Below are 223569 nucleotides of genomic sequence, written 5' to 3'. Positions count from 1 at the left end.
CCTTTGCTTCTCTAGGAAATGCCTGTAAACACCTGCCCTCTTACCGTTCTTGACCACCTCTGTAGACCATGCACCGGGAAGACACTTCACTGAACAGACAGAATGGGTACTGCTGCCCCAAAGACCCTGCAGTGAGTGCCACACAGACATACCCCTAACACCTATGTATTGGAGTGAATGGGATTTTGCCTGGGTGCACAAGTCCTACCTGTGCAAGCCCATTGGGTTTGTGTTGACAGATGCTTCAACAGGACTCTGCATAGGTTCAGAGCTCTACTTGTGGGGCTCTGGTTGCAGGGCCGACGTTACATCAGGAACAACAGAATGAGATGACAACAGTAGGAGGGTTGGAAGAAGTGGCTGGAAAAGGGAGAGTGCAGAATAATTATGAAGATCATTGGGAGCATTCACTTTGATGGTTGCAATTTATTCTTTCCCTTATTTATTGACTAATTATTATTTATTATTTGTACTGCAGCAGCACCTAGGAACCCAGATCTTGGAGCAGGAAGGACTGCATTGTACTTGGCACTGGGCAAACAGGGAACAAAAGGACAGGGCTTGCTCCAAAGAGCTAAAGTCCCGATCCCTAAATCAAGTCAATACAGGATCTGTATTGCCAGCCCCAGAGTTCAAAAACCATGAATTGGTCTCAAAAATTATGAGATTAGTTTACAATATTTTTTTTTAAGTTTTGGATTCATTTTATTTGTTTTCTTGTTTCTGAGCCCTTAGGGTGCACTGGGGTCATATTCATTAAACTTATTTTTTGTTTTTTTTATAAAAGCTGAGATTCTCACATATTCACATGAATCCAGGAACTAGAGCTTTAAGAAAAACACCAAATATTGCGAGACTCATTGCAGTCTGTACAGGTTCTTATATTACCCACCTCACGGTAGTATCTGAGCTCCTTCCATTATGTGACACGACTAAGAGCTCTCAGTTTGTTCTGTATTTCAGCAGTAACCATGCACAGGATCCTGCCTTGTGACACAAAGCTGTGCTTTTAGTGGGGTGCATGATTTTGCAGCATGAACAACACATTGTGGGCTTCTGTATTTCAGGAACTAACTAGGTCCCTATATTTAACATGCACTTGTCCTTTGTTTCACTGACACACAGGTGATCATCCCAGAGATATGACAGAGGTTCTGTCTTTTCCCCTGAGGCTTGGAGAATCCCAACATTTTTAGATTCCAAACAACCATGCTAATTTTCAAAGTGCTGCCCATTGATGAGGGGTTAGAGAATATAATAAATATTGGTAATATCATATAATAAAAGTATTGTCCAGTTCTAGCTGAATGGTAGCCGTGGGGCAAAACTGCCAACCCCAGTCTCAGCAGCAAGGCCAAGAACAGAATGGGCTACGGAGGCCCAATTTGCCATTCAGAGCTAGAGAGGATCCCCAGGTTTGGGGATCCAAAAAGCACGACAGAGAAGTGTGGAGGATAGCTGCCTGTGCTGGACATGCTGTGGGTATTACTAAGATATGGGCCTTACTCCAGGGCTGTCAATCTGGGACCTTTCACCAGAAATTAATTTTAAAAATATATATTTCAAACCTCAGGAATTAAACTCATCCTATGAGCTCATAACAAATTGCACATTTATTCCACTGAGCTCACCACCAGGCCAGCTGAGGTTACTGTCACAAGCCCCTTTGATTTATGGTCTGGTTGGGGTCAGCACATCACCATCTGGTTATTTCAAATGCCTTGCTCCTCTTCCTCCAATCTCCCAAGACACCTTCCCCCACTCAGCTCATCATCTGTGATGCCTCTGTACCTCCTTGTGTTTGATTTCTCTTCCTCCCCACTTGCAATGGCCTGATTTTCAAAGGCACCGGCAGCTCCCATTGACTGCAATGGACTTTGTGGTGGCTCAGTACTTTTAAAACTCGGATCACTTTCCTAGTTAAGCTATAAAATTGTTGGAATCTGGGCTCAGATTTTCAAAAATGCTCAGCACCCAAAAGTGGGGCCAGATTCTCCAAAGACTACAGCTCCCAGCTGGGCATCTAAATAGGAAGATTCTGAAAAGGGCACAGTACCCTAAGCTGTTGTTCTCAGTGAGAGCTTCTGAGCTCTTTAAGAAATCTGTCCCCTTGTCTTTTTAAGCACTTGGTCAAACACCATGTTAAACCTACAGCACTCTGGGGATTAACAATAATTACGGATTCTTAACATAACAAAGAATCTTTCATGAACTAACAAGCCATGCAGCAGAGTTTTTCCTCACAAAGGCAATTTACAGACAGTTCTAAAAGGTGTGGGAGAAAACCAAATCATAGAAGCCCACAGTGAATGTCATAATTTTACACCCAGGACCTTGCACCCAACATTCAGGTTTGCACATCAAGTCTTTGCCTTAGTGACTTTTTAAATAAAAGGTGTTTACTTCCATTGCAGCTAATAATCCAAAAAATGTGCTGGTAAAATCTGCCCCCCAATGGAGAAAGATAACCATTGCACTGGAGGAAAGAAATGCAAAAGTTGGAAGAGTAGCACTTACTCTGTGGCTTAGGCCATGTCTACATCTAAAATTTTGCAGCGCTGGTTGTTACAGCTGTATTAGTACAGCTGTATAGGGCCAGCGCTGCAGAGTGGCCACACTTACAGCAACCAGCGCTGCAAGTGGTGTTAGATGTGGCCACACTGCAGCGCTGTTGGGCGGCTTCAAGGGGTTTTGGGGAAGGCGAGAGCAAACCGGGGAAGGAGACCAGCTTCGCCGCGGTTTGCTCTCGCGTTCCGCGAACCACCCTGCAAACCGCAGGGAAGGAGACCTGCTTGCTCGGGGGTTCGGCGAACGCGAGAGCAAACCGGGGAAGGAGACCAGCTTCGCCGCGGTTTGCTCTCGCGTTCCGCGAACCACCCTGCAAACCGCAGGGAAGGAGACCTGCTTGTTCGGGGAACGCGAGAGCAAACCGCGGCGAAGCTGGTCTCCTTCCCCGGTTTGCTCTCGCGTTCGCCGAACCCCCGAGCAAGCAGGTCTCCTTCCCCGCGGTTTGCAGGGTGGTTCGCGGAACGCGAGAGCAAACCGCGGCGAAGCTGGTCTCCTTCCCCGGTTTGCTCTCGCGTTCCCCGAACCCCCGAGCAAGCAGGTCTCCTTCCCTGCGGTTTGCAGGGTGGTTCGGGGAACGCGAGAGCAAACCGCGGCGAAGCTGGTCTCCTTCTCCGGTTTGCTCTCGCGTTCCCCGAACCCCCGAGCAAGCAGGTCTCCTTCCCTGCGGTTTGCAGGGTGGTTCGCGGAACGCGAGAGCAAACCGCGGCGAAGCTGGTCTCCTTCCCCGGTTTGCTCTCGCCTTCCCGGAACCACCCAGCAAACCTCAGGGAAGGAGACCTGCTTGCTCGGGGTTCGGGGAACGCGAGAGCAAGCCGGGGAAGGAGACCAGCTTGATTACCAGAGGCTTCCTCAGGTATGCTGGGATACCTGCTTATTCCACGGAGGTCAAGAAAAGCGCTGGTAAGTGACTATACTTGATTACCAGCGCTGGATCACCAGCGCTGGATCCTCTACACCCGAGACAAAACGGGAGTACGGCCAGCGCTGCAAACAGGGAGTTGCAGCGCTGGTGGTGCCCTGCAGATGTGTACACCTCCTAAGTTGCAGCGCTGTAACTCCCTCACCAGCGCTGCAACTTTCTGATGTAGACAAGCCCTCAGTCTACACTATGCGTTTAAACCGATTTTAGTAGCGTTAAACCGATTTAACCCTGCACCCGTCCACACAACGAGGCCCTTTATATCGATATAAAGGGCTCTTAAAACCAGTTTCTGTACTCCTCCCCAACGAGAGGAGTAGAGCTGAAATCGGTATTGCCATGTCGGATTAGGGTTAGTGTGGCCGCAAATCGACAGTATTGTCCTCCGGGCGGTATCCCACAGTGCACCACTGTGACCGCTCTGGAAAGCAATCTGAACTCGGATGCACTGGCCAGGTAGACAGGAAAAGCCCCGCGAACTTTTGAATTGTATTTCCTGTTTGCCCAGCGTGGAGCTCTGATCAGCACAGGTGGCCATGCAGTCCCAAATCCAAAAAGAGCTCCAGCATGGACCGTACGGGAGATACTGGATCTGATCGCTGTATGGGGAGACAAATCTGTTCTATCACAGCTCCGTTACAGAAGACGAAATGCCAAAGCATTTGAAAAAAATCTCCAGGCTATGATACAGAGTCTGCAGCACAATGCTGTGTGACAAGCGTAACGGAAAGCCAAAGAATCAAATGGACGCTCATGGAGGAAGGGAGCGGGGACTGAGGACTCCAGCTATCTCACAGTCCTTGCAGTCTCCGAAAAGTATTTGCATTCTTGGCTGAGCTCCCAATGCCTGTAGGGTCAAACACGTTGTCTGGGGTGGTTCAGGGTATATCTCGTCAATTTACCCCCCACCCCCCCCCGGTGAAAGAAAAGGGAAAAAAAATCATTTGTTGACTTTTTTCAACGTCACCCTATATCTACTGCATGCTGCTGGTAGACGGGGTGCTGTGGCACTGAACAGCAGCATCCTCTCCCCTCCCCTCCCCTTCCTAGTGGTAGACGGTACAGTACAAAATGACTGATAGCCGTCCTCCCGGTTATTCCCCGCAGATAGTACAGAATGGCTGCTAACCATCCTCATCATAGCAACTGGGGGCTGAGCTCCATCAGCCCCCCCCCCCCCTTCTTCATGTCTAAAGAAAAGATTCTGTACTGCCTGGACTATCATAGCAGCAGGATGCTGGGCTCCTCCCCCGCCTCACCGTTTAATGTCCTGCCTGGAGTATCATAGCAGCTGGAGGCTGCCTCCCCCTCATTTTATCTCACTAAAAAGTCAGTGTTTCTTATTCCTGCACTCTTTATTACTTCATCACACAAATGGGGAGACCCTGCAACTGTAGCCAAAAAGGGTTTGGGGAAGAGGGAAGCAACGGGTGGGGTTGTTGCAGGGGCACCCCCTAGAATGGCATGCAGCTCATCATTTCTGTGGGATCTGACACGGAGCGGCTGTGCTCTCTGGTACACTGGTTCTCTAGTACACTTGCCCCATATTCTAGGCAGGACTGACTCTATTTTTATATACAACATAAAGGAGGGAATGACCCGGGGGTTCATTCCCATTTTTGTCTTTGCACCCCCGGCCGACCTCAGTGAAGGCCAGCCAGGAGCACCCATGACAGCAGCAGATGGTGCAGAATGACTGATAACCGTCATCTCATCGCCAATTTGCAATGGCACAGCAGACGGTACAGAACGACTGGTAACCGTCTCTGCTACCTTGCAAAGGCAAATGAAGGCTGCTGTGTAGCACTGCAGTACCACCTCTGTCAGCGGCATCCAGTACACATACGGTGACAGTGACAAAAGGCAAAACGGGCTCCATGGTGGCCATGCTATGGCGTCTGCCAGGGCAATCCAGGGAAAAAGGGCGAGAAATGATAGTCTGCTGTTGCTTTCACGGAGGAAGGAATGAGTAACGACATTTACCCAGAATCACCCGTGACACTGTTTTTGCACCATCATGCATTGGGATCTCAACCCAGAATTCCAATGGGCGGGGGAGACTGCGGAAACTATGAGATAGCTACAGGATAGCTACCCACAGTGCAACGCTCCAGAAATAGACGCTAGCCTAGGTATATGGACACACACTGCTGAATTAATATGCTTAGTGTGGCTGCATGCACTCGACTTTATACAATCTGTTTTACAAAACCAGTTTATGTAAAATCAGAATAATCCTGTAGTGTAGACGTACCCTGTGCCTCACTTTAGCCCTCCCACTACACTGCACTGAAGCTGATTAATTATAGCATGGTACAGTTAAGCTCACTAGGTCAATATTGTCACTGCTGAGGCCAGAGATGCTGGAGACACCAGAACCATTAGAAATGGTCTAGTTACCCATCCCTTCCCCAGGGTCAGATGGTTTCCTGCAGCTTATTTCCTAGCATTCATCCAGAATATTTTGAAATATGCCAAATGATGTGGCTTCTACCCCTACCCTTGGGGAAATGATGCCTCTGGGTAATAGATCTCCCCTTTCACATAGTCAGTCTAATTTTTCCTTTGCTTGATTCCATTCCTTCTGCCAGGCTTCTTGTGATAGCCCTATTTGGCCTGGAGGAGGCCAGCCCAAAACAAGGGTAATTATTCTAGCTAATATTCCTGTCATCAACATACCATGTCCCCTTTTGTTAATTTCCTGACGCACAGCTCACCTCCCACCCCAGTCCTGGATTCCTGACCTGATCTCAGGAGCTTTGGAGAGGAAAGGTGTTATATAAATATAAAGCATCAGTGTAACCCCAATGATACTAAATGTCCATGACTCACTTGATTGGATTCCAGGCAAAGGCACCTGTCAAAGTTAGATTCAGGACTCACAGTTTGTCAGACCACTCTGTTTTATTAGCAAAGCACTCTGCTAATACATCCAGGGTATGTCTACATCTACAATTTTGCAGCGCTGGTTGTTACAGCTGTATTAGTACAGCTGTATAGGGCCAGCGCTGCAGAGTGGCCACACTTACAGCAACCAGCGCTGCAAGTGGTGTTAGATGTGGCCACACTGCAGCGCTGTTGGGTGGCTTCAAGGGGGGTTCGGGGAACGCGAGAGCAAACCGGGGAAGGAGACCAGCTTCCCCGCGGTTTGCTCTCGCGTTCCCCGAACCCCCCTGCAAACCGTAGGGAAGGAGACCTGCTTGCACGGGGGTTCGGGGAATGCGAGAGCAAACCGGGGAAGGAGACCAGCTTCCCCGCGGTTTGCTCTCGCGTTCCCTGAACTCCCCTGCAAACCGCAGGGAAGGAGACCTGCTTGCTCGGGGGTTCGGGGAACGCGAGAGCAAACCGGGGAAGGAGACCTGCTTGATTACCAGAGAGGCTTCCTCAGGTATGCTGGGATACCTGCTTATTCCACGAAGGTCAAGAAAAGCGCTGGTAAGTGTCTACACTTGATTACCAGCGCTGGATCACCAGCGCTGGATCCTCTACACCCGAGACAAAATGGGAGTACAGCCAGCGCTGCAAACAGGGAGTTGCAGCGCTGGTGATGCCCTGCAGATGTGTACACCTCCTAAGTTGCAGCGCTGTAACCCTCTCACCAGCGCTGCAACTTTGTGATGTAGACAAGCCCGCAGATAATGTGTGAGTGCCACACAAGACACAAACTACCTTATTTATACAGATAAAAGGGTGCAAACCTAACAACATAACATAACAAGCAGAATCTGATAAGTTTACCTGGGCTAGACATGCATATCTTATTTCCTTACCGATCTTCTGTTAATGTCCCACCATTAGCGTAAGTGAACCCATTGTTTCATACCTTAATGTTTCTCTTCCTGACAACTATATTTCAATATTCCTTATTTCTGCTTAAAGGGACATACAACATTTCTTTAATCCATTCTGATTTTTATAATATAATTCATTCTACTTTCACACACCTCACTGTGTTCCCTTGCACCTCATAATAGTCTTGTCTCCTAATCTGAGACACTCCAAATCCAATGGCATTCAAACTGGCCAGCTCCCCCTGCATTTACTGATGCTTCATGATTTAATCGCATGAAAAATTAACTCCCCTTGCTTAGCTGCCAGGCCCCATCCTTTCTCCTTAAATAGAAAGTATTGCTGGATTAGGAGGCAGATCTCCCATTTCATCCCAGGGAACCTCTCCCAGTCTGGGGTAAAGCTAGAGGAAACTTGGCTTGCCTCTGCCCATGTTATGCTTGTTCTGTGCCTAGTTTAAAAATGTTATTCCACATTGTTCAATATTGATTTATTCGTGTGTAAAGATGTGACTTAAATGTTGTGAGTCAAAGGATTCATCAGCATCTGTTCAACGCACTGAAGATGGAAATCCCTATATGTTATATTTCCATTGTTTTAAACATGGGAAGATTTTAGAGGGCCAGGGGCTATAAGAGCAATTTTCAAGGCTTTGTTACGAAGATATGTATCATCATCAGCTGTATATTGATGCCTTACAATTATACAGCACTTGTCATCCCCAAGGCTCCCAGGGTCAGGCACCAAAGACTGGGGTAGGTGGGGAGCTATGCATCAAGAAATTAACAAAAGGGGACAGGTTATACAGATGACAAGAATGGCCAGCTATAAAAGTTAAAGCAGACAAAGACGTCTGATAGAGATTAAAAACCTCACGTTTCAGGGTTTAAACCAATCTTCATAAAGGATTAGAGAGATCTTTTCCTGGGATTATCCTTCATCTGCCACTGCAGGGTTTCTTACACCTTCTTCTAGGGGAGCTGGTGCTGGCTACTGTTGAAGACAGAAAACTGAGCTAGACAACCCCTGAACTGAGATGGTAATTCCTATGTGCCTAGTCCCACTTATTTACAATGCAGGGCCGCCCAGAGGATTCATGGGGCCTGGGGCAAAACAATTTTGGGGGCCCCTTCCATAAAAAAAAGTTGTAATACTATAGAATAATCTATTCTCATGGGGAATCCTGTGGGGCTGGGGCCTAGGGCAAATTGCTCCACTTGCCCCCTCCCCCATCCCCAGCAGCCCTTTTTCAATGTGCATGAAAATGCAGACGAGGCTAGAATTGCCATAATAATATTAATTAATAGTAAGCATCAATTTTCATAGTCCTAGCACTGTGCAAATTTAGATCCCCATTATGCCATCAGTTCCAGACAGAGCAGAATTCCTGGAAGGGCTAGTGCAAATAAGAAGTAGAAAGCCACAGCAGTGTTTGCAAAGTACCATGTATAGGGCAGTTAAAGCCTTTTACTAAGAGCGCCCGGATAGCTCAGTCGGTAGAGCATCAGACTTTTAATCTGAGGGTCCAGGGTTCAAGTCCCTGTTCGGGCGCACAACTTTTGTATTACTGGGGCGTTGAATACAGTGGAAGCAGCATTACAAACCAGAAACCCAACGTTTTTAAAAGCCCGAGATCTTTTTAAAGAGCGCGCACCTATGTCAAAACCTGGCACGAGCCCGGCGTTCCCCTTGCAGAGAAGCGTTGGCCAAAGTGGGAATCTAACAGGGTCGGGGGCTTTGCAGCGGCTGCTGCAGGAGAAATAAAATAGGCGAAGGCGGAGAGGAAAAAAGAGACTGAAAAATAAACAAAAGCAGGTTTCGCCCGAACAGGGACTTGAACCCTGGACCCTCAGATTAAAAGTCTGATGCTCTGCCGACTGAGCTATCCGGGCTCGCTATTAGAATTTGCCACTGGGTGAGATAAAAGAGATAAAAAGGATGTGGGGCTGAGAAGCAAAGCAGCCATTCTTTTAATTATGCACAGCCACTGATAATGAGTGGTCATGTATTATGCAAAACGAGGGAAAGCTGCACTACGAGACAGGCTTGAGTTTGAACATCAACTGGGCAGAGGATGAGGGGCAGAACTCCCCCTAGCAAAGCCTGTGTGGGGAGGCGAGATCAGTTCCAGGAGGGTCTTCGCTGCATCCAAGAAAATGCCTTTGCAAGGCTGTGCTGTATGTTGACTGTTAGCATCTAGTGATCTCTGTATGTCAAGTGCATGGTAAGGAAAGATTTGTCATATTCGTAACAGATTTTAAGGTGGGGGTTTTGTGCAGAGAGAACAAGCTTGGTGTCCACAGACAGTGTGGTGGCACATTTTGGGGCATTACTTTGCACGGTGATTGTAGGGGGCAAAGATCTCTGTATATACCGGGAGTGCATTGCATTGCAGTGACTGTGGGGTCATGTCTCTGCACACACTGCGGGTGCATTGCTTTGCACAGTGGCTGGGGGGGGTGGACACAGATCCCTGCACACACTGATGGTGCATTGCATTGCACAGTGTCTGTGGTGAGCACTGCTCTCTGCACACACTGATGGTGCATTGCTTTGCACGGTGGCTGTGGTGAGCACTGCTCTCTGCACACACTGATGGTGCATTGCTTTGCACGGTGGCTGTGGTGAGCACTGCTCTCTGCGCACACTGATGGTGCATTGCTGTGCACGGTGGCTGTGGTGAGCACTGCTCTCTGCGCACACTGATGGTGCATTGCTTTGCATGGTGGCTGTGGTGAGCACTGCTCTCTGCGCACACTGATGGTGCATTGCTTTGCACAGTGGCTGTGAGGACACAGCTCACTGCACATACTGCAGGGCGGGGTGACTGCTTAAGTTGGGCCCAGTTTTGGTTGTTGCTTTCCTTCCTCCAGCTCGGTCTCTGCCCCAGTGCCCTTGCCCCCTCACGGTCCGCCAACAGCGAGGCGGCGCTGGGACACTCCCTCTCTCCCCCTGGCATCTCTATGGTAGGCGCCTAGCTGGCCAAGCTTCCCCGACGCCTCCTTTCTAGGCCTGGCCTCGGGTGTTCTCTATGGTCGCAGTCCATCCCGCAGGAGTCTCCCCACGCAGTCCCTGCGGAAGTGGCCGCGCCGCCATGTTGGCTGGGAGGGGAAGTGGAGGCCTGGCCCCCCACTAAGATGGAGGAGAGGAGCCAACTGGGGGCCTAGGGCCCCCTGAGGCCGAAGGGCGAGCTGGGGCCCATGGAGCAGCGCTAGGTGAGCCCGGGGACCTGCCTGGAGGGGCGGGGAGGCCCTGAGGCCTGGGTCCTGCTCCCAGCCTGCTGGCTTGGGGGTCAGAGGGCACAGCCTGGGGCGGTGGGGGATGTGGAGGCAGCAGGGCAGTGGGGAGGAGGGAGAGGAGAGATCTGCCTGGGGGACAGGCCCTGCTCGGGGGATAGGGGCATGCAGGGGATGCAGGTTGGGCCAAGGCTGTGGGAGTGGGAGGCGGTGTAGGGGCTGGATTACCTGTCTGGCTGTCGAGACGCCTTGCAGAGGGCACTGGCGGGACCAGAGCCTCGCACAGCTTCTGTTGCTATTAAATTGTAGGCTTTTGCTTTGCTATGTTTCTGCTCAACATTGTGTGTGTCTGCGCCCATTAATGTGAACTGTCTGTGTTTGTGTGTTGGGGTGTCTGTCTGCGCCCATTAATATAAAAGAAAATCTCCCTTCTGGCAGGAATCATCCTTGTTCTGATAGTGAGCACATTCACATTTGGGCTGCCGTGGTCTTGCGTTAGACAGCTGTGGATGGCACAGGGCTGCTGTTTGACGTTTGTTTTGCAGTGATGATAAACTCAGTGCGACTTTGTAAAAATAGAGCCCTAGCAAGGACAGCTGCAGTTGTGCCATTCAGAAATTAATGTGTGTTTCTGAACACTTTAATATTTATATGGTTAGTTTCGTTTTCCAGTGATTGGTTTTAGGGAGCTCTGACAGTTATCTGACGTTGTATGGTTTGCTGTTAGATGATGTTTGATATACCTGGTCCATCAATAAAAGGAGCACTTGGCAAGTGTTTCTGTGATTACTATTTTCTGTTTTTTTTCCTCTTTTTCCCCCTAAACTGTCACATGTCTAACAGCTACCTAGAGCATGACTTGGTACCTTTGACAGCCTTTGGAGGAACTGCTGATAGGAGCATGTTACTGCCTGATTAGGAGGGAAAATTAAGGCGGGGGCGCGCGCAGATCTGTACGTCATTGGATGCGCCGTAATTTTGACGTTGGATGCTGGCACGCCTGCCCAGAAATGAATGCTGGCAAAAGCCCATCTGTAGTTTAGGAACTAGCCATTCTGCTAAGTGCAACTTAAAAACAAGGAAGCATTTTAGGAAAGGATTAGTAAGGATTTAAAAAAAAAAAAAAAAAAGGGGACTGAAAAGCATGCAGTTTCGTAACTATCTTGTTGTAAAGCGTGAGAGTCCGTTTTTAGTGTGCTTTTTTGCTTCCTGGAGTTTTGTCTATATCTTCCAAAATGATCAACAGAAAGAGTTACTGCCAACCTGGTGCCGAGTTTTTGAAAAGGTGTTATGTTCAGCCAGCTTATTTAAAAGCTACATTGAAATGAGCTGTATTGCAAATGTCTGGTTAATTGTGACTTGAGTTGATGAAGCAGCTTCTAAATACATCTGCTTGAGTTTAACGGAAGAAGAATGTGAAGTCTAGATCTTTTTTTGGAAAGGGGGTGGGGCAGATTGGTGAGGGAAGTAGGGAGTGTGCTGTTAAATGAGGATGAGATCTAGACAGATTGAGTTCCTTTTTGTATCTCTGAGGGTGAAGTGTTGTTACTATATTGTGTAGATTTTAGGCTAATTTTGTTTGTGCTAGCATTCATTAGTGTTCCACTGTTGTATTACTGGCTGTACAGCCCTAAGGTCACTGGGTGGCAGGTCAGGACTACTTATCTCTTGAGAACCCTGTGGATTAGGGTTTAGTCCCTGATACCCACCTTGTGTCTCTAATATGCTACCTATAGTGAGTCAAGTTCACTTGCTTATAAATAAGCATTTAAACTGCCCCCTGGGGGTAGCAGTTGTAGAAATGCTAATACAGAGATGGTTCAGCTGGCATTTTAGCCTCTGTAGTCTAGACCTGGTTGGAGCAGGGTTAGACAGTGGCTGTCTTGCAGTAGAGCTGCCACCGCTGAAGCTGCATGGTTGGAAGTTGAATTGGGGGAATTCTTAGCAAAAAATGTTGGTCTAGACAGCATGAGTGAGCATGTTTTGGAAGTGTGTGTGTCTGGATTTAGACTGGCAGACGGATATACAGCAGAGCCTGGTCATACTGAAAGCTGATATTAAAACACTGTTCTAGAAGTGGAACAAAGGTACCGGTTTGCTTCAGTGTATTGTAGTATGTAAGCTTCTGTTCCAATACGCCTGTACCTGTTTACAGTCAAGTTCTCCTGTGGAAGACATGACTTCAGTATAAGAGGATTCCCTTTACTATGTCACTGCTGCTGGGACATATGTGGTTCTCAGCCTCAGTTCCTTTTTCAGTGTCTATTAAATGACTAGTAGAATGCATCTGGCACAGCACTGGTTACATCACTTACAAAGCTATAACTGATAAGGTATGTGACACACATGTGATCACTTTAATATGCACACCTGATAAAGGAAGGACCTATTTTTAAAATCTGGATTTTCTACTCCTTATTTTCACTTTCTGTTCGGAAATCTCAGTGACGATTGAAACATTTTGTATAAGAGATACTATGCAAATCTGATCTCCAAATGCTTTAGAGTTATACCATTATGGACACAATTTCTCTCCTTTTGTTATTAAGAGCCATAGGGCAAGGAAGAAGTGATTTTGGGGACATGTTCCTTTGAGCATCTTTTGAAAGATACTAGAAAAATAATCCCAGAGCAAATAGAAATATTAATGCCAGCCGTAAAAAAACAACTACTATTTTATAGTTGCAAAAACCCTCAGCTAAAACATGACTTGTAAAAGTGAAAGAAATGAGGATAATCTTAGCATGTCTTGTTTTCCATCCCCAAAAATAGAGGCTGCATGATGTAGTGTTTAAAGCACAGGATTGTAAGTCAGAGAGACCACTAGTCTGTTCCTCCTTGCTCTGCCACTAACTATGTGACCTCTGTCAAGTCAAGTCAAGTCACTGGGTCAACATCAATTTCAAAAATCACTCTTCACTTGGATGAGAGTGTGGAGGGAAACTATCTACTGTTGTTGTAAGTATGGCAGTTGTGTGGTCTAGTGCAGTGTTTCTCAACTTTTTGATACCAGGGACTGGCTTGCTGCCTTCCTGAACTGTGTCCGGGAGATCTCAAGAGCTGGCGCTAGTCCATGGACCAGTTGTTGAGAAATTCTGTTTAGTGTGAAGGGCTCTGAATAGAGAGTCAGGACACCTGGGTTCTACTCCCAGCTTGGCCACTTACCTGCCATGTGCTGACAGTGGGCAAGTCACTTCCCCTCTATGTCTCTTTCCTCCCAGCCTTGTCTCTTTGTCTATTTAGACTGAAAATAATTCAGAGCAGGGACTATCTCTGTTTTTTTGTCTGTACACCTGGCACAATGGGGTTCTGATCTCAGTTGGGGCTTTTAGAAGCTACTATAAATAGGAATAATAACTTTAAAACCATGATCTTGCAACTGCTTCCTGCGAGTGAACCTCTTGCCTATGCAAAAGTTCCACTGATTTCCTATATATGTACTTTATATATATATGAAGTTGGGTGTCAAAGGTTATTTTACAGACTGTATGTTAATCAGGGTGTTCTAGGGACGATAGGGACAAGCAAAAATAAAATCTAGATGAGAAACTCATCACCAATTCATATTAAGCTATAGTAATAAATGTGATCAATTTCTTCAGCCTTTGGTTTAGGACAGAGAAAAAAGCAGCTCTTTGCAGATACTGCTTTCATAAATTAAGTTACTACAGGTCCCTGCTTGTCTTGTAGAAGGAGGTTTTACCGGAATAAAGTGGTGGCTGCGTTATACAATCAAAGATTACGGTACCATGTTGTTTTTTTTTGGTTTTTGGTCTCTTTCACTGTCTGAATCCAAATCAGTTTACTAGGATTTCTGTTGTTCACCTAGTAGTGTAGAGATTCAAAGGACTTATAGAATAAAGTAATTACTCACAGCCTTGCCCTTTCAAAGGGGAAAAAAAGCCCATTAGGATAAGATTACTACAACCATGTTTGTCTACAGTAGGTTTCTAGATGTATCACCGATGACAAATACTGTGTCATTGGTTGTTGATTTAGGAAATTTTACAGAGCCATTTACCAGTGCTTAGGGGTTTTTTTTTAAAAAATAACTTGAAAATAAATTTAGATTTCCCTCTCCCTCCCCCTCAAAAAATGGTTTTGCAATAAAAGAACATTGCATCTTTTTTTGCAAATCTTTATTATTAATTATCAGAGGCGTAGCCGTGTTAGTCTGTATCCACAGAAACGACGAGGAGTCCGGTGACACCGTAAAGATTAACAGATTTATTTATGCCCAAATAAATCTGTTAGTCTTTAAAGTGCCACCAGACTCCTAATTGTTTTAATTATTAATTGTTGTCTATCAAATATTATCTTTTTGGTTCTTTATTGGCAGTTCTTCACATGTCTTGATAAACTCAAAATTCCAACCGTGTGGCAGATATATCATGACTTAAAAAAGACTTCTTCAAATAAAGCCCTGACCCCTTAAAGTAGATTTTTTTTTTAATGGCAGATCTGAATTTACCTTACAGTACTTCAAAAAAAAAAGTAAATAATTTTTAAATGCAGCGTCACTGCCTGTGTTACAGTAGGTCATATATTACAAAAAACTCTTGTGCAATAAAATCTGTCTCTTCATGGTTCCTGAAGGAATGTCAAAGCAAAGAATGAAAAGCATGCAACTCTGAATGAGAGTAGAACAGCAAAGATTAACTAATCTAAAGGCACATAGGTTATACAGAATGAAAGCTCACTTTATATTGTTGTATAACTTTATGTCAGTGCTGTATCACTTGAAGCCCTTGAGGCTACATTGGGGCAGAGTAGAGTAGAAAAGTGTACCCTCTCCCCTACAAATGCCTTAACCTGGTACCATTTTCTGCAGTCATCTCGTGAAGATGTGTGTACCAGAGCAGCTAAAGCAGGGTTTTTAGTGTGCAGCAAGAGTTCCATCTGCACTGCTAAAATCTATTAGAGCCCTGCTTTGCATCTGCATCTGATCCTCAATTTGCAAAAATGATCCCCTGATATTCGCACAGTTGCAGGGCTTTAGATATAAAATTTGAATCCGCATCCATCTGTGATCCGCAAAAATGGTCTGCGGATATTCGCATCCATGGATTTGCAGGACACTATCTATAATGTTGATAGGATGGAATGACAACTGTTAGGTTTTGTGGTCTGCACAGGTTTTAAATGGTGTTCCTGAGTCGTGTTCATCAAAATATTATGAGGTGGCAAGACATTACATTTTGAGAGTTTAGTCACCTTTGGACTTGCAGATAGATGCCTTTCAGCTATGGTACTCAGAAGCTGGATATAAACATTTAAGCACTGCAACCCTCCTTTCAGTGACCTCAAATTGTCTACATCAGGGTTTAGGTCAGCTTAACTAAACTACACTTGCTCAGGGTTGTGGATTTTTCACACCACTGAGCTGGGTCAAGTTAACTTTTTAGCGTAGACCAGGCCTAAGGTTATGAGTCTCCACTGCAGAGTTAGGCCGTGTCTGTACGTGCGGTCATGAGAAGATGCTCTATGCCCGTTGATGTAAAAAAAACACCTCTGCAAGCAGCATAAGCTGTGTCAGTGGGAGAAGCATTGAGTATGGACTGAGACTCAGGAGACCAGCTTTGTCAGTGACCTTGGACGATTGCTCCTTGCTTGTGTCTCCTTGTGTAAAGGATGATAATCCTAACTATGACTAAACAGATGGGCTGTCAGAGTCTAAATTCATAGCTCTATACATGTCTGAAGGCACCAAAAAGGGAACTGTTGCTTTGGTCAAAGTCTTCCCATCCCAGGTTGCTTTAGCATCTGCGTATAGAACTTGTTTAGAACTTGGGTGTCGTTTGGTGTGAGGGGGGTGGGGGCTCCAATGCTATTTGAGGCTCTTTGTTAAGTTGATCCCATCAATTTGAAGGGTGGGAGTTTAATCACTAGCATTTAGTTCTTCCACCCACTGTGTACCTTCCTTTGCTGACTCACGAAGCTGCAATTGTCTGTAAGGCTTTCCAGTGGAGTAAAACTTGACTTAGCTGTTACTGTCCACTGAGTCATTAAGAACTTGCCTCAACATGTCACAGAAGACTTTGTGTCTTTGAACAGGCAGGTCACAACAGAAAGAAGAACTGTCTGGGATTTGCAGATGAGCGTGGGAATTCTTTATTCTAACATTCGTTTCCCAGTGAGCAAGATTTTTCTAGAGCATAGTAAAGGTGGGTGGAGGGGGGTGGGTGGGAGTGTCACCAGTGCAAATCAGCCTGAGATGGTTAGTGAACAAAAATTGTAAATTTCATAAAAGCAAATTGAAGACATGATTCTTGGGTGCTGAAGGATTTCTGCCCCAGCTTCTCTTACAAGGCTACCTGTCCAGGTAACTGAGCAGCTAGGTTTAATTTGCCGAGGAGAGAAGTGATTTTGGATTGCTCAGGTTATTGGCAAACTATAAAACAATTGCATGGGCTGATACAGTGATGTTAGATTTTAGGATGTACGTGCAGGGAAGATTGATTTCTTAAAGCTTCTAAGAACAGAAGTGGTTAACTCAGGACCTGCTGGTTCTGACTTGCTACTAAACAAAACTTTGTTGTTGTTTCAGTTTATACTTCACTGCCAAAATGACATCTTCGACCTCTGAACAGCATCCAGCATCTGAGAATGCCTGCAGAATCGCACTTGGACAAGCTAACCAGGTAACCTCCCCTTCCCACTCTACCCCCCAGGTACACACCCTTTTGGCTTTCCTCTCTCCTTATTAAAAAATAAGGCCAATGAAGCCCTATTAGGTTTGACTTCATGGCGTGTGGCCTTTCGTACAGGGTGGAATGAAGAGTCTTCCATCAAGTGAGTGGTTTGTGAACATTAACTAGCAGTGCCACTGGTATGGACGATAGATGGGTAATATTGGACTGGCATTTAAAGTAATGGAGAAAAAAGTGAGGTGGCTTAAACTGGCTGCACAGGAAAGTACATAATGTGTGTATTTCCAGCTTCATACCTCTTTTAGGCTATGTACATTAGCAAGCTTACAGCGGCACAACTGTACCGATGTAGCTACACTGCTGTAAGATCTCGTGTGTTAGTCGCTCAATGTCCATGGGAGAGAGCTCTCCCATCAACACAATTAATCCACCCTCAATGAGTGGCAGTAGCTCTCCTGACAACATAGCACTGTGTGCACTAGCGTTTATGCCAGCATAATGTCCCTAGCCTCTGTTTGCCACAAGCTGGGAATGAGCGAGAGGGAATGGATCACTTGATGGTTACCTGTTCTGTTCGTTCCCTCTGGGACACCGGGCACTGGCCACTGTCGGAAGACAGGATACTAGGCTAGATGGAGCTTTGGTCTGACCCAGTGCGGCCGTTCTTATGTTCTTATAATTTATGTTGCTCAGGGGAGTGGGCTATTTGTACCCCTGAGCGACATAAGTTTTGCTGACATAAGTGGTAGTATAGACATAGCCTTACATAGGACCACACAGAGTTCCTTTTTAAAAACTCTGGACTACATGGAACTGTTAAATTATGCAGTTCCTCAGAATATGAAAAGACACTCATCTGTGTGACCTAGTTTATACAGCCAATAACATCTCTCTCTCGGAGCTACCTTGAACACTGAACACATGCTGTTTCCCATACCAATCTATTCCCAGGGCATTGGTGGAATGAGTGCCAATATGTCATAGCCTGACTGCTTTAGGAAACCTATCCAAAGCCAGAGTGGCAATTCTTTAGCATAGAGTGTGGGAATCTGGAAAACTGGCACTGCGTCAACATGTTGGCTGCCAGTCAAAGAGAAAAATCTGCAGTGTGAGCTATGGCTAGAAAAATGCAGTCTACAAACTCTAAAGAGTGAGTTCTCCAAGACAAGAATGGGACTGTATCTTTGTGAAGACTGTTTCATTGGTAAGAGCATGTGTCTGTCGGGGGGCAGGGAGTGTAAATTAGCCTCTGAAGGGACTCAAACTCCCCTATATACTTAATTTATAAAATCCCTCTGAGTCCCATGCAGAATTGATTAACATGCTTCTTTATTCAGCTCTTTCTACTGAAAAAATTATAAATAAATAAGCAGACTTTGATGATAGTACAGAAATATTGGCTGCCTACACCCATTATCTTGGGAAATATGGAATGAACTAACATTCTCGTCTCCAGTTTGGCTTCATTGTGGTAGCTAAGGTGTTATTTTAAATATTCAAATTAAGCAATTTTTTTTTAAACACAGAAAAGGGAGGGTGAGGAGGTAGTTATTTAAAATGAAGAAAAATCCACGACAGTGGTTCTTAGCTTGGAGAAGTAAAACTGTCTTGTACTTGCATTAATTTCGCTTATAAGAACATTGTATTAGTACTGGCACAAGCTTTTACTTTCATTAAGCTTAATTCGTTATGTCCTAACAAAATGGCTGGTGTTGGAAAGAAGAATTGTGGCCGGAGGTTGGACATTCCTTGCTCTGTTTGAATTGATCTTAAAAGGTGAAAGGTTTTTTTAAAGAGTGAATCTAGCAATGATAATGATGTGAGAGTAGATAGCTCAGATTAGTTTAAGGCGAAGATAAACACATTCTTAGAAATTAAGAATAGTATGCACAGTGGGATGAATTCCTGCCTGAGTATTGTCTGGCAGCTGAGTTCTTGACCAATTAGTTGGTGACAAATAGTAACAACACTCCTCATACCTCAGGCAGGAGCTTGATGGTTCCAACTCTACCTGGAGGCTAGGGTGTAGTGGGCTTGGGAATTCTGAGTTGCCCTCCTTTCAGGAAGTGAGGGCTTTTTGCAATTGCATTTATATGGGGAGAGATCTGAGCTATCTAGACATAGCTGATGCCACCTTTGCTGGATAGAAGATATAATGGGCCAGTTACAGCAGGAAAGAGGTTCAGAGGCGTGCTTCAATAGAACAAGCCTTTGATAAATGTTTGGAGAACAGTAGAGTATTGTGTACAAAAACCCTTCCCACAACACGGCCAGTAGAAGCATCTTGCTGCTTGTATTCTAACTAGTGTATGATCTCTTACCCATTCTTAATGTGGAATAGAGCATGTGTGTGCAATGAGAGCTCATACCTACCCCATACTTCAGTATGCTTGTGGAATAGCAAGATGCCACTAGCCTAATGAAAGGGCTGGACTGGATCATTGGTTCTCTTAATCAATAAATCCTGTTTTCTTTCAAAAATAATGTTAGTCTGACAGAATCATTGCTTCCAGCTGATTTATTTGAGCAGAAATAATTAGGCCAGGCTACAAAGAGCTGTTTCCTGCCACTGGTTTTCAGAACTTTTGTTCTTCCAGCCTTATGAAGCAATTTCAGAAGTGACAGGTGAAATTGGCCACAGTCTTCTAAAAGACTCCACTCCTAGTTGCTGTAGCATTATTATAGCCCTGATTTTATTTTGTTAACACTGAAATGAGAAGGGGACAGGGAGAAAGCTCTGACAGACAGAGCTAAAATTATGAAAGCTGCAGTTTACATGCTGAGGGCCAGGTTCTGAGTGCAAATACGTCGCCACTGTCTCCCCGAACACACACACACGACTTTTTATTTTGAGATGCTGCAATATGTAGTGTTTATCCAACATCAGGATTTGGTCCTAAAGTTAATCAAAGTATGTTCAGAAAAATGCCACTGCTTTTGCATATAACCCTCCCAAAACACGCCACGTTTTAAATCCATCCCCTCTGGTCTGCTGGTATTAAGTACTGAAGGATGCAAAAGGCGAATGGGAGAAAGGTTTAATGTAGCAATGTTGGTAGTATTTATAAAACACCATAACATTCGGCTACTAATTTGTGCAATCAGGTTGGGGCACCTTGGTGGTTTTGTGGAGAACGATGATGGTTTATGCTATGGCATCTCTCCCTAGGATGTTACTCTTTCATGATGTGTGCGGAGGGACTCGAGTAGGGCTGCTGGGGACTGATAACTATTTAAACTTGCCACTGCTTTTTTTTTTTGTAACATTCGTACTACAAAATTATCTGTCTCGTCTGCTGTTGAGATTTGCTCAGGTGTATAGTATGGAAATAACAAAAGGGAAGAGTTGCTTCATGTTCACCCTTCTTGTGTGAATGTGTGCCCATGACAGGAGAGCCCCCATACCTGACCTATTAATACAAAATTCGTAACTCTGGTGAGAGGTTGGGTGGAAGTTTGGGGTCCACGGAGAGTGCAGGATCAGTCCTTTAATGCTACTTACAATAAATTTTTATATGCTGCACCCTTTTCTTGTGGTTTTTTTTGTCTCTATTCACAAGTTTTTAATAGCCAAACATCACCTATGGGCTGTGCAGGAGAGACCTATTCTATTCTTCCCATTCAGTGAGCCAGATTTAAACCTGGTCTAACTGAAGTTAATGGTGTGACCATTGCATTATCCCTCACATGTCTAGCTAGTCAGCCTCTAGGATTCCCCTCACCTAGGGACTAACTCTCCAGTCCTTGCTCACATGACCAATCCCATGCAGGTTAATGGCACAGTGAGGTGACCAAGGTCTACCGGATTGGGCCTCCTACTTTGCTGGCTGCGCTCATCTTGTATTAGAATCAATATGGTAGAGAAATTGCATTGACTGACTTTTAATTCTGACTAGTGAAACATACCATTACAGATCCTGATACTGCAATAAGCTCTGCTTGGGTGGGCCCATATTTATTTCAGCAGGACTCTGAACAGACACAAGGGTCCATCTGCACAAAGCTCATTGCCCGAGACAGGATTGTCTTCTCTTCAGGCATACCTCAGATGCAGGTCATTAACTCTCGAAGAACATGAATAAGCCCTTGGGAGGGTACCTCAAAGATGTCCCCCTTGGCCAACAAGTCACTGTAGAACCACTTGTCTGGACTTGCTATAATGATTGTATGACAGTCTTACCAGGAGGTGTGCCCCCAGGATTTATTAGTTACATAACTGATGCCCATGGATACAATTCTTCTCAGAAGTTCACCACGTTATGTAGCCAATCCAGAACTATGTATTCTATATTTTAGGTACAACCGAAACTGCCACTCCTGAAGATTCTGCAAGCAGCAGGTGCACATGGTGAAATCTTCACGTTGAAGGAGGTGAGCCCAGGACTCTACTTTGATGGTTAAACCAAGAAAGTAACTGTAATAATGGTCAGTTAACAGACGATGAATGTGCCACCTTGTGAATTTTACATCCAGGACCTTGAAGATGGAAAATTATCTTATTATGAATTACTTGTGTTAAGGTAGTGCCTAGGAGCCCCAATCTCTATTAGGTTTGAGATAACCCTGAGGCTATGTATAAAATACGCTAGTAGCTAAAATGCACTGGATTAGGAATTGGGAGAGCTGGGTTTTCTTAGTAGTTCTGCCACAGATTTGTGTTGTGGTCAGGATCTCCTCACTGAGTCCTCATTCCTGCAAGTTGATTGGTGGGAGTGTAGCCTCAATGAAGTCAGTGGGGCTCCACTGAGACCCATTCAGGTAAATCATCTTGCAGGATTGAGACCATAGGGCCTGGAAATCAGTGGATGCAGAATTGGGTCCTTGAACTCCTGTGCCTTAGTGCCTCTATCTGTAAAATTGGGCTACTTTATACGTGGGGATATGGAGACTGTTAGGATATAGATATTCAAGCCTGTCTGCAAAGGCCTATACTTCAAGAGTTTAGGTGTATTCTTATCACTTAGCTAGTTTTAGAGATATAAAAGAAAGACAATGATTTTGATTCTGTCTGTGTAAGGGCCTTCTCTCACTGTGACGATCTTAAGGCCCTGTTTAGTCATATTGAAATAAGGCAGTCTGGGGCTGTGTTAGGAAGGTGATCCGATCTATCACCTCCAGAGAAAGGGAAGAGCCTAGAACATTTAAAAGGAAGCTTAGTTTCATAGTTTTCTGTCTGGTAAGAACTCAATTATCAATAGACACAGCTGGAAAACCCTTATGTTTGTATAGCTGTAGTTGTGAAATCCTCACTTCTGTATTGTTGTCTATGTTTATTTACATGGTCTCTGTCTGGTTCTGTGATTGTTTCTGCCTGCTGTATAGTTAATTTTGCTTGATGAAAAATAATTAAGGTAGTGGGGTATAGTTGGTTAGCTAATCATGTTACAATCTATTAGGATTGGTTCGGTAAATTTTAGTAGAATGATTGGTTAAGGTATAGCTAAGAATATTACTGTATAAATTAGGGGCAGACTGGAAGTAAGTTGGGATTTGAAAATAAGGAAAAAGGAACTTAAATTTAAACTTGCTGGAAGTTCACCGCAATAAACATTGAATTGTTCGCACCTTCAGACTTCAGGTATTGTTGCTGTCTATTCATGCAAGAAGGACCAGGGAAGTGGGAGTGTGAAGGAATAAGTTCTCTAACAGAGACTTTTTTGAGCATAATGGCTGAGATCCTCAAAGGTGTTTAGAATCCTAAATCCTATTGAAATCAGTGGGAGTTAGGTGCCTTAATATCTTTGCGGATCTGGGTCAAAGTGCTCTGAGATCCTCTGATAGAATCCCTATAAGAGTACAAAATATGAATGAAAATTATTATATATCTTGAGAATCCAAAAACAACTTTAGGAGAGATGTAATGGATAGGTGCACTCTTGAGAGATTGTCAGAAACGCGTTGCAATTGTTTTACTATCATTCATTGCTTGAAAGTTCTTAAATTGTACTTCAGTTGATATTTTCTCCTAAGTTTCTTTTGAAATTTCTTGTCAGCTAAACCTAAGACATGCTGTGAATTCATTTAAGATTAAAATGCAAAATGTATAGAAGATTAAAAAAATGACACTGTCCATGATTTACAGGGGTATTCTGTCAGCAAAGAATTAAATGTGACGTTTTTTCATTATGAATGTGTCAGATACTCCCGCAGAGCTGTGTGACTTATTTTAAACTCTTATGCATTTAAACAACATATTTAGAGTCTAAATTTTTTTGCAAAAAAGTTGAATGCTTTGTATGGGGCGGGGGGGATGTTAAATGCAGGCTGCTACAGTACACAGTAGTCAGTCCTCTTGAGTGAATAGAAGTACTGTTAGCAACTTCTTCGGTTGCATTTATCTTTGTTCAGGTGGGCCCTCTTTTGCTTCTAATCAGGTGTCTAGTCCTGCTTGTGTTATGCATAAACAATTAGCTGTTTTATCTCTTGGATTCTAACTTGAGTTTACCTAAATATCCTCTTTGTAGCCAGTTCTGTGGCCTTAGGGACATTTTCTATAGCAAAGCAATCCTTTTCTCCCCGCACTTCTGTGTGGTTCTAATGCAGAGTATCTTGCATCTATGATCTTTGCTCTCTGCTTGTGCCAAGCAAGTGGTCTCCTCCCGCTTAACTTCGGCCTTCCTTCATGTTGAGTCACCATATTTTTTTGCCCTTCCACTTTGGAGAAAGAAGACTGTTGAAGACACACTTCGGTGGTTACAGAGAAGTACCAGCTGTGTAGCAGGGGCCTGCTGCATTGCCACTAGAGAACAATCTTAGGGTCATTCTGAATAGCTGTTGTTACTGTGTAGGATGTCAGCTGAGCCTTTGACCCAACCAGGTGGGTTCTGTTTGGCTGAGAAGGCGCCTGTGTCTAGATTATAAATAACTTCAACCTTGTCCTGTTTCTCTGCTGTAATCTGAGACAGCAATGAGGTTTCTGTTTTGTTTGCTGACATTTTAAGAGGCTGGGATTAATGAAGGAGCATCGGTGGGTAAAATCTTTTTATTTAATTCAGTACAGAAGTTGGAATTGTTGTAAATTGGCCAAGACTACACTTCCCTTTTTGGATGGATCACATGGAACCTAGTGCTTTGATTAAATGCCAGAGCCAAATCAACTGCACTTGAAGTTACCGGAATATTGGTTCTTATATAGTGCAAAAAACCAGCATCTCATTTTGGGAAACTCTGGCACCATCTCGCTAAACATTTTGATGGTGCAGAGGGAAAATGGGGAATAGAATGTGATCTTTACTTGTATTTTGTAGATTGTATTTCTTGAAACATTCAGAAGGGGACCTCTCCTCAGAAGAACTTGCCAAGAGACTGTGGCCAAACTTTATTTTTTAAAAAAACCTCCTTGGATCATGAATCTGGCTCAGATAATAACCAAAGTGCACCCTGCTATAGAGAACAAGGGTAGCCCACTGGTTTCCTGGGATTTGGAAAATCTGGAGTCAAGTCCTGGCTCTACCACTGATTCACTGTCAATGTCACATTGTCACAGCACCTCTCTGTGCCTCAGTTTTCCCATTTGTAGAAGTGTCTCTATCCCCAATGCTTGAGATGTATGGATGGAAGGCTCTGTAGAAGGGTGACGTCTGTCTGGAAGGATGTGGTTCTTCGCTGGCACTGTGTCATGTCAGCTAAAGGAAATGTAAGGCGGAAGAAGAGTCTATGAGAAGGAAATGGAGCACAGAGCCCGGGAGACCTTGCTGGTTTATACTATACCCGGATGTACAGACACTGTTTTCCCAACCTATGTATTATATAATTTTTTTAACATTAACTTTAATAAAATTTTCACCTGCAGATGTAAATAATACTATCTTATGTACCCACAGGTCATGCATTACCTGGGACAGTATATAATGGTGAGGCAGCTATATGATAAGCGGCAACAGCACATGGTGTACTGTGGAGGGGATCAACTGGGAGAATTGCTGGGACTGGAGAGCTTCTCTGTGAAAGATCCAAGGTAGGAAGAGATGCAGCTTTGCAATGTGCTCACTGGGGCTGGTGGTCCACCGTGATTAGGTATTGCTGAGGCAGAAGACCCAGCTACAACATTGTTCCTTTCTGTGATGTAGATGAGACCTCGATGGTCCACTAGCTTATTGTTAGTGCTCTCGAATGTCATTTGGCATGCCTGAATTTGATTTCATCTGCTTGTAAGGAACAATTCTGCACTGTCTGGGTGGTGGACTAGTTGGTTTAACAGGTCTTTCTGGCTCTAACTTCTGAAATTCCCAGTCCCTTGTTTCTCAGTTCAGCAGGGGCTTGGATTGCTATGGAGGCAGTATCTTCTGCTTCTCTGAATGTAGGGGAGAGGGCTCAAGTTTCATAATCACAATCTCTCATGCTTTTATTAAAGGGAAACTTTACCTTGCTGTGCTTGTTCATTTGCAGAGACATTTGTGTGTGTTATCAATGGCTTTACCTGTTCTTTGCCAGCCTAGCATTCTGACTTTTTGAAGGACTAATGCTAAACTTGTGGCATGAATTCATTTCTGTGACAAGACCCCTGGGTGTAGCCTGAGGCTGTGGGACTGCTATGCCCCCTTTAACTCTCCAGCCTGGGCTGTCTCTCTCAATGCCTTGCTAGTGACAAGCAGCAAACCCCTCCAGGTGCTATCATCACTTAGCACAACTGCATGTGGAGCCCCACACCCAGCTAGATTGCATGAATGCTCCCAGAGCTCCCAGAGATGAGCCGTGCAAGTTTATTAATTGGTTCACCACTTCATCGATGGAAAGTGGATATACGCTAGCTTTTGTAAATCTGAGCAGATTTACCAAATACTTACTGGTAAAGATAAACAGTAAAACAAGTTTATTGACTACACAAGAGAGATTATAAGTGATAAGCAAAAAGTCAGAGTTAGTTGCCAAAAGAAAAGAAAATATAAGCACACAGTCTAAACTCTCAACCCTATTAGACTGGGCAATATCTAGATTAAGCAGTTTTTCTCACCCCACTGGATATTGCAGTTCATAGTACACAGGTTTCACCCTTGAAACATGGGCCAGTCTCCTCTCTTGGAGTCTTGAGTCTCCTCAGTGTCCTTGTTTCTAGTTGCAGCATAGGTGCGGGGGAGGAGAAAAGGCGAAGCATGAGGCCACTATGTTTTGTTTTATACCTTAGTCCATGTGCTTGGAGAACACAAGTCCAGGCATGTCTGGGGTCATTGCTGAGTCACCAGGCAAAGTTGAGCAATTGCCCTGGTGTGGCCTTGTGCAAATGAATCACTGCATTGTAGCTCTCTTCCAGACATTGGTTACTTTTCCTTGCTGTTGTCTCTGGGAAGCTGCTGATTCCCCAACTTAGAGCATGTTTTAGTGACAACCATATAACACAATCTCATAACTTCATGTGCACTAATGATGTATATATTTAGATAGAAAAGTGACTTTCAGCAGATCATAACCTTTCCCCTGATACCTCATATGGCATGCTTTATATGCAGTATCACAATTTATATATAAATGAGAAATATGGGGGTTACAGGGCGCTCTCCCGAGGTATAGAGTGTCACAATTTCTGTGCTAGCAAAATGACTGATGTAAGACAGCAGACTGCAACTGGGGTGGACAGATTACAAGTGCTTAAGCGAGAGCTCTTGAATTCAAAAGATATGATATGATATGAAAACAAATGGCCAAGAAGAGGTTATATTTCACGTAACTCCTACAGTCTCCTAAAAGGAAGAAGTGTCTAGGGGAGGGGAAAAGTCAGTGCATTTTTCACGGTGATTATATCAGATGATAATATATTATTTCAGATGAAGCCCTGCTGCACACCATGGGCAGATCTGGACAGGTAGTGTTTGCCTCACCTTAGGAGCTCTGCCAGAGAGGAACACCTTTAAATTACAGTTCACAAGAGTTATGTTAGGCGAAGCTGACTCAGTACTTCCCTTACCAGGCCTTCTCCTGGCCAGTATTGCCCATTTAGAGAGCTGCCCTGGCCGCCAACAAGGAGATTGTTGCTGCTTTCTGCTGCTGTATAGTGGCTGGAATGGAGAGGATATTAGGAGGCATGGGGCAACTGGGAGAAGAAAGTCACGATGAGGAAAGGCTAACTTATTTTTTTACTGTGGTTGCACTCACTAGTCCTCTTTTCCTTGTAGCCCAGTTTATGACATGCTGAAAAGGAACTTGACTTCTGTTACTGTTACAGGTAGGTTTGTCTAGTACAGCCAAGTGCATTCAGTACAATGTTAATTTAATTGGGGTAAGTAATGATATGTAGGAAAGAGAAATGTTCCTTGAGTGAAAAACTGCTTGTGGGGGCACACTCTGAGAATACCTTCAAGTCATGTGTCTGCAAAACAGTTCACGTGGTTGGAAATCAATTAGCCCTTTGCCTGACATGCCAGTGTATGGCTGGAGCTATGCCTCAAAAAGCAGAAGACAGTTTATATCCAGAGTCATATCCTGGAAACTAACATGGTTAAATGCTAGGTGTGAGTGAACTGGCTTGGCTAAAAATACCCCACTGAAACCTTTGCTCATCTCAACCTTTGCTAAGCTACAAAATGTTGAGTGATCTCCACCCGGTTCCCTACTATCGCTTGCATCTATACTTTGTGATCTTAGTTAGGACTACTCATAGGGGTGTTGGAAGTCTGACATGATGACTTGTTCCCTTAAATAATCCATTCCAATGTCAGAGGTCTGAATATCAGATTTACCCGCTCAACATCACTGTTACTCTGCCAAATCCATCCACATAAAGAAATTCAGTCACAAGTTGAAACAAATGTTGTTGTTGTTGTTAACCTAGTCCCTCGTGGCTGTTTTCCCCCAATCTACCATTCAATTAGTACAGCTGTTAGCGTCTACTCAGTAGCGAATTCATATTGAAATAGTAAGCATGTGAATTGTGAGCAAGGTACTTTGGTAGAATTGTGAGGTCAATGCCATACTTCCTAGGGCTTTCAGAAGTGCCTTGTCTATTTTTTGCACTAACAAGTAGTGGTGCATGCAAATTTAGAAGTAATTTCAGAAACTGTGGCCAAATACCATGTAGTTTTCTGCTTTTCAGCCATGGTTAGTGTGCATCAGTGCTTCTGGAGATCACCCATTCCCGTCTGTAATGGAGAACCTGCCTGAGCACTGTCTTGTCTAACCGCCTACTTGTGTCTGCAGAATAACCGTGTGAATGCTTATTTCTATGATGGTGATTCCCTGGCTTACCCTCAAGCAGTAGAAGTGGAAAGCAAAGAACCCTAGGGAAACATTTTCTCCTGCTAGCAACCTCCCCTCTTCTGAAGGTGTGTGTGTGCAGTTGTGTGGGTGAGCTTGCATTTGTTCATTCTGGTCATGGTGTAACTATTTTTAAACTTGCCAAAGGAAATAATGTTCCTTTAGAGAGTTGGTCACCGAGTTATACCGGGATGTGTGTGTGTCAGAGAGAGAGAGAGAACAAAACGAAACAAGCTTGGCAGACTGATCCCTGATTTTGTACACCCAATTGTGAATTCACAAGTGTCTAGGAAGGGTGTTTGTAGATTTATTTAATTTTTTCTTGGCACGGGGCAACTGGAAATAGGATTCCACAGCCTGTATTCACTGGCCAGATTTCTGCTTCTCAGTGCCTCATTCTGCAAATTATTGAGGCCACTTCTGTAAAGTGACTGTGTGATAAGATCATATCTCCTTAATAATGCCTAGCTCTCGTGCTTTTCATCAGTAGATCTCCGTATTCAGCCTAACTATTCTCTGTATGCCTGAGTCATACAGCCTCTACTTTAGGCTATCTACTTTCTTGAAATTTTATGTTCAGTGTTTTTATTTATGTTGGCAGAGACATTTTCCAGTATAAAAGGTGTTTTTCCAGCCGTTGTAAGAATAGTATCTTCTCTGTATAATATGTCCACATAGAGCTAAACTTCATCATAAAGCCATTCTTCCTCTTCTGACACTGTGGAGCCAGAGCAATTATAGATGAGTGAGATGAAGTCTCTTTTGCTTCAGGCAACATCAACTAATCTCTGATTGCAGAATCTTTACTGCTGATGATGATGGAAGAGGCAGAAGAAAATGGCTGGATTTTCCGATTTGCTTTATTGGACATTAGAAAAATCAACCGTGGGCTTGTAAATAGAGTATATTTGATATGGACATTGAGTGGGAGGAAATATGGGATCCAGCAGCGTTGTTTTACAGTCACCTTTCTGTCTATAACTGCACTTCACCTTGTCTTCATGTTTGTGTTGTGAAGTACAACAGGCATAGAAACCCAGTCCTGCTCTCCTAGAAGTCAGTGTTGCCATGGAATTAAAAGGGAGGGGGAGCAGTCCCTATATTTGCTTCTCCTCTGAGCCATTCTGCTCATTCAGCCTTTTCTAAAATACAGGTCTTCAGTTGAGTTACAGTCATTTTTGCTTACCTGATTGCTTTGGCTTTTAGCTTAGGCTGTAAGGTTTGGGAGGCAGGGGAGTTATGATTAACCTTTGGGGCCTGTGTATTTGTCTGCATTAAGTTGTATTGAGGACATGTACACTGATTGTGAATGCCTAGGGAGGAGCCTGCCAGGGCGTGAACCTTCCCCTGTTTGGTCTGGTTTGTTCTTTCTCCTCTTCAAAATGACATCTGCCCACAGGTAGTCTCTGTGGCCAGTGAAAAAGAACGTATCCATCAGGCATTTCCCAGCTGGCCTTGTTTTTCAGCATGGAGCTAATCTAGACTCCATGCTGGAGTCGCCACCTCTGCTGTTGCAGTGAGCTTCCCTGCCTACAACGTAGCAGCTTGCAGAGGGAGGGCAGGCCATGTGGGGAGTGTCAGGATTCTTACCTGCAATGGCATACTGTCTCCCAGTGGCCACAGAAACTTCCTACTCCCTAGTCCAGTGCTCTCTACGTCCATAATAAAAACAAAGAAATAAGCAGTCCCCCTGTAATAGCCATTTGGAAATTGGCCAGCTGCCTAAGCAACTAGAATCCTTTCTTCTGTAAAGTTCCACATGCCTGTCTGCCAAGCCTGGCTCGTTGGTTGCTTGCTGAGGGCCCTCTGTGTTGTGAGAATGGTTATTACCAGGGAAGGTGTTTTCTTTTGTTTTACTTGCCATATAGATGCTGCACAGACTCTTGCTCTCGCAAAGGATCAGAGCGTCGATAATCCAAGCCAAGACCAGCTGAAGGTAAACCCACTGCCTGGTGGATTCTTTTGTTGTACAGAGCGGCCCCTTCTCTGTACCTGTGCATGTGTGGACTGCCAGAACTTTTTACTCCTTGACTGGTAGGTCTTCGCCTTCCTTAAAAGTTCTTGGGAGTCCACAGACCAGGGACAGAGTGACCCTTCTCTGTTCTCTTCATAACAGAGTTCCATTCTCTGGGCGCGTTTCTCTGGGATGTAACACTTCCTGTCCTCAGTCCCTCCAGCTTGCACTGTGTTTGGATTGTGTGTGTGTGTGTGTTGTTCTGTTTCTCCCATTCTTCAAACAGATTGAACTTCCTAAAAGTGTAAACTGGTTTTGCTCAGTGGGATCATTTTTTAAAGCTTCCAGGCAGAATCTGGAAACCTGGGAAAAATCTTTGTCTAGTCTTAACTTGTTTTGGGCATATACATGGGGATTAATATAGTCTGGAGTGTGGGAGCAGTGGGGGCTGAATATTGCAATATTACTGCATTAAAGATGGCAACTTTTGATCTCTTGCCAATCTTGAGATTTTTCCTGGGTTGAAAGTACTCCACATGTGTTGATAATAGATCCATAGCAGCCTTCTGGGAAGGTTAATACTGTGTGTTATGCTCCAAAAACCTTTATTCTTCTATGGAACTCCTTGGTGTTGTACTGCAGCTGGTGACTCAGAGTGGAAGTGCTACATCCCCTTGTCCCTGTAAGCTCTGATGGGCTAATGGGTGTCTTTTCTGCCTTCCTTCAAGCAGACTAGCACAGAGGGAAGCTTTGACACTGAGGGAACGGAGGACAAAAGTGGTGCTCCTGCTTTGTCTACCTCACAGCGCAGCTACGGAAACTGCGAAGGTGAGTGCAAGTTGTTTCCACATCGAGGGGCAAGCACAGGCCCACCTACACATTTGTGAATACTGCACGTGGTGCTCTGCATGGCAGGAGTGGATCAGAGTAGGATGCTGGGAGACTAATAAAAATCCTATTGTGGAAAGTAATCTTCCAAAGTCATGATTTTATGTGCAGAGATTTAGAGAACCATAAATATCTGCCGTAGGTATTGTATGTTGTACATGCTTTTTAGCCCGGAAATAAATAAACACTTGAAGGAAATGGCAGGTTAACACCAAACGGCACATCAATCACTAAGCAATGCCATCAAAATTGTTAGATTATCTTAAATGCTGAAATTATACTTGTATCAATTTATCTTCCATGGGGACTTTATCTTCTAATTAATTGGAATCAGACCGAGCTGTCTGCAGTCAATACCCGCAACCCTATCAGAGAACTAAATAACAATAGTGTTAAGTTTTGTTGTATTTTTCATCCATCCTCATAACTAGAAAATTCCTCTCTTGAAATTTGTTTTAATGTCTCTTGAGGCTTTCTTCCTAGTTCATTGGGATGCGTATTATGTGATATGGAGAGTTTGTTTCCTTTTCCCTCACTACTCCCAATTCCACCCTGACATCAAAGGGTCTGATGTTTTAAAACTGGCTTCTCTGTTCACAGGCTTCATTATTGGTTGGCCCAAATGAGGATAGGTAGATATTTACCTGATTGCAGGTGGAGGTGGTCCTTGTCTGTGCCTGCAAAACTGCAGGCCTGAATAAAGAGCTGGAGTGAAAGGTCTTTGGAAGTGAGGCCTCCATGAGATTGGGAAAAAAGGTTGAATTCCGTGGGCTGAAGTGAGGCAAGGACTGAGAAGACTGGCAGATTCCCTTTTCTCTGCGTCCTATTTTGAAGAGTTTCTGGCTGGGAGCCTTCTCATGGAATCAAGGAGCACTCATTGCTGGAAACTGGGGCCAAATCCAAACCTAGTATGACTAGATCTAACTCATCAGTTGAAGTGTCACTGTGCCCAGCTTATCCAAAGCTGAATTTGGCCCCAGTGTATTGTATGCGTTTTATTTGTGCAGCAGGTTTCACAAGCATCTCCCTGTAGAGGGTGTCACTTAGAGCAGCGGTTCTCAAACTTGGGCCACCACTTGTTCAGGGAAAGCCCCTGGCTGGCCGGGCCGGTTTGATTACCTGCCATGTCCGCAGGTTCGGCCGATCACGGCTCCTACTGGTGCAGTTCGCCGCTCCAAGCCAATGGGGGCTGCAGGAAGGGTAGCCAGTACGTCCCTTGGCCCGTGCCACTTGCTCCAGGCCAATGGGGGTTGCAGGGGTGAACCACGGCCAGTGGGAGCCGTGATCGGCCGAACCTGTGGATGCAGCAGGTAAACAAACCGGCCCGGCCCGCCAGGAGCTTTCCCTGAACAAGCGGCAGCCCTAGTTTGAGAACCAGTGACTTAAAGTCTGCAGTGTAGTGGCGGTGGCCAAGGGATGGTCAAGGGAATCAATGGGGCTGTACTCTGTGTGCGTGTGCACACGTGCACAACGGGTAAATAATGCACATGACTGCTCTGCTAAGCAACGTGAGCATCCAAAAGTACAGGAGGTGCAACATGCCAGTATGATGCTGTAATAAATACAGCCAAGGGCTTGTTAACCTAGCTCCGACAGAAAGGAATGGAGTTAAAGATTCTATAATACTCCGTGTATTGGACTGGGATGGGTTCTGCTTTGGTGGTGCCACAAGCCGCATGTGCCTGTCATGACCTAGATTCTACTTGGCTTCTACAGACAAAGACTTAATAGAAAACCTCTCAAAAAGCAAAAAGCCCAAGTTGGATCTGGTGTTTGAGGAGTGGGATGTAGCTGGCCTTCCATGGTGGTTTTTAGGAAATCTGAGAAACAACTACAAGTCCAGAAGTAACGGGTCAACAGACATACAGACCAACCAGGTAAATGGATACTTTAAACAGCTAAAAATGCAGTGTATTCTCTCCCTCTCCACTCTCTTCTGTGGGTCAAGTAAATATTCCTGTAGTCATTTTTTCCCCCCACAGTTCAGAGTCTGTCCAAGACTTACAGTTTCTCCCTTATCAGAGGGGTAGCCGTGTTAGTCTGGATCTGTAAAAGCAGCAAAGAATCCTGTGGCACCTTATAGACTAACAGACGTTTTGGAGCATGAACTTTCGTAGGTGAATACCCACTTCCTCAGATGCATGTAGTGGAAATTTCCAGGGGCAGGTATATATATGCTAGCAAGCAAGCTAGAGATAACAAGGTCAGTTCAATCAGGGAGGATGAGGCCCTGTTCTAGCAGTTGAGGTGTGAAAACCAAGAGAGGAGAAACTGGTTCTGTAGTTGGCAAGCCATTCACAGTCTTTGTTCAGTCCTGAGCTGATGGTGTCAAATTTGCAGATGAACTGAAGCTCAGCAGTTTCTCTTTGAAGTCTGGTCCTGAAGTTTTTTTGCTGCAGGATGGCCACCTTAAGGTCTGCTATAGTGTGGCCAGGGAGGTTGAAGTGCTCTCCTACAGGTTTTTGTATATTGCCATTCATAATGTCTGATTTGTGTCCATTTATCCTTTTCCGTAGAGACTGTCCAGTTTGGCCGATGTACATAGCAGAGGGGCATTGCTGGCATATGATGGCATATATTACATTGGTGGATGTGCAGGTGAATGAACCAGTGATGGTGTGGCTGATCTGGTTAGGTCCTGTGATGGTGTCGCTGGTGTAGATATGTGGACAGAGTTGGCATCGAGGTTTGTTGCATGGATTGGTTCCTGAGCTACAGTTATTATGGTGCGGTGTGCAGTTACTGGTGAGAATATGTTACAAGTTGGTATGTTGTCTGTGAGCAAGGACTGGCCTGCCACCCAGGGCCTGTGAAAGTGTGGGATAGTTGTCCAGGATGGGTTGTAGATCCTTGATGATGCATTGGAGGGGTTTTAGCTGGGGGCTGTATGTGATGGCCAGTGAAGTCCTGTTGGTTTCTTTCTTGGGTTTGTCTTGCAGTAGGAGGCTTCTGGGTACACGTCTGGCTCTGTTGATCTGTTTCCTTATTTCCTCGTGCGGGTATTGTAGTTTTGAGAATGCTTGGTGGAGATTTGTAGGTGTTGGTCTCTGTCTGAGGGGTTAGAGCAGATGCGGTTGTACCTCAGTGCTTGGCTGTGGACAATGGATCGTGTGATGTGTCCGGGATGGAAGCTGGAGGCATGAAGGTAGGCATAGCAGTCGGTAGGTTTTCGATATAGGGTGGTGTTAATGTGACCATCACTTATTTGCACCGTAGTGTCAAGAAAGTGGACCTCCCGTGTAGATTGGTCCAGGCTGAGGTTGATGGTGGGGTGGAAGCTGTTGAAATCGTGGTGGAATTTTTCCAGAGTCTCCTTCCCATGAGTCCAGATGATGAAGATGTCATCAATGTAGCGTAGGTAGAGAAGGGGCGTGAGTGGACGAGAGCTGAGGAAGTGTTGTTCCAGGTCGGCCATAAAGATATTGGCATATTGTGGGGCCATGCGGGTGCCCATAGCAGTCCTCACATTCACCTGCACATCCACCAATGTAATATATGCCAGCAATGCCCCTCTGCTATGTACATCAGCCAAACTGGACAGTCTCTACCGAAAAGGATAAATGGACACAAATCAGACATTAGGAATGGCAATATACAAAAACCTGTAGGAGAGCACTTCAACCTCCCTGGCCACACTATAGCAGACCTTAAGGTGGCCATCCTGCAGCAAAAAAACTTCAGGACCAGACTTCAAAGAGAAACTGCTGAGCTTCAGTTCATCTGCAAATTTGACACCATCAGCTCAGGATTGAACAAAGACTGTGAATGACTTGCCAACTACAGAACCAGTTTCTCCTCTCTTGGTTTTCACACCTCAACTGCTAGAACAGGGCCTCATCCTCCCTGATTGAACTGACCTTGTTATCTCTAGCTTGCTTGCTAGCATATATATACCTGCCCCTGGAAATTTCCACTACATGCATCTGAGGAAGTGGGTATTCACCCACGAAAGTTCATGCTCCAAAACGTCTGTTAGTCTATAAGGTGCCACAGGATTCTTTGCTGCTTTTAGTTTCTCCCTTCTATCTACCCCGTTAAGTCTTTTCATGAATGTGAGGTTTGCTTCGGTGTGTCTGGACAAAATGTCCCTGCTCCCCAGTGTTTTCTTCTCCATGCCAAAAGTGTTGACTGTATTTCAGTGGTGCCATGTGCATATAGCCTGTGGAGGTCATTGGGATCCTTTGAGATAAAAGTCACTAATATATAATGACGATATATGTAGCATGGTGGCTAGCCTGTGTGAACTGTTAACAAGGGGACTGAATTGTCGAGCGGGTCAGAAAATGGACACGTATGAAAACTTGTCTCCATTTTTCAGCGTGTTCTACTGCATTGCTTGTCACCCCAGGAGTCAGAGTGAGTTTGAGTGGAGAGAAGTCTGGTATAAAAGAAGAGGAGAGCATGCATTAGGACTGCAGTTATGCCCTCTGGAGCACTGGCATTCTTCATACCCAGACCTGTTGAATCACTAATATTCTAATACATGCATATTTTCCCCCATCTCCGTTCTACTAGGACATAGACACTGCCATTGTTTCAGATACTACTGATGACTTGTGGTTCCTCAATGAATCTGCATCGGATCAATACAATGTTGCTGTCAAAGTGGAGACAGTAGACTGCGAAGAAGTGGGGAAAGAGAGTGACAAAAAGGTATCTCCTAGTGATACACAGTACGGCTGTGTTAGCTGATCTAATTTATGTTGCAGCCCTTTGCCATTCATTTCTCTTCTTCTGATCTGCTTCTGTATTGGGAACATTGGTGTGTGCTGGGTGTGGCTGCTAATGCTGCTCCTCCCCCCCTGCCCCGCTGGAGGCTCGGAGAGGGAAGGAGGAAGAGCATGGCATCTTCTGGGCTAGCTGCGGAGGGATGGGGGGAGACAGGGTGAGCAGCCTCTTGGCAAAGGGCTGGGGGGAGATGGGCAAGCAGCTTCTCGGCTGGCTCCAGGGGGCTGCTGGGGGGAGTATGGGCCGGGGGCTTTCTCAAAGACTGAGCCAGCCAGTCTCAGCCCACCCTGGTGTTTCCCTCAGGACCTGTGCTCCCCCTTCAGCCAGGAGAAACCAGCTGTAGACCCCCTTAGTGCTGAGCAGGGGGACAAACCAAAGGACATGGCACCTTTTAAGAAAAGATCTCCCTTGTGTCTGATGAGTGAAATTGGGCTGGGGCCCACAGCTCACCCCCTCCCCCTTCTTTACCTGTCGAGAAGGACTTCACTGCAGTCCCAGCCCCAGCGGCAAATGAGCAGCCTCCCTAAGCCCGGAGCTGCCCAGACCCCTCCCAGGCAGGCTCTGGGAGCTCCCACCCCCTACGGTTCTCTCATGCCTGGGAAAGTAAAGTTTGCCCAGCTCAAAGCTGTCTCTCCCTCCCCCATTCCCAGATCAAGCCTGCCTGAGAGGGGTTTTTTCCTCCAAGAGAGGATGTTTATCCCCTCCTCCCAGCGTAAGGAAGGATTGATTCCCTTCCCCTGGATCCCCCTTTCCCCCCAGCTCCTGGGGAATTGCATCCATCCCTCTGTATCAACTTCAAGTCAGGAAGTACTGCCCTGCTTCACCTTGGGACACCTGAACTCTTGCTTCAGAATGCTGGGTTGCTGCAGCCCCATGGAGGAAGCAACTGGCCCCCACTTCCCTGCTTTTGGGCATGGTCCCACCTCCCACAGAAGCTGTAGAGTGTGTGAAGGAGTCAAAGCCGGGATGGGCTGCAGCCCTGGGATTGCGAAGAGCTGGAGCGACACAGCAGCCACACAGCAGGATGAATGAATGGGCCATTTCTGTGCTGGGCTGTTGAATTAAATTTCTCTCTGTGTCAGGGTGTGTAGTTTCTAGGCTGGCTGCAGGGGGTGGGGTTTGGGGGAGACAGAGCTGCTTTGAGTGCGTGGGTGGGAGCAGGTGCTAAACAGAGCCACCAGGACGTGGGGAGAGAGAGAGATGGGAAAAGGGACACAGAGAGCAAGAACTGGGAAACATCAGGAAGGGGAGATACCAATGATAGACACATTTTCAATAACTAGAATGAAAGTGTATAAATGTTGAAAATCGCCTCCCCTCAAAACTGGCAGAATACCCCTCCAGCACCCACACCTTGCCCTTAAGGCACGAGGGGGCGGAAAGGAGTGAGCAGCTGGTGGGAGACATTTAGGAGAGGGAGTTGGCAAGAAGATGGTGTTCAGGGGCAGGAAGAGGTGGAGTGGGGGCAGAGCCTTGGATAAGGAGGTGGAGCCAGCATGGGGCACCCACCGACAAAACCAAAAGTCAGCAGCCATGAGTCAGGGTGACAGGGTTCCCCCCACCTGCGCAGGGTGTATTTGTTGCCTGTACAAACTTCCCCAGCAGCTGCACAAAGTTGTTGTAATTGTGTCACACAGTGAACCCCACGCTGCTACCGTGACCCCCCTTTACCCCCTCACCTGGCCGATCGCTGCCTCCCTAGCACTACATGTGACCTTTGATTTATGTCAGTCATAGCGCACTTCCACTGTTGCGCTCCATCTTGGCAGGCGCACAGAGCGCCTACCCCATAAGTGCTGTCACGTCATTGGTCAAGGGGATGTCCAGGGGGTGGGATTTGGTGGGGACTCTGTTCTGAGCGGCAGCATGGTAAGGGGGCCAGGCCAGGGGGGTTGGATATGGGCCAGAGGCTCTTAGGGGCAGTCAGGGAACAGGGAATGGGGGCGTTAGATAGGGTGTGGAAGTCCCAGAGGGCCTGTCAGGGAGCAGGAATGTGGCTAGGGTAGGGTGACCAGATGTCCTGATTTTATAGGGACAGTCACGATATTTGGGGCTTTTTCTTCTATAGGCTCCTATTACCCCCCCACTCCCTGTCCCGATTTTTCACATTTGCTATCTGGTTAGCCTAGACTAGGGGTTGGGACAATTGGGACAGGGAGGTTGGATAGTTGGGGTTCTGGGGGGTGATTAGAGGATGGGGGGGATCTCTGGAGGGGGTGGTCAGGGGACCAGGAGCAGGGGGGGTTAGATGGGTTGGGAGTTCTGGGGATCCTGTCAGGGGGCAGGGAGCTGTTGGATAGGTGTGAGAGTCCTGGGGGTCTGTCTGAGGACGGGGATGTGACTAAGGGTCGGGACAGTCAGGAGACAAGGAGCACGGAGGCTTAGATGGGGGGTGGGAACCTGGGGGACAATTAGGGGCAGGGTCCCAGGAGGGGGCAGTCAGGGGACAAGGAGCAGGGGGGTGGGGAGTTCTGAGAGGAGCAGTCAGGGGGTGGGAATTGGGAGGGAGTGGATTGAGTCGGGGCCGGGACTTGGGCGAGGCTCCCTGGGTGCACACCCTAATGAAATGTGCTGCGCACATCTATGATTGATAACAGGCAGTCCAATTACCAGCCAACTTTGTAAGTCTTCCTTAGTAAAGGACTCCCCCTCAATAGTCTCTGATGGGATGTCCATTAGAACCACTTTTCTCAGGAGCTATAAGCTGTGGGGAGTCCTCTGTCTCTGCTTATTTTGACCCATTGAAGTCATTTTTCAAGGCACACAATTAGCTTAAAATCACACTTCTGAATTTTTTTCTCTACCACTACTACAGCCATTACTTTAAGATTCAGCACTGAAAAAAATTAGAGGAAAAATATTTTTCTTATACTTTTTTGTGAGCACTTTGTGCACAATCATTTTAACAGTTTAGGCCTGATCCTGTAAACTTAGTCGATGGTCAGCAAGACCAGTCACATGAATAAAGTTACCCATATGCATGTTTGAAGGATGTGAAGAAAAATCCATGAACATATTTTTAGAAAAGTCATCAGTGAGATTTGTTTACAATTCTAATAACTTATTTAATCTTCCCAGGTGATTGAGGTTACGTGTACTGATGACCTCGAGGATTCTCAGTCCCTAAGTGACGACACAGATGTAGAAGCTGCCTCTGAGGTATTCATCCTTTAGTTCAACAACCCATGCTCTTGAGTGTGCTGTGCCAGCTTGTCTGGCAAAAATGTGCACTATTTATTATGCTGGAAGAATGTTTACCGTATCCCTTTCAAAAGCCATAAGTGCTCTGTAGCAAAAAAGTACATTCTCTTTGCTTGGTCACCTGTATGAAGTTTAGGGGTGTCTCTCAGTCCAGTTTGTTTTGAAAAGGTGTCGGTTTAAATACAGACACCAGGATTGGCATGAAATGGCCCCCTTGTTGGCAGCCTGAAGAGTAGTCAAGCATTGAATGGGCCATGGAGACGGAACACACCACTCACAGCAGAGTAGTCCCTTCAGGTGCAGGTTTAGGCAGTTTTGCTGGGCAGTGTGGGAGAATTTGTACCTGCCTGTGCTGTAGCTGTTCCCTGGCTAGACGATTGAGGACTTTATTCTGTTTTATGCTAAGGCCCTTTTACACTGCCAGAATTTTGTAAATGGGAATCAGGCCCTCAGTGTCTGGCACTGTCAAGCCAGCACTGAATTAATTAGAATGGGGGGAAGGGGAACTGGTTTTGTTATGAGAGGTGAAAAATGGATCTGTTTGCACACTTTTCTAGGGCCAACTCTGTATTGCAGTCTGAAAGAGAATCTGGGATATTATCCTTGATGAAGATTCAGAAGTATAAATTCAGCCCCCAGTAGCAAATGAAATAGCCAGATCTGAGTTAGTCATATCAGGAAACAGACTGCTGCAATATTCTGTATTCCAATCAGAGTTCCACTGTATCCTGAGAGCTCCAAGCCGGCTACTAAACTGCTGGTTGCTTCAAGGTGGTCCCCTGATCAGAGAGAGAATCCAATTGTCACTCTAATCTGTTTTAGTTACACGCCGGGCTTCTGTCACAGTAGCATCTGGGTGCTTCACCATCTTTAATGTATTTATCCTCAACACCCCTCGATGGTAGGGCCACATTATCACCACATTACAGATGGGGACCTGAGGCAGTGAGAGATAAAGTGACTTGTGCAGGGTGACAAAAGGTGTTTGTGGTGGAGCAGGATTTGAACCTCGGTCACCCACAGCCTAGTTAACACTTGAACTACAGATCCATCCTTCTTCCCCATTTCCCCCTTCAGTTTCTGAACCATGTGGAAAAGAATTGTCCCTTTTGACTCTTATCCAAGAGACATCCTTCTCAGTGTATCTTAACTGACACCAGATCTATGTTCTATCATCTGTGCTCTTTTTTCCCCAATCCTTGCAGGCTTTCTTTTGGGGGTTTTGCTGTATGTCAGAAAAAAATATATCACACTGTTCCTTGCAGCTGGGTAGAGCCAAAAAAAATTTGAGCAAACTTTTCTAGACTGTGCTGGCTTGACAAATTGGATTGTCCCTGGCATAGGACAGCTGAATTATATCTCTAAACGTGAGCAGCCATTCCCCTTGGTATATAGGGTAATCAAGTACGCCACTATCAATTGTGTAGATCCAATAGATGCTAAATAATTAATGGTTCTGAGAAATACACTTCTAACCAATTCAAGGAGCTATCTACTCTTGAATTTAGAGTTGGGCACTTACATTTCAGTAAACTCCTAAGCAGAGGGCATGAGTCTGTAGGTGTTATGGGCAAGGTGAAATGTTTTTGAGGCTCTCCCAAGTTGCCGCTGCGTTTCGTGCGTCTGCTAGCCTTGACACACTGCCCTTCTTGATGACTCTTCTTTGCTGCTTCCTGCACATAAAGGAAAGCAGCCTTAGGAAGAATGCACTGACTTGCTCTTGTTTTTATCTACTCCATTCATTCTTCAGGACTGCTGGCAATGCACCAAATGCAAGAAGTTTAACTCTCCAGTCAAACGGTACTGTTACCGCTGCTGGGCCTTACGGAAGGACTGGTACTCGGATTGCCCCAAACTAGCTCATTCTCTCTCTCTGTCCACCATTGATACTATTCAAGGCAAAAAGGATGATGAGGGAATCGATGTCCCAGACTGCAGAAGAACCGTGTCTGCTCCAGTTTGCCGACCCAAAGATCTGCACACAGGTGAATGTGAGTCCCATGTAGACCCTGGCAGCTCTATGGAGTCACTGGGTTTGACACAAGAATGCAAGGTCCAGGAGCCACAGATGCATTTTGGTGAACGCAAAAAGGAAGAAGTAGTAGAATGGCAAGGGAATATTAAAAATTTGTTGAATCCCTGCCTTCTATGCCAGAAGAGGCCACGGGATGGGAATATTATACATGGAAGGTCTGGTCACCTAGTGGCTTGCTTCAGATGTGCGAAAATGCTGAAGAAAGGGAGATTGCCATGTCCAGTGTGCAAGAAACCGATCCAGATGGTGATCAGAATCTTCATGGGGTAGCTGTGCCCCTGCAAGGTGCTTCAGGGACTTAAATGGTCGCTAGTCAGGGGACAGCTGCTGCAAGGTTTACGTTAGTGTCTATGGTGCTGCAGAGGAGCTCAATTGTACAACTCAGCTAAAGAACAGGGGTCCCAAACTGACACAGGAAGTTGAGGAATCCCCTTAATGAAATGCAAACAATGTCACACACATGGTCTTGTTTTCATAACTGATCCTTGCAGAAGCCAGATGGTTAATAAATAAATATTTAACTCTGGTTGGTTGTATGCTCTGCAGTAAGCTAAATTCTGTGCAGTGCCTGAAAATAGAAAGCACAGGGTGGGAGGAGAGTGTGTCTGTGTGTACACACATGTACGCTGGATTCTCCAAGGCTCAGTTCTCAGAAGAGTAATGGTGAATGGGGGCTACAGGGCTTCTGACTCTCTTCAGTATTTTGTAAGATCGGGTTGAGAGACTCCCCAAAATCCATAATGAAAAACAAACCTCCCCAAATTTTAATCAATATGTAAACCACCCTGTATGATTTAGCAATCATGCAAGAGCAAGGTGTCATGTCTTGCTCTCTTAATGAATCCTTTTTAATTAAAATACAGTGTTGGGGACCAGTTCCTCGGCTGCTGCCAGTCGGCATAGCTCAGTCAACTCAATGCTAATTGACACGAGCTGTGGATCTGGCCCTTAGGTTAGGTGTGCACTCACAGCAGTTGTGCGTGTATATACGAGCATTCTAATGCTCATAATTAGCCCCTCACACCTACAGCTGTTTTAACTGCATCTCTACCTTTTTTAAGCTGGCTGATCATTTGAGAAACGTCTCTATTTAATGTGCAATTTTGAAAAATAAGGCCTTTATTTTAGTTCAACACTTGACAGCTGGTTTATCTAAGGAACTGTTACATGGTATTAGTCACATTTGGACCCTCTTCAATTTGATTTAGTTTCTTACAGGTTTTAACTCTTCTCAGAATCCTTCTGCGGTATTCTTATCTGCACAGTGTAGTACAGGGTCCATCTGCCGCTAGAATTTGTAGTTTTAAACTGTTAAATTCTTTCTTAAAGAGCACATCCTAGGTATCTACCCACATCTTTCTCAACCCCATCTGCAGGAAAGAGCTCCAGGGGTTGAAGGCTGCCTCAGAGAGAGCATCCTCTATTGTCCCTTGTGGAGGTTGGTCAGGATTTGCCCATGTGGGGAAGGCTGTGGAGTGCCTGCCCTCAAACCTGGGGGATCTATAGGGGAACAGGGTCATTCACATTCCACTGGACCCACGCTACCACAGTACCAGACTCCCGCCTACAGCCACAGCTACCCTGGGGATCTCTGAGGGTTTGAGTAACTTCCACTGGGCAGGTGGAGAATCAGTGTGCACTCATGTTCCATTCTCCTCTGGCCTGCCCTATCTCTATTCTGTTCCCCAGCATGGACCTCGAACCATGTGCAAAGGCATCTGCAGGGTCCATGGGGAGGAGACTGTGCTATGGAAGCACATGATCTTACCAAATGCAGGGTTTCCTCCAGGCTAGATCAAGCCCCTATAGATCTATGCATATCAGTTGGCTGTAAAGCAGGTATATAGCCCTTCTCCTGCTGCACTTTCCCTTCTCTCCTGCAGAGCTATCGCCATAATTATAGCTCAGTATGTAGAGTGAATTTACTTACCCCCATCCCTCCTCAAAACACACGGCCCTTTTAGCACCTTTGCTTTATTTCCTACTTACTGAAAATAAATAAAAACCTAGAAAAATAAAGATGGCCAACACCTGTTAGATCCCATTTAGCCCAGCACTCCCTGGCCACCACAGGGTTGCTCTCAACAATGTGTTATCCAAGGTTTTGTCCAGGCCTGTTTAAAATAGTTCTAGGGTGGACTCTGTCACTTCTCTGTTTTGAATATCAAGAAATGTGCATTCGGTGTAGCGGCTCAATACACTGGGAAGCCATAGTTCTTTGTCAATAGAATACACATTGTGGGGTTGCGTCTTCCGCTGTGAAGACTATGGGCTCCTCCAAAGAGATGGATTATTTGATCTACCAGGTGTTTACCTTCTAACTATTAAGATCCACATACCTGCCTTCTACTGTAAAGTGTCTATCCAGTGCAAGTTGGGTGGGGATTCCTATTACTTGGGCCACCTAGACTGCCCTGTCTCTAGCATGTGATTTGGGGAAGATTTTGCGTCCCCCTTCTGAACCATCACTGCCAGCCCTTGCAGCTTGTGCTGTCCATCATAGCCTTATTGCCCAGAGTTCCCGAGGGTGTACAGTTCAGCTGAGCCTGTAAAGCTGCAGGAGGCTTTACGTATTCACAGAGAACTGTAGTTTCTTCTCTAGCTACATTCCTTTTTGATCTAGTATTTTTATCGTAGTCTAACTCCCTTCATCTCCCTGCTAGAGACACAAAGCAGGTACAGGCACCCCACAAGGTTCCTCAGAGCAGCGCTTAGCACTCTGCTGCTGAAGCAGCTCTATCTCCAAAGTTTCACATGGAAAGGAAAGAGACGATATATAGCATGGACTGATCAGTACCCTCTTAGCTATGTATGCAGAGGAAGCAGTGGACTGGATGTGTCAGCTGACTGGCAGTACGTCGGTAGCTATAAGTGAGCAAGTCTAAGCAGAACTGGGAACGTTTCCATGCCACTGAATACTTGACGCTCTTTTGGGTGATTCTCAAAGCAACTTTTTCCTTCTCCAGTCCAAAACCAGTCTTTACCATGTGTAAAGCCAGCTGTGAGCCTACGTCTGCCGGAGAAGGTCACAAAACCCAGCAGCACCAAAACCATGTTGAGCTTATTCTTCCTCTGCAGGGATGTGTGGGATTAGAGCTATCACTGCCAAAAGCACACCAAACCTGTTGGTGATTCTGCAGCTATATTGACTTGACATTGTTTTACTGTGTGATGATTACTGTGTCTGTTTTTATTTGCAGTAAATGTACAAATGGGATGAGTTTTGTTTTTAAACCACAAGTTAAGCTGCAGTGCACCAAACTGCAGTTTCAAAATATTGTTTTGCAAACAGGCCAGATCACCGATGGGTGTAAATCAGCATAGATCTATTCAAGTCGTTGTTATGCTGACTTGCACCATTGGGGGTTCTAGCTCCATATCTGAAGTGCACTGGTTGCTTCCTTGCTGAAGGGTCACTAAAATGAAGCTGATACACCTTAGCCTTCCTTTCGGCCGTAGTAGATTTAGCAGGGTTTCCTTATAATATGATAGTGGTATAGAAGTGGGAACTGTTAGTTACCAGCTTGCTGCCTTCCCTTTCTTTGGATGTTTGTGCAGTCGGCAAGGTGAATGCTTGGATGTAGACCTGAAAGCACATCTTCTGGATACTGTGAATTTTGTTTTCCCTGTTGCCTTTAAAAGTGCATTTTGTTAAAGGGTTCCGTTGGAATAGTTTTCAGACCGAATGTGTTACGAAGTGTGTAGTCCGTTGACCAAAAAAACCTGAAAGTACAATTTATTGGAAATATAATATCCTTACTGAAACCCTATTAAGATGTCTAATATATACAAAGCTTGAGATACTTGCCTTTATTCAGTGGCTAAGAGTTATAGGGAGTCTAACTGGAAATCCCCTTGTGTCAAAGGAAAGCCGCAATGAACATTAGACAGTTCGGAGATTCATTTTTATTATGTAGCAAATATAAAAGTGGTATTTCAGAAGCATCAGCTTCTTTTTTGTACCTGTATAACTATTTTGCTTAAAGGTATGATTTTTCTCCCATGAAATAGTTATACCAGTGCAATGCCTAGTATCGATGCAGGTATACACCAGTCTAAGGTAGCTTTATACTGGTATCTTATTCCTCTTCCCATAAATGCGTACACCAGTGTAACTGTGTCTACACTAGGGGTATGTGTTCACTACCAATGTCAAAGCACTGCCGCAGCAGTGGTTTAATGTGCCTTGTAGTCGCGGCCCCAGGGCTGGGAGAGAGGAAAAACCACTCCCATGAGGGGAGTAGCTAATGTGGCTTCCAATGCTGGTGCACTGTCTACACTACCGCTTTACAGCGCTGAAGCTTATTTTTTTCGCACTCCTGAGCGAGAATGTTTCAGTGCTGTAACGTGGCCGTGTAGACAAGGCCTCGGAGGGTTGTATAGCTGTATATTAGTTTAGGTAGAGTGGTACAGACAAGCCCTAATTCAGTCAGAGCTGCTGTGTTGTTAACATTTCCCAACAGGAAGTCTGTTCTCATGCGTTAGTTGCAGAGACAGGACCCAAAGTATTTCAATAAAATACCTAGCCCTTGTATAGCTCTTTTGATCTGTAGATCTCAATGCACTTTAAAAGGGAGTCAGCATTTTACAGATGGGAAACTAATAAAGGCACCAGAAATTAGCCACCTAAATCGAGAATTAGGCACCTTAAATCAGTGCCTGGATTTTTCGGAGCTGCTGAACAGCTGGATCTCCTGTTGACTAGAGTGTCAGTTGTGAGATACTCAACATCTCTGAAACTCTGGCTATGTATAGCAGTGCCCCCTTTTGGAGCCCAGTCTGGAAAGGGTTGGCCAGGGAGGATAGCTGAACATATGAAAAGCAGTGCAGTTGCCTGATGTCCTGTTATTAAAAATAATCGGTTAATGTTATGCATGTTAAACTACTATTAATACATTTTAAAATAACACAACTGCTTTGAAAATGACTCCTGCTCCCATAGATTCCCTGTGTCCCGAACTGTCATTCAGCTTCCAAGGTGGCAGCTTCCTCATTCATTCTTAACTGTTTGTATTCAGACTGTTTGCAAATTATTGGTGATGACCTTTCTCTCTAATAATAATAAAGTGCTGTAAGAGCTATGGTGCTGTGCAAGCAGGAATCCTTCCAATACCCCCATGTACCTATCTGAGAAGGTGCTTGAAGATGGCTAAAATATTGTGTGCGTAGCAGGAATGTTTTATGCTTTTGAATAACAATAGAAAGACCGATTCCCTTCAGAAAAGGTAATTTCTTACTAAATCCTCTAAGTACCCTTCCCCTGTTTTGCGTCTAAATGTATTTTCATCCAGGAAACGTGAAATATCTATGGAATACATGCTCCCTACGTGTAGCATAAAGCTCACCAAAATACTTTATTTATATTTGCACTATTTTACCATGCTTTGGTCGGACTAAATTAATGACTTTTTTGTTTCCCATGCAAAATAAAATTGACACTTGAAATCTTGTGATAGGGTAACTTAGAAGGTTTAGTTTTTAATTTGTACTGTGTTTTGGCAAGCTTAAATAAAATCTTTTATTACCAGTATAGCAACCCCATTTATTTCATTTTGTGTGTGTACATGTGTAGCTTAACAGATCAATAAGAAATCCTCAGCAGCTCAAGACCTCCTTGTTTTCTATGAGTAACTTATGTCCTTGTGACTGTAGGAGACTGAATGAGAAGTGTTTTGCCTAACCTGAGATGTTAGGAGCGCTGTCCATTTATAAGTGGGTGGGCATGGAGGAAGCTTAGATATCTGAAAAGAAACATACTCCTCTATAGAACATGGTAATGTAAATTTCACCTAACTTGGTATTGGGAGCTGCTGGCTAGAGGGCACCAGCTACTCAGAGTCATAATATTAGAAAACCTCAGCTTCCAACTCTGCTGCAAAACTGGCTTCAATGAGTAGCATGAGTAGAGTTTAACTGTTTGTGGGACATGCAGTCCACTTGATTAGGGTTATTGTCTCCTATTCCTGTAACTGTAACTCAGTAAAACGATAAAGACACTAGTAGACAATCATCTGGGTTTAGTAGAGAGATAAGAAGGAGGAGAAGTAACATTTTATTGGACCACCTTCTGTTGGGGAGAGAGGGAAGCTTTCAAAAAGAGCTTGTGTAGCTTGAAAGCTTCTCTCTCTCACCAACAGAAGGTGGTCCAATAAAAGATATGTCCCCTCCTCTTGCCTTTTTAATATCCTGGGACAGACATGGCTATCACAGCACAACTGTGCTTTTATTATGACATTATAATTTGTGGTAGCATCCCTGCTGTACTTTCCGGACATTCAGGAAAAGACAGTCCTTGTTGGAGGAACTCAGTCTAAGGAAGGGGAAAAGCAAGTGGGACTCTACAGAGATTACCCAGATGCACTATAGATAGATAGATAGATACTCAACTACGTGTGTTATGTGTCAAAAACTCCTGGGGGTGACTTATCACTAGTCAGTGCCCCAGAGGGAGATGCAGCTTCATGACAAACCACAGGTGGAATGCTCCCTACGAAAAATAAATAAATGCAACTGGTGTTGAAAGGTGGCAGAATAAAAGAACTGGGGACAGTTCTTTAGCCATGGCACGAGGATGGGATGGTGGAAGCTTGCCCACATCATACTGTGCTCTCCTCTGCCAAAAGGACCACTTTCTAGGGGTAAAAATATAGTTCAGATGCCACACTGCCATTTAGTCATTGACCATTGCAGGAAGGGAGCTCTGCAGTGATGGTTTCCTAGTGAACGCTTGTTGGTTAACAATGGGCTATGATCACCAACCATTTCAGGTGCCAAACAGCTGTCGGAGAGCCGTCATTGTGCTCACAAAATAGCGATTGACAAGGGAGAGCCTCTGGATCTCCATACTCAATCCACTTGCATGGTCTTCTACCTAATGCAGCTTTTTCTGCACTCTGCCAAGAAATTTCATAAGACTGCTTGCAGCGTAAAGCAGGACCTTCAGTGGGAAGATAAAACCAAGCTCTGTAAGGGGCTTTCCTGCCTATCTCCGGAGGAATCCTCACAGCCCCATGTGCACTTCTGGTCAAGAGAAATTGTCATTTTACACGATGGCAAAAACTTCTCTGCTCTTTCTTCCCTTCCCTCCCCCCGCATTGCTGGCAGCTGCACACACACGGTGGGACGCTGCCCTTAACTTGTATGCAGAGCTGCCATTGACATTTCTGCATGCCCGGCAGTGTGTGATAAGAGAGAATGGAACCATCCTTAAATAGAAATGCCCTTCCCATCTGCTGTGGTGTCTGTACCTCTCTTCGCCAGGCAAATCACATTGGACAACTAACCACTTCTCCTGTGTGCCTGCATCATGTTCTCTTGCCCGTTCACTCTGCCCTTGCTGTGGACCCTACACACCTGCTACCATGACCTGTTATTTGTAAACAATACCCTGAATAATCCTTAGCATTCCTGTTTCCCCCTAGCTCTATCAGCTTTCCCTGACGAGGAGCTATGTAGCAGCATGCTCACCTCATGTCTACAGCTGTCCAGATGTTTAGACCAGGCTGGCCAGAGGCAGGGAGAATCAATTTCGGAGAACATGCGTCTGTTCTGTTCCCCATAAGCTACATTCTGTTGGTGAGATTTTCCCTCCCCTTCTCTACCTGCCCCTGGATGAATAGCAGCTGTCTGTCACCAGAGAGCCCTGTGGACAAAAACAAATCCTCTCTATTTAAAATGAAGCTAGAAAATTTGTTAGAGCGAAATGGAATTGTTCACCTCTCCATTTGACTTCTGGAGGGGAGGATTTGTCAGGTAGATGCATCCAGTTCCTTTCAGTGTGCTCACATCATGTTAAGAGCAGCCAAACAACTGGCATCTGATCCTCTTTACAGACAGGGCCATGATACTTTTCTTTTGGGAGAGGTGCTATTTGGCATTTTAGCAAACGAGAAGGGGAGCTGTTCTTGCATAGTGTGTGGTGTAGCCCATTGAACACTGGACTGGGACACGGGAGACCTCAGTCCAATTCCTGAATCTGCTACTGCTCTGTGTCTCTCACTTACCCTCCCATCTTTCGTTGGTCTTGTTTGTTTACATTGCAAGCTCTTTGGGGAAAGAAACTGTGTTGTACTATAAATGTGTACAGTACCTGGCACAAAGTCTTGGAGTGTCTAATTTTAATACAAATAATGATTCACAACGGTGGCATGCAGGAAAGCTCCCTTAAAACTGGTGGAAACCTGCTTTTAGGTATATTGGTGAAAAGCCGTGGCTACCCCTCCGATAGGTGAAAAGCCAGTTGCTCCATTGCAGTCAGTGGATTTACTCCTGATCTTCACTGGTGTAACCGAGGGCAGAGCCTGGCCCTCTGAAAGGCAACTACGGTCTCTGACAGAATATTGTTGAAAAGGCACATGCTGACACAATGCATGCACTGCCGCCCACTCAGCAATTTATAATGCCATTGAAAGCTGACCTCATGCCTCTTTCTCTGCACTGACACCCAAGTGTTTTCAACGCCAAAGAAGCCCTTGTAAGCTAACACCAGCTGGTGCATCTTACAGCCTGATCGCCACTCAAACGGGTGGCAAAACTCCCATTGCTTTTGCCATCCCAACATTAAAAGTAAGTAAACAAAAGCAGCTATTATTTGTATTGTGGTAGCATGCAGAGAACTCAGTTGAGCTCAGGCCCTGTTGTGCTGTGCACTGCACAGACACATAGTAAGAGACCATCCGTGCCCTGAAGAGCTTGCACGCTAATCAGACAAGACAGGCAGAGTAGTAGAATACTAATTTTACAGCTAGGAGCCTGAGGCACAGAGATTAAGTGATTGTCTAAAGTCACACCAGCAGTGCCAGGAATCAAATACCTAATCAGTAGTCTCCAAACGTTTTTGATCGCACACCCCTATCAGTAAAATATTTTGAGCATGCACCCTCTGCTGCGACAAAGCAACAACAACAACAAAAAGCCGCTTGTAATCCCGCCCAAACTGCCGAAGCGCAGAAAGAAAAAAAAAAAAAGCACTCCTTCTGCCATGCACCCCCAAGGATCCTCTTGCGCACCCCACTTTGGAGACCACTGGTCTAGATGATGGTGCACTGGACTGGGGCTCAGATCTGTTCCTGACCCTGCCAAGGGCATGCTGTGTTATCTTGGGCAAGTCATTTACCCTTTGTGCCTCAGTTTCCCCTGTAAAATGGGGATGATGATGTTCCTTTGGAAAACATTTGAGATCTGATAAAAAGCATGATATAAAAGCTAGGCATTATTATCCACAGTCTTACTCACAAAACCATCCTGCCTCTCTAACCTAGAAGAAAAACACTAATCTGTTTTCAGTGCCCAGCTGGAGTGAAATGTGAACACCCTGCTGTAATAATGCAGTCTAACTAGATTTTTTAGAACAATTGCAATAAGGTAAGGTGAGGCTGACTTGAGGGTGGTTTCAGAATCCAGCTTTTGATGTAATGTGCTGAAAATTCCCCTTCAGATGTTAATATTTGCCAATGGAAGATTTCCTTCAGCCGCTAAAGAGAAGACTAGATTAACCGTTCGATTGGTATTGGAACATAACTGTATCCCAGCAGCATTTTCATAAAGATTTGGGATGCCCAACATGTGGCTAACTGGTGACCTCCTTCTGTAACAGCAGCAATCAGTTGCGGGTTTTTCTTCTTTTTTTTAATATTGCTGGCCAACTCCCAACAGGTAAAGTCTATTTATATGACAAGGTAGATTCAAGGATGAGCAAGGGTGGCTGTGTGCACTTAGTTTTGATGTTTAAAATTAAACAAATGTAGTGTGGCCTTCAGGCTTCTGGCAGGTTACTAACGTTTCACTCAGTTTTGCAAGGTTTGAGGCCAAATTCCAAGTCAGAGTATGGTCTTGGGGTTAAGTCACTGAACTGGGATTTGGGTATAATTCCTGGCTCTGCTACAAACTTCCTGTCTGAGCTTGGGCAATTTGCTTTGGCCAGAATTTTCAGGATGGCTGAAGAGCTACAGCTGTAGCCACATTTTCAAAAGAAAACATAGCTGAGCGTTCTGGGCAGGTTTGACAAGCTGGCTTTTATTTAGGTGCGTGAATGGAAACTGAGCTCTTTCTGAAAATTGGGCCACAAGTGCAGGTGGTCAGCCCTTGAAAATCTGGCCCTTACCCTCTCTGGGCCAGGCCCTCCGTTCACTCCTCTGGAAAATGGGGAAATTATCCTGCTGATAATAAGCTCTTTAGGGCAGGGACTATCTCTTACTATGTTCGTTTACAATTTCTACTATAACCCGGTCCTGCTCTCAATTGGAGCAACTAGGTACTGCAATAGAAATAAATAACTGTGCCTGCTTGCTCCAGGCCTGAATGTTCTTTTGAGTGTCCCAGTTACAGGACATTCATTGAAACCGATCAAGTCCAGTTACAAGGCCATGCAGCTCTCCAATGGTTTAAGTAAACAGTGGGTGTGGCACAGAGGCCAAGGGACGTGTTCAGTGACAAAATGCTTCAGGTTAGCAAAATGCACTTCTGAAAACTTCTGCCTCCTGTTGTATTTCTTGCTCCCAGCTGGTAGCTGCATTGACAGCTGTGTCATTGATGTTGGCATCACCGCTCTCTGCATTTCTCTGTTTTCTGGTGTCAGCAAACACCCCGTTTTAGAGCTAAAGCGATTTACTAACTGCACTGCAAGTCTGTGGGTGATATTTGCATTTGCGTTAACGGACAGCAAATCTTTCCCTATAGATGCAAAAACAAGAGAGGAGGGTTGTGTTATGTTTGTCTAATCTTAGCCTGCAATACAAACCCAGATCCCAAACGATGGCAGAGCCAGGCACCCTTAGAAATAGAAGTAGAAGCAGCACAATTGCTTAGGATATTAGCAGAGGGCTGGAAAGTGCAGCTGGTAAAAAGTGAGGTACAAAAGTTTGCTGCACTAGTGACATGCTAAGTGGAGATTGGTAGTTTATAGCACTCTCCGTTCTATCACAAGCCCATCCCCAGTGCAGTGACCTTTTCTAATCCACCAGGGAGGGGGTTTAATTGTAGCCAAAGCCACAGGCAAAAATTGTCTCCTGCAATACACTTGGTGGGAAGCTGCAAACTAATATTATTCCAGCGATGGGAGGAATAGCTCAGTGGTTTGAGCATTGGCTTGCTAAACTCAGGATTGTGAGCTCAATCCTTGAGGGCGCCATTTAGGAAAGGGGGGTAAAAATCTGTCTGGGGATTGACCCTGCTTTGAGCAGGGAGTTGGACTAGATGACCTTCTGAGGTCCCTTCTAACCCTAATATTCTATGATTCCATAATCCCAAGTGAGATCAGGTCCCATTGTGCTAGACACTGTCAGACACACAGCAAGAACCAGTCCCCACCTCAAGAGTTTAAAAGAGAAACAGAAAAGACAGCCGGCAGAAGGATTATTATTTCCATTTTACAGCTAGGGAACTACTTCTGACAGATACTTGAGTAAGTCTCTCTCTCTCCCTCTGTCACCTTCCACTCCCCCCTTTGGTAGCACTTTCATAGCTTGGCATGCCAGTAAAGTCTTATGGAATGAAAGTGATGTGTGTGCATGCATGTGAGTGAGAGATTGAGATCAGTGTGTACGAGTGCTGGGGGATGAAGGCAGGTGAACTGCAGCCCGACAGCAGGTCTAGAGCAGCTTAATCCAATTTGTGAAAGGGTGTCAAAGCCTGAAATGTTCATGCACCTTGAAAGGAAAAGGCCATTCAGTCTGATCAAAAACTCCTTCAGTACCAAGGGAGAGATTGCAAGTGCTGGAGTATATTCCCCTCCAGCAAGGTTAATAATAGTAAAGGAATGTTCTTACTAGAGGTGAGGCTAAAGTTTTTGACCTACTTTAAAATCATTACATTCTAAATTATAGGCCCCCTCTGTGGCTCCCTCAGCAGGAAAATAAACCTTTTGCAGTCCCTTCTGCTGAGTTAGAACTTTCGTTTTTTGGCTCTTCATTACAAGCCAAATTCTGTAGTCCTTAACCAAAGTGCCACTGAATTCAATTATTACTACTGCTATTACTAGCTGAGATCAGGGCCCTGTGGTGCTTGGTGCTGTACAGATGCACAGACAGCCCCTGCCCTCAAGAGCTTATTGTCTAAATGGACAAATCTGGGACTCAGGAGATCTAGGATCAATTCCTGGCTCTGTCACCAACTCTCATTGTGGCCTTGGGCAAGACACTTAATCTCCCTGTGCCTCAATTTCCCACCTGTAAAATGGGGATAATAATCTTTTCTCTGTCTTGTCTATTTCGACTGTGAACTATTTGGAGCAAGGACTGTCTCTTGGGCCTGCTCTACACTTAAAAAAATTAGCATGACTTAGCTGCGTCGCTTAGGGCTGTGAAAAATTTAGCACCCTCAGTGCTGTGGTTAGGTCAACCTAATCCCTGGTGTAGACACAACTAGGGCAACAGGAGCATGCTTCTGTCACCCTAGCTACCATTTCGCAGAGACATGGATTAACTACATCAGTGGAAAAAGCCCTTCTATTGATGCTGGAAGCGTCTACATGACAACACTGCAGTGCCATAGCTGTGCTGCTGTCGTAGACAAACTCTTGTTCTGTGCATGTCCTGCACCTGGCACAATGGAGCCCTGATCTCAGCCTGTAGAAACTACTCTAATAATAATACTAATTTCCAGATGCAGTTTGGGAACCAGGGGACTATCGCTGGCAAAGCAGGTGTCAGCTGATGCCAAGGTCCCCCTGTCTCACTTGAATACTGACAAATATACAGCTGGAATCACTCTGGTTCACCTGTGTGTTAGGGTTGTTGAAATAGGTATTAGAGTTATAAAAATGTGCTCACACTTTATTGAGCACTTGTAAGTTGTTGCCTGCATTCATCTCACTTATAACAGCTGTACCCTATATTGTAAGGCCTTGTCTACACTATGCATGAAAGTCGATCTAAGCGACCCAATTTGAGTTACATTAATAGCGTAACTCAAGTCGATGTAGCTTAGATCTACTTACTGCGGGGTCCACACTACACGATGTCGACAGGAGACGCTCTCCCAACAACTCCCCCTACTACTCTTGATCCGGTGGAGTACAGAAGTCGAGAGCGATCTGCGGTCAATTCAGCGGGCCTGCTAAATCGTCCGTCGATGCATCGATCACCGCATATTGATCCTAGTAAGTGTAGACAAACCCTAAGGTAATATTTGAGCATTTGCATTGCAATTCTCTGTAACTCTAAATCACTAGACAGAAGAGAAGCATTGTCTACTGTGAAATACTAGTCTCCAATAGGAGGTATCTCCCACCCAACAAAGAAGGCCCATTAACACCAGTGGAACATCAGAGGACAAAAAACTTTGTTGTTTGCTTCCCCATAAAGAGGAGACAATCGTGTGAATTCCTTCCATCAGCTGAACTGACTGCTCAGAGAAGGGGGAAGGGACTAAAAATCCCTGACAAGGAAAAACTATATCACTATGCTTCTTGGAGTCTCAAGGGCAAGGTTTTTGAGGTACAAGCAAGAGATCCCTAGTGTTTAGCCTGGGCTAGTCCTAGGGATATATAGAGCTTGCTTATTACAAAAGCCTCCATTACCTTTTGAAACTTACGACTAACTCGTGTGTGTGTGTGTGTGTGTGTGTGTGTTTATGTTTATCTGCTTTAACCTTGTAAATAACATTCTGATTTCCTTTTCTTAATTCATAAATCTTTAGCTAGTTTGTTATAGGATTGGTTACAAGCATTGTTTTTGGTGTGAGATGGAAGGTTTGTGCTCTGCCTCTTAGCAGTCTGCCCTGAGTTTGGTCCTCACACTCTTAAGCCACGACAGGGTGGCTTGACAGTGATGAAGGAGCAAAGGGTGACCCTGAGACAGTCCAGAAAGTGAGGCTCTGTTGCTCGCACTCTCCTTTCCCTTGACAATTGTAAACTACCCCTCTCACTCTATGGGTTGAGCCGAGATCTGGAGTCATGCTACAGTCTCACGGATTTCAGTGGGCACTCCATGCCTTGCTGCTAGCAGGGCAATCAGGCCCCAGGTGTCCCCTAACTTGTCCTCAGTCTCCTTTGCTAACTCTTTCCTTAAGAGCTGCTGCTGGGACAGCTGTGATCAAGCTGCTGGGAGGTATCAGTTTATTCCTGTCTTTGCTGACAGCAGGATGTTTTATTTATCTCCTCTGTGACTTTATCAGGATTGAATGTTCTATAGGTGCCACTTTCATCCATCTTTCCCCCCCTCTGATCGTGGTAGTGTAATGACTGTATCCAGATTAAATATTTACCATCTCATCTGTACTCACTTGCTTCTCTGTTCCCTTCCTCTTTTAATTAAAGATTTACTAGGTGGGCATTGGTACTTCTTCAGGGCCTTCAAACCAGCCTCTCTTGTTAGTTTTTCTTTGTTTTTTGTTTTTTTTTTTAAGTGCTTTGTTATCCTGGCTCTGGCAGAGCAATCTGTAAATTAGGTCTGAAACACACACACACACACACCCCTATACTGCCTTGATAAATCGGTGCAGGGAGTGTCTGAGTAACGCATGCCAGCAGCAGCGGTGTGCTGCCAAGAAAGAGATTCCAGCATGGGCCCATGGCAGAGCTTTACTTTCCAGAACACATCCGTCTGCCTGTGATTCACAGCTGAGGTTTGTGGGATGGGAGGGGAGAATCATCATCCAAGGTGTTAAGGAGTGGACATGGCGCCAGATTTTCCAAAGAATTCATCTCTCATTTAGGTACCTAAACAAGCGGCTGGATGATTGGAGTCCCTGCAGATTGGGCATTGAACTGATCTGAAAACCTGCCCATTGGTGTCACAGCGGGAGCTGCTGAGTGCAGCGTGCATCACATCTCTGGCCACCTTAGTCAAGTCAGAAAGAGTCAAGGGTGCTTGGTCGATTATCATTTTGTTTGTTTCCACCCCTGCTCAGTATCTCTCCCCTGTTAAAGGCCTTGGGATCCAAAAGCCAAGGCCAAGTTCCACTCATCTGTGCAGCATGATACTGGCTAAGAATTGTGCCCTTCGTAGAGCAATGGAGGCTTCAGGCCTGGAAACCACACAAGCTCTGTCCTTTGGGGATGCCTGTGGGTTTTGGTGGGAGTAAAGGAGGATGTGCCACCCTCCACCCAGAGGCCAAGAGTGGCTTAAAGGAGCAGCTAGTGATGGGGAAGGTGGCCTGGTTCATCCTCCACCATTGTTTGATTTTATTTGAGGCCTCGAACCCAGCTCCTTCAAATCCAACTGCTGAGGAAGTCTGACCCCAAATCTCACAGCTTGGGCCCGCCTCCACACTGGGCTGACCCAGAGCCTGGCTCCAAACACCCATGAGCGGTGAGGGACCATCATAGCTTGGGAAAATCTCTGCTAGCACCCAGCCCCTCACCCCAAGAAGAACTAAGGGACGGGGAGACCTTTCCTCCTTGCACTGCCCATGCCCAGTCACTTTGCATGGCCAGAAGGTGGCACTGCTGCCCCAAGCTCCGCTTGGCATGGCAGCATTACCATGGCAACTGAAAACACTTCTCCCATCCCCTCATCTGAATAATGTCCTGGGTTGAGGGAAGCGCAGTCCTGGGGGTCATTAGCTCTTGGCTCTGGGCTGCTCCCCAGGGGGGCTGCATGTGGGGCAGCGGAAGTCACGCTCCAAGGACATGGCGGTTACAGCTTCTCATTGGGCTTGGGGCCCCCAGTCTCCATCCATCCCCCAGCAGCACATATCCCCAGAACCCTCACAACTGTGGTGGTTCCCCTGGGGATCTGCCAACTGCCTCGCTTTCCTCCTCTATTCTAGCCCAGGGGCTGATCTGCATGGGGGTCCACGGTCACAGGGAGCCCACTGCTGCCTGGCAGAGCCCTGCAAGAAGGCCAAAGATGCACCTAGCAGTATAAAAACTTTGCGCTGTTTGTTCCCACAGCTACAGTTTCTCTGTCACTTCCCAGGAGCCACATGCTCAAGGTTGAACAGGGTGTTGGTGGTGGAGCTGGGAATATAACCAGGTCTTCTATACAGCAAGCCTACACCTCCCTCCCCAGGCTGTGACTAGATTAGATGGGACCCCATGCAGAGACCAGCAGCTACACACTGAATTGACAGGAGATGCCAGTTCAAAAACAGTGCAATAGCTACCCCTCCCTCTCCCTTCCCCACAGCTCTCCTGTCGCAGCCTCTGCTAAGGGAGCTAGCCCTGCACCCTTGTCCTTGCAGGTCTTTGCAGAGAGCTGGAGCTGTCCCTCAGAAAGGGCTCCTGCAGCAGCGTTCCAGTGACAGGTGTGTGAAATGGGTTTAGATTAAAGAAAAAATGGCTTGGACCTTCACCTATAAACACAAATAGGAGACACATGGCTTTTTTTCATATTGCTGCCTTTCTGTGCTTCCTGGGTTTGTCTGCGATCCAGGGGTGCAGTCCCCAGCAGGGCTAGGTTTACAATTTGCATGGCTCCGTGCTGCCAGAGGTAGGGATGTGGGTTGTGAATGGACTCCTATCTCCAGTCCCACCAATACAGGAAACACTGGACTGTGAATCCCTCCTCCCTTCAGACTCACAGGAAGGGCAAGCTGGGCTGCTGGCTGCCGAGTTTACCAGGACAGCAGAGCCAGAAATTGCCCACGAGCACTGCCCGCACTGATATTTCTACAGTTCTGGGGAAATCAGATGAGCCGTGCTGCTATCTGGGTGCTCTGCTGCACCCTGCCTTGTGAACTCTTCCCAACCCTCAGCTGTCAATTTAAAACCTTAGATAGTCTGATTTCAGTTGACAAAAAAGAAAAATGTGTGATTTTTCAGTTTTGTTTTATTTGTTTATTTTATAATGATAACTAGACACTTTTCCTGGACATTTTTTGGTAAAAATGCTCCATCTTCATCTAAAATTTTCAAAGGCAAAAGATAATCATTTCCCATCCATCTCTGTTGCCTACTGGAGATAGGTCCATTGCACAAGATACTGAAATAGCCTTCAACTTAGGGAACACAATCACTGATAGACTGTCTATGGCAGGGGTCAGCAACCTTTCAGAAGTGCTGTGCCGAGTTCTCCATTTATTCACTCTAATTTAAGGTTTTGCGTGCCAGTAATACATTTTAACGTTTTTAGAAGGTCTCTTTCTATAAGTCTATAATATATAACTAAACTATTGTATGTAAAGTAAATAAGTGTAACTTTAGCGCCCTTGTGGCCAAGATGGAGTCTGCTCTGCAGGCAGCTCTGGCCAAGAGAAGGCGCGCGGAGGAATGCAGCAGGAGAAATCCCTTCCACCCCAGGGGCACCTGTTCCAAACCCCCCAGAGTGAACACACACACCCACAGGAAAAGTACAGTGGATATGACAAAGGGAGATATTTATTTACAGAGGGATGAGAGGAGCAATAAGACAGGGGAAATATAAGGGGAGTAGTAGAACAGGGCTGCATCCATGCCAAGGCCCCACGGGCCCAGTAGTAGCACAGTCTGGAAGGGCAGACACTGGGCAATGTGTCAGCACACAGAGTTCAGGAGGCCTGAGCACAGTTCCGGTCCGGTGGTGAGTCTTGGGTGCTCCTGGTCATCTTCGGCGCCAGTGAACTCTCCCCAGCAAACCCCTCCAGTGCCCTCTTCTGCTGCTCTCTGCAAAGCCACACAGAGCGACCACCTCCCCACTTAAGTAGCTACAACCTCCCTCCCTGGTCCTAGTGCAGAGTCACAAGCCCCAGTGCTCACAGCCCCACGCAGCTCTGGGCAGCCGTGATACTGGGTCCAGCTCTGGCCTGTCCTTCTCGGGCGATTCCTCCCTGGCACAGTGCTGCTCCGGGCGGGCTCCTGTCCTGGGCTGTCCCCGATCGGGCCTGTCCTTCCCAGGCCTCAGGCAGGTTCTCCCTGCTTCCTTTTTCAGAGCCTGCCCGCTGCTCTCCCTCTCCCTGGAGCTCCCGCGCTGCCCCCTGGAGTTTCACTCCTTTTTTCTTACTCTCCTCCTCCCCGTGGGAAAAAGATTTAAAGGGGCCATGCTCCCTAAACACCAAAGGGGTTACATAAGGTTTTTAAAATGTTTAAGAAGCTTCCTCTAAAATTAAATTAAAATGCAGAGCCCCGCCCAGACCGGTGGCCAGGACCTGGGCGGTGTGAGTGCCGCTGAAAATCAGCTCGTGTGCCGCCTTCGGCACAAGTGCCGTAGGTTGCCTACCCCTGGTCTATGGTATTTCTATAGCATATCATCCATCCAGCCACACTGTATTTGTATAACAGCCTGAACAATCACTAAAAGAAAGAACAAGCCAAGTAAGGGTGACCATTTCAGCTTTATGAGACAAAACACAGACAGAAGTTTTGGAACTGTCCCTACTGTCAGGTCTAAGCATAGAGAAGTCAGGAACAAGAACAGGAGCACTTGTGGCACCGTAGAGACTAACAAATTTATTTGAGCATAAGCTTTCGTGGGCTAAAACACACTTCATCAGATGCATGCAGTGGAAAATATAGTAAGAAGATCTATATACACAGAGAACATGAAAAAATGGGTGTTGCCATACCAACTGTAACCAGAGTAATCAATTAAGGTGGGGCTCAGCCCAGTGTTTTCACAGCCCCAGAACCAGGCGCCCTGTTCAAGGTTTGCTTGGCTTGTTTATGTCTTCTCCACCCACTGTAAATGGGAATACAATCTGTGCTTCCATCAGGGTCACTACAATTATCCCCTGATGCCCTGATAAAGCAGATTAAAAGGGCACATCAGTAATTCAGGCAGGAGAGGGCTTAAGGGCCTGATCCTGCACAGTATCAAACACCTCTTGGAACGATGCTGAGTCCATTTCAACTCCCCAAGCGCTGCAGTTTACAGGAGGCATGCAGCACATTGCAGGCTTGGGCCCTATATGCCCATGTATTTGACACACAGAAATGTGTTTAAAGAAGCAGCAGCTATAGTTAAATTCTTCCTGATTAAAAGGCTGCTGTCCAAGTTTAAAACAAACAAACAAACAAAAAACAGTTCATCCATCCACCCATGTTCCTTCCATGTTTCACTAGATCAGTGCTCCATTGCACTGGGCATATACACAGAGTTGCAATCCCTGACTCAAGGAGTTTGCAAACTAAATAGGATTGTAAGGAACATGGAGAGGTGACGTGACTTGCCCAAAGTTGTCCAGGAAATAAATTGCAGAGCCAGGACAAAATGCTGGTGTCCTGACTCCAGTCCAGTGCATTAGCCCCTCTAAAGCCACCACTGACTCACTTTGGGGCTGTTCCTAGAGCGATCTATATCTGTAAGTAGGTAATTAATAAATATGATGCTGGTAGAGGCCATTCAACAATATATAATATTTGTGATGCTGGCAGACCAGATACCAGCTCATGCCAAGGTCCCCATGCCTCAATTGAACATGGAAAAAATACACAGTCTAGCTCACCTGAGTGTTAATATTGTTAAAATAGGTATTAGGATTACAAGCATGTGTTCTGACTTTATTGAACGCATGTGAGTTGCTGTGTGCATTAGTCTCACTTATAACAACATCTGTATCTCATACTGTAAGGTAATATTTGAGCGATTGTAGTGAAAGCCTCTGTGACTGTGTAAACCACCAGACAGGAGAGACACATTAACTAGTGTGAAGTGCTGGTCTCCAACAGAAGGTGTTATGACTGCCCAAGAGGGAAGGTCCATCAACACTAAACAGACTATTGTGGGACATGGAAGAGGAGAAAAGACCTTTGTTCCTCTGCTCTTCCCCCCGCCCATAAAGATTAGTCATACTAGTGGATTCCTCCCATCAGCTGAATTTGCCAATCAGAGCACACAGGATAAGGGGACTAAAACCCCCACACAGAAGGAACTGAGTACCTCTGTGCTGCTTGGACTCTGGAGGGCAAGGTTTCTAGGCATAAGCAAGAGATTCCCAGCTGCTTAGCCTGGGTTAGCCCTAAAGAACATAGGGGATGTGCTTATGATAGAAGCTTCTATTTTTGAAACTGAAGATTGTGATTCATTTGTGTATCTATGTTTACCTGCTTTAACCTTGTAAATAACTCTGTTTCCTTTTCCTATTAATAAATTTTTAGATCGTTATCTTTGGTGTGAAATTTAAGGTGCAACCGACCTGGGGTAAGTGACTGGTCCTTTGGTACTGTGAGTAACCTGAATATTACTGTGATTCTTGGTGTAAGGAGCCATCTATCACAAAGGCACATTCATCTGAGTGGTGAGATAGATTAGAGTACCCAAGGGGATTATCTATGACTCCATATTTAGGCTGTTTTAATGCCTGAGGAGTTTACGCTTAACACTTGGGTGGTGAAATCTAAGTATGCAACTCACAACCAATCTGGGGTTTGTGCCCTGGTTCCTAACAGTTTGCCCCGAGGTTGGTGCTCAAACTCTTGAGTCACTGCAGACAGCTTGACAGTATAGTTCCTGGGTTTTGCTGGATCAATAAACTATCTTGTTATGTACTATAAATGGCTTCCTCTGTGTGGCTCTTAACAGGGACCTTGGGCAAGTGATGTAGTTTTCAGTTACTCCATCTGTAAGATGGCAGTGATGCTTGACTGCATCATGGAGGAAGGAGATTAGGAGACTTCAACAATGATGGCAAAGCAACGTAGACTCTTAGCATGAAAGTTGCTACCTAAGTGCACAGCGTGTGTATTACCCAGGGGCCTCATTCCCCAGCATTCCTCATGTCCTCAGTACATGGCTCATGTACAGAGTCGCCAACCCCAAGCATTCCAAAAACATGAGTAAAGCCCCAAATAATCACGAGACTGGCTGAAAATTCATGAGATTTTTAACAGAACACAGGATCTTTTCTGCCTTCTGCCTGATGAAGCTTTAAGGGGTCACGTATTTCAGACTTTTCTCCATAAGCAAGAAGGCTAGAAATTTACGTTTGTTCTTAAATGAAAGATGAGGTTCTGGTATATTCACAACTCCAGGAACTGGGGATTTAAGAAAAACACCAAATATCCCAAGACACTCTATCCCATTCCCCCTGTCCCCAGCCCTTTCGTGCCTCTCCTTCTCTCCCTAATAAAATCCTAGAGTTTCCATCCTTGTCTTCCTCCAGGGACAGGTCAAATCAGAAAGCTGCCAACGTCCCAGGGCCAAGAGAAGCTCAGTGCGAGCAGAGGAGGGGACCCCCTCCTGATGACTGATGCTGCTGACTCCGGCTGATGGACCAAGAGGCAGACGCTGCCTTTTTTTGCTAAATTAGAAACACAGCACGTATGGATCAGCAGCTGCAAAGGTGTCTCTGGAGAGCTTCCATGCTATTAGGATTAATCAAATGTAAATAGAAAGAAGGGGTTTTTCCCCCCCCCTCCCCACTGCAATTCCATTCTTTTCGCTATTCTTCTTCTTGGTCAGGGTTGGTGCTGAAGTATTCCTCCTTGGATGGATTCTCACCTCAGTACTGACTAGGGCACCCTCTATCAGCAGGTCCACTTTGCTCTGAGGGACCTTGAAGCCAGGAGGTTCTTCGGGGGACTATGCAAGCTGTTCAGTGCCTCTTCTGCTCCATAAAGGTTCCTTGAGAGCTTGGCCTATTCCAGGGAGGCTGCTGTAGGAGGGGAATCCTGGTTTGTATGACTGGAATCTCTTTGGGGCAGGGGATCTTTGCTCAGTGTGTGAACAGCACCTAGAACCATAGGCCTGGTCCATGGCTGAGCTCTTAGGTGCTAAGGTAATACACAGAGATAGAAGAAAGAAGTTGGACTGCTACTCAGACTACTGCAGTTCAGTGCCTGGCTTTGCCACAGGCTCCTCATGTAGCCTTGGGCAACTTGCTTGTCTCTCTGTGCCTCAGTTTCCACCTCCGTAAACCGAGGATAACAATACTTCCCTGCTTCACAGGGAGGTTGTGAGAATAACAGCGCTTGTGAGGTGCTGGGGTGATGAGGGTCATAGACAGAGCCCACTAATAAGCTCCTGTTCTGTACTTGAAGGCCTTGTTGACCATGGGATCAGAACTATCCCTAGCTATAGCAAGGCCAAGGTCAAAACTATTGTTGCTGAATATTTGGACAGGATATTGGACAGGATTTCCCCACCCCCCGTGAACTATGCTGCAGATGAGCTAGGGGTATGGTCTGGTCAGCACAGCTCTCAGACAGTATCCCTGCCCCCACTAGTCAGGAAACAGAGTGAGAAGTCAGACTCTTGGACCAGATTGGGAACATTCTCAAAGGAGAACAGGGGCATGCCAGAGAGGGCTACCTTACAGGGGACAGCCCTGGCCCTCTCGGCCCTGACCTCTCCCTCTAGTTCTGCAGGGCTACAGCCGATGCTTTTCTCTAAAGGCGCCATGCTCCTCCAGTAGAGCAGCCATAGGCCTGGGCTTCAGAGAGGGAGGGTGATCTTCTGGGTAAATCACAGGTCTGGGATTCAGGAGAGCTAGATTTAAATTCCTGGCTTCTCCAAACAAAACAAAACAAAACAAAAACCCACCTCCCTGTGTGACCTTGAGGAAGGCACAGGACTGGAAGGGACCCCCCCTGAATCACAGGCAGCCTTGTTATAGACTCCTATTCATAAACTGCGCAAGGTCCATCTTCAGACTAGTTAGGTTGTGCTGCTTAACTTCTCTGCCTGATGAGACTATTGCTTCCTTTGTGCATCTTGTCTGTCTACAATAATAAGCTCTTATGGCGGGAGCTCAAGGTGCATATACAGAACCCACAGCATGACTGGGCTCTGATCTCAGCTGGGCCCTGAGGCCACTACTGCAGTATAAAACATGACCGGTCCTGGGCTCGACTTCTGAATGTGGCCCTGATTTCTTGTGTTAGAATTTGATCATCTCATGTATTGGTGCATGGCCCGGCCCCTTTGAGAGAGAATAGCAATGAGGCAGCTTTACACAAAACCACAAGCTCTCCACGTCCTCACCTTAATATTTGTAATTAGCAAACTTTTTGGACTTTTTTTTTGGATCAATTTTTTATTAGGTAGGGAGCTGGGGTAATTTTTGCTTGTGGCATCTTTTCTCCACGTGACTGCAGCCTGGACTGCTAGGAATAATTAACTTTTTACTAGTTACCTTTAGTGAGCTAATAAATCTTTAATGCTAGCTGGGAATTTGGCAATGGAAATCTAGTCAACAACCTCATAACTTAAAGAAAAGGGAAGGGAGAGTGGGAGAGAGAAGTGGGGAAAACCTGTAAGGAGGAGGTGGTTTGGGGCTAAGAAGTAATGGAATTCCCCTGAGACTGCTTTGGTGATGCGAAATGTTTATATACAAATTAAAACAGGTCCTGATGATGAACAGCAAGGGAGCTGGCTGTCGAGTGGTTATATGCATTCTCATCTCTTTCTTGCATTAATTAATCATAATTAATAACACTATAAATGAATAATAATTTAGTAATAAGCGATGGATTGCTCAGCTGAGAGCCAATACAATAGATTAGAACTGGTGTGAATGAGTCAGTAGGAGGCATCTTCCCTTTGAATCATTACTGGTCCCAATGTCCCCGTACAGAGCTTAGAGGGCTCTGTACTCCTGAAGGTTTCAAATCATGGTGCTATGCACAGTACAAGGCCAAGCACACAATAAAAGAGTCTGTGCTCCAAAAAACTCACGCTCTTTGGTTAAAGGGAAGACTTTGGGGCCAACATGTGTAAAATTGACACAGTGGAAACACTAGATTTTAAAAAGAAGAAATTCAGGGTGCTGATCCCTGGTCTGGGCTTGTAAACATTTGATTACTTTTGTCCAAGTTGCAACAAAAACCTCAATTTTTGAAACCTGCCACATTTTTGTCATCTCCCGACACCAGACACAATAGCAGAAGCTCAATACAGCAGGACAGCATCTTCCACAAAGAGTCCCCAGGTGTCTTGCAGTTTAAAGACCAGTAACAAGCAATATCCAGCATAAACCTTCCCTCCCTCCCACCCCCCATGCCTTTGTCATTGTGCTTTAAGAACAGTAAGGGATTTGGCTTTCCAAATTTCAATGGGAAGATGATTCTATAGCCACCAGGCATCACTGTGGATAAAAAACAAAACAAAACAAAGCTCGCTCTGAGTGTTTGGATTGCAAACCGCCTTCCAATCTGCTAGTGCAATATTTAAGTTAAGAACCTGTTGGGAAGGCGGGTATGGTGCCCTGCTGAGCCAGGAAGAAGTGGAAACGGCAGAGAAATTGTGTTTACTGATGTCCTGATCCCAATGATAAAACATCCAAACCAGCAACCTAAATACGACTCAGTGTCTCCTTCTGTTGTGGGGTGAAGCAGAAGGTGTTGGATGCATGGAAGGGGGTTTGATCACAGATAAAATCAGTGCTGCATTAAAGGCATAGTCACTGCAGACCTGTGCCTAAGGTCCCAATTCCTGGAGTCATGTGATGAGATGGAAATCTCAGCTGTCATTTAAAAAAAAATAATAGTAAGTTTCCAGCCCTCTTGGTCAGGAAGAAAAGCTTGAAAATGTGCGAGAGTGTAACCAATGCCTGAGTCTGAAGAGAGCCTGAAATAGCAGCTCCTAGAGGGGTGAGCTGCCCTGTGCATTTCAGGGGAGTGTGAACTTCAAACTCTCACTGCTCCGGGGGGGGCCTCCACATACCAGCAGAGGGTGTGAATGGAGCCTTTCACCTCTAGGTGCCTGGTTTGAATTCAGTCCAGGTCAACAAAGACAAAAAGTTGTTACTGTCTGATAGCTCTTCAGTTGCCCCTTCCAGAAAAAAATGGGAGCCCCCAGTCTAGGTGTAGTGGACAGGTGTCCCATGAAGACCCTTCCAATTAGCTGTAATCACTCCACCCTGCAGGCAAGCTCAACAGCGACCAATGGACTGCAGAGACAGACCTCTCCCTCAGCCATGCAGGTGGCTCGCCTAGGGGAGGGCTGAAGCACAAGGTGGCAGGGCACAGTTTGTCCTGTGAGTGCCCATGCCATGTCTGCTCTGTGCATACAGAGGCCTTCAGAATCCAGGGCTGTCAGGCTGGAAGCTTTTGCCAGAGGGGGAAGCTCGATGGAGATGCGGGAGGAGGGTTTTTTCTCCCCTTAAACCATGTGTCTGGGCAGAATTTGTCTGAGGAACATCCAGTAATTCCCCAGATTCTTTTTGGAGCAGGAGGCTTTCACCAGGGCTGTCTGCCTGCTGTCCTCTTCCGACTGCCTTTCCATAGGCTTTAAGGCCAGCAGGGTCCATGAGATCATCTCATCTGACCTCCTGTATGACACAGGCCATTGCATGTCCCCCGGTTACCCCTATATTGAGCCAAACTATTTCAGTTAGACTAAAGCATTCCAGGCCTCAGACTACACTGTGATGTGCCACAGGCATAGAACAGGCGGGACCAAGGTGCCGCCAATGCCTTAGGGTCCTGGAACAGCAGGGAATTCATTAGGTGGGATATACCCAGATGAGCCCACCAGGCAACTCATACCCCATGCTGCAGAAGAAGGGGAAAATGCCCCAAGACCTCTGCCAATCTGACCTGGGTGGAAAATTCTTTCCCATCACCTAATCTGGCAAACAGTGTGACCCTGAATGAGACACACTAGCCAGACATCTATAAAGAGGATTCTCCCAGCCACCTCAGAGTGCTGGGCCACCCTGTCCAGTGCCCCAGTTCTAGCTGCAGCCAATCCCTGATGCTTCAGAGGAAGACCGCCCCACCCTCCCACACCTCAACACATCTGGCCAACTGCATCGAAGGAGAAAATTCCGGCCTCACCCCTGCAGGCGAGTGGCTGAAGCCCTGAAGCATGAGTGTTGATAATACTTATTGTCTCAGTGCAGAGTTGCAAACCTTATGAGCAGGTTGAGGACAAGGCAGGCAATCCTGTCGCCTACCATGGTCCTTTGACCCACACTCAAATGCCTGTTTTGCATTCTTTGCCCCCTGTAATGAATTGAGCTTTGTTCTTTCCTAGCCTTCCCCTTCCTTTCCTTCTTGTTTGCTGAGAAATGTGTGAGGGTGTGTGGGGGATGTTCAACCCTGCGGGGATCCACGAGGGTGGAATCTTTCATCAGTGCTAAATACACTTGAAAAACGGGTCAGTGTTTCCTCTAAGCCGCTTGGGGCACATTCCAGCCCTTCCCTGTTAGCCTAGGGAATGGGTTAATTATAGAGGGGAGAGTTGCTACAGAAGAACTGCCCCTCCCCACCTACATGCCCTTCCTGTAGGGCCAAACCTCAAATGCCAGGATGCTTCGGATCTTGCTGCCCTGTTTTTCTGGATTATTTCTCATGTTTACAGAAGCCTCTGCACTTCCAGGTTCCAGATGCAACTGGAAATCCAAAATCCCACCCCCAGGAAGGGCTGTTGTTATGCTTGTTTATATGTATTGCGGTAACATCAGGAGGCCATGGGCTCATTGTGCTAGGTGCTGTTCACTCATATATTCATGAGGTGGTCTCTGCTCCGATGGCATTACCCATCCCAGCTGACAGCGGATATGGAGCAATGCAGGATCTTTCCGATTTGGGCCCGCTGGCCGTAGGTCACTGAGAAACCAAACAACTCTCCACAAGGGCTGTGAGGGGAGAAGCAGGATCAGGGAGAATGAGAAGGGGAAAGGCTCAAGGAAGTTGGGAAGAAGATTTCCCTGATAGAATCTTAGATTTTTAAGGCCAGAAAAGACAATTATGATGATCTACTCTGACCTTCTGCATAACCCCAGCTAGGGAACCTTCCACTGTGATGCCTGCATCTAGCCCAATAACTTGGAGATGAGCTAGAACATCTGCCTTAGAAAGACACATGCTCTTGATGTAAAGATTTCAAGTGATGGAGAATTCACCACGTCCCTTGGGAAGCTGTTCCAACGGTTAATTACCCTCGCTGATGCAAATATTTTATTTCCAGTTTGAACTTTGCCAACTTCATCTTCCAGCTGTCAGATCTCATTCTGCCTGTGCACGGTAGATTAGAGAGCCTGCTAGTAACAGATAGCTTCTCTCGGTAGGTAATAATTACAGAACACAAACAGATCGCCTCGTAGATCCAGGCCCCATTTGGCCTTAGACCACCAGAGTCCTAGAAATGTTTTCCAGAAGATGAGATCTTGCTAGATTTCCAGCCTAGCTTTGCATACCCAAGGGATTAAGAGACACTTAAATGTGCAGCAACTTATCTGAACCTAGAAAATGGTATGATTCTGTTCAGGGATGGATACACTTTTACTCCTCTTTATTCTCTCCAATACCCCAGGGTTTTGCTTTTTGCAAGGTGCCAATCATTTAGCAAACACCAAACCCCCTCTCTTCCCCCCACAGCAGATGTCTCTCCTAGTTTGTCAGCAGTGGCATGGTTGTCAGAGGTCTACATTATTTATCCGCTCTGTAACATTTACTGGGATTTAGTGTTTAATAACTGTCACTCCAATATATCTTTTCTTAATCCCCTCAGATCTGGTGCTGTAGCAATTTTAAATATTTATCAACGCAGTTTGTGTGTTCACTGTTAAGGCTGCAATTTTCTTGTAATTAAAGATTTACAAGACACTGCTCAAGATTTAGTAAGGATTGGTAAAGATCAAAGCTGTTTAGTATTCGTGCTGGAAGTCACCAGCTTCCTGGAGGTATTATGTAGGACCTCAGAGTTCTCCCTACGCGTGTAACAGCACAGATCCCAGTAGGGCAGACAGCTCTTGTTTATTTTTGCCTTTGCTTTTTCTTAATCTTTTTATGCCCAACTTTGCTCTTTTCGTTGACAGATATTTGGAGTGGGAACTCATGACAGCAGAGCTGAGTGCATACACTGTGCACAGTTCTGCTGATACACCTCACTCACACCTGCCCGACAGCACTTCCTGCCATTGTACCACCCTCCACCCCCAGCCTCTCCTGCTCACAGCTGTGCCACTGAAACGCAGCCCCAACCTTGCTATTCTCGTCCAAGGATTCCCCCACCCCCATCAATGCCCCTTAATCTTGACCTGCAGCACTCCCTTGTAAACCAGTGGGCTAACACACCGGCCCGTGTGCTAAAGAGCACTCTCCAGGAACAGGATTCCTATCCCCTTTCTTCAGGGCCTAAGTTTTATTTCTTCAGAATAAAAATATTTAATGCTAGTTCAGCATTTCAATGGCCTCCTTTCCCCCTGATCCCAGGTCCCTCTGTAGGTGGTTGTCTAATCCCTACAATGGCGGTTTTCAACCTTTGAAATTTTTTAGGAGTCTGCAAATGAAGAAACGGAGGTTAGGGTGACCAGACAGCAAATGTTAAAAATTGGGATGGGGGGGCGGGTAATAGGAGCCTATATAAGAAAAAGACCCAAAAATCGGGACTGTACCTATACAATCGGGACATCTGATCACCCTAATGGAGGTGCAGACCCCTTTGGAAGTCTTAGTCTGAGGATCCCTAGGGGTTACGCTGACCACAGGTTGAAAACCACTATTCTCCAGGATGACATTCCACAGCCTGTCTGCCAGGGAGTCAAGACAAACCTCTCTGATCTCTTCTCCTTCCTTAGCCTGCAAGATTATCCTTTATAAGCCATCTCTCAGAAAATCACATATAAGCTGAGTTCTCTTTCTCCTGCCCTACAGTCTCCTGCAGAAACCTTCCTGGGTTGCTCCCTATAGCTCTCATTCACAACTGAGCTACTTTCTGGCTTTTATGGGGACCACATGATCTCCAAGCCACCCCTGGCCTTAGCATCAGCTGGTTGGCAACTGATTAGTCACAGGTGGGGCTGGACTCAACTCCCCTTAAAGGGCCAGCCACCCTGTGACAGTCCTGCTCTCCCAAGGGTGCAGGATGTCATGGTGGTAGAAACATGGCACTTTGCCCTGCTTAGCAGAAGTGCAATCCCAATAGCAGGTGAGCTTCATTTCCTGGAGAGACGAGTGCTCTACACCTTTGGAAACCAAGCAGGGCATGAAGAATGCTTGTACAATTGTAGATGTCCGGCGTGTTACAGGCATGCTAGGGGATTGCAAGGCTGGAGCAGTCAGCCTAATACATATCCTTTTCAAAGGATAACACAGAGGGCTGGGCAGAGGGGTTTTTGTGGTAGTGACCGCTTATACAGCAAGAACAGTGCCTTAATTAAATGGTTGTCCCTTTCAGATAAAGCTCATCTGCATATCAGATTGACCTTGGTCCTTGTCCCCATTAGCACTGAACCAGGTCTCTGGAAAGGCCAGGATGCCAGGCTGGGAGAGCCTTGAGGTCAGATTGTTCTACCCAAATAGCTCTTATCACTCCCTTGACAGAGCCAAAGCCAATCAATTCTGAGGTGCTTTCAAGAAACAGCCCTCTTTGCTTTGCCTCGGCCTTCCTCTGATTTCTGTATTCTGTGTCAGTTTCCATTGCTTCAGTGCTACGCGCACAATAGTTATTGTGTATTAATATTCAATTCTCATCAGCACAAATGCAGCCCTTCCTTTCTTTCCTTTTTCTTTTGCTGCATGCAAATCTGAAACCGATTTTTCTCCTAATTAAGATTGAACGTGGTTCCAGAATGATATGGCAGCAGTGAGATTATAAAAAGGTCCCAGGTGTTTCCTGTGACTGGCTAAAAGCTGTGAGCGGACTCAGAGGTGGATCCGAAACGCAACACGTTTGCCTGCAAGATGTTTCTGAAACATAACCAGAGCTTGTTCCTTTCTCCTGGTCATCCTTCAGCAAATGAGAAATTTTGCTGCATGTCAGGCTATGAATCCATAGAGAGGCAAGCACAAACAACCCCCTACCAGCAAGGAGAAGCTTTGAACTTGTGACCCTCAAAGATCTTGAGGGAGCCTTTAGTAGGATGAAGGTGTTAAATGCTGTGTCCTGGCCGAAGTCTAGGATGAGAAACAATATTGGCTTCTTTGGGTCATATTTTACACTTTCTCTTGGAAGATCTCAAAGCACCTTAACAGCATTAGTGAATATAGTATTCCTGAGACGTAGCTGGAGCACAAAGAGGTGAAGTAACTGGCCCAAAGAACTCTCTAGCAGAGCAACAAATAGAACTGAGATCGCCTGATTTTCATCCTGTGCCACAGCTACACTGCTTGTTATCCTCCCTGAGAAGGAAGTCTGCTGGACAATGGACTGTATTTCAGTACAGGTGTACATTGGCATAACTCAGCTGAGTTCAATTATTCTTATTGTTTCTATTTCAGTAGTACCTCATCGTGAACAAAGACCCTATTGTGCGAGGCACTGTTGTGCCCTAAGAATCTCCTAGGAGGCACAGAGAGGGTGCATCGGGGATCTCCTGTGTCTGTTATTTACCTTCTCGTTCACTAAAGGAATGTTATGTGAGGTCTCTAATAAAAGCCTGTGCCATGCTGGTCATCGATATCATTGTGAAACAAACGTACGGCTGTTGTGTAAGGGGTTAAGTATGTACACCGAAAATTCTGTTCTAAAGGTCTGTGTCTAGGGACAGGGCCCCAAGAAAGATGAAAAACAAGTTTTCTTTGCAGCCAGAAATGTGTATCTATCTGTCTGCTTACATGTAAATTAAGTATTATCCAGTTCACAATGGGTCTCCTCTCACCAGTCTGAACTGAATGCTAATGAAGGACAGTGAAAACTTCAGAGAGAGAAAAGTAACCAGAGGAACTAGAGAGCGGGAGCCCAGAGAGTCTATCTTAACATGCACATCAAAGGGTTTTGGGGGGAAAGGAAGACGCCCTGTCATCCTCCACCTAGGAAGTAAACGGACCGTGAATTTGCTTCATGGAAAAAGAGTCTCAACCAGGCTGGAGAGAACTTTGGGTGAGACATACTTTGTTAGACAGGAGGGGAACTTGTTAGTGAAGTTTAGTCTCTAGAAAGTGTGGTTTGATTTTGTCTTACATGTAACCATTGGTTTCCAATATTCTTATTAACTACCACTTGAATGTCTGCTCTTTGATAATAAACTTATTCTTGTCTTCATTATAAATATATTGGATTGCTGTAGGGCTCAGCAAAATATTGATCCCGAGTGCTGTCTGACAAGCTGGTGTGTGCTGGTTCTTTGGGAATAGCAGGCCTGGTTATTCTGTGTCTGTTGAGTAGAACAGGGGCCGGGCATTCAAAAGGGCACTCTGAGGACTTGAGTGTTAGTGTGTGCCTATAGCTAACCTACAGCAAGAGAGCAAGGCCTGTGCGGTCTGGAGGACAGTGCTTGTGTCGCCAGAGGCTGGGGGTTTCAGCGAGCTGGTTGACAGCAGGCACACACAGGACTTCCTCGTGCTAAGGGCAGGTGGTGCAGAGGGTGCCTCACAACCCTGGGGAGTGTGACAGCTGTACCAGAAGAGAAGAAAAAGACAGCCTTTGCCCCTAAAGAGTTTACAATCTAAATATAAGACGAGAGAACAGGCGGACATAGACAGATGGGGCAGCACCAGGAAACAATGCGCCAATGCTGTTGCCAGAGAGGCATGTGTCAGCCAAAGCAATTTAGCCATCTTTAATAGCCTCTCGTTGGGTTGCATTGCAAGACATTCTGGTATCATGGCATGACGGATGTCCAGGAGCTTGTGTGGTTCTTCCTAGACTCATCAGCAGGAATTTCCAGCACGTTAGCCATTCTGCATAACAAGTCCTGGAACGGCCTGTAGTCATTTGAGGTGGATGTAGATGACTCAGGAACTACAGCCTCATTCAGGCTGTGAGCCAGGGCAGGAAGGTCCTCTAGCTGGGATTCTTCATCAGAACCCTGAATTGTCTGCTGTGTTGGAGCAAACTGAGCTGGTTGCAAAGCTCCCTTCTGAGGTGAGGAAGAGGATCTAGCCCAGGCCTAGGAAGCAGACATTTGTCTTCTGGTATGGTGCATCTCCCACTGGGCCCACTAAGGCCAGGGATATCAATAGGCATAAGAGGAGAGTGGCCAAATGCAGGAGGGAGGAATACCAAGGAGAAGTGTCCCTCTTTGAGCTTCTATGCCTAGGGTAGTGAAACTCAGCCCTTGACTCCCTCTTAGGTGTAAATTGGCCTGGATACCTGACCCCAGGGAGCACAAGGATGACACCAGCCTGCTGCCCTCACAGGAGGAGGATGCATAGTCCTTCCTAAGAGGAGCTGTACCAGTTGGTGTGCTGGAAACACCTTCCAAATGTGCTGTGGTTGATAGTGTTCATGTCCTTGTTACCTTCACCACTGCAAATAAGCAGCTGGCATTGGTAGTAAAGTAGACAGCACCGGACATATTGGTACCAGAAGCTTCGGAGCTGAGAGGTTGGTACCAGGCAATTTATGCGGTGCCAGAGGGTCTCGGGGTTGTGCTACTCTTAATCTCTGAGTCTCAAGAGGTTTTGTGGCTCGCAGAGAAAGGACCTGGTGAAGGAGACCTTCTCCTTGTGATCGCGATGCTCTTTCTTCCCCCATCACCCAAGATTTTATCAGATAAAGAGGATGAATCTTTGGCAGCAAGAAGTTCGGCCCACAGGGAGAGGAGCCAGTAGGAAGCACTTTTAGAGGAGATGTGTGCTGAAGTTTCTGCCCCTTAAATGTTGTAATGAGGCTCACTCTGTATTATGGTAACACCCTGCTAAACAGCAAGATCTGATACCTATAGTCCTGTATAATGTCTCTTTAACCTAGACTAACTGTTGTAATGTTTGTTTTGTTTCTGATATTTACATGGCAAGGATTTGTATACTTGTTAAAACTTCCTAAATAAAATAAATAGTTCACAAACAGACAAACAAAAAGAAAAAGAAGAAGATGAGCCAACTTCCTGTCCTAGGCACCCAGAATCTGAGGAGGGATGCATTGATCTCGCCAAAAGAAACCTTGGAAATAAACTCCCTAGCTTTCTGGGTTCTCTCAGAAAAAGATTTAGAGATGGCACATCCCTCTGCGGGGCTGGCTCTAGCTGCTGTCCCAAGCAGCAAAAAAAGATTGCGATTGGCGGCAGCTCTAGCGCCACTTCATTCTACAGTGGCAATTCGGCAGCAGGTCCTTTGCTCTGAGAGTGAGTGACAGCCCCACTGGCAAATTGCTGGACGTGCCGCCCCCCACCTCTTCATTGGCCGCCCCAGACACCTGCTTGCTACGCTGCCTGGAGCTGGCCCTGTCCCTCTGTAATGTGCCCTTCACCCCAGACACAGCAAGTGTCTTGGTGCCAGTCGGTTAGAGGTGTTACAGTCTAGCAAAAAGGGCAATTTTTGAAGTCTGGAGACTGAGCCTGGTACTGGGAGGAACTCACAGGCAAAACAAAGGAGCAAGTTGCCTTGTAAAACTATCAAAAATCACCAACACTGACCCAGATCACCAACTATCTGCAAAGGACCTAGCTAGGTATGCAGTGAAGAACAGGCTGCACAGTGAGAAAAGAACCTGAGACACTGCAAGGTCCAACTCGTAGCCACGGGCACTGAGAAGAAACTGAAGGACCGTTGGGGTCATCCTGCCCTTTATACCTTCAGCCGGAGGCACAAGCACACTCAGGGCACAGATGCAGCCACGATGGATGCTGCTGGCCAAAAAAAGCGCATGGGGACGCATTCACACTGATAGTGGAATTTACACAGACAGGCACTCAAAGAAGAGCCCATTTCATTCTAGCTTTTTTGTGTCGGTCTGAACCCTTCTGGGGGTGTCTGTCCATACCATATTGCCAGCTGGCATGCGGAGCACAGCAGCAGCCCTTGCCAGCCTGTGGTGATTGTACCACTGGGGTGGAACATCGCTTCCTTTCACTGTGATTTCATTTTCCCGGGATTTTGCTGCAGACCATATGCTACCTGGGCTGCTCCAGCACTCCAGCTCTGCTCCGTGCATCCTAAAGGGAAGCAACGCTTGGATCACATAGAGAGGCAGCTCATCAGCACTCAGGGCATGTGCTTGGTGGAGAAATAAACATGGCTCTGAAGAGATGAGCAGCTACAGCTGCTGGGAAAGAACAGGTGACACTTTGGTAACCACCACCTGGATTAGGGCTGAAGGGGCCTCCGTATAGTGCCACAAAGGTTTCGTCGCCTGTCTCAGGGTGGTGAAGATCATTGCTATAAACTGGAAGGGAGAGCTTAACCGCCTCTGCATCAGGACTGCTACACCCTCTCTTCTCTTGTGACACATATTCAAGACCGGCAGGGAAACTTAGCCCTTTGTCCTTCCAAGGTAGCAAAGCTGAACTCCATGCAGCTCACCCCAGGGGAGAGTGTTTTGTGTGTGATCTTAAAAACCCAACCTCCCCTCTGCTCTTTGTAGCTGCTAAGGATCCTGTGGCACTTTTTGTGAGATCAGGAGGTGTGTTCTGGTGCGCTTGGGTGGAAATCTCCCCTTTCGTCTCTGTGTCGGTTTGCCGGCGTAGTGTTGCCTTGCCCCCCACCCCAGAGATGGCCGGGATAAATCTTTCTCATGTATGTGTAAAACCCTTTTAAGATGAAAGTTTCTCTGTAAGCGGAAGCTTTATTCTTACCATACAATGGACTGTTTCAGTTTAATGTCTGTCAGAGCTATATTTGAGGCAGACTAGGTAGAGGTGAGTCTTTCTTGGCCAGGATCTTTCTTGGTGGCGGGTGGAGGGGAATTCAGATTATATTCCTGGCTTTGCAGCTGCATGTCCTAGGGCAAGTCATGTCCCCTCAATGTGCCTCAGTTTCCCCATCTGTAAAGCATGGTTGATCATCCTAGGGGAGTGGTGAGGCTAAGTCCAAGGTTGTAAAGTGCTGCTGACCCCTGTACACAGATGTAAGGGTGGTGATCAGGAGGAACCACTACTTGTCACAGAGAAGAAGGGTGGCTTTGTGGTTAAGGCACTGGCTTGGGACTCAGGAGGCCTGGCTCCAAATCCTGGTTCTGCCACAAGCTCCCTGTGATCTAAGCTTTCTGTGCCCCAGCTCCTGTGGGGATGATAATCCTCCTTTTCTCCCACTCCCTCTGGTCTGTTTTGATTGTAAGCTTGTCAGGGCAGGCGCTGTCTGTCAGTGTGTGTATGTACAGCGCCGTGCACCAGGGGGCCTGTAGGCACTGCTGTCACACCAATAGCAATGCAGCATGACTAGCTACCCTGGGGAAGAGGCCCATCTTTTCCCTGTGCCAGGCTCTTGGCTTTCTGGATGGTTTATGATCCCGCTCAGCCCAGAGGGGGAATTTGTCCATCAGTTCCTCCACTGTTGCATTTGAAAACCCTGTCCGTCCGCAGCGGTATTCAGCGGTGTCTTGCTGACAGCTGAACACGAAGCTCTGCCCTTTGGAGACTGTTAGTCGAAGAGATAGCCCGCAACTGAGCTCAGGTACAAGCTGGAGCTGTCACTGCAGGCTTGCAAAAGGTCACTACCCTTCTCTCCCTTTGGCTCCCTTCCTGGGCCTTTCTCCCTCCTGACTTATGTACCATCCTTTCCCTCCCTGACATCTCAGATGCCTTCTCCAGCTAGGCCAGATGCAGCCCAGTCAGCCTGCTGAAAGCTGAACCATGCTTCTGTCTTCTCAGGGGCAGGGGCAATGGGAAATCACTAGCCAAGGGGGCTAGTGATCTAATTGTGACCATCAAGGCTCTTCCTGGTGAAGATCCAATCAGCACAGAGATGAGCTCTAGTCTATTCTCTGTATCTCCTTGCTCATCAGCTGGTCTTTACACCCAGGTTCCAACTAGCCAGGTCCATAACTCTGCTTTGTTGATCCTGTCCGTGCTGCACACAGTACTGACTGTATCCCCAAAGTCCTGTCCCAGCATGCACTGGGCTCAGCATACAAGGATGGATTCTCTGCTTGTTCCAAAGTCTTGGTCAGTAACCACTCCCACACCATACATGTCCATCCATCTGTCTGTCTAGGTGTGTATAACCTGGATGGGCCGCCTCCAGGATGTTCCAGGGCCTATAGAATGAAAGGCACTAGAACCAACAGGAAGGAAGGGGTCAGCTGGAGAGGAGGTGCCAGATGTCCCCCTAAAATCTTACAGCCACTGGGTCAGGCACTTGCTAAAGCACAGAGGCTTGATCCCGTATGGATTTTACTGTGTTCCTTCCAAGCTGCTCTGATCCACTTTAAACTGGTGATTTGCTGACTGAAAATACCACTTTCCAGCATGGATGACACTCCCTTGATTTATACTTCAGGGGCCCTGGCTTCCTCTGCTAGGGAATGGGCTTTCCTGTCTTGGTCTGACAGAACCGGAGATTGGTGACTGTCAGGGCACTCTCTACAACTCATCTGGTTATTCAGACTTTGCTTGAGGAATGTCTATCTGCTGCTTCTGTGGCCCCTATCACTGTGCCGCCTAAGCATCCCACAAAGATCCTCAGGCTTATCCTCACAACCCCATTCTGCGCGTGGAGAAATGGAGAAATAGAGAGGTGAGGTGAGGTGACTGGCCCAAGGACACAGAGGGAGCCTGTGGCAGAGCTGGGGCTCAAACCCAGATCTTCCACGTTTCAGCCAAGTGTCTTAAATCAAAAAGACCACCAGAGGGCTGGGGAGTCCTCGCTTGTCATTCGCTGGTATTTGTACTGTCCAGTTACAGCCTCTCATTTAGGTCATTCTTAAAAGCCTTTGTTTGCACCCCCACATCCAAATGGTATCCACGCCCCCTGCAAGACGGAGCCTTTCAATAGCTCATCAGAACACACCACAGGCACTCTGTTCTCAATCAAAATGGACTATTCCATTAAAGCAGGTCATTGTGCCCCTCCCACCCACCCACGCCCACACACTCGCTTTAGAACATTCTAAGGTACGGTTTAAATTAAAATTGCAAACGTTCTCGAAAGGTCACCAGGCAGGGCCGGGTTTGCACTGCCATTGTATTTTGTTGCAGTCGTTCCTGCCCAGAAATCATATTAAATGCTACACCACAGCACAGGCAGCATTACTCATCGCCTGATAGAACGTTAGCATTGCGGAAGGGAGCAAGGGCTACAAAAATCATCTCAAAATCCCTGTACCATGCAGGAGCCTGCAAGCGCTCCTATATCGGCAGTGGGGCATGTCACATCCTGGGCTGAGTTCTTTTTACTCTCCTGAGCACAGGAAACCCAGCTCTGAGTCCCCCGGCATACAGAACAGTCCAGTGGGGCGTTTGATGAGTCAACTGACAGTGTTTGCACGGGGCCAAGACCGATGTGATTTGAAATGCGCAAAGTGGTTTAATTGCAAATCAGGACTGTGGAGAGGTTATTCATCCCAAACCCCAGACAGCTTGGAAATTGACCCTGTGCTGCTTTCCCAGCGCTGGTGCCTTTCAATAAGCATGATTTAAAAGTAAATTGCCCACTTGAATACAGTAGAAACCACTTAATTGGGACAAGCTGGGCGAGGCCTATTGTTCCAGTGGAGAGGGGATACAGTTTTAGCTTTGAATTCTGAAAAGACCTAGAAGGAAATAAATGAATTAAAACAATTCCTATCTGATTTCCAACTTCATTTTGTTCTCTGGTAATTGCTGTACTGAAAGGCCAGAGCTCAGAAATGTTTATCTCCTGGCCCGAGCAAGGCACTGAAAGGGGCCAGTGGGGTTCAGGAATTCCTGGGTTCTCATTCCAGTTCTGGCACTAACTGGCTGAGTGACCAACGGCAAGTCACAGAAGCACTGTTCCTCAGTCTCCCGACCTGTGCAATGGAGATAATAATCATGAGGTGGGGGAGGGGGCGGATCAGGTAAGGTTTCTAATGCACTTTGGAGAAGACGAGTTCTATATATGCTCGGATACATAGATCACACACTGCATAGTATGGGAAGGAGGTGAGCAGCCCTCAGTGGTGGAAGAATAGATTAAGGATTATTTAGAAAACTTGGACATGCACAAGTCCATGGGTCCGGATCTAATGCATCCAAGGGTGCTGAATGAGTTGACTGATGTGATTGCAGAGCCATTGGCCATTATCTCTGAAAACTCGTGGCAACTGGGGGACGTCCCAGATGATTGGAAAAAGGCAAATGCAGTGCCCATCTTTAAAAAAGGGAAGAAAGAGAATATGGGGAACTAAAGACTGGTCAGCCTCACCTCAGTCCCTGGAAAAATCATGGAGCAAGTCCTCAAGGAATCCATTTTGAAGCACTTGGAGAAGAGGAAGGTGATCAGGAACAGTCAACATGGATTCACCAAGGGCAAATCATGCCTGACCAACCTGATTGCCTTCTATGATGAGAAAACAGACTCTTTGGATATGGGGAAAGCAGTGGACGTGATATTGCTTGACTTTAGCAAAGCTTTTGATACAGTATCCCACAGTATTCTTTCCAGCAAGTTAAAAAAGTATGGATTGGGTGATTGGACTATAAGGTCGATAGAAAGCTGGCTAGATTGTCGGGCTCAACGGGTAGTGAGCAACAGCTCGATGTCTAGTTGGCAACCAGTATCAAGCGGAGTGCCCCAGGAGTTGATCCTGGGGCTGGTTTTGTTCAACATCTTAATTAATGATCTGGATGATGGGATGGATTACACCGTCAGCAAGTTAATGGATGACACTAAATTGCAGGGAGAGGTAGATACGCTGGAAGGTCAGGATAGGGCCCAGAGTGACCTAGACAAATTGGAGGATTGGGCCAAAATAAATCTGATGAGGTTCAACAAGGACAAGTACAGAGTCCTGCACTTAGGACAGAAGAATCTCATGCACTGCTACAGGCTGGGGACCGACAGGCTGAGCGCTGGCAGTTCTGCAAAAAGGACCTGGGGATTACAGTGGATGAGAAGCTGGATGGGAGTAAACAATGTGCCCTTGTTGCCAAGAAGGCTAACGGCATATTGGGCTGCATTAGTAGGAGCATTGCCAGCAGATCGGGGGAAGTGATTATTCCCCTCTATTCAGCACTGGTGAGACCACACCTGGAGTATTGTGTCCAGTTTTGGGCCGCCCACTACAGAAAGGGTGTGGACAAATTGGAGAGAGTCCAGCAGAGGGTAGTGATTAGGGAGCTGAGGCATATGATTTATGAGAAGAGGCTGAGGAAACTGGGATTATTTAGTCTGCAGAAGAGAAGAGGGGGGATTTGATAGCAGCCTTCAACTACCTGAAGGGGGGTTCCAAAGAAGATGGAGCTCGGCTGTTCTCAGTGGTGGCAGATAACAGAACAAGGAGCAATGGTCTCAAGTTGCAGTGGGGAAGTCTAGGTTGGATATTAGGAAACACTATTTCACTAGGAGGGTGGTGAACACTGGAATGAGTTACCTAGAGAGGTGGTGAAATCTCCTTCCTTAGAGGTTTTTACGGCATGGCTTGACAAAGCCCTGTCTGGGATGATTTCAGGGGCGGCTCTAGGCATTTTGCCCCCCCCCAAGCACGGCAGGCAGGCTGCCTTCAGCGGCTTGCCTGCGGAGGGTCCGCTGGTCCCGCCTGCGGGAGGTCTGCCAAAGCCGCAGGACAAGTGGACCCTCCGCAGGCAAGCCGCAGAAGGCAGCCTGCCTGCCACCCTCGCAGCGCCGGCAGAGTGCCACCCGCAGCTTGCTGCCTCAAGCATGCGCTTGGCATGCTGGGGCCTGGAGCCGCCCCTGGATGATTTAGTTGGGATTGGTCTGCTTTGATCAGGGGGTTGGACTAGATGACCTCCTGAGGTCTCTTCCAACCCTAATCGTCTATGATTCTATAAAGCTGTCTAGGATTTTGTAACATACCTGCTTCATAATAACATTATCAAGCACATGAGAAACACTGCCAATGTTTCACAAGGACGTCTGCAGTTTGAATGTGTACTTTAGAGTGTTCTAAAGAGAGGAAGGGGTGCCTGCTTTAATTCTAATTTAATCAGACTAATTATGACTGTTAAATATATACCTGCCATGAGTTGTTCTGAGATCTTGAATGTCTCCCTGTAAGGAGCCCAGATACCATGTTGATAAGCCAAATAAAGGGTTGTAATAATGAATGAATCTATGTGACAGACACAGAGTGCATTAAAGTGATAGAATGAATGCCAGCTAATGGTGTTAAAGAACATGGCCTGCTCATCGGTGCCCCATTTCCCCCCATCCAGAGCCATGGGGACAAGAGCAGAGAAAAGGTCCTGGCTTCTAAAGAGTGTCATTGACAGCAAGTTCTTCATCCCCAAAGCTATTATTGTTATTTGTATTAAAGCTGAGCCTTGATGCCCCAGCTGAGCTCTGGGCCATGCAGACACACTGTACAGCTCATTGAGGTCAGCCCCGGGCAGGGAGTGTAGAGTTGATCTTGACGAGCTATACTGAATACAAATGGCCTTGGCTGTGTCTCCCCCTGGATTGTACATGGTGATAGCTATAGATGGGGCAGCAGCAGTGTGGCTTGGCCAGGAAGAGTGTGCACCCACCGTTTTCAGGAGTGTTTGCATTAGCCAGGCCATTGCCCATGCTGCCACGGCTGCACCACTATTTATACCCGCACTATATCTCATCCAGATGGGGCATGCCATCCCCTCGCTCGCAGTGTAGAAGTTGCCTTAGCATGCAGGACCCCCGACGTTTCAGCAGCACTCAATCCACTTACCTAAAACCCCAGCCAGTGCCATTGGTGGATGCAGAACGTTTGGATGGGTAATTCACTTCCTTGGCCATGCTTTGCCATGCTGCGTCCAGTCAGTTCATCTCACAGGCCGCCTTCTCCTCTGCTGCCCACTCCATCCACCCCCATGGACTCACATGGCAACATCTGAGATGCTCTTTAGCTGGCACTGAGATAACAAGATTCCCTCATAGTATAGAGAAGACAGGACTCAGCTGTGAATGAAAAGGAGATTCTTTAGCGAGGCTGCTGGTTCTCTCTGGCCCTTTAGTGTCATTGCACAGGGTCTCTCTATGACCTGGCTTCCATTAGGCTCTCATGGAATGAACTGCTGGACCTTTCATCCACAAGGGCTTCTTTGCAAAGGAGTCGCTCCTCTGCAAAGTGATAAATGTAAGAGCCCAGCCTTTCAGCCCGCTCACAGTGACAGAGGGCTGCTGCAGGCACCTTAAGATGCATCCGTGCTCTTAGCTCTTTCAGCCTATGAAACCCGAAGCAATCCACCTGCAGAGTGAAGCATCTGCCTGCAGCCTACTCTAGTTAAACCCCAGGGTGCCACCATGTCTTGGGGCTCAGCAGGCAGCCAGCTTCCCATCTGATCTAACGTACCTAGGAAACACTTCTCTAGTGAATTCTATTACACAGCACTCAGGGATGTTTTTGGATCACCGGGGATTTTTTTGAATCCTCCAACCCCTTAAGCCTGAACTGCAAAAGCTGAACACACCGATGTACCTTAGTCACGTCTTCAGTCACAGCAAGTATTCTAGCGTGTCTTATTCCAGACAGCAGCATGCTCCGCTCTGCCACACCTCTCCTCACTTCATTTGTTATCATGATTTATGAGTTGTGTTACGGTTGCACAAAAATCCCCCAGCTGAGATCCGGGCCCCATGGTGCTAGTTGCTGTGCATATGCTTAGCAAGACACAGTCTCTGCCCTGAAGAGCTTTCAATCTAAACAGACCAGACAGACGAAGGGTGGGCGGAAAGGACGGCCTCTTAGCCTCATTTTACAGATGAGGAACTGAGACCTGGGCCTGGTCTACACTACGCGTTTATACCGAACGTAGCGGCGTTAAACCGATTTTACTCTGCACCTGTCCACACAACAAAGCCCTTTGTATCGATATAAAGGGCTCTTAAAACCGATTTCTGTACTCTTCCCCGACGAGAGGAGTAGCGCTGAAATCGGTATTGGCATGTCAGATTAGGGTTAGTGTGGCCGCAGTTCGACAGTATTGGCCCCCGGGAGCTATCCCACAGTCCACCATTGTGACCGCTCTGGAAAGCAATCTGAACTCGGATGAACTGGCCAGGTAGACAGGAAAAGCCCCGCGAACTTTTGAATTTCATTTCCTGTTTGGCTAGCGTGGAGAGCTCACCAGCACAGGTGACCATGCAGAGCTCATCAGCACAGGTAACAATGCAGTCTCCTGAGATTCGAAAAAGAGCTCCAGCATGGACTGCATGGGAGGTACTGGATCTGATCGCTGTATGGGGAGAGGATTCCGTGCTAACAGAACTCCGTTCCAAAAGACGAAATGAAAAAACTTTTGAAAAAATTTCCAAGGCCATGATGCAGAAAGGCCACACCAGGGACTCAGTACAGTGCTGTGTGAAAGTTAAGGAGCTCAGACAAGCCTACCAGAAAATCAAACAAGCAAACGGAAAGTCTGAGGCAGGGCCAAAAACATACCACTTCTATGCTGAGCTGCATGCAATTCTAGGGGGGTCCGCCACCACTACCCCACCCCTGTCCGTGGATTCCGAGGTGGGGGTGGTAATCGCAGGAGCTCAGACAAGCCTACCAGAAAATCAAACAAGCAAACGGAAAGTCTGAGGCAGGGCCAAAAACATGCCACTTCTATGCTGAGCTGCATGCAATTCTAGGGGGGTCCGCCACCACTACCCCACCCCTGTCCGTGGATTCCGAGGTGGGGGTGGTAATCGCAGCCATGGCTGAGGATTATGCGGATGGGGAAGATGAGGAGGAAGAGGACGAGCTTGTAGAGAGCACACAGCACTCCGTTCTCACCAACAGCCAGGAGCTTTTTCTCACCCTGACGGAATTACCCTCCAAGCCCTCCCAAGCAACTATCCCAGACAATGAAGCCATGGAAGGGACCTCTGATGAGTGTACTTTGTAAATATAAAACATGGTTTAAAAGCAAGCATTTTTTAATGATTAATTTGCCCTGAGGACTTGGGATGCATTTGCAGCCAGTGCAGTTACTGGAAAAGTCTGTTAACATGTCTGGGGATGGAGCGGAAATTCTCCAGGGACATCTCCATGAAGCTCTCCTGGAGGTACTCCAAAAGCCTTTGCAGAAGGTTTCTGGGCAGCGCTGCTTTATTCCGTCCTCCATGGTAGGACACTTGACCACGCCATGCATGTAACAGGTAATCTGGTATCATTGCATGACAAAGCCTAGCTGCGTATGGTTCTGGTGATTGCTGGCATTCAATCAACATCCATTCTTTATCTCGCTGTGTTATCCTCAGGAGAGTGATATCATTCATGGTAACCTGGTTGAAATTCAGGAATTTAATTAAGGGGACAGAGATGGCCATTCCTACTGGGCTGTTTGCCTGTGGCTTTAAAGAAATCCTTCCTTGCAGGTAGCCAAGCGGGGTGGCGGGGGGGAGCGATTGGCACTGAGCTTTTCCATGTTTGGCTAGCAGGGATCTTTCCTGCTACCACCCACGCGGTTGGGGGGGGGAAGGTGGGTGTTTAGCAGTGATCTTCCATGATACCAGCCACGGGGTGGTTTCTGCTGCTGCACGTTAACACGAAAGAAGCAGCACTCAACGGGCTTTGCTTGCTATTTGGGAAAGGAGGGCACTGGATAGGTGAAGGCTGCAGAAGACGAAAGACAATGGCTTACCATGGCCGCATGCTAGACGAATTCTGCTGCCTGGACCTGCGTCTGTGATCTGTAACACCAAAGCCGCAGGCACTCAATATTATGATGAAAAATGCAACCTTGTAGTGAAAACACATGTGCTATGTAAGGTGAATAGTGGTGTTCACCGTGAAAGAGTATGACCATTTGTCATGGTATAATTCCCCACTCTGAACCTTAGCGTCCAAAAGATGGGGTACCAGCATGAATTCCTCTAAGCTCAATTACCAGTTTAATACTTGTAGCGCTGCCACCAACCAGGAATTCCAGTGCCTGGTACATTCTGGTCCCCCCAAAACCTTGCCCGGGGACCCCCAAGACCCAGAACCTCTGGATCTTAACACAAGGAAAGTAAACCCTTTCCCTCACCGTTGCCTCTCCCAGGCTTCCCCTCCCTTGGTTACCCTGGAAGATCACTGTGATTCAAACTCCTTGAATCTTGAAACAGAGAGGAAAATCCACCTTCCCCCCTCCTTCTCTCTCCCCCTCCCAGACTCTCCCTGATAGAGAAAGTAATCCCAACACAGAGAGAAAATTAACCTTTCTCTCCCCCTTCCCTCCTTTCTCCCCACCAATTCCCTGGTGGATCCAGACCCAGTCCCATGGGGTCTCACCAGAATAAAAAAACAATCAGGTTCTTAAACAAGAAAAGCTTTTAATTAAAGAGGGAAAAACAGTAAAAATTATCTTTGTAAATTTAAGATGGCATATGTTACAGGGTCTTTCAGCTATAGACACTGGGAATACCCTCCCAGCCTAAGTATACAAGTACAAATTAAAATCCTTTCAGCAAAATACAAATTTGAACTCCTTCCAGCCAAATACACATTTGAACTCCTCTCAGCCAAATACACATTTGCAAATAAAGAAAACAAACATAAGCCTAACTCGCCTTATCACCTAGTACTTACTATTTTGAATCTATAAGAACCTGTATAAGGGAGATTGGAGAGAAACCTGGTTGCACGTCTGGTCACTCTCAGAACCCAGAGAGAACAACAACCAAAATCTAACAGCACACACAAAAACTTCCTTCCCTCAAGATTTGAAACTATCCTGTCCCTTGATTGGTCCTCTGGTCAGGTGACAGCCAGGCTCACTGAACTCGTTAACCCTTTACAGGCAAAAGAGATATGAAGTACTTCTGTTCTATTAACCTTTAACTATCTGTTTATGACACCATTGTTCTCTAAAATGTATCTTTTTAAATACTTCTCTCCCTTTTTTCCCTTCCCTCATGCAGCTGCAAATTTTTCAAGCCTCCCTACTCCATCCCGAAGGCTATCTCAGATAAGGCGACGTAAAAAAAAACACGAGAAGAAATGTTTTCGGAAATCATGGAAGTGACCCGCAATGAAAGAGCTCATCTGAATGAATGGAAGGACGTGGTAGCAAGGTACAGGAAAGATGCCAGTGACCATGAGGACAGGAAGGACCAACGTGAGGATAGGAGGGACCAACGTGAGGAGAGATGCTCGAGCTGAGAGGTGACAGCAGGAAGATCAGCGGGATGCAACTCTGGGACTGCTGCGTGATCAAACTGACATGGTCCGGCATATGGTGGAGCTTCAGGAATGGCAGCAGGATCACAGAGTGCCACTGCAGCCCCTGTATTACCACCTTAGCCTCCTCACCCGCCAGACGAGTAAGAACTCATGGGGGTAGGCTCCGTGCACCTGCCCACTCTACCCCAATGGATAGCCCAACCAGAAAGCTCTCATTATTATGAATTTTTTTTAGTGGCCTTTTCCTTCCCTACTATTCTCCTCCCAAACCCCACCTGGGCTACCTTGTCAGTTCTCTCCCTCTTTTTATAATTAAGTAATAAAGAATACATGATTTTTAAATGAGAGTGACTTTATTTCCTTAGAAAGCAAGCTGTGATCGAAGGAGGGTGGGTGGGTGTCAATCGGGGGAGGGGGGGGGGACGTTTCATCAAGGAGAAATAAACACAACAATCACACTGTACCCTGGCCAGGTTTTCAAAGCTTCTCTAATGTGCACCACTTCCTGGTGTGCTCTTCTAATCACCCTGGTGTCTGGCTGTGCGTAATCAGCGGCCAGGTGATTTGCCTCAGCCTCCCACCCCGCCATAAAGGTCTCCCCCTTACTCTCAAAGAGATTGTGGAGCACACAGCAAGCAGCAATAACAATGGGGACATTGGTTTGGCTGAGGTCTGAGTGAGTCAGTAATGTGCGCCAGTGCACCTTTAAACGGCTAAATGCACATTCTACCACCATTCTGCATTTGCTCAGCCTGTAGTTGAACAACTCCTGACTACTGTCCAGGCTGCCTGTGTATGGCTTCATGAGCCATGGCATCAAGGGGTAGGCTGGGTCCCCCAGGATAATGACAGGCATTTCAACATCCCCAACTGTTATTTTCTGGTTTGGGAAGTAATTCCCTTGCTGCAGCCGTTTAAACAGAGTAGTGTTCCTGAAGACGCGAGCGTCATGAACCCTTCCCGGCCATCCCACGTGGAAGTTGGTGAAACGTCCCTTGTGATCCACCAATGCTTGCAGCACCATTGAAAAGTACCCCTTGCGGTTTACGTACTGGGTGCCCTGGTGCTCTGGTGCCAAGATAGGGATATGGGTTCCATCTATCGGCCCCCCCCCCCCCCACTGTTAGGGAATCCCATTGCAGCAAAGCCATTCACTATGACCTGCACATTTCCCAGAGTCACAACCTTTCGTAGCAGCAGTTTAGTGATTGCTTTGGCTAATTGCATTACAGCAGCCCCCACAGTAGATTTTCCCACTCCAAATTGATTCCCGACTGACCGGTAGCTGTCTGGGATTGCAAGCTTCCAGAGGGCTATTGCCACTTGCTTCTCAGCTGTGAGGGCTGCTCTCCTCTTTGTATTCTGGCACTTCAGGGCAGGGGAAAGCAAGCTACAAAGTTCCATGAAAGTGCCCTTACGCATGCGAAAGTTTCGCAGCCACTGGGAATCGTCCCACACCTGCAGCACTATGCGATCCCAGCAGTCTGTGCTTGTTTCCCAGGCCCAAAATCGGCGTTCAATGGCTAGAACCTGCCCCATTACCAGCAGGATCTCCAAAGCGCAGAGGCCCGCAGTTTGACAGAATTCTGTGTCCACGTCCTCATCACTCTCGTCACCACGTTGCCGTAGCTGCCGGCTCCTCGCCTGGCTTTGCAGGTCCCGGTTCAGCATTGACTGCACGAGAATGCGCGCGGTCTTTAAAACGTCCATGATTGCTGTCTTGAGCTCAGCAGGGTCCAGGCTTGCCATGGAATGGCATCTGCACAGTTCACCCAGGGAAAAAGGCACGAAACGGTTGTCTGCTACTTGCATGAAGGGAGGGGTGAGGTTGTACCCAGAACCACCCGCGACAATGTTTTTTTCCCCATTAGGCACTGGGATCTCAACCCAGAATTCCAATGGGCTGGGGAGACTGCGGGAACGATGGGATAGCTATGGGATAGCTACCCACAGTGCAACACTCAGGAAATCGACGCTTGCCTCGGTACATGGACGCACACTGCTGAATTAATGTGCTTAATGTGGCCGCTTGCACTTGACTTTATACAATCTGTTTTTAAAAACCGGTTTCTGTAAAATTGGAATAATCCCGTAGTGTAGACATACCCCTAGAGAGATTAAAGGCCCTGACTGAGCAAAACACTTAAGCATGGGTTTAACTATAAGTACGTGAGTAATTCTATCCATGTTCAGCAAAGCACTTCTTTTGGGCAAAGCAGGACCGCCGGGGGGGGGCAAGTGGAGCAATATGGTACGAGACTTTTTTGGGGTCCCTGGAGCAGGGTCCTTCACTCGCTTCTTCCGCTCTGGGTCTTCAGCAGCAATTCGGCGGCGGGTGGTCCTTCCGCCCCAGGACCCGCCCCCCCCCGCCAACGAAGACCCCAGGCCCCCTGAATCCTCTGGGCGGCCCTGGGGCAAAGTGTATATCCTTCTTTGAAGGAATAATGGTAGAAACACTACTCTCGTGAGAGGCAGTATAACCCAGTGGATAGGGCACTGGACTAGCAGTCCAGAGACTTGGGAGCTATCCTTTGCTCTACCACGGACCTTGGGTAAATCACTTTCCCCACCACCCTTTGCCCTTTTCTCCTCTTATTATGTGTGTGGACAGTGCCTACTGCAGTGGTGGGGTTTGGGGTGCTTCTATAATGCCAATAATAAGGTTCTTGCAAAAGAAGGACACAGCCATGGGTTCATTCCAAAAACATTTTTATTAGGTGCTTAAAATAGAATCTGGCTCACAATGTTCTCAACTAGATTTGTCAAGAAGCTAAGTTGCATATGAAATCCACAATGCTGTTTACACTGAAAAAGAGGGGGAGAAAGGGCAGAAGGAGCAGTAGTGATTGCTTCACGGTTATTCCGAAAGCGAATAGAAGTAAAACAGGAATGAGGGGCAGGGTAGGAGGTGGACAAAAAGCCACTAAGGACTGTGGTTTATGGGAAAGAAACCACAGCACAGGTGTTAAACCTGATTGGGGCAGGATGAGGGGAGAAGTATTTTCAAAGACGACCTTCAAATAGATCTTTCTCTCTTAGTATTCCCTTAAGTGAGACTCAGTGGAACCCAAAAGACTATCCCTCCTTCTGTTAATAGATTTGTAGCTTTAAAGGCCAAAGGGATCATTCTGTCTGACCTCGTGCATAACACAGGCCAGAGAACCTCATCCAGTAAAATTCCAGCATCAAGCCCAATAACTTGTGATTGAACTAGGCTCCAGAACATCTCTTTTAGAAAACCAGATGTAGAATTGCCAGTGATGGAGAATCCCCCACACCCTTGTGGAAGCCATTGCAATAGTTAATTATCCTGCTTGTTAAAAAGTTGCACTTCGTTTCCAGTTTGAATTTCTCTAGCTTCATCTTTCAGCCACTGGATCTTGTTATGCCTTTGTGCTCCAGGTTAAAGGGCCCTTGCTTAGAGACATCATTGTAGATCAAACACTCATCTAAAAATCTCCCCCCTCCCCTCCGAAACATCTTCAACCATTATTCTATGCTGCAAACCTCATTCTCCCAAATAAATGAGGAGAGTAAAACCTGATTGAGCAATTTTCTGTTCATTCAGTGTTTCAATGGGTGGATGCTTTCTCTCCCAGAGGGACTGACCTTGAAAGGAAGTTAAGATGCTCTTAAGAATTTGCTGTGCCTAAACTTTTCTCTGCATTAAGTAACAGCCCCTGGCTAATGTCGTGTCAGAATGGGAAACGCCTTCAGGAAAAGGGTGTAGCTTTATCTCCATGGGTAATATAGTTTACCCAGTTCCACTCTCAACTTCAGATGCTTCCTAATAGCGGTACACTGGGGAGAGCATGGGTAATTGGTAATATACTAGCTGTGGTTATGTGAATGATATCAGCCTCTATTGGACAGCCCACAGGGAAGATAAAGGACCTACTACTGCTTCCCACTAGGGGAGCTCTTCCAGTTTAAGTGGGTAGAGGCTATTGTTTTGGGACCAGGGTGTTAGGGAGTGGGACGTAGGTGGTCTGGCCTAGTGGCCAGCGAAGGAGTCAAGTCTAGTGGGCAGAGCAGATGTCCAGCTGGGGAATGGAGTTGAGGGTCAGCACCAGGGTCAATTGCTGATTAACAGAGTCAGAGGCAGGAATTGAAGCTGAGGGTTGGATACCCAATGCCAGAACCAGAAGTCAGAGCCAGGACTGATATGGTTGGAAGCAAGGTGTAAGGGCAGGAACTGGAGGAGAGGCAAGGCTTAGGCATGGAGCAGGAGCATGGTGGGTACCAGGAACAAAGGTACCAATGAGGCAGGAAAGGATTAGGAATCAGGAAGAGGGTTGGGCCCAGGCACAATCAGGGTCCAATGCAACAGCAGCAGCAACAGGGAATCATCCAGGGGCCTTGGCTACATTGGCACTTTACAGTGCTGCAACTTTCGTGCTCAGGGGTGTGAAAAAAACACCCCCCTGAGCGCTGCAAGATACAGCGCTGCAAAGCCTAAGTGTAATCAGTGCCGCAGCGCTGGGAGCGCGGCTCCCAGCGCTGCAAGCTACACCCGTAGAGGATGTGGTTTACGTGCAGCGCTGGGAGAGCTCTCTCCCAGCGCTGGCGCTCCAACCACACTCACAGTTCAAAGCACTGCCGCAGCAGCACTTTGAAATTTCAAGTGTAGCCATACCCCCAGTTACTCAGATGAATTCTTGTGCCTCCGTCTGGCTTAAATAGCATGGCTGGACTAGTCGGTGAAGCTGGGCAATCTTCCAATCAGCACTTCAGTCCCATGGGTGGTGCCTTGGCTGAGGCTCACCAGGTTTCAGCAGCCATTGGGTGAAGGCCAGGATGCAACAGCTGTCTGAGAACTCCCAGGCCTGGATTTGAGAACTGGGACGTCAGACAGGGTTCCAATCCCAGCTCCACGGCTGGGTCTGCCTGCTGCACCACATCCAAGATCTGACCGCCACTCCGGAGCAGCTGGATATTTCTGCTGCAATGAACCCCAGATATCAAACCTTCAGTTGTTTCCCAAAATGTGGGCAAGCTCAGATCCTGGCTCTGGGGAACTCTGCGTATTCAGCATGGAACCCCAAATACCAGCATGCATGAATTTGGGGTATGTAGGTGTCCTGCTGTAGCTGGGAACTTGGCAGCTTGGGCCCATCTCTACTAATGACTTGTGTGTAACATAGGATTTAGGTTGGAATTAACTGGTGGCCCATTGCACAGGGGGAATTTCATCTGTTAAATAACAACTTACTCCATGAGTAGCCCTAATGAAAGCAGTGGGACTATTCTCATACTCAGTGTAAAGGTGGCAGAATGTGGGTATGGCTACACTTGCAGCTGTACAGCGCTGGGAGTTACAGCTGTCTTTGTACAGCTGTGTAGGGAAAGCGCTGCAGTGTGGCCACACTGACAGCTGCCAGCGCTACAGTGTGGCCACATTTGCAGCATTTGCAGCGCTGTTGGGAGTGGCTGAACAGGCATTCTGGGATACCTCTGAATACCTCTGGAGGCCAATTACAGTGCTTTTGGTGGCCACACTGGCAGAGCAGTGCTGCATCACCAGTGCTGCAATCATTATACCCCAGGCAGAGCAGTACAGCCAGCGCTGCAGCCAGGGAGATGCAGCGCTGTATGTGCCTTGCAAGTGTGGACGGTGAGTAAGTTGCAGCACTGTAAACCCACCACCAGCACTGCAACTCTCCAGTGTAGCCAAGCCCTGTGTCACACAGCCTGTCCTGTGCTATGTATTCCCTTGAAGCCTCTAGACTCAGAAGGTGTACCGAAAAGATTTAATTTAAATTGATTTTTAAACCAGTTTAGTTCAAAATCCTGTATAGACAATCTTATTTTGGTTTAAAAATGGTTTATTTCAGTTTTATTGAAACCTGTTCCTAACTGATTTAAGCTAAATCAATATGAGACAAGTGTATATCAGTTTAAGGGTGTCCACCCAGCCCGTTTCATTGGTTTAACTGAAATGATTTTAAATTACACCTTTAGTTAAACCAGGGTGACTTTGCATGTAGACAAAGGAGCCAGATTTTCAAAATAGCTCTTTTCCCATTTAAATAGAGGCCTGGTGTAACATTTTCAAAAATGCCTAAGTCCCATTTTCAAAAGCGACAGCTACTCAAGGAGCCTAAATCTCACTGAAAGTCAGTGGGACTTTGGCCCTGAAGTGCCTAGGTCACAGACACTTGAAAATATTTTCAGATCAGCTCAGCATCCAACATGCTGGGCTCTCCAGAAAATCCAGCCACTTAGCTAGGTGTCTAAATGAATATTGAGCTCTTTGAAAATCTGGCCCAAGTTTCCTATTGCAGGAAATGCAACTTGAATGTGATAATGAAAGAATCTTTAGCAAATATATAATCTATTAAATTGACCAAGACTAATTTTTTACTGTAGAAGACAGCCTTTCTGCATGCCGCTCAAATGTCATTAATTTTAGACCCAAAGCTACATACTGTTCCACACACCTTTGGGGGTCTCCTCACACATCAGAAATAAAGGATAATGAAATGAGATCACTGAGTCATTTGCACTAGATTACTATATCCCACTGCATTCTGAGTTCTCTTCAGGAATCATAGTTGTGTGTCCCTAATTTTGGATCCTTGGCACACATTGTGTCCTGCCTTTAGGCCCTGGCAGGCTGAGGGCTATGCCTCTCCATGTAGTGGCCATAAAGGGCCTGATTCAGCAAAATATTTAATCACAGGTTTAATTTTAAGCCTGTGTTTAAGTTTCATTAAATCAATATTAGTGAATTCTTTGATGGAGAGGGATGATTTCATGGAATCATAGAGATGTAGGGTTGGAAGGAACCGCAAGAGGTTATCTAGTCCAGGACCAAGTAAACCTAGACCATCCCTGACACATGTTTGTCTAATCTGGTCTTTAAAAACCTCCAAGAACAGGGATTCCACAAGCTTGCTAGGTAAGCTGTTCCAGTGCTTAACTATCCTTAGAGTTAGAAAGTTTTTCCTAATATCTAATCTAAATCTCCCATGCTGCAGATTAAGCCTGTTACTTCTTGTCTTAGGGTATGGCTACACTTGAAATTTCAAAGCGCTGCCGCGGCAGCGCTTTGAAGTGTGAGTGTAGTCAGAGCGCCAGCGCTGGGAGAGAGCTCTCCCAGCGCTGCACGTAAACCACATCCCTTACAGGTGTAGCTTGCAAAGCTGATTTGAGGTAGAGGGGCATATATGCGAAAGTGTGTCCAATAGAGTCCTAAAATACGTCTCCCAGTAACTTCAGGGTGACAAGGACAAAGCTGATCAAAGGCAGGATTGTATTGCTGGTAAATGCACACTATTTATATTCACTGAGGCAGAGGCAAGAGACAAGTACAAGCAACTATTAGGGCTGTGTGCATTTCTTTTCAATTGCATTTCTTTTCAATGCATTTGTATGTGGGTTTGGGGCACTTTGGAAAGTTGCCAGCATTCCCCTCAGTGTTTGAATGCCCTCACCGCAGAACTTGGCTCCAAATCCAGATCGGAAGTTTGGAAGAGGTGGAGGCGGGAAAGTGGTAGTAGAGCTAATGTTCCAGTCTGGATTGTGTTGTAGGGACTGGGACCAAGCCACAAAGCTGAGGTCTGAACTACCCCTAGGGTGACCAGATAGCAAGTGTGAAAAATCAGGACAAAGGTTGGGGGGTGATAGGTGCCTATATAAGACAAAGCCCCAAATATCAGGACTATCCCTATAAAACCAGGACATCTGGTCACCCTAACTACCTCCAAGATCCAAGGGGTTTTGATCTGGCATTCCTATCTGGGCAATCCTGCTGTGTCAGCTCAGAAGCCAATGGGCTTTTTAAAGGAAGGCGAGGAATACCAGGGGAGCCTATCAATGAAAAGCCATTTTTCTTTCTCCCCATGAGACAACATCCTGAGGTGACTTATTCCTGATAGTCAAAAAATTACCCCTCATACATCTGCATGACTGTTTCATTTGTACGATCCAGCATCCGACAGGGTGAGAACCCATACATCCCAATCACAGGGCCATATAAAACTTTGCAGCTGTTATAATTCACAGAGCAAGGTTCATTCTTGGACTAGTCCTGCCTGATCAGTAATGTTATCACTGTGGCACCTTCCAGACAATGATTCATGCAGGCAGAGCTGGGCTGTTTTTATGGCCAGTTCGGAGAGCTGGGCTCATTCTGGTCTCTCGTGCATAGGCTGGTTGGAAAGAATTTCCTCAGGCTCCCCTGCCAAGCTCAGTACCTGTGAGCTTTGACTCCATCCGACCCTGCAGTGGGTTTATTGGGGTGAGCTCAGTTGGTTTCCAGTATGGAAGCCCAGGGCTGGAACTAGTGTGTGTTGCAGGTCAGGAATGAGGAGCATCAGCAGGCAGTTTGGAGGAATGACAACTAGAATACAAGAGGGAGCTGCAGGTGGGAACTGACGTGCATTAGCAGAGTTAGGAAAGGGGGGCAGAACTGATACAGCAGAAAGGTGCCAAGACAGGACTAAAGGGCACCCACAGAGCTTGCCTAGCCTGCTCACATGATAAGTGATATCCATTGATTACTTTTCTTAGGGCTAAAATGCTGCTCCTTCTAAAAACATTTGGAATGGTGGAGCTAGTGCCATGCTCTAGAATTGCTGCAGAGATAATAGTGCTCTACCCAAACCCAGTTGCATTTGTATGTTTTCCCACTCCAATCACAGATCTCTGTATTTAAATAGATGCTTCTTCTTTGTAATCAGGCTGTCCCCTCTTGCATCAATCAGAAAGACCAGGACTGTTTGCTTTGGAAAGGAGGAGAGAAAATGGCAGAGAGCTGTGCAAAATGAATAGGGGAGAGCAAGGTAGACTGGTGCCCTTGTTTATGCCATCAGCTAATACAAGAACAATAAGCCACTCTGTCATTTCAGAAAGGAACACATTCCAAGCAGGTGAAAGGAAAATGCATTTTTGGAAGCAAGGTTAAAACAGACAGTGGAAGTAACAGCCATGTGTGTGTATCTGTGTGTGACGTTACTGAGGCAAACAACTTAAGTTGCACAAAAGAGGCTAGACACTTAAGGTGTAATTTACCCTTGTGCACAGAAATTTGTACAAGGCACGTAAGCCCTTCAGAATAGGACTTAAGTGGTGCAAAGGTTTCAGGCAGGCCCTCTGCACAGGAGTGAATTTCACTGTGGAATGATTATCTTCTACAGTTACATTAGCTAGGATAAAAATTAGGCAAGGGTATCAGTCCTCAGGCTGCAGAGAACACGTTACCAGCTACAGCTCCTTCTCAATCATACTATGCTTCACCATGAAATGAACATGGGGGCGGGGGGTTTATGTCTTCCTCTTTAGCATCTAGCTGCGGCCTTTGTCAGAGCAAAGATACCAGAGCAGATGAAGAATTGGCCCCTTAAAGTTCAATAGGAGACAGGACTAGGTCAGCTGTTATCCATTTGTTCCAGTCTACGTGACTAGCTGAACCATTCTATACTAATATAGTTTGACTCTCTCTGCATTGGCTGGTCAAACCTGTAAGAAAGTGGTTTAACCACAGTTGAGTTTAAACTGTATTTAAGCACAGTTGCTGACTTTGGTTGTACAGCCAGGATAGACAGGGTCCATGGTACTATTTAGTTAGCATAATGATCAGAAGAAAAAACCCCACTGGTTATGGAAACTATGAGAATCAGACCATTACCACAAAAATAAATAGTGTATTCCACACAGTGCTTTTCAGATGAGGATCTCAAAGCGTTTGGGAGTGGGGGGTAGTATCATTGTCCCCACTTCAGAGAGGATGGATTTGAGGCACAGAGAAGCAGAGGTCAATGTTTTCTGAAGTGCCCATTCATTTTGGGGGCCCAGCTGGAAACCCATGGGACCAGATTATCCAAAGAGCTCAGGCATCAAAATTCTGTAAGGAGCCAGCTTTTTGTCAGCACTCAGGGCTTGATGGCTGCTGAGCTCTTTTGAAAATTTTGACCCTAGGACATGATTTTCATAGGCACTGAGCCATGGCAGGTCAGCATTTCTGAAAGTCAACCCCATATACTCTCAGTTTGGGCTGTCAAATGACCGAAGCCCACCAAATCAGCAGCGACTTTTGAAAATGTTGGGCTAAGTGACTTGCCCAAGGTCAGGAAGTGAGTCAGTGGCGGTCAAGAACAGAACTCAGGCTTCCCAACTCCCAATGTCCTGCTCTGACTACTGTTTAAACCCAGCTGTAGCCAGCACAGTTGGGTTTTAGCTAGTACAGTTGTGGTCCCAGAGCAGACAAGAGTGGGGGGAAAGAAAGCATCCATAGAGGACAGAACAATTCAGTGTGTCAGTGCTGGCAATCAGAATGGTGTATTTTTGTATTAATTATATTCTGAAGCTCCATAAGTATCACTGTGATTCCCAAACTCAGCTGAGAGCAATTGAGAAAATAGAAGAAGAAATAAACAAATAGAATCTTCTGCTTGCAGGAATTAGTTGTAGGTTAAAATAAACAAACCAAACAGCTGTTGAATCACCTCCGGTCCCAGTGTAACATTAGCAGTAATGATAGTAATGATCACAGATGTCCTTTCCCTACACCTACAAAATTACAGCCTTTAAAAGGGCTGTCTGTTTGTTTTGCTTGAGGGTTAGCTACATTTCTGCCATGCGTAGGAACAAGATCATCTCAAATGGCGGAGGAGAGAGGTGAAAATATCACCCCGTGACTGATTAATAAGGGAGCTTTTTATATAACTGGGAGGAATGGAATTAAATCAAAGACATGTCTACTCCTGGGAAATTTACAGGCTAATATTCCCAACTGATCTCACACTGATCCAGCTAAACCAGTGGGGATTTTTTTGTAAATTTCCCCAGTGTAAAGAAAGGCAGAAGAGAAAGGATATTTAGGCCCTGACCCTCCAAACACTTGACTTTACATACGTGAGTAATTCGAAGGCACTTGGGATCCTACAGAATCTCCAGAGTGGCTTCCATTCAACGAAGTCCTTAAGCACATACTTAGCTTTCAGCCTGTCCTATTGAAGATAATGGCAAATCTTCAATGGTCCCAAGCACGTGATTAAGTGCCTTGCTGATTAGTGCCTGTTGGCTAAATTGTGGCTGGTAAGAGCTATCATATAGAATAATGGATCAGAGAAGGCTGCAGCAGAAGCGTCTGCCCAATAGGGAATTATCATGCATCCGTCTTTAGATGAAATAGCCTTGTCAAAGCCCTAGGCTAGTCTACACTAAGGGCTGGTCTACACTGGGGGTAGGGGGAGGGATGTCGATGTCAATATGCAACTTCAGCTACAAGAATAGTGTAGCTGAAGTCAATGTATCTTATTTCGACTTACCTCCCGTCCTCATGGAGTGGGATCGACGTCCGCAGCTCCCCTGTCGACTCCGCTTCTGCCTCTTGCCGTGGTGGAGTTCCGGAGTCGACGGGGAGCGCGGCAGGGATCGATTTATTGCATCTAGGTGAGATGAATAAATCAATCCCTGATAGATCGATCACTACCTGCCGATCCAGCAGGTAGTGTGAACGCACCCTAGGAAAGGTTTGCTGGTATAGTTATACCAGTACCACTAGACCAGCAAAGCCCTCCCAGTGTAGACCTAGCTTATACCAGCCAAAGAGTGCTTTTGCCAGTATAACTTACCCAGTTCCCAAACAAAATTAGCTATACAGGCAAAAGCATTTTTTGTCTCCAGTATAACAATGTTTGCACTAGGGCTTTTGCCAATATAGAAATGTCATAAAAATAACCACATCCCAAGCTGACATTGCTATACTAGCAAAAGTTTTAAGTGCTGACCTGTCCCCAGTGCACAGAAGTGTTCCAGCGTGATTTGCCCTGGTGCCAATTGTGCCGGTGGTAGCCCTTTGCCCAAGGTCTTGCAGTTCCCACGTGAGACATGCAGGCTCCAGTTTCATCCACTCTGGACGAGCTCGCAGGCTCTTTCCATGGTTTTGGGAATTAAAGTGTTCTCTACTTTTTCGGCATTTTTATTTCAGCTGGTAAGAGGCAAACTCCATGCAGTGGTGTCAGCCCAGGGAGAGAGGGGCGTGCTTTGCGTGGGATGAGTTATTCTGGCATCACACTGTAGGCGCCTGCCCACTGCTCCCAGCTGGGACAGGAACACAGTAATTGTTATGTTTGTACGCCTGGTGGGGACGATCTTTTATTATGATGTTTGAAGCAGAACCACATTGCCAGTCCCAGCTGGGAAAGAGGATCCAGTAAAGAAAACTCGTAACTTTAAAGCAGGGACAGAGCCAAGCTGTAAACCTCCCATCTGGATATCAAATCCTCCAGAGTTCAGGGCAGGGGTGAGGTACTGGGGCGTGGGGCTGGAGCCCAACTCTGCACAGAAGAGTAGAAGTCTGAGGTTAGGCAGGTACAGAGGACTGGGCCATGGAATCCCACACTTGAAGTTATCTGCACAGGCTGTGTCAATCTCATAATTTCTTCAGTGCTCTTCCATCATGTCCAATAGTCCTTCTAGTTTTAAGTGTTAAGGACATTGCATTGCAGCACAGCATCAGGCGGGTGTGTGGGTGGGCTGTCTTGCTTTGGGAGGATGTGCCATTTTCTTGCGCGTTTCTCCCAAGTTCTGACTGGGAGAGCAGCATGTCCATTTTTTTTAAAGGGGAGTCATTTTCCAGTTTCTGTTTATCCAAGGAATAGTCCAGCCACTATGAAGAGTGCAAGCTCCCCCCGCCTACTCCACCAACACACCTCATCCCCAGCCTGGAGCAGCCTCCTCTGGACTTGAGAGAAGAGTGCAGGCTCTATGGCCCAGTCAGTCCTTGGTGTCTCTGCTAAGGCAGCCAGTTATGAGCTGATGGGTTTTGCATCAAGAGAAGGTGGTAGTGTCTTGACAGTTCCATTTGAGTGGCTTCTTTCCTGTGAAGGGGGCGGGGAGGGGGAGAACAGACTATCAGGGTATTCTAAAGCAGGGATGGCTTTAAACAGGTGGCTTAAGGCATCCAAGAGCCTTCCTGTAACTGCAGAGGAAGGACAGAACTGGAAGGGCTGCCGGCATGTGTTGCTGGTGAACTTGCAGGAGCAAGCAGTGTCTGTTCCTTTATCGAGGCAAGCAGGGCACGGTGCCCTCGTTGATTTGTGCATCTTAACATTCATGAGGATGTCTATGCAAATTAGCCAGGGCCGACTTAGCAATGGTTGTGCAGCCCCCAAAATTGACCATCACCGATGATGCTTGCGGAGTAGAGGAGTCAGCTGTGTGTGTGTGAATGAAAGAGAACAAGACACACACACACACACACACTCTATCACAGTGGCTTCTTTTCATTGATCTCCTTGGTGTTCACCTCGACAGGGATAGCAAACTGTGGAGGCACATCCCAGGCCATTTTAATTTTTAATGAATGCCTCTCTCTGACACCCCTCCACGCAGAAAGTATCCGTCTGCCATTATCCCTAGGCTGGGCTCAGAAGAATCAGGAGGGGAATCTCTCTTCATCTTCATTTTATTTCTTCTCTCTGATCAATTCAGAGCCCCTCCCAAAGGAGGAAGACATTATTTTGTTTACAGATGCTCCAGCAAAGCTGAGCCGTATACACTTTGATCTCTGGGCCTTGTTTATTTGCTGGTACATCACGTTTTGTTTCAGGTGATTACAGTGAACCTGGCTGAAATTTTCCCTCTGGCACTGTACTTTTTAATTGAGGGGACAGATTTGGTTCTGGAGGAAAGAGAGGGATTTATTATCCTAGCAAGAGACAACTAGAGCACAGCCAGGGGCTGGGCAACTTTCCTTTGCAAAGCTCTCCTGAAGCCTTCAGTCCTGACCTTTATCTTCCTGTTATTATTCCAGGGGCCTCTCACACACACTATTCTGCCAGTGCACCCCACTGCTAGATCTAGGGGGAGATTTTTCTCCCTATGCCATTCTACCACATCAAAAAACTGTACATGATTATGGCAGAGCTTTTCTTAATGCTTGCAATGGGCGCTATGTGCCCCACAGTGGATGGGGAGCACTATGTGGAGCAGAGAGCATTATGCGGAGCGCCTGGTCTAAGGGCCTGCTCCACAACCCCTGGACTTCAAAAGGCTTTGGTCCTGTCCAAATTTGCTGCTGTTAGTGCATGGACGGTGGCAGGTCATTACAAAGATGGTGGTGAGGGTGCATCGGATCAGCTCATGCATGTGTCTCGCTCAAATTGCTACTCATCTCCCCATGCCTTTTAACTTGGAACTTTTAGTACACCAGGGCACCATAGGTGCTGGTCTCAGATATCAGATAACCAACTCATTTGTCTTCTGTCTCCTTACAAATACCATCTTGCCCAGATCTTGAAAGGTAAAGCAACATTCATAACCATGAACATTATACTTCCTGGTGGGAAAATTATTTTTGGTGTCAATGTACACTGACCCTTTTCTGGTGGCTTCTTTCTATCACTCTCTTTCTAGCTATCCATCTATTTCTCCATCAACCAACTCACCTGTCCTTCCTTTCTCTTTCCATGTTGTTCCCCTTTCCCCCAATTAAAGGCTTCTTAGAAATTTAAAAGTAAACGAATGAGTTTTTTAAATAAAAACATCCATATACCACTAGCGAAGGGGAGCTGACTCTCCCAAGCTCACTGATTTGAAATTCTATAGATGGCATCATCCCTTGGTATGGCATAATTAGAAACAGAAGGGGGCGGGGGGGGGGGGAGAGACTCATGCTGTCCACCAGTATGTTTCATTTGCAATTTTAATTGCTTATCAGAGAAAGAGAGGTGATGACAGCATTGGAGACCAGAATATTTATTCCCCTCACACCCATAAAGCATCTTCTCACTTTCATCTCCCGGGATGTTTCAAGTTATGCAGTGGGATACGTGCAGAGAGCAAAGTGCAGCTATTTGGAAGTAAGACACTTTGTTCCTAGAACCTCTGTCACATCAAAGATTTCGTCCTGCCATACCCCCGCCCCCACCCTTCATCTCTGCAGTAATGTTTTTCTATCACGAACCCTTCACACTGTAGACCAGTGTACAAAGGTTTTGTGTTTCCTTTTTTCTTTTTTTTTTTTTTTTACAAAAACAGAAAAGCAAGAATTTCCTTTTTTTTTTTTTTGGTAACATTATCCACAAAAGTTTACAAAATAGCCTTGAAATCAAGCTCTTGGGTTATGGGATCCTATTGGCTTTTCACGGCGGAATCCAGCCGGAATCACGAAGACGTCACTAGCCAGTTAAGAGATACAGCAGCAGCAGCATCCGTGTTTCCTTAGCCCAACTGTCATTTTCCCCCCTCCCCACTTTGTTCCTTGTGGTTGTAGGTGAGCGAATAAGGGGGCTGGCAAGTTTGAGTCATGGTTACCTATGGCTGTACACACAAAAAAAGTCCAAAGGGGAAAGGCCTTTGTGTATTTCCAAGACAGGGACCATCCGGCTAGTGGACTAACATCTGGGTTGCCGGGGGCTTGGTGTCATCTGTGTTTCTACAATATGACTGTTCTTGCTCATGCTGTCTGCTCTGGGCATTGCATTTCGTTGGCCTTGTCTGTGCTGAAGATTCACTCAAAAACCTTTCCTCCAGTAACAGCAGGTTGCCTGTAAGAGAAACAATCTGTTTGGACAAATGTTGATGGGTGCCTTGGGCGGAGCATGGGGGCAGAGGGGCACCACAAGGCCTGGATGTTGGCCATGTCCCTCTCCACTTGCCATGCTGTTTTGTTTGTCAGTCAAGTCTTTTTATTTTTGGTAAAAAATGGTTTCACTTGCCTTCTCCCCGACCCCCAGAATCGCCACCCCAATTCCACACCCCTCCGAAGAGTTGACCTTCAAGAGTCCAGTGGCGTTGCTTGCACCTCCATGGCTAGGAGCTTCTCCCCAGGCCTCCCTTGATCCCAGTGTTTGATGAAAGGAGGGTAGACCACACGCACAGAGGACGAGCCCGGGTTCCATGGCAGGCAGCGCAGGAGCAGCTTCCCAGGGCTCCCAGGCTGTGGCCTGTAGGAACCAAAGCCACAGTGGCCCACCAGGCTGACTGAGAGCAGCAAGATGCAGAAGGCCAGCACCGTCAAGACACTCTGCCTGCTCTCCAGGTACTGGTAGCCGTAGCCAGCCTCTTTAGTCCTGGCATTCACACAGGCCACCTTGGACTGCAAGTTTACGAAGGCCACGTGAAGGCAGGCCCAGTACTCTGTGCCCTGGTGGAGTCGGGTGATATTATACAGGTGGGTGCCCACAGGGATCCGGGCCACGTTGGTCACATCCAAACTGGAGCTGAAGGAGAAGCTGGACCAGGTGAGATTGGAGGAGACTGTGTTGAGGTGGGGTTTCCAGGTGACAAGGATATGGTAAGCCTGGACTTCCTTCACCAGGAGCTCCAGGTTGTCCATGCTGAGAGGGAAGGAGCTGTTGACCATCAGGCTGACACTCTTGGTGTCGGCGCCGATGAGGTTATGGGCCACGCAGGTATACAGCCCAGCCTCCTGTGCAGTTATCTTGTGAATTTCCAGTGTCCCTTCAGGGTGCACCTTGTACCTCCCATCCTCCAAGTAAGGGATCAGCTTGACCCCAGAAGGTGTGACCCAGTAGATCTCTGGTTCTGGTTCCGCCAGGGCCCTACAATGTAGTGAGATATTCTCGTTGTCTGCCACATCCAACTGGGAGGGGAAACTCTTGGTGGAGATCAGAGGCAGGCACCGGTCGGTCATTTCCCGGAAGGGAACATCCCGGATGTGTCTCCTCTTCAGGTCCGGGGGTTCAGCGCACAGTGTGGACTGGGGCTCGATGAAGCGGATATGGTTCTCGGTGCTGTTGACCCAGCGGATGACGCAGTCACAGCGGATGGGGTTGCTGTGGATGCTGATCTCCTGCAGGTTGGGCAGGGACTCTACCGTCTGCTTATGCAAGGCACTTAGGGCATTGTTGTTGAGCATCAGGGTCTCCATTTGGGGCAGGTGATGGAAAGCGCTAGGGTGGATGAAGGACAGCTTGGGATTGTTGGTCACGTCCAGTTTGCTCAGCTCGGGGAGGTTGATTAAGGCAAACTTGTCTATGGAAACCAGCTCCTCCATATTGTTAAGTCCCAGCTCCTTGAGGTGTAGCATATTCGTGAAGTCACTTTGCCTGATCCTCTGCAAAGGGTTTTTGTTCAGATCCAGGAACTTAAGGCCAGGGACTTGCTGCAGCGCCCGCTTGGGGACATTCACCAGCTTGTTGTCATAGAAAGACAGACTCTCCAGGCTTCTCAGCCCTTCCAGGGCGAAATCTGAAATCTCCCTCAGGTTCATTCCAGCCAGAACCAAGCTCCTCAGGTTCAACAGAGGTCTGAAGTTCATATCCAAGATAGCATCCACCTTGTTGCCTCCAATCATGAGGATCTCCAGGTTGGGGAGCACCTGGAACCAGCGGCTGTCAACTGTCCTCAAGAGATTAGAGTTGAGGTGGAGCCGAAGGAGGTTACTGAGGCCTGAGAAGGCCCGTGGGGAAATCCTACGCAGTTGGTTGTGGTTCAGATACAGCTCCTGGAGGTTGGCCAGGCCAGAGAAGCTGTTATCGGACAACTCAGCCAGCTGATTCTCTTCAAGGTGGAGGCTCAGCAGCTGAGGCATGTTCTTCAGACTGAAGTCCCAGATGTCGGCGAAGCTGTTCTGCGACAGGTCCAGCTCTGTCAGGTTTTTCAGATAGTCCAGCTCACTCTGGTCCACCCTGGTGATGCGGTTGCTTTGCAAGAGCAGGGTCTGCGTCCCCTCTGGCAAGCTCTCGGGCACAGTGGAGATGAACAAGTCATTGCAGTCCACGGTGGCGGCCTCCTTGTACACAGACCTGGGTGTGTACCAGGGTCGGATCTGACACACACACTGCAGTGGGCATTTCACCTTCCAGGGCACTACAGGGATGGCTGTGGCAGTTGCCACACAGATGAGAAGCAAGTTCATTTGAAAGTGTCTCATTTTCAACTGGCAAGACTGACTTCCTTCCAGGGCAAAAACTTTCACAGGGCACATCCAGAACTTGGCATGGGGAGAAGAAGAATTGGAAATAGGACCCTCCCCACACAGAAAACCCCCGCCTCAAGTCTCTTCCACCATTCACGGGTGTTCCCCACAGTGTTATTGTTCCTGTTGAAGGCAGCGCAGCTCGGCCTTCCCTGTAGACAAGGTCATAATGCGCTGGCCAGTGCTTGCTCCTTTAATCAGAATTTCTCCTTTTCTTCCCCACAAGGTGATTCATTTTTTCACTCTGCTGCATTTTTGAGGTTTCCTCTCAAGGTCGTTCCTGAAAGAGCCCAAGGAACAGGTCACGTTAGAGGAGAACTGCGCAAGTGGCAAACAAAGCAAGACAGAGAAATATAGATTAATCCAGCACCCGCAGTAATGAGAGGCGTGTTGGTCTTGTGGTCAGGAGCTCTGGCTTCAGCTACAGACGCCTTGTGTGACAAGTTATTTAATCGCTCAGTGCCTCACCAGCAATAAAATGGGACTGCTAATATTTCCTTTCTCCCATCCTTTGTCTGTCTATTTAGGTTGTGAACTCCCAAGGGCAGGGATTGTCTCTTACCGTCTGAATGTACAGCACCGTGCACAATGTGGCTGTGATCTCAGAGGCTTCTGGATGCTACTGTAATATAAATAACAATAACCCATTTCTTTATCTGACTCAACTGAAAACTAGAGAGAGGTCAAACCAAGACCTCAGAACCCAGCATCCTCTGGTCTTTCAGATCCTGTTCCAGACTTGGTGTCTGAGCTCCAGAGCGAACCAAGCCTCTGGATCTCCATGCCTCCTGAACTTCGGGAACCTTTAAACACTCAGCCCATCTCTGTGGAGAACTAAGGGGTTAAAATGAAGCCAAGGGATTTCAGAATCAGCGTCTCCAACTAGGGCAAATCGTGACTTGTGTTATATTAGTAAAATAATCCAAGAATTTTGGAAGGGATATTAATCCTCATGCTTCAAGGCATAAACCATCTAATGGGGCCAGGAATTAACATCCCCGGGCACTAGTTATCCCATCATCCTAAAGGATCTCTGGCATTTTTCTCTGAAGCAGCTGGTACTGGCTATTGCCAGAGACAAGATAGTAGGACAGCTAGGCCCTGGTTCTGATACAGTCTAGCAGTCTTTATGTGCGGCATAGTTTATGCAGGTTTTTACAAGGGGTTGAAACAATCAATGTGTCTGTGGTGGTATTCAGTGATCACTCAGTGCTTAAGGGGTTTGCAAGAGCTCTTCTTTAATCTGTGCCCAGTACCAGCCAGCTGTGCATAACAAGAGCTGCATAGCGCCCTGGCCACACCCTGTCCGGGAAGCTCATCCCATAAAGGCACAGTCCCCAATACCACAGCCGAGGAATAAACTGGGAGCCACATGAAAGTGATGGGTGACCATGGGGATGGTGGCAGGGATTGGGGAGCCACATAGAAACTGAATTCTTGATCACAGCAAAAGTCTACTGGCATGAAACCAAAGGTAAAAGAATCTCCACAGAGAATGATCCAGAGATTCCTTTGCTCATTCTCTCTCCTTGTAGGGAAAAAAATCGGAAGCCTAAATATTATCACAGGAGTCACCTCTTTTGCTGAGGGGGAAGATTACAACTAATGCAGAGGGTAGCAACAGGGGCATTTTAATCAGACACTCCTCCTGGCGCAGAGACACATATTCTCCTTTGAAAAGCCTTGTTTCCCATCAGCTACTCACCCTCATCTCTACAGCATTGCTGTGATTATTCTTGTGCTCCCTAAGGCTCTCCCATAGACAGGGAGAATGTGGGTGAGCCATGTTGTGATGGTCGGTTGCCATGAAAGAGTCAATGTTTGCTATCGGTTACGGGGCAGTGGTGGTCTAAGACACGCCAGCTATTTCCCGTTCTAAATACCGCGGGGAAATGAGGGTGAATCTAGGACCTAAAAATTCCAAGAGTCTCAACCACTGGAGCTAAAACGCCAGGCCTGTGAGCTGGAAGCAGTAGTAGCTCTTAGATCTCTTGTGTGGAATAGCCAGAGCCAAAAGGCCCACACTCTTAGTGCAGGTTCCACATGGAGTTCTGCTGTCTTTGTCTTTGAAGATGCTTCCCCAATACAGATAATCTTGGGCAAAGTCTTGGAGCTCTGGGCTCTTTCTCTGGTCCCCAGATAATTTTCCTTCATCTCCACAAAGAGGAAGGCATGCCCCACCCAACGCTGATGTTACAACTCCCATTTCCACCCCACGCAGAGCGATTCTGCGGTGAGCACAGAGGCCAACGCAGCAGTGGAGCTGGGGTTTGTTCCACTAGCTGGGGTTTGACCCGTGTTCCCCTGTCTCTTTGGCATGCAGGTTTCCATCAAGACTTGGTTTGGGTTTATTGGACCCTGGCACCATCTTCTCTTGCTCACAGGATGCGGTTTGTTTGGACCCTTTGCAGTGCTGCCAACTCTCGCGATATTTGGTGGTAAAGCCCCAGCTTGGTAGTAATGAACACATTACTGAGGCTGCTGGACACAGATCAACCTGGTAACTCTCTTGGGCTCCCCAGTCTAGACACAGAACCAGGCTGTGGGCTCCCAATACCAAACAGGGGAATGTATCTGGTGGTGCCAGGACCCTCATGCCAGTGGCAGCCTTTTCTTTAGATCCAGGCATCGTCTGTGCAGGGCGAGATATCTTGGGCTTTGGGTTTGGAGGTGATTTTTACCCACGTCGCCTGTCACCTTCACCTCCCCAACTGATGTGCTGTTTGTTCACTCAGTAAGGCAGGGTTCATAAGCGCCTCAGCGGTACAGCTTTGAGCCAGATGGATTTTTACAAGCTGCTCTCTCTGACAGCCTGCCAGAACCTCACTCCGCTCCTGCAGTCTGTTTACAGGGAGATTGGGTCCCGGGCCCAAGCAGAGACAGGTATGTCAGTGAGTACTCAACAGAATGGTATGACAGGGAATGGGGAAGATGAGTAGCAGGCAGGTTGGGCGGGTGGGGGACTAGCCCTGTTCTCAGTGCTCTCCACAGCAATTCTAGCAGATGGGAAAGGGAAAGCCAGAGGAGGGAAATGAAGGCAGTAGAAGCAGAAAAGGGGAATGAGAGAAGGGAGGATGATCAGGCGGCTAAGGGATCATCTACACAGCAAAAAACAAACAAACCCCAAGGCAGCAAGTTTCAGAGCAGGGTCAGCTGACTTGGGCTTGTGCTACAGGGCTGAAAATAGCCATGTCAATGGTCCTCCTGGGCTTGAGCCTGGGCTCTGAAACCCAATGACGGAGGATGATCTTGGAGCCTGGGTTCCAGCCTAAACATCTACATTGCCATTGTTAACCCCGCAGCCTGAGCTGAACGAGCCCGAGGCAGCTGAGCTGGGCTCTGAGACTCACTTGCTGTGTACATGTACCCCAGCGCATGGGTCTGGGTCTGGGGAGATCTGCATTCAGTTCCCAGTGGCCACAGACTCCCTTCCTCAGACACTGGGCAAATCTCTTCCTTTCTTTACGTCTCATCACTGTGAAATGGGGTAATGTTTCTTCCCTCCCACGTGGGGATGCTGTGAGGATAAATTTAATGTGTGGGAGGTGCTCAGATATGACGTAATGGGGTCAGCTAAGTACCAAGACAAAAGAAAAAGAGCTGCATAGAAATAGTCAATTCAAAATGCTTTGAGGTCCTCGGATGAAAGATGCAAAGTATCATTACGTGGTAGAATTGTTCCTACTGCCAGGACGTCCAGATCATATTCTGCTCAGGATGCTGAATCCAACCTGAGACCATGTTACAAACCTAGAGCAAGGTACCTTTTGAGGGGGCGGGGGAGGGCAGGGCACCTAACTTTCCACCAGTTTTGGTGTCCCATGCAAATTGGGTCACGGTTGGATTTATACCTGAGAAAAACCCCAAACAGAGAAAGCAGGGTGAACAGAGAGGTTTGCACTTTTGAGTTGAGTTGCTCAAAGAAACACGGGAACTGTTGGGCGTCCTGCACCAAGCTACAGCGACCCAGTGCAGGGGAAGCAGGTCCATTGCATATCAGTGCTCCACAGGATTCGGTTTGGGAAGCATTGGTCTGTAAGGAGCTTGCATCTGACCGTTCCCACACTACAGGGAATTGAACTTTCCTCTGCAATGGGTGGGCCAGCCAAACTGGACATTCATCTGCACCATAGGGTGACCAGATGTCCCGATTTTATAGGGACAGTCCCGATTTTTGGGTTTTTTTCTTATATAGGCTCCTATTACTCCGTACCCCCATCCTGATTTTTCACATTTGCTGTCTGGTCACCCTACTGCACTGCCAGCCTTTCATTGTTTCCTTATGCGGTGGGAGTGTGACAGCTATGTATGTCCTGCAAATCCTTAGATGGCGAGACATCTCACGGTCTTTCTATTCCCCCTCTCCTGGGGCCTGGGCTCTTCCCTTGGTTATTTTGGCTGCTCACTCCTTGCCATTGATTTTCCTGCAGGCAGCTGCTGTGGGAGTGGAGAGCTCTGACTGTGTGCCTGTGGCTACAGCAGGACTTTGTGCTATTCTTTGTCAGAGTATTAATGTACTAAGGGAGTGGGTAAGAGACACCCTTTGTGACTGTGGAGATGCCTGACAGACACAATCACTAGAAAGGAATAAAGGGAAGACAGTGTCTGAGTAGCAGTGACATTCCAGGTTCCTGGCCTTCTAAGGGGCTCAGGTGTTCATGCAAGCAGATGGCAAGGGGTTCGACTATATTTTCAACTCCTATTATTTTCCCCAGTTATCAGATACTGTGGTGATGAGCGCTGGATAGAAACCTATGTAGAACAGACTAGTATGTTCTTAGCAAATACACTGTGCATGCGTGAAAGCTGTAAGCAGCCATTTAGGAAATGCAGCATAAAAGTGCAGGAGATGTACAGTCTGGATCCAGATCTGGATTCTGTAACCCATCCCTTCACATTCTGGGAGATGGAAAGCAGTTCAGATCTGGGGAGGTGGGCATAGGTTTCTCTGTAAAACTCACTCACATGATTGCAAGATGGGCCTGTTTTCTCAGGGTTTGAAATGCATTGTGGTACATTATTCTCTCTCTCTGTCTCCATACAGACTGACACTTTTGTTATGGGCTTGATCCAGTGTTGACTTCAGTGGGCATTGGGCCAGGCCTGATCTAGCTGTGCATTCGTAACATGTACCCAAGCACCTTATGAAATTATTAAAACCGTACATAGGGCTTACAATCAGTCCTTACTTTCCTCTTCTGTTCCCTGCTCTGGGGGCAAGTAGGATCACCTACACCTTCACTGCTCTGATCCTTCTCATCATGTATCCAAGGGGAACTTTTTCTTTAAAAGGCCAATGGGAGCTGCTGGAAGCGACGTGTGCCACTTCCAGCAGCTCCCATTGGCCTGCAGAAGCGAACTGTGGCCAGTGGGAGCTGTGATCGGCCGGACCTGTGGATGGGGCAGGTAAAGAAACCAGCCTGGCCCGGCCTGCCAGGAGCTTTCCCTACACAAGTGGTGACCCCAGTTTGAGAAACACTGAAATAGAGTGCTAGGAAACAGAAACCAATCTCAAAGGAGTTCACCAGCCAGGGATTAGTCCCCATGCCCTTTTCTAAGCACCTCTTTTCTTTAGCATCTCCATTAAGTCAAATTGCTAAATCCATAACATGAATTGACCAGGCCATATGCTGTGTTGGTGCTAATGACAAGTGACAGATAGAGAATCACTAATAACAAGCAGTAGGCACAGTATGAATAACAGTGTGTGACAGATGTCATTTTGCAGGTTTGATTGCTACAGAGTTTGGCTTCTTTGCAGGGAAGCTGGCTATCCATATGAGATTTCTTTGGGTGTGTGTGACATCCCCACCAACTCCTCTTACAAGAGTTCAGCTGTGCTGATAGGGCCTCCCTCAGGGTTTGTCTGGAGCAGTGCCATGTCAAAGGAGACTCATTTTTCTGTCCAGGAACGGCAACCTTATGTGATTTTCCCATCTTTAATAGAGCTCAACCCCCATGCCCCATTGGGATCCCAGACAGAGACGACTTTGCCCCAGGACTATCAGAGATTCTACTGAAGAGAAGACCTATCTGTCTCTAGAATGGACTGATTGCTCCAAGTGTTGAGAGTTGTCAATAACATTTCCCTTGGAGGAGCAGAACCCACCCCTTCGCAGTTTTAATTTAACCATGGCCCCCAATCCTGCAGTGAGTCTCTTTGCAGACTCCTGCATCTGCCCGGAGCCCCACTGACTGACACCAAAGAGGGGTCCAGCTGCCTGTATTTCCAATTTATCAATTCTTACATCATGCTCATCACCATAGTATCAAGGAGATACTCTACGCTAGACCATCCACACATGCCAGCTATTGTTTTCAGGAGCCCTGCAAAGCCCTGCAAAGCCCTATCACATCCGCTCTTGGTTTCCAGAGAAAGCATGTGTGTTGAAATGGGGGAAACGAAGGAATAGAGCACATAACTTCACTTATCTTTGCCCTGGAGCTACCCCAAGCGAAGGAAGGGAAGAATTTTTGTAAGATCCTCTGATTGAAAGCTTTGGCCCTGCTCAGAAAGCTAAAGAAAAACACCTGTTTCATCTTGAGGCAATATGGGGATGAAAGAGAGTTGCAGCTAAACTAAACCAACACCATTTCACTAACCCCAGTGTCAACAGTTCTTAGCTACCCCTACTACTAACTACAGTTCCTAGGCTCCAGCTGCTGGGAGGCATCTCTTTATAAAGGCATCAGACTGGTCACTCCGAAGTGATCCCAGGTGTGGCCCATTCTCCCTCTAGTCAGAAGCTCTAACTGGGTTCCTCAGTGGTTATCCAATGTTCCTGTGTAGGACCAAGACAATTATTAACCCTCTCTGGGCTGGATGTGATCCTGGCCTCTGCATCTTGCTCCAGTCCCTGTTCCTCATCCAGACTAATGACTGTTGGGGTTTTGATGTCAAAATAATGTGGCTCTTTTCTCATTAAAAGAGAAATACAAACAGTTTCAAATCTTAACTAAAGTGATATAAGCCACTCATGGGTTTGCATCAGTTTAGAAAATCCAGTGCAAGGAATATCAGTGCAACCTTCTCATGTAGACAAGCCTGTAGTTCTTTAGCTCAAGCTGGAGAGAATCATGCTTTATCTCTGGGAATCCTAGGCTCAGGCCTTGATGACAGCCAAGGTGAGGGCTGTTACATGTATGCAGCAGCTAATGCATTGTGGGTGCTACTGCAATCCATAAGTAACAATCTGACCATCTCCTTCTCCATATTTTGTGGTTTCACAGAAAACAGGACCCAGAACCAAAACCAACCTTGGTCTTCGATCAGGGGCAGTGAGTTATATGGGCCCATGGTGCCCATGCTCCAGAAAATTCAGGGGCCGGGGGCCCAGCTCCACCAATGTTCGGGGCCGGGTCTCTCCCCCGGCCACGCCTGCTGCCCTGCATACCTCCCCCAGAGCATCCCTGGCCTTGCTTGCTGCCCCTGTGCACCTCCCCTGGAGCATCCCTGCTGGTGCCCTGGGCAGTGGGCGGCTGCCCTGCCACTCTGCACTGCACTCCCTCGCCAGCCGCTGCTGGCTACAAAAGGGAGCGGTGCTGGTGGCAGGCTGAGGTGGCAGTGCAGCTGCTGTCTGCACAGGGAGGAGGTGCATACGTGATGGCAGCTTTCCTCCCCGATCTCCCCGGCACCCACCACAGGGGAGACAAGGGGGCTTCCTGGACCTCAGAGGGGCCTGGCCCCTAGGACCACGTGCAGTGACGATGCCAGGTGAGTGTGCTGCTGGGGGGGAGGGGGCTGGGAGCACTTGGAGTCCTCCTCTCTAGCCCCAACCCTGGGGCAGCCTGCCTGCACCCCAATCCTCAGCCCCAGCCCTGAGCCCCCTCCTGCACTGTGAACCCCTTATCCCCTGCCCCACCCCACAGCCCTCACCCAAACCCTCTGCCCTAGCTCTGAGCCCCTCCCAAACCCCTCATCCCCAGCCCCACCCAAGAGCCCTCACCCCCAGCCAGCCCTCATCCTCCCACATTGTGCAATATAGGGAAACTGTTAAATACTTACTGTTTCCAGTCCATTTTTACATTATTATTTTTTTTAAAAATCAGCTTACAAAGCAGGTGGGCGGGGGTGTGTGAGGAGGCAGGGCTTGTACCCATTCTGGGCACCACCAAAAATTATACAAACCTGCTGCCCCTGTCTTTGATTTGCAAAAATCTGACCAACAAAGTGCTACAAAACAAATCATACCCATTCCTGTGGTTTTCCCCCGTCTCAGAAAACCTCACACTCCAGAAAACAAAGCAAACAGGAGCAAGAAGGAAGGTTTCTCCAAAGGCTGCCATGGTTTACAGCTCCCCTACTCTCCCTATAAAAGTTTTCCAAGCAAAGTTTATTCAGCATTTACTCACTCCGGTCTCTGCACCAGAATTGATCCTCTGCACTTCCCTGCTTGTCTGCTGTGAGGGCATCAGCTTTTAAACTCTCTCCCACAAAAGCAGCATTAAAGGAGGAGAAGGCTGCATTGATTTTTACATCTTTCCTTATGGACCCTCACCTTTCTTTTAAAACCCATGGGCATTTCTGCTGTTGTAGATCTCTCAGTCCACTGAAAATACTATAGAATTCTTTCCTCTTTACAATAATAATATGGAAGAACTATTTTATTTCCTCAAGGTTGTGGAAAAGGACCCAGAAAAAGTACCTAGCGTCAGCTTCCGGCCTATGGAGTCAACGGCCTTTCTGTTGACACCATTTCTGGCTCAGTACCTGTTGTTAGATTATTTATTTTTTTAAATTATTTTTCACATGGCATGTAATTAGACTGTGGAACTCATTGCCACAGGGAGTCATTGAGGATTTAGCCAGAGTCAAAAAAGAGATCGGATATTTATATGGATAACAAAAATATACCGGGTTATTACACTGAATGCTAAGTCTTCATCTGGAGTATTACATTTTGCATATTAAACCTCATGCTTCAGGATTTAAGTCATTTTTTAACTAGCAGAGATTAGGATGAGACCTAACATGGCGATAAAATTTCTTCTTAACTCTGCAACATGTTCTCATCAGACACAGCAGGTGTGAGCAAGTGTTCACACTAGCAGTGTTGTTAAGCTCATTAGTGGCATGCCTGTTTATCTAGTGAGATGATTGTTGAAGTGTTTAACACTTTACCAGGAACTCTGGATTATGATAATGGCTTACATTTATCTAGCACTTTTCACTCAGACTTTAACACTCTCACTTTCTCTCAGCTCACCCACACACATGAAATATCCCCACCTTGCTTGATGCTATTTCCTCATGTCATTATTCATGGCTCTGATTCTCCTCCCACTTAATGGAGTCAATCAGGAATAGTTAATCTGCTTTAAATTTGCATCCTACCTTATTCCGGAATAACTTTCATGTGCAGACAAGCCCTTACACTGGTAAAAATCCATTGACTTACATGGCATCACTGCTGATTTAAGCTCCAACTCAGCAAACCATTTATGCACATACTTAAAATAAGTTTATGCTTAAATCCGGTTGAAAACATAAGGATTTGAGCACATGCTTAATGCTCGGCTGAACATTTGGGGCGTAGTGCTTGCATCAGAGAGCAAAAGCAGATGCTAGATTTCACTTGCGACTGACCTAAGGACACTGTGTAATAGCACATAGCAGCATCAGGGCAGGAAGTCCCGCCGAGTGCTGCATCCAGTTGAAAATGCAACAGGAATTTAGGGAGGCAAAATGAGGTTGGGGAGAACCTTAGTTCCCCATCTCCCAGTGTTTTCTCTTTACTTAAGGAGCACAGGAAGACCTGGACAGAAGATGTGTCATTGTTACCAATCCCAGCACTCCCTGGGAAATCTCTCCAGTTTCTTTGCAGACTCCTAATCTCCAGAGGGGTGGATGCTAAAACGGGACAGAGCCTTGCCTCCACCATGCAGTTACACTAGGATTGAGGAACGGGATCAGACCTCCACTTCCCAAGAAATTTAAAAACAAAGTTCTCCCCAATTAACCCTCAGCCTGCTCCATCCAATATGTTTGGGTCCAGTCCCTGTTGGATCAATAACCCATCCATGGCAGGGCGAGGAGATTTAGAATCAGTGTTCTATAAGGAGAGACTTGGATGAAGTGTCGGAGGCTGCATCTTACTCCTCTCCCATGCATGCATCCGACAAAGTGGGTATTCACCCACGAAAGCTCATGCTCCAAAACGTCTGTTAGTCTATAAGGTGCCACAGGATTCTTTGCTGCTTTTACAGATCCAGACTAACACGGCTACCCTTCTGATACACTCTCATGAGTCTCATTAGAGCTGGGCAAATAATAGATTTCTCAGTTCAAATAAATAAAATGTTTCAGATCAACCCTCAAAACCAAAAATTGTGGGAATTTTTGTCAAATTGAAAAGTTAAAAAAATTATGTTTCATTTCAATTTTGATCATTCCAAATTTTTTATAATTTTTTAGATAATATCGAAGGATATTTCTAAACAAAAAATCACTTCAAAGCGAAAAACTGAGACATTCCAATTTGAAAATGTCAAAACAATTATTTCAGTTTTTTCAGATTTTTTTTTTGAGGAAGGGGCTTTCACCCAGAACAATTGAGCGAAGTCAACATGTCTTAGCAAAACTTTCAGGGTTTCAGAATCTGCATTTTTCTGCCAAAAATATTTCAGATGAAAATTTTCACCCAGTTCTAGGTCTCATCTCGCATGTGAGCCACCTAGGCCCCGCATTTCCTCCAGATCCAGAAGGAACCCAGTACTGAAGACAAGAGGAGATTGGAGGGGAATTTAAGCTGAGGAAGCATGTGATAAAGAGCAAGGAGATATTTTCACACTAGGAACCAATGGTTGGGACATTGGCAAGCAGAAAAAGTAGCAGAGAACTTCCCTGTCCAATTTCCTAGGAACAACATTGTCCTGGTCCCCAGGTACTTGGATAGATGTTCTGATAGGTCTTTTCTATTGTTAGTTTTATGAAACATCATTCCATTAACACTTACACAGAGAACATGAATCTAACCCACTACAGGGATATAAACAAGGGATTGAACCTTGCCTCTGTAGTACTGAATGCTCCAGCCTCTGCCACATGAGCTAAAGCACTAAGGGTTTGGCTACACTTGCAGCTGTGCAGCGCTGGGAGTTAAAGCTGTCTTTGTACAGCTGTGTAGGGAAAGCGCTGCAGTGTGGTCACACTGACAGCTATCAGCGCAGCAGTGTGGCCACATTTGCAGCGGTGTTGGGAGTGGGTGCATTATGGGCAGCTATCCCAGAGTTTAAGTGGCTGCAACGTGCTTTTCAAAAGAAGGGGTGGGGTGGAGTGTGACAGGGAGTGTGCGGGAGAGACAGAGTGGATTTCTGTGTGTCAGCTCCCTGCCTTGCAAGTTCCGACCCCTTCCCTCACCCCTCTCTCATTCACTAAATGCAAATAGCCTTTTGGTTTTTTTCTTCACAAACCAGATAAGCAGCTGCTCCTAAATGGACCCCTCCTCCCGCAAGCCGTGCTGCTTCTCTCCTCAAGCAAACACTAGCTGTGGACATTCATCCCCTTGCCTGCCTCTGCTTGAGCAAACAGTAGCTGTTTGTTTTTTAGATAAGCAGCTCCGGGAGCCCCGAGTTCACAACAAAACAAAGAGTGTTATCTTTACTTAAAAGCATTATGGGAAAATTCCGGAGATCAGTTACAGTGTAGTAAGATTAATCACTGTTTACACTGGCACTCCAGCGTCGCAGCACCAGCGCTGTTCTCTTTATTCCCCTTGTCGAGGTGGAGTACAACCAGCGCTGTAACCAGGGAGATACAGCGCTGTATATGCCTTGCCAGTGTAGACAGGGAGTAAGTTACAGTGCTGTAAAGCCATCACCAGCGCTGTAACTCTCCAGTGTAGCCAAGCCCTAACTTGCACAGGCACTAATGGTAGTAGGCTTTCATCTTGTTACATTGCCCAGCCACAAGAGCAGGATGCGATGCAACACACACACTGTGCACATGGATTGCATGTGCATTTTCTTTTTCTCTGACTTTCTTTCCCCGCCCCTGTGCTGTCTTCCTATTTGAATGCACGGAGAGGGACATTAAGAGTTTACAGCATAGGACCCTGAAACCTCTCTCCCATTGTTCTCCCACTCGTCCCTAGTCTTTAAAGTCCAAACATGTGAGGGATTGTTAACCACTTGAGGCCGTATTTCTCCCCTTTGTTGAGTGCTGTGGAGAAGATGGTCTTGGTGAAGCTCTATCAAATGCTGTCTCCAGAGACTATAAAGCATTAGGTCATAGGGATTCATGGCCTTGCTCTCTTGCCTGCCTTAAATTGATCGGATAAACACTTGTTTAGCAGCTCTGGCAGGAAAAGCTTACAAGCAGTTAGGCTTTTATCATCTGTAAACCTGCTAAGTTCCCCCACCTCCCTGTGACAGAGCAAAGCAGAAGGGCTGCCTCTGCCCCACAGTACTGGGGCAGCACTAATTCTAGACAGCACTGCCCAGGGAGCTTGGATAAAAGGTTGTGACATTGGTCCAGGCAGTCGCCCAGCAATGTCAGGGTGATAGGGAGTGCAGGCCTGGCTGCAGGCAGCAGCTGCAGATTGGGGTTGCATTAACGTACACGGTGCATAGTCCTAACAGTTCAGTGCACCTCATTAAACCCTCACCACTGTGCCTCTGTGAGTCTCCAAGTATTTTTAGTCCCTGGGCTTGGCACATTCAGGACTCTACAAATTCTGATGATAGTTACTGATTCAGGTGGCTGTTTTGGTTAGTTAGGGGTTCTGTGAGAATCCTTTATTCATGTCACTGTGCAGTTATACCTTCATACCCTACAACGATCCCTGCACCTTCCTATACCCCATGCACCCTCATCAATGTGGGGAGGGATAGCTCAGTGGTTTGAGCATTGGCCTGCTAAACTCAGGGTTGTGAATTCAATCCTTTAGGGATCTGGGGCATAAATCTGTGTGGGGATTGGTCCTGCTTTGAGCAAGGGGTTGGACTAGATGACCTCCTGAGGTCTCTTCCAACTCTGATATTCTATGATTCACTGTAGCTACAGCTGCACAATAATACCCACAGAGCGGAGCGCTGCTGGCTTCTCATGCAACATCTGCAGCAAAGGCTGCCCTTTCCAAGGCACTCTTACAGAGCTCTGTACTTACAGGGTTCCCCATGGCTGTCTCTGGGGCACAATGCAGCATAATAGGTAATTGCAGAGGGTCAGGTCTTGATGCTCTTATTCATGGTGAGTGGCACTCATTCAGTGGGAGAAATTCTCCTCTCAGTCACAGCTGTGTAAATCTGGAGTAACAAAACAGACTTCTCTAGGACTATTCCAGATTTACACCGGTGTAAGTGAGAGCAGAATTTGGACCACCAACTTCAGTGGGGCCAGTCTACTGGATGTGAGTAAGGTTTGAAGAATGGGGCACAAAGTGAACATATAGGGCCAGATTCAGGAACCTAAATCAGGGCCAACTTTTCTAAAGCGCTCAGCCCACCTTGCACCCTGCCGGGCAGATTTTCAGGAGATTTCAGTACCCAATGTGGTGAGCCCTTCTGAAAACCGGGTCAGTAGTGAGCCTGGGTCTGCTTTCACTTCCACCACTGTGGATCTGTATTAAGCACACTGAAGTCAGGTTCTGATTTGAGGAATTGTTTCTCCATAGTGTTAAATGGAAGTGATAAAGGAAGTTGTATGTGTTTCTTAATTTAATTAGTTTGGCTGGGCCAGACTGGCTTGGTCTCTGTAGGGTTTCAAAATCCCACCCATTATCTCCAACTTCCCTTGTAGATTCTCCTTTTGCTGCCGGCCCTACCCTGCCAGACTGTACACTGTTCAAGAGCTGTCGTGGCATGGCTCTGAGCTGCCGGCATTTCTGTGCTGAGAGGAGAGACATCTGCATGGTGGATGACAGGTCCGACTCCTATTAGAATAGAAGGTTAATATTCTCTTCCCGTGGCATGGGGCTCAGCTCCGCTCTTCCTGCTCCCTCTCACCGGATGTTATCTTCCCTCAGGCTTGGATCGCAGTGACGCAGTATTAGCAGATGTGGTGTGGTGACTCTCCCCACAAAAGCAATGTATGGAAGCTCCGAGCCTCCCTGCGAGCAGGTTTTGTCTGTTTCCTGGGCCTGCACAAACTGCCCCTTGCTGTCAGCAATGAGCAGAAGAGTCTGAATGGGAGAGGTGCTTGCTAGAAGGCAAGCTGAGCCCATATCAACTGCAGGCAGAATTGTTCCACTATGCAGTGTAGACAGGCCCTAAGTGTGCTTAAACTCTGTCCCCATTCAGTGCTAAAGCCTCTGACATGTAGCCTAGATAAAGGACACTGTTTTGAGTCCCCAGGCTCCTCTGCCTGCCAAGCACAGGCTGCTCTGGAGGGGTCAGGATCCACAGAGATGAGTGTGTCTTTGTGTGACGTTATTGACGTAATCTGGGACCATATAGAACATGGTTGCAACCAAAGTCCTGTAGTGGCACCAAATCTTGTATAAAGGGGGTCAAATGAGGTGTCTAAGACAACGTTATGGTTTGCTGGTTATAAATATGGTGTCTATATGTGTGTATCATTTTTGTAGTTGAAGTTATGAATATTGGCTGTATACTGTCTATACTTCAAATTTATGCTATGCTTCTCAGTAACATCCCAGACAAGTTGGTGTTAGCTCTGCCTAGCCTGCTTGATGGCCCATTAAGGACCATCAGCTATACAATTGACCCACTGAGAGAAGGCAGTCATGCCTTGTAATTCAGCAAAGTATGCAGGAACTTGCCTATGTGACTCCAGACTCCATTTTGCTATAATATTCCACAGTAAGAACAAAGAGGTGTTCTTACACCTGGAAAAGACTATAAAAGGCTGATGCCTCATCTCCATCTTGTCTTCAATCCTGCTTCTTACTTCTGGAGGGACTTTGCTACAAACAGAAGCTCTAAACAAAGGACTGAATGACCCATCCCAGCTGTGGATGTATTGTACTCCAGAGACTTGATTTGAACCAGCAGTTTATTCTATCACTGCTACAAGCCTGAATCAAGAACTTTGCCATTACTGTAAGTAATTGATTCCATTTAACCAATTCTAGCTCTCATCTATATCTTTTTCCTTTTATGCATAAACCTTTAGTTTTTAGATTCTAAAGGATTGGCAACAGCATGATTTGTGGGTAAGATCTGATTTGTATATTGACCTAGGTCTTGGCCTTGGTTCTTTGGGATCAAGAGAACCCTTTTTTTTTTACTGGGGTGTTGGTTTTCATAACCATTCATCCCCATGACGAGTGGCACTGGCTGTGATATTGGGAAACTAGGGTGTCTAAGGGAATTGCTTGTGTGACTTGTGGTTAGCCAGTGGGGTGAAACCAAAGTCCTCTTTGTCTGTCTGGTTTGGTTTGCCTTAGAGGTGGAAAAACCCCAGCCTTGGGCTGTAACTGCCCTGTTTTAAGCAATTTGTCCTGAATTGGCACTCTCAGTTGGGTCCCGCCAGAACCAGCATCGTTACACTTTGGCATCAGCTCTTCATCCCACCTGGGCCTCTGTTGGCCCTGGCTAAGAACACATGAGCAGCTCCTCTACTGTCCCAGCCTGGTCATGCCCAGGATTGGCCATGCTGGGGCGGAGCTCTCCTAGGTAGAAATAAGTGGCATGGTGCCCCTCAGGATCTGGACCCATAGAAACAAGGCACCCCTTCGGAGTGTTTTCTGTGCAGTCAAGGAAACTTGCAGGAACCTGCTAATCCTCACCCTTCCCACCTCCTCCCCTGCCAGTTCTTGGCTTCTCTTGCAGAAATGCAGCAGGAGCAGCAGCGTCCCAGTCACATTACAGCTCTGAGCAGTGATGGATCACCCCAGGCCCACTTTGTGCTGACTGCTACAGCATCGCCTCCCCTTGTGCGGGGCTGAGGCCTCACAAACATATGGCTGATGTAATCGAGTTGAACTCTGATAAACTTTAGTCTCCCTGCGAAGAGATAAACTGCAGCGAAGAAGAAAGGGAAAGGGAGGGAGGGGGAGGGGGGGAGAGGGAGAGAGACCTCAGCAAACTGCACAAGATGCACTTGTGCTCCTGTTGACAAACTTCCTTTTAAGGGCTCCTGCTGGGCTGCTCAGAGCGCAATAATCCCATTAAACTGCCAGGTGCTTTAATTTTCCTGATCTTCCCACTTCCCTTACTGCTGCCACTTACAGAGGCATCTGCCTGAAAAGAGACTCTTCCTCCATCATATTCAGAGCAAGAAGGGTGGAGGGTGTGGAGAGATCGTGGGAGAGCAAGGTGTCTGGGTGATCTTGAGGCTGCTTCTGCACTAGCCTCAGCTCCAGTGCTCTTTAGAGTAGCCTCAAGTAACCACACAAAATGGGTGGTGATTGCTAACGTGCATCCTGCTACTACCAGTCCCCCTCCTGCTCCTCCTCACACACCCCTACACTGTGGCCAGGAGAGGGGAGGGTTGCATAGGAAGCTACATCAGCTGAGGACTGCCCCCTCCTGTGGGGATAATAATCCTTCCTTTTTTTTTGCTCATTTAGACTATGTCTACACTGAAAATGCTACAGTTGCAGTGCTGCAGCTGCGCCACTGTAGCACTTCAGTGTAGACACACACTATGCCAAAGGGAGGGGATCTCCCTTGCTGCAGTTCATCCACCTCCCCAGGAGGTGGTAGCTAGGGTGACAGAAGCCTTTTTCCATTGACCTAGCACTGTCTAGGTTTAGGTCGGCTTAGCTATGTCTCTGAGGGGTGTGGATTTTTACTATGCCGATGTACATTTCCAGTGTAGCCCAGCCCTTAGACTGTGAGTTTGTCGGGATAGGAACTGCCCTTGCTCTGCATCTGTACAGAGCCTTGCACAACTGGGTCCAATCTTGGTTGAAGCCCTAGGTGCAACCATAATACAAATAACTATGAGCTGTGAGACCTGCCTTGATGGGAGACACGAACTCCCTTCCCTCCATATTTCCCCTGAGGCGAAGCATCGTTCAGAAGCCAAACTTCCCTCCTCTCCGGCCAGGCAAGGCCCAGACTTGGAGCTCTTAAAGGGTCAACCTCTGCCCCCAAATAACAATGGAAACAAAGAATGTCCATGGTAGGACTCCCCTCAGCCTCTGCGATTAGATGTTGTATTTGACTAACAAACCAATCCCTCTTCTTACCCACAGACGAAAGAAAGAAAAGACAAAGGCCACGTTTTTCAAACACTAGGTGCGTAAAGTTGGGCACCTGAGTCCATATTTAGGCACCATATTAGTAGCTTCACTTGCAAAGATGTCAAGCACCCTTGGATTTCCCACTGACACATCCCCCCAAGGTCACAGCATGCAGGAAATCTAGGCGGGTACTGAGAGCCTCTGAGAGAAGGACCAGAGAGTCTCTTTGCCTATCATGTGCCATGGTCTCAGAATCTGAACGGAGTAAAGCAATAGCGCAAGGTTTCCATACCATTCCAGCCTCCGTCACCCATTGATATAACAGGAACTTGCCCATTGTTCACACTCTCTGCCCTGTGAAAATGAGAGCAAGAAGCCAGGAAGATTAAATCCTGAGCTGAAATAAAACTGAGATGGGTGGTAGAAGGGGATGGGGAGGGAACCTGCTGGTTGTCATTTATGTGTTACACAGCCTAGAATGAAGTGTGCCTCATTATTTCTTAATTAGGAACTGAAGATGCCTGTAGGTAGCATGCAAAGTCATTTACTGTTTTATTGCACTGTGCCAAAAAGTGACTGCAGGGAGAAAGGGGAAGCGACTCTGAAGTGAGAAGAGCCACCTGAGACGCTCGTATTTGAGTTCTAATGTCTCCCCATTGCTGATGTGTTTAGCTGGGTGCAGTAGGGGAATAATCTCTGCAAATGGAGATGCTGATGTCAGAAGTGTGTGGATGTAAGAAGAGGTTTTGAGTGGTTCTCTTTATTCCTGAGGCTGGGGAGCAAGCAGAAGTCAGCAGTGCTAATTTCTTGTTAATGGCTTTTTCCACTGTAGATCTCAAAGCACTTTGCAAGGTGGGTATTATTATCCCACTGCTGCAGAGAAAACAATGCCCCACTGTAGTGTTGCCAACAGCCCCTTCTATGAATGTGGAGTCCAGGCCAGAATTTAGGGCGTGACATTAGGCAGCACAAGATGTGTCAACCAGTCTGGGATTCAGAGAGAACCATATGTATACCAATTATAACGCAGCCCTGTCTCTTCTCTACCACAAGAGAAACAAAGTGACTTGCCCAAGTGGCATAGCTGGGCATTTAAGGCAAAGATGTAACTTTACCTCCTAGAATTCAGGACAGCTCCAGGTCCAGTCCCAGTCTTGTGGGGGAGATGTAAAACCAACATCTTAGCCACTTGTTGTCACTGATTAGCCCACCTCTGCCTTCTGTGGGGTTCTTGCACCTTCCTCTGTAGCAGCTGGTGCTGACTACTGTCAGAGATGGGATCATGGATTAGATAAACCTCAAATCTGACCCAGCCTGGCAATCCCTATGTTCCTACTGAAGATCACATGGATTTTTTTCACAAGGGTAGGGATTGTTAAACCTGCTGTTCTCTCTGAATACCAGGGTATTAACTAATTTCCCCCTGCAGTTCTAATGGGATATAATATTCCTCTTCATTCCCTGTCCTAAACTCTGAGCATACACTGTTAAGCTGCTGTGAAGTTCCTCCCCAGAACTGGCTGCATTTGCAGTGGCTTGCAAAGACGATGCCTGCAGAGCGGTCAGGTGTTTTGGGATGAAAGAGGCTGTAGAAGATATTAGGGTCTGATCTAGCTCCCATTCCAGTCAATGGGAAGACTCTCATGGGAGCTGGATCCGACCCCCATGGCAGCTAGGGGAGAGCTGATAGGGCACTTGCTTCTTGGCGTTCCCAAAGTGCACATACTCACTGCATGATGCCTGCAGCCTGCTCCTGCTTGTTTGCAGGGAGTTGTGGGCTCAGAGTCTGGGTTTTAGGAGGCTTTATTATTATGGTGATTGTTATCTTCAGTTCGAAAGCCTGGCCCTACAGGGCTGCTTGCTAGAGTCTGTAAGAAAGACAAGCGCTCGCTGTGTGACTGGGAAATCAATGTCTGAGCCACGTGACACCTGCTGGAACTGCGGAGGCCTGTCACACCAAGGAGTCAGTCAGCACTTGGCAATTTACTGCTTCAGACCTTGCTCCCTTCAGCTGACAGCAGCTGAGATGCAGCCCTCCTGATGCCAACGGCCTCAGGAGATCACCACCGACACACCTGAGCAACAGGGTCTGTCCTCATCTGTAGCACTTAGAAGCATCGCTAGCAATACCAGAGGTGCATGAAAGAAGGCAGCCTCCCTACTCCGCCCCCCACGGTACCTCCTTCTGAGACATACCCAGGGATGTCCTGCAAAGCACTCAGCAGCACGGTCCTTGAGCACAGCTGGATCCAGTCCTTGTCCCCGAGCGCCTTGGACTCAAATGAATGTTCTCCCCTTTTCTTTCTGCGTTCAGAGGCGTACTGAGGGGAGGTGCTACAAGTGGATGGCAACACCTTCCCGGCAGCTGGGCTATTTACATTGCTGCTGCCTTCCTGCTCTGTTTGGAGCCAGAGATTTTAATTCCCTGGATTTCTGTATTCCATTTACTTTGCTCCTCGGCCCTTTTCCTTTCCTGTATGGAACCTGACAGAGGCCCAAGCAGCTGGTGTGAAAAGTGAAGCGGCAGGAGCAGGCAGCAGCTTTCTTTCTAAATAACAGAGCCAGGGCAGCCAAGGCATCTGACCTGATGCCCACGGAAGTCAGTGGAAAGATTCTCATTGATTTCAAAGGGCTTTGGGTGCACCCCCTCAGGCCCAACACGGCTCAGAGAGATCTACAGCATGGGGGCATGTGGCTACCTTGATATTATTTGCATGCGACAAAACGAACAAGATTCTTGCCCAGGCAGAACAGCTGAGCTACAGACAACGTGCTGAACTGGTTGATCTCCATGTGTTGTTTAACTAGTCCTTTAGTCTGTTGTGCCACAGCTGTTTGCATACCCAGAGGGTGGCTTTATTTTATTACCCCTTTGGAAGGAATCTTAGGCTATGTCATCACTAGAAACACTGCAGCAGCCTAGCAGCACTGCTGAAGCGCTTCAGGGTAGACACACCAGCGATGGGAGGGGTTCTCCTGTCGCTGTAATTAATCCACCTCCCCTATAGGAAGCAGCTAGGTCAACAGAAGAATTCTTCAGTCAACCTAGCACTATCTACACCGGGGGTTACATTGGTTAACTGTGTCACTCGGGAGGTGGATTTTTCACACCCCAAGTTACATAGGCAGGTTGACCTAACTGTTTAGTGTAAATCTGGTCTTAGCTCCTACTCTCCACACATTGAGAGAGTGCAAGGAACATGCATGGGACATGCAAGAGTGTCCTGAACTAGGCGTGACAGTCTTTTCATGTTTCTAAGACCTGATCGACACTACAAAGTTAGGGTGACCGAGCTACATCGCTCAGAGGTGTGAAAAATCCACCCCCCGGAACAATGCAGTTAAGCTGACCTAACCTCTGATGTAGGCAGCACAAGGTTGATGGATGAATTCTTCTCTTGACCTGGCTATTGCCTCCTGGGGAGCTGGATTACCTATGTCGATATGGTAACCCCTCCCCTTCGCCTAGGTAGCGTCTACACTGAAGCACTACAGCTGTGCCACTGTAGCATTTCAAGTGTAGACAAGCCCTTAGATATTCCTTGTATTAGACACTAGATAACTGATGCATCATCTCAGTGTGATCCATGCACTTTAATCACTATGGGGCTTTCCTGCAAAAGTCTCTCTCACACACACAGGCCTGTCTACACTACGCATTTAAATCGAATTTAGCAGCTTTAAACCGATTTAACCCTGCACCCATCCACACAACGAGGCCCTTTATATCGATATAAAGGGCTCTTTAAACAGATTTCTGTACTCCTACCCGATGAGAGGAGTAGCCCTGAAATCGGTATTGCCATGTCGGATTAGGGTCAGTGTGGCCGCAAATTGACGGTATTGGCCTCCGGGCGGTATCCTACATTGCACCATTGTGACCGCTCTGGAAAGCAATCTGAACTTGGATGCACTGGCCAGGTAGACAGGAAAAGCCCTGTGAACTTTTGAATTTCATTTCCTGTTTGCCCAGCGTGGAGCTCTGATCAGCACGGGTGGCCATGCAGTCCCAAATCCAAAAAGAGCTCCAGCATGGACTGTACGGGAAATATTGGATCTAATCGCTGTAAGGGGAGACAAATCTGTTCTATCAGAGCTCTGTTACAGAAGACGAAATGACAAAGTATTTGAAAAAAATCTCCAGGCTATGATACAGAGTCCACAGCACAGTGCTGTGTGACAAGCATAATGGAAAGCCAAAGAATCAAATGGATGCTCATGGAGGGCAGGAGGGGGGACTGAGGTCTCCAGCTATCCCACAGTCCCCGCAGTCTCCAAAAAGCATTTGCATTCTTGGCTGAGCTCCCAATGCCTGTAGGGTCAAAAACATTGTCCGAGGTGGTTCAGGGTATATCTCGTTAATTTACTCGCCCCCGCCCCCCATGAAAGAAAAGGGAAAAAAATCATTTCTTGGCATTTTTCAGTGTCACCGTATATCTACTGCATACTGCTGGTAGACACGGTGCTGCGGTGCTGAACAGCAGCATCCCCTCCCCTTCCTTTCCTGATGGCAGATTGTACAAAATGGTGGAAAACCATCATCATCCCGTGAGTGCCCCTAGCTGGCCTTGGTGAGGTCGGCCGGGGGCGCCTGGGTAAAAATGGGAATGACTCCCTGTCATTCCTGGCAGACGGTACAAAATGCTTGGTAACCGTCCTCATCATAGCAGCTGGAGCCTGAGCTCCATCAGTCCCCACCCCCCTTTTCGTGTCTAAAGAAAAGATTCTGTACTCCCTGGACTATCATAGCAGAGGGAGCCTGCACTCCTCTCCCCCCACCCTTTAATGTCCTGCCTGGACTATCATAGCAGTTGGAGGCTGCCTCTCCCTCATTTTATCTCGCTAAAAAGTCAGTGTTTCTTATTCCTGCATTCTTTATTACTTCATCACACAAATGGGGGGACATTGCAATGGTAGCTCAGAAGGGTTGGGGGAGGAGGGAAGCAACGGGTGGGGTTGTTGCAGGGGCACCCTCTAGAATGGCATGCAGCTCATCATTTCTGCGGGATCTCTGGGGCTCTGACCCAGAGCGGCTGTGCTATCTGGCTCTCTAGTAGACTTACCCCATATTCTAGGCAGGACTGACTCTATTTTTAGACAAAACATAAAGAAGGGAATGACCAAGGGAGTCATTCCCATTTTTGTCCATGTGCCCCCAGCTGATCTCAGCGAGGTCAGCCAGCCGTACCCATGACAGCAGTAGACGGTACAAAATGATTGATAACCGTCATCGCCAATTTCCAATTGCAAATGGTACAAAATGATTGATAACCATCATCTCATCATCAATTTACAGTGGCAAATGGTACAATAGGGATGGTAACCATCTCTGCTACCTTGCAAAGGCAAATGAATGCTGCTGTATAGCACTGCAGTATCGCCTCTCTCAGCAGCATCCAGTACACATACGGTGACAGTGACAAAAGGCAAAACAGGCTCCATGGTTGCCATGCTATGGCGTCTGCCAGGGCAATCCAGGTAAAAAAGGGCACGAAATGATTGTCTGCCATTGCTTTCACGGAGGAAGGATTGAGTGACGACATTTACCCAGTATCACCCACGACACTGTTTTTGCACCATCATGCATTGGGATCTCAACCCAGAATTCCAATGGGCGGGGGAAACTGCAGGAACTATGGGATAGCTACGGAATAGCTACCCACAGTGCAAAGCTCCAGAAATTGACTCTAGCTTCGGTACATGGACGCACACCACCGAATTAATGTGCTTAGTGTGGCCACATGCACTCAACTTTATACAATCTGTTTTACAAAACCAGTGTATGTAAAATCAGAATAATCCTGTAGTGTAGACATACCCTCACACACACACACACACACACACACACACTCTTCTTCCAAATGAGAGCTCTTTGTGATAGAGAAGAGAAATGAACAGGTCAAGGAAGCCTCCTGGTGTCACTCCAAACAGAGCTCAGGGTACAAACAGCCCTTAAGAGCTGGAGGACGTGAGAATTTGACAGTAACAAATCGAGAGGTCAGGCAAATGAAGTGGCTGAGATTATAAGGGTGACTGCTCCCACCCAAGGTCGCTAGATTTCATCTCCGCTGTCAGACAGATTCACTGGCTTGAATGGTGATGGTGAGATGTTGGCCAGGTAACTGAAGGCTTTTAGCGAAAACAGATGTGGTGCTCACTGTAGTCCATGCCCAAACCGCCTTCAGTACAAAGGGAAGGTGATTGCAGAGAATACAGGCTAAACATTCACAGATAAATACTGTGATTTCCCCCCACCCCCTTTTCCATACACAGACAAGTCTTTTCTTAATTTTTTAAACCTAAATGTTGGGATGCATCTAGAAGTGAGGGGCAGAGAGCAGTACACGTAGGGGAGAGACAAGTTTCCCCTACACAGCTTAGGATCTGTGACTCAGCCATGACACGCAACCTGTTTCCTTGCTTTTCTAGTCCCACTCTCCCCTACTCCGCTGTCAAGACACCTCAGTCCTCACTGGCAGTACCTGCTGCCATTTCTGGTTTCTCCTCAGCAGGGGCTGGGCACTTGTCAAGAACTAAGACACCTAGTGCCCCTCACTACTCAACCCAGCTCACAGCCCCACCAAATTGCCTGGGTCACCAAAGTTACCCACTTCTACATTTCATAAAGGTGTCGCTCAGCTCCTGGGTTCAGGTAGATCCTTCTGTTGGTTCTCATGCCTTAAAGATGAGATTTAGCTACAACAATCCTATCTATAAATATATATCTCGTCTTAATTGAAAAACTCCATATGGTGAAAACAACAGGGCTCTGAGATAGGAGGGGGTTCCAGCCAGCCAGGAAGCCAGCAGCCTCCCAGCAGGGTAAAGGAAAGGACAGACTGTGGCAGCTGCAGCCAGGCGAATGGTGTGTGCAGAAGGCCTGCTGGGCCTCAGGTCCATGCACGGGGGATGATGGCATCAGAGCTGACTGTGCCATCATCATGAGGAAGTTGGGAGACCCAATGTGGCATTCTGATGGAGGGGAAAAGGAAAATCTGCCAGCTCCCAAGTATTACTCCTGGAAGGAAGAGTTTAAAAAGAGAAGAATAGAAAGAATCAGCTAATGTATGTTTTGGAGGACAGCAGGGCATAGATATTTTCACTGAAAAGGAAAAGAAAAAGAACCATGCTAATCCCTACAGCCCACCCTGACACCATCTGCTTTACACCTCCCATTAGCCACCTCATTAAATACACCACGGAGCCAGTTCCAGGATTTCTATTTGCCAAATAAATTGTAAATACACTTCCTTGACCTTGAACATTACAGCGCCGAGCTGCTGGGATTGTGCTTATGAGACTGAGTTGATATGGCTGGAAGTTAAGCAGAGATACCATTTCTCCGGGGGAAGATCACCGGGCAAGACAGCTCTGGAGCAATTCCATGGCTGCATGGATTTCACAGCAGCCATTTGTCCCTCCTTACTGTAACCACATGAGTTTTCATCGCTCTCAGAAAAGACAGAGCTCGGGACCATGTGTTATGAAAACACAAACCTGACTCTTGAACTAAAGGAGCATATCCACTAGCTGGAATAGCATTAGGAATGAGGGTCTGATCTGAGCATCTGAAGCTCCCATTGAATTACTTTTTATTATTTGCATTACCGTAGTGCCACGGGGCCCCAGGTGTGGACAGAACCCCACTGTGCTAGGTGCTGTACAAATACAGAACAAAAAGTCCCTGCCCCAAAGAGCTGACAGCTGGAGCAACCTCTGAAAATCACAGCCTTCCTCTATAGCTGCGGTGAGCTGCCACCACTAGAGGGTGACATGGATATCAAAACAATAGGCACCTTACAAATATCATACATTAGATAGATAATCCACTAATCAACAGGGCTGCCCGGGTGGGGGGGCAATTTACCCCAGGCCCCGGCCCCGCAGGGGATCCACGAGCCGCTCTGGGTTTTCGGCAGCATTTCAGCAGCAGGCCCTTCACTCGCTCCAGATCTTTGGTGGCTGGTCCTGCAGTGCAGTGGAAGACTCGGAGCAAGTGAAGGACCCGCCACTGAAGTGCTGCCGAAGCCTTGGTGCGCCGCCCAGTGAGTGCAAGCGGCAGGAAAAAAATAAAAGCCATGATCAGCGGCAGCTCTACCGGCGCCACTTCATTCTTCGGTGGCAATTTGGCGGCGGGTCCTTCCCTCTGAGAGGGACCTGCCGCCGAATTGCCACCAAAGACCCGGCTCTGTCCCAGGCCCCCTGAATCCTCTGGGTGGCCCTGCTAATCAATAGCTTGCTATTAATTACTGTCTGTCCTCATTTGCACAGTTTCATAAATTCACAGTGTGGGGACCAAAGTTTGTAGTAGTCAAAGGTCTGACAAGGCCCAGAGGACTGTTTCTGAATGCTTCCTGCACCCCCAAACATTGCTCAGGGCACAAACAAGGCACTGCTGTCCCTGAACAGACTAGTTACCTTGTTGTGTTTCTATAAATTAACCTTTTTTAAAATGAGGATAGCTTATTGGCCTATTGTCCAACCTCCAGCATGGAGGAGGAGGACCGGTGGACTGATTTCCATCTGGTCCTACCCTTTGACCTATCCCACAGCAGTTTTCATTGGTGTGTGTGTGCGCGTGTGCGTGTGTGTGTGTGTGTGTCTCTCTCTCTCTCTCTCTCTAAGGGATCATACACAGCCTTCTCCCTCTTCCCGCTCCCAGACAGATACACTAAGAGGGGAGCAGGAGAGAATGAAGCAGAGATAACGATAGCCAGAATGAGAAGGAACCAAGAAAATGAGAAGAAGAGAATGAGAGAGGAGAAGATGCAGAGAAATAATGAAAGAGGAAATAAGAGAGAATGAAAAAGACAGACAGTGAATTAAAGAGAATGAGAAATGACTAGAGATAATGAGAGGGACAGAGAAAAGGATATAAGCGAGAGAGGATGAGGAAAAAAAGCCGAGAGATCGGGAGAGAGAACGCATAAGAACAAGAGAGATAACAGTTAAAGAAAGTAGAAGCCTTTTTCTGAAAGGGGAAAAAAATGCAATGAGAATGAGAATTGATGAGGCGCAGAGAAGGGAAGAGTCCTCTCATCAGCAAGTTTGCCAGATGAAGCTAGGAGATAAATCACAGAGTGGAAGGAGCCTAGGTCTCTGTGCCTGCTCTGCCTGCCTCTCTCCCTCTGTCATCTGTCTAATAGCCCGGCATTGGGAGATAAATGGTTGCAGCTGAGTCCCAGCCTTCCCGCCCCGCCCTTACTGCAGTGAGAAGGGGCTGTCACATACTTGACTGCAAGAGTGCCGCCTGGCTGGTGCTGGGAGAGGCTAGGTTAGGATCAGGGGAGGCACCAGTGCAGCAAGCGCGTGCCTGGACTGGCAAACCGGGGGGGTGGCCTGCTAGTCATAGTGAGGGCGGGAGTCAGGGAGCCTTCGGTGACGTTTCTGTGGTCCCGCAGCTTCGGCGGCAATTCAGCGGCGGGTACACCAAAGGCGCGGAACTGGCAGATCACCCACAGAATCGCCGCCGAAGTGCTCCCTGACTGCTGTGCTCGGGGCAGCAAAAAACATAGAGTCGCCCCTGGTTAGGATGATATGAGGAAAAGCTGCCCTGGGGATGCTTATGAAGGATGCTACGAGGGTCTTTTCTCCTCTGTCCATTTGATCATTGATGAGTTTGTGATGGTGAATTGGATGTTTAGTCAACAGAAGGAAAGAGACAGAGAGAGAACAGCTCTGTCTACACTACGCAGCTTTTAGTGGCATAGCTGTGCCAATAAAAGGCGCAGTGTAGGCAAAAAACTTCCACCCTCAATGAGCGATGTTAGTGTTCTTGGCAGGAGAACGCTCCTGCCAACAAAGCACCGTTCTCACCAGCGCTTGTCATCGACAAAAACATTTGTCTTGGGGTGTGTGTGTGTGTGTGTTTTGTTAGCACCTCTGCACGACAAAAGTTTTGTCTTTCACTTACCAGTGTAGACAAAGAGAGCAAAAAGGAAGCGAGAGACAAGGCAGAAAATGGGCCAAATTCAGACTTGATGTAAATAGCAGCAACTCAACTGACTTCCCATTTCACCTCTACCAGGTCTAAATTTGGCCCAGAGATGGAAAGCTGCCCTGGTGTGATATAACCAGCAGGCTTGGCTGCGGGATGGATAGACTTGCGAGCTGTCTTTTTAATCTATCTGCCTCTTCAACGTGCCACATGCTGTACTGGCTTCCCATCCAACCAGACCTGCTTGAAAATCCTGGTTCTGATCTCTGAGGCCATGTTGGGCTGGTCTCTGGACACCATAAAAGACCGTTCCTCTTTGTGCAATATTGGAACAGTTGTGCTGGTCTGGATCTGCCCCTGCTTTTCATAATTTTATTGGGACCCAGACATTACAGTGATGTGCACGATAGATAGATAGATGCATGCTTGCTTTGGAAACACTAACTATTCAAAGACTATTGTGTTCATGTTATCAATATATCTCTTTATGGGGTGGTTAGTGATTGTATTTCCTACTCAATGGGTGAGCTAAAAGATGTTACCTGCAGAAACTAAAGGCACTGGGGGGTATTTAATACAACCCCCCAATGCTGCAACAATGCAGGTAACAAGTCTTTTGAAGTTTTGCCCCTGGGGAAATAGCAGGGACCAATCTGACCTGTCTCAAGAGGACTTAACAGACAAAGGACCTGAAACAATATAAAAAAGGACAGCCCTAGACTGGGAGATGGGCACTGTCACTTGAGCCAAGAACTGACATGAGTCTGCGACCAGAGAAAGGCCCTGTGAGGGGACCTGAAGTCCTTTAAAACCTGCCAAGGTCTCCACTGGAAGACAAGTGACCATGCAGTAAGCTGAATAGGCTGTTTGCTGTTTTCAAGTTGTGTTACCATAGAAATGCTTAGGCAGAAAAAATACATGACTAGATTTTGTAAAGAGCCTGGCATTCTGGGTGATAGCTCGTGTGAAACTCTGACCCTTATTTAGGTTCTTCATGGGGAAGTGTGCTCTTTTAAAAAGCAGTCCCAAAAGACCCAACACAAAGCTTACAAGCAAGGAAATGAAAAGTTCAGGCTACCAACAGGAGATGCCCTCTTCTCCCTCACCTACACCCACCTGGCATGTAGCACAACCACCATACTCCACAAGGAGCATGCCACAACCTTATGTCTCAAGAGGGATTCCAGCCTCCGAGAATCCTCTTCCCCAAATGCCACCCAGCCACCTAAACCAGACACACAACAGACTCCTCCCCCCAGATCACTTCCTTTTGGCGTAGTTCTACACATACACTAGGGTCTGGGCAGAAATTGAATGAGCTCTGGAGACTGAACTCCCTTCCCAAATGTTGAAGAAGTCCCTCCAGATCAGGCTACATCTATACCACTTCTGTAGCCACTCTATCAGCATACGCATCCCCCTGTTGCCATATGTAACTGTCTCTCTAGCTCTCACGTGCTCTGTGCTTCAGTTTCCCTATCTGTAAATGCAGATAATGATACTGACTTCCTTTGTAAAGTGGGAACCTTCAGGTTACATGGCCATTCATGCAGAGCTTGTCCCCAGCACTAAATCTTCATCCATAGAAAAGAAAATAAATACTCATGATATAAAATTTAAGCTCAGTATAAAAAGTGGTCGTATCTGAAGGCTTAGAGTGGATGTTAATGAGAAGAACCATTCCCCTCCAGCAACATTCTGGTGTGTAATTAATATCCTATTTGGCTTCGTATTGTACCCAAGGCAAAGGCAATGTTTCTGCTTTGGGCAAAACTTGCAATGATTGCTAGTGACTGACCCGAAGAGCCTCTGCTAGAATTATTCAGTAATGATTTGTAAAGTCTCCAGATGAGCGCTGGGTTAATAATGTTGGTTAATGAAGTTCTTCCCATCCCCCAAGTCTCGGGGGGGGGGGGGGGGTTTGGACTATGTGGACCTGCTACTTGACTGACACTTTCTCTGGATTTTTTTCTTTCTATTCAATCTCAAAATGTTTCCAGGGATTGAAGCTTCTGTGATTCTAATAATAGAGCCTGGATGGAACTTTGAACTGGATCTTAAGGGCAGACAAGCAATGGACAATTTTGCACAGGAATTAGTGGCCAGCTTCTATGGCATAAGGATTAACCAATCTAAACCTTCTCCCAAATCTCAATCCATAATGTCCTGGAGGTTTGAGGTGATTTCTCCTTCCCTGTCTTCCTTCCTTGTTGCTGCTCTGCAGGGTCCCACCTAGGCTGTAAAGACTCCAGGAGTTCAACCAAAGAGGCCCGGCCTGCACTAGAAACTTTGGCAATATAATAATGTTGGTTGGGTTGTGTGAGATTTTTTAATGACATTTTTATACTGGCAAAATCATCACCCCGTTTACCCTGCACTAAGCCAGGAGAGCATTACCCTCTTTGCTGCTTTTCATGAAAAGCATAGTCGAAGTTAAACCAGCATAAAAATCCTTTGCCAGTAGAGTTTATTTTGTTTGAGGAATTGGTATAAGCTATGCTGGAAAAAAGCCCTTTTTCACAGGTAGAAGTAGTATTCACAGCAGAATGAGTTGCCACTGTAATTATACCGATACAGTATTGGAGGCAAACTTTTTTTGCGTAGTATGCCACACTTTGGGCCTGATTCTGCAGTGCTTTATTCCTTGGGCAGTCAATTACACCAGAATCAGGCCCCTCAGAATTTAGATTTAAAATGACAGCAATTGCATGGTAAACAAATCCCAACGGATCATTAAATCACATGCATTCTGGATCAGCCACTCATACAACTGCAATGCTAATAGTATCTGTTACATAGTTGTTAATCTGAAATAAATGTTTGTAATGATCCTCTGTTACTTAACATACAATAACTGTCTTATTAAATCTCAGTTAAACTGTGCAGGTCAAGTGCTCAGCTGTGGCTAATGCTGACAGAAGCTGCGTGTGATTGTAACTCCTCAGGCACCATGTTGAACATCCTGTGTATCTATGTATAGCTATAGCCAAGGGTGACTCTAGGGATTTTGCCGCCCCAAGCACGGCAGGCAGGCTGCCTCCGGCTGTTTGCCTGCACAGGGTCCGCTGGTCCTGCGGCTTTGGCGGACCTCCCATGGGCGCCCTCACGGCACCAGCAGACTGTCCCCCGTGGCTTGCAGCCCCAAGCACGTGCTTGGCATGCTGGGGCCTGGAGCCGCCCCTGGCTATAGCCCTGGTTCAGCAGCTCTGACCCCAGCAGCCTGCTAGCAAACTCCAGCCACACTCCAGCTTCCACCAGCCTTGGTTACTACTTGCAGGGTGACCCCATTACACTCCCTGACCCGAATTTCCCCCAAAACATGTGTTCTGCACTGTCCAGCCCTCTCCTGGATCGTTCCGATAGTACAGGTTCATTACCCCTCTAAGGGTTCAATATGCAACAGTTTGCTACTTTAACTGGTGTTACCAACCAATTCAGTTTTAACACAGCACCAGATTTGTTTTGTTTAAAGAATCAAACATGTTTGTTTAACTACAAAGAGAGAGATTTTAACTGATTACAAGCATAAGGCATTAAAATCAGAAACGGTTACAAAAGCAATAAATATAAAACACTTTTCTCATAACTAAGACTTAGCAAACTAGACTTGGTGCAAGATAAAAGTCTTACAACATGTTTCCAGCTACAGGGCTGACCAAAGTCTCAGGTCAGAACCTCTCCCAAAGTCTAACAGGTGATTCCTTTGTCTCCTTAGGTGAGAGAGAGACAGAGGGACTCCCTGGGTTATGTTTGGCCCTCGCTTTTATAGTCTAGTCACCCTTTGAAATGCATCTTCCTAAGTGCTGCCCCTAGATAAAGCTCCTTCCCACTGCGAGGACCGAGACATGGAGTCTCCTGGTGAAAGAGATTCCATGTTTGTTAAAATGCAGATTGATCTGTTCCTGCCCCTCCTCCATTGCCAAAGAATGGCCACTTGACTGGTGATTGCCAGTCAACTGTGAGGTCACTTGACTTGAAGCTTCAGTTTGTTCTTTGCCTTTGAGAAACAAGTTTACGCCCCCAATTCCCCGACTTGTCTGGGAAACACATTTCAGTCAAAATTTCAGCTTATGTTCATAATGTCACATCTAATGTTGCCATGCACATTTCACCATGGTATTATTGACCAGGTGCCACAGGACTCTTTGCTGCATTGACCAGGGAGTTACTACTTTTCAGAAGATACCTCAGAAGGCATATTTTTTATGAAGATGATTACAATGGGGTGTAGGGTGTGAATACAGGGGGGCATTTGATCACCACTATGATTAAAGCAAGACCGTGAAACAAAGCCTGGAGACGTCTTAGGTGCAGCGTAAAAAATGTGTTGAACCTCCCCTGTAACATGGCAACTGACTCTCCTGCAGCGGCTGTAGACTTCCTAATCTGTATGCTCTGTCACAGCCTTGTGCCATCCATTGGTTTAGCACCATGGCAACACCGTGGTCTTTAAACACAGGAGTTTGTGCTGTGATCGCAAACAGCATTAGGCAATTTAATTAAGGAGCTGGCAAAGGGAAAAACTTTTGTCAGTTTTATTAAATTCCATTGTATTATGCAGCTCGGCATCACTGCTATCTGCATAGAAGGATAAGAACATGTTCCCACACCTTTTCTTCTATTTCAAACACAGCTAAATAAAACACAAGGAAGGTTATGGGAGAGAAAAGGCACTCTGTCATTGTCAGTGGAAATCCCCTGTGTAGCATTATTCCATGTTGGCTTGGCTCTGAAAAGCCATTCCAACCAGTATTGGCCACTCCATCCTCCCTCCTGCAAGGCGTGCAATACACATCATCCTTCCTGCAGGCATCTGTAGTCTAAAGTCAGTAAAGATGTCTGCCCCTGAGGCAGAGTGTGTTTCCTTCTTTGGCCAGCCAGCCAGAGAATGAGGCATGCTCTAGTGAAGTGAGCACAGAGCTTGAGATTTTAAACTCCCAGCTCTGACACTGAGTCGCTCCGTGATCTTGGAGCCAGACCAATAAAGGTATTTAGGCACCTAACCCTCATTGAAATCAATGGGAGCTGTTTGCTTAAATATCTGGAGGCTCTGGGTCTTGGGCAAATTACTTCTCCTCTCTCTGCCCCAGTTTCATTCTCAATAAACCAGGAATGATAATACTTACTACTGGATGATGTGGTGGGTGGCAAGGAATCATTAGCTTGTGGACAAGATTCCCTGCTGGCATAACATCCTTGGCTTCAAGAAAGAGACTTTGATCCAGTGTTTGCAAAGTGTTCAGAAGATGTAGAGAGCTACGTAAGTGCTATTGTAACACCCCATATTGTTAACTGATCTACACACAAAAACTGTACTGCTTGAACTATACCGGGATAGTTAAAATGGTACAGGATCTGTCCTAGGATATGGCTACACTTGCAGCTATACAGCACTGCTGCGGGAGCGCTCCCGCAGCAGCGCTTTGAAATGCGAGTGTGGTCGCGGCGCCAGAGCTGGGAGAGAGCTCTCCCAGCACTGCACATACTCCACCTCCTCGTGGGGATTAGCTAACAGTGCTGGGAGCCGCACTCCCAGCGCTGGGGCACTGTTTACACTGGCGCTTTACAGCTGTGCTCGGGGGGGTGTTTTTTCACCCCCCTGAGCGAGAAAGTTGCAGCGCTGTAAAGCATCAGTGTAGCCAAGGCCTCAGTGTGGACACAGTTATACCAGTGTAAGAGTGCTCACAGCGGTATAGCTTATTCCCACAAGGGAAGAAGAAGAAGCTGTGCCATTGCCATGTCTGCCCAGACACAGAGAGGTGGCACAACAAATAGATTCAAAGCCCATATTCGCATACTGCTTATTTTTGGATCTTATTTGTTTTAAACACAATTAACCAATTATTGTATTTTTTTCAACCCTTGTATTTTGTGCAAGACACTGGGCTGTTCTTCGCAGGCCTTCTCCCGGGGATCTCCTTGTAGGGAGGGCAATAGCGCTAATTCTGTTTGTCTCGGAGGAAGCCAGGAGATGAAAAGCTGCTGTTGTGAGCTCGTTAAACAAACAGCCAGAACTGGCTGTGCCTTGTTATCTTTCTGAATCCTCCAAGAGCCGATGGGCAGGAACAGTGCCTGGTTCTTATCCTGATTTCCTCTCCCGGCTTTGTATGCTTTTTAATGAGAAGGACTATAAAATATTTTGTTTGATCTTTAGTTTTCCTTTTGGGCTTTGGGAAGGGGCTTTGTCCTCTGGCTGCCTCTGAATATATCCCATAGGCCTCTGGGGCTCTTGGCAAGTGCTGCATGGAACTAGTCTTCTTTACCAAGGGGGATATAACAGATGTGATGAGAGGAGTGTTATAATTAAGGCACGGACTTGGGGGATCTGGGTTTGAGTTCCTATTCTGCTACAGACTCCCTCTGTGACCTTGGGAAAGTCACACAGGGACTGATTTTCAAAATTACTCAGTACCCACCACTTTGGTGCGATTTTCTGGAGCTCAGCATGTTGGGGGGTTAATTTCCTCAAGTTCCCCATCTGTAAAGTGGAGGTTCCTTTCTCACACCCTTTGTCTGTCTTGTCCACATGAGTCCATACAGCACCCACCACAATGGGTCCTTGATCTCCATTGGGGCCTCTAAGTGCTGCCTTAATACACATTGTAATATGAACTGCTGGGGTTAGAAAAAAGATGTCTGGTGAAAAGCATCAGTGTGATCCCCTTGGGAGTGGTGATTCCAGGCGTAGTTAAATGGAGGAGACCAACCATCACCAACGCTGCATGGCTCTAAAGCTCCTACCAAAGTCCCAAGCTAGTGGAGTAAGAGCGATTCTGGAGCTGTCCTGGACTCAGTCTAGTGAGCAGACCAGAGCAGCCCCTGCATGATAACTGGATACAGCACCTAGGTTCCTGTGTGACAGCCACACCAAGAGTAAAGGCTAGTCTGTGGCAAGGATAGCCAAAGAATTAAATCCTTTTGTACCATGCTTCAGCCAATCCAGTGTGGAAGCTTTCAGAGCCAGCCAACGCAGTGCCTCTTTCACTGGACACACAGGAACGAAAACACCCCTGATGGGTGTGTGAGTGCCGAGAAATGGGGAGAGGAAGGGATCAAGAAAGGGCAGAGGAGATAAAACTGAAGCGGCACAAGGAGAAGGGAAGGGAATGGAGGAGAGAGAGAAGAACACTGTCCAATGGGGAGTCAAGGAAAAAGGAAAGGGAAGAGCATGGATGATGCAATGCAGTGCCTCGTCTGTGCATGTGTACTGCTGCCTGCTACTGAGTACGGAATAGCAGTGATTATTAGTTTGTTATAGTCTCACCCCTTACTTGCTGGAGGCCCGAAAAGGCTGTATAGAACTGTGTGTATATGCATGGGCACATGCCACTGCCCCTACTGGCTAGAATCAGCTCTGCTCAATTGTGTCATAGCCCCAGTACTGCCAACAACTAATGGAGATTCTCCTTTAGCTCACTTAGTAAAGGGCCTGTGGGCATCAATTCTGAGAGCTTCAAATTCTACTGCCCAAGCAGTATGCGAACGACTGTGATGCTTGTGTATGTGGGAAACCTCAGATCATTATACATGGATAAGCAGCCCTGAAGCTCTTTCTTTTTAGCTGTGAAACCCTGGGGCCATCTCATTTTATCCCAGAGACTCACAGGGCTAGTCTGCAGGTCAAACGGTTAACGTCTGCATTTGTAAATGTCTTGCAAAAGCAAACCGAAAAAAGCTGGCTGATCTCGACTCTGGTTTTCCTGAATAAATAAAAGGCTGGGTAGCCAGAGTCTCAGTCTCAGCTCGCAGCACAATCGGTCTTTACCCTGTAAAATTTGCTTCATTTAACAAAATTCATGCTGCATTGGACTGCATCACTTTGCCTTTTTGGAAGCTTCACAAATGACTAGCAATCCTGCCGGGGCCTATTACGAATTGAACTCTGGCCTTATTTGGGCACTTAGGCTATGGCTACACTAGAACTTCGAATGTTCATTTCTCAGCACCAGTGTTACAGTTATGATGCTTCACTTGACCACAGAAATAAGCATTGCTAGCAAAAATAGAAAAAGAAGAAGAAGAACTACTGGGGTAGAAAAGGGCAAAACACTGCTAAAAAAAAGGCCCACAGCAGCAAGTTTCAAAGCTCAGGTCAAATGACTCAGGCTGGTGGGGTTTGTGCTACTGCACTAAAAATTTTAGGAGTGCAGATGTTCTGGCTCCAGCTGGAGCTGGGCTCTGAGACCCACCATCTTGGCCTTGTGAGACTAAGGTAGTTGAATTTGGGTTTGTTGCAGTACCCTAAGATTTCCTGGAGACATCTCCATATTCCTGCTCCGAACACTGGAACAGCCAGTTATGAGATCAGCCCCAGCTAATCCACCAGGGGTATTACACTGAGTCGGGCAGGACGCTGGGAGTTTTGTCAGTGCTGAGGGGAACCCTGCACAGTACAGATGTGGGCTAAAATAGTTGAAAGAGTCTAAGAAGCCTAAATCCAATCTTCAAAAGTGACTTAGTCACTTAGGCCTAGATTTTTAAGGCATTTAGGCGCAGCTGTGCTCAGCATTGCAAGGCCTAACTGATTTAAGGGCCTAAGTCTCATTCAAAGTCAGTGGTACTAGGGCTCCTAAGTGCCAAAATCCATTGTGAACATGAGATTTAGGCTTCTAAATCACTTAGCTGCTTTAGGAAATGCTACCGATGATCACCAAAGCTCAGGGGTATGGAGTCTCCGTGCCTGGATTTCAGCACATCCCAGTGACTGGGGACACAACACTAACCCCACACAGACAGATTTTCCAAAGAGCTCAGGGCCAGGCTTTCAAGCCCTCAGTACTCACAGCTGGGGCCTTATTTTTCAGAAGAGCTTGCTGCACCGTGCACGGCACTGGGCTGTCCTGAACAACATTCTGGCCATTTCATTAGGTGTCTAAATGGGGGCTGAGGTACTTGGAAAATTGCAGCCGTTGAACCAGAACACAAGCTCTTTGAAGCTAACGGGAGCCTTTCCCATTGAATTTAGTGGGGTTTGGATCAGTCCAATAATGCCAAGCTGTCAGCTCTGGCTTTGAAACAACCTGACCAGCGAAGAATCTCTCTGACTCAATAATAGATGCAGGACACTGTTTATGATAATGCTGGCTATAAAAACTAAGAGAGATTTGACTATCTCCCGTTTGCATGCACAGCGGATCAGAACTCCCCACACATCTGTCAGACTGAGCAAACCGTATCCTCGCTTAGAAATTCAGATTAGCTTCACATAAAGGAAGCAGTGGGATGGCAGATGGACCATGTCTCATGGTGGGTTCTGGGCTGTCCTTTGACCCCCAGAAGGAGACAAGTGGCAGTGGAGAGGCAAGAGTGGGACAGAGGAGGATTTCCTCCCCTCACAGCTGCAGGTGGGCTGCGCCCCTGCTCGGGCTGGGAGCACCGTGTGTGGGACAGGGTCTCATGCCTTCCCGGGGAGGCTGTGTTTATATTTCTTTTTGTTTCTTTTTTCACGGAAAAGATGAAGGCCAGCTGTAGGCAGGGTGGTGGTGGTTGTGGTGGTGCTGAATATGCTCTGCCTTGGGGCACGTAAGGTGTAAATCCAGCCCTGTCTAGATCCTGAATTTGGATGCTGAGGTTGGACTGCATGCATGTGAAGCTGCCATTCATGGGGTGGACACTGTGCTAATCGAAATGTGTGACAGTCACCGTGGTTACATCAGCTGTGTATTCCACCCCTGGCTTAAATGTTGATCCTAGCAGCCCAGTGTCTGATTTGGAGCTGCTATTAAGGATCCCCACCTTTGAACACTGGACTCCCCATCCTGTCTCTTATTAATCCTGGGAAAGTGCTAGGGAACGACACTGTCTGCATGGACACACTGTAGAGAATAAAGCCACTGTGCGAGTCACTTCTCAAGTGCATGTGGCTAAATCGGGGGTAATTCTATGGAAGTTAATATAGCTGGAGTGGTGCAAAAGCAGTGAGGGGGGGGGGGAGGACAATCAGGCCTACTGCATTCAGAGTCACAAGCTCAGAATTGAGCTCAGAAATTTGCCCAAGTTCTGGGAAGTAACTGGATCCAGACTCTTGGTTCAGGTCCATCTCAAGAACTGCACTACCAGAGGGGTGGTATGATAAAGCCAGCTGCAAACACTGGAGCTCTGGAGCTCCCTTATGGAGGCCTGTGGTGACAGTAGCACTTTATTCAAAGTGTCCCTCTCCTTTTAATATTCAAGAGGTCTTCACTCTAGCGATTGCTAATGCATCCACTTGGTATTCGTGAGCAAGAGGTGCCCCCCTCCCCTGTCACTTAACATGCAGAAGTGAGGGACAAGCCGTGATCCAGAGAGAAATCTAAAGGTCTCGCGTGCCAGGCAGCTGTCGTGTACCAGGCCCAGCAGATGCAGCACAGTGTCCCAGAGTCCTTGTCGTGCTGGTCATGCTGTGTATGGGCCATTTTGGGGTGTGATCTTTAGAGTTGTTCCATGGGAATTTTCCTCCCATGAGAAGTGTTACATTTCAGAATGACTGGCTGTTCCGAATTGGAACAAAGAGTCAGAAGGTCAAAACCAAACCACTCTCTGAAGTCTTGAATCGGAAATGTTAAAATTCAAAGAGGAGGGAATGCCCAATGGTCAGGACTCAAAAAACCTGAGTTCAGTCTGCTGCTCTGCTACAGGATCCCTGTGTGACCTTGAGCAAGTCACTCAGTCATTCTGTGCCTCCATTCCCCATCTATAAAATTGGAGAATAATCCTCCCCTGCCTCACAGGAGCGTTGCATGAAACGCACTGACAACTGTGAGACGTCCAGATGCTGCAGTGATGGGGCCCAGATAAGTACCGTGGGAAACAGAAGGTTTTGACATCTTTGATTGAACTGAAAAGCTCAGACATGTCGAAATGACATTTCCCCATTTCACTTCCCCCAGCTGAAAAACTGAACTATTTCCAGTGAAATCACGTTTTCCAACAGGAAACATTTCCATGCAATCAAACCATTTCGACCAGCGCTGGCGCGCCGCACCAGGCATAGTTTTCCTGCAGGACCGAAGCGTCCAGCTGAGAACCAGGCTGGATTTCCCACCCCCCTCCAGAAAGATTGGAGGGGCAGGTGATTATCTGGAGGTGAGCTGCAATCCTGGAGTCAGATGGGAGGTCGACGGATTAGCTTGGCCATGATACAGGACAGACAATCCCTGTCTCTCAGCACAGTAGTGACCCACTCTGTCCTACCAGAAACCCCAGCTTGTCCAGAGAGGCCCCCCTTTCTTATTTCTTTTCTCTTTCTCTCTCATTTTCTCCTTCTGCTCCCATCCTTCCCCTTCAGTCCCTTTTCATTCTCTCCCTCTTCTCACTTTTCTCTCATTCCCTCTTTCACATTCCATCCCCTTCTCTCCCCCTGAGATCAGGCATGATTCCTGGAGCCCTGCTCTCTTGAGTCTCTCCTGCTCAGCTGCTGTAGCTATGGAAACAAGCCAGTTTACTCTCCTTCAGCTGAAGACTCGGGCTGTGACCCTCTTCAACGTGCCCTCCGGCCTCCTCATTAACTCCAGGGTCCCCAAGAACCTCATGCTGCCTGGAAAGGCTTGTGGCAACCCATGTGTTGTCTTCACTTTGGCTGGGCTGCCTGAGGTGCAGGAGGCACAGTGCCAGAGCTGGCTGCTGACTAAGCCAGCGCTTTGCATCCAGCAAGGCTGGCTTCAGGCAAGGCTTCCACTGCTGTTTGTCTGCTGACTATGCCGCCACCATATGCCAAGAGGCACCATCAGCACCGACTGGGACGAGGAGCAGTGAGGGCAGTTGTTCTGTAGGTGCTCCGATGAGGGTGATATAAATGTCTAAAAGCCGTGTGTTCTTCATTCTTGATTCTTCCAGTCCTAGCCCCCTCCCTGTTCTGCCACAGCACTCGAGTCCTGCATTGCCACACCCTGCTATTCCAGTTCTGGGCTCCCTCTACTAGTCTTGACCTGCAGCACCTCGTTCTTCCAGCCCTGGACCCCTGCACACAGCTACCACACTGCACCTCAACACCACCATTATTCTAACCCTGAGGTCCCCGAGCCCCGCTCTGCCAGCCCTGCCAGCCCTCCCAGTTATTGCAGTCTTGAGCTCCCCACCCCAGCACAGCTTTGCCAAAGCCTTTCAAATCTGCCCTGCAGCAGCTCCTGTTATTCTAGTCCTATGCGTCTTCCCAGCAGACCCTGCCAAATGAGGGGTGGAACTGAGATGTGGACAAATAATCCCTGGGGAAAACCAATTTAAGAGACCACCCAACTGATTTTGCTTGAAACCAAAGGTCTCCAAGCTACGGCACTATTCTAAAGACCATGCTCCAATCAGCCCGTCCCCTGAATCAATATGCACGGCTTACTTCCCAGCAAACAGTTACCCAGGCCCTCACTTGCGATGTAATAAAAAGTCCTGCTGCATACACTGTCCTTTCCCTGTTACTGCTGCGGCCAAACCTATCAGATGGAGACAAACATTCCTGGCCCTTTAATGAGGTTCCTCCTGAATGCTGTGCTGTAGAGTGATGCTCTAAACAATTCAGGCAAGATCCTAAACTGCCTAGAAAATACCTCCATGTTCTTCCTAATGCGCTCACCATGGACAGTCCATTCAAGGCCAGCTAAAAGGGGGAGCAGCAGGAAATAGACCGCAGCAGAACTCAAGCGCCTCCATGAACACGTGTTGTGCAACTGGGGAGGATGTTCCTGAAAGACAAGGGAGTGCTCTTCATAGAAGGGTGAACAAACAGGCTGCCCTGTAAGAGGCAGTCGTTTCATGGAACTGCATGCTATTATGCTGCTGCTCGAAGCTCTGGGAGCTTGTGGGCAGCCAGACGGATCTCAGCACAGCCATTGACGCCGTCAGCCTTAGAAAAGCATCCTTCCAGCAGAGGAAAGGGGACTGGCCTTGAACGGAAAACAGTTTCCCATGTTAACATTTTGGGGAGCAAGAGGCATATCTGGTTGCAAGATGAATGCTCTGAAGGGGACTCGCTGGCCCAGTGACAGGCTCAGACAGATCCTCGGTGGGTGTTTTATACCAGCTGAGGATCTGGTTCTGTGCATCAAACTGAGCCAGGGACACTTTTCGAGGCTAATAATAACGTCTGGAAGCTGAAGCTGGACAAATTCAAATGAGAAATAAGGCATCAGTTGTTAGCAGTGAGGACGATTAACCATTGGAGCACGCTCCAGAGGGAAGCGGAGATTCACCACGTGTTGGAATCATCAAGCCAGACCTGGATGCCCTTCTGGAAGAGATGCTTTAGTCAAACACATGTTATTGTGCACATTGCAAGGGTAAATGGGTGAAATTCTATGTAGGTCAGAGTAGATGACCTAGTGGTCCCTTCTGGACTTAAAATCTATGAATCTAGCCTACGCTGCACTTCTCACGTTAGCCTTTCAAATCACGCCACAAAGGTTGATAAAGTTCATTATTCCCATGACGGGGAACCTGGAGTCATTGGCAGAAGGGAAAGAGAACCGTGGTAGCTTGACTCCAACCACTTGGCAGCATTGCCTCCCTAAGGATAGAGGTGTTCTATCACATATCTCTGGCTGCCTGCATGAATCTGGGACTTGGGCTGAGGTTTCCCAGTGTATGCCAGACTGTTTGTGGGCCTGCATGTACTCCCAGCTAGACCCAGACAGAAGGAATGTGCCTGTACTCAGGAGATGCTGATTTGTATCTTCTACCAATCTCCTCCTTGCTGGACCAGATGAGCTTGAACCTCCAATCAGAGAGGGCAAAGCCCATTTCCTGGGAAGGTCAAGCACAGGATCCTAGTCTGCCTGGAAATGTAGTCTAGAGAACTTGGTCCTGCACTGGTAGAGGGATGCAAATAGGAGTGCGCAAGGAGTGGAAATATGGATCGCTTGAAAATTCTCTTTTCTGATGCCAGATCTTAGGCCTGGTCTTCACAGAAAAAATTTTACCAACATAGCAATGCTGGTATAAACCCTACTGTGGACACAGGTATTCCAGACTTTCCAGTGCAGACATGCCCTCAACTTCCCTTTAAAGATATAGCAAGTTCTTCTCTAACCCCTTCTGGATGAATGGCTCTCCATGCACTTTGCACGGTTGGCATTTCCTGTGCCACTCCATTCAGTGCTCAGAGTCAAGCAGAAGCTGTAGCGGATGCTCCATGAGCGGAAGAGAAGAAAGGCACCTGCATCAAGCCTCGCAAATTCCTTTGATTTGTTTCGTCTTGGGATTATTGCTCCAGAAATATTTACTTCCAGAGTAATTGTAGCTGATACTTGGTGGGCTCTTCCCATTTCCTCTCTCCGCCACAGGTGACTGGCTACATTTGGATATTAATAGCCAAAGGTGGGGAGAGGTCAGGCAGCTTGTTCGAGCAGTAGATTGCTGAGCCCTTTCTGCTAGCAGCCAGGAGTCATTTCACACCCAATGTCTAGTTTAAACAAATGATTAGACAGGCCTATTGAAAAAAAGAAAACACGTGCTTTTTGAAGTGGAAGAGAAGGGATGATTGAGTGGAATGACAGAGGTGGGGGGGAAAGCATGGACCATGGGTTTCCTTCTGTATTGCTTCAATTTTTGAATCTTTGTTCCTTATGACATTGGCATTGAGACCGATACACGAACTAGATGCACTATGTATAGGCTTGGCAGAATTTGCTTTTTAAAAAATTTCAATGGATAATATTGCTGTTTATTTTTAAGCAATTTTTTTATCAATTTAAATGTTCACAATTGTGCAAAATTATGGGTTTTAAGCATTTTTATTTTCATTGATTTAGCTTCTCACAGTTCAGGGAAATTATGCGGGGGGTGTCAGCCAAGGGAGGGATCAGACAATAATTACTTACCGGCAATGGATTTTGAAATTCAAAAAGTTAAAGCTTGCTAACTGTTAAAACACCACTTGTCGACATTGCATGTCAAAAGAGACAAAGCAAGAATCCTTAAATCAAACACTAATAAGTTCTCAGACAGCATTTTTCTTACATTGCCGATCTGTACATTTAGCTGAGTATTGATGAAAACACTTTTTCATAGGTTTGCTTGTGCACAGTGAAATCGACATTTGCCAAGGGTTGAAGTAAGTGAGACACATAAGCAGGACCAAGGCCTTATGCTGGGGTGGATTTCGTTCCATGGACCCAAGGGCTTTCTGCTCTCAAACCCCAGGATTCTGCAGGAGGGTCGCTCATCCCCAGGGCAATCTTGTCGCATCTGACTCCTCCATCACTACCTTATTGTATGAAACGAGGGTCTTTTGGCTCAACAGTGTCATCCCCTTGCAGAATTCCCCTCCCAGCTCTGATCTTTCTCCCCCACCTTTCCAAAGGACTCCTCCACTTCCTAAACTCCCCACCTGTCACTTGTATAGTCTCAGTTTCTCACCAATCCGCCCTCTAACCACTGGGCTCCCGATGTCCAGACTCCCCCTTTAATCCAACTGGCCTTGGGCAGTGGCTTCTGAGCACTGGAGCTTGGTGACATGGAGGATAAGGATAAGAAGGATGAAACAGCCATGGAGTGCCACCAGCAATGGCAGCGAAACTACTGAGCTAATCTGAGGGGCCTGCATGACTAGTTCATCTTTCATATGCCTGGAATGACAGTAAGTAATGTCATTTGTTCCATCACCACAGACCTCTATCTACCATTTCCTGTCACGTTCTGGTTCTCAGTGACAGCCCTTGATGGTAGATGCTGTGCCGATGGGATGGGAATTCCCCCAGAACCCTCAGAAACCAACAGGAATGGAAGCAGCTGAAAGACAGAGGAGTGTGTGGGTGGTGATGGGGGTGATGGAGGTGAATGATGAAAGCTCCTCAATGGGAGGCACAGTTTAGTCATTATGAAGCCGGTTACCAAGCCAAGGTTTAATATTTGCTGTGCTACCTCTGGCCGTGAGGTGGAGTTTGCAAAAGCAGAACTGGAAGCCTGCTGCATGTGGCGTGGCTGCTGCTAGCACCAGGGAGGAAAAGAGAGTCAGAAATGAGCGTGGACAGAAAATGAGGGCAGATAAGACTCTGGAGATTAAGGTTCAGTTCTTGCCTCTGCTATGGCCTCGCTATGTAACATTCTGCATAGCGGTGTGTCTACACTGCCACTGGATGGGTAATTTCCAACTTGGGCGCGTGTATCCAAGCTTGGACGTTGTACATGGGAGTGTAGCTGCAGCATTATGAGCTGGCTGCCCAAGTACACACCGAGGCGCTCAGATGGGGTTACACTCAGGAGGCTAGTACATACTGCTGCTGCTATGTTCAGCTCTCTAGCTCAATCAAAGCTAGCACATGTATGCTTACCTGACCTGGTAGTTCTATCTCCAGACGTACCCTTCAGGTGAGCTCTCCAGAACATGCTGAGCTCTTCTGAAAATCTATTTCTTATTTTGGTGCTCTGCAAGGGAGCTGAGAAGTCTTGGAAATCTGGCCCTTAATCTCTGGTAACATTTTCAAAAACACCTAATTGGTTTGAGTGTCTAAGTCTAATTGACATTCCATAGGGCCGATGCTCTTAAATCACATCGGTGCTTTTGAAAATGCTCCCCTTGGTGCCTCTGTTCCCCATCTGTAATTCATTGTTTGTCTGTCTTGTCTACATAGAGTGGAAGCTGTTTGGGGCAGGAACTCTCTTACTCTGTGTCTGTACAGTGCCTGGGATAGTGGGATCTCAATCTTGGCTGGGGCCTCTAAGTTCTAACATAATACAAATAATAAATAATTCCAGTGAAGATGAGTGAAGGAAGAGGAGACAGAAAAGAACGAGAAGGGGCTGAAAACACATGACTTGCCTTTCCAGAAACTACTTGCCTTTCCAGAAACTTAGCAGTGTCCTGGGCTAAAAGGTCAGGGTTAAACAGCTGGACTTATCCTAGTAGTTGCCTTCATCTTACAAGAATAAACCATTGCTGTTCTCCAGCACTAGACCCACAGCCTGCAGCAATAACTTGAGTCTTGACTGGAGTATTCTGGATTGTTACTGGAGAGCACTAAGATAACTGCAAGAGAAGCAGAGATCCCCAGGACTATTTGGGTCTATTGAAGAGATAGACCTGAGCCATCAAAACTGGATCCATACGCCAGAGCTGGTTATCTCTAGAGAAAAGCCTTTGTAGTAGCATTTTGGCTCTTATGCTTTCATTCCTGGCCAGAAAGACCTTGGAGAGAAGAGGCATGTGGGAATGGAAAGATATTTCACCACCTCATAAAAGATTCAGATTAAGTTTGATTTAGAACAAAAATTCAGAGGGTCCTTGTTCTAGCTGAAATAAGTCTCTCAGCCATATTTTATTGGTAGGATGCATTTTCTCAGCTTTGCACTTACAGGTATCTTTCATTGCAGGGGTGCAAAGGGAAATGAATGATCTCCCCATTTTGCAGAGGACTCAGAGTGAAATGACAAGGTAAGTCTGTGACAGAGATAAGAACAGAATTTTGGAATGCCGACTCTTAGTCCCCAGCTCTGACTGGTTGGGCACATTCCTTCCCAGAATAAGGAATAGAGGCCAGCAGTCCTGGCTCCCGTCTTCTCTGTAATCTCTGCAGTGTATCGTCAGAGCCAGTGAAATAACCCTGAAGTCTTGGCTTACAATCTCTTGCTAATGACCAGACCTGTCTCCCAGAGCCAGTAATAGAATTCAGGAGTCCTAGCTCCAAGCTCCTGATGTACACATTAGAAACCATTGCTTATATTTGAAACTGGAACATTTTCAGTAAATGGTCAGGTCTGGACAGAAAGATGCAAGTGGGAGACACATCCACCCCAAGCCTGCCCTATATGCTGGAAAGGAGCGATATAAAAGCAGATGCCATGTGCTCAGCCATCAGCACATGAAACACTGAACAAGGCAAACATGGGTGTTTGTAGAGCCCCAGCCTCGCAAAGTAGAGCATACGTGAGTCCCAGATGGACCTGTCAATTCCAGCTAATAAAAAGGATATTTCACACATCAGGCACTTTGCACACACTTTAATGAGAGCAAACAAAGACTCTGGGATGCAAATTAGGAACTGCGGAAAAGCAGCTCCCAGGACAGACACTGTTCTTCACAGTAGGCTGAACCCCTCTCACTTATACCAATTTAGTCTCCGGGGGGGTGATATATACATGGAAACACCATGGAGGTAACTCACACAATCTTACCCTGGCCTCTTTCAGCACAGTGCCAAAACACTGGACTCTCCAGCAAGCACAGCAGGTGCCATTCAGCAGAACCCAGTTCAGATCAGTTCATGCCAACAGGACTTCTTATAAGGCACAATTCCATCTCTTTAAAGCGGACAGCAAGCATTCTTACTGTCAAGGGAAAGGTAGATTATTCTTGCAGCTGCTGCTGCTGCTTCCTCATCCTCATAATATATTTTGCAAAAAAATTGAGAGCGGGGCCCAATCTTATCCGTCCCCCATCCCATCCCCACATTTTCTGAGGTTTGCACAGAACTGAACTCAGACCTGAATTTCCCTTGGGTTTATTTTTGGAAAACCAAAACCCACCTGGGTCCTGGGTTTGCCTGTCTTTAAAATAGCTATATCCCAAAGCTCCAGCCCTCCCGCGCTGAGGCATTTGTGGGGCTACACAGACCATTCCCAGGTAAGTATGGAAAGCACCCTAAAATATGCATCTCCCCACTGCCTTCTGCATCATAGTCGCAGGCTCAAACAGTTTAAGGGCAGGAGAGACCATTAGATCAAATAGTCTGACCTCCTGTCCTCTGAGAGGCCATTACATTTCACCCAGTTACCCCTGTACTGGGCCCAGTAATTTGAATTTGGCTAAAGCATCTCTTGCAGAAAAGCATCCAGTCTTGATCTAAATACATTATCAAAGTTTATTGTGCTAAAGTTGATCTTAAAGGCTTGAGTTGATGTTGTGAGGTCATCCTGCCTATCCGTATCTTGTGGTTATAGAGGAAGCCTGTTTCTAAGAAAAGGTACATACGGGGACATCAATGGGGAAAGTCCTATTGTCTTTGAATCAGGCCCATCACAAAATGGAGCCTACCAGAATCTAATCTATTGGGTGTTTCCACTGTACCCATCACCATGATCTCCTAGCACCAACAGAAGCAATCAGCTCTAATGTGATGGATAGTCCAGCCCAATCTTCACAGGCACGTGTGCTGTGGATCCTTCCCAATGGATGACCAAATGGCACAACAAACCACAGTGAAGTGGGACCATGTCTGTCAAGAAAGATTCATCTCTGGCTGAGAGACAGGCAGAGTGAGGTCTTAGGTCCTGGCAGCAGGGAATATCATACACATGTGGGCACACTAAATACACATCACCTATACTGGGTGAAATTACACCCCCAGCAGACAGCTCAAAGTCTATGAACCTCTGTTCTTACTTAAACTGTCAGTATATGGGGCTTGTGGGACCTAAGTGATCTCTGTCCATGGACAAGTGTCACAAGCTACGTAGGTGTAACAGCCGATACACTGGGGATCAAGCCAGGGACCCCCAGAGCTAAAAGCATCTTGAGCTAAAGAAGCAAGGCACTTTTCTGGAGTTGTAACAGACTGAGGTTATGTCTACACTACAAAATTAGGTCAAATTTATAGAAGTCGTTTTTTTAGAAATCGTTTTCATACCATCAGTTGTATGTGTCCCCACACAAGATGCTCTAAGTGCATCAAGTCAGCAGACTGCATCCACAGTATTGAGGCTAGTGTTGACCTCCGGAGCACTGCACTGTGGGTAGCTATCCCACAGTTCCCGCAGTCTCCACTGCCCATTGGAATTCTGGGTTGAGATCCCAATTTCTGATGGGGCAAAAACTGTGTCGCAGGTGGTTCTGGGTCCATGTCGTCAGGCCTCCCTCTCCCTCCCTCCTTCCCTGAAAGCAACGGCAGACAATGGTTTTGCGCCTTTTTTCCTGGGTTACCTGAGCAGACGCTATACCACAGCAAGCATGGAGCCCGCTCAGCTCACCACCACCATAGGTCTCCTGGGTGCTGGCAGACGTGGGACTGCATTGCTACACAGCAGCAGCTCATTGCCTTTTGGCAGCAGATGGTGCATTACGTTGTATCCCTGGGTGCTCTTTTAGGTGACTGTGATGAGGTCTGTCAGGAGCACCTGGGCAGACATGGGAGTGACTCAGCCAGGTCATTCCCATCTTCTGACGAGCACCCAGGAGATGACGATGGCTAGCAATTGTAATGCAGCATCTTCTGCCGAGGAGTCAAGAGATGATGATGGCTTGCAGTCGTACTGCACCACCTGCTGCCAGCCTAAGATGTAAAAGATAGATGGAGTGGATCAAAACAAGAAATTGACCAGATTTGTTTTGTGAAATCAACGGCCTGCTAAACCAAGGGTTTTGAGTTCAATCCTTGAGGGGACAGTTCTGTGTGACAGTTGTTTGTGTTTCTCCTTGATGCAAAGCCACTCCTTTTGTTGATTTTAATTCCCTGTAAGCCATGTCGTCAGTCACCCCTCCCTCCGTCAGAGCAATGGCAGACAATTGTTTCATGCAAAACCAGGCGAGGAGGTGGCGGCAGCGCAGTGATGAGCGTGATGAAGACATAGACATGGACATGGACTTCTCACAAAGTACGAGCCAGACAATGTGCCCTGGCAATGTGCACATCATGCTGATGAGCTCTGCATGAGCTCTGCATGGTCACCTGTGCTGATCAGCTCGCCAGGCTGGCCAAACAGGAAATGAAATTGAGAGTGCTGTCCAGAGCGGTCACAATGGAGCACTCTGGGATAGCTTCTGGAGGCCAATACCATCGAATTGCATCCATACTACCCCAAATTCGACCCGGCAAGGCCGATTTCAGCACTAATCTCCTCGTCGGAGGTGGATAAAGAAATCGATTTAAAGAGCCCTTTAAGTCGAAAAAAGGGCTTTGTCGTTTGGACGGGTCCAGGGTTAAATTGAGGTAACACTGCTAAATTCGACCTAAAGTCATAGCGTAGACCAGGCCTGATATTCTCTGTGGGTCAGGCACAGGAAGGACACATAAAACACACTCACCAGTGGGTTACACGTACACACACGTGCACACACACAGGACAACATTAGCATGTGGGTTGCAATAAAATGTTTTTATGAACCCGACGCATATGGCTATGAAGTTAAATAGTAAAAACAATCATTCCCCTGTGGCCCTTCACCCTGGCTCCCTGTCAAAGCGGATGAGGAGGGAAGGGGCCAGACAATGGTCAGGAACTCAAGGGATTGTATTTTTCATGTAGCTGTGTGTACCCCACATAAGTTTGAGGGAGGGCAAGAGGGTGAAAGAGGCAAGATATATCATAGTCCCTGAGCCACCAGTTCTTCAATATATTTCAGCTGATCAGGAGGTCAGCACAGTCTGAGGTCCAGCTGAAGTATCTGGGAAACTCAACAGTCACTTTGGGGATTAATTATTGTCTATCCCACTCAGAGCGGAGAGATAAGGCTACAGCCCTGATGAGATTCATCACCTCAGGTCATTTCCATGACAGAGTGAACAGCTACACTGGAACTGATAAGATTGAGTCACATATGGGACGGGCATTAAAAAGACACACAGCTCATGAAGGGGTGGAGGTTTCCCTGTCGTACACTCATGCAGGAACCGTGCCAATAGCCATGCATGCACTGAGTGCCCTAGCCAAGTGTGCCATTCCAAACATAGACTAGGATTAATGGTGATGGGACCCAGACCTCCAGCCTGCCAAGTTGGTGGAGCTCGTGTGCTCTGGGATTGGGACTCTGGCATCAGCCGAGCAGGGATCCTTAGGGAAAAAGACATGAGCAGCATCACCATCCATTCCCTCCCATCCCTGGGCCCCACTTATAATGATGAAGCTGGCGCCATGCCCGCAGGGCTCTCCTCTCCAGCAGCTCCATGGACATGTTTTATTTTCCTTGCCTTTCACTAAAGGAATGGGGAGCAGTCACAGCCCAGAGTTGGGATCATGCAGACCCAGTGCACTCCCCCAGGATGGGAAAGGATTCCTGCACTGACCCACTGTTAATGCAAAGTTCACAGTCGTTGTCATCTGCTGTGCACTAAAGGGAAGGAAGCGATTCCAGGGCAACAAGAGAGCTCTTCATCAGCGTGGGGCTTCAAAGACAAATGCAGATGTAAAAGGCCTGATTCTGAACTCTCTGCACCACGTGCCACCAATCTCTCCTGTGACAAGTGGCCGTAGCCAGGCTACCAGATCCGAACAGTAGCATCTTAGGCAGGGTACCAGCTCACAGAAAATCAGCCCCCTTAAATGTATTTAGGAGCATGGGATTCTAGACACCATACTATGTCCATGAAATTCAGATCTTGCTTCCAGCTGGGACCAATACCTGACGCATCAGAAAAGAGCAAACCCCCCCAGTCAATTAAATCTTCTATAACACATAAGGGCAAATGTACAATGAATGAGATATAAGGAGTGAAACTTCCTTTCTGGGTCCAGAATGAGATCACCTTATGTTCTGAAGGATGATATTTGCCTGTCCTTCTCTTGTATAATGGCAAGACTGATCAGACATTTCTGAAGTATGCCTTGTCCCAGAGGAGACCAGAGATATGGCCAGAGCTAAAAGCCTAGACCTCCAGACTCTGGGAAAGTTCAGACTCACATTTGGATCCAAACTCTGAAGTTGAGGCCCATCTGTCCAGGACACCAACATGCTTTACAAACTTAACCAACTCAACTTTTTAGCATAGTCCTGACTGGAGTCTGATTTGGTCACATGATTCCAGGTGCTGGGTCTTAGGTGCAGACCTATGCCTTAATCCAGCCAAGATTATTCTCATTGAAGTCAATGGATAAAATTCACCACTCGCCAAAGACTATGCACCACTTCAATCTTATCTGGGGCCCAGAGTGGGATTAAAGTGGTTCATAAGTCTTGTATTGACCTTCTGCACAGGGTGAATTTCATTCCATGTGAGTAAAGTTGTAGAATTAGAATCTCGGGACTAGATTCTGCAAAGCACTTAACTTTAAGCACATGCTGAAGTCCCCCTGACGTCATATCCAAAAAGCTGAGCATGAACTTCAGTGCACTGCTGGATAGAATTGCTTTGTTGAAGAAAATTCTCACTTCCCCCTATAATAAATCCACAGCGCTTTTCCTTAATGAATTTAATATGCCCAGGTCCCCGAGCTCATTCAGTGTGAGTGATGCTTCCAAAAGGCACTCTGGGATATAGGGGAAGATTGGCTATTGTTTTCACAGAGCCATTTCATTCGTACAGTAAACTCTATCCATCTGCCACTGAAGACACTGTTTATGAATGGCACCTGCTAGACAAGAAGGAACCCAAAAGAACGGAGAGAGAGAAACATACAGAGGACATGAGGAGTTAGTAGATAGTCTCTGAGGCAAACAGGGAAGAAGAAAATAGGGGGTAATTAAACCCCATTGACTTAAATGGGTGCTTAAAGTTAAACAGGTGCTTAGTCCTATCCTAAATATCCATGCTGCCCTGAATTGGGTCCTGAAAGTGTCCAGAAAAGAAGGGAATGAAAATGTCATCATAAGAGTTAATTTTTTGCTTCCATTTTTCCTGCAGGAGAGATTTCATGCCATGCTGAATAAATAAAATAATATGATATTACAAAAGGCTGCAGCACAGTATATTAGATACCACAGCACTGTTACAGGGCATCTGTCAGCACCAATCACAAAGATTGATGACATCAGGAATGGACCTGACATTTCCAAATGCGCTGTTTTGATAGAGATGTCATTCAAAAGAGCCCTAAAATAAAACAAATAAATAAATTTAAAAAATCAGACAGGAACTGGAATGCAAATGCAAAACATTTGTGACCTTTGTCTTATGGATATAAGGGTTCCCTGCCTGACAACAAGGGAATCTGAGGCATTCCAGGTATGTCTACACTGCAACCAGACCTGCGGCATAGCTGCAGCTGGCTTGGTTCAGTTGACTTGGGCTTCCAGGGCTCAGGCTGCAGGGCTAAAATTGCAATTTAGACGTTAGGATTTGGGTTGGAGCTTGGACTCTAAAACCCTTCAAAGGGGGAGGGTCTCAGAGCCAGGGCACCAGCCCACGCCTGAATGTCTACATTGCAATTTTTAGCCCCAAAGCCTTAGTCAGTCGTGAGCTGATGTCAATTGACTCAGGCTCTGAGACTCCATGGCGTGGATTTTTTATTGCAGTTTAGACAGAAGCTCTGTCTACACTGGGATTGGGTAGAGAGATTCACATGCAAAGACTGATAAGTACATGGGATGGAAAAGAAATCAGCCAAGTAACGCCAGAAGGAAAGCTTTTTTTAAGATGCAGCTAAAGTCCATATTTACCCCCACATCCCATTTGCACAGGAGCAACTCCACTGAATCCACTGGAAGGATGCGGTCATAGTGGGGAATATGGTGCTGAGAGAAATTCATATTATCATCATTACTGTCTATTTGTATTATGGTAGCAGTGCAAGGCCCAGGGTGCTTAGCGCTCTACAAACATGTAGCAAAAGAGAGCCCCTGACATGAAATGTTTATAGTATAAACAGAGACATAAAGGGACTTGCTCAAGATCTCACCAAAGGACAGAGCTTGGAGCAGACTGGAGCTGGCCAGGAAGAGGATTTTCCATTTCATGGTAAATTCCACGTCTTTGACATTTTTTTGTTACACAAAGGAATGAAAACAAAAGAAAATTTCTACTTTTCCCGCAAAATGAAATTCCAAAAAGAAAAATTGTTTAGGGTCAATCAAAATGTTTCATTTCAATAATATCTGAACATTTCATTCTGATATCAATCTTTTAAAACAGACTAGAAAAAATATATATAAAAAAGAATGAATTTTGTTTCAGAAAAGAAACATGGAAATGGTCCTTTCTGAAACATTGAAACTGGACATTATTGAAATGCTTTAATTAGGGTTCTTTTTTCCAAAACAAAATTTTCTCAAAATTGACGCATTTTTGGAAAATCCATTTTGACACAAAGTTTCCACCCAACTTTAGGGTAAAACTCAGGTCTCCTGAAGTTGAGGTCAGTGCACCAGCCACTAGACCATGATGATGAACACAGTCAAACCACCTTAGAGCCTTGACCCTGCAGCTGGTTCTGCTAGTATGAACCTCTGCATCAGTTCAGAGCTCCAAGAAAGTCAATGGGGAGACACACCAATAAGGGGGAACTGTTAGGCAGTCACACTGCGGGATTGGGGCATAGATCATTATAGTCTTGGGTTTTTTTAAACCTACCCCTCTAACAGCCAGTCAATTTGGTATTATTATTCTTGTACAGGAAAGACAGCAATAGTGATAATTCAATGTAAACTAGCACATAGCTGCCGAATGTCCATTAGGAAGCTATAAAAAAGCTTTTGTAGGGTAAAGAATGTTTATGGTTGCTGAATTTTGAGTGTACGGGAGTAAGTCGAGTAGTTAGAGAAAAGGTCTGGGTATGAGGACTTCTGGGTTCTCTTACCAGCTCTGCCAATGAGATACTGCATGACGTCCACTAAGTTACTTAACCCCACTATGTGCCTCCGCTTCCCTAGCTGTAGAATTGTGCTGGTGATGTTAGGAAAAATTTACTGACTCTTGCAAAATATTTTGAACCCCCCTGGATGGAAGGGCAATGTGTCATTATGTGTCTGTGCATCCTTCCCACAATTGCTGTATGGCTCCACAGAAATAGCTGAATTAGCTAAAAATAATATCATTATATTTTATCGTTCCTCTAGAGGAGAGTTGGCAAAGAACATGGAGGTTAGAGCTTCACCTTGGAAATCTAGGGCAGCGACTCATTTCAGGCAACAAATCCCACTTCATTCTCTGGGGCTGAGAGTGGAAATTATCCACTCGGTAGGAAAGAAAAACATTCTCCTAGTGTGATGCGGGGGGTGGGGGGGCAGATGAGCTCTGCACACTGTAGGCACGATTAGCATGAGGCCAAGGCAGCAGCAGGCAGGGAAGAGATAACTGACCCTTTGAACAGATCAGGGAAAGCAGATTCCCTGAATGAGGCAAAGGCAACAGATGCCTCAAGGCCTGATTCCCTGAATGAGGCAAAGGCAACAGATGCCTCAAGGCCTGATTCTGATATCCTCACTCCGGCCGAATAGTGCCTCGCTCCATCCATAGCCCCACGGAAGTGCATGGGACAGCTCCCAGCGTAAGGGACTAATTAGCATGAGTAAGGATGGCAGGGTCTGGCCTTCACTGTCTGCGCTGTGGGCAAAAGTGAAATAACAGTGAAGAGAAATTCTTCCCGCCCCCAATGCTGACAGCTGACAGCACAAACCAGAGATGGATCTGAACCATCCTGACTGTGCCCAGCTGCAGGGAGAGGCCATGGGCTCAGAACTCTGGGGTGTTCCAGTTTATGCTGTCCTGGTGCCGTTTCCCCTTCCACCCACTGTCCGCATCTTCCCCAGCTGCATTAGGAGCACAAGCCCCAGCCACAGAGACCTTCCCCTCTTCATTGCACCTCTTTGCATTGTCAAGTGCCTCCTGGAGGAGGCTAATGAGCATGGGCCCAGGGAGATGAATGCTTAACTGGTCAGCCTGGGACTGGGTCCTCGGAGAATATTAATACCACATGAACTGGAATCCGTCCTGGTCGTGCTCAGGCTGCTCCTTGCTCTGCGCTGCCTGCCTTGCTGGAATTCTCACTTATTGGAGCAGGGCTCAGCTAGTCCAAACATCCGGCGGGAGCGGTTTATTATATTTGCAGAGATTAATCATTTGAAGCCTGGAGCCAGGGAGCTGTCACCAGCAGCCGGCCCACCAGAATGGCGGGTGAAATCACCTCAGCACAGAGGCACCACTTACGTCCCACCACATAAGGTCTCAAGGGACAATATTGGCACAGAGTGCTCAGGCTGGCTCTCTGCACAGGGTGAATTCCACCCCAGCCTGATTAAGAGCAGCTGATGCCTCGGCGCAGGACTCTCTGATGAACAGCCGGTTTAGAAGCAATCACCATGACTCTGAGCTTCTAATTCCCCATCTGTTGCCTAACCCCCAGGCCATTCTTCCTCACAGCAATGTGTGTTATGGAGGCAGGTTCGCCTTGGCTGCCCAGGATCTCCCTAGCCCTTCCCTGCCCCCTCCTCCTCCCCCTTTCCCCCCGCCCGCGAGCTCCCCTTTGGAGGTCTGAATTAAGAGTTGGGGGTGATGAGGAGGAAGTGACAAAAGGCCTTTGGCAACTCTGGTTCCCCATTACTCCTAGCCTTGCCCTGATGTGAGAATGCTGAAGATCCAGTAAGAAAGTCTATGCTGTGCATTTTTCCAGCACAAGAAGTGTAGATAGTTTCACTCAGCTTGGGATAAGTATTTGACCTTGAGAGATCCTATCCAGCCCCAATCCAAACATCCAACCTTTAAAGGTTTCTCCCTGTGTCTGGACACATATACCCCACCCAGAGGCTGGCAGGGAAAGGGTTAACTTTTTTCCTTCTGGCGAACAAGAATTTTCTGCAGTTGATTTCAGACTCGAGCACTGTTCCTTATTGCAGGGAGCTGGGCTGGATGGCAGAGCTGTGATGCCATGTTTTAGAAGTAGTGCTCTCCTGTAATACTCAGTCGGTGGCTTTATGTACCATACAGATACCACAGCCTGCCCTCAGCACCATGTATCTGTGAAGTACAGGTTACAGCATGTAATCCCAACCTACTCTACCATTTGTGCTAAAGGAGACCCTGCCCTATGCTAGCAGGTATATTCGAGCAGCAGTGTACACAGAACATTTAGACCAAGCTCCCTTTCGATCAACTGGGATTCTCAGGAATTTAAATCTAACCTTTGGTCCCCAATCTGTAAACTCCTCACGTAACTCACACACGCATAAAGGAGTTAAACATGACCCATAGGCTCATAGCTGGCAGCCAACAAAGGGCAAAGGCCAACCATTAAAAGAAAAAAGGCACGCACGCTCACACACACACACACGCACACACACACACACACTTTTTGCAGGATGTTTCCATTTGACTCCCTCCGCCTTTCACTACTGCCTATTAGATGCTCTCTGATTACATGGACACTGTGTCCAATATATTGTCCCTTCTACTTAGAGGATAGGTGCATTTGCTGAAAGCATCAGTCTCCTACAGGGGAAACTCCAGAGAAGGAGAACAAGTGTCCTGACCTAGGTGGAGCAAAATTAGTCATGGTTGAAGGCACCGGAAGGGGTGAATCCACCATTGGTCATTGGGACTGCAACCAGAGTGTTGGGGCATTTTCTTAGCCCAGCTAGATTAGGTATATGCCCTAATTATAACTACTGGTGTTGCACCAGAACAAACCACGAGGGTGATATCTTGGCTCTGTTGAAGTCACTGCCTCCTAGAATTCCCCTTGACTTCAATTTCACTGTAACATAGAGCATTTCAACATGGCCTAAGTTGCACCAGTGCCAATGACATCTTATGGCAGTTTAGCTTGTCTGGAGCAGCTAGTCCAGTGGCTAGAATCTGCAGTGTAGACAAGTGCTTAGATCCAGTCTGGCACCATTTGAGCTTTAGCTCTCAATAAATGCTGGACTGTCAAGCTTTCTGGCCATGTATTAGCTGGCCATGTATTAGGATTTTGCACCCTTTCTCCCATGGCCACCTTGGAAGTGTCCCCTTTGAGTTAAGACCCACTCACAGTAAATCTGAAAATAAGTCCTCCATGTATTCGGTGGTTTCCTTATTTCCTGAAAGCTGCCAGCATAACCAAACCCGTGCAGACAGAGTGATTTACTGCTCCAAAATTATTCATTCACACGAAGAAATCTTTTATTTTCACATCGTTTCTCTTCAGGGAACTAAGTCTATGTTTCTATGGAGACCAGCGAAGATTCTGTCTCTACCCATCAATTTAATACCCGGGGCCCTGTCACTGAGGCTCTTTCCAGAATGCAGGGGGCAGAGAGGAGGGGATTGATATATATTACCCCCCGACAACCCCATACAGCTCGACAGGGAAACACTGTGTGCAGTCTAGCTCTGCTCCAGAGCCCGGAGATGGTGGGCAGGGCAGGGGAAGGCAGCAACAGCAGGAAGAGTATTCTCAACCAGGCCATTTTGTTGGTGACCCTGTTGACAGAAATTTTCATTCACAAAAACAGGTCTCTGGTTAACCCATTTGCTGCTGGACAGATGTGCGCGCTCTTCAGAGCAACAACCACGTTAGCCCATAAGATAAGAGCATTAAAGATGCATCTCACGCCTTCACACCAGCCTGCTGACAAGCTAATCTACACCCTACCTGGCCTATTAATAACATTATGCTCTATCTTTCTGTCTCAAGGCAACCATGACTCGTAAGTCCCAACTGTACTACAATTGCATCTGTGTCAAGGGACCAAGTTACAGCATTCCAGTTTGTTCCATTTTGTAGTGTAGATGGGACCTTAGCTGTGTCCAAGGCTTTATTGCATTTCTGGTACACAGTTAAAAACTAGGTTATGTCCCATCCACAAATGGAAATAACCCAGCCTGGCTGTAAATGTAGGATAGATTGTATTTGAGTGATGATTTGTGAAATGGCACATGATGGGGATACAGCTATCCTGTGTGTTTATATTTTAAGTTCTATTCAATCACACATGCCTGTGTTTGTACAGCTCCTAGCACAATGAGACCTTGGTCTTGGTTGGTCTGTAGGCACTGCCATAAGAACAAATAAATAGCCATAATAATAAAATACATCAGGCAGAGAATCAGTGTACGAGATGCAAGCAGTGTGTGCCCAAATTTCGAATGGCTGTGCCCCTGAAACTACCCCAGTCCATGGAAATGTATGCACCCAAACTCTCCATTTTACCCTGCTTCTGCTTACCTGGCTGGATATACTTCGAGGAGAAAAAAAACACCCCTAGGGCTAGATACCTTAGTAGAAACTGACAAAATACTATTTTCCAAAACATAGAAAATCATATTTGCCATGAATGAGCACTGAGCAAATATTCATCCATTCATATAAGAAACAAAAGGGAAAGTGGCAGTTTCTAGAGGAGCTTTCAGATATGCCTGTATGGGTTTAAAGGACTGTAATAAAAACCTCAAATCCTAAAAGTATTGTTTGAAAAAGCACAAGAGAAGATAAAGAAAAGACATTCAAAGAGCTATAGTCAGGACAAAAATCTACCACAGAACTGACATGCAAAGTTATTCTTCCTTGCAAGGTAGAAAAAATATCAATCATATTTACCTTCCTGAAGTGCCCCTTGGGCAGCTGGCCCCAGGCTATTAACATTAGATGTGTCACACGACCAAAATGCGTTCAAAAAGCTGAATCAAAGGAATGGGTTTGAGGCTAGGTGCACAGTTGATATAAACCTGCAAAGCTCCATTGAAGCCACACTGATTCATACCGGCTGAGAATCTACCCCTATGTTAAGCCTCAAAGCAGCCAAAGATGCTGAAGCCAATGTTCATCATCCATAAGTGGCTGCTTGCATGCATGGAACAAAAAGACTGTTTATTGTTTTTATTGAGATCATTCCCTGAGGTACTAGGTCAGGGCCCTAGACTGGGCTGGATGGTCTACAAACAGGCAGACACAGACCCTTTTCCAAATGGTTTATAGAGACTAGGCTTTTGGGAAGGTTTAATGTATGTTTCAACATGGAGCTGAGCGTCAGGAACTCTAGCTCAGCCTCTTTTGCCAGCTTAAAACATCTGTGTGCCTCTGTTTAACTCTCTGTAAAGTAGGAATAATTGAGCTACACAAGCTCAATTAATATTTGTAAATTACTTCTGTACATGGAAGACATTCAACAACTGTGTGAAATATTAATACATGAAGGGGTTGTAAGCCAGAGATGTGCTTTATTATCTTCTAGGCTCTTATAAATCAATTCATTCCAATCAATCAATCAATATCTCTCACAATTGGATAGAAGGACACAGGGCCTGATCCAAAGCTCACTAAGTCAATGAGAGTCTTTCCACTGACTTCAGTAGGTTTTTGGTCAGTCCCTTAGAGCATAGGTCAGCTGGCGGATAGGGCACCAGGTGAATCTGTTTAGCCTATCACCCACAAAAAAAAGAACTGTAGCAGCAATGTCATGATGCAATGCAAGATTTTGGCACTTGGCCAAACAATAATAAAGTGGATCTAACTGGATCCTTAAGGCCCTGATAAGGCACCATCCTTGTGCAAAGGCTGCAAGTCAGCTGAGGGCTCAGAATCCCAGGGTGACTCTGAGTCACGAATCCATGAGCTGTCATTATCCAAATGGCAGAGAGCGCTCCCAGTGAAGCGGCCCATCACAGGTGAGGCCTGAAGCTGCTGCATCAGGGGAAACAATGTAGCTTTGATTTGGTCAATCTGGAGAATCTATGATGACACCCTTGATTGAGTGCGCTTGTGGAAAGCAAGCAGCTGCTTTAGGGGGAATATCATCTTCATCCTGCAGATGGCACTGGTGGCCATGTTGGTGAATCATGGTATGTATGATAACTGAAGATAGGTCCAAACCCAAACGCTCCCAAACAACGGGGAAGTTTGGTCCCCACTTTGAAACTCTGGCCCCCCCTGTACATAAAAGATATCATACAATAGACTACAATTGTAATTAAATAAAACCTAGGGGCCTGCTTCTGCTCTCACTGACACCAGAGTAAATCAGGAGCAACTTCATTAATGTCAATGATGTTATAAACAGTGGTAAACTGGCTCAAGAAGAATCAGGACCTAGGCTAGCAGTTGAGACCCCAGAGGTATCTGGTCCCAGGGTAGGAAACACAAATTATGTTTGTTGGAACAAGGACGGTAAACAAGGAACTTGCAAACTGACCAAAAGCATCCACTGAGAAGTGGCATTAGTCACAGATTGCAAAGCCAGAAAGGACCACTATAGATCATCTCATCTGACCTCCTGTATACACAGGCCATAGGATTGCCCTAAATTAATTCCTGTTTGAACTGGAGTAGGTCTTTCAGAAAGACATCCAACCTTGTTAAAAAACATACAGTGATGGAGAATCCACCACAACCCTTGGTAAATTGTTCCAGTGGTTCATTACCCTCATTTTAAAGATGTGCACCTTACTTCTAGTCTGAATCTGTCTAGCTTCAACTTCCAGCCTATTATAGTTTTGTTGTCTAGATTAAAGAGCCCTGTATTATCACATTTCTGCACCGCATGTAGGTACTTAGAATCTGGGATCAAGGCACCCCTTGACCTCTCTTTGTTAAGCTAAACAGAGTGAGCTCCTTTGAGTTTACCACTAGAAGGCATATCTTCCAATCCCTAAATCATTCTCATGACTCTTCTCTGACCCCTCTCCAATTCATCAATATCCTTCTTCAATTGTGGACACCAGAACTGCACAGGTAGTCCAGCAGTGGCCACACCAGTGCCAAACACAGACAATATAACCTTTCTACTCCTACCTGATAGTCTCCTGTTTATACATCCAACCATCACATTATCCCTTTGTCGATTGCTATCTGCAAGCCACTGCAGAGTCGGAGGGAGTAGTAAGAATATTTTATATAGGGAGAAGGATTTGGGGGAGCCAGTCAAATCTTCTCCAACCACCTTTGAGATAAAAGAAAGGCTAGAGATCAAACTGAATTTAGCTGGATCCATATTAGAAGACCTGGGCCTTCTAGGAATATTAATTGGTTCTATCTTTAAGCAAGATGGGCTTTGACCAGTAGCATGCAAAAGGCTAAGCAAGTCAGTGATAACTGAGCCCAAGATGTCTATATAACACATTAGCCATTTTGGTCAAGGATCGAGAGAGCAGGGGTGGGGCACAGCTGTGGAATAATCATCGTCAACTCATCAGTATGCAATGGGGGAGAATCAGAGAAACAAAATTACTGTGGGGCCAGTGAAATAAAAGAGTTGTCCGGACTATCAGGTGGAACATCAACAGATAGGAAATTGGCTTTGATGTACAATTTAAGTCACACAATAACGATACTGACTATAAACTTCGCTGCTGTACAAATCTGATGAGCAGGAAATTGTTTCAGTTATTTAAGTGATCCTAAAAGGGATTTCGTCGTCATCAAAAGTTTGTTGCAATCAAACAAACAAAAAGACTGGGGATGGCACTTTTTTCCTAAGAGATCTTCTTATGTAGTGGTGTAAATCTGTTTTTAATAGCAAAAGGCACACCTGGTTGCTGCAGTTGCCCTCCTTGAGTCAATAATGAACCAATGCCCTAGCGTGGTGTTAGGGGACACTGTGCTGCTGGAGTTGCTGTCTTCTGGATGAGAGTATAAAAGTGGGGTCTTGATCACTTGGGGTCCACAAAGGCTACATTTTCCACAAAGATGAGGGTGTAAACTCTGGTGCCCTGGCCAAATTCCAGTTTGGATAATTACAGCCTCTCAACTTCATGCTCTCCCTGTAGTTTTAATTGGTTCTATGTGCTATTAAACAGTTGCTGTGCCTCACCCCAGGAGTGGCTGCATTTCAGAGGGGGGAGAAGTGACTTCTACTCTTAGTTTTTGTATCTGTTTGGAAAGTACTCTGGGGGCCTGATATTTCATTGCCTTGCATCTCGTGCAGTCATTTACACCCTTGCAAAATAAATGCAAAGTGTATGCAAAACACCACCATTCTGATTTGGAAGCCTTTTACAGTCACTTTGCATTGGTTTAAATGACTGCACAAGAGAGGATCATACCATGGGTTTCTTCAGGCTGGAAGATGCAAAGAGTGTGAGAATGGATTTGGTGCCTGAGCTGCTAAATTCTCATGGCAACCTTCCATGCCTGGTTTACATTACGGGGGGAAAGGTTTGTGAGCATGACATTTTGCAAGCCCCAAAAGTAGTTCAAGAGGGTTGCAAATTTCTCAAATTCCACTGGCTTTGCCCATCCCTACTTCTATAGACACAGCTCAACTTCCAACCACTATTACATCGAAAAGCCACTTGGTAGTTGAAGTCCAGGGATTGCCTGCTTTAATCTAAGTTAAATACTAAAGTGAAAAGCAAGCTATGGTGAAATCACAAGTTCATTTGAAATTGCAGCTGGATCCCAGAGGAGATGCAGATGATAACATTATAGATACAGGGGGAGAGAGAAAGAGACACAGAGAGACGTACAAGCAGGTAGGGAGTCGAAGTCAGAAAGGAAAAAAAAACCCAGCATGTTAAGGGGATGAAGATTAAATGACAACCTCCAATTCAAAGGGCTGCAGGGAAAGCTAACAAACAGCGACAAATCAGAGCACGTGGACACAGGCAGTCAATTCCCTGAAATAAAACTTTTATTGGAAATGATGTCTGAAAACAAACAGCCTACAACAGGAATTAATGATTGCCACTAGCCTGGCCCTGCGTACTCAGCTCTCCAGGGAGAGAAAGCACTGGAACAAGTGCCACCAAGTGTTAAATTCTGCTGATGACACTACCACAGCAGGTTAGGGATTGGAGGGGAGCTGATGGGAAGGAGTTAGAATCACTTAACCTTCATTACTCCAAATTAAAATCAGAAGTGAGATGACAATTGCAATTTGTGACCAACTAATTGTTTCCCTCAGAAGTTGATCATTCTGCAGATTGGGGAAATTAATGGTTTGCAGTCCCAGGCGGATTGGTTTTGAACCCTGTGGAGGAAATTAAACTCTTTGGAGCAAGAACTATGCAGTTCCTTCCACTTGGTTCCTGGGGAACCTGGCCTTGTTCTGCTCAGTGAATGGGGAACTCAGCACCTTGGAGAGCAGCAAAGGCCTGTCTGTTGCTGGGTGTTTCGGAGGAATTCCCTCCTGTATGTTCATTGCATGACATGATGCTTAGGTTTTTTACTGACTGAGTCACTGTTTGATCCTGGACAAGTCACTTCACCTTGTGGTGCTATCTTAAGTACTTGTAAATCCTTTATTACTACAGGATCTGAGCACCTCACAATTTTAGTGTATTATCTTCTGTGAGGGAGGGAAGTCATTTTAGCTCCATTTAATTGATGGTGACACAAAGAAGCCAAGTGACTTGCCCAAGGTCACAAGGTCTGTGCCAGAGCAGGGGGCTTGAACCCAGGTCTTCCCAAGTCATAGGCTACTCCCCTTGTCACTGGACGTTCCTTTATTTTAGTTTCTTTATTTATAAAGCCAGGATAACAACTATAGCTGGCTGGGGTTTTTTTCATCCACACTTTTTTTTTTTGGATGAAAAATGGCTTTTTGGCCAGACCAAACATTTTTGCAGACAAATGTCATTTTCATCTTTTTTTTGATGAAAAACAAAATATTTTGGTAAAAAAAATCAGGTTTTATTACAAAAATAATTGTTTGGAGGAAAAAAAGTGCTGGTTTTAGTTTCTGATTTTTTATGTATTTATTTAACCATAAAAACTAGCTTTTGAACATAAGAACCTTTGTCAATTTTTGTTTTCAGGTTGCGGTGGAGTTTTTTGTTTGATTGCTTGCTTGTTTTTAAGCTGAACATTTTTTCCTTGGGGTATTTTGCATAAAAACCTAGCACATTTTTTCAAAATTTCCCACTAAAAATATCTGGCATTTTCCCACCAGCTGTTCGTGTTTGTGTAAACCATGCTTACACTGAGTGGCTCTCTGTCTTTCTCTAATGGCTGGACTACCTAGGGAATCATGAGTCTGTAAAACCTCTGAATTACCAAAGCAGGATCTTTTAGCTTGAACAGCATAATGCTCCTGCTTTTAGATCCAGAATTCTGAGGTTCAGTCCCTGCTCCTGACAACTCACCCCAGGCATTATCCTTTATTTGCAAAGAGCTTTGAAATCCTTATGTTAAATAGAACATACGTGTGTCTCCTATTATTCATTATAAAATCACCATCAGTGCTTGTGGTGAAAGTACAAGATCAAAGCTCTCGGCTGTCCTCCTGTTACAAAAATAATTGAAGACATCAGTTGACCAGCTGAGGGGTGGAAATCACCAGCACTTTGCTAGAGTGTGCCAGGATAAATATGCACTTTTCTGACAATACATTCACAGCCCTTGAATGCCCATTCCGCTGGCATTCAAGGGAGAGAATCTGTGAAGTCTATGAGACAGCATGATACAATAGAAATGCCAAGCCTGCCTAGTGCTGAAAGTTGGCAGGATGGATTTGCCCTCTAATGTACTAACTCTCCCACTCAACTAAAGGGGCTGGAGAGGAGATAAGAAAGCTGCCTTCCTAGCTATAAAGCTGCAGGGCTTTTAAGCATAACCAGGCGTTGCAGCTCCTACATCAAAATAGAACCCACAAACAGGATGGCATCAATCAAATCTACCGTGCCAGAGAGTCTCTCTTGTCCTTCATCCCCGGGGAGTTGAAAGAAAGGGTTCTTACAGACTAGCACCATGATGTAATTATAACTCTTAATTGGTCTGTCAGAGAGAAGGAAGGTGCCAGATTTTAATGAAAATGGAGACCTTACACTTTTGATTCGTATTTTTCTGCCTCAACACAGACCTATGCAAGCACATTTGTTTGTCTCTCTGGAGTTCACCTGAGTTCTCTGACCATGCCTTTCCTTTCCAAGCAGATGTGGGATGCAGGTTTCAGCTCAGTGCCTTTTGATGTTAGGGACCTGATCCAAAGCTCATTGAAGTCTATGTGAGTCCGTTGATTTCAATGGGCTGTGGATCAAGCCCTGAAACTATTTTATACATGGGGAAATTGAGGCACAGAACTGGGATGTGACTCACCTGAGGGCAACTAGATTAATCTTTGTCTGGGTTAGGACTCAAACCCTAGGTTGTGATTTGGGATGCCTAAATTTCTGCCTGCCCTACATGAGACATCTCAAAGGAGACTGATTTTCAGATAGCAGGCGCTCAGCACATCTGAGAAACAAGGCCCCTTGAAGGCATCTCATGCTGAGCACCCAAAAATGCACAGATCCAAAAATCACTAGTGACTTTTGAAAATTCCATCCCCAGATGTCATAGAATCATAGAAATATAGCATGGGAAAGGGCCTCGAGGGCTCTGAAAAGGACTGCCTGCCTCCCAGTCCTGTGTTTTAGCACCAGCTGTCTGCGACTATTTAGAAAGTGGCATAGATTGTAGCTGTGTGTTTCTCCACAAAAGTTGGTTATTCTTTCTTCCAGTGCCTCTAGCTGATGGTTATTTTTATATCCTCTTCAGGGAACCAGCCAGAATAGAACAGTTTCCATTAATAGCTGGAAGACTGGGGGTCTCTAAGAACATCCACTCGCAGACCCAAATAGAGAAAGCAGCCCTACATTTTACACACTTCACATTTCCTCTTTGGGTGGCTCCCACTTTTGAACACAGCAGCAAAAGGAAGCACGCTATACTCCAACATGTGGCAGGCACCTCTTGTGAGCACGCTTTCTCTCTCTCTCTCTCCTTGTTAATTAGTTGTGAGGTTCAAGCATGCTTTCACTAAGTGACAGACCATCCTGATTTCCCTTTGGCATTTATTATTTAACAGTGATTCTGGCATTACAGCCACAAGCCTGGGCTGTTGTCAATCCACACACACTTTATTAGCACGTTTGCAACAAGCCCAAAGGAACAGCTAAACAGGGAGCCACATCCACCCCCACCCCCCGCCCTCTGTAGGAAAATTACTTCCCATTCCGCAAAACCAATGTGTTCCAGGAGTTCCATCTATCAAGGGCTAAGGGAACAAGCAGTTTACTGAGCCTTGTGTATAGCAGAACTTGTCTCTGAAAACAGGCTTCCTTTACAACAAATAGCATGTTACCATGTAGGGTAGTGCTTCACCCAGGGCTAGCTTTGAGAGCTACACTAAGAGATTGGTAATCACGGTACAGGTAGGCAAGATTCTTTGGGTGAACCAGAATCTTAAATGTGAACCCTGCCCCCCCTAGTTTTGGGAGACTTCTGATTCAAAGACCTTAATCTTCAATCTAACTCCATGTTTCGATCCTGGGTTGGTTCCAAAACTAAAAGCAGGTGATAATCCATATCCAGTTCAGAGGCCACACTTTCTGCTGGCATGAAGGGGCACAGCTCCACTGTGTCCAAAAGGAGCTATAATCAATTTATGCAGCAGAGAATCTAGCCTCGGGTGTGGCCCAGGAGGGTGAAAAAAAAATCTCACTCTGCAGTTCTTGACAGATGGCCACTATTTGAGGCCAAAGTTTTATAACACAGATTGCAAAATTTTAGCAGCTGCAGAGCTGACCTTGCATCCTAACCCACATACCTAACCCTCAAAAACCCTATCCAAAATTTACTCCAGATCCAAACATGGTCTCCTCTGTTTCTCTCTGGGGCATATTGTATTATTCCATAGGGATCCCACCAGAGCAGAGTGCACATGAAGGTTTTTCTCTTTCATATGTGATATGTGACACAAATGCCTGCTGGATCTAAAATGGATTGCTCAGATGCTTTTCAAGTACAGGACTGAGCCTGTTACTAGGTTACTAGGAGGGAGGGTTTCTAGGGCTGCAGCCATGAAGTTTGATGTCAATATTAGTCCACAGTTTTAGAATCATGAGGATAACTTGATAAGTATGTGACTGTATGTCTGTAGAAGCTATGACAATAATAGTAATTGTGCGTGTGTGTGTGTGTATATATATATACATACACATACACACAAGTACCAGGAAATTGCAACATCCACAATAAGCATGAGACTCTGTGTGTGTGTGTGTGTGTGTGTGTGTGTGTGTGTGTGTGTGTGTGTATACACTGAAATTGTGACATATATAGTTGTATGCCACATATTTTTGTGACATGGAATTGGTCTGTTTTGTGAATACCACATTGGTATATTGTCAGTATATGGTAACATCCTCTTGATCAATATGATGCAAGAAAGGGAAATAGGCTATTTCCACATTGTGGCAGCATACAAGAAAGAGCAAGGTTCTGGTTAACCATTTGGGGCCAGATTTTCAGAACAGTTCAGCTTTCATTTAGGCACCTCAATGAAGCCGCTGGACTTAGAGCTGCTGAGTGCTGAGCACTTCTGAAAAATATGACCACAAATGCATGAAACCTGTGAGCAAAATGTCTTGTGATGCATGTGGATTAACATAAGTCCTTCTTATTTGCCTCCATTTATTTTTACATCCTTCTGATCCAGCGAACAAACCACAATGAATTCCACGTCCAGTACATCAGCATGCAACCAAGAGCTGTGTGCACCTTTCATTAGAGCATAAGAATTGGAAGGGGCTGTCCTTCTAGTCTGGTAACCTACAGGTTGGCTGTTTCAAAGGAAGATGTTACCATCCTTGCCCCCCCTGCCCCACGTCTGCCTCCAATTGTGTGACACTGCACCGCATAGTGAAGAAAGACTCTCTCTGCAAGCCAGCTGGTGAGCATCTTATCCCTAAAGCAAGAAGATTGATGGCCAAGGTAATTTTTTCCTGGCTAGCACAACGCCAGGTGCATAACTGCTGCATCAGCCCGTGACTATCCCCAACTGGCCTTTCAAACTGGTGCGGAAACAGTATTCCCTCCACAGCAGACAAGCAAGCCAGAGTGGGGGCGGTAGGGCTGGGATGCTGAGGCTCTCAAAGTGTTGCTATTTTGGGGAGTTTTTCCCCTGCTGCAAGGCCAAGGAGAGGCGTCAGCGCCGAAGCCTGGAGGAGCCTGTCTAGGAGGGAGCTCCAGGCAATGTCAAAGCCTTGCCTTTGAACGGAGCTGCCTGCACACCGCACAGAGAAGTAAACGTGAGCTGTGGAATTCAAAGGGGACAAAGGCGAGGGGGCATCACTCAGGGAGGTTGGTCATTTCCTCCTGTGTAGAGTCAAAGCAGAACACCCTGGAACAAACTGTAAATTCCACCAGTGTAAGGCAGCAAGATGTAGATGTATGTAATGCTGGTGAAAAATGGTAGCCTAGCATCCCCAGAGACCGGACAGACCCTTGCTCCCTAGGAGCAGAGGAATCTCCACAAGATCAGACTAGTGGTCCCCATTGCCTAGAATTCTGTCTCCCATAATGATCAGTATCAGCTGCAGGCTGCTCTGTGATGGCTACTAACCTGACACCAGGGAAATTTTCCTCAGGATCGCAACCCCCGTAGTGAGATTCACTCATGCCCTGAGGCAGGAGGATTTATATTCGTTCCCCTCCGCACGGAGTAGGTGCAGCACAGGGCAAGCTTCCAGAAGCCCTGACTCTAGCTGGGGGAGAATTTCCCCACCTCAGGCACTGTGGATGACAGACCCAGGCTGCCTTCTGAGGAACTCCCTCCACCCCCAACTCCGGAGTAGGGGGAATCGTGGGGTGGGAAAGAATTCAGAGTGTGGCTGCAACATGCAGCACAGTGGTGATTCTGAGCAGCACTGCAGCCCAGCAAAGCTGCTGCAACTTTAACAGAACCCAGAACTGCCTAAATGATGCTGGGGTGGGAGGTGGGTATTCCAGCTTAGCCCACTCTCCCTTCTGGACTGCAACTCTGAGTTCACCTCTAAGAGGCACAGCACAGAACCTCACCCCTCATGCGTAAAGTTAAGCACATACATACATTTTTGCACAACCGGGGCCACTTTGGGCAAGTCTCTTACAGCTGCATTTTCTAATCTCACACAAGCCAGGAATAGAACTGAGTTGTCCTACCTTCCATTCCCCACCCCTGCTCTACCCACTTAACAATGCTCCTGCCTCCTACCTGGAGATATTTTAAGCAGGAATGTTCCAGGGCTGCAGTGCTTTGATGTCAATCTTTTGAGATGAATAAATCAAAGCTCTTTAATTTTTTTTAAACTAGGGGATGAGTGAGGGGTTGGAAAGATTATTAAACAAAGTCAGAATAAAAGTTCTTGGCTGTAATTAAAATCCAAATCTTGATGGAACATTCTATATTACTTTATAACATTTTATATTATTTCTCCAGAGATAATTTTACATTTTATATTATTTCTCCAGAGATGCATGTTGTGGGAAACAATATTTTTTGAACTAAGCAGTATAGCCCCAGGTGGGAAGTGTCTCAAAGAAAGAGCCCAGCAAAGAGGCAAGATGCAGGAGACTGCATCCTCATGCGGCCCTGGTTTTAATGGTCGGTTCGCTTTCAACGAAGGGAAATACATTTAAAAATTCAAAGCATCACCTAACAGCATCTGCACAGATGGCAAAGAGACCTGGGATCCTGGCCCTCCCTGTTCGGACAAGGAGATTTGGGAACAATAACCCAAACGAGGCACTTAGCATCAAACTGCTTAAAGGGCTGCATTGTGACGTCCACTTCTGTGGGAGGAGGGAAAGCAAACCTAGTTGATCCCCACTGAAGGCTATCTCCTCAGCATCGTTCTCTTTCTTCCACAGGTGCCATACAGATGGTTTTTTTGCTTTGCATCCTGCTATCACATTCAGACCCAGCCCCTGAGCACCATGCTTCTGCCTCTCTCTCTTTACCCCATGTCCTTTTCCACTGACATGTTCTATTGGGGAGAGGAAATACAAGTGTGGTTCATAGCAGGGAGATTGCCTCCAATTCCTGGTGAGCTGCAGGAAGCAGGAGCTGCAAGACAGGTGTCACAGTGTCAATACTCACACTTAACCACACCATGTCAGCTTGTCCACTGCAATTTTCGTCTCCTTTGTCTCTTCATTTGTGGACTAAATGAGCCTCTTAAGAATGGGACAGGCCTATTACCTTCAAGGTGGATTCACCAGCAGCTTACAAATAGATGGTGACTGCTACCAAGTGCCCAGAGAAGAGTGAAATGCTAATGACCCCAGTTGCAACCCCCACTCCTTGAACTGTCTCAGGTTAGCAGTGCAGAGTGAATGCAGCTAATCCCACTTGCAGGGCACGGCAGGAGCTTCAGTGAGGGGTTGAATGTCAGCAAATGGAGCTTCCAATTAACTGGGTAGCTTTCGCAATAGCAGACAAGGCCACATACGTGCAAAGACGGAACCAAGCAGCAGCTTCTAGAGTGCAGCCCAGTTGGGTTAATCTTTAAAAGCTGCAAGGTCAGGAGGACAGCAACATGATTTCATGTAAGTGACTCAGATCAGGCTAATCTCTAATTAAGAAGGACTGTCTACAGTTCTCCTCCTGATCCCTTCTAGTCTCTTCGGTCGATGGGGCTGGGATAGTGGGGATGAAACCTTGTAGCAGCTTTTGCTGCTGGTGGCACTAGTTCACTGGCAGAAAGGGAGAGTGATGGGTACTAGTTAATGGCCCTGAAGAGACTAGGAGAAGAGGTCCAGCATCGTATGGGGCACATCTGGAGCCAGATTCTCAAGAGAGCTCAGCATGCATTTCAGCTCCTAAATGAGTGACTGAATTTGCAGGTGAGCCCAGAATGCTGGAAGTGTGTTGGTTGCTGAGCTCTTCTGAAAATCTAGGGTAGCATTTTCAGAAGTGGCTTAGGATCCTAAGTGCCATTTTCAAAAGAGGTGTAGGTAATTAGGCTATGTCTACACTGTATTATAAACCTGGGACTGTGGGACTCATGCCTGCAGACTAGCTGTTTCCAGGCCTGCACTTGTGTGCCCAAGCTGCTGGACCCAGATCTCACAGCAGTGCTGACATGTTCATGCTATACACACATCTGAGTCAGAGCTTCTGCTGCTGGGGACCCAGGCTTGCGTCCACCCAGCAAAATAATAGGGCTTGGGCCAGAGATTCAGCAGGACTTGGGCTTGGATACTGCTTCCCCCCACTCCAAAAGGTGGGTCTGAAGGACTTACTAACTTGAATCAGAAAGTTTTATGTGTGGACAGTGCAGGGGGAGGTTGGGCTCACAGCTGAGTCTGAGCCAGGTGCAGTGTAGACCTATCGTTCGGGGCTCAAGTCCCTCTGACTTTCAATGAGACCCAGGAAATATCTGTACTACAGACTTCTGCCAGCATAACTAGGTCAGTGGGGGTGTGAAGATGTGTGATCCCAACTGACATAAGTGTGCCAGAAGAAGTTCCTCATGTAGATGTAGCTATACTGGCAAAGCTGTGCTTTTACGTGTATAGGTTGTTTCATTCCTGGGAAGTAATTTGATTACACTGGTACAAAGCACCACTTTGCTAGTTAGCTAGTGGCATTCATGCTAGGAGCTCTTTTCCAATAGTCTTCTGCTGATAAAGTGCTCAGAGAGCAGGCAATGCCATAGTTTCCAAAGTCAGACAGACTCCTGTGTCTCTTAGGTACTTTTGAAAATTTTACCCCTGGCCTTTATGTAGGTGACTAAATGGGAACTGAGCTCTTTTGGCCCCTGAAGTTTTAAAACAACGATTGTGGGGAAGTCTGTCATAGAGGGATGAGAAGCCATTTTCTTTTCTCAAGTCTCTTTCTTCCCTACAATGGCCTTTCCCCCCCGTCTGACAATTGACACCATTTCACTCAAAATCATCCATGCACTTGTGTCTCATCACATCCTGGTAGCTTAGGGATAATATTTTGCTTGCCTGTAAATGATGCCCTCGTGAGAGAAGTCAGGTTGACAGGGTCGGAGACTGGATTTTTCTAGTAAGTGACATCGTGGACCACACCAGTGCAAGTTTCCCCAGCACTGTCTTGACTAGGACTCCCACCAAACTCCTCCCACATAAGCGGATGGTAACAGCTTTAAGCGCCTGATTCTCCTCTCACCTTGATGTAAAATTGGCAATAACTCAAGTGGATTCGATGGAATTACCTCATGTCCAAGAGAGGTCTCAGGAAACAGGGGTTGAATCTGTGGGGCTGGATTTGACCTGTATGGCACATGACTTGCCCCCTTCATCCAAAGATATCAAGATGTTTTACAACACCTCTTATAAAGTGGTTAAACAATATTATTCGCATTAACTGAGGCACAAAGAGGCTAGGAGATTTGCTTAAGGACATACAGTGAGTTTGTGTCAGAGTTGGTTATAAAATAATAGTATTAATCATTATTATTAAAACCTAGCTCTTCTGCAAGGCTTTTCATCCACTGATCATCATACAGAGTAATCTGAGATCCACTAGACTAGATGATCACAATGGTCCCTCCTGGTTTTAAAATCTATGAACAAATGCCTTTAAATCTATAGATTTGCTAAAGATAAACTACAAGAAGTGCTTTTAGCAAGACTGAGTGGCTCAAACCCACCCTGGGAACTGATGCACATAGCCCATCCTGCTACACTGAATGGTAAAGTTTATAAATAACTAACAGACATCTAATCTGATACAATAAATCTAGAAGAGATATCCAAAATTGTCTGCTATATGAATAAAAAAAGAACTCACTGGTTTTAACAGCAGTGCTACATTTCACTGAGGAGAAGATAGGATGTTCTACAGAAGTGGTTGGAAGAATAAAATTCAAGCCATGCAGAACATGTACTGTCACATAATCTATGATGTCTGAAAATTCCCAGAGAGAAACAGACAATGAGTAAACCTGTTGCAATTGCTGGAACATAAGCCATCCACCTTGCTATGACATGCTACTGATAGCCAGAAGGGAAAGAAACCACTTAGGGTGGTCCATAGAGGGTTGTTTAGGAGTAATAGGATTAAACTGAGCATAGGAAAATTGAGATTGAATATTGTGGGGTAAATTTCTGACAGCAAGGTCTATTAAGCTGCAGTTTTGTCTCCCCAGTGTGATGGTGAAAGCCCCACCACTTGGGTTATCTAGAATTAGGCCAGACAAAGTATAGGCAAAGGATTTTGTAGCGAGCATCATGCCTACCACAAAAAGCTCCTCGGTGTAAAGTGATGTAGCTCCATGGATTTCAGTGGAGACAGGCTGATTTACAGTGGCTGAGGATCTGGTCTGTGGTTTGGTGAAGACAAGAGACTGGTTATAGTGTAGTTGCATTACAGTGGTGAATGAGTTATTGATATTAGGGAGAGCTAAATTCATTGCAATTTTATGAACAATATAACCTGCGTAAGGCATCTATGAATAAGCCAGGAACTGAGCCACAGCTTCTAGATCCCAGGCAAGTGCCTTAACTATGAGACCTCTTTACTTGACAGCAAGCCTTGAAACAGGCATATTGGCTAATGCTCAGACCAGGGTTCTGTGGGCTCAGTTCTCTGTTGCTGTGGTCACTCACGCCAGTTGCAAAGTGAGTGTAAAACAGCATGCCGAATCAGATTGGTGACATCTTACAGCTGCTTTGCATTGGAATAAATGAAGCACAGTGCAGGACAAAGGAGAATCCACTTTTACCTGCCATCTGACCCTCCGTCTATATGGAGTTCTCTCTCCCCTCCCTCATCTGACACCCCCTCCCACACACGCACACTTCAAAGGTAGGACATGGCCTTATTCTGGCATTACCTATGGACAATTTTCTTTGTGCAGTTTCCCTCCTCCCATTACTTTGTAATGAACTACAAGTGGCAGCACAATCAGAAATCTTACACACTCATACCCAATGCAGCACCCACCCATGCACTACATCCACACTCATAGTCTCGTATACACACACACACACCCTACAGAACACATTCATGCCCCACATTCCCCTCAAACACACCACAGTACCCCCCAACACACATTGTATATTACACCATCACTTCCACACCCACCATCCCATACCGACTTCAGTGTGCACACATACACACTTCAGTACAGCTACACACCACACTTGCACCCACACAACACACTCACACCCATAACCTCAAACACATCCCCCCAGACACTACAGCACATGCAAACCTCACCCACAACAAACACACGACACACACCAACGCGCAACGCAGTCATACCCAAAAGCCATACACAGCCCAACAGCACAGGACACAGACACCACACCCACAACAAACACACCACACTCATCGCCACAAACCCCACATGCACATCCCAACATGCATCCCGACCTCAATTAGAGCGTATGAGGACTGAGTACAGTGTCGGATGATACCGCCAGTGCTGTTGCTATTGATTGCTTGCCTGTCTTCTCCTCCAGTCTCTCTGGTCCTGCAGTAGTTGTTTTGATATGAGGACAGGCTCCCCTGCTGCAGAGCACACTCAAGAGGCACTCATCTTTCCAGAAGCTGTTTCTGTGATTAGAACCAGGGGGTATTTAGAGCCAGCTCCCTCCACCATCCCATAAACTGGAGTAAGATCATGTAGACCTACCTGAGTTATCTTTAAGTCTAGCTATCTCAGGGACCAATAGCAGTGAAGCCCATCTGGGATCCTGGGTACATATATGAGTGATTGCATCTTCACTGCTCCAGCTTGAGTACAGCTAGCTCAGGTATGTCTACATGTGATGCAGTCACACCCCATGACTGCAGTATAGATGCACCCTCGGTATTTTGCCAAAGCAAAGTGTTCCAAAGCCACAAATCAGGCTCCAAAAATCATGAGAGTGGCTTAAAAATAAATCAAGATTTTTATAAGTATTAAATTGGGGGTGGGGGGTGTCTGTCTGTTTTGCCCTCTGGTGTTTGAACCCTTAGGAGTCACATTTTCAAACTGTTCTCTGCCAGCACAAGGGCTAGGAATGTACTGCTGTTTTAAATGAAAGCTGGGGGGCACTGATGGGTGTTCATGTCGCACGCCCTGTCAGAACCCAGCCCAGGCTGGGAAAGCTAATGATCCCCCCAGCAGGCCAAATTTGCTGATGGATGCTGGTCACACACCACCTGAGGCAGGTTGCACATAGATTAAGAAGAAGAATGGAGGCTCACTCTGTGCCCTAGAGATTCCTGTTGTGCTCAGCACACTAGTGCAGGGTGACCAGACAGCAAGTGTGAAAAATCAGGACAGGGTTAGGGGTAATAGGCCTCTATATAAGAAAAAGCCTCAAATATCTGGACTGTGCCTATAAAATTGGGACATCTGGTCACTCTACACTAGAGCATGGTGGGTTGCCCTATCTTATGAGTGGCACCGATTCCAAAGCAAACCCCTTATGAAGACATGCTGCTCACCTCATCCCAGCCTTGACAGGAACAAAATAAGCAGTGATTTACCGCCAGCATCTCCCCAGAAGCTGGATAACGTATCCCGTTTATTTGTTTCACTCGAGGAGTGCTGGGGAGAGTGCTTGGGAGGGGAGAGAGGAGGCAGATCCATTTAGAAAGGTTGGCTGTATGCATGAGAGGAAGGGGTGGATTTCCCAAACATCAGACCTGCGTGAGATGTGAGACTTGCTCGGTTGCTTTCACAGTTCACCTTAATTAACACGTCTAATAGTAAAAGGGGTTGAGGTGGAAGGAGGTGGGGTAGACAAGCCAATCTCTAGCTGCCAGAGAGAGAGCTGTAAATTACCACAAATGCCAATAAGTCATTAGGAAGTGCAAGAAAAACGTAAGGTTGTCATGGCAACTGACATTCACAGCTTTTGGCCAATGTTCCGGGGGGCCATATTCTTTCATTCCTCAGGTGTGTGCACGGCACATGTTAGAAAGAGAGGAGCAGCTCTGAGCTGCACCGGGGTGATGGGGTGTGGGGGGGGGAAGCACCAGGCAGAAGGGAGCTTGTGTTGTTATGAAGGAAATACTCAGACCTGCCAGGCAGAGTCTTAGCAGGGAACACCAAAGCTTTTGTTATAGCGCCCCTTTTCCTTGGCGTGTGCACATGTGGGCATGTGCAGATGGGCATGTATGTATGTGTACGAGTGTCTGCCTGCATTTTTATGTGTGCGCGTGTATGCATGGGCACATGCATATGCATCTGCATAGGTGAGTGCATGCTTGAAGCTCATGTCTGCATGCATGGGCTAAGCCTGACGGTTGTGTGTTTTAAGCCCCAGGTGATCAATGCATCAGTTTTATCCCAACTCCAGATTATGTTCCTAGCACTCCATAAGGGAGAGGAAGAATTGGGGCGGGGGAAGGGCTGTTCTTCAGGAGTCACTACCTCAGAACACCTGCGAAAGGACTTTGCCCCTCCACCCTTCGCTCGTGTTCCATTTACCTCACACTTCTGCCCCCCCTCAAGTGGAAAATTATTCAGGGCCAGACCCTGTTAGGTACCGGCTGCCCTCAGTGCCTAGCTCAGCTCACAGGCCCCTCAGCCAGTGGGTTAGATGGTTGAGACTGATGCAGGGAAAAACTTCATCTTTTGTTGTCCTCCATTTTGTGTGTGTGTATGTGGTGGTGTGAGGGGGTAGTGGGGACAGCAGACCAAATAGCCAAGAGTGCTGGGAAAGGGACACAGGTCTTGCCACCTCTGTGGGTACATCTACACAGCCAAAAATTGACACACCGCAGCAAGCCTCAGGGCTTGGCTCAACTGACATGGGCTTGGGCTGCAGGGCTACGAAAGCCATGCAGACCGTTGGGCTCAGAGACCCTCCCCTGCTCTGGATCCCATATGTACACATGGCTATTTTTAGCCCTGTGGCGCGAGGACCAAAAGCCCAAGTCAGTTGACCTGGACACTGAGACTCGCTGCCATGTAGACATCACCCATGTCACTATTTCACAGCTCTCCAATAGCCAGCATGAGACCCATAAACTAGTTTCATCCCAGGTCCTCGAGGAGAGGCAGCCACAGCTCAAAGCCCACATCTGCTCCCCCCTACACCTTTCCCTAAATTATTAGCACTCTGAGCAGAGATGCCAAGAAGGAGAGAATGGGCCATGGAGAGTGAGCTCCTCTCATGCACTTAGATGGGGTCTATGGTGGGTTGTCCACCCCACACAAGGCCTGAAGGGGTTAAGGTGGCCAGGTGTGCCAATTAACCACCTAGGCTGTACCTGGAGGAGCAGCCAGGGAGAAAGGACTAATTAGTGTAGTGGGCGGGCCAGGGGAATTGGCACCATGAAAGGGCAGTGAATGAGAAGACTTCCTGGGACAGTGGGTCCTGAAAGATTTTGATACCCTGGAAGGGAAAACCATTTAGTGACCTGGCCAGAGGGCTGAGTCACAAAGAGGAAGCAGCAGCTCCTGGATCAAGAGAGGGGCTGCAGACGAAGAGAGAGACAGAGAGTGACGAAGTGCACCTGGTGGGAAGGAGTATCGGCCAGCCAGAGCTAATCCCCAAAACAGCCAGGAGAAGGTGCCATCGAACGGTGAGTAGAGTATCCTGTGACACGGTCCCTCCAGGGCAGAGTGAGACACATTAGCAAGGTAAACAAGGGAGACACTTGTCCTCCTGGCACTGCCTATACTGTACACATTCTGTGGACTTGTGTAACACTGCAAGGCTATCAATCTCTCTCATATTTGTACGTGTGGGGGTTCACCCTATATTTGTTATAGGACTGGGGTAGCTGATTCTTTCAGTACAGGGAACGATCAAAGTTCCCCCTCTATCTGCTTCCTCCCTTCCCCTCCCTTCTCCAGAAGGGAACTCCAGTAGCCTATTTTCATCATGCCCTTGGAGCTGGACCATCTCTGAGCCAATGCAGGGAGATGCATGATGTGCTGGAATCCCAGGATTGCATTTCATGACACACTCCATTTCCCTTGCAATACCACTCTCCATTCCTTGTCCTGTCCTGTATCCCCTGCTGCCTGCCCCACTCCCACACACCACATCTCCAGTGCAAGGCGGCTTCCTACCTTCTGTAACTGTTAAGAAATGGGATTACAGCATCATGGAGGAAAGGCAAATGCCACCTGCGAGCTTTGTGGAATTAAAAATAAACCCTGCATGTTCATAAAGGGAAATGAGGCTTAGAAGGGTATACAGCCTGACTGGATCCGGAGAGAATTTTAAGCAGAAAAAGCACATGATGGAAGAATGTACATCACCACGAGGCTTGTTCTCTAAGTCATAGAGGAGCAGTTTGGGCAGAGCAGAAAGGTGAGGTGAGTCATCCCTCAGGCTCTGTGATTTTAGTATTTGCTAATATAAGGTGGTTGAGCAAGAGGCTTAGGATGACCATATTTCCCAAAGGGAAAACGGGACACTGTGTGGGGCTGGCCCTAGACACCCACCCTCCCCCGCATGAGGCTGTTGCTGGTCACTCAAACCTTGCTGCCCCCCCGAGCAAGGCTGTCGCTTGAACCCTGCTGGCCCCCGCACGCACTAGAATCCTGCCCCCCCATGCCCTTCTTGGCCGAAGTCCTGCCTCCCCCCGGCATGAGACTGGCATCTCCGCTCACCCTCTGCACCACACCCCACTTTTTTGACAAAAGTGGACATTTGTCCCATTTGCTTTTGCCAACTGATCAAATCGGCAAGAGCAAACTAGACAAATGTCCACTTCTGCCAAAAAAGTCGGGACAGCCAGGATAGGGCTTAAAAAAGGAACTCTCTCAGCCAAAATGGGACATATGGTCACCCTAATTATCAGCTCCAAGAAGCGAAGGTATTTTGCCACCAGCAGAAGAATCACCGGTGCTGCAGGAGAAGCCTATAAATGCACTGGAGACCTTTAATTTCAGAAGGTCCTGCCAGTGGACTGAAACGTGCACATGTAACTCTCCAGCATGTATGTATTATGGGTCCCTCTGTAGCAATCCACAGAGGATTGTAGTTTGTTACAGTGCACACTACAGGAGGCTGTGTTTTTAGCTCAAGTTGTGTCAGTTAATGCTTTTGGCTCTGGAGATCCTCTATTCAATCCCTGGTATGTCGGCCTATTCCCCAACGATCATCCAAAGCTGATGTTATATGGTCACTAGTGCAGTGGGGGCCCTTTGGGAGAAGAGAGCTCTAGGGCGGTGTCCATTTGTTAGAAAAAGATGTGAGACCTACCCTTCCAGCATGCCCTAGGCAATGTACAACTGGAGAATATCACAAATAAAAACAGTAAGAGGGCCAAAAAAAAAATGCCACCATAGCTAAACAACAGAGTAAAAGAGACTGTTAGAGGCAAAAAAACAACAACACATCCTTTAGAAACTGGAAGTCAAGTCCTACTTAAGAATATGGAGTGGAGCAAAATCTTTGGCAAGGCAAGTGTAAAAACATAATTCGAGGGGCCAAAAAAGAACTATAAAAGCAACTAGCAAAAGACAGAAAAGCCAGCAGCAATTTTTTTAAGCACTTCAGAAGCAGGAAGGCTGCCAAACAATCAGTGGGGGCCATGGATGATCAAGGTGCTAAAAGAGCACTCAAGGAAGAGAAGGGTGTTGCAGAGAAGCTAAATGAATTCTTTGCACGGATCTTCACTGCAGAGGACATGAGGGAAATTCCCACATCCAAGCCATTCTTTTTAGGGGACAAATCTGGGACAGTTTCCCAGACTGAGGGGTCAGTAGCGAAAGTTCTAGGACAAATAGATAAATTAAACAGTAATAAATCACCAGGATTAGATAGTATTCACCCCAGAGTTCTGAAAGAACTCAGATATGAAATTATGGAACTACTAGCTGTGTTATGAAACCTAATGCTTAAATTAGCCTCTGAACCAGATGCACAGGATAACTAATGTGACGCCAATTTTTTAAAAAGGCTCCAGAGGCAAATCTGGCAATTACAGGCCAGTAAGCCTAACTTCAGTATCAGACAAAATGGTTGAAACTATAGTAAAGAACAGAATTATCAGGTTCACATATAAAAACAATATATTGGGGAAAAGTCAACATTGCTTTTGTAAAGGGAAATCATGCCTCACCAAACTATTAGAATTCTATGAGGGTGTCAGCAAGCATGTGGACAAGAGTGATGCAGTAGGTATAATGGACTTGGACTTTCAGAAACCCTTTGACAAGGTCCCCCAGCAAAAGCTCTTAAGCAAAGCAAGGAATCATGGAATAAGAGCAAAGATCCTCTCATGGATTAGTAACTGGTTAAAAGATAGGGGAAAAAACAGTAGGAATAAATGGTCAGTTCTCACAGTGGAAAAAGGTAAATAGTGGAGTCCTCCAAACATTGTTCTGGGAACAGTGCTGTTCAACATATTCATAAATGATCTGGAATGAGGGGTAAACAGTGAGATGACGAAGTTTGCAGATGATACAAAATTACTCAAGCTAGCTAAGTCCAAAACTGACTGTGAAGAGTTACAAAGGGAACTCACACAAAACTGGGTGACTGAACAACAAAATGGCAGATGACACTCAGTGTTAATAAGTGCAAAGTAATGCATGTTGGAAAACATAATCCAACTATACATACAAAACGATGGGGTCTAACTTAGCTGTTACTACTGAAGAAAGAGTCGTGGATAATTCTCTGAAACCATCTGCTCAATGTGCACAGCAGACAAAAAAGATAACGGAAAATGTTAGGAACCATGAGAGGGACAGATAATAAGACAGAAAATATCATAATGTCAATATATAAATCCATGGCATGCCCACGTCTTGAATACCAGATACAGTTTTGGTTGCCTCATCTCAAAAGAGATTAGAATTGGAAAAAGTACAGAGAATGGTAACAAATGATTAAGTGTATGGAACAGTTTCTATATGAGAAGAGATTAAAAAGACTGTGGGTATGTCTACACTACAGGATTATTCTGATTTTACATAAACCGGTTTTATAAAACAGATTGTATAAAGTCGAGGGCACGCTGTCACACAAAGCACAATAATTCAGCAGTGTATGTCCATGTACCTAGGCTAGCATCAATTTCTGGAGCATTGCACTGTGTAGCTATCCTGTAGCTATCCCATAGTTCCCGCAGTCTCCCCCGCCCATTGGAATTCTGGGTTGAGATCCTAGTGCATGATGGTGCAAAAAACAGTGTCGCAGGTGATTCTGGGTAAATGTCGTCACTCATTCCTTCCTCCGTGAAAGCAACGGCAGAAAATCATTTCATGCCCTTTTTCCCTGGATTGCCCTGGCAGAAGCCTTAGCATGGCAACCATGGAGCCCGTTTTGCCTTTTGTCACTGTCACCGTATGTGTACTGGATGTTGCTGACAGAAGCGATACTGAAGTGCTACACAGCAGCATTCATTTGCCTTTGCAAGGTAGCAGAGACGGTTACCAACCTTATTGTACCGTCTGCCATGCCATTGTAAATTGGCGATGAGATGACGGTTATCAGTCGTTCTGTACCATCTGCTGCTATCATGGGTGCTCCTGGCTGGCCTTCGCTGAGGTCGGAAGGGGGTGCAAAGACAAAAATGGAAATGACTCCCTGGGTCATTCCCTCCTTTATGTTTTATCTAAAAATAGAGTCAGTCCTGCCTGGAATATGGGACAAGTGTACTAGAGAACCAGTGTCCCAGAGAAGCAGAGAGCACAGCCACTCCGTGTCAGATCCCACAGAAATGATAAGCTGCATGCCATTTGAGGGGGTGCCCCTGCAACAACCCCACCCGTTGCTTCCCTCCTCCCCCAACCCTCCTGGGCTACCGTGACAGTGTCCCCCCATTTGTGTGATGAAGTAATAAAGAATGCAGGAATAAGAAACACTGACTTTTTAGTAAGACAAAATGAGGGGGAGGAAGCCTCCAGCTGCTATGATAGTCCAGGCAGGACATTAAAGGGTGTGGGGGGAGAGGAGCCCAGCCTCCCGCTGCTATGATAGTCCAGGCAGTACAGAATCTTTTCTTTAGACATGAAGGGGGCTGATAGAGCTCAGCCTCCAGTTGTTATGATGAAAACAGTTACCAGCCGTTCTGTACCATCTGCTGGGGATGACCGGGAATCATTCCCATTTTTACCCAGGCGCCCCCGGCCAACCTCACCAAGGCCTGCCAGGAGCACTCATGGGCTGATGATGACGATGTATAGCAGTCACATTGTACCCTCTGCGACCGGGAAGGTGGATGCTGGTGTTCAGCGCTGCAGCACCCAGTCTACCAGCAGCATGCAGTAGACTTAGGGTGACATTGAAAAAAAAGGCGAGAAATGTTTTTTTTCCCTTTTCTTTCAGGGGGGGAAGGGTGTAAATTGACGACATATACCATGAAAATATTTTTGACCTTTCAGGCATTGGGAGCTCAGCCAAGAATGCAAATGCTTTTCGGAGACTGCAGGGACTGTGGGATAGCTGGAGTCCTCAGTCCCCCCTCCCCCCCTCCATGAGCGTCCATTTGATTCTTTGGCTTTCCCTTATGCTTGTCACACAGCACTGTGCTGTGGACTCTGTCTATCAAAGCCTGGAGATTTTTTCAAATGCTTTGCCATTTCATCTTCTGTAACGGAGCTGTGATAGAACAGATTTGTCTCCCCATACAGCGATCAGATCCAGTATCTCCCATACGGTCCATGATGGAGCTCTTTTTGGATTTGGGACTGCATGGCCACCCGTGCTGATCAGAGCTCCACGCTGGGCAAACAGGAAATGAAATTCAAAAGTTCGCAGGGCTTTTCCTGTCTACCTGGCTAGTGCATCCAAGTTCAGATTGCTTTCCAGAGTGGTCACAATGGTGCACTGTGGGATACCACCCGGAGGCCAATACCGTCGATTTGCAGCCACACTAACCCTAATCCGACATGGCAATACCGATTTCAGTGCTACTCCTCTCGTCGGGGAGGAGTACAGAAACTGGTTTAAAGAGCCCTTTATATCGATATAAAGGGCCTCGTTGTGTGGACGGGTACAGGGTTAAATCGGTTTAACGCTGATAAATTCGATTTAAACGCGTAGTGTAGACCAGGCCTGTTGACTGTGCAGTTTAGAAAAGAGACGACTAAGGGGTGGTTTTATAGAGGTCTATAAAGTCATGACTGGTGTAGAGAAAGCGAATAGGGAAGTGTTATTTACCCCTTCCCGTATCATGAAACAGGGGTCACCTAATGACATTAATAGGCAGCAGATTTAAAACTAACATAAGGAAGTACTTCTTCATACAATGCACAGTTTCAGTCTGTGGAATTCATTGCCAGAGGATGTTGTGAAGATCCAAACTGGTTTCAAAAAAGAATGTTAAGTTCATGGAGGATAGTTTCGTCAGTGGCTAGTAGCCAAGATGGTCAGGGGTGCAACCCCATGTTCTGGGTTTCCCTAAACCTCCAACTGCCAGAAGCAGGGAGTGGATGACAAGTGATCAATCATTTGATAATTGCCTTGTTCTGTTCATTCCCTCTGGGCTGTGAAGCATCAAGCACTGGTCACTGACAGAAGACAGGATACTAGGCTAGATGGACCATTGGTCTGACCCAATATGGCCATTCTTATGTTCTCCATAGCTACATGTATCTGCCCAGCACATTTGAGGGCCACATGTGAAGCTGTATGAATAGATGGTCTGACTACAAAGCCCAAGGTCCTCCCCAGGTCCTGCCCCAAACTTAAGAACATAAGAACATAGGAACGGCCATGCCGGGTCAGACCAAAGGTCCATCTAGCCCAATATCTGTCTACCGACAGTGGCCAATGCCAGGTGCCCCAGAGGGAGTGAAGCTAACAGGCAATGATCAAGTGATCTTTCTCCTGCCATTCGTCTCCATCTTCTGATGAACAGAAGCCAGGGACACCATTCTTTACCCTTCCTGACTAATAGCCATTTATGGACTTAGCCACCATGAATTCTAGGTCATGCCATGCAGGGAAGAGTGGGAAAAGGATATAAAAGGAATGATTAGCCATGCAGCTTGGGCAGATTGAAGAGGATGAGAAGGGAACATGGTAGCAGAGACATGGCCTGTTCCAACAAGGTATATCCAGTTTGTATTGTTTAAACCAATTTAATTTTCTTACCCAAGCGGCAGTCTGAGCCATCCCCCTCCACCGCCATCAAGGGCAAATGCTGTGCTCTTGTGCCAATAACTTGGGGGCAGACAGAGTGAGTTATGATATGCCTTCCGCCAAGTGAAGGAGACAGAATCACCCTTCACAAGTGAGGAATTCTGTTTATTCTCAGGAAATTCATTTCCAGTTTATTTTAAATGAAACTGTCTAACTCTGAGCATGTAGAGACTGATGGTAAAGAAGGGACCGGGGGAACTGATAGCAAGGGAAGGAGAGGGACTTCTGCCTGCATAAAGCTGGATATTTTCTTCTTGGGGAGACCTGTCCTATGGCATTACTTGTTTGGGGGGATGCTGGGCTAAGGAAAGTCAAGACTGGAAGCCTGACTTGATGTTTTGTGATGAAAAATGGCCCCAGGTTTCTGGTCAGCCCAGGTGAATTGCAGAAAGGAACATTTAAAGAGCCATATTGCATCCTGAAAGCATAGGAATGCAGTGCAGGCTACGCTACTCTGTATAGAGTGAGAGGGAGTATTGTCTGGCATTAGAGTAGAGGGTTAAGGAATTGTGTGAGGAGGTGAAACAGTGACTAGGTGAATTTACCTCATATAAAATGGTAAAGGCTTAAATGAGTTTAATGGGTCACACATTAGTTATCAATATATAATCAAATGTATACGCAATATAATTGTGGCCTAGTTTTTAGTGTGGCCTTTGAATAATCTTTTTTGGGAAGGAGTGCTAACAACGTCTATTTGACTTCCTATTGTTCACTTTTTGGAATCTCCCTGATTCAGGTACAGGACAAAGATCAAGTTATGGTGACCTGCCAGGTATAATCAGGATAAACAGGGAAAGTCCTAAAAATCCCTGTCAGATAATAAGATTAAGAGCTTTGTTTTTGTTAATAAGCAGATAAACATGTTGTATAATCCTGTGTGTCATGCAAAATCTCATGTTTGATCAGATATTACTATTATATAATGAATCAGAAAAGGGGGTGTTGATAAAAGTAGAGTGTCATCTTGGGTATACAAAGTCTGTGTTAAGACTTAAGCTTTGCCTTTGTTTATGTACATAAGGGATAGGCAACCTTTGGCACGTGGCTCTCCAGGGTAAACACCCTGGTGGGCTGGGCCGGTTTGTTTATCTGCCGTGTCAGCAGGTTTGGCCGATCGCAGCTCCCAGTGGCCATGGTTTGCTGCTCCAGGCCAATGGGGGCTGCGGGAAGCACTGGCCAGCACATCGCTCGGCCTGTGCTGCTTCCCGCTGCCCCCATGGGCCTCGAGTGGCGAACCGCAGCCAGTGGGAGCCGTGATCAGCTGAACCTGCCAATGCAGCAGGTAAACAAACTGGCCCGGCCCACCAGGGTGCTTACTCTGGTGAGCCGCGTGCCAAAAGGTTGCCGATCCCTGATGTACAGCCTTTGTTAATGTAAATGTAGCCAAACCTTTGGCCTGCTGTATTTCACCTGATCACTGGGGTCTGGCATTCTGTACCTCTGCTGAAATAAATCTGTCCCAGGGATTTGAACTCTGAGTTAGCAGTGGATTTTGTCTGCTATGGCAAGTAGTGGTTGTCTGCTTTGCTAGGTTCCTAAAGTGAGCTGTGGGCCTTGTTGGTGATCCTCAAATATCATAACAAATAGGACTCCCTCTGCCACTCATTCGCTGTGTGATCTTGGGCAAGTCACGTGGAGACTGATTTCTGAGTCTCAGCACTCACAATTCGGGCCAAATTTTTCAGCTGTGCTCAGCACCCAGCTGTTCCCACTCTGACACCCATGGCTAGATTTTGCAACCCAACAGCCAGCATTGTGAACTGTCCTGACAAACCTTGCCACTTTCAAAGAACAGTGCCTGAATGGGAGCTGACATCTCTGGATAATCTCTCCTCCATGGTGAGTGCTGAGCCTCCTAAAATTCTGGCCTTACCTTCTCTGGGCCTGAGTCTCCACAGCTTTACACTTTGTGTGTCCCTGTGCAAAGTCAATATGTGCTCACTTTGCACCTCCCACTGCCAGGGCCAGGTCCAGGGTTTTTGCCGCCCCAAGCAGCAAAAATAATAAGAAGAAAGCCGCCATCGCGATCTGCAGCTCTACCACCATCGCTTCAGTTTTCGGCGGCAATTCGGTGGCTGGTCCTTCTCTCCAAGAGGGAGTGTGAGAGCCACCGCCGAATTGCAGCCGAAGACCGGGGCGTGCTGCCCCTCTTCGTTGGCCTCCAGAAGCAGCTGCTTGCTGGACTGGTGCCTGGAGCCGGCCCTGCCCACTGCTGAGACTTAGCTCATTTCTCTTTGCAAAGTTCTTTGAGATCCTTGGATGAAAGGAGCTACTGAAATACAATTTTTTAAAAACTAATTGAAACTGAAGGGCACAAGAGACTCGGAGATTCTGGACAATAAAATCATACAATAAGATCTGACCTCACTGGAAAGCCTATGCCAAGGTCAAGTAGCATCCCAGTCACCAATGCACTGTACACTATATTGGTATGTAATAATTTTGCTTTCAGCTTGTGCTGACTGGCCATTTCCATCTGCCCTGCTTTGACTCCTGAGCTGTGAGTGACAATGGCTTGCCTCTTCCAGTGCTCATTTTCCAGGGCTCATTTTGAGAAACACTTTAGAAAAGTGTCACCTTTTCCATTCTGGGCTGCTCTCTGCTTTTTCTCTCGATTCTTAAGCATCAAATTAGAGATATCTCTTCCTTCAGCGAGCACAGCTGTTTTAGAATGATGACTGCCCTTTTCCCCCCTCCGTGATATTCTTTTCTAGAGGATCTGCCCTGCAGAGCACCCACAAATATGAAAAAGCTTGTTCCAGTCCTCATCAACACAGAAAACCACAGGTCTGGCTGTCACTGGGGTACATTAATGTTCCCTGAAAATATTGGGCCAGAATCTTAGCTGGTGTAAGGCAGCATGGTTGTAGTGAAGTTATCAGACACAGGGGGTAAAATTCTGGCCTCAGTGAAGTGAAGAAAAGTTTTACTATTTACCTCAGTGGGGCTAGAATTTCATCAACGATGAGCTAGGATGGAGCTACCTTGATTTACACCAATTGGGGATCTCAGTTCAGAACTTCCCCTGTAGCCAATGGCACTATGCCAACCTACACCACCTGAGGATCTGGCTTACTGTATCTACCAGCATGGATTCTTTCTGTTGTACTAGCAGGAGAAGACACTGCCCTCTCTTTCATCTCCTATGGGAATTAGACATTCACTGCTGGGCATGGCCTTCTCTCTTGTGAGCTGTCTGCAATCATGCACACCCGATACTTTCCACCTCCCCGTGCCAATGGACACACTACCCACAGCTGGTTCTGACACTGCACATGGCTTTCAAAAATATTATTCAGTTTGTCTCTGATTTATAGACATCACTTTCACCCTGATAGCCTGGGTGCTTGTTTGTGTAATTAGTTCTTTCAGATTTTCATTAGAAGCACGAAGCCTCTCATGTTCAGTGAAGGCAATGGAGCTATATTGGTTTGCATCATCTGAGGCTCTGGCCCCCCAGAAAACACATCACAAAAGTTAATGAAATAGTGTCTGAATCTGTACAGAGCTGTCTACACCACAGGTTTTGAGGGGAGGAGAGGAGGTGCAGAGCTGTAGCCACCCGTCCCAGGATCACAGAGGGCATGATGCCTCTGCCAGGCACAGTCTCTCGCCGGGCTTCTTTTTGCACCTGTGAGCAGGGGCTTATTATCCATTTTCCTATAACGTCTGCAGTAAGCTTTTTGGGGCAGGGACTGTCTTTGTTCTGTGTTTGTACAGCACCTAGCATGTGAGGTCTAGTAGTCCATGGCTGGGCGCTACAGTAATACAGATAATGATAACAGTTTACATCAGTGTAAAGTGGGGCACAACATGGTTCCTACCATATCAGAATGGGCATGCGTCACCCCCAAATTGCACTGAGATAAATGACTGCATAAGGGGCAGGCGAGGGCGAATCAGACCCTGTGAGTGCACTAAGACAAAACAGATTGCGTCTTCTGTTCTGTAGGACGATGCAGATGGAAGACTCAGGCCACAGGGAGCTGAAGCAACATCTCTACCCTCCTTTGTGTCTGGCCCTTCACTTCTCTTCCCCTTGGCTTTTTTAAGTGATTTAACTCTGTAAATAGGTTATCCACAGCAACTTTGTAAGGAAGACCGTTTATATGAAGGGCCCTATGCACAACAAAATTGCATTGGGTTGTGCATACTGTACACAAATCGAGCCTGACCCTGCTCTCACTGACACTAGTGTAACTCCAGAGTCACTCCAATGATACATACATCTCGCTATCCATCTGTCCATCCGTGTTGTGCTGGCTCTAGCCAGACACGGGCCATCAAACCATCTCTCAACCAGCATCCAATCCTTACTCACTAGGGACCCCATCCTGCAGGGGTAAGTGTCGCCAGAGTAAGACCTCATCTTACTCAGGCGACACTTTCGTTGACCTGTATTGGAAATTTTGCCTGAGCAAACCCTGCTGTTGCAGCCCTATCTAGAAGTGAAAGGAAGCATATCCCATTATTAACAACCAATGTTACTTACTTAGATACAGTTTAGCTTGTGTTTTCCCCCTCACTTAAATTTACCAGCAATTTTTAAAAGAAAACCTATTTATGTATGACCCTCCTCCTTCCTAAAAAAAACCCTCCACCATTTGCAGCTCTCCTGCTGCTCTGTACTAGCACGGAAGCAATCACTGCTATTTCTCACATTGCAGTACTAGCAGCTTCGTTGGTGTGGGTGGATAAACAGAGAGAGATTTGGGGCATAAGTTATCGCTTTTAAACATAAACAGCCCTCTTCATTTAACTTCCATTAAAAACAGAAAACAACACGGGAGAAAATTCAGCATTTGCCAAATGGAAAGGGCCAAGTTCAGTCAATATCTTGGGGGTGGGGAGGAGGATTATTTGTTGTGCTTCCCAGGAGGTGGGGGCGGGAGGGTTACAAACAAAGAGGGACCAACAAAAAAATTAAAAAGCCATAAAGACATCTGGAGAGTGTCATTGAAATCTCTTTGCCTTATTTAAATGGCAGTTTAATAAAAAGGAAGGAACAATAAAAAAAACTCAGTGGTGAAATATGACACTCCAGTGTAATCTGGGGATCGTTTGCATGATAGCCCTTTGGAGCCTTTCTGGCTTACTATGGTGGCAGTGAGTGATTGTGTAAATCCCAGCAGTGTCACAATGGAGCATCCTAAGCTTTTTATTCCTCTCAAATGTTTTAGATGGGGCCTCATTCTGCTCTGAGGTGTGTATTGAAGAGATCATTCATTGCATATCCTAGGCTTTACTGCAACACTAGCTGAGCACTGGAATGCACACAGGCAGTTACTGTCTCTCCTACCTGTATATTTAAAAAAAAAAAGAAAAAAGAATAACTGCGGACAGGGACTCAGGACTCCTAGGTTCTTTTCCTTGTTCCTTTCATTTAGTAGTTAGAGCAGAGGATTGAGGGTCTAGTCTTCTCTGGGAAGAGTGTGATCTACTGATTAGAACTGGAAGTCTGGACTCCTGGGTTCTTTTTATATGTGAGGGAATGTGACTTATTGGTTAGGACACGAGAGTGGGGATCCTGTTTTCTATTCCTGGTTTTGTGAGGCAGTGTGTCTTCCTGGTTAAAACAGGTGAGTGGAGTTAGAAAGCCTGAGTTCTCTTCCTAGCTTTGGGAGGAGATTTGTTAAAATGCCCCATGTTGGAGATAGATGCTTTACTAAGGCTTTTAAAAAAAATCAGAGCAGGTGATATTAAGTTTTTCACAGAAGCACAAAAGACTCTTTTTAGTATAAAATACTTTCCTCTGCTTGAACTTTAAAACAAACAACTCACATTTGGTCAACAGAAAAGGGAAAACAACAACAGTCAAGCTCAGACTTTGTGTGCCAACTTGAATCTTGGAGAGAATTTTTATGGCTGGTTATAAACTCCACAAAATAGTTTTATAACAGAACCTGGGATAGTCTCTTAACCCTAATGAGCACCACTAGAGTCTATGTGGGGTCAGAGGATACCAGAGTGCTAGAGGGGGAAATGGCTTTAGTTCTGAGTAGAGTTGGTGAATAAATAATTCAGCATGAGTAATGTATTGACTAAGTTTGTCTCTTTTTCCTGTTTGGGTGAAATGCACCCACTGCGCAGAGCCAGCATAAGCCCTAAGCACCACTTATGTTCCAATTAAGCCCTTTGTGAATTGTCTGGGAACAGATCCCAACTTTCCCATATTTATTTGTTATTCAGACTTACTCACCAAACAGATTCTGCACATAATTCTTGCTCCACACCTTGTTTGCAAACAGTTCACGGTGAGTACTTGATATCTGAAATTCAAGCAGTTTTTATAGGCCACAACAGGCCACAGGGTATGCTGCTGTTTCCCTTACTGGATGGACATAACTCTTAGAATCAGGTTTCCCCTGCATACAGCTGTGAGTAAAAATTCAGAACTCTTTCTGGAAATATTCTTCAATATTCCCTTACAAACATTCCTGCCAGTAAACTCGTTGGCTGGAATACTCATGGAAAGGCATTAGGCATGAACATAGCTGAACTGAATTCATTTGAAAATCTGTATGAACATCTGGAGGGAGATATCTGCACTATCTGCCTACCCCTAATCCCAGATGCCCTGTGGCTAGAAGGTAAAATTCACCCATGTGCAGTGGTCTATGTTCAAGGGGACTCAGCTGGGGCATAGTAGACATTGAGCTGTCTGCTCTGCACAAAGCTGAATTTCACCCCAAGTGAGTATGAGCAGCAGGTTTGGATCTGTTGGGCCTGATTCTTCTTTTGCTTGCACAAGTTTCATGCTCGGGTAATTCTATTGGCATCAATAGGCATCAGGAGCAACTCCTGAATTATGCCAGTGCAGGGGAGAGCAGAATCAGGCCCTTTATTTCTGAAATGCTCCCAATCAAGGCAGGGGATGCCATCAAGCAGGGTGGTGGAACTAGGGGTGCTGCTGCACCACCTGGCTTGCAGTAGTAATAACAAAAACCACATACATAGTTTCCATGGTTTCCATCAGCAGCACCCCTACTATCAAAATTGTTCCAGCACTCCTGCCATCAAGCTCAGCAGGGATTAGGAGCTCTGGAAATGCCACAATTGTCTTGGAGCAGTGACTCATGACGGCTGATGCTGAGATGGAGAGAAGTTGTTGCTCACAAATGAGCAAGCATACAAACTTTTGAGGGCCATAGGGGTCAAGAGAAGCAGCGTGGCCAGTGGATAGGGCACAGGACCAGGAGTCGGGAAACCTGGGTTTTATTCCCAGCTTGGCTGTGTGACCATAGGCAAACCAAGTCACCTCTCTTTGCCTCTGTTTTCCCTCCCTCCAATTGGATATTTAGACTGCAAGCTCTTTGGGGCAGGAACTGTCTCTCACTCTGTGCATGAACAGCACCAAGCATCATGGGCCCTCCATCTCTGTTGGAGGTGCTTTTATAATGTAAACATCAGCCTCATATAAGAAGCAACACACCTTCCCGCCTAGATCCCTGCTGGCCCTGCATTTCCCCTTGGGAGAAGTGGAAGTCAGAGGGGCTTGCAAGACCCCCATAGACTTAATGGTTTTAGATGCTCTGAGATGCAATCAGAGCAATTTTCTTGACCATTTATTGCCTTACTAAAACCCATTCATTGGAACAGCCTTTTACAAAACCAGCAATAAATATATTTATCGCAAAATACTCTACCCCATCAACAGTCTCCAAACCTGCACGAATATTTTACTACCTATACACTGATTGATGCCCTGGAACAGCTTCAGGCTTTTAAACATCTCTCTCTCTCTCACTCTTTCCCTCTCTCTCTCCTCATTTTCTTTGCCCTGAAAAAAACGTGAGGGCTGGGATGCACAGGAGGCATTCAAACTGCAGGGCGTCGTGGGAAGGACTCGTTGGGGCTGGAAAGCGGGGTTGTACGAGATCAGGATGCGTTGGTGAGATGTTGGAAGGATGCAGCATTGCAGGATGTATCAGGAGGTGCCTGAGGTGCACTGACAAGGCTATGGGAGCCCCAAAAGGGAACTGCAGAGGTTTGGACTGAGGTGCACTGGAGAATGTGTGTGGTGATCTATTACTGGAAAAGCAGGGGTTGCAGAAGGTCAGATGTGTGTGTACGACTCTAACTTGAAAAGGAGGAGTGCTGCAGGTTAGGACTGAACTACATTGGCTGAGGTAAAGAAGGGAGCCTGCATGGCCTGACACCTCCCTGCCTGAGTCCATACAGCCTGAAATAATAGCTCCAAGAAGTGTGAACTTCCCCGTTCATCAGCCGACTACCACCCCCAGGGGGGCAGGGCTGTGGCATGGGAGTGGAGCCGGGGGCACTGTGTGGGGGATACCTAGGAGTCTAGATTATTTTAATTGTCCTTGAGAACTGGGCATCCGAATCCCCTAGGTGGCTTTGCAAGTCGCACCCATGGTTTTTGTTGTTGTTGTTGTTGTTTTTAAGGGATGTGTACTGTGTGCGTCCAAAGTCCAAGGGCAGGGATCAATCCTTAAAACAGAAGAGATGCAACAACTTCTGAATCTCCATGTGGGTTACCTAGGGAGGTGGTGGAATCTCCTTCCTTAGAGGTTTTTAAGGTCAGTCTTGACAAAGCACTGGCTGGGATGATTTAGCTGGGAATTGGTCCTGGTTTGAGCAGGGGGTTGGACTAGATGACCTCCTGAGGTCCCTTCCAACCCTGATATTCTATGATTCTATGTGCCTAATTGTGCTTCCCATCACATCAACTCACCCCAGCAAACTCCAAACTCTGTCTGCATCTCTGATACATCTTTGTCCACAAACTCACCTGGATTTTCTCTATGAGAGGGCCAGTATGAGCCAGGATTTATCTTACTGTAGTAGCCAGAGGCCCCAGTTGAAATCTAGTGCCCATTGTGCTAGGGGGCTGTATATAGAACAATCCCTGACCAAGAGAGTTTACAGTCTAAATAAACATGATGTACAAAGAGCTGGAGACAGGAAGGATTATTATCTCCATTTTACAGATGGGAAACTGAGGCACAGAATGATTAAAGTGCCAGTGCTGCCCAGCACGTTTGAAAATCTGATTCCATGTGACTGGCCGAAAGTGAGACAGGAAGTCTGTGGCGGGGTTAAGACCTGAACCCAGCTCACCTGAGTCCACACCCAGAGCTTTAACCGCAAGACCATCCCTCCTCTTAAAGGCAAATTCTGGTGTCATTCACTTTTATCTTGCTCTAGTTTTAATTCACTCCAGAGAAGTAGCTTGCAAGCCAGGGTCTAGTTATTCTCCTTTTGGGAGGTTTCCAGTTCCAGAAGTGGGCAGAAACCTGCAGTTTCCAATGCAAGGGACAGGGGAAGATACTTCTCCTGGGAGTGACAATTTCATTTCCAGGAGGCTGCTTAGCAGTATCAGAGAAAGTCACTGGCACCGCCCACTCGGAGCAAGAGGCAGAAGGATGTATCATCAATCAGTGCTCTGACGGCTCACATCTCATTGCCTACAGAGTCCAAACGAAATACTGATCTCCTGTATGTTTCCAGGCAAAAGGTCTGGATTGCAAAAGTGATTGGTTGCAGAAAGCTTCTATAAACAGGGAATTAATTAGCAAGCCCCTCACATGGTCCCCTCTGGGATTGCTTTCTGGCTGCCAGGGCCAGGTCTTCAGCAGTGTAAAATGGTATAGTTTCATAGACTTCATTAAGTCAGTTAGGTGCAACTGGACTGCCATGTAACAAGGAAACTGTCCAACCAGCAGCATTCAGGGGTGACTCTAGGGCCTATTTTGGGGCAGTTCTCTGGCCAGTGCTATACAGGAGGTCAGACTAGATGATCAGAGTGGTCCCTTCTGGCCTCGGAATTTATATGTCTAAGACTAGCCAACATAACTAGGGGACTGGCTCCAGGTGAGCTTTGCAACATGGTACCGCAACACAGTAATGTGTGACAGAGATGCCAAGGGCATGGAAATCTGAAGCTGCCCTCGCTCCCCCACTGTGGATGAGTAAAAAGAACTTTCCTCACTGCGGAAGCTTCCTCCCAAACTCAGACTGAACCATGTTTCTGAGGCTATGTCCACGCTAGGAGCTAGTGTGCAATCCCCAGCTCGCACAGACATACTGGATGAGAGCTAGCCCAAGTATAAATAGTAGTGGAGCTGCGGTAGCCTGGTTAGCTGCAGCAGCAGCCTGCCTTAGCTGTGCAGAATATGTAGCTATGGGATTCGGGCGGGTTTGTACTCGGCACAGTTGAGCTGTGCTGCCGCTGCAGTTGCCTGGGCTATCATGGCTACACTATTACTTACATTCATGCTAGTTCTTATCAAGCTTCTGACAGTATGTCTGCATGAGCTGGGGATCACACCCTTAGCTCGTAGTGTAGACGTTGCCTGGGAAACATTGGGATAATCTCCTCCTCTCTACCCACCACTTCCTTTTAATTTTATGGCAGCCTCTGAACTCCTGGCTTCCAGCTGGAAGTAGAGGAGCCAGAATATCATGAGTAAAGCTGTTCTTGGGATATGTCCAGTACGTCTTTTTGTTTGCCTGTCTATCTAGCTGTCCGTCCCAATGCAACTTGTCAGCCGCATATGCAAGAAATGAGAATCACAATGAATCCCCTCCTAGGAAACTCTATCTGAAGCTTTCAGTCACCTGCAATCTCAAGCAAGGTCAGTGCTAAGTGGCCATCTTTCAGCACAGGACAGTGACTCAAAGTAGGAAAGGTGTGGGCAAAGAGGGACCCTTAGTGCACCAGGCCAGAGGCAACTTTATCCATATGTAAAGAGTCCCATAGCATATTGTCATCAGCTGAGAAGGCAGCATGGGAAACCTTCTAAGAAAAACTGCTCCAATCAAATCCCTCAGCCCACTTTTGCAATTTCACGAGGTTCAGAGATGCACCCAGCCTTTTAAGTGCTTGTCTAGACCAAACCCCAAGCCTTCTGAGGTTCTCCCATCTCCATCTCTAGTTAATTCTTGGTTCTTAGGGTTATTTCACACATAGTTATATCAATTAGGGATGGCCAGGAATATGAGTCAGATCCTCAGCTGGGGTAAGTCATCATTGCTTCATTGAAGTAGATGGAACTGAGTCCATTTTCACCAGTCGAGGATCTGTCCCTGGGAATTAGTGCCTTCCCTGCCTACTTTTAAATGTGCCATGCAATGGGGTTCCCACCACTCATTCTGGGAGCTGATTATGCAGGCTAATAGATCTCATTGTCCAGAAGTTATTGTCTGAAGTTTAGGCAGAATTTCCCCCTTTTCCTAATCTCCTCTGATGACTCCCAGTTATATTCCCCTCGCACTGATAATTCCTCTGCTTCCCATGTGAAGAACTTAGGTGCTGACCTTGCTATGCCTAGAGTTACAGATCTCATTTCCTCTGCAGACATCTCTTGCTGGATGCCATTGGGAGCTCAACAGGGTTCCAGCACTGCTGAATGTGCCCATGCAGTGGAATGCAGAGGCAGCTCTGTATCCTGCATGCAAGTTCTTCCCTCCCTCCGCCCTCACAACTATCTCACTGCTGCCTGGGACTGAGACACATCTCTGGGCACATGTGACAGATAATGTGGCTCAGTGCCACATAATGCATAACAAGATCAGATCCATTCTGGTTGGGTACAAAGGGTCCTACTCAACAAACCACGTTCATTTCCATTGTGCAAGTAGAATTTTATAAGGGTTCTAATGACGCCACTTCATAAAGAGAAGTGGCGTTATTGCTGCTCAGCCCCCCGCCCCTCCGAGAGAGATAGACAATCTCCTTGTTTTTACATTACAGTCGCACGGCTATGGGAGAAGATAAGGGGCAAGATTGAAATGTAAGAGTGGGGGAATACACATCCCTTTGCCAAAAATAACCTAGGTGAAAGGAATGGAATTAATAGCAGGACAGAGATATTTAGCTGGGCTCATTTCAGACCCATAAATGTCCCTTCTCCAAGGAGGGCAGTTATTGGACACAGAGGGTAGCAGGGTGAGTGCCTGCCTTGCTGCTCCCAGGCTGTGTCTGTTCTAGGGATGAATAACAGCCTCTAGGGCTATCCGTTGGCTACCTTTCCCCAGCAATAAATGCACTTTTGGGAGAGTCAGAGTCTCCCTGGCCGTGCACCTTGGGCAGCCATTTACATTAGTGCAAAAGTGATCACGAAGTTGCAAAATGCTGGCATTCACACCTGTACACCATTACTGCACAGTCAGTGAGCCAGTGTGTTCTGAGTTGGTAGTGTTTGACACGCACTTTGTAAGGGGGCGCAGGTTGCAGATAGATTGAGAATCAGGCCCTTTATTTAGATCCAGATTAGCGGTCTAGGTGTACTGAATCCTGCCTCAGCACAGGGAGATGAATTAGATGGACCTGGAAGTTCATTTCAGCCCTTCATTTCTGGAATTCTATAAACTGGAGGGTTGGGGTCAGTTGAAGTGGCCTAGGATGGTGAGCTAGGAATAAGAGACAGGTGAGAGGGGCTCTCTCACAACTATGGGGGGAGCTAAGAGCAAGAGTCAAGTCAGAGGGTCAGGCTGTGTTTCCTATCCATGAGTGGGGAGCCGAGAACAGGGGACAGATCAATCCAAACTTCCCTGAACCCCTGAGCAGAGAAGGGGACTGGGGAGTAGGCAGCAAGGTCGGATTGTGATACTATCACTGAGAGTTGGTTTCGTGACCCTACTGTGAGTATCAACTCAATCTTTTAAAGGCAGAGGATCTGACCCTGAAGCCTTTATGCAGGCAAAACTCACCCTGGATTTGCTAGGCATTTGTCCTGCCTCTGGGCTGCCAGATCAGGCCTCTCGTGGCTGCAAGACAAGGTGCATGGGGCTGCGCACTGGAACGCAATCTCAAACAAACCCATGAGTCTCCTTATACAGATTCAGATTTAAAGTGGAACCTGCCCCAGCTGAAGAAGGGACCATTGGACTCAGGACCCTGGCACACATTATTACCACCACTTGTGTAACATTTGCTAAATGCGAGGAGTGTGGCCGGGACTACCCAAAGCACAAAACTCCCTGCCCTGAAGAGCTCATGGGGCTTATACTTTAGTTGCCAGCTCAGGAATAAGGTTCTGCACTATCTGCCTTGTCTGCCCCATTGGTTCAGGGCCAGCATGGGTTTGTGAGGGGGTGAAAGGGAAGGAGATTCTTACAGTCATTCCTGCTGCACCGTCTGTGCAACCCCCTTCCACTGAGCCCTAGGGGCGTCTCAGCCCTTTGGGAGGTTGTGCACAGGTATTCACCTACGAAAGCTCATCCTCCAAAATGTCTGTTAGTCTGTAAGGTGCCACAGGATTCTTTGCTGCTTTTACAGATCCAGATTAACACGGCTACCCCTCTGATATAGGATCCTGAGTGTTCGAGGTGCTGAGTGCCCTCTGCTGCCCACTGAGACCAAGGGTTTGCTGCAGGTTCTCGCTTCACCATTCTTTCCCATTCCAGTCCTGGATAAGGGCACACCTTGGAATTGAGCACAGGGAATCCCCTAGGGCCATTTCCACTGGCCTGCGGCCTCCAACTTATTCAAGACCTCCTGCACAAAGGGCATTTTCCTTCCATTCAGTACCCGATCCCTAGTATCCACACCCCTCATGCACTCCCTCCCAATGGGGCTTGGCTCTTCTTTGGTCAGTTCCTCCTTGCCACTGCGAGGAGGGGACCCCCTGATATCACCAGGGCATGACTCTTTCTCTAGGCACAATCCTATCATGCTTGGAGTCTTAGCCAGGTACTAGAGGGAGCAAGGGACTTGCTGAGACCTTTCAAGCCCATTTTTGTTCCAGGCTCCTGAACAGAGTGAGAGGCAGAGTAGGAGGGAGAGACCTGGTTCTTGTCCAGGCTTCCGAGCAGAGGAGAGGGAGGGAGAAGACAACTGATGTCACTGCTAAGCATAGCAACACTGGAATCACACAGCTAGGGTGACCAGATGTCCCGATTTTATAAGGACAGTCCCGATATTTGGGACTTTTTCTTATATAGGCTCCTATTACCTCCCACCCCCGTCCTGATTTTTCACACTTGCTGTCTGGTCACCCTACACACAGCCTTATTTACACTGAGCAGCCGGGAGCACGGCTGCTACCTTTCCACTCCCCTGCAACCTGAGCCCCCACTCTGTTACTAGGGCGGGTTCCATGGCAGTGCTACCGGTGGTAGCAGCGGGGGGGCATGGGGTGGAGGGAGTCTATGATGGAACACAATAGCAGAGGAAAAACAAATCCCCATCAATCTGCTAGAAACAAGAGCTCACCCTAACCTTCCAGCTCAGCCTTGCTAGGCACATGATCATACACTGCACGGCTCCAGCAGGCTGGAGTCAGGAAACATCAAAAGAGGGCTGGGATGTTTAGCATAGCATTGGGAGAGGAGTGTATAGGGCGTCGAGTGCCTGCATGGCATGTGTGCACCTATGTGGAGGAGGTGTGTGGGGGTGGATGTGTACATGGGATGTGGGTGGTGGAGAAGGGTGCTGTAAAAACACAAACAGCAAGACCTTGCCAACACCATCGGTTGTCCTGGTGTTTCTTCTGCTGATGCCACGGGGCAAGAGGGGGGAGCACGCACCCTATTCTCAACCCCAGCTTGCTTAACCAACCCTCTGCTACAGCAGCCTGATGAGACTGCTCCCTTCTGTGCTTATCACTGATACATGGGCTTCAGCCCTAGCTACCCTGCCTCCCCCTCTGGGTGCTGGATGACAGACAGACAGACAGTCATCTGTGTGGGCTTTCCTTTCCCTGAGCTCTGCGGGCTCTGGAGGATTGATGGTGGGTGGTTCTTTTGTTTGTTTGCTTGCTGCCAGACCCTCTCCAGGGCAGGGACTCCCTTTGCAAATGCACTGGGTGCATTTGCAGTGCTATTCCAGAGTCAATGTCCACTGTATTCGTCAGCTGCTCCCAGGTTTTGGCTTGAGGATCACTTTTTACTTTGCAGTCTCTTGTGCTCTACTCCATTTCCCCCTCTCCCATCTGCAAGCTGAACTCTGTGCTGGCAGGGGTGGAGGTAGGAGGCTAATGGACCAGACTAAGTTATTTAACACAGCCTCTCTTCCACATCTAACTTCTCTTGTTTACTGGTTTCTGTTCATCTCAGTCACAGAAGGGTTAATGTGCTGGAAATGTTGGTTCCTGGCCAGATCACATCCTCTTGGTGTTCTTATTCAAGGCTGGATTCTGATCTCACCGACACCGATATAAGCCCACAGCATCTCCATTGCTTCCACTGGGGTTATTCCAGGTTACATCAGTCACTGAGATCCAAATCTGGCCCTGGCTCCATTGATTCCAGTGGAGTTTCCAGATTTACACCAGTGTAAATTAGATCAGAATCAGGCCCTTAACATCTGTGCTGCAGAAAACCTTCCTTTCCATTGGCTGCCTTATCTGTCCCTGCCTCAATCTTGTTTTCCTCACTGGTTCATAGCACAACTGAAACACATGGGTATCACAGCATTCCCCCCATGCACCTCCCCCCAACCCCTTGCCCCTTTTCTCTCAGCATTTAGCATCTGTCCTAGAAATAAGAGGGAAAGAGAGAGAGAGAGAGAAAGAAATGCACTGGGGGAAAAACAACCATCACCCTACTCTGGGTGCCAGGGCTTCCCCATCCTCAGCTGAGAGTCACACCAAGCAGCCACGAATGCTCCCATCCTTTCCCCATCTCCCCTGGCCTTCTGTGCACTGGCAATACCCGCCACCAAATAGATGGATCCCAACTTACCCTTGGACTCTCCTCCGGTCTCCTAGCGCCGCTGTCATTTGCCTGTCTGCTCCATGACAGGGACATGCACACATCAGGTTCAGACGGAGCCCCGGAGCTGACAGACAATGCGGGGCTGCGGTTTCCTCCGCAGCTGGTGTAATGGACCAGCCAAAGCTGAGGAGTTTCTGCTCTATGCCTCCACCCCCCCAGCTCCCCACACACACACACTTTATTTCTGTTCTGAGATGATGGCTGGCCGACTTCCCTCTCTCTCCTGCTCTCTCTCCTTCAGCTACTTATCTGGAGGCAGCAGGGAGGGACTATCATTCTTCCCCCTCTCACGTCTCATTTGTAAGCACACACACTCCACTCTCCTTGGTTTTCAGCAGCTTCCCACCATCTCCTCCTCCTTTTTCTCCATCCTCCCTCCTCCTCCTCCTCCTCGCTGGAGCACTGTCACTGCAATGTGCCACCCACCTGAATCAGCTCTTGCCTGCTGTGCCACTTAACCCCTGAGGTGCGAGCAAGCTCTGCCTTGTAAACAAGGGAGGCAGGAGGGCTAGGAGGCTGAGAGGCACCTGGCAAAAGCAGGGAGCCAAGCAGATTTCTGGCAGAGTTGAGCCTCACAGCACAGGCAGGAGCATCAAAGGACTCAACTGTAGCTCGTCCTGTTTAAATTGGTTTGAAGACCGGCGCCTCTAGGGACACAGACGGCTTCCCTGCTTCCCTCAACATGACACGTGTCTCTTTCTGTCTGAGCTCTTCCTCTCCCTTCTCCTCCCCCGTTTGGGGCTCTTTAAAAGGCCAAGCTGCAGAGGGAAGCCTTTGTGGGATGAACTAGCAATTGGTTTGCGCCCGTCCAACTTGCAGGGCCCAAGCCCCAGCATGCCTATGGTTCCTACCACTCCCATCGCACAATACCGGCTTGCGGTGTCCTGGTGCCATGCTGACCTGGGGATCCTTGTTTCTCACTGCTAGCATGGTGACCAATGTCTTGGCATTCAGGCACTGTAGGGCTCCCCACACCGTTCTGGTGTCATGGCAGGTTGGCACTGAAACAGCTCTGGGTGTCAAGGGGTCAGCAACTACAGTGGCGCAAGGAGCCCTGGGGTTCTTGCTATGGCTTGTGGCACCCTGGCATGGCGAAGGAACCAGGAGACACCTCCCATCTCATTGCAATGAGTCAACTCAAAATGGCATGGCTCCTTTTGCCCTCTCTTTACCAGTCTGACACATTTATTTATCCCTAAGGCATGCTAGGGACTCAGCCTCCCCATACCTCTCCCTGCTTGTCTGGGTCATGGCGTCTTGGCAAGGACCTTCCTTTTCTTTTGCACCAGCCTGGCTCAGGGTGGGCGCCATCCCTCTGCCTCACTAATGAGGCATGCTGGACCTTGGCATGGAGTTGGCCGGGGTTCCTCACACTTCTCTGGGGGGTTTCAGAGCCTCGCAAATTGCAGGCTCTGCTCTGCCACCATTTGCTTCCCACTCTGCTGCAACTTCTAGCCCTAGTTGTGGATCATCTAACAAGGTTTTTTTTCTCCTGCTGATGATAGCTCATCTCAATTGATTGGACTCTTCCAGTTGGTATGCATACTTCCCCCTTTTCATGTTCTCTGTATGTATAAATATCTCTTGTCTGTGTGTTCCATTCTATGCATCTGAAGAAGTGGGCTGTAGCCCACGAAAGCTTATGCTGAAATAAATTTATTAGTCTTTAAGGTACCACAAGTACTCCTGTTCTTTTTGCGGATACAGACTAACATGGCTGCTACTCTGAAACCTAAGAGACAATGTCACGTTCTTACCAAGCCATATGGAAGTCAACTGTGCCCTGGTGTCTTCCTCCATCTTGCCCCAGGTGGAGCCAAGCTGGTCTCAAACAAACTGCTTCTGGCCCACATCCTCGGATGCCACTTTTAGAATCCTAGTGAGTTCATTCAGAACTGGTTCCCTGTAATTACATTGCATGCTCAGCTTGGCTGTTAATTGCAGGAGTGTAGCAGAGTTTACATGAGGTCAGGCTGGATAGAGATCTGAGCTGGCCCTATTCAAGGCCTAACTTTTCAGAAACAAAGGATGGCTCAAGGTTTAGGGTGACAGCTTGGGACCTAAAATACCTGAATTGAATATCTTCCTCCAAAGCAGGTTTCTTGTGAGACCCTGGCAAGTCCCTGAACCTCTCTGGGTACCTATAAAATAGGAATGATGACACTGTCCTACCCCACAGGATAAACACAGTAAAGAGTGTGAGGCACTCAGATAGCTAGTAATGGGACTCAAATATGTACCATAGACACAGTTATGAGTTCAGCTCCAGCAGATAAGATTTTTCCACTGTGTCAGGGTGCTGGCCCAGAAAGCCTGTGCCCTAAGATCATACTCTTGGAGTGCAAGTGAAAACAGAGACCCAACTGTAAGGGGGAGAAGAGCCTTGGGCATCAGAAGTTTGACAGCAGAACACAGGGAGAAAGCAAGGACTCAGCTGCCTCCCTACTTGGTTAGATCTCCCCTGGAACCTACATTTCAAGGATGGACTGCCTCAGGGATTGTTGACCTATCAAATGACTGAAAAATCACTCTATGACCCCACCATGTCCCAGAGACAAGGGATTGTGGGTGTTCTTAAGGGTTGCAGCACAGGAGAGAAAGTACATGCTATGTTGCGACATCATATCAGCTGGATCTCAGACTCCAGAGGCCAGTGTCCTTTTGGCAGTTTGTGTTTGTTTTTCCTTTCCCCACCTTTCTCACCATTTCTCTCTCCATCTGAAAACACTGAAGGGAAGCCACCATGCCTAGGAGATGTCACCTGCAATAAGAAGAAGTAGCCACCCATTTGAAATGAAGAGTTGGTGGAAACCACAGCAGAGACAACCACCTGAGCCACCCACCTTTTTACAATGTGGTTATGCCACAGCCGGCTGCACAATTCAGATCTGGATCCAGATTTCTGACAGCCCAAAGTCCAAGGTATTTGGATGCAGGGTTTTGGTCAGGCTCATTTAAAAATTGGGGCTATATGGAATTTTTAAAATCCAGATCCACCTTCGGAGTCTGAACCACTTCAAATGTCTGGGTTGTTCTGATCTGTGATTTTAGCTCAGGCCCATTCAAATAGCCATGGGACCATGTGCAAAATTCAGATCCAGATCTGGGTTTTGAACAAAGCCAGTGGGAGCCTGAAATTGGGGTTCTGGTTTGGTGCCCATTTCTTGTCCCATGCTGGTGTAGCCAGCTCATTCTGACTCTGTTTGCTCTTCAAGACCACCATTGCCAGTTGACATCTAACCTACGCCCAGGGCCGGCTTTAGGCCTATTCCACCAATTCCGCCGAATCGGGTCCCGCGCCTAAGAGGGCCTCACGCCCAGTGAGAATCCCTTCCCTCGGTAGAGGCGCCTTTTTAATTTTTACTCACCTGGCTGCGCTCCGGGTCTTCAGCGGCACTTCAGCAGTGGGTCCTTCGCTTGCTCCGGGTCTTTGGCAGACCTGGAGTGAGTGAAGGACCCAGCGCCAAAGTGCCGCCGAAGACTCGGAGCACCACCCAGTGAGTACAAGCCCCATGTGTTCTTTTACATGTGGTTTTTTATTTGGTTTTTTTTTTTCATCATCCCTGCTGGGACCCTGTCGAAACTGTTCGAATTGGGCCCCACACTTCCTAAAGCCAGCCCTGCCTACGCCATCCCTTCCCAGCCGCAGATGGCTGATGTCATGGAGTTATTTGCATCCTGGGTGCCCTAAGAGTAGCAATGACCATTGTTTTTCTGTTTCATGCCTTTCTCTTCCTCGTTAGACTGGAGATGGGATTTGGCTTGCTTCCAGACTACTTGCCTAGGGCGATGGGCTGGGCAGTGAGATGGAGAACACACTAGAGAGGGAGACACAGGGAAGGATTGCAGTGACCTGATTTTGTTGGCCATGCTGCAAATAACGTAATGTTCCTTCCTGTGTGCCAGAGCAGATGGGTGATGCTGTGGCACATTGGCCCTGATTCAACAAAGCACATAGGCATCTGCTTAACGGGACTTAAGTACGTGCTTAAAGTTGAGCAGATGCTTAAGTCCTTTGCTGAATGTGGGATTGACTTTTGAATCAGGGGCTTTTATTTAGCAGGCATCCCTTCTGAATAGCAACAGATGAACCTCCAGGCAGGGTTTGGCTTGGAGAAGTGCCTCAACGGCTGACTGAATGCCTGAGCCTGAACCCACAGGAATCACTGAGAGTTTTGACATGGACATTAGTGGATGCAGGGTAAGGTCTCTTGTTATTGTTCAAACTGATCGAGCCTCTTGATTTTGCAGTGCTGACCTGGATATCCCCTGAGAACAGCTTTCCCCATGAAATTCCCAGGCCTCTGGTCAGCTTGGAAAATCCTTAAAAATGGCCTTTGTGATGGCTGTGTTTGGGCAATTCCACTGCCAGAACTGAGGATAGTGGAGAGGCCTGGACATCGGAGGTGGGAGAAAGCTGGTGTCCTGTTAGGTTTGCAAAACCTGGTCAGCTGGATGCCAAGTAATGAGGGCCCCATCCTGCAGGGTGTCTAGCACCCTCAGCTCCCATGTAAGTCAGTGAAATGGAATGACTCAGGAAGCACTCAGCACTGGCCTTGCTGCTGTGCTTAGCAATGCTAAGCAGGCAAGGCAGGGCTGAACTGGGCCATGCTAAGCAGTCGCTGACGTTCTGGTCATCCAGGGTGGGGCTAAGTTGCTTGCTGTGTTTCAGGTGGACATAACTCAGATCACGTACACCAAGTTCAATGATCTCCCAAACACTCCTTGGGAAAACAGGTCTCATATTTCCTAAAGATATTTTGAAGGGAACAGACGGAGAGAGAAGTAGGGGAAACAGGGTAGGCAGCCTTTAGCTACCTGTCAGCAACCCCATCAAGCATACCTTACAACAGGACTCCCAATTTTTTCATAGCGTGGACCACAACTTAAAAGAGATTGCTTTGTGGACACCCATCCTGCCTTTCATGGTCTCCTGGACACCTGCCCTCCGTCTGAGCACTGGATAATAATCCTATGCCAACTACAGCCATTGTTTCTATACAAAAGTGATCTTAGGGAAATCTTCAGTGCATTTGTAGCTTCTCTTAGTGCATCTGAGGAGGAGGAGCCAATGCCCCATGGCCAGACATCTCTCTGCAGACCACAGTTTGGGAATGCTCTTTGTTTGTTAGCCCTAGGGTACAATGTCTCTGGCTGTGGGAGTCAGGGAGCTGCTGGATTAGCTAAGCTATCAATTCACTTGGTGAAAAGGAAAGGTATGTGCCAACCCAATGGAGAAAGGGAGTCCATGAACTGGAGCAGAACCCACCTCCCCCTACTCCCCACCATGGAAATCCTCCACAGCCATTAAGATGAATCATCCTTCCAAACCCTACAGCTCTGACTTTCAACCACTTTGTGCCTGTGCAAGGCACTTACATCTGTACAGAGCTCCAGTTCAGTGTTGTTTTAGGCCCCCTTTGCCCAGGCATAAATAATGGCATGAGGTCAAGGCAATGGAGAACTGGGCTCCCTGACTCGTGCTGCGGCAATGGTGAGTGTGTGGTTCACAGACTCCCGTAAATGTTGCTGTGAGGGGCCTCCTAGGGTTGTGAGTTGTATCTTCTTGTCTCTTAAAGCCTACGCTCTTATAGCTGGCTAAAGCAAGGAGCTGTTGAGCCCAGCACAGAAACCATCAATTTAAAAGATCCCAGCTAGATCTAAGAGCAGAGCCAGATGGAGGCATGGATGAAATATGACAGCACATCAGGGAGCTGAGTAGTGGGGAAAATGCTTTAAGCTAGCTAGGCAAAGGCCATGCCCAAAGGCAATTTCAGGTGGACTGAGGATTCCACTTCAGGCCCTTCTCATCCTTTGTGTGAGTGAACTGACAAACTGGAGGAGACCTTTACCTGTCCGCCTCCAGCCCAGACTTTGTTAGCAAGCTCTTTTAATCTCTGGCAACCCCACAGGCAAATCCCCCACTAGGTTTGTATGCTTGCCTTGAAAGGGATTCTGGGTCCATGCACTGGCAGTCAGAGCACCTGGACTTGGTAACAGATTTGGGAGTTTGCAAAAAGCCCAGTGAAGCAAAGGATTTATAGGGTCACTCCAGGAGTCTTTCATCTCGTGTGATGACTGATCTGACAGCACTTAACTCATCTGAGACAGAGTCAAGGGCATTTTCTTAGACCAAAAGATCGGACTTACTTTAATTATGGTCCCCTATGACAGGTCATGCCTTCCAGAGTCTGGGAAATTGATCACTGCAACCATGAGAGAATGCTATAATAAAGCATGTAATTTACTGTCAGCCTAACAAATAAACAAACCATATTGTGAACAGAGCCTTTTTAGCCCTTAGCTGTTAGAGAGATAGAACCTGATCCAGCACTAATTGAGGTTGACGGATGTTTTGTTACTGACTTCAGTGGGAATTGGACCAGGCCCCACCCTTTAAATATCTTTCATACAAACTGTCCTGGGAAACTCTTTATAGAGTTAAAAGATGAAAAAGTGGGGTTTGATGCAGATCCAAAGACCTCTGAGCTTTGGGGTGTCCAAAATCCAATTCCAGACCTAGATCTGAATTTTGAAAGTGGTCCCTATATTTATAGTGGGCTGAACTATAACCCCAGATCAACATCCCCTAACCTCTATTGTAGAGGGATGGTGCTGAATTCTGAGGAAGGGCCTCATCCGAAAAGTTCAGCTGAATTCTAGGGCCATAAATTGAGGATACACAGATATGGTACCTTACCCTAGTGTCTAAGCTTAACGTCTGGCACAAGTGTGGCTGGATCAGATGCAGGAAACCAGAATCCAGACAGGTCTTTTTATTTATAGAGGACATTAAACCTTGAAGGGCTCAAGAGAAGCCTGTCTTGGATGTCTGGCAGCCAGGAAGGGAACTTTATTAACTCTATGTCTCTATGCAGTTCTCCTTGCGCTGTTCAGACCCTGCCTCCCTCCCAATGCGTTCAGACTGGCTTATGGCTGTACTGTGCAACTGAACAGCCAGAATCCCCTTGGGTCAGGATACCTCCCTGGCCAGCCACTCTCCCTCTCTGTTAGACTTTCAGATAGATTGGTGCAGTGGTTGCAAGGCCATCAGGCAGGGACTGCATCCACATCCCTGTCTGTGTGGCACCTAGCACACATTCTACATTAATACCTAATACTTAGCTATTTGTTATTTCTGTCTCGGCAGTGTCCTGCATAAGACACACAGATAAAGACATCTCCAAACCTAGAGGTACTGGGTGTGATCTTTCTCCCTTTTGTACCAGGGTAATTCAAGAGTGGTTCCATTAAAGTCAGTGGAGTAGCATCTCTGTCCAAAGGAAGACTGGTGACAGGAAGGAGGGTCCAGTGGTTAGGGCACTAGCCAGATACCTGGACACAATTCCCTGTCCTACCACAGACTTCCTGTTGGGCAAGTCACGTAGTCTCTTTGGGTCTCCGTTTGCCACCCATAAAACAGGGATAACAACACTGCCCTACCTCACAGGGTGTTGTGAGGATAAATACATTAGAGATTGTGAGATGTCCAGATAACAGGGATGGGGCCCATATAAATGCCATAGATAGAATCAGACCCACTGCATTCTAAAGTCAGTAATGAACCAGCATGTTTATTCATTACTCTGCATAGGGCCAGAGTCACAACTTACAAATGGCCAGCAAGAAATTCCCCTGCTGTACGAGAACTTCCCTCCGGCTAAAGCTGGTGGAGATGGCTCCTGTACTAGCTGCCATGTGGGGTATGTAGGAGACTCTACCCATTGAAGACTCTCCACCAGTGGCATAGTTACATCAGCTCCACAGCTGCTCTGACTCTTGCCAGGGCCTGTGCAGATCAGGACCAGGGGCCTAACCAGATATTCTGGTGCCCACATAAGAGAGATCTCCTTAGCTGAGCTGTTTGGAAAACTTTGCCCTGTGGGCTGGAATCTCTTCTGTGAATGAGCATCAGGGGAAGAGAATCAGGGAGTCAGAATCTTGTATTAAACCAGCTCCCTGCTCAGGGGGTGCACAGTGGTACCTGGGCAACAGTATGGGAACCTCTGCTATGTAGGGAAAGAGCGTGTTAGTGTTGTGCCTGCGCATGTGCACACACACAATCCAGCCATAGGAACCCATCATTCTCAAGGGAAACTATTTGGACTCTAATGGATGCTCTCTGGGCAATTACTCTCAGTACTTGATGGCCTGCTATTGACCCGCCTGCCCTAAAGTTTAATCTCATAGTTTAGCCATGCGGAACTGACAGAGAGCACTGCAGCCAAGCTTTAGTTCAAGGAAGGGAAAGGGGGCCTCATGCTTTTGGAGAAAATGCACCTATTCTATTCTGTTCTATTCAGGTTCTTATACTGTGCACCTCATTGTAGAATCTGAATGCCTTCAAAAGTGGTATCTGAGAGGAAGGATGGTGCAGTGGTTAGAGCACTTGGCTAGGGCTAGGTGACCTGGGTTCAACTTCCTGCTCTGTCATGTACTTCCTGTGTGACCTCTCTGTGCCTCAGTCCCCCATCCGTAAAATGGGGCTAATCTAGCCTGAATGTACCTCACAGGGGTGTTATGAGTATAAATACAGCAACGATTGTGAGCTGCTCAGATGCTTTGGTGACAGGGGCTGTATAAGTACCTCAGACAGCTAGATCGCAGCAATCTGTTGAGTAACCTGACTATCGATATCTGGAGTAACTCTTACCAGACAAGTAATACAGGGAGGCCTCAGCCAAAGCAGAAAACAAATGGTGGGGTGAATTAAACTCTTTTGCAAAAGATGCTTTTGGAGAAAATGCACCTATTCTATTATGTTCTATTCAGGTTCTTATACTGTACACCTCACTGTAGAATCTAAATGCCTTCGAAAGTGGTATCTGAGAGGAAGGATGGTGCAAAAAAAAAGTTTTCATGTCATTCTTGGGTTCACCCATCCCTAATAGCAAGCCAGGTGTGCTCTACTCCAGCTCTGCATGTGTGTGTGTGGGGGGAGGAGGGAGGTTGCTTGCACAGCATCTGCCCACGTTATGTCCGGTTGAATTAGTACTTATCAGTCTCTCGCTTCCCTGAGCAATGAAGCTCTTGAATTCATCCAAGAGCTTAACCCCCTAATTGCCAAAACCAGAGCAAAGGAAAGAGTCTGGCAGCCAGATAGATAAGCCAGGATCCCAGGTGCTTTGTTTATTACAATTATTAATAGTATAGTTGCACTGACAGGCTCCAACGGCGCTCAGGGCCAGATCGTGCTAGGGTAATCCTGTCATGGGTTGTCATTTCAGAGGGGCAGGTTTTAGACATCTTGTGATGTGACTGGCTAACATGATAACTTCAAGAAGGGCTTTATCCCACCTCCCTGTAGCATGCACTCTGTAATATACTGTATAACCGCCCAGGTTAGTGATGTGGTATGTTCCTCTTCTTCCAAATCAGTTTCAGATCAGCAGGATCTGGCCAGAACTAGTGTTAGGAAACCAGAACTGAGGACCCAGTTGTTCAGTCAAATCCTGTATGACAGTGTTGTGCATTGTTCCCACATGCAACTTTCCAGGGATGTTCTGCAATTAATGGTGGACACCGGGAACCAGAGAAGAGTCCAGCAATATAGAGTAGCACTGGGGAAAACCGCCTCTTACCCCTAAATATTTGGCTTAAAGGAGATCAGATGCCGTGGGCTTCCTCTCCAGCTGCCAGAGAACTACTGATCAGTGCCATTGGTTTTGTGGTGACCTTGTCCACAGAGTGGGTTCTGAACGCAGCCGGGTGAGCAAACTTCACAGATACAACAGGACCCAAATGAACTGCATAGAACTATGGTATCCCAGGCTTGTGCACATTTGTGCAGCATGATTATGGCTGGATCCCTAAAGCAGCACCCCAGCTATGTATAGAGAAGGGCAGGTTAGGCTGCTAGAGTGGGACTTGGGAGAACTGGTTCAAGTCCCTGCTCTGCCACAGATGCCCTGTGCGATCTTGAGCAAATCACTAAGTCTCTCTATGCCTTAGCTTCCCACCTGTTCAATGGAGATAATAGTACCTCTTATGGCACAGGGATGTTATGATGATAAATGTATTAAAGATTATGAAATGCCCAGATACTATGGCGAGGCGAGCCATATAAGTCCTATGATAAGAATAAGTCTTGTAGTAAAATTGCCCTACTCTGAATTGTCATGGATTTGAGTTCTAGCCTCAGGTAAATTCCCCCAGGGCTTTGCATTGTGTGCGACTGAGAGGTTTGGATCACAAACTTGCCAGCTTGGGGATGGGAATTGCTCTGCAATGCCACTTGAGAGACCTGCATTTGAATTCTAGCCTTACTCTTCATGCTGGGAGCATGCTTAGGTCCTGGGAGAGATGCCCAGGAGTCTCCTTCCTGTAGAGGCAGCGATGGGAGGAATGTTGACACATATTTGCATGGTTCCATGTAAATTTTTGGGTTAGAGGAAGAAGAGTTTCGTGTAGGCAGCAGAAAAACATCTAAATAGGGTGACCAGATGTCCCGATTTTATAGGGACAGTTCTGATTTTTGGGACTTTTTATTATATAGGCTCCAATTACCCCCCATCCCCTGTCCCAATTTTTCACACTTGCTATCTGATTACCCTACATCTAAATGGTGACATTTCATTGGAGGCTCCTGAGCATGGAAGCACGTGTACCCCTGGCCCGGAGGCAGCCCACAACCAGGACATCAGACGTGCCTGTGCGTTGGCCCGTGATTGGACTGGAACCTGTACCGGAAGCCTCTCTGACTGCCCCCTCATTCCGGAACACACTGTTGCTCCACATTGAGCCAGCTAGCTGCAGCCAATGACTAATGCATGTCATTTTCAAGATGCTGTCTCCACACAGACAAGTACTTCCCGATTGAGGTTTTAATTGTGTGTGATTTTAGCTGAGATGGCGCTAAGTTATTTTCTCTGCCACTTCAGCGATTCTTATGCTTTTACCACAGTAGAAATCACCTGCAACGTATTTTCCAAGAATATAGGGTTAAAAGATTATTCACTGGAGATGCAGCTCATAAAAATCCAAGGCAGATATTTCTTCAATAACCTTTTACATGTCTCTGCTTCTACAGAACCTCACATCCCTGCTTTTTCTCCTCTAAGCCACCAAGATTGGCTCTGGGAAGAATGCAGCCTCTATAGTCTTATGAGACAGCTGTAGCTACTGAGGCAATGTGATCTAGGGGGTCGAGCACATGAGTGCTGATCCCAGCAAGATACTTAAATTTCCTGTGCGTCCATTCCCCCTCTTTAAAATGGGGATGATATTGCTCAACTTACCTTGCAGGGCTTAATGCCTGAAATTCACCCCTGTGCAGAGGGCCCTTACAAGTTCTATGAACCACAGAGGCCCTATTTTGAACCCCAACTCACAAAGCAAAACACAGTCAAGACCACTTCACTGCTCTTGGTTTTGCAAAGAAACCATGAAACCGTGATTTTCAAACACAGCAGTGAAAGGAGAGCACACTAATGACCAAAATCCTGAGAGCCTTACTAAGGCAAACGCCTAGTAACTTCTGTGAGAACTTGTCTGAGTAAAGAACAGGAGAAAGCAGGTTAGAAACCTCAGGGCTTGGCCCTAATTCTTTGTACTACTAAACTCCCAAGCTAGAGTATGTTTATCCCAGATTTGAAGGCCAGAAGGGACCATTCTGAAAATCCAGGCTGAGCTCCTGCATAGCGCAGGCCTGAGAATTCCACCCAGTGATTCCAGCCTCAAACCCAATAACTTGGCAATAAAGACAGGGTAAGAGTGAGAGACTCCACTCTGCAGTGCCAGGGGAAACTCCTGAGTGGACAATCATATATGTCTGATGGAACTCTTTGGGAACTGCAGCTTGAATTACCTGCAGGTTATTGTGGCTTAGAAATCAAAAGCAGCATATTTTCCGAGCATCGGTTACAGGTAAGGCCCTACCAAATTCACAGCCATGAGAAATGCATCACAGATCATGGAATCTGGTCTCCCACTATGAAATCTGGTCTTTCGTGTGCTTTTACCCTATACTATACAGATTTCACAGGGGAGACCAGTGTTTCTCAAACTGTGGATCCTGACCCAAAAGGGAGTAGCTGGGGGGGTCGCAAGGTTATTTTAGGGGGGCCACAGTATTGCCACCCTTACTTCTATGCTGCCTTCAGTGGAGGCAGGAGAGCGGCAGCTGGTGGCCAGACGCTCAGCTCCGAAGGTGGTGCCTTGCCAGCAGCCGGGCAGAAGTAAGGGTGGCAATATTGTACCGTGCCATGCTTACTGCTGTGCTGCTGCCTTCTGAGCTGGGTGGCTGGAGAGTGGCGGTTGCTGACTGAGGGCCTAGCTCTGCAAGCAGCAGCACAGAAGTAAAGGTGGCAATACCATTACATGCCTTTTTCACATCTGCGCTGCTGCTGGCAGCAACTCTGCCTTCAGAGCTGGGCAACCGCCACTCTCTGAAGGCAGCGCCACCGCCAGTAGCAGTGCAGAAGTAAGGGTAGCAGTACCACAGCCCTTTACCATAACCTTGCGACCCCCGCCAACTACTTTTTGGGTCAGGACCCCTACAATGACAACACAGTGAAATTACAGATTTAAATAGCTGAAATCATGAAATGTAGGGTTGACCAAAATGGACCGTCACTTTGGTAGGACCATAGTTATAAGAGGCCCGGAGTTTTTTCCTTCATGAAAGCTACTACACTGGGAGATTTGCTTTTGATCTGTGCTGTCTTCAAGTCAGCAACTGCCACTGAGACTAAACCGGAGAAAAGTTCCAGGTTATAATGACACTACAGCCCAGATTTTCAGAAGAGACCAGTTCCAGGGTAGGCACTGTAGCAGGGTATCTGGCTTCTTTGAGCCCTGCCACTGCCTCCATTTACTCCAAGCTCAAAAGCTTTCCCAGTTCTTAATGAGGGCGCTCCCTTCCTTATAGCCTTCTCTCCATGCTCTCAGTCCTTTGCAACCCTTCTCCACCAGCAGGTTCCTATTCCCTGCAGATCCCAGAGACAAAGCTTATCTCTCAGCAAGCCTCTGCCCCTTCCAAGTACATGTGCCACCTAGAAGCGCCGGAGAATTGCTAACTGCCCTCCTCCCAGCAGGTTTTCTCCCCCAAACTCTCTCTGACTGAACTCAAGCTGTCCTCATATGCCCAACAGACCTGGTTTCTGGTCACCTGGTCACATCACATGACCTTTGGTGTTATTCCCTTCACCTGGAGAGGTGTGCTAAGCTTGGCACAGGTGAGACTGTGCCCCAACTCTCTTAAAGGGACAGGCCTCCCTGTGACAGGCAATAAAATAAGAGGTTAGGTTTTCAGAGCAGCTGCACATCCAAGGCTTGATTTCCGTTTCCTTTCACTCAGCACAGTCATTACATCAGAGTGGCTGGTAAAGGGTTGGGTTGTTTCCCACAATGAGGATATTCATACTTTGTTTTCCTTACTGTTACCAAGCCCCCGGGGAGGAAACTTGCTGGCTAGAACATTTCAAACAGTTTGACATTTTGATTAAAAAAATGTGAAAATAGACTAGCAACATTTCTCGCTGAAAATGTGCTCTGTTTTTCATCCAGTGGCTGGTTGAAAAGCGTCTTTTCTTTTGCTGCTGGACAAACTGATCTACTCAACCAGCGTATGAGATATCGTTGGGTTTAGGAGCGACTGTTGTACCTTCTGCGCTTTGATTTCTGATCTATTAGTCCTGGCTTCAAAAAGAAGGATGAAATTAGCCAGGTTATCTCATGGGGCTCCGAGGCACTACAAGATATAAGAAGATTCCAGGATGGTTAATCTGTGTTTCCCTCTGAAGTCTAGAATGTCTGTTGAATCAGCATGAAGTGATGGAAACAGCTGCAAGCATGGCTGAGAGTTCTTTTTGTTTAGAACATTCCTGGATGATTATCTCTGGGATTCACAGTCTGCGAATACCCAGTTTTAAGTTCTCCACCATTTTGACTTTATAAATTACACCTGTGCAGTGTACAGTTACAATATGTCATACCAAGAGTACTAGACCATTGTGAGATCAGAGGTAACTCAACCAATCATCACCCTTACTCTACAGCCAATTTTCAATTTAGTTCGTTGTATGAGTGAGACTGCACAGAGGGTGGATTATTTGGCCTAGCTGCCACACCAGTGTAATCGCAAGGGCTTTCTGCCACTAGTACAAATAATGAATAACAATGGTGGGGTTTCTTGCATCTTTCTCTGAAGCAGCTGGTGCTGGCCGCTGACAGAAACAGGAGACTGAACAACATGGAGCTCAGGTCTGATCCAGCTTGGCAGTCCTTATGTCCCTATGCAGCAGACCAGCACAACAGCTATGCAGCCCTTAAGCTCTATTTTGAGAGTTAAAAAGGGACTTAAGTGATGCATGAGGCGTCATGCTGCGCAGGAGTGAATTTAACTTGGAGAACAATGTTTATTTATATACTGCCTGATGCAACCTTTCTCTGTACTTTTCTCTCCCCCTCACTTATAGCTGGTGCTCAGGGAAATCCTGGCTACACTAACACAGACTGGGCAATGAGAGCTAATAGTCTAGGAGCTCTAACATCATCTGAAGCATGGTTCATTTTTATTTGGAGACAGAAATCTCTCTATTATTATTTTTTTATTGTTTTAAGGAACTAAACTTGGCTCCATTGGCTACATGCTAGGGGAGAGGAAATAAACTGAAAGGGTTTGGAAAAAGCTATCTGCTGCCCTTTTTCCACCTCAAGGCCCAAGGAGCAATCTCCCTTCCCCTTATGCTTCTCCCCCATGTGGAATAAACTGAATCACTTACCAGCAGTGCCGAGTAAGTTATTGCAGGCCTGTCGCTTGTGCAGGACAGAGTCATAACTCACGCAGGTCCCAGGCGCTCCTGAGTTATAGTGTTTCTTATGCCACTGGTAGAGCTGCTATATGTTACCCCTGGCACCCAGGGTCTCCCAATACATTTTGTTTTAAGCAGGGATCAATAAGCCTTCCTCCCTTGGTGACGACACTGAGAAATATTGGCTGTGTGAAATACAAACAGGCCAGTTCATCCCAAGACCCAAAACTTTCCCCAATCAGTCTCAGCAAACAGATATTTTAAGGGACTGCTATATGCTCTTCTCCTTCTTCTTTCTTTCCCATGTCTCTCTGCTGGGAAAGTACTTACCTGGCTCACCTCCCCCTCTGCTCACCCAACCCCAACCCCAATCCATAACTTTCCCTCCATAGTCAAATCAAATGCTCCCCGGGGCTGGAGTTATAAGTCTAATGAGGGCTTTTGGAAGGCTGTGTGCACTGGGAATGGGGAGCGCTGATTTGGTAGGATGCAGAATCCACTGGAGGGCAGAGCACCACTTGCCACTGTGCCCTGAAAGTTACAGCGCGCCGAGGAGGCTGGGTTTAAGTGACAGAAGGAGAAACCATGCTGTTCATGGAAATGGAGAGGGAGAGATCAGAGCTATCCGAATGGACCCTTCTTCCTGTGAGAGTCACACAAGGGGCTGTGCCTGGAGCCTTCCAGTCCTCAAAGGGGGAGCAAAGCTATGGTATGAAAAGAAGCAAAATTCATACCTCAAACCAAACCAGGGTCCCATTGCACTAGGCGCTGTCCATACACATAGCATGTGGGTGTAACAGACAACAGGAAGCTGTGGGGGGTGGGGAGGAGGAGTAAGAAGGAAACAATATGTCCTCAAATAGCACTTATGTGGTATGTCATAGTGCCACCTACCCAGTCTGACTTTAAGCTAGCTGCTGCCTGCTGGCCTGTCTCCCCAGCCCACCCACGAGGACTCTGCCACACCTTTTTCCAGGCCCCCACTTTTATTCTCTGAACAGAATATCACACAGTTCTTCATTGCACTCTGGGCTACAGCTCTCATTGGAGCCTCTCTCTTGCTTTGCCTCTCTCTGTCCCTTCTGCCACTCCCTCTGAACTGAGGTCTCACTGGACCCCTTTGCAGATGGGTCTCATCAACTCAGAGTTGGCTGGCCCCAGACCCTCTGACCCTTAAAGGGGCAGGCCAGCCTGCTAGATGGTGTATAGGATTGGTGGAGGCATACTGCATGATGGTGCGTTTCACCCCGGTGGGCACAGAGGCAAACAAGGCTAGCCATCAGCAGAGCTTCTGGGTTTGGAGGTTATTGATTTCATTTTTCAGAGTTTATTTTTGAGTTTTACATAGATGGCCAGAAATCAGGGGGCTTTCAGTGGCTTCTCTTTGTAATGCTGCCTAGTTTCAAACAGCACGATGTTAAAGTGCATTAAAGGTTCCCTATTGCACACCAGCAAGGTCTAAATGGACCAATTAATACGCAGCATGTTACTGCACTTTAAAAAACACATCCCAATCGTGTGCACTACTGCTCCGTATAGAGAAGTCCTCAATATAAGTAGCAATTTCCTGTGTTTTTCAGATGTTTATTGGGGGGCAGGAGGTTAATCAGGGAATTTTATCAGGTAAAATCTAAAATCAGAAGCCCAGTATCATGTTCAGCCCTGTGCTTCAAGAATGCTGAGACCAGTCACTTGCTAACATTAGATTTAGATATGATGTGATCTCAGTGGGCCAAACTGAGCTGTTAGTTAAACCTATTGGATTCAATGAGGGCAGGTGTAAGGGAAGGAAGCAGCAGGCCCTGCGAGTGTCTTTCAAGATGATAGGCACTATTAGTGTTTATTGGCTGAACGCTGTCTGTGTGCAGCAGACACATGGATTTCACTGGCTAGATGACACAGGCCTAGGGTGACCAGGTGTCCGGTTTTCAATTAGAACACCTGGTCAAAGACAGACTCTGGCGGCTTTGGTCAGCACCGGCAACTGGGACATTAAAGGTCTGGTTGGCAGTGCTGCGGCACTAAGGTAGGCTAGTCCCTAACTGTCTTGGCACTGCGCTGTGCCCCAGAAGTGGCCAGCAGGTCTGGCTTCTAGGCGGGGGGGCCACGGGGCTCCGCACGCTGTCCCTGCCCCGAGCACCAGATCCGCACTCCCATTGGCCTACTAGCATGGAACCTGCTGACTGCTTCTGGGGTGCATGCAGTATGGTGCCAGGGCAGGCAGGAAGCCTGCCTTATCCCACCCGCTGTGCAGCTGACCGGGAGCCACAGGAGGTAAGCCCACACCCCAACACTGAGCTCCATACCCCTGAGACCCCCCCAACCTGTAGCCCCCTCCTGTACCCCAAAGCCCTCATCCCCTGTCCCAGCCCAAAGCCTGCCCCTCCAGCCCAGAACCCTCACAGCCCCCGCATCCCAACCCCCTGCCCCAGCCCAGAGCCCCTTCCTGCACCCCCACCTAGCTAGGGTGTTCAGTTTTGTGCCATTAGAAAGTTGGTCACCCTAGACAGGCCCTCATGTGCAGATATGTAGTGCACCAGGAGACCAAGAATCAGAAAGTCCAGACTCCAGATTGCACAGGGTATATTGATATTCTTGTGCATATAGGTGGATTGAAAGGCATCATGGGAGAAATGTATCTCAAGGAGGGACAGGGTGTAATTGGAGGGAGCACATTGCACTGGCAGAAGTCAGCAGTGCTCTTCAGATGCCTGGGCATCCCCAGGCGGAGAAAAGGTGAGCATAAGGTCTAAGCACATAGGAAGAAGAAGTGAGTACATCCATTGGTGCTGGGATTAAGGAGAAAGAGGGACAGGATAAATGAAGCTCTCCTGATACCCAGGGACACTTTTTAAGTACCGACTGGGCCAGATCCTCAGCTGTGTAAATCAGTGTAGCTCCATAGAGGTTAAGAGGGCTAGGCCAGTTTAAACACCTGGTCCACTTCCAACTTCTTCTAGGCACTAGGTGAGTTTCAAAGTCTGCCTGCAACAGGAGGGAAGTTTGCCCTGAACAAGCCCTGAGGGAGATGGAGCCCTCTGTTACATGAAGTAAGCAACACAAAGGTGGGGGCATTTTCCCTCTGTCCATCTTCCTTTGTCCAAGGCTGTATGTGTTGCTCAATAAAAAGTAGCCTTTGCCTTATGCACAGAGTTACTCTCAGTCTTAGCACCCTACCCATGTTGGAAATCCATTGCTTGAGTAAGAAAGATGCTGTATCAAACAGATTAATACACTGTTACATCATATTAGCCGGAGTAAGCCACCTGTTGCTTTGAGACTGTCTCTTTGGAGAAAATGTTCTACCTCTTATCTCAAGGAGTGAAATAAATGGAAAGGGCGAATGCTCAGTGATTTGAGCTTTGGCCTGCTAAACCCAGGGTTTGTGAGTTCAATCCTTGAGAGGGCCATTTAGAGATCTGGGGCAAAAATCTGTCTGGGCATTGGTCCTGCTTTGAGCAGGGGCTTGGACTAGATGATCTCCGGAGGTCCCTTCCAACCCTGATATTCTATGGTATGGAATTTAGATGGAGTCTCCCATGTTGTATTTTCTGGCCTGCAATGCGGGATGCTGGAATTGGGATTTGTGCAGAAGGGGAAATTGATCTGCGTAGCTATAGCTGAGTAGCTATTAGTGACTTCGTTCATAACAGAGTGTCCGTATGAAGGAGTTATAGCGGCATGGCTATAGCATAATAATTATACTGGTCAATTTCGCCAGGTATACAAGCCCTATATTGTTTGATAACCCCAATGAGTTTGTCACAGTGAGCAAAATTAGAGAGGTAAACTCTGACCATCTAAATAGCCCAGGGGATGGACATCCAAAATCTTTGGATACTTGGACCTTGGGAGAAACAAAATTTTTGCTGCTATTCAAATTTCAGATAATAGGAGAGGAACCAAAATCTGTTCCTCTCTCATTATCTGATGCTGTGGCTCAGCAGCTGCAGTAAAGAGACAGGTCAGGTGGGGATGGGGATTGTTCCTCTAGTTACTTTATTTCTGCACTTTGTGGCTGTTTTACAGCAACCATAAAAGCTGATAATAAATCAGGGCCGATACTATAAAATAGAGGAACAACCATGGTTAGAGGAGACCTAAAAAGATCGAATTCCCTCTGCCAATGCAAGAAAAGTAGTTTGTTTCCCGCCTCCCCTGTCAGTTTTCTTTATAGCCGCCCTGGGAGAGAAGTTACAGGAGTGAAGTGAAGCTGATGGAGTCCCTCATTACATGAACACATGGGCTGTGTGCACACTGAATACTGTGTCTAGTTTTTACAGGAAGAGCTTTGCATTGCAGAAGTTTTATATTGCTCTCTCTCTTCCCCTTACACCCTCATATCAAATTTACAGGCAGGCATTTGGTGCAGGGGGAAATAAACTCCTTAAAGAGCATGATGTTTGTGGGTTTTAAAAAACAATTGATTACAATGCCTAATGTATTCAGAGCTCCTTTAAGCTTTAAGACAGTGTCATAAACAGATAGCTAAGGGTTAATGTTCTTTTACCTGTAAAGGGTTAACACAGGGAACCAAACACCTGACCAGAGGACCAATCAGGAAACAAGACTTTTTCAAATCTGGGTGGAGGGAAGTTTTGGGTGTGAGTTCTTTGTTCTTTGTCTTGGTTTGGTGACCCTCTCGGCTATGAGAGTGATTTTTCTATCTCCTGGCTTTCTAATCTTCTGTTTCCAAGTTGTAAGTACAAGGATAGTAAGACAATAGGTTTATATTGTTTTTTTGTATTTACATGTGTGTAGTTGCTGGAATGTGTTAAATTGTATTCTTTTTGGAATAAGGCTGTTTATTCACTTTTTTTCTTAAGCAATTGACCCTGTATATTGTCACCTTTATACAGAGCCTATTTTTAATGTCTTTTTCTTTCTTTTTTATATAAAGCTTTCTTTTTAAGACCTGATGGAGTTTTTCTTTAGTGGGGACTCCAGGGAATTGAGTCTGCAGCTCCCTAGGGAATTGGTGGGAGGAAGAAGTCAGGGGGGAAATCTCTTTGTGTTAGATTTACTAAGCCTGACTTTGCATACCCTCTGGGTGAGGGGGAAGAGAGATTAGATCTCTCGGTACTTGTGTTTCCAGGACTGGAAGCAGGGAATCTCCTAGGGTCGTCCAGGGAGGGGAGCCTGGGAGGAAGTAACAAGGAAACAAGGGGAGCGGGTTATTTCCCTTTGTTGTAAGACTCAAGGCATCTGAGTCTGGGGGTCCCCCAGGGAAGGTTTTGGGGAGACCACAGTGAGCTAGGCACTGTATAATTCCTAGCTGGTGGCAGCAATTACCAGGTCCAAGCTGGTAACTAAGCTTGGAGGTTTTCATGCTAACACCCATATTTTGTACGCTAAGGTCCAGATCTGGGAAGAAATGTTATGACACAGTCAGGGTTTTTTTTTACTGCCAGTCAAAAATTCAATTTACAGGCTGCAGTGTCATCCAGTGGTGATCAAACATGTTGCATTCTTTAGTGGATGCTGATCATTAACTCATTTTCTGTATGTGTGTTTTAGTTTCAGTTAGGAGCTGAGCCAAAATCCACTGAAGTTCGTGGGAGTCTTTCCATCACGCCCTGGGAAGGTGACATGAATGTACTTAATCAAATAGTAATTTGTGGTTGTAAGGGGACTGCTTTCTTGATATGTGTTCTATACACAAAGAGCACCCACATGCTTTTGCTCTAACTTTTGTTTTAGATCAAGGGCAAGCAACAAGATAAGAAAGAACAAAAGTAAAGTCTCTATCACCTGCTCTACACAAGCCATTTTTTGGAAATCTCCAACCAATGCTCTACCACTGGTATCAGCAACAGCACGAGCACAAGTGTTAGACAATATAGCAGTAACCTCCTGTCCCTTGTCCCATCTACAGTACCTATCCCACCATTTTCATCAGCAGGGGAGCTGCACCAATGGCAGTGAAATACTAGGAAATGTTCCGCAGAATAGCTGATGTAGACACAGCCTATAGGAGAGCATAGTGTGTGTCTCCTCTGTAACATTCTATGCCTGAACTGAATATAAAATGGCAGCTGCTTCCACAAGAGAGCAGCCCTGTAAAATGTAAGCGGAACAACAAGCGAAGAAAGTAAAGATCCTATGAGAGAGCAGTGTGTGTGTTTGTGTGTGTGTGTGTGTCCTCTGTAACAGTCTGCTTGAACCGCAAACAAAATGGCCACTATTCTCGGCTGACAGCAAGATCCTTCAGAGATTTAAAGATGTCATAGAGAAAGCAACATACGCCTCATCCCATCTTTACTTTGTTTATTTCCCCCATGGTTCTGGATTTATGTAGTCTGTTTCAAGGCACTGGGTGTCCAATACAACTTCTCCTCACTGGTGAGGAATCTTTGCTTGCAGTTCACAGGCACATCCAGAAAATAGCAATGAGCCTAAACTATGAGGTTCAAATCTCACCTAGGTCAGAATCTCACTGAAAGCTTAAAGGGGGAGGAGAGCTCGGATCTGAGACTGTCATTCCAGTGCATCTCTCTCAGGCATCATTGGGTATGTTGCCTATCTCCTGTGTTACCAGGAATGGAATCAGTACCAGGGTGAATAACAGTTCCTTTAATCTCTGTTCCAGCCAGGAAGAAGGAGCTTAGGATGTGCTTTTCTGTGCTTCACCCCATTCCCTCCTGTATTTTTCCATTTGCTGTGCTGCCATCTTTTTAAATTAAGAGAGATACACAGCAAACCCTCTTCTCATCTTATTCACACACCACAGCCTGCAAACACCCCAGAGATCTGCCCTCGGTCACACTACACAAAGCTTCCTCAGCTCTGTAGCTATCAGCCTCCTCCGCCCTCTCCCCCTGGGATGGAGCCAGCGCCTGGTGTCTCTCTACACCATGCTCATCTTTCACTTTGTGCTGTATCAACCTGTTGAGGAGATAAAGACTGGAGCAAGATGTGCAGAAAGCAACACAAGGTGTCCAGGGCAGGGAGGGGGAACAGGGGCCCAGCTCCATTTGATTCCTCCTGTTTGTGGTTTTAGTGTTCTCTGCCTCAGAGCTATTGCTCAAAAAAAGATTTAGAATGAAAGAGAGTGAGCGGTGTTTACTGGCATTTTTGTATTTGTCTGGGTTACCATGACAATACACACCACCTTCTTTCTCCCTGTGTGCCATGCACACCACACACTCTCACACAACCCAGGCCTTCCCTCTCCACTTCCTTCATCTTTTCATTTCCATTTGAAAGGCAGGTTTCTCAGGCCTCCAG

At 46.8% G+C, this 223569-nt stretch overlaps 2 protein-coding genes and 2 non-coding genes across 14 annotated transcripts; 2 read left to right on the top strand and 2 right to left on the bottom strand.

Annotated features, from left to right (window-relative positions):
• The first annotated feature begins 8754 nt into the window (after positions 1–8754).
• Positions 8755–8827, top strand: TRNAK-UUU (transfer RNA lysine (anticodon UUU)). Its single transcript has one exon. It is a non-coding gene; the product is annotated as a tRNA-Lys (tRNA).
• A 268-nt stretch (positions 8828–9095) lies between these two features.
• On the bottom strand, positions 9096–9168 carry TRNAK-UUU (transfer RNA lysine (anticodon UUU)). Its single transcript has one exon. It is a non-coding gene; the product is annotated as a tRNA-Lys (tRNA).
• A 1144-nt stretch (positions 9169–10312) lies between these two features.
• MDM4 (MDM4 regulator of p53) lies at positions 10313–85881 on the top strand. 9 transcript variants are annotated; one of them, XM_050957178.1, is made up of 13 exons: positions 10316–10491; positions 17060–17153; positions 21459–21533; positions 24986–25119; positions 27272–27321; positions 30218–30285; positions 31032–31131; positions 32908–33068; positions 35707–35844; positions 38998–39078; positions 40871–41105; positions 61107–61149; positions 85497–85566. In XM_050957178.1, the coding sequence occupies exons 2-12, from the start codon at positions 17079–17081 to the stop codon at positions 61130–61132; spliced, it is 1143 nt and encodes a 380-aa protein (XP_050813135.1). In that variant the 5' UTR covers positions 10316–10491; positions 17060–17078; the 3' UTR covers positions 61133–61149; positions 85497–85566. The 9 variants fall into 9 exon arrangements, with proteins under 9 accessions (XP_050813137.1, XP_050813138.1, XP_050813132.1 ...); XM_050957175.1 differs by lacking the exon at positions 61107–61149 and having other exon boundaries at positions 10315–10491; positions 85497–85881; XM_050957177.1 differs by lacking the exons at positions 61107–61149; positions 85497–85566 and adding an exon at positions 71115–71195 and having other exon boundaries at positions 10315–10491.
• A 2433-nt stretch (positions 85882–88314) lies between these two features.
• Positions 88315–201871, bottom strand: LRRN2 (leucine rich repeat neuronal 2). Of its 3 annotated transcripts, none has more exons than XM_050952310.1 (2): positions 201557–201871; positions 88315–103931 (listed from the first exon to the last, which is right to left on the bottom strand). In XM_050952310.1, exon 2 carries the CDS (start codon positions 103658–103660, stop codon positions 101486–101488), a length of 2175 nt encoding a protein of 724 aa, XP_050808267.1. In that variant the 5' UTR covers positions 103661–103931; positions 201557–201871; the 3' UTR covers positions 88315–101485. The 3 variants fall into 3 exon arrangements, with proteins under 3 accessions (XP_050808267.1, XP_050808268.1, XP_050808269.1); XM_050952311.1 differs by lacking the exon at positions 201557–201871 and adding an exon at positions 176229–176270; XM_050952312.1 differs by lacking the exon at positions 201557–201871 and adding an exon at positions 150501–150528.
• Positions 201872–223569: the final 21698 nt, after the last annotated feature.

The sequence above is a fragment of the Gopherus flavomarginatus genome, chromosome 5 (genome assembly GCF_025201925.1).
Source record: "Gopherus flavomarginatus isolate rGopFla2 chromosome 5, rGopFla2.mat.asm, whole genome shotgun sequence".
NCBI classification, from domain to species: domain Eukaryota; kingdom Metazoa; phylum Chordata; order Testudines; family Testudinidae; genus Gopherus; species Gopherus flavomarginatus.
Note: the sequence above shows the minus strand (reverse complement) of the source record. Positions and strands in the feature narration are given on the sequence as shown.

Bases quoted from the DNA above. Each gene is read 5' to 3' on its own strand.
- LRRN2 (XM_050952310.1), bottom strand. From the start codon at position 103,660: ATGTGCCCTGTGAAAGTTTTTGCCCTGGAAGGAAGTCAGTCTTGCCAG.
- MDM4 (XM_050957173.1), top strand. From the start codon at position 17,079: ATGACATCTTCGACCTCTGAACAGCATCCAGCATCTGAGAATGCCTGC. The intron at 25,120-27,271 runs GTAGGAAGAGAT...TTTTCCTTGTAG, and splicing joins TTCTCTGTGAAAGATCCAAG to CCCAGTTTATGACATGCTGA. The intron at 31,132-32,907 runs GTGAGTGCAAGT...TGGCTTCTACAG, and splicing joins CAGCTACGGAAACTGCGAAG to ACAAAGACTTAATAGAAAAC.